The sequence below is a fragment of the Perca flavescens genome, chromosome 24 (assembly GCF_004354835.1).
Source record: "Perca flavescens isolate YP-PL-M2 chromosome 24, PFLA_1.0, whole genome shotgun sequence".
Classification (NCBI taxonomy): domain Eukaryota; kingdom Metazoa; phylum Chordata; class Actinopteri; order Perciformes; family Percidae; genus Perca; species Perca flavescens.
The window spans coordinates 5,505,071-5,793,428 of NC_041354.1; the positions used below are offsets into that span (position 1 = coordinate 5,505,071).

Sequence of the window (288,358 nt, forward strand, 5' to 3'; positions counted from 1 at the left end):
CACACTATAAACAGGCCGACAATGTGCTCCATTTCCCATCCTTTCTTGTTGTTCAGCTAAATATAAGGAGCTGTTCTTCTTGCTGTTGTGAGGTTGCCATCTTGGTTTCTTGTACGCGTGTGTGGAACAGCCATTCGCTGTTGACCACGGCTTAAAAAGGTGGACGGAAAACGTATTGCTTGTGTTTTTGAATATCCGTACAATAACAAACTGGCTTCGTATCGAGACCAGACAAAATATATTCACTTTGGCAAAATATTAACATGCAGAATTAAGGACAAGGTTTCTCTCAAGGTTTCAGTCTCAGAAGTAGCAATCTACTGTTAGCAACATTAACATCGCAGCTAGGGTGGGGCTGTTTGGTACAGCGCCACTGGGAATTCCAGAGTGGTAAATATTTGTGTTTCCACTGTAATGTGAATACAGGGTTATCCTAAACTTTGGCTGTAGGCTGAATCACCACTTTGTTTAAGTGGTTAGTTTATAAGTCACTAAACGGTTTAGGACCAATTTACCTTTCAAATCTGTTACTACGCTACGAGCTGCAGAGATCTTTGAGATCATCAGGGAAAGGTCTGCTTGACATACCCAGAGTCGGAACAAAAAACGGGGAAGCTGCGTTCAGCTTCTATGGTCCGTACATCTGGAACAAACTACCACTAAACTGTAGGTCGGCACCTAATCTTAGCTCTTTTAAATCAAGGCTGAAGACCTTTTTTAACACTGCCTTTTCTTAATTCATATTCATATACTGCTTCATGTTCATATAAAGCAGTTTCGTATTAACTGCTTTTTATCTGTTACCAATTTGTATGAATTTCTGACTGTCTTTATGTCTTGTGTAAAGCACTTTGAATTGCATTGCTGCTGAACTGTGCTATACAAATAAAATTGCCTTGCCTTGCCTTGCCTATGTGGTTATACAAAGGAAATGTACCTAAAAGCTGTGGTTTGGGTTATAGCTTTTGGGTTGATGCTCTAATGAAATTGTTGAGAGTTTCTCCACCAATCATGTCTGTTCCCCAAGCTTACCTGGAAATCTCAGTGTAGGTCCAGTGTGAGCATGTCTGTCTATCTACTGTATCTACCTAGCAACCTACCTACCTACCAACCTACAGTATGTGCTCTACATGAGGCATCCCGCTATAATTGGAATCCTTGAGGGAAAACACCTTGACTGGCTCAGGTAAGCGTAAACTAATGTGTTCGTGTGTGTTTATGTGGGCCAACGTGCACACATACACAAATGAAAAGGAAAGCAGGGTGTGTACGTTTATGCTTGTATGCGTGTGTGGAAGTGTGTGTGTGTGTGTGTGTGTGTGTGTATGTGCACCCACCAGTGTAATGTGATAAGCTCCAGCAAAGCACATACCTGATGCCATTAAATGCAATTTCCCCTGTGTGTCAGCTGAGCCATTTGTCAGCTGCTAACACTGCACGCTTTATTAAAAACCTCATCCGCTTCAATTAACTGCGCCCGCAAAGCAGTTTAACTCCACTCTAATCCTGTAAAGATGTTTAAACAGGCCTTGCGTACAGTAGGTACATCATTTCAAACCCTGTCGGTGAGTTTATTTTTTATTTTTTTTTAGCCCCTTTCCTCATCACTTAAAGTTGGGGTTCAGCTCAGGAGGTAGAGGGTTTAGTGGGAGTGTGTGGATTTTCTTTTAAAAAGGCAGCTGAGAGTCTCCGTTGTCCGGCCTCTGCAATTTCATAAATTGTGGTCACACACACACAACACAACCACACACACACACACACACACACACACACACACACACACTTTTGAACATTCAGGGAGCAGTGGGATGGAGCTGTGAAACCTGTTTGGCGGCACCTGGAAAGCTGCTTCACCTCCTCCTGGATATATTGTTATTATATATTCACATTGTATCATTTGGAGTCTCTTTATAGTAATGTAATTTATGTATTATATCTATGTATTATTACCATTTTCCCCCATTAAAGGGGTTCTTTTGGGGGACGTTTTCCTTATCTGAATCAAGGGTCTGAGGACAGAGGGTGTCGTATGCTGTACAGATTTTAAAGCCCTGAGGCAAATTATGATTTGTGATACTGAGCTATATAAATAAAATTGACTCTACTTGAAAATTAAATGGAATTTCAAGCTTATTATTTTACAACGCTCTTATGAGACGCAGCTCCCGCACCAATGTGTATTCTTGTGAGCCAAGAAAGCAGCAACAATGAACTACACTTCTATGTTGGTACTTAACTTTGGCAATGGATGTAAATCATTAGGTGCAGAATTATACAATATGGACGTTATTAGCTGATTAAGGGAATGAAAGGCAGTGTGCAGGCGAGGATAAGCTGAGGATGAATGAGTAAGAACCACTGACCATTACGTAAGCAGTAATTTATTTAGAAGAAAAATACAACTTACCTGATGAAGGTCTGAGACCGAAACGTTGGATTTTTCTTCTAAATAAATTATTGCTTGCATAATTGTCAGTGTGCGGGATTTTCTCTAAACTTTTTGATCTGCTACTTTTGACCATATCCTACCCGCACCTGCCCGACAAAAGAGGTGTGCAAAAAAGCTTTCCTACGTTAGGGCAACATAATGTCTTTTACAAGCGTTTTTTTAAATTTATAATTAACAACCCTTTCCTAATATTAACTTTATCCCCTCACCACATTTTAAATTTAAACCCTAAACTCTTATTCTACACTCACATCACTGCATAACACTGCTTCCCACAAGGATACCGCACATACTCTTCTGCTTTCTCACACACACACACACACACACACACACACACACACACACACACACACACACACACACACACACACACACACACACACACACACACACACACACACACACACACACACACACACACACACACACACACACACACACACACACACCAGGGGATCCTGGGTGGGGTTTGCAGGAAAGGGAGAGGTGTAAATTGGGTGATCGCTGGGTGCAAAGCCTTGTGAGTGATAGCTTGGTCCTCTTCCTCTTGATGCTTTGTCACTCACTCACACACTGAGAGATTCAGGTGGTGTAAAGTGAAGATGCAGAGGGGGAGAAGCAGTCAGGCTCTCATTTCTGTCCTACACTGTTTGTATCAGGACTGTGAGCTCCAATGTGCCTTTCACGACTACTCCTCCTTTCACCCCTGTGCCTACTATCCTTGTTTTTCCAATGCACTATAACACTTTAGACCTGATTTCAGAGCGGAAAGACAAGGTGCGAGGCACAGTGAGGGTGTAGAAGTCCAGGAGAAAGATGGGACTTGGGATTTTGACGGTGTTGACCACAGGTAAACAGGTTACCCCATAATTTCATATCTATCAACTTGACGTTGATGAAATTTGAAAGAGTAATCAGGGAAACGAAAGCTAAAGTCGAGCAGGTGCGACTTGCCTTTGATCATAACGGAGACCAATTGCAATTAGACCCAAAATGGCTTGACGGAGCTATCAGGGGGCTGCTTGCAGATTATGTATTTTTAATCAGAGTTGTTAGCATCTGTGATGGATGCCCATTTTACTCACACCAGTCTCTGATGGCATACGTCATGTTTGCTAGCTGTGAATTACCTCGGCGTGTATGCTGTCCATTAACTGCATCAGGAGGCGCACATCGCCCACCATGTCGCCCACTATCTTAACTGGTGTATGCTGAGCTTCTGGAGTGGAACTTGTTACTGAGGTTGCTCATCTTCCTCAGTCCAGTTCTATTCCTGCACACATTCAGCACAATCGGTGATATATCCAAGGTCATTCTCCTCCTTTTCCATATCCTGCTTTTCTTTCTTGCGCAATAAGTGACACAGATTCCATATGGATACAGAAAACATCACAGTAAATATGAACTCTTTTTTTTTTCTCAATATACTAAAATGAGTGTCCACAGATCTTTTATTTTTTTTTTTTTTTTTTAAGATTAGTTTTTTTTGGCATTTAGGCCTTCATTATGACAGCTTACACATGAAAGGGAATGAAGAGGGGAATGAAGGAAAGTGCCACAGGTCAGAATCTAACCCGCGACCTCTGCGTCAAGGACTAAGCCTCTATATGTGGGCGCTCGCTCTACCATCCAGGCACCACACAAATAATTTTTACAAATTTAATAATAATGTTTACAGCTAGCGGCTCTGTGAGGCTGTACTGTTGTGAGCTAAATGCTAATGTTGGCATGCCAACACGCTCCCAATGACAAGTCTGACATGCAGATGCTAATCAGGTATAAAGTTTAGTGTGTTAGCATGCTAACATTTGCTAATCAGAGCTAAACACAAAGTACAGCTGAGGCTGATGGAAACGCCATCAGTTTTGCGGGTATTTGATCATAAACAAAAGTAATGCACACATTTAAATTGACCCTGATGATAGCACTAGAAGAAAAGTTAAGGGATTAACAAAGTTGTTAGAATTAATCCTGACGGAAACATGAATGTCTGTATCAAAATTTACGGCAATCTATTCAATAGTAGTTGTTATGTTTCAGTCTGGACCAAAGTGGTGGACCGACTAACCTGCAGACATTGCCAACCCTAGAGTCATCCTGTTTGTGTGGATAGAATACGTTACACCATTTACACACTGTACAGGACTCAACTGCCATTCTCTCAAGCACAATAATTAAATGGCATGACTGCATCACATCTATTTTAGCCTTTTTATGATGGCTCCCAGTCTGTTTTAGGATTGATTTTAAGATGGTATTGATTACCTTTAAGCATTTTGGCTCCTTGCTATTTTTCACCCTGGTGCCTTGTGTCTGTATGTCTGTCTGCATGGACTGGGCTAAAAAGATTACTGTAAAACTAAGATTTGACAAGCGCCTTTGCCGCCAGTGCCCCAAAGCTCTACAATGACCTGCCGGAGGAACTGAAGCTCTCAGAGTCATTAACATCTTTTTAATCTCTTCTTTGAACATAACTTTTAGTGTGAAAACATGATGTCTTACAGAAATCCCTTCTTCTTTTGCAAGCTACAATCCTAGGCTAACTCCCAGTGGTTCCTCTTCTTCTACAAAAGGCACATGCACATGCATAATAGTGGCGATGCATCAAGTGCTGCACAAGGGGTCCTGATGCAGTATTAGGTTAGATGATAACACTGTGGTCTAGAAACCTTTCATATAGCTACACATAGTCATAGTCACACATCTATTGTTGACATTGTTGTAGCTGTTTTAAACATTCAGAGACTCAAAATGGCAGCTGCATTCTCGGTCAACAGTATGTGAGATTCAGTCTTTTGAAAATCATCCCAAGAAAATATTCTCATTAAAGCACAATTTATTACAGTTTACGCAGCATAAGTATTCCATATTTACAAAGACTAAAGGCTGTGTATGTCAGTGTGTGTGTGTGTGTGTGTGTGTGTGTGTGTTTGTGTGTGTGGCCCCCAACTCGACCATGTGCTAACCCCACACAGCTGCAGAGTCCCCTTGAGGGTTTGTCGCACAGGCAACAGAGGAAGGGCGGAGGAGGGGGGAGGGGGGGATGGACTGAACACTCATTTCCATGCCACACTGTTCTGGCAAAGACATTGTACACCGCTGTGGATGTGCGTCTCTTGTGCCATTGCTCAATCTTTTTAGGCCTGTCAGTTAGGGTTTTCATCAGACAATTCTCTGGGCGCAAAGGGTCGGAAAGCTGACTGTGTACTTCGGTGTGGCAAATTTGTTCTGTTTGTATTAATGCATGTATACAGGAGATAGATAAAGATACTCTTCAAAGAGCATTAAGAACAGCACAATCTTTTCTTTATGCCACATCTCAAATAGGAATACAAATTAAGTCCAAGTGTCTTTACTTATGCCTTAGCTGAATGTAAAAGGTCTGTTGTTATGGGATTTGTCAGTCAACAGCTTCATAAAACTACACACCTCTGTTTTCAGCCTACTTCTTTCAGGAATAAAGCAGCTCAGAGTCCAGCCTGAAAACAGTAATGGAGAAACCAAAGGAGTCTCAGGTTCCTCAAATATCCCTGTCAATCAAATGCCGTTTCCTCTGAGTGCGTTTTCTATCTGTCAAGGGTCATAGAGAGTGAGGATGAGACCCATTCCCTCCCTCCTTCCCCCCGCTCCTCCATCCCCATCCCTCCCTCCTCTCCCGCTCCTTAGAGGTATATCTCTACCTTGTGCATCACGTCTGGGCATGACCTGTTGCTAGGTAACCCTGGGTCACAGCTGCACACTATGGCAGACCCTTTTTTTTATTTATCAGTGAGTTATGTGGGAGACGGGGCTGTAATTTATTAGTTTGATATTGGGCAGGCAGCGCAAGTTTGGCATTGTAAAAAGAAGAGACGGCCTATAGCTCATCAAAATGCTTATTCTGATCCCGGGCCTCGGTCCGCTGAAGAGATTCACAACAGAAGGGATCGCAACATTATAAATTCATCCGCTTTTTACTAAGAAAATCAAGCATCTCCAACAACAAAGCCAATGGTAATGCACTTTCCATGCTGGTAATTGAACAGATGTGGTCAGAGCTTAGAGGACCGAAAAAAAGCAATTCATCTCAGTACAGTATGTGACTGATTCATGTCCAAGGATGAAGTGGGTGCAGACAAATAGTGTTATCAAACCTGTTTGTTGTCATGACAGAGTTAAACAATAATAAAATAAAGGATTTTCAAAGAAATAAAATGCAAAATTAACAGCAAAATATGACAAATGTCTGGTCGGTTTATCAATTGGAATATAGTTTACAAAGTTTTTTTTGTTGTTTTTTTTTGTTTTGTTTTTTAGGAAGCATGCTCATTAACTTTCTTGTAGAGAGTTAGATGAGTAGACTGATAGCACTCTCATGTTGCTCTATTAAATAGGAAGATACAGCCAGAAGATAATTAGCTTAGCTTAGCATAAAGCTAGGTTAGCTCAGTTCTAAGATAACAAAATCAGTCTACCAACTAATTAGCATGTTATGGTGACGACAAGACTCCAGGAAGTCACCTGCTTACAGCCAAGAAAAAGTCAGGCACACAACCCATAGTAAAACCACAACTTGTTATTGTTATACTTTTTGTACAGATTAAACAACAAGCATTTACATTGGCATTCGTAAACTTTTGAGGTGCTGGTAGGCACATTTTTTGCCACCTTCAGACTGAGCCAGGGTAGTCGTTTCCCCCTATTTCCATGCTAAGCTAAGCTAACCGGCTGCTAGTGGTATTATTTACCAGACAGATATGAGAGTTATATCAATCTTAAAATATAAAAATGTTGCAAGCTGGCGCTAGGAAAAAAAAAAACCTGTGGACACAGGACCTTAGGCGTACCTGTCATTTTTTAGTACTATTAGCAAATGTTAGCATGCTAACATGCTAAACTGAGATGGCGTACATTGTAAACATTATACCTGCTGAACATATTAACATTATCAATGTAAGGATGTTAGCCCAAAGCACAGATGTAGCCTGCCTAAGGTAGCATGGCTGTAGACTCTTAGTCTTGTTCTTACATTTTTGTAAGACTTTTGTATACATATCAAAATAATATGGAAGTTTCTATAACAGCCTATCAGAAGTTATTTTAGTCATGTTCTTCAAAAATGTTTTTAACATTGGACATTTCAAAATCAAGTGTAGAAGATCTGCATTTGTAGTTTGACATTGTTGGCACATAGGTGAGATGTTATTAGAATGTATCTATGTAACATGGAAGATGTATAGTCCTAGAAGGCCTATGTTGTGTACAGTTTATTGAACTGTGAAAATTACAGGGTTTCTGCTTGATCTAATGATATTCCCATCTGCATCATCATAGGAGTAACATAAATCCAGCTGCATTTAGGTTTTATAAAGTTTTTTTTTAAATAATTAACAGGGCACACTGTAAAATATTTCCAGGATTTCACAAGATATAACCGTAATATTTCACAATAAATTACATTATTACCACTTCACAGGCTTTAACTGTGATATTTGACAATATAATACCGTATTTAGACTTTTACTGTGAAAATAATGCAAGGCGGGACTATTACAAGAAACTACTGTGAAATCCTTTTTCAAGTGGCAACTATATTGATGAAATCATAGAATATGGAGGATGTTAGGCATTTGATAGACTTAATTAGTTGTTTCATCAGAGGAGATTTCCCAGGAATTTCTGGAAATATTTCCACAGTATCTAACTATTTTAAAAGATTTATTGTTGGAAGACTGTACAATAAGACTTTTTGGAAATGCCAACAAAAAAAACTGCTCTTGTTGTTCCTTGGAAGAAATTTGTAGATACTAACCAATTTATTATTATATCAGTTATTCCAAAGTAGTCTCACATTATGCATAGTGTCACTTTATCACAAAACCCTAAAATTAGGTTGGCAAATGTTAGGACAGGCACTGCTACCATCTGAAAGTTTTACAGTTTTTGCAACACTTCAGTGTGATATTAATTTGTGATGCATCTGCTGCTGTGGACTCAGCCACAAATCTTTCTCCTTGCTCTGATGAAAGCGCACCATTGCATCTCACCCAAAACACTTTTGTTAGATTCCTCTCCCTAATGTGCATGTGATGAATATTTGTCAGATGCTTCCTTAAGGCCATTTCTGATCAAAACAAATGCACCTGCACTTTTTTTTTTTTTTTTCCTTCTTGCAACTGCAACTCCCCGAGGACGGGTAAAAATTGACTCCCTGGCTTCCTCCACCAGGCAATTACGTGCCATCTGTTCCCATCTTGGTTGTTCCAGCTCGTTTTGTTTCTGCGATTGTTCATCTAATATCATAGGCCTGAAAGTGTTAGTGAGAAAGGGGGGGGGGGGGGGACACAAAAATGAGGAGTGGCATGAAGAGGAATTAATCAAATCTAACAGCAGAACCAGATCTTCCTCTCTGAAAGGATAGATAGTCCCACTAGAATGAGGACCATTACCATATTCATCACCTAATATTGCCTGCTGTATGCAAAGTGGGAGAGAAGAGTGCAATATAACTTTCTTGACCATCTTTCTAATTCCATCTGTGAAAGCTTGCAGACTGCTTTTTTAATTGTTTGTTTGCAACAAGTCAATTTAGTACCTGCTTTGCGGTGATGCTGCCATTTGTTTGGGAGTGGTAATAATAACCCATTAACTTCCCTGTCATATATCGCACTGATATTTATATATATGTGGTTGTTATGCTGCCATGCTGAATCACATTATTGTTTTGTTACAGTAACTATTGGGCCCATTACTCTCTGCCACACACACACACACACACACACACACACACACACACACACACACACACACACACACACACACACACACACACACACACACACACACACACACACACACACACACACACACACACACGTTGGAAGCAGCGTGTAGATTTAATTGCAGTGATGTTGCAGAGGAGGAGAGCAGCTGGATTGGAGAGTTTTAACAGTGATATCAATAACAGAGCGCCACCTTAGGCCGATATAATTTTCTGTCTCTCCTGACAGAGCGAAAGATAGAAATAATCAGTCACAACACCAGCCCAGCAGCCTGTAGGACCTTATGTGATATCCAGCAACAGTGATGGCTCTGGACCCATCTGTGTCCAGGGGGCAACGCTCAGTGTGTGTGTGTGTGTGTGATGTGTGAGGATAATTGGTGAGAAGATGTTGGATCCTATAAGTAGAGAAAACCTTTAACACTGCTTAAAGGCTCATACAGTAGATTGATCAGTGGCCTTCATACGTTTCATATGAGTCATAAACAACAAGTTGAGGTATATTTCTGTGCCATCTAAAAAGTATGTTCAGTGCTTGCTTTGTAAAACCAACATTTTTACTCAACACTTGGCTCTAAAAGTTAGATATTACACAAACTTAAATACCTTGTCTTGTTGTGTGGGATACGATGTATTCTAAAAATAAATAAATAAGAAAAGCAGTCTGATAACAGAAGATAAATCAAGAAATTTTCTTCTTTTCCAAAGCTTCCACCCTGCACATATATTGCGTGAATTCAGACAAGCAGGTACAGTAAATATGTGCGATTCTCTTGGGACCAAACCTAAACAAAACTGTTCCGACTGTCCCGTGCAGACCTACAACAGACTGCAGATATAATACAGCTGAGAGGACAACATCTACAGAACAGGAAAGTCAGCCATCTGCAAAATGTTAGGCAATGGGAAATTAACTAGTTTAAGTAGCCTACCTTTTATATGACAATACTTACATTTAAGGAATGTCCCCATTAATTTACATTTTTCTAAGAGAACTTAGACTTATCACTCAATACCTCTGCCTTTGTGCAGATAGACAACTACACTATATGCCTGGGCTCCATGAAGCCTTATTGTAGAGGACATTTTTCATTGTTATAGCTAAGTACACTGATTATTTATTTAATGTAATATATAATCTCATGTGATGCACAATTCATTGACTGTTGGTTGCTTTATGAAGCTTTGCATTTGCTGACATCTAGTGGTTAACAGGTGAAATGCAAGAGTGCAATGTAATTAATTAGTTGAATTACTGTATACTACCATATGTGTCAATAAAGTGTCTGCCTTACAGATGTAGCCAATACATTAATGTTTATTCATTGTAAAGTTGATGTGTATGATTATTACTTATGTGGCTTAAGACTGTAAATCCAGTGTTCATTTAACACAAACATTTTCATTAACAGGCAGAATTTTCAGAGGTTAATCCCTTTCCAAAACATAATTTTAGTAGGTAATATGTAGTCTTTGAACGTGTCATTTTATCTAGTGCCACTTTTTTTCCAATTTTTGGATGGAAGTAATTTCTTTGTGCAGCCTTAAAATGAACAACCTTAGCCTGCTTTCAGATCAAGTCCACATCAGAAAAATATCACCAGACTTAATATTTCAAATTAAATCCTCTTACATTATCTATTTAAAGCTATGATGCGTAGTTTCTGTCGCCCCCATGAGGAATTCTAAGTAATGACAACAACAGTGTCGGCACATCCACAGGACGCAAGCCTTCGCAACTCGCGCACCACCCCCACCCCTCCTCCCCGCAGTTGCCAGTAGCGTTTAACCCGTCAAATCAAGGTGGACACGGAGGATAAAAAAAAAAAAAAAAAACATGATGGACTCCTCAGAAGAGGTAATTATCTTGTAATTGTTATGTCCTCTTCGTCTCCAAAGCTGAACGCTGCGGTTGTCCTTTCTCAGCGGCGACGTAAAACGTCATCACTCGAGCTGCTGCGTTCAAATGTCGCCGGACTACACCGGACTACACTGTTGTACTGAGAAATACAGAGAGTTTTCTGGAGCTGATAGGCTTAAATAGCTTTGCATCAACTAACTTGGCAATGGCTTGAATGTAATGGACATGTATTAATATCAAATAGTTGTGCACTATAGCTTTAAGTCTTCTGTTTTCTGAATAATTCTCTCAAGACTGAATCTCAAAATAGTAAGCCTGCTATCACTCCCAAAATCCATTCTCATGTTTGCACTAGACAATAACAAAATATACACTACGTATTATTAACGTATGTTAAAGTTTGTTTACATCTGTATATTCAATTAATTTGTGCAAGTGGTCAGTTAATTAATACTCCAATTGACAAATACTCCTGTGCAGACTTCAATGAAAAGAGGGAGGGAAAAGGGGTGAGATGGGGGAGTGACAGAGAGAAGTGGAGGGAGGCGGAACTGGAGGCTGCAGGACAGAGCAGAGACAGCAGTGGAGAAAGAAGCACACACCTGGAGTCCAGGTAAGACATCTTTATGTTTGTTTGCTTTCTTTTTGTATATGCACTGGGGGAATCTTATATATTATATTCTTACATTAGGCAGCTTAAAATCTGTACTAAAACTTCAGTACACACTCAAATTGACTTTCAGAATAAAAAAAGTATTTTGTCTGGGGTAGTTTGCTGTTTTAACTAACTAAAGTTTAATTTAAATTTCAAAGAGTCCTTCACCTGTGAGCTTTACGCTCTGTTACTTTTGGTGAATGGCTCTGTTGTTTAGTTTAGATACGCTGGAATGCTCCTTGACATCCTGCATAATCCTCTCAATTATGAATGGTATCATTTATTCTATAGTCTCTCTCAGCACCTCAGCAAAGGCCGTCCGGTAACTTAGCAACTAGTGCCTCTCATTCAACATTAAAGGGGGGGTAACATGAGACGCAGTGGCCGCACTCCAGGAGAGTGCCAGGGATTTGTTACTGACGCATAACCTACATTTTCCCTCATTCCAACAAACTGATTGATGGTGAAGTTTGGACGGTGAGATTATACTCAAGATTAAGTTTTCCATGATTTCTTCTTGAGTTCTTAATTTAAAAGTAAAATTACAACCTTCATGAGCAGCATTCAACTCATTTCCCTCACAGATAACATCTTAACCATCATTTTTAAAACATGGGAAACAGATTGTATCCATTGACACTCTTAGGTCGCCCCATGTACGTTTTGATAGTTTTTGAAATTTCTTTTTTTTTTAATTTCTCCGTTTGAATATCTACATTAAAAGAAAGACAGGGTGGCCACGTGACCCGGAAGTAATAGTAAATAAAGCCTATAAAAATAAAATCCAAGCTTTTAGAACGGTCATAATATGCAGCACTAACGTTATACCAGAGTAACGTTAGGAGAAAAAAAATCAATCAATAAATAGGCTTATATAAACCTGGAACGAAAGAAATGTTAGCAACAGTCACTAGCAACCTACACCTGTCCTCTGTCAAATACAGTTGCATTTTCAGCTTTGAACAAAACCGTTCAGGAATTATTACAGCAGAAGTGGGGCGTGCGTAATGTTTCATTCGTCCCTCCTAGTCGGGACGAGTAGAAACAGCATGGCAATTAAGCCATATAAACTTCCCACAACTTCAATATTTTACTACATATCATGAATGGTACTCCCAAAAGTTTTTATTTTAGAAAGATTGTTGCTGGGCTATATCGGTGAGTTTTCCCGTTATCCTAGTACCGTTATCCTAGACTGATGGGCTGTTAAGGGCACTTATTTGGATGTGCAGTGACCTAACCCACGTAAAAACCTAGTGAAACGACATTTTACACAATAGAAACATGATATAAATGGGAAAACTTACTGTTCTAGCTATAAAAATGGCAGAATCATCCACAATGCACAAAATTTCAAAAAACGCGCTTCAGGTGACGGCAATGAGTTGTTAAGAGATATTCACGAAGACGTATAACCTTCATACACTGCTGGTAGAAAGGGGGAACAGTTTGGTCCATTACGGTGGAAACCACATTAAATATTAATTTAATTATATAATATAGTGCTAACAGTAACTCTGCACACACAATAAGTTCTAGGTTAACTATTACCAACTGTAGTGAACCAAACAATGCATGCGCTCATTAAACCTGACTGGTGATGTGCACGTGGATAGGCACGATATTAAATCACTGTAATAAACTACTTTTGCTAACCTATTTATTTCGGTCCAGGTTTATATAAGCCTATTTATTGATTGATTTTTTTCTCCTAACGTTACTCTGGTATAACGTTAGTGCTGCATATTATGACCGTTCTAAAAGCTTGGATTTTATTTTTATAGGCTTTTTTTACTATTACTTCCGGGTCATGTGGCCAGCCTGTCTTTTTTTTAATGTAGATATTCAAACGGAGAAATAAAAAAAAGGAATTTCAAAAAAACAAAATCGGACGGTTATTTGAATTTGGATTAGTCGTTTTTCGTTTTTGGATTCAGAAACCAAAAACGGAGAACGGCTCTTTTTTTACCGTTTCTTTGTTTTTGGTTTGAAACGACAAACAAAAAACAGCTGGTTTCTCATTATTTTGTTTTGTGGTTCAAACGAAAAAACAAACTAACTATCAAAACGTACACGGACCTAGGTCACATGTTTCCAGGGGGACTTTATTGTGATGAACATGCAGCGGTAAACTGACACCTAACCCTTTCATCCTTTTAAAAGCCTTGATTGTTTTGCTTCAGGGGGGTAAAAGGCTCTTTAACTTGGTCTACACCGTTAATATATACACTCTGGTACCCACAATCGACAACTCAGAATATGATCAATTTTGCATGGTCATAAAGAGAAAAAAAAGGAAGAACTGACCCCTCTCCTGGCAGTGTCTCACATACCTTGTGTTGGTGGTGAGAGACAGAGTTCACTTTCAATGCTTTCAGCAGATAAGCGCTGCCGTTTTCCCCAAAAGTAACAATGAGGGTCTGTGCTACATTCGGAAGCAACTACTCGAGACTGTTGAGGTTTCATGATGAGTGACATTAAGATAAGTGACTTACACTCATAAACCCCTCTACATCACAATGACCATTCAATGAATATATAATGTTGGAAATAGATATCAATACTGATGAAATGATAACATTTCAGATGAGGTACAGCATGACCCTGCTAATTCAAGGCATAGGTTTGCTCAATAGACATTTATTGTTATAGTGATAAGTGGTTGCCAACAGTGTTGAATATAGTCTGAATATAATGCTGACCTCAGGGAAACAGGACAGTGGTTACCTGAGAGCCCTTAAGTGTCTTGAGAGAAACCGAATAGTGTGAGGGATAGATAAAGTTGCAACGAAAGGGAATCTGTGTCCCAGCTTTAAAAACAGAAATGGTCACATGTCCCCACAGGGTTTATGTGATACACCTGAGTAAACAGGTCGGTGAAATAGATTTCAGGGAGGACGGAAGAGTTAATTTACCAAACATGACAGGATGTATGGTGTAGATATAGTGCAGTGTCACTTGTTGAATTTGAAATACTTAAGTTTTTCTTGTAGTTTTTTAAAAGCACCTAAGTATATGTTATACTTAATGCTTTGTTGTGGGTTTTGACTGTAACAAATTTGTCCTTTGCATTTTCTCTTTGTCTTGACAGAAACAAAGCGTAGTGAAATAAGGGAAACCCCATTTATTAACAAGGAGGATTTTTCAAATCTATCATTCATAATGTTAACGCAGTCACATTCAGAGAAAAGAGCCCTTCTTGGGTTCTCAGCCCTGCTGACACACAGCACTCCAAAACAGAGAGACGTGACCTCCCCACCTTCCCCACCCTTCACCCCACGGGAGTCCATCTTTAAACCCATATCTCTTACTTCACCACCTCCCTGGGTGACTCAGGCCCTTTCCAACCTGGAACAAGGAGAGCAAGAATTGCAAAGCCTCAGGGAGCGACAGCAGGCCGAAGCCGAGGAGGTGAACCGTGAGTTGGACGATGCTGCAATCGAAGCTCAGAGAGAGGAGCGTCGCCTTCTTGAGAAGGTTGAGCAGGACCACAGAGAAGCCCAGCGACACCTTAGTCAAGTAAAGCGAGAGAATGCAGCAGCGGTGCGAGTTGTGCAGTCACTTGTTGATCAGCAACTTAGAAGAATTAGACAACTGACGGAGCAGATACAAAGATGGGGCAGTACCGCTGGTGGATCCAACAAAAATCAGCTCCAAAGAGGAGTGGCAGAGGTCACTCAACCTTGGGAGATCTCTCTAACAATGAAAAGGGTCAGTTTCTTACCAAGCCCTGGGTCCAAGACCTTTAACTTAGGGGAAGTTGATGTTCGAGAGCAAAGTATGACCTACCCAATTGGTGTCTGTGGTATCCAAGGACAAAGGTGTGCCTTGCACTCAGGGGATACAGCATTTTCAAACATTGCCCCTCTTGAAATTCAAAAGGAACCACAACCAAACAGAGCTGGGCAAATGTTCAGTCCAGAGGAGAGCAATAAGGCAAACAGTGGGAACATGCGTGTTGTCCGTAAACTACGTCTGTCAAGCTCTACAGAGAATGAGGACGATCCCAAATCACCCACCTTAAACACCCCCATAACAAGGCATCGTGGTTTATCGGAGTCATCCCAAGATGAGGAAGTAGAGTCTCTGTGTTCAGACACACAGGGGCAAGACCTTTTTCTTGCTATCCCACCGGTCTCCAGTCAAGGAGAATCTGAAGGTGATGAATCTGATGGCAGACAAAATGGAACAAAGAAGCAATCCACACTAAAGGGTAAAAGGAAGCAAAAGGCCCTTTTCTTGGTCTCATGTGAAGAACCTTCCTGCCCACCTGAAGAAACTGATGCAAAAAACAGTTATGCGGCAATAACTCCAAAGACTAAGCGCAAAAGTTCACTCTCCAGGCACAGTCTTGTAGATCTTTCCACTAGACATCATCCACTTTTTCAACACACTCTACCCAAGAAAAAGACATCAAATGAATCTTCAGTGGAAAGTGGAAGCCCTCCATCCCCAGTGGACAGTGAGGATTCCTGTTACACCTATACTGTGAATACTCCAGTCAATGGATCCCAATCCCTCAAGCAAGAGCCCTACCGCTCAATGTCCACCACTGATCTCTCACGTAAACTTTGCCCTTTGATCAACCAGGGTGAGCGTAGAGGAATCAGGAAGGTTAACCGAATGCGTCTTGCCTCTGAACCTTCAACTTTAAAAAAAGGCCAAGTCCATGGCACAGAATCTGACGTGAACACTGTGAGTTCTGGTGAACGGCAATCAAGATCTCAGACTCCTGTTACTCACGGTTTGAATTTAAATCGTGTGAGCAGATCTCTGTCCTTGTCAGCTATTGAAGGAGACAAATTACACCAAGGCAAGGAATCACCTCAATACAACATAGACAAGAAAGATAGAGTTGTGTCAGCTCTGGGGGAATTGGAGGAAGAGTGTGGTTCAAATGGGCTTGACTCAGCTTGTCTGGTTAAACAGTTTGGAAAACAAGGATCAGGTCGCACTGACTTTAACCTACCAAGCGGCGTCCATGCAACTGTCAAAGGGCAACTATTTGTGGTGGATTGTGGAAACGCCCGTATTCAGGTGACTGATCTCCAGAAGAATGTTGTACAGCAGGTGTCTCCTTCAGGATCAGAAAGGTCTTCCCGCATCTGCAACTACTTTGACGTGGCCGTGAACTCAAAGGGCCTCATTGCCCTGACCTGTGCTGCTGAACGAGCGGTGTTGGTGTTCAGCCGTCATGGACGCCTCCTGCAAACATTTGGAGGCACATTGATTGGTTCCACCAACGAAGAGCTTGATGCTCCCAGAGGGGTGACTGTTACCCGTCAAGATGAGTTCTTGGTCGCTGACATCAAGCGTGGCACCTTAACTTCCCTCAAGCTGGACCCCAAAACTGGAGCCAGATTGGAGCGCACAGTGGTGACTGGGTACCACAGACCCTACCAGGTGGCAGCCTGTCTCACTACTGGGCTAATAGCAGTATCGGAACGAGGTAATGAGACTGGACGTGTCCCATGCATCCGGGTCCTGGAGCCTGGCTGGAACACTATCCGAATCCTAGGGGTGTGCTCTGGCTTGGGGCCTGTTCTGACCTGCCCTTGGGGTCTTTGTATTGACAACGATGGGGATGTCCTGGTGGTAGACTGGGGAAAGCAGCACCACCGTGTTCTTTTCTACCCATCTAAAGGTGTTGGATGGCCTCTTGTGAACGACAGCCTAAATAGCCCAAGGGGCCTCGCGCTGCTCCCTGATGGCCACGTGGTCGTGTCAGACAGCATGAATCATTGCATCAAGATCTACCGCTACAAGTGAACTGCAAAGGATGGTAAAGACAGAAAGAGAAATCTGTAATAACAGGCAATATATATCATACATTTGGAAATTTATAATGCAAGTTTCTTTGAGTATAATTTACAGCATCTAACTTCTACCTGCTTTAATTTGACAAGACCATGTTTGATGAGATTTCAATTGGTGATGGTACTTTTTGCTTTTTCCTCATGATAAATCAGTAGATGTAAGGCAATCGTAGCAGACTAGGAGGAACTCTTTTCGCCTAATATATTCAGCACAAACGATAGAAGTAGTGGATAAAAGTACTAATGCATGCTTTTAAATTACCCTTGAGTGTTTTTTTGTATTATTCTACATTAAAGCATGGTATACCATTATGCTGAGTGCTTAAAGAATTTTTAATTACATTTTGTGACAACCTTTTATTGATCAATAATCAAGAGAAATGAGAGGAGGTTTCGACATAAGCAATGGCCGGGTTAGGGTTAGGGTTGGACCTTTAGTAGCGGCTGCAGCAACTCAAACCTGTCTTCTCCTCTTCATTGTGGCAAACTAGCTATGTTGCATAGTTTAGGAAAAATAACTTATACCAAAACCACATCATAAAAGTTATCCATGATTGCTCTCTTTTTAACCAAAATACACAATATTGATTAATGATGACAATAATTAACAGGGGCAGTTTACAGAGTGAGTGAAGGCAGCAGTGTCATGGCCTTGACACAGTGAAAGTATTGCCTCACTCTGGCCTTTCAACATAAATTAAAACAAGCATTACTGCATTACTGCACTGCATTACAGCATTAGTAGAGGCAGAATATTTTTTTTGTTTTTTGTTTGGATGAATCATTACAATGTATATTTGATTAATAAATGTGGAAAAGTGTTTTCTTTCCCTCTTTTTTTCTGGGCCAGTACAAATATACAATGGACCATTAAAACCCCGATCTACTGGCCTGGGGGGGCCAGTGGGAAAACTTTTTTTATGTTTGACACTGGAGAAAACTCAGCAGATGAAATGCTGTAGTTGGCTTAAGCTTAAGATGGGCTTTGTGATTTGTGTACTGTCAATATATCTGACTAAAAACAATTAAACTTTGATTTAAATCTAATTTGCAGGATTTTGGTTATTCCTGGGGCTATTGCCCAACCACACCAAACCTCAAAAGACTAGTTACTGTAGCTTTTGGGTATTTCTCTGGTTACCACCACTGTTACGTTTCATTCATAAAATAGTGATGCTGTGGCGGCAGGAAAAACAAGGATACAACAAAATATATAGTTTTCATACAGATTTTTGTATACTTTATATAGTTTATTATAATAATTTGTTTAAAATGTGCAATATTTGTTTTTTACCTCAACCTCAAACCAGATAAAGACTTGCGCCCCCCCTGTGATCTGTGCCGCCCCCCAGGTTGGGAACCACTGGTATAGACCATAGCCTGTGCCACGCATAATACTGACTTTTTTTAGAAAATAAAGATATCATGAAATTAGTAAATTGTAATGCTGATCGTAAATGATCATGCCAAAGCCATGTTTTGCAACAACCAAACTCCACCACCCTGCGTATGCAAACATTCACACACACGCACACAGTTACCCAACTTGTCAACCCACACACACATACATTTCAGTATAAAAGTGCAGGTTCAGCTCCTGCACAGCTACAGCTCTCCTCCCCAGGTTCCACATCAGAGGACCTCATCAGGACCGCACACCATGGAGCTTTTCACCAAAACTCTGTTCCTGTGCTTAGCACTAGCCCTCACTAATGGAGCACCTGCGTGAGTATTAATGAACTCTTCATCTATCTTAAAATTAATGAACACACACTATTTGTCATTCAGGGATGCGCTAGTTCCAATCCTGATCTCAATATCCTTCACTGTTGACATCATGTGCATGTTTCAAGAGTTTTGCCAACCCTTAAAAAGAAAGAGCTCTGTGTGTGTCCCTATATATAGAGATTTTATAAAAAATAAAAAGCAAACTAAAAAAATAACCCTATAAATGGTTCCTGCTTGTCAGGTCAACTTTTGAGGCTATATTTTGTGTTTTGTTGTTGCATTTGTTTACATTAACCTGTATGGTGTTCCCGGAATTTTGTCTAGCCTCTGTAACTGATTTGGATCATTCCTACTTTTCTGTATGTTTTCTTGTCAGTTCAACAGTGCAGCAGAAATGCCCAAGTCACTGTTTATTCATTTCATAACTCTATTTGCTTGCATACAAAGTTCACCAGTTGGATCGACTGAACAAATACAAGAGTGCAAAGTCATCATATTACCTTGGTGGTGTCACATCATCATGACAAAAGGATTTTTGGAAATTAAATGTAAAGTTTTGGAAAAATAAGGATCTTTTTTATCATCCACAGGCCTCCAGAAGATGCAGCAGTAAACGGTGGGTTTTTACCACTCTCACTGTTTTATCATATAAGGACTGCTTCACTCACAGCCTACATCATAAATCATGTAATGTAGCCTAGTCTGTTTTTTACACTATATGTGAAAGAAGAACACGAGCAATGTATTAGAAAGATATTAGACATATTTTAAACATATTTGCAGATTCCAAGGTACGTGTTTAGGTTTGTTGGATTAGAAAGTAATTTATGCACTAGGCCTATTTAAAAATTGAAATGTTATTTGTTCAACTAGGAAGCCTTTTGTAAGAAAATAAACTTTTTTTTTAGATCATGATCATTTAAATTAATGTGTGCCTATCAGACAACTTTTCAGACACACTTTTTGAATCACTGTTTTAATAAACATTAAAATCATAACCTTGCTTTCTCACTTGTTTGCATGCACGAACCCAAAAAGAAACGTATGAACCGAACCGGACACGGACCCGTGCAGAACCGAGAAATGTCGGACACGAACCTGACCCGCACCCGGGTGACACAGACCCGATCGGCACCGACTTGACAGCTGATTGCTAGGAACACGTTAGCGTTCATTTGGAAGTAGGCCTAATAAGTTGTCCAAACAAAACTGTGCGTTACCTTAAATAGCCTGCGTCAGTAGCCGTCTACCTGTGCCTGGCCATCCTCATTGCCAAGAAAGTTGGTCAAATCAATCCAGGTTTCCTGTTATTCCTCTCTTGCTGGTTGAAACAGCATGGTTAACCCACTCCTCATTTCAGTTTGAAAGCCCACTTGCTGTCTCATGACAAACGCTTTGCAGTTTTGTTGCATCTAGTATAAATATACTTCGGCTCTTTGCCCCTTTGAAATAAAATAACTCATTGCTAGAGCTGCTAATTGCTAATTTGCTCTCTGACCCTTCACCTAAAGAGCACATCATTCACCTTGTGGCCACAGCCACAAGTGCACTTTGAACACACACACACAAGAACTTGGCAGTGAGGAGACATGACAAGCCAAGTTGAGACTAGTCTGTGAAAGATGCTCATTAAATCATAATGACTCAATCTATATATTTGCTAAGAACAAATGTGTTTCTTAATAACTCATGTAGATTTGATATTTTTTATCCAGATGAACCAGAGCGCCTTAAAACTCACTGTGAGCACCACAGAGACAAAGTCCAGACCACCAGTCCAGAGGGACATCGTATAGTTGGAGCCTATGTACCCCAGTGTGATGCAGAAGGACAATACCTACCTCAACAGGTACAACTATGTCTCTTTCTCATCAAACAGACAGGTTTTTGTGTGTGTGTGTGTGTGTGTGTGTGTGTGTGTGTGTGTGTGTGTGTGTGTGTGTGTGTGTGTGTTATTCTCTTGTTTTTGTTCTTTTTACTATTATTATAATGGATATTGTTGCTTTTAATTGTTATATATTTCAGTGCCATGGTTCCACTGGCCATTGTTGGTGTGTGGATGGAAGGGGTCAGGAGAGAGCAGGAACCAGGGCTCCACCTGGTACACCGTCTGTAGACTGTGACAGACCAGGTGAGACGGTTATCACTGCTTGAGACACTTTGAGTCTCACAAATAGTCATTCAGCCAAGGATTTGTGCATCCAAGCGACATACAATTCAGAAATTATAGAAAAATTTTGACATTTTGGGAAATTCGCTTTTATCCTTTTTGCCAAATATATTCAGCACAAACGATAGAAGTAGTGGATAAAAGTACTAATGCATGCTTTTAAATTACCCTTGAGTGTTTTTTTGTATTATTCTACATTAAAGCATGGTATACCATTATGCTGAGTGCTTAAAGAATTTTTAATTACATTTTGTGACAACCTTTTATTGATCAATAATCAAGAGAAATGAGAGGAGGTTTCGACATAAGCAATGGCCGGGTTAGGGTTAGGGTTGGACCTTTAGTAGCGGCTGCAGCAACTCAAACCTGTCTTCTCCTCTTCATTGTGGCAAACTAGTTATGTTGCATAGTTTAGGAAAAATAACTTATACCAAAACCACATCATAAAAGTTATCCATGATTGCTCTCTTTTTAACCAAAATACACAATATTGATTAATGATGACAATAATTAACAGGGGCAGTTTACAGAGTGAGTGAAGGCAGCAGTGTCATGGCCTTGACACAGTGAAAGTATTTCCTCACTCTGGCCTTTCAACGTAAATTAAAACAAGCATTACTGCATTACTGCACTGCATTACAGCATTAGTAGAGGCAGAATATTTTTTTTGTTTTTTGTTTGGATGAATCATTACAATGTATATTTGATTAATAAATGTGGAAAAGTGTTTTCTTTCCCTCTTTTTTTCTGCAATGGCCCGATGGCCTGGGGCCAGTAAAACAACATGTTGGGCAAGTTGATTGGCCAGTCGCCAGCCCAGTCATATTGTTTGTGCCAATCAAAGTAACAAGTCAGTTCTTTGTAATTTGATACTAGCGTTAGGTTAGAAATGGAGTTCCCTAACGTCAACATACGACCACCGGCACCCGCAACAAAGAGTCCACACGTGCTTTGGACCTTTAGTAGCGGCTGCAGCAACTCAAACCTGTCTTCTCCTCTTCATTGTGGCAAACTAGCTATGTTGCATAGTTTAGGAAAAATAACTTATACCAAAACCACATCATAAAAGTTATCCATGATTGCTCTCTTTTTGCTCTCTGTAACTTGACAGCAAAGAACTTGGCAGTGAGGAGACATGACAAGCCAAGTTGAGACTAGTCTGTGAAAGATGCTCATTAAATCATAATGACTCAATCTATATATTTGCTAAGAACAAATGTGTTTCTTAATAACTCATGTAGATCTGATATTTTTTATCTTGATGAACCAGAGCGCCCTAAAACTCACTGTGAGCACCACAGAGACAAAGTCCAGACCACCAGTCCAGAGGGACATCCTATAGTTGGAGCCTATGTACCCCAGTGTGATGCAGAAGGACAGTACCTACCTCAACAGGTACAACTATGTCTCTTTCTCATCAAACAGACAGGTTTTTGTGTGTGTGTGTGTGTGTGTGTGTGTGTGTGTGTGTGTGTGTGTGTGTGTTTTTCTTGTTTTTGTTCTTCTTACTATTATTATAATGAATATTGTTGCTTTTAATTGTTATATATTTCAGTGCCATGGTTCCACTGGCCATTGTTGGTGTGTGGATGGAAGGGGACAGGAGAGAGCAGGAACCAGGGCTCCACCTGGTACACCGTCTGTAGACTGTGACAGACCAGGTGAGACGGTTATCACTGCTTGAGACACTTTGAGTCTCACAAATAGTCATTCAGCCAAGGATTTGTGCATCCAAGCGACATACAATTCAGAAATTATAGAAAAATTCTGACATTTTGGGAAATTCGCTTTTATCCTTTTTGCTGAGAGGTAGATGAGAAGGTTGTGATCTTCTCCTCTAACTAAGAATTATTCCGTTAATAAAGACTCAGTGATCACACCTGAGCAAGAGCTTTAGAACAAGAAGGCACTTCTATGAACTTTACATACTGTATATAACAATTATTTTGATAGTTAACTGTGAGGCAGTATAAATCGTTCAATTGTTTTGATCCTAATAATAAATCTAACAAGTAATGTCTTTATGGCAGTTAACAATTTAAAATGAAAAAAATCATCACTTGTTTGCCCCTCTCTCTTTCTAACCCTGTGATCCTCTCTCACCCTCTCACTCACACTCTAATGTACACACAGAGGCCGCTCTATGAATTCAGTCAGTCATGATAAGCCTGTCTGATCTTACATAATGTTAAACAGACCCGGTTCTAGGGTTCAGGTAGACCGGTGCAGACCTCCACTGGTTTGTCCATTATTTGTCTGTTAAACAAGCTGTTCTGTCTGATGATTCACATTTCCTGTGTTTTCCCTTATTTCAGTTGCACTATTGTTAACAACAGTTAATATCTCCATGTTTAGATGCTGCTCTTCCAGACCGGTGTGCAGGTATTGAGTTTGATGCCATTACTCCTGATGAGAAAGGAAACATGTTATTCTTCAAAGGTGTGGAATATTTTTTTTATAAAGATCAATGGACTTTATTTTCTAATGGGATTATTTGAGCTCCATTTTCTATATTTTTCCCAAACGGAATAGGCCTATATATTTATGGCAGTGTAATGAAACAGATGTTTTCCCTTCAGGTAGCCACTTGTGGCCGGGTTTCCGTGGTCCAGCTCAGCCCTCCAATGAGTCCTTCAAGGAGCTTGATGACATGCATAACATCGGCCATGTTGATGCTGCCTTCCGCATGCACAACACAGAGAACCCAGACGATCACGATCACATCTATTTCTTCCTGGTATGATCCACAGATTTCATTTTCATTTGTAATGTGTTTCTGTTAAAAATTCAGATTCAGCGCTACCTAAACTTTTTTCTGATGTAATCTCTCCAGGATGACAAAGTGTTCAGCTATTACAACCATACCCTGGAGGACGGGTATCCAAAAGAGATCCAGGAGGACTTCCCAGGGGTCCCCACTCATCTGGATGCTGCTGTGGAGTGTCCCAAAGGAGAATGCATAGCTGACTCAGTTCTATTCTTTAAGGGTATATTGGCATGTTAGTCAGATGTAACTTATCAGAATTTCACTAATGCAGCATGCTTAACAGGTAGTCTAGCAAATATAGGCAGATTTCTTAGAATTTAAGCATATTAATCCACGTTGCAGGTTATGGGGATGCATTAGTATCAAACTATTTGGGATATGATTAGGCTACCGTAAATGAATGAGCACATGGTGTTGCTAATTGGTAACTCAAACTAATAATTTACCCCCACAGGAAATGATGTGCACGTTTATGATATTACCACAAAGACAGTGAAGACCAAGACATGGTCCCACCTGCCTGTCTGCACCTCTGCTACACGCTGGCTGGAGCACTACTACTGTTTCCATGGACACAACTTCACCAGGTTCCACCCGGTATCCGGACAGGTGAGCGGTGACTACCCCAAGGACGCCCGCAGGTACTTCATGACGTGCCCCAACTTTGGTGAGTTCATCCAGAAAAGAACAGTCCCGTTTGGTTCAAATTATTTTGCACAAGGAATTGAAACGGATCTACAGTGTTTTTGGTAAGCGTGTAATCTTCTGTATTTGACGGCAGGTCATGGAGGTCATTATAAAGTCCTGAAATGCAGTGAGGTCAAAATAGATGCCATCACCACTGATGATACAGGAAAAATGTATATCTTTGCAGGTAAAGTAAAAAACAAAATAAGTAGTATTTAAAGGAATAGCTCAACTTTTTAGGAAATACAGTATTTGATTTCTTGCTGCTAAACAAGTCATATTTTTTCTTCTGCAAAGCTAGCTGTTTCCAACTGCTCCCAGTAATCAGCTGCTGGCTATAACACATCCTTAATGCACATATATGAGAGTGTTACTATCTTCTCTTCTGACTTTCGGCACAAACGTGAAAAAGTGTATCTCCCAATATGTCAAAATATTCCTTTTCCTTTGATAATTATTTCACTCTTGCTGTAAAACGTTCACTAAGACTTCAGTTCAATCTGCTCAGGCCCCATCTACATGCGTCTGGACACCAGTCGTGACGGACTTCACGCCTTTCCAATCACCAGGGCGTGGAAGGAGGTGACCGGCGGAGTGGATGCTGTTTTTTCCTACACTAACAAAATCTACTTGATTAAGGTAGACCTCGAAGTAACCAGTAAAAAAAAATCTTGAATAACTGCAAGCCATCTATCTATCTGTGTTGAAGTTAAATACCTCTTCTTCTGCCAAACACATGCAGGGTGATCAGATTTACATCTATAAAACAGCTGCTCACTACACCCTGATTGAAGGCTACCCTAAAACCCTGAAGGAGGAGCTAGGCATTGAAGGACATGTGGACGCTGCTTTTCTCTGTCCCAATGAACATACAGTTCATGTAATCCAAGGTAAGATTACGGAGTGCTTTTTTCTCAATTTTTGGTAAATTTTTGGATTGAACTTGTTTTGAATATTAACAAAACTCGAAATATGCCTAGGCAGAAAAAGTTTGTTGAAAATAAAAATAGGCCTAGTATAATCTTTGTGTTTGCTCACAAGTGATTAACAAACATCTTTACACACACATTTCTTCCAACAGGACAGAAATTGCGCGCCGTTGACCTTACCGCCTCACCCAGGGCCGTGACCCAGGTTCTGCCCATGTCCTTGTCCGACATCGATGCAGCTGTGTGCGGTGAAGAAGGAATTAAAGTGTTTAAGGGCTCACAGTTCTACAACTATGAAAGCCCCAGGTTACTGGCTTTGAGCAGAATCGCCCCTGTGCCTCAAAATATTACCAAAGCAATGATGGGATGTGAGGAATAGGAGTCAGGGATGACAGAATGCTTCCCGGACATCTGCTTATTAGTTCATCAAACTATTCATTCCCCTCCTCCACACACAAAATAAGTGACATCTATCACTATCTTTACAAGCAGACTGGCGGTATGGAATCAAAATCACTTTTTAAATGGAGAGTAAAGAAATACATATGTGAGATGTTTTGAAAAATCCTCCTCCCATGCAGAGTGGAGTTGTGAGTGAGTGAGTTGTTTGATGAATAAAATGTTGAAAACTACACACTGGAGTGTAAGTCAGTCTGTCAATTTCAGTGATTATTATGTCAACAATTTACGATGTCTTTATCATAAAAAGAAAATGTATTATTGGTTTGATATTTTCAGGTTGCAGATGCGAAACTGAGACTGAACAATTCCAACAAAATCCAAAAGAAACATTTTAAGTGATTATAGAGTTTGGCCACTAGAGGACCTACTGTACAAATGAATGTGTTTCACCAGAGTCATGAGGTGATCAGATTCACAGTCAGCTTCAGTAACAGTTAACCGGAATCAGCTTCAGTAAAAGTCTTGACTCTGACATAGACTCAATGTATGAAGAAGCAGGCATTTTTTCCGATTGCCTATTGTGAGTTTTTTACCTTAATATTTCCAGGTTGCAAAACTATCTGTATATCTGTGCCCTAATGGGACACTTCCCCTGATGTCACACATTTTGTAATTGCACATTTGTAAAGAGACAGCCTTATGTCCGGCCACAGTGTTCGGCAGCTGTTCTCCTGTTGTATCTATCAATTTATTTCTAGCAACGAGTTGCGGGTGTAGTAAAATGTGAAGCTCTACATCAATGGGCTCAATTTAGAGAAATTGCTTGTGGCCAAAACCTTTTTTTGTTGCAATAAGGCTTGATCAGGAAACCAACTTAACACAGTCATGCTTCCTTCAGCTAGCAGTAGTGCTGCGCAAACATAACAGGCTTCATAGTGGAGCAGACTGAGAGTGGAACACTTGTCCAGCTGAACCACCCACAGAATCCCAGATACATTTGCTCCCAATCAACAAACCAAACAATTCTTGATGTTCCCACCAAGAAAATAAAGTTAAAAATTTCCATGTTCTTTATTAATATTCTTATTATTGCAGCTTTCAATTTCATTCATTTATTGTTTTGAACCAAACAAGCATTCAGCAATGAGGCTAATATGTTTTTTTATAGGCAATGTTGTACCTCACTTTTTTATATTTATATTCTGTCTAAAAGAAAGAAACAATTCAACTCTAATTTCTCTGTAAGTTCATGTTCATGCCCATGTTCATTTTTGTAATATTCTCTGCAACATCAAAGTCAAGCTTTTCATTTCAACCATTCACAAGTCAAATTGTTTAAGGCCTGTCTAAAGATGGTGTTTTTTTGATTTAGGAGTCCTGTTCTCTGTTATTATTTCAATGTACAGTATTTACACAAACGGTCCATGCTCATGTTGGACCATATGGACATGTACGCAGCAGCCTGTAAGAGTCCAGAGGTCGGGACGGCATTAGCAGGCATTCAAGGCCTTTTCACTCCCTGGGAGAGGTTTTTGTTCAGCCAAAATCCCTGGGACTTTCAGCAAGCATAAAGGAAGTGCTGGCCTCAGCACAGCTTAATGGGCAAGGCCATGAGGACACACACACACACACACACACACACACACACACACACACACACACACGCATAGAAACACCACCACACATGCACACAAAAGCATAGCAGACAGTACAGTGTTTTCATAGCACACACATAGAGCTGCCAGCTATCAAGTAATATTGATAAGTGGAGCTTCACTTTAAAATTCAATGTATTAAACATGCATTATTTTATTGATTGCTTTTCATTTTGCTAACAAATTGACATTAGCCTAAGGTAATCATTAGAAAAAAATAAGGTGTCCAAAATGAAAAGGATTTATCCGCTGCAGAGCATGAATCCGATCAATAAATTAAATTCCTATGGGCATATTAGAATTTGATATTTCTCATGGACAAGTATGGATTTTGTCTGAACAGTGGCACTACATGAAAGGGCACAGGGTCACCAAAAAAATTCATTCTCTGGGGACCATGAAAATCTACAGAAATCCAGTCCTTTTTTTTCAGTATCTTGATTTAAGATTTAAGATTTAAGACTATCTAAAAATAAATGCACTATTGAATTTGTGTATAACCCACGTAATCTCTTGAATTTGTATATAACCCTCTCTTGAATTTGTATATAACCCACGTAATCTCTTGAATTTGTATATAACCCACGCAATCGTGAGCCAGGACATGCAGGGCTGCCTCGGAGGAAAACAGGCGACGTAAAGAGACACAATTTCCACGTAGGGAGGAGGATTTGAATCGATGGATGGGTCAAACAAACACAGAACTTTTACTCAGGAGACCACCGTTTGTATCCCGTGCGAAAGCAAAAATCAACACTTATTTTAACTTTTTGTTGCCTAACTTATGTACTTAACTAAGGCCACGTACATAAGTTTTGTAACAAACCACAATCTTTTCCTAAACCTGCACCTGCACAGGTTCTGCACTGCAGGAGCTGGCGCAGTTGCGCTGATCGCTCGTAGAATTCGTAGAATAACGCACGAAAAAGTGTGCAAAACATTTCGTAAGATATCACACTAACATTGCATTATGAAACGTTGAGCGCAGCTCAGTGATTGAAATTCTTAGTCATTTTTTTATTTTTTTATTTTGGGGTCCTTGATTTCAGACAAAAGAAGAAAAAAAGAGGGAGAGAATCCAAAAAGAAAACACGAACCACGACAGAAAACAGGTATGGTACAAAAAGTTTATTCAGTAACAGTTCTGTAAACATCTGAGGTAAATGAACATTTACATCAACATGTTCTTTAACAAAAGGTTTAGACGCAAGGCACTTCTCTTCAAAGACAGTCGTTTTACAACGGGAGTAATAGCAGGGGTTGTTCTTCATTTCTAACACGCGGGAGTCTGTGTCCCTGCATAGGGGCGCCATGAAAATCCCATCACACAACCTCTGTTTTCCATCGCAGGATTTTTATTCAAGGCACATCCATGGTGTAAAAGTTGGAATAGCCAAAAGTCTCTCAATCAATATTTCAGGACAAAAAAAGAACAATCACTTTAGATTAATTTCTTGTCCATTCCAAGTCTAATGTCATAGTGTTATTTCCATAAATAAACAAAAATATGTTAATATCCCTCCTCCAAGGACACACTTTTTCTCTTCTATTTATAATATCTTCATAACCTCATAACAGTGGTCTATAACTATCTAACTGTGCAAATCTGTATCTACATATCCAAAGTACTATGAACAGCTTGGAACAACAAGGTTATGAAAAACATTTCAGCAATTGAAATGAGTCAAATAACCTTGTTCTCTTTTAGAGAACAAGGTCAACATAATATATTTTTAAGTGGAAGTGTCCTTTCCCAGATTCATGAAAGGCTTGGTAAACGGATCTTGTGGTTGGATTCGTGATTTTTAGGTTTAGGGCTGGGGTTCCCAAGCAGAGCTCTTTAGAAATTCCATCACTATATTGTGATATCTTTGGCATAAATATCTTTGATTTGTTAAATATCTTTGGTTAAATCTTACACATCACAGCTAATAACTTCTTTCCTAAAAATAGATTATGTTCTTCAGCTGCCATAGTGTGCTGAAGTTGTTTATTGGCACCTAAGTTTGATCAGAGAAATGTAAACATTAGACAGTCAGCAAACAGCTTAGATTCAGTCTATGGTTCATCCTTTCTTTAGAACATTTGTTGTACTAAAAATGTACCAACATTTCAATTTAAGTTTTTTTTTTTTTTTTTTTTACTGCATCTTGCCTCTCATTTGTCACCTCATGTTACATTTGGTTTATAAAAGTGAAATGGTTGCATTCATGGCAAGTTAGAAATAATACATTTTCAAATTAAAAGTTCTTCTTTGACACGCTACCGATCTCTTCGCCAAAAGCCCTGTAATCACAAACTTCATGTTCATACTCAAATTAAAGCGTAACTTCATAGCACAAGTGAGATGAGGACCACACGGTGATCAAATGTGACAGACATCTTTCACAGCAGACATTTTGTCAGCGCAGGAAAGCACAGGGGGAACAAATACCATTAACGATGGCTCTGTTTAATTTGAGTACTTCAATTAGCCATGACAGTGAGCCGCACAATGCATGTCCCTGGGACTGGAACACCTGAATAAAATGCAACAATTAAAGTTTAAGTTAAGTAAAAAAAAAAATGATGGCCTCATTGGGCAAAAATTCCATAATAACATTTCAGCATATTGTTATTTGAGTAGTCTGAGAGAAAACTAGACTTCTGAACCTCCTCTTGGCTCTGTTTTCAGGCTTTAGAAATGACGCCATCATTGGATCACAGTTTGGAAAAGGGCAGGTACTTTAAAAAAAAATATCTGGCAGGTGATTGGATGAAACATCTGTCAATCAAACTCTTGCCAAAGCCAGTCCAGAGAAGAGCACGACATCAACTGCAAATGCATTGAGTAACATGCAGGAAAACATTCCACCTTAAATAATTTATTTCAGCGGCACAATGAATGAAATCTTTTTTTTCTCAGTAACGGCCTACAATAGCACTACAGAGACTCTAAAAGAGAGTGTGACAATAAACACTAAGACGTGTTAATATCGGCGAAGCGTTTCAGAGATCGAGAGACAATGTTGCTTATAGTTTAGCCTTCTGCTAACCGCAGCCAAAGGTTTATGGCTGCGGCTAATTCAAGTTTTTGTTTATGTAGCTAGCTAGAGCCTCAAATCACAGTATCATCAAAGGGCTTTACAAAGAAAACAGGACGGTAATTCTCAAAGAATTGCCGCTGTAGCACGACATCGGGATCCTAATCACGATCGGGATGGTTGAAATGAATGACTCGTACTCTGAGGACAGAGAGGGGAGAGCTGCAGGAGGAGGGCTGTATTGTTAAATGCCGTTTTGCAGCCTGGACCTGTTAATTGCTTACTTAATGCAAAAAGCTGTAATATGTAACTTGTCTAAAACATTGAGGAGACACGTAGCTTTGCTAAGCATAAAGCCTGGGAAAAATCCCCCGAACTATTCCTTTAACAATTAAAAAAAAAACATTGAGGATACCAGTTTTGACAATGTACAATAATTAACTTAGTTAATAATGTGTAATAAACATACAATATGCAATCAACAATAGCAATTTAGAAGTTAGTGTCAATGCTAATTCTGAGCTTAATGTACTTAGGCCATGGCTATTATACCCAAATGTTTGAACTAACTAAACATGTTCCAAGTTGCCATGAATGCAGATGAGCAGCATTCCCTGTATATTGATTTATTTGAGTCAAACATTAATCGAGGCACTCTAAGATCTGACTCATGCAGCATGACAGTCTTTTTCTGAGGAGAATGAACCCAGGATAATGTCACGGGTTAGTTACCTGATGCTACAACATTTGACCAGACCTGGACAAGACTACAAAAACAATGAAGACTGTGAGATGTGGTGGAAAGCTTCAGAAAAAGTGAGTAAGTGGACCTTGAGTTAAGATTATTTTATCTACAAACTACAAAAACAACATTTTGTTTATATCGAAATGGAAACATATTAAATCAGACTTTTCTTTACTTTCATTTGGTTATTTTGGTTATGTGTTCAAATGCTACTTCAGGCACATGTGATATAATCTAGCACTTTTCTAGTAGTCTAGTAGTACTATTTCAAGTATAATCAACTAATATTCTGCTCAGAGAGAAACACAAAGATATACAAACCCAAAACGCGGTTTGCCCCAAACCACTCTCCTTTGTTGACTTGCTAATAATGTGCATTTTTATTCCTGAATGAAAACATTAATAATTTGATTTGATAAATTAAAGCTGTTGGGAAGTGAATTTATATCAGCCATTTTCTGTATTTTTTTTTTTTTTTTGGCAGGAATTAATGAGAAGAACAGGAAAAATGAACATTCCTATGTGGGATGTCTGTTTAGAACTGACAAAGAAATAAAAGTTAGCACTTTTTTTTTATCATATTGCTTCCTTTTTGTTCAAAAAATCTAAAAGCTACTGTGTAATCTACAGCTAGTCTAGAAAAATAACCGCCTATACAGAACAGCTAGGGGGAACTCGACAGTTCTGTAACACACTGCAAACACAAGCATCAGAAAGAAGGGGTACTGATTTTTTATGCTCTGTTCAAGCTGCAGAGCTTAAAATTGCTTTAAATGTTGTTAAATCCCTTGATTGTGTACTATTATTACTTTAAATTCCCTAAAGTCTTCTAACATTGGATTTCTTTTTGCATAAAGTGACCTGTGGAGCCAATGTCAGAAAACGCTAAAGCACTTTTGATTTTCTAGGTAAAAGTCGCTATAAATTGCAGCTTGACCAGAAACTAACTTTTTCTTAAATGTAGGTAGTTCTGTAAAACATCCTGTGGTGCCTATCAATACTATTAATCATGATATATTTACATATTTATATACTTTATATAGTTTACCCTGATGTAACTGCAGAGATGTCATTTTGTAAACACTGAAACAAGATTAAGGTACCCAAACACACACACACACACACACACACACACACACACACACACACACACACACACACACACAGAGCCTGTGAAGCCTAAGGACTATGTCTCAGGGTGGGACTGCTTTATCGCTCTCTTCCCGCTCTGTCCTAACGTCTGTGCATCCCTCTCTTCATTGAAACTACAGGCTGGGTGAGCGCCGCGCACACAGACAGACACATAGGACACACTGGACTGTTCAGCTCCATCACGTCACAAGAGAAATAAAAATAAAGAAACAAAAGTGCAAACCTCTCCTCTGATGTCTCCCAGCAAAGAAATGAAAGATAGATGAAAATAAAAGAATATGGTATTGCTGCCTCTACGCTCCCAAACTCATTAGTTAGTCCAATCATAATAATCATCATCATCATCATCATCATCATCATCATCATCATCATCATCATCATCATCATCACTATAACCTTTACGTATTTGTGTCTGTGCTGGCTATATGTGTGTGTAAGTATGTGTATGTAAGTGTTTGTGATTCCCATTTCATGGGCCTTTATACCTCCCCTGTCCAACCTCTCCAAAGAAATGTGAGAGTAGGGCCAGTACAGTAAGTGTCAGCCATGTTGGTACTTAATGTCTCTCTTTGTACCAAGCAACTAATCAGTAAAAAAAAACTAATGTAGATACTGTAATCTACTCTTTGGCAGCCATGTTGGAGATCGTCCACTGATTGTATTGTTTGAAGGAATAGTTACATTTTAGAAAATATGGTAATTCACGATTTTACCGAGAGTTGGATAAGAAGATTGATACCACTCTTGTGTCTGTGCACTAACTATGGAGCTAGAGTCGACTCCGATATGACTCCAGATGTGTTGCTAGGAGATTTCTGCAAAGCCCCTGTGAGCTGATGTCTTACAAGTTGTGAAGCTCATGTCTGGCCAAACTCCCTACCTATCCCTACTTCTAGTTCATAATTCTGAGATTAAAATAAGCAGCCACCTCCAGCTGAATGTGGTAGTGATTTGCACGTCTTCCATGCAAGCATGTCTTTTGCTGGAGGGCATGCTTGTGTGTGGTTTTATGCTGTTGTGCATACTGTATGTGGAAAAAAATGCTCATGTAGATTTTCTGTGTACACAGCATGGATGCATGGTTGTGTAAATGTGTGAGTGTGTGTGTGTGTTTTAGCTACACTGCCAGGTCATCGGGGCGAGCTCGGACGCCGCTGCTCTTGCTGGCCCGACTTGGCTTCCGGATGTCTCTCGCAGCAGCAGCAGGAGGCTGATGCATCTCCGCCCGGGTAACCACGGTGAAGTCGTCATGTGGGACCATACAAGGTGATGTGTTTTCCTCATCCACCGCCGGTGCGAGGGTAGAGAGAGGGGTATGACGAGGAAGTGTAGGAAATGTGGAGTGTTGCTCCCCTTGCGGAAGCGGTGGGATGGTCTCCTCATGAGGAGAGGAAGAGGCGGAGATGGGAGGAGAGGGAAAAGGAGGAGGGTAGGAGGAGGAAGAGGAGGAGGAGTTTTTTCCTTCCAGATTGTGGAGCTCCTGTGCCATGTTGCTCCAGTTCTGCTCCATCGCCATCAACTGCCCGTGGCTCCCAACACGCACTTTCTCACCATAAAAAGCAGTGGGTTGGGCCTCCAAAAGGTCGTCTGCGTGGAACGCTGAGCCGTCCATCTTGTGTGTGGCGAGCACAGAGGTAGGGGAGGCTTCGGTTGGACCGTAGGCTCCTCCCTCTGCTGCTCCACCCGACACGTTCACGCTGGCGTACGCCGGCAAACAGTCGAGCGCTGACGCGGAGGTCTGCTCAGGAATCGTCTCTGCGTCTCCAGGCTCGTCTCCGCCCGGCAGCAGCGACTCACTGTCGCGTACAAACTCGTTGCTGACCCCCTGCTTGACTTTCTTCCAGCCCAGGTGGTAGATCTCCAGCAAGTTGAGGACCAAAGAGACACAGGCAACCACCAGCATGAAGATGATGAAGATTGTCTTTTCAGTGGGCCTGCGACAGAAGGCGAACAAAATCTAATTTAATTCACAAATGTATTCATAGAAAATGTGTCAAGAAATAGTATAACAAAGGAAATATTACATCATTTTACACACATCATTTTTGATAGTCATGTTAAAAAGTAATCCGCAAGGAATGTGCACTTGCATGTATTAATTGCCCACCGTCAGTTATTCATAATTCTTATAATACTAACTAGCTAAATAGTTTACTGCCAAAGTAGCTCTGCACTGGAATGAATGGTGCATATGCAAGATCCTTTTTACAAATTCTTGTTTTAAAACGATACAGCTGGAGACATACATTTTTTAACAAACCAATGGGGCTCATGTTAGCTCAATTAGCTAGATAGCTAGAGCTGATGAAATGTGCAGTTGTAATTTAAGCTGGCAAGATTGACGTTTGTCAGCTTGAAATCAAAAGCCTGATTTTGTCTACTTCTGTGTGAAATCGAGGACCGATTGTTTCAAACGTTCCAAAGGATTTTTGAGAGGTAAATCTGCGACCGTTAACACTGTAAACCGCCAATGTGATGTGCAGAACAGAAAGCTTGATACGTGTAGCAACAGTAACTAAGGGGGACAGGACTTAGCAATTCAATGCTAAGTCAATTCAAGTAAATGTATGGAGTAATATGAAAAAGTTTCGGTGGAGTGGAAAAGTTGGTTTTGAATGGCAAATGAACAAACACACAAACATAAATCCTACTCTCTAACCTGGAGATGAAGCAGTCCACAGTATTGGGGCAGGGCCAGCGGCCACATTTATAGAGCGGCCTCAAGTGGAAGCCGTAGAGGAAGTACTGTCCCAGGATGAAGCCCACCTCAAATAGAGTCTTGAAGATGATGTTGAAGATGTAGGTCCTCAACAACGCCCCGCGGATCCGGATCTTCCCATGCTCATCACGAATTGGTGGCTTCTCCTTCTTCCCACCTCCTCCTCTTCCTCCATCACCGACTCCATTGTGATAGAGAGGGTCGTGGTCCTCCTGGTGCCGTCCGGCCTTCCTGAGCTCCTCCTCCCTTTCCCTCCTCTTCTCCTCCATGCGGACGATGTGCAGCACATGGCCCAAGTAGATGAGAGTGGGCGTGGAGACAAAGATGATCTGCAGCACCCAGAAGCGGATGTGGGAGATGGGGAAGGCCTCGTCATAGCAGACGTTCTCGCAACCGGGCTGCTGCGTGTTACAAGTAAAGTCAGACTGCTCATCACCCCAAACCTCTTCAGCTGCTGCGCCCAGCACCAAGATACGGAAGATGAATAGGACGGTCAGCCAAACCTGGGGAGGAAGGATGGAAGGATTAAAAAACAGAGATAGATGGAGAAGGTCAGATATTTACAGCATATCTGGGCATGCCTGGTATGGTTAAATTTAAGGAATAAGGTATCTCCAACAGTGTCACTGGTCACCCTTACAGTAAACTGACGAAAAGGAAAAAGAAAAAAGTCTCAACTGCTTCGCTTGCCCCTGTTGCCCAATGAGATCTTTGAAACAGACACATGACAGACACAGCATGGTCAAATATTCTAAATGGTGGGTATTTAGGGCTTTTGTGAGAAGAAGGGGGTAAACTTAATGTGATATCATTTTATATTCATGAAAGTAATCAATAGTCAATCAATCACCTTTCCAATTACAGTGGAGTGTTCTTGAGCATTCTCCAGCAGCCGCCCTAGAAAGCTCCAGTCCCCCATGCTTCACTCGATTTTCTAGCCTGGAGAGGAAAACAACAGTCTGTGATGAAGAACACATGACGCCCTAGTGAGGAGTGGCAAAACCAGAGGAGAAGCAGGAGACGGAGAAGAGAGCAGAAGGACTGTATGGAGACCAGAGATGAACAGACATACACAGGTACACAGGGGTATAGGGAATAAAAATTTGTTCCACATTTTTCCTCATGAAAAGACCAAAACCAATGCATTAGTTTGTCTCTCAATACTTTTCAACTTCTCTACTCTGTCTGGGTCGCTCTGCCCCAAGCCCATCGGTCCCTACTGAAGATATAACATTTCAAAAATAGTTCATATAAATATTTTTTACTGTTAAAAAAGGCTCAGGCATTTTGTTTAAACAGCTGGGCACTATAGTTTTTAGCAAATATCTCTCAAACGAGAATAAAAAATGCATTTGTTTGGAATTATTTTCAGCGGTGGACTAATACACATTTGGGGTACTGGTACTTATTACGGCACCAGAATGGGATTGACTCAAAAATAAACTAGAGTGCCAGGTTCATTGTTGGTTGATGATAGGTCCCTATTTACCGAAAAGCAAAAACAGTTAACAACAAATTAGTTCAAGAACCCTTTTTTCACCAGCTTTACCACTATACCGAGAACCCTTTCAGTAATACAACAGACCAGGATCCAACTTAAATGTCTATTCCAGGTTTTGAGGTCAGACAACAAAATAGTGTCATAATAAGAAAAGGGAAGGCAGACTTACTAAAATATTGTTGTATTGTCAGTGAGAAATCCATCGACCAGAGATCAGAAGAAAAACTATATCTGGAAAAGAGAGACAAAATGTAACTTTATACGTCATTTTTCAAATAGAAATCACACAAAATTCTCATTTACAGTCACATTTCACATACATTGATTAAACCTTGTTCTTTTTAAGCCACTAAAATAATATCGAAACCAGAGAGAATCAAAATTTGAGATCTGCATGGAGTCAATTTATCGTACCATGCAACCAAATACCATATCGACTTATGTTTAGTGACTCCTGTCGACTGAAATTAAGACTGCACTAAAATCTGCATGCATTCATGCATCATAAAATATAGGGAGGACAAAATGGTTGTGGGGCTTTTCTGAGGAAGCTGACCTACAGAACATACCTATAAAGACAGAATAAAACTGTATCCATGCACGCACATCTGTATGTCACACTCTACAAATGTATGTGTATTTATGCATGTAACGAAAATTGGTACGTGTATGCCTCTCTTACTTTGTCCACATTTACATTTGGTTGCAAACGTGCATGTATTTGTGTGTACTTGTCTATGTGTGTGTGTGTGTGTGTGTGTGTGTGTGTATCGCAGAGCTGGCTGGCTAGTAGACAATGGCTGGCCATCTGTGGGAAGTGAATGAGTGGATAACAGGTTGTCCCAGTTGAATGCTGGACTCATCACATCCCAGGAATGCTGAGGAGGGCAAATGTTTGCCTGGGATCGACTGATATGTGCAGACACGCAAAAACACACACACACACACACACACACACACACACACACAAAGTTACAGTATCACACACTACTCTACCACCGATGTGAAGCCATTGACAACTTATTTTATTTCTAATATGAAAGTCAAAACCCAAGACTTCTATCTAAATTATCCTCAAGAAGTAAATCATCAGTCTGAAAGAGCACTGAAAATTCATAAAGGAAATGTAATAGTCTTAATGAAGTTCTATTCTGTTACATTGACCATTTAATACAATAAAAGTTTCAAAAAAAGTTCCAAAATCCACCTTCACAAATTTGTACAGCTCTGTTAAATTAAAGTCCACAAACATTCAGTGACTTTTCCAAACCCTACAGCTGAACGAAAAGAGAATAATATTCTCATAGACTAATTACTGTAACTGTCACTGTGACACCAATATACCAGAGGCATGTGTACATGTACATGATGTGTTGACGTGATGAAATACCATCTGTCAAGACAGACAATAGAGAAGCTGCCAGATGGACATTGTCCTGACTGGTGTGTGCTTTTGATGGATCAGAGGTCTTTGTGCTAAAACAGCCCAAACTGTTAACTCTTGGCCTGCCGCTTGCACCCTGAAAACCTTTTTAAGATATGCAGACAGTAGCAATGTTCACACGAAAGACAATTCTGTTTGTTACCCAGTTAATCAAGTAGCCTGATTTTGGTTAGATGCACATCCATAAACATTATAAATCAGATAGATTAACTTGTACACTTACTTATGGGCAGTACTTGGGTTACTGCATCAACAATGTTCTAAAAGAAATTATACTACAGACTGATCCACTGAGTAACAACAGCTCAGGGTCACCCAGTGTGCGAGGATACCCAGAAAATGCACATAGAGTAGTGTGTAAAAGTGCATACAATGCCTAATGGTAAATAAAGGTGCATAAAGTGTGTAAAAGTGTAAAATAATATTTTGGTAACAATGCATAAAGGTGTATAAGGATGCATAAAGTGACACAAGTGTGATGCAATGAGTAAAGAGAATGGATTAGTATAAAGGTATGTAAAGGTGGATAACAATGTGCAAAACCACAACTATAAATAAAAATGCTACATGTATGCAAAAGTACATACCAGTGTGAAAAAGGGCATTTACAGATTTTTAAATGTAGATAAAGATGTATGAGGGCAAACCCTAATGGAAAGAGTCCAACAGGGTGTCCAAGTCTTGAGCCCCAAGAAAGTAGCATCCATTGTAAAAGCATCCCAGAATAAACTATAGAATATAAAAATCGTCGGTTTAAAAAGAAACATTAGTTGTCCATTAGGAACACTACTATTAAGTAGGTTGCATACATATTCAAAATAGAGTATTATACTAAAAAATAATAAAATTACATATATTCTACTATATTCTACATTCCGTTTTATAATACAAAATTGTAAAAAAAAAAATTGAATAACTGCAAAAATGACTAAAACGTTGCTCTTATAGGATGGCTGACAATGGGGAGACAAGCATTTAAGGCTAATTGACATTGTAAAACACATCCTAATTTACCGTCCAGGTCCAGGTTTGATGTGTCTTTAATGATAATAGTAATTGTGATATCCAAAAATCTTAAATCTGCAGCAACAAATTAATTTGAAGGATTCTATGTTCCGTTTAACCAGAAACGTATTCTACATTCAATTCATGAAATAATAGTGTCTTCCTGTCTGCCGTCTTTCCCACAGGGAATTGAACGCAGCATGAGAGGTGCTCCTAATCCAGCAGGTGGAAGGATGCTAATCCCTCCTCTTCCCTCCCACTTCAACCAACACACCATCACTCCAGCATCTACCTGCTTACCGCTCTCCTCGGAAACACGTCTCCCTCCCGGCAGCGCGCTTCTTCCTTCACTTCTTTCCTTCTTCTTTCTTTAACTCCCACGGGTGGGCTCGAGGCGACCAAGAGAGGAGTAGGTGAGATTAGTGGAGGGGGAGAGAGACACAGAGAGAATTACAGAGAGACAGAGGGAGAGAGAGAGAGAGGGAGAGAGAGAGAGAGTAAAAAAAGACGCGAGGCTAGTCTAGTCTATAAAAAAAAAAGGGCGCGTGTGGAACCTGTCTCGCGAAGGCGAAGCGCAGCGGCTGCGTCCCGCGTGGCCAAGGCCATCCGCCACTGTCACACATTGGTGTCCCCGTGCATGGGGCGCACGAGGGGGTTGGTGGGGGGGAAGGTACGTGCTTGTATGCGCGCGAGTGTGTATATGTGGATATATGGCAGGGGGCAGAGGCGACTGCATCACATCACTGACAAGCCAAACTTTAAACTGTTTTAAACTACTGTTACTGTCAACTACTACTACTACTACTACTACTACTACTACTATAAAACAAGAAAAAAAAGGATTTTCGCTGAGAATACATGTTTTTTTATTTAAACATTAGTATTAGCCTTATTACTGCTATAGTTGTAGGCTATAAGTGGCAAATATATTAGTAGCCTAGTTGTTCTATATAGCCTAGTTATTATAGTTACAGACATAATAGCAGTAGTTGGTTAGAAATACCTCATAATTAGCAGAGGCCCAATATCGTACCAGAAATATGCGATATAGGTCAAAATGATGAAAGTGAACATAAACATGGCATTAAACGAAATACAAATGAATGATGAAGGATTTCCATAGCATTAAAGTTAGCATGTCTTGCATGATGTTACTTATGGTTACTTGTTATGTTATCTCCGCCAAACATTTCTGTAACTTTGTATTTGTGTGAGTGTCTGTCCCTCAGAGCAGGGGAGGGAGGACCATGGACCTGTGAAAGGAGGTGCAGTCACTGCTGGCTACCAGCAGAGGTCAACAGAGGTTCATACAGTAAATCACTTGACGAATCAGCTGTAAATAAAAATACATGGTGTTGTTCTGTTCACTCCATTTCTTTCCTTTTCCTTTTGTCAAAACAGTATAACCATTTTTTGTATGCCTTGATGAATCACATGGTTTAATGTATTGTATGTTTCTGACTGTATGAGTCTATTTTCTGTGTGATGCAGGTGTATGTTTGAGATTGTACCTCCAAGTTATTTGCAACAAAGTTATCACAGCGTTAGTAAGTTTAGTTTTCCCAAACAAGAGCATTATTATTATTATTACTGTTTTTATTTATATTATTATTGTCATGTAATTATTAACTCAAACTATTACACTAACACACAATTGAGATGAAACTGTATTTGGTAGATAAAGTAGGAATTGGTGGGTGCATTTATATTATATGAACTGAAATATTGTCAACAAATACAATCTCAGACAATATCATGTAAAAAATAAAGTTTTGAGTTGTAGACACTGATTCCATCCTCTCCACCCCATGAATGTTACTTTTTAACACATTAGGTATCATAGAAAATGTTCACTTTTTGAATTGTATTTACACGTTTTGGGTCATTCACAGGTATGCCACTTGTAATTATTCAGCTTTTAGGTCTTTGGAAAGTGTTTCTTCTGCATGTATTGTCCACATTGTTGCTGCTTCCTCAGGTTGAGACAAGTAACTTCTGGTTTGTCTTATTCTGCATCCTCTCTCTGTTAGATTTTCTGCATGTTTTCCTCTCCTTCTGACCACCGAGACTCCTGAGAAAGAAGAAGTTATACGTGGACTTAAGGACTTTCTGCATTTTGATAGTCCAGATCAAGTATAAAGAACTCCAAATTTTAATTAATCACCTGACTGTCTGACTGATTAAAACCTCTACCTAGTGACAGCCTTGGCAACAAGATATGCAAGTTCAGCCATGTTAAGGACCATGCAGATAGAGGAAGCAGTGGCCATGAAAACAGTGAAGATGGTTTTCTCGGTGGGGCGTGAGATGAAGCAGTCCACCAGGTTTGGACACGGCCACTGGTCACACTGCACCAGCCGTGGCATCTGGAAGCCATCGTATACCACGTATAGAGCATACCTGGAGAGACAAAGACACATGCTGTGTGAAGATAGGCAGCCATATGGCAGACACATCAAATCAGAGTGGCAGATCATACATGAAGCCTCCTTCAAACAGTAGCCTGAACACCAGGCTGCAGGCGTACGTCCACCAGAGGGCGCCAGCTATAGGGAGTCTCCGTCTCTTCAGAGTCTCCAAATCTTCATCTGGGTCTTTGTTGCTACGGAAACCAGCTCTACCAGAACCCTGTAACACAACATGACAAGATAAAACTAGAAAAGACACAACAACAAAATGGATGATATAACAAGACAACAGAAGACAAGAGGTGACATGACAAGAAAACACATGACAAGACAAAAGATAATATGACAAGATGAAGCAGGACATGACACAATATAAGATAAGGTATGACGTGAAAGAACAGCATAAGACATTATATGACATGACACGGAATGACCAGAAAAGACATAAAGTATAAAGACATAAAACAATCCATTACATGACAAGATAACAGCATGACCAGAATAGATATGTAGCATAAAACAAGCCATTACATGACAAGATATGACAGCATGACCAGAAAAGACATGTAGCATAAAACAAGCCATTACATGACAAGATAACAGCATGACCAGAATAGATATGTAGCATAAAACAAGCCATTACATGACAAGATAACAGCATGACCAGAATAGATATGTAGCATAAAACAAGCCATTACATGACAAGATAACAGCATGACCAGAATCGATATGTAGCATAAAACAAGCCATTACATGACAAGATATGACAGCATGACCAGAAAAGACATGTAGCATAAAACAAGCCATGAGATGACCTGATAAAGTAAGACATGACATGATAAGCAAGACAAGCCATAACATGATAAAGCATGACATCACAGGATAAAGCAAGAGAAGACATGATAAACCATGACATGATATACTAAAGCATGACATGACAAAATACACAACATGACCAGAAAAGACTTGAAGTATGAATAGATGCAAAAAAAGCCATGACCTGACAAGAGAAGGCATGATAAGACTTGTTAAAGCAAGACAAGCCATGACAAGATAAAGCATGACATGATAAAATAAAACATGACAAGATAAAGCATGACATGATAAAATAAAACATGACAAGATAAAGCATGACATGATAAAATAAAACATGACAAGCCATGACATCGTAAAGCATGACATGACAAGATAAAGCATGACATGACAAGATAAAGCATGACATGACAAAATAAAGCACAACATGACAAGAGAAAATAAAAAAGACAAGATGACAAGACAAAACAAGACATGACAATGATACAAGACATATGATGAACCGAGACGTTATATCACATGACATGACAAGATCAAACATGACCAGAGAAGAGATTACAGGACATGAAAGAACATGACAAGACAACCCATGACAGGACACGGCAGACAGATTAAACAGTACACACACCTGTAGGAGCCTCTTCTTATCGCTATGGTTCCGATAGGCCACGTACATTGCAACCAGGAGTGCCGGTGTGGAGACAAAGACAAGCTGAAGACACCATAGACGGATGTGGGAGACAGGGAAGAACTGATCATAGCAGACGTTTTCACAGCCCGGCTGAAAACAGAAACAGACATACAGACTGTTGCAACAATGAAAACATAACACGTTAGATGCTTTATGTTGTATTAACACACAGGTAAATTACATCTTGATGACATGATGACATCCCATATACCAGGGGGACAAGACATGAAAATGGATAAATCATATTTACATAATGATATTACTGACTGGATGCCCTACCTGTAGTGTGTTACAAGTGAAGTCAGACTGCTCGTCCCCCCAGACGCTCTCAGCAGCAACAACCAGCACCATGACCCGGAAAATAAAGAGCACAGAGAGCCAGACTTTACCCAGGCTGGTGGAGTGACGGTTTGCCCCGACTATCTGAGCGTACAGAACAGGCCAAGACATCCTGGGGAAACAGTCAGAAACATGTCAATGAGAATACAATAATATGATAGCCTACTAGTTGCCAGTATAAAAGTGGATTTTGGCTGTTTTCTTTGAACTACACATCTGACAGCAACACAGATGGAAATTCAGAAGGAAGGCAGTGGCAAAAGATGAAAGCAGAGACAGGCGATGAAAGAAAAGTGGAGTTTGAAATAAGAAGAGGATGAAAAGGAATGAAAGTGAGAGGAGGAGAGAAGGCTCAGTGCCAAATTCATGTGAACTGATGAACCTCTCTGCCCACTGTGGACTTTTGTGAACTGAGCCCATTCAACTTAAAACACACTGAACACACTGTACAGACCCACACTACTACAGTCCTCACTGAGCATCACCATTCAACCCTTGATTGATTAATCAATTTACTGATTGATTGTACTAATATATATGATATATGCAGTAGTTTTTTCTGAAAGCATACCTCATATTCTCAGAACTCTACAAACAAATCCAAAAACACACACAAAATGTAAAACTCCAAAATGAAATTCAAGTTTGGTTTTACGCTCTGCCCAGCCTGTCTCATTGTTAGACCAAAGTGGCCCAGATCTCTTCACAGATTATGGCTCATCTTGTACTGTACTCGCACTCCTCTTGCCTCACTCCTATGTTGGCCAAAACAGAAGAGCTTTGGCCCTTTTATTGCTAAATCTCGGATTGCTAATTGAACAATCATGCAGCATGTGTTTGCCCATGTGAGGAGTCAGAGCAGATAGTAGGAAATTTAAGTTTCATATTTTGAATGGCAGTGTGTTGCATGTGAGCAAATATATATTTTGTTTAAGAAGATCGTGCCAAATGTAGAGAATTGTGAATAGTGTTTTGAAAAAAAGTGAACAGCAATCTGAGTGGAAAGTAGGAAATGTGCGCTTGTATTTCTGTAGATTTGGTAGATGGGGTTGGTACGTGAGTTACAGATTGTGGTCATTGTGTGGTCAAGAGTGTGTGTAAACAATTGGGAAAAACTGTAAGAGCAATTGTTTCCAGATGTAAATTGCGTCCTTACACACATATACATACATTCATACAGATATATATATACAGTATCTCACAAAAGTGAGTACACCCCTCACATTTTAGTAAATATTTCATTATATCTTTTAATGGGACAACACTGAAGAAATTACACTTTGCTACAATGTAAAATATTAAGTGTACAGCTTGTATAACAGTGTAAATGTGCTGTCCCCTCAAAATAACTCAACACACAGCCATTAATGTCTAAACCGCTGGCAACAAAAGTGAGTACACCCCTATGTTAAATTCCCATAGAGGCAGGCAGATTATTATTGTTAAAGGCCAGTTATTTCATGGATCCAGGATACTATGCATCCTGATAAAGTTCCCTTGGCCTTTGGAATTAAAATAGCCCCCCCACATCATCACATACCCTTCACCATACCTAGAGATTGGCATGGGGTACTTTCCATAAAATCATCTCTTAATGCAAATCAAACCAGCTATTAGGCTAACCAACATAAAACCATGCCAATCTCTAGGTATGGGGAAGGGCATGTGATGATGTGGGGGGGCTATTTTAATTCCAAGGGCCAATGGAACTTTATCAGGATGCATAGTATCCTGGATCCATGAAATAACTGGCCTTTAAAAAATAAAAATCTGCCTGCCTCTATGGGAATTTAACATAGGGGTGTACTCACTTTTGTTGCCAGCGGTTTAGACATTAATGGCTGTGTGTTGAGTTATTTTGAGGGGACAGCACATTTACACTGTTATACAAGCTGTACACTTAATACTTTACATTGTAGCAAAGTGTAATTTCTTCAGTGATGTCCCATTAAAAGATATAATCAAATATTGACTAAAATGTGAGGGGTGTACTCACTTTTGTGAGATACGTATATATAATAAAATTAAAAAGGACTTTTCTCACCTTGTGTCTGCAGTCAGGTTGTTTGCATGAAAATATTCCACATCGTCCTTTCCAGCACAAAAACAAACAAGCCAACAGCTCACTATCACATCACAACTGGCATCACTAAACTGAAAAACAATTGAATGGAATCTGGGTCTAATATACTGAGCAAAACACAAACCCGCAGCTCCTCCTTCCTTTGCAAGAAATAAATGTCAATTTAGCCAGAACAATATGAGGTGACTTCCTATGGGGACTTTCAAAATAAAACCTCACAGTGACAAACCTGTTGCAATGTTTAAGAGCAAGAGGCCACACAGATATCACAGAAGTAGACATGGAGATAATATTTAGTGTAGCGAACAAAACTGTAAAGTGATTTTGATTTGATTTCAATGCACATTCACCGATAAACCACTAACTTATCAGTGACTGGGCATTGAACTTAAATACTGTGTTGGTGGGTGCCCGGATAGCTCAGTTGGAGGTTTACTCCTTGACGCAGCGGGCCGGGTTCGACTCCGACCTGCGGCCCTTTGCTGCATGTCATTCCCCCTCTCTCTCCCCTTTCATTTTTTCAGCTGTCCTGTCGAATAAAGGCTTAAAAATGCCCAAAAAATAAACTTAAAAAAAAAGAAATACTGTGATGGTAACTCTGAGTGATAAAAATAAAAATATGAATTGCTTTTGTGAGAGTTTTAGTGAATTATGAAAACAGTAAAAGGCTATGGACTTTGTGTGTAAAATCAGTGGATGTGCCCCTTTAATTATGCCATGGTAACACTATAAATGGGACAGGATGTTTTCAAATGTTACACAACTTTAAATGTTAACCATCTATTGTTCTTACAGGGCACCCATGTTGCATTGTAGTGTGAGTGTGTGTGTGTGTGTGTGTGTGTGTGTGTGTGTGTGTGTGTGTGTGTGTGTGTGTTCCCCTCTGTGACTGTAACAGGACACAGGTAGAGAGTCAAAGTGACTTTTCAAGGCCCAACCATCACTTGGCAGCAATCAGCCTGCAGGACAGTGCAGCTCTGTGTGCCGCTAATGACTGTGACCGATGAGCTTTGCCCACTGTTTGTTGAAGTGTGGGAGCAAAACCAACTTCCTAAGTGTACACTGTGGATGCTCACAAAACTGAAATGGAAACTTTTCAGGGAAGTGTAACATATTCTGGATATTCTACAATGTTCGGATAGGTTTGTAGACATGGGTGTACAAGGATATGAGTGAAATAATAATAAAAATAATGAAGCAAGAGTATTAGACACTGTATTTAGAGTCTCCTCTGCATCACATCACTGCATGTAACATGACCCTGCAAAATGAGCTGCAATGATATTAAGGGGCAGGAAAACGTCCAGGTTTGAGACAGAGAGGGCGTCTGTGATTCTAATGGAGTCATTATGGGAATAACAGCGACACTTATTCCTGATGCATATCAATGAATGGATATCAGTGTCAGGACCGGACTCAAAGAGCCACTGTTTGATCTTTCAGTCGGACAGGGCTAAAAAAAAAAAAAAAACAGAGGGAGAAAGGCTGGCGGATTGTTTCAAGCGGTCCATGCCATCCATTCTGATGAGAGGTGGTGGTGGTGGGGTGGGAGGGGGGTCAAAAGAAGTGGATGGGAAGGGAGAAAGAGGTAAAATAGAGCTGATTGTTAGAGTAGTTCCTGACCAGCTAGCCAGCAGGAGAACAGAGGGGGCCAGTGTCAGGATACACACACAACCACACACTGTACGAGCACACACTGTACAACACTCACATATATGTTACCCAGAAAGCTACACACGCGTGCACACACACACACACACACACACACACACACACACACACACACTGTAATGAGTGAGGGGGAGAGCAGCATGTGACTGAATGGTCTCAGTTAAGTAGGTGGACTTGGTGGACTGATCCTGGCTCAGCCACTCTACTGTATGAAAGTCTGTGAGACGTCCTGATCATTTATGTAACTTGCAGATTTTTGTTTTCCCTTAATAACATTGAACAGGCTCTCTGCCAGATTCAGATTTCTTTTGGTGCATTAAAAGTAAAATAGTCTCATTGTTGTGATATTTCTGCACTTGCAGAGATGCGATGAAGCTGTACGTGATACTACATCATAATGGCAGGGTAGGCCATTTAAAAAGGAGATGGTACTAAACATGAACAGATTAAAATGCACAGGAAAGTCCTGTCCACCAGAACAGTATATGCAAGCAAAGATAAATCTCTTGCACACAAACTTTAAGTCATTAACACGTGATTGTAAATATTTGGACTTGAGACTTGGTTCTGATTTACGTCAGACTTGACTCCCAATTTGTAATTAAAGCAAAGACTTGATCATATTTTGCCGTGCTCATAATGATGCGTAGATCCTCCGAAACAGTAGGGGGCGATAAAGTCGCTGCTCAGCTAAAAAGACACCGGAAACAACTTCGAATTCATTCGTTGCTTCCTTCAGCTACGATAAAATATCCAAGCAAGGTGGTAGTAGAAGAAGCACGTAACGTTACCTAAGTGCATTACTATATCGGTGGAAAACAAAAATGGCCCTTGAATCGCGTATCACACAGGAAGAAATCAAGAAGGAACCAGAGAAGCCCATTGACCGAGAAAAGGTAGACAGCAGGGTGTTATTTCAAAGCCCGGTCTAACGTTAGCTAGCTTGTTTACCATAGGAGCTCTATCGTAAGCTAACCAGGTTGGGCTAGCTCTAAATGGGAACAGTTTGAGATTGTTGGACTTACTTTCAGAACAAACTCCAAACATTATAACACAAGTACAACATAGGTATGGTCAGACCAGTGTTTCTGCTTTGCGTGTTAAGCTACGTGATGCTCTGGTCCTCACCAGCAACTAAAAGGAGATTGTTACGTTAGCCTCTGCAGCGTGCTAGCTAGTTAATCGTAAATATATATTCGTAATAAAACGGATAACATTTTGTAGTTTAGTAATTATATTGCTAACATTGAGACTGATAAAATCGTTTGACTTAACAGTTGCCGCATGGACTGGAAAATGCCAATGAAACCTATTGGAAAATAAGATTTAAATGTGTTATGCTTAACGTTATGGGTAGCTAGCTAGACAAATAGAACTAGCTAGCTAGCTAGCTAGCAAAATGCAGTTCAGGTCGAACTAACGTCTTCAGGTAAATTCGGCATGTATCCAATCCAAAGTAAATCCAAATCCCATTTTTCCTAATTTTGCTATAATTTACCTCAGCTCAGTTGTCCCGATGGTTCAAACGCTTTGTGTTTGTGTATTGCTCCCAATAATTCCAGTAGTAACGTTACATTGGTGACTGTCGTGAGACCCTTTCCACGAGTGTTTCTAATATTCTTTTCTTCTCCATTAATTTGGGGTGGACAAAGCTAGCTAGTACATTAAGTATACTATGTGTATACTATGTAGATGCATACAGATACATTGATATTAGTACTATCACGATTTTTAAACAATTTAAACACCTAAGGATAATAATAGTAGTGTTAATGTACTGTATATTGTTGTAGTTATGGATGGGCATTCGATTAAATTTTCTTAGTCGATCGTCGGGAAAATTAACTATCGACTATTGATTAATCATTCATATTTTTATATTAAAATTCATTTAACTTTTTATAAGTTAAAAATGCAATGAAAATACAAAAATACAGTGTTTTTCCTTGAGATCTTAATTACAAGAACTACAACTTGTGGCAGTTAAACTGGAGGTTATAGATTATGGATATATGCGCTGCGGTGCTCTGAAGCAGCAGAATCTGCAGCTGTGAGCCGGCGTTCTTAAACCAAGACCCTTGTTTGTTCCAAAATAATAAATAAAAAGAATCATGTTAAATAATAACTTAACCAAAAACATAATACTAGACCTGACAGGTTGTGTCAAAATGTAACCCAAACTATCCAAGGCACGGACAAAGCCTAATAAAAAAATAACCAGTAGGCTAACCCACATACAACTTCTGCACCTGTGTACTAATGTGTGTTGAGAAAGATAAGCATGTTGACATGATCTGGGGTCAGACGCGACCGCTACCTGGTGACCGTCAGTCCAGCCGCCAAAAACACCCGCGTTACCGGGATGCACAGGTACCTCCACGCTAATTTGGCCAGCCCGGGGAACCTTATTCCGTTCTTCGTAGTGAGTTACTACCAGTCTGGTGATGGTACATCGTGACGGAATGTGATATGTTGTTTCCATTATCCATGTCAATGAACTTGCAGATCCCTTAGGTAATTTTCTGTTCGTTGTGCATTGCAGCTCCTCCGTGCTAACGCAGAGTTTATGCTAGGTTGAGACAGAGCAGGATGCACCGCGGCCGCCACTGACATTAACCAGGGTCGGATACACTTTGTTTAGTGGTAGCCTACATCATTTGAGTTGTGGCCGTGTTGTACTTATACACAATTCAGTTTTATTTATAGTATCAGTTCATAACAAGAGTTATCTCAAGACACTTTACAGATAGAGTAGGTCTAGACCACACTCTATAATTTACAAAGACCCAACAATTCCAGATGGCTTCTCAGTGTTTGAAGTGAACTAAGTCAAAATGGTCCCAGGCCACACTTCGCCGTGTCCTCTTCATGATTACTTTTGAAATGGAAACTTGCAGCCAGGTAACGGAGTATGGAGTCAAATATTGCCCCCAGGTGGTAAAATGTTTAGAGCGACCACACTGTGAAATTAATTTCATTGCTTCAAGACTTGCACTACGCAACGCAACCAGCATTAGTTTAATTGATAACAAATTAACGTGATCGACAAAATTCTTAATAATCAATTATTGATCGTTGAGTAATCATGCCCATCCCTAGTTGTAGTTACTCGGTGTGACCAACAAGTGAAAGCAAACTTTCGAAACTCCACTGCTGTCCAGCTTGATGCAAATAGCATTCCATTTATTTCAGGGAAAACTTTCAAAATACACAGATATAATCCCTGTTTTTATATTAATTTCCATGTCTGCGTGTAATGGGTTCATGTTTCACAAAATGTGATCCAATCTTTTTTTTTAATCTATTCCAATTAAAAAATAATAATATTCCGATTTGTTTAGATTAACGTTGCCTCTGTATTGTGTGCAGCCAGCCATTCTGCAGCCTTTACTTTTTTGTTACACCCTAATGTTTGGTGTTTATTTTTGCTGCAGACCTGCCCCCTTCTGCTGCGAGTATTCACCACCAACAGTGGCCGACACCACAGAGCAGATGAATTTGCCCGGGGCAACGTTCCCTCCAGTGAACTGCAGATATACACATGGTGAGATCGCAAACATTTCACTTACATCTTTGTCATTGAATGTGTCAATCAAGCATTTGCCAGTGTTTAAAGATAAGTTTAAAAGGCAGTAAAAGCTCCTTGTTGAGGTACAATTAGATTTTAATTCACAACAAAGAATTGGAGCAGATCTCTGATTCTGTGTGTGTTTTTCAGGATGGATGCTACTCTGAAGGAGCTGACCAGCCTGGTGAAGGAAGTGTATCCAGAGGCCAGAAAAAAGGGGACCCACTTCAGCTTTGCTATTGTCTATCCAGACCCCAGAGGGAAAGTGTACAGGTTTGTATCATACTACAACAGCAGCACCGGTTGAACTCATCTAGCAGGCCACTTGCCTAATGATCTATTGAATTTGTGTGCACTGTATATTAAAAAACGTGCCTGTCCCCCCCTTTTACAGGTTGAAAGATATCGGCAACACTATATCCGGCAGGAAGGGTGCAGATGACTCAATGACGTTGCAGTCTCAGCGCTTCCAGATTGGAGACTATCTGGACATAGCTATCACACCACCCAACAGAGCCCCGCCCCTTAACCCACGCATGAGGCCCTTCTGAACACAAACACCAACACATAAACCAACACACATTAACATACATTTTGTTTTGTTTATTTTTTTGCATTTCATCATCTTGGGTGGTTTTTGCCTCATTTTATAAAATGTGATGTGTAATAAAGTTGCAATTTTTTTCCAAATTTTCTGTCCCTTTGTGTAATATACTGTGAGAGGTTATTAGGAATTAAGTCTTAGATAAATAAAGTCGGTCCATTAAACTGCACTAGTGTTGTGAAAAAAACTATTTTATCAGATTTTAAGGTGGTCCAGATACCGCTAGAACTGGAGTCAGAATTCCTGGTGACACCTCAGTGATGATTGAATTTTTTAGGTTTTATTAAAACACCCAATGCTGAAAATTGGAATTTCACTGGGATCTTGTAAGTTGGGAGTGAGCTAGTTGAAATAAATGTAAGTATCATCACTGCCTTCAATTATGGTTAATTTACAATTATTTTTAACACTGAAATTAGTTAAATGCTACTCAAAACTGCCTGAATGTTATGTCTAAGAAATATACCAAATTAAATGTTTTTGGGTACTTGAAGCCAAAAAACCACCAGTATATCAAAATAGAAGTGGGACAGGCAGGGTTTTAAAATATTGCACTTGTGGCAATGCTACAGACTCATTGATGTATTTACGTGTACTGCTGTTGGTCAGCCTCTTTGTGGTTAGTAAGGAGAACTTTATTTTGATAGTTTAACAGGAAAATGTAGGATGTCCGGCGGCGCATGCGTAATGCCACATACTGACAGCAAGTAGAGCAAACAGCCAAGCTAGCCAACTGTTAGCTGAAGAAAGCAGCTATTTACACACAAAACTTAGGTTGAGATGTTTCGGAGAAAACTGACAGCGCTAGATTATCACAACCCCAGTGAATTTGACTGCACAGGTAAGACACAACTCGTCAATGAGCTCTTCAATATGGTCTGGTGAGTGAACGTTAAACGTAGAGCAGGCTAACGTGCATGCACAAGTCCTGTCGCTGGAGACAACGAAATGCCAAACTGTAAAATAATAGTTCCATGGTGCTTTTTGGCCGACAAACCTGTTTGTTAGGACACGAAATAAAGTATTTTACGAGCTTTTTATGCCATAGACCATACAGTGTATGATTGACGTATTTAACGTTACACAAATACACAAAAAAACGCTTAACGTTTACCGCTTGTGTCCACAGTTTTATTCCAACGTGTTTTAATATCATACTCTATAAGTTCAGAATGAGCAATATATAACAACCTGAGAATGTTATGTGAATATGCTCACTTGAACTTCGGGCTAATGGACCTTTTTTCACAGCAGACATTTCGACTTGTCCATAGTAGGAAAAGCACAGCTGAAATTGATAACCTTAACGATGGCTCAATTCTATTAAGTGTCCCAGTGAGTCAGCATGCCCAATACCAGTGCCTCTCCTAAGTGGAATGCAGCCATCATTAATGGTTTGGAATACACCTGTGCTTTTGCTACTATGACAAGTCAACATGTCTGCCGTGAAAAAGGTATATTGCTGGGCTGTACATTTAAATTAACCACTGTTAAAGCAGTGAAGTGAATTGCCGCCTACCCCTACAAAAAGGCCAATATTGATTCAGTCCGCTTCTGTTACACGACTGCAAACTACTGTATGTAGCCATATGTCCATTGGTTTGCAACTAGTATCTGTCTCCCCTCTCTGCTCAGATGAGACGCAATTTAGGAACTGCATCGTGTGGCTGGAGGACCAGAAGATTCGACATTATAAGATCGAGGACAGAGGAAACCTGAGGAACATCCCGAGCTCAGACTGGCCCAAAGCCTACCAGAAGGTGAGACCACATCTCTGTCCATTGCCAAAATTGGACTTGTGGAAAATGCCACCTTAAAGCTGACATGAATGGTATTATGAAAAGGATTTTAATTGTTGTGAAGCTGTTGGCACTTCCTTCCATGCATGCTGTGTGTTTGAGTGTCCTTTCCTTTGTGCAGTACCTGCAGGATCTCAACTGTCCGTTTGGAGTTGAGGAGAAGCACGAGGCTCTAGACTGGTTACTGGGCCTGTCCGTACGATATGAATATGGAGACAATGGTAAGATGGCAGTACTTGTACGTCTGTTGTGATACTGGCAGCAGTGTTTAAGATAATGACCGTGAAACATTTATAAAAGATAGCCCTTGCTGCAGTGACTGTTGCCTTGGTAGTACTATGCTGTAATACTGATGATGACCACTAGATGGAGACACTGTTAAAGGAATGTTTTCTAATGATCCCAGCCAGTGGTGGAAAAACCGTTCAGATCCTTTTACTTAAAGGTCCAATGTGTAGGAAGGTCTCCCATCTAACGTTGAGATCACACATAGCAATCAACTCTCTCGCACCACGCAGTTCAAAGTACGTATTACAGCTACGGTAGCCTTCACGCTTCAAAAAGCCGGTCTCTTGCTCTTTTCAATATCCTTTTTCTTTTTCTGGGCAAAAAAGAACACTCCTGTTCCTGAAATTTGGATTTTGAATACGTGTGGTCCTCCATCTTTCCTTCTTCAAACTTGCTGGGCGCCGGGAAGCTACGATACCCATTAGCAGCATTAGCAGCACCTGTGAGTTTATCATGTGACAGCGAAAACCTATGTCCTGTATGTCCCTTACCAGCTAACATATTTCAAGATGGGGCATGAATATGGAGCGTCTACCCCAGTTCATGCAAATCCAAATGTAAAATTTCAAGCCAAAAGGAATACTTGGAATTGATGGTGGTGTGAAGTTTGTCAACGGGCAACACAGATTTTGATAATTAACAACTAAACACGTTAGACACTGGACCTTTAAGTAAAAGTACTAATACCACACTGTTAAAAAAAAAAAAAACGGTTACAAGTAAAAGTCCTGCATTGAAAATGTTATTTGAGTAAAATCATGAAAGGATCATCAGGAAAATTACTTAAAGTATTTAAAGGGGTGATAGAATGATTATATAGGGTATTTTACACTGTTCCTTAAGGTCTCCTAATGGGGTATGTAACATTGGTTGGGCTGAAAATTGCCCGAATGCTATTTATTAGGCCCTTAACTACCCTGTGAATATGGCTCTATTCGGAACAAGAGCTTTTCTTCTAAATATGGTATGCTCATGAATATTCAGAATGAGCTACGCGCTGATTGGTTTGAGCAAACTACATAGAAACACATGGGAGACTCGACAAGAGGTCTCACTGCAAAGTTATTGTTTGTCGGGCTATTACGTTATTAAATCCACTTCTGAGACCTTTTTAAGCGAGAAATCAACTATATAAAGCTCAAATATGGGACGTTTTACGAAAATTGATGGCTTATTGCAAATTTGGTAAAAACTATGTGTCGGAGTTCAGCTGCCGGTGCTTCCTGTGTTGCTGCCTCGCTGCCCGGCCTGCTGTGAGGTAGCTGGAGCTCTGTCACGCTTGGCAGCCCACAGCACTCCATACCCGCGCAAAGTCACTCCATTCCCTCCGGCACCGCTGCGAGACAACTCTCTTTTTTGAGCCGTGTATCGCTGTTTGAGCGCCTTCCATTTTCTCCGCAGGACGTCCCACGGCTTGTCGTAAGGGACATTCTAAAACGCTTAACGTGAAAAAGCTTAACGTGGTTTAATATCTAAACAACGATCAATCATCACCAGATGTATCATGGTCATCTTGTCATGAACACTTAAGCCTGTCAAAAAAACTAAATCGAAATCCAACGATTAAAGAAGTTATCTCACGTTAATGTGTCAGATAACGTCCATAATATTTGGACATTGGGTTAGATTTGACCGTTTTAAGTGGTTATGATGAGCAATATAGAAGAGGATTTTTTTGGTGATGATTGATCGTTGTTTAGGTACATTAAACCACGTTAAGCTTTTTCCTCGCCATACGGCCACTGATGAAGAAAACAACGTGAGATAACTTCTATAATCGTTGGATTTCGATTTAGTTTTTTTGACAGGCGTAAGTGTTCATGACAAGATATGACTATGATAAATCTGGTGATGTTTGATCGTTGTTTAGATATATTAAGCCACGTTAAGCGTTTTAGAATGTCCCTGTCGTAACCTTTTGTTGGTCATTTCCTTCGCGAGGTCCTGATAAATGATGGCGTTTCTTCGATTTTTGCTATCTAAAATAGCTGTTATATTTTTCTGGTAAATTAAAGTATCTCGTCTCCTTGTTTGTCCACTTACATCTGTTTTTGATGACACCTGTCATGTGTGCAAACAGAGCGGAAATACTGGGCGGAAATGAACTGAAACTTCTTCTTCTTCGTTTTATTGCGGGTTGCAACCATAAAATGACCTAAAACTTAATTGCAATTCATTATTTATTCGGCAAATAACGTTTCCATCAGCGTTTATCACATAAGCCGTATATATCGATCAAGAGAAAATCCGATGAGACCGAACGTATTTTCTTTGAGTCGATATTCATGAAATTCTATCGGATTTTACGGTTTCCATAAGGCATTTTTCATTCGATATCACTTAATTCGGATAAAAACGGGTCGATGGAAACATAGCTATTGATAGAGCTACATCCAGCCGCAGGCTCTATCAATGAGACTCGCGGACAAGCGGCGTGTATTTCCCCAATCGTTTGTTTAAATAACTCAACACATTATACTTACACACATTAAAAGATTAACTGGAACCTGTAGTAAGAGATTGCTGGTGTAATAACAAGCTCTCTGACCGTGCTCTCACTCACACACACCGGGCATTTAGCTAGCAGGAAGAGGGGAGCTGCAGGCCCTGGAGCTCTGTCAGAGCACCGGCGTTTAGTAGTCCATTAGCCAAAAACCGATGACTTTGCGCAGGTATGGAGTGCTGTGGGCTGCCAGCCATAACTGAGCTCAATCGAGCTCAGAGCAGGTCGGGGTGTGTGAAGGAAGGCAGGCTGGGCGGCGAGCCAAAAACACAGGCAGCACCGGCGCTGAATTCCGACACACAGTCGGACAAAATTTGCAATTAGCCATCCATTTTCATACAGCGGCCCATATTTGAGCTTTACATAGTTGATTTCTCACATAAAAAAGTTTCAGAAGTGAATTTTGTAATGGAATAGCAGAGACTTCCTAGATTCAGAAGACTACATGATCTCAGGTCAGTTGTGTAGCCTATGTAAATGTTGGGGCGTGACTGTTCTCTTAAGGTTCCAGATTTTGTGATGCTTGCGTAAGCAACTAGCTTTGTTGAGATTCGCCCGTTTTCAGCGGCAGTTTCAAAATATGAGATTTTCATAGTAAAGGGGTATCAGTGGGACTTTGAGCTTCTATGTATGTCCTATTTACCCACCGAACTGTCGTTATTCAACTATGACAGGGTAAAATCGGTTTTGCATTCTATCACCCCTTTAAAGTAAAAGTACTCAATGCAGAAAAATCCTCACCATTTTAGAAACTGGAAACAATCAAAACAGTTCTGTCAATCGACTGTGTGTTTAATGGTCTAATCATTTCAGCTGTGCTTGGTTAATTTATAATAAAACATTGTATTTCATAAACTACATGTGTTTTGTGTGCAAAAATCTCCATTTGTAAAGTAACTAGTACAAGTAGTACTAGTAACTACTGCTGTCAGACTAATGTAGTGGAGTAAAAAGTACAATATTTCCCCCTGAGATGTAGCGGAGTAGAAGTAGAAAGTGGCAGGTAAAGTACAAGTACCTCAAATTTGTACTTAGTTACATTCAACCACTGATGCCAGCTAGAGATGGTCCGATACCATTTTTTGCTTCCCGATTCCGATACCTGAACTTGCGTATCGGCCGATACCGAGTACTGATCCGATACCAGTGGGTCATATATTTTATTATGTTTTAACAACTGTATACTACTATCCCTGTATGGATGTGATATGATATAACAGCTGTATACTACTATCCCCGTATGGATGTGATATTATTTCTATCTTTGTTGTCTGTCTGGCTCAGGTTAAACTCTTTGTAAAACATGAACAAACACAAACAATGAATGTCGTACAACTTTCTTTTATTCTCCAGTTTGACAGTTGGTTATAACGGGAAAAAGAACATAAACTACTTTAACGTGGATTTTCTTTAGGGCTTTATTACGTGGTATCGGATCGGTGCATAAACTCCAGTACTTCCCGATACCGATACCAGTGTTTTAGGCAGTATCGGAGCCGATGCCGATACTGGTATCGGTATCGGAACATCTCTAATGCCAGCTCACAGTCACAGTCAAGCTCTTTTACAGAAACTGTCAAACCAATAAAAAAATGAAGTCAAAATCTTTATATTCCTCTTTGATTTCTCACTTGACATGCTATACTGTATATTCTCTGTACGATGTCACCGAGTGTTTATATTGGGTGGGTTTGGCGTCTCCTCAGTGGCGAAGTACAAGGACTGTAAGCCGCTGGCAGCCTCCAGCAACAGTGGGGACAAAGCAGTGGACCCTCTCCTCAACCTTGACAGTAAGTAGTAACACTTCTCTGCCTGTCCTTGCACTTTGCTTTCGCACATTCTTTCCTTTCTGATTCCTCTGTCTCTTTGTTCAAGGTGAAAGATGAAAGCATCATTTGTTTGTGTTTTCCAGGTAGTTCACCAGATTTCAAAGCAGGAGTGACCGCTCTGGCCAACATCCTAAAGATACAGCGACATGATGATTACCTGGTTATGCTCAAGGTGGGAGTGGGCTCATGTCAAGACATTTTCTCTTGGCTTTTACATTTTTTTCTTAAATGTCTTAAGACTGTATATACCTATTTTTTATTATCACTATATACTTAATAGTAAATTGTCATACTAATCAGTTTTTTGGTGTTACTCCTGCCAGGCTATTCGTATTCTGATCCAGGAGAGACTCTCTCCAGAAGCCGTCACTAAAGCCAGCCAGCATACAGAGGTATTGTAAACTGAAGATCCACATATTTAGTATTAAGAACGTGATCTAGAGATTCCTGTAAACCTTTAAAGTTAATGGAGCGGTTTAAATGTGTTGCTGTGTTTCTCAGGGTATTCCAGTAGCTTTAGACAAGCACATCTTGGGCTTCGACACTGGAGGTGAGTGCTGCTTTTTTGATATAAGAAGTACAGGAAGGGCAGATTACAAGAACAGAAAAGTAGAAAGTAAAAAAAAAAATCATTTTGTGACCGCTTAGATTAATATTGGGACCACTTCGGGGTCCTGACCCCAACGTTGGGAACCATTGGTACATCCATACATTGCCATCCGCTCAGACAAGCAATCCTGTGATCACAAATCTCCCTTAGGCCGGTTACACACTGGATGTGTCGCGATATTTCGGCTCCCATGTTAACAGGTTAGAGCTTACACACCTGTGTGAGACGTGTGCCTGCTAGACGCCTATTTTTCACACGAGACGCAAGCGTGTTGGAAGCGTTTCCAGGCAAAATAGAATAGGAAAATATGTTTGTCATTTAGACACGAATGCATATTAATAAATGACATCTTGATGTTTGAAAGTCTTGAGGTTTTGACATCAATGTAGATATAAATGTAATACAAAATTTCAGAGAAAATATTTTCAAATATTGCACCTGTCATACAGAACGAAATATTCTGTAACATTTTGCAGTCAATACTGCCGATGTTGTCTTGCTTTAGTCAAATCAGTAGGCTGTATATAAAGGGTAGGACAGGCTACGATAACAACGTAATGTGTTCTGAGTCCAACATCAGGCTAGATACAGAGTTATAAACAGACAGCCCACTTACCCATTTTTCAGAGTTTGAATCTGTCGGCGCTATGTCCCGAGATCAGCCCTCCCTGTACCTAGCAGCAGGAGCAGCGCCGCGTCACACACGCTTCTGGTGTGTAGGACATAGAAAAATCCACGCAGCAGAAACGCCACACTCGCGCGACGCGTCCAGTGTGTAACTGGCCTTAGAGCTGCCGCCTGAACACAGCGGTGTCCACTAAAACGTAATCATCTATGGGAAAGTAAAATCCATTTCTTCTCAGATGCCACTCTGAATGAAGCGGCCCAGATCCTGCGCCTGCTGCACATAGAGGAGCTGAGGGAGCTCCAGACGAAGATCAACGAGGCCATCGTAGCCGTTCAGGCCATCATAGCCGACCCCAAGACAGACCACCGGCTGGGCAAGGTGGGGAGATGAGAGCGAGGATGAACGGGGACACTAAAGGAAGGCAGGGACTGAACCAAGGGAGTTTTAATTTGATTTTGAGAGGAAAAGCCCGTCTGCGCTGTGGACATAAATGAGTTTGGATTTTGTTTCCGTTGTTGCATGAGATCAGACTGATCAGATTTGAAATGCCAAATTTTCAGATGCTGCTTTCCATTTTTGTACTGCAGCGTGAATTAATTTACACCACGTTAAAATAGTTTTTGATTGAGCGATTAATTAGTATTAGTAGTACTGATTTAGACTAATATGTTAAGTCACTATTTCTTCAGACTGAGGTCTAACCTTCAGATTATCTCTTGGTTGCCACAATCTCTCCCCCAATAGAAACCCACAGAGAAGCTCCCCAGTTATTCCTGGACAGTTAGATTTGTCTTTTTTTTTTTTTTTTTTTTTTTTTGCAAATGGAAGAAAGGGTTATTTTGAAACTGTTTACATTGACACTGTGTGGGAAAATGTATAAATCCAGCTGAACAGAGTTTGGCTCCTGTGCTTCTTGTGTGGCCGATGTTTGGTGGGGATTTTCCTGTTCAGTGTCTTAAAGAAGCATCAACCCAAAACACAATTATCTCAAGTCTGTCAAGTACCAAATCACATTTTATTGTTATAAATATCACATCTTATAAAAAGATAAAGATTTAAAAAGTAGTAGTAAAAATACTTGGCAAAAAAATAAAGAATGTAACGTCCTTCCATCATGTGTGAAATACAGATTAGTAGTGCAGAGAAATATGGCAGGAATGTAGTCGTGGTGTAATCTGATTACAGTAATCTGATCACAAAAAGTATTTCAGTCACCCAACAATGGCAACGGTTTTCCACTTAGCCTAATTCATGGCATTTCAAAAAATAAACAAATACATGTTTCCGAAGTATGTAATACATGTTTTGTTAATTCCATTTCTAATCATGTTGATTATTTAAGCCTTTTGACTTCCATCAGTTAAATTCTTGTAAAACTTTTTTCAGTTGTCATGGTGACATTAAGTTTATTTGCTTTTTTGCCTTGGGTTAGATGAGAAGATTTCTACCACTGTCATATCTGTGGTATCAACATTCTCATCAAACTCATCAAGAAGGCAAATAACACATTTCCCAAACACTAAACTATTCCTTTTGCAGGTTTTTATTTTTGTCCAGAATCCACAGCTAAATAATTTGACTGTATTTAAAAAGCCACTGTGGCCAGCTGCTGACCAAAAGGAAATCTGATTCTCAGTTTCACAACAGAACGTTGGCTCCAACAGTTGGAAAGCTCTTCAAGTGATTCTTCTTTGGCTTTAAAGAAAAAATTTGCACACGCATACTTTTTAAAATCTGATTTCATTGTACTATAGCTTTAAATCAATAGAAAAAACAACTTGCATACAAAAATACAGTAGAAAAAAAACTAAAAATGAGGTATAAAACAAATTTACAAAACATTTATTTTGGGGTTATATCTTTAAGGTGAGATAATGGGGTCAGGGTGAGTGGAGGGGGTTGTAAATTTGCTCTGACGGTCGATCTGACAACAGGAAGCCATCTTGCGCCCTACTGAGTTTCCTTTTCTTCTGAGTGACACTGGAGAGGGAGCTTCTTAACATGGTCCTGCCCTCTGATCAGTAATCGCCCAGAACTTTAGCACCAAAGTACCCTGCAGCTGCCAGTCCGCTGTTAGTGGCTCCCTGAAGCACACAAATCAGAAATGTAAGAGGACAAAATACAAAATTGACACACATTACATTTCTAGTGGAAGTACAAACCTTTTTTTTTCTTTTAGTTGGTCCAAATGTGACAGGATGAGAGCTTAAGTGCTGCAGTCGCTTAATGACAGAACACACAGACCCTCCGTCCTGAACAAAGCCCGACACTGTAAAGAGTGTGTGTGTGTGTCTGTGGTCATGTATTCAACAATAACAGCTTTTAAGCCTCTTACAACCAGCTCCCAAACCCGTAACAAGTGTGTTTTAGAGCTGTCATCATGGTCAGAATTACACCACGCGTCTCGACCTCTTTGAAGCGAGCGGCTGTTATTTAGTCCGGGGCTTTACAGGGTGAGAGGACGTGCAGACGTGACATTTACAGCAACACACAGCCATTATTCCGACCACTGTGAGAGTCAGACGCACAAACTGAATTGAGCGCACAGACCTATCATGAGCAGATTTTACACTCTCTGCAGATGTGTAGAGCTTTGACAACGACATCTGCCAAGGTGCTACTTTAGGGATTATCCTGTGTTTACAGGGCTACTTTGTACTTTCAAGGTGTTTAACACGAGGCTTTGAAAGGACTGCAGACATCAACACATCAAACGCAAAATACAGGTAGAGGGTCGCACACAGCTGTGTAATCATTGTTCTTGTGTCTATTTCGTGGGTGTATGTGAAGTCACCACACACACACAGTGGAGTAGAGGGTCTAAGCCAGCTGTGTGATGACTGTTTTCTGGGTGCAGGGTGATGAAACACAAACTTGCGTTTCTTCCTTACTGGTAATCATTTACTCTTGTGTGCAAACTATTCATATATGCAGTTTTTACAGATGTATAGTTAGCACTCTCATGGTGGTGTGACAGTGTCCTGGTAATATGGTATTTGTCTTGATTCACATGAAACATTTAAAGATCTCCACACATTTTATGACAAATATTCTGCTTAGAACAATAATTTGTGTGATATTTATTCCACACAAAAAAGTTAAAATACCTCAAAATTACATCTACTACCTCTTCCTCACTGAAAAATCCAGAATCTATCGATCTATTGTATGAATCTGGAATAGTTCAAATTCAGTAAATGCAGCCGCAGGGTTCAGACTGATGTGATGACATCACTGTTAAAAAAACAGCAAGGCAGCCACATGAAATCAATATCGAACCATGTTTACTTTCACATAGTCTACATCGACGACGTTTCATTTCTGGGATTTCTCCATTGCTACTGGAAATTCCGCCGGATGTTGGTGTTCTAACCTCCGGTGGATTTCTGAGGACTATGGTTAACTGCTCCTCAGATCTCTGCAGGGTAAATCCAGACAGCTAGCTAGACTATCTGTCCAATCTGAGTTTTCTGTTGCACGACTAAAACTACTTGTGAACGTACACATGTTCCACCAAAACAAGTTTCTTCCCGAGGCGGTTTTGCAGGTGTGTCTGGCGCTTAGCGCCGGCCAAGACGACTGGTTTGAAGAAATGCCCATAAACCAGAGCACGTTTTCTCCTATCCCGAAATGTTGTGTGGACCAGCCAGACCTTCCTCCGCAGCGCAGTGGAGGAAGGTCTGGCAATGCCAGACTAACTTTCACAACACACATACCTGATAGACAGTGGGTGGTTGCAATGGCGATGCCGTACAGGTGAGAGCGCTGGTCAGGCAGGTATTCGTCGGTGATCTGACTGCTGTCTTTGCTCACTGCGATCACTCCATCCCTACGAGGCAGAAGATGGGGAGGGAGAGAGAGACACTTACGATGTGGAAGGCAGCAAGGCTTCATACTGATCAGCCCATTGATTAGTGATGAGTAATGAATATACCAAACAAACAGAACAACAGATAAAGATGGCTACCTCCTCCAGTCAGAGTAATAGAAGTGGTTCCTGTAGTAGACCATGCTGAACGGGTAGTTGAGGCTGGGGTGGACCACTCTTCGGCCTGAACCATCCGGGGATACACACTCTAAACGCTTTGTACCTGACGTACAGAGCAAAAGAAAAACATGAATCATCATTATCTTAAGCATATTGCTTTTCAGATCTGTGTCAGATGTGCTCACCACAGTCTGGAATGACATTCCACAGCACATCAGAACTTTAACGTCAATAAGATCATTTAAATTAACATTTGCTCGCTATTTAATAGAGAGGTATATCTGTGACCATTAAGTCAGCTTTATGGCTTTGCCCTGTTGCTCATTCTCCTGCTCTGTGTGTTTGTTACTGTTCTGTCTAGGAGTTTTTGTTGTGTATGTGGTGTTTATGTTCTGCAGAGCAGGAACCTGCTGAAAATCAGTTTTACTTTTTTGAGTCAGGCCCGATTGTCTTTAATCTTTTCCTGTTTAATAAATAAAAAATGAAAACTAGATAAATGCTAGTGTCTTTTTGGGAGAAAATTAACTGTAAATAAAAACAGAAATGATTTTCAAAAACATTTACAGGAGATGGCAGTACTTTGTAGTTGTGTCTCGTCCCCCTTACATTTCAAAATCCTAGTTTTGGAAGATGTGCAGACATGTCACCCCATCCAATCACGTCAGAAGCCGTTGACCAGTGGTCACACTGACAGTGATAGTAGAAGTAGTGTTTACCTGCGTCGGCCCAGCAGACTTGTCCAGAAGAAGAGTCAAACGTGAGAGCGTTTGGCAAACCGATCCCGTCAGACACCACCACCATGCGGTTCTGACCGTCCACTGACGAACTCTCGATCTTAGGAGCCTCTCGGTTCCAATCTGTCCAATACAGAGTGCTGCAGAGAGGGAAAAATGGGAATTCATGACACTTCTGCAAATTATTCAAGTGTATCTCTGCTGGATTTGCATTATGCCACACAATAAGTAAAACCTATTGCTTGCAGTTGTGTGTTTTCGCATGGACTGTTTTTTTGGTACCGAGCGCTGGGATCTGGCTAATATAGTGACACGCGGGCACAGGGCTCGAGGGACCAGTTGCCTCATGCTAATGAGGTCACGGTCAGGTTACTCTGAGCAACGTGCAACCTTTGACCCCAGCTCTCCCAGTGCATTTTGTTTCATCAGAAAATATGGACCACACTGGCTAACGCAAATACACATTTTTCAAATAAACTAGTTACTTCATATTTCTCATGAATGTTTCTGTGATGAATCAACTCATATTTTATTGTTTGCAACATCTCAAACGCCCCAAAACTTTGCTCAGCAGGATGATCACAGAGTTTTAGGCAGAGTGTGTGTGGGCTGCTTATGACGCCACGCTGCTTTTTGGTCTGTAGATGATGGTGTACATGCGGGCAGTCCACTGGGAACTACAGGTAATACACACCACATGAGCAATCAGCTTACATAAGCACACACCATGTGTTTACGAGTCTGTATGGTAATTAATTCAATGTTCGTGTACGAGACATTCATACACATGCACACGCTTTCATAATGTGTGTGCACATTTCGGTGTGTCTGCTTCGCTGTGTGTATATCTGAGTGTATGCGTGTGTGTCAGGGAAACCAAAAACTCAGAGCACATGCTTAATCATAAGTTTACCCATTTGAAGCAGTGATTACCTTTAGGAGTTGGCATTCTGTCAGAACATACACACACACAACTGTTGATTATGTGATTAGTTGCAATTATGAAAAGCAGATGTTATTCCTGGAGAGCTGACCGATGACTGCCTCATACTTTCATTCTTGTGAACCCCGTCGACTTTCCTGCGATCACCAGTCTCACACTGATGAAGTCATGTTTAGGTCCCCCAGACTCAACAAGACTCCTTTCTGCAAAATTGCTTCAAATACAATCTGTACTTTACTATAATGAAATAGACACAGGCCGTGTTGACTCATAGCCTAAGGACTCAAATGTGTTTGTCATGGTTGTGCTAATGGGCTGAAAACCAGCTGAGCTCTTTCCAGATATAAAATCACTCGTATACAGTTAGAGCTGTATCTCATTCTGCCTCAGTGGAGCACCTCCAGGATGTTACACTTGATCGCTAAGAGAGTGTGTGGGTGCTTGTTTGTTTCTTGATCGGGGGAAGAGATTTGTACATGTTTGCAAATCCAGACCCAACTGTCCCAAGGCTTTAGAAGTGGCAGGTTTTGTAAGCTGAATGGCTAAAGTGATATTTTTTTTAAACTGTAAGCAAGAGAAAACTAAAAAAGACAAGGAAGACAAAAAGAGAAGCCTTACCCGGTGGAAGAGACCACTATGATGGCTCGAGGGTTGACCAAGTCTGTGTCAAACAGCGTCCGCCTCCCACTGCCATCCAGGTTGGCGCTTTCAATCACGTCAGGGTTCGAGTCGACCCAGAACATCAACCTACGTTTGACATCCACCGCCAAACCCTCTGGACTGACCAGATCTACTCGGAGCAGGGGGACCATATAGAAAGTATTGAGATCACATTAAACATGCAACATTTATTATCGAAATGAAGGAGCGCAAGTGTGAGTTCTTACTTGTGTTAATGAGTATCTCAGGCTCAGCACCCGTCGCCATTGAAGCTCTGTTGATTGTTCTTGCAGACAAATCTGTCCAATAGACGTGGTTTTCTTTGCAGTCATAGGCTATACCAACAACGATGGAACCCTGGACACACACATATGAACATAAGCATACACATGATGAGATATGTCAAGATAATTACAGCCACATCAGTGTTGACCTTTTACGACTCGGCCCTTTTGTTCCATTTCCACACGTTCACATTATGAGGAGTTCTGATCTCAGACTAAAAGACGATCTTTGGCACAACGTTGCGTACAACATTAACTAGTTTATAACTAGCTCAACTAGCTTACTTTATGTTGTAGCAGTAGCTAGAGCTGATCTTATGAGTGATGCTGCGTAGATAGTCTGTGGTTTGTCTTCATTTGTAAGTCTCGTTTTTTCCATCTTTAACAGTCCTTAAAGCTGTGGAAGGCAGTTTATTTTTGGCGTCTTTGGCCAAAATGTCCATAATAATCTTTAAGTATATTGTAATTCAAGTAGTCAGAGTAAACTAGACTTCTGCACCTCCTCTTGGCTCTGTTTTTAGGCTTTTAGATAAGTTAGCCGTGATGGAAGACTTTGGTTAATCACAGGTCATTTCAGAGAGCGAGAGAGAGAGAGAGCTATTAAGATATTTGCTAAAATGCAGCTGCAAGGTGGTCACAAGCAGCAGATGTCCATAACGCAACACATTCCCATTTCTGGTCTAGACAGGAAGTTAAAAGGCAAAACAATGGAGTCTGAGCACTCCCTTGTTGTTAAAACACATAGTTGTCCTATCCTATTGTAGAGATAAATTGGCTTTCAAAATGGCTATAAATTAAACTATTTATAAATAACCAAAGAACCACAGGAATTATCTTTGTGCATAAGAACCAACTATCAAAATAGATACCAGAAGTTAAAATTGACAGAATATCTATGGAAGCATCTGTTCATCTCTTACATGTAGAGTGAGTAGTGTTTTGGACCGGGTTGCATCTAGTCTGGTTCCGTTGAGAGGCAACGCTCCTATTTTCTGTCCCTGAGCGTACAGCAGTGTGACGTCAGTGTTTGTCGGAGGGGTCACATCTGGGCGGGGCAATGGGCGCACTGTGGGCGGAGCCACTGAGGGAAGGCCTGTGACAAGATTGAATGGGTTAAAAAAAAGTTTCAGCCATGACTGGTGGCATTAACACTGGAACAAAACAGTACAGGGACATGCAATTTTGACACTCACATGCAGGTTTGACGACATCATGTGATCGGGTACCAGGAACCTCCCGCCCATCTTGGTCCACACACCAGCAGTAAGTAGTCCCTCCATAACACTGGACTGGACTGAGAGACAAATCACTTTCTCAAGATTTGTCATTAACAACTATTTCAACTTCTGAATGTGTGTGTGTGTGTGTACCTGAATTGTCCATCTGGCTCACACTGAGGCACGTATTGTTGCGCATCTGGTTTTCCACCATAGTGCTCAATCAAACTGGTCCTCCATCGCTCACACACACTCTCAGGGCGCTGGATTGGAGCAACAGGGACTGAGGGGGACACAAATCTAACGCTGTTAACGTTTTTTTAAAAGTTAAACATAATGCTAAATGGTTGTAAAATTAAAATTTTTAGATCCCGTTCTGTTGTAATTCATCATTATTCAATGAGTGCTTGTCTAATACTGTGGGGAGGCCCTTTGTTTCAAGAGGCACACATACATACACACATCTTGCTTTTGGCAATATTGTTTGCCTTGTAAAATCTCTTAAATAACTCATTTTATAGGAGAGCTTTAAAACTAAACCTGAAACCACTTTAGGCTTCCACTCATGTTTATACTGGCCTCTCTCTCTCTCTCTCACTCTTATCGCATTTCTAATGTGAGACTACAGCTGTTAGACTAAGAATGAGATTAGGATAATATTTGAAAGGAGGGTGAGAAGAGAATAGCTCTACAGTGAGAGATCAGAGAGGTTAAGAGAGAAGACGACTAACTAAATAATTAAGCTGATGTCTCCATGAGTTTTTCCAGCAGGATTTGTTGTAGTGGCGGTTGGCGTGCTGCAATCCAGTCTTATGAATCATTTGGTTTAACTTCTATTTGCTGTTTAACCACATGACCAACAGAACGTAATGATTCATGTGTCTCTGATGTCCTTCTCAGAAATCGACAGCATGTGGATTCTCCACTAAATCATTGATATTTCAATCCTTAGGCCGACTTACTGTGTTGGCAGTGAAATGTATTACTTATGTGGACACACACATTTGCGGGTGTTTGACGCCTGCATCACATAAAGTTCTAAATTGGGTACACATGTAATTCAAGAATCCAACTAAAATTGTCAAATTATGGGGTTACACCCACACAAATAATGTTTGTCTTAACTCTGGGTTTGGACCAGAGAATATGGATCCCAAACTTAAAATGAGCAGGAAATGCCCCTTGCCTCCCTCATCATGAACCATTACAGAGGAATCCCTGTGCAGTGGCCAACATAAAAGACTGTGGTTGTACTGCACAGCTTCCAGGTGTAGAGCAGTGCAACTGAATACGAGGCAAAGTAGTAATGAAACAAAGCTGAGCAACCGTACGTATCTACAAGCATGTCTGTCTGTGGGTGTAACACTGTTTTGTCACTCAGCTGGTCAGGCAGCCCGTCTTGTTTGGGTTTTGTTGCCTGGCAACAGCCGGCTGCTCATCTTACCACGAAATGACCACTTCAGATGTTTGGATGGTCATAAATGGAATTTATAGCAAGAAATGAATTCATAGAGCGGCCTCTGTGTGTACATTAGAGTGTGAGTGAGAGGGTGAGAGAGGATCACAGGGTTAGAAAGAGAGAGGGGCAAACAAGTGATGATTTTTTTCATTTTAAAAATTGTTAACTGCCATAAAGACATTGCTTGTTAGATTTATTATTAGGATCAAAACAATTGAACGATTTATACTGCCTCACAGTTAACTATCAAAATAATTGTTATATACAGTATGTAAAGTTCATAGAAGTGCCTTCTTGTTCTAAAGCTCTTGCTCAGGTGTGATCACTGAGTCTTTATTAACGGAATAATTCTTAGTTCGAGGAGAAGATCACAACCTTCTCATCTACCTCTCAGCAAAAAGGATAAAAGCGAATTTCCCAAAATGTCAAAATTTTTCTATAATTTCTGAATTGTATGTCGCTTGGATGCACAAATCCTTGGCTGAATGACTATTTGTGAGACTCAAAGTGTCTCAAGCAGTGATAACCGTCTCACCTGGTCTGTCACAGTCTACAGACGGTGTACCAGGTGGAGCCCTGGTTCCTGCTCTCTCCTGTCCCCTTCCATCCACACACCAACAATGGCCAGTGGAACCATGGCACTGAAATATATAACAATTAAAAGCAACAATATTCATTATAATAATAGTAAGAAGAAAAAAAACAAGAGAATAACACACACACACACACACACACAAAAACCTGTCTGTTTGATGAGAAAGAGACATAGTTGTACCTGTTGAGGTAGGTACTGTCCTTCTGCATCACACTGGGGTACATAGGCTCCAACTATAGGATGTCCCTCTGGACTGGTGGTCTGGACTTTGTCTCTGTGGTGCTCACAGTGAGTTTTAGGGCGCTCTGGTTCATCTGGATAAAAAATATCAAATCTACATGAGTTATTAAGAAACACATTTGTTCTTAGCAAATATATAGATTGAGTCATTATGATTTAATGAGCATCTTTCACAGACTAGTCTCAACTTGGCTTGTCATGTCTCCTCACTGCCAAGTTCTTTGCTGTCAAGTTACCTTATCCAGTCCCACCAACTCTTTGCAGATGACAGTGAACTTTTATCATCAGGTGGATGCTGAAGTCTGTGCATCTCAAGCTGTCTCCTCATCACCTTAACTTAGCTGGAAGAAAACTATACTCTTTCTTGGTAATCCTGACCTCTGACTGCGAAAGAACCAAAGAATTCTGCACTCTGTCAATTACTTGTATTTACAACTTTTCGGTTTGTCACAGTTTTTGATTCAATCCACCTTCAATCCACTCTGTTATGCAATAACTTAATTAATCCTGACCTCTCTTTTGTGTCCAACTCCTTCACTCTGACCTCCTGCTTCTTGGTTGAGATGTTAAAACAACCTTGTCGTATCCACTGTAACACTCGTATATTAACACATTTATTTTTTTGGCAGGACCTCAATATGCGTCGTTTAGGAGGACGACCACCAAGACTGCACTCCTTGCTGTCCTTCTCCTGACCCACTGTGCTGATGACAATCAACTATCCAGATGACCTCTGAAAGACTTCCCCGTGCTCTATGATGGTATCATGAGGACTCCTGCACAGACTGTTGTCTTCTGACGTACCCTGAATACGAGGCATTCATTATAGCCATTTTTTCGTTCTGTAGGTCTACACTGTGCAACATTTCACTCTGCTCAGAGGCTTGTTTAAGCTCTCCTCATATCCTGTATAAACAATTATAAATCCCCCCTTGGCCCGGGCTCCTATCCTAAGTGTTTTCCTCAACCCCTACAATTCATTTGGAATGCTGCAGAATATTTGTGTCTAACTTCCAAAAAGTATACGTTATCATCGTGAACCTTCACTCTGGCCTCCTGCTTCTTAGTTAAGATGTTACAACTGGATCATTATGTTTTCCCCCAACGAGTCTTGGCAGTCTTACCTGGTCTATCACAGTCTTTGTGTTGTGTTCCAGGCGGAGTCCTGGTTCCGGCTCTCTCCTGTCCCCTACTGTCCACACACCAACAATGTCCAGTGGAGCCATGACACTGAAGCAATAGTGGAAGATCTTTTAGGCATTATGTCTACAATTCTATTCAAGTTCCTCCACACAATGTCAAAAGATGTTTACCTGCAGTGGTGTGTACTGTCCATTAGCGTCACACTGGGGTACATAGGCTCCAACTATAGGATATCCCTCAGGGCTGGTGGTCTGTACACCGTCTCTGTGGTGCTCACAGTGAGTTTTAGGACGCTCTAGTTCAACTGGATAAGAAAGATTGATACACGAGTCATTAGGAAACGAGGGTGGTACTGGCAAAACAGGCGAGTTATTATGTTTTCTCATAGACTTTCTGTTCCTCCTAAGCTACAATAATTAGGAAATACCAATTCAACACATCTTTTACAGAGTAATATTGTTGAAATAACCATTTTTAAGATTATATGACCTAATGATTTGCTTTTGCTCATGGACTCACTCTTTCCTCAGTTCTTGTCCTCTTATACCTTTTACAAGCCTTTCTTTGAAAGGTTTTTAAGGAGGTTTAGGACATACTGTCTCCTACCTGACTGGTTGCACTTACTGAGGGCTGTGCATGGAGTGTTTGTTTTTTACCACACATCCTCTGCACTGGGGTACCACATGGTTCAGTACTGAGCTCACTACTATTCCTTACCACACGAGACCCTTCGGCTCTTTTGGGACAACCCATAAACAGTCCTACTGGTGCTGCTATTAGCTTGTTCAAGATCTACTCGTAACCTACTTTGACTACTGAAACTCCCTTCGGACTGCGCTCCTAAAATATTCTCTTGAGTCCCTGAAGCTCATTCTGAAACTTGCACAATGTTTGATTTTACCTGCCTATAAACATCCATCCGCTTCATTCCTGCTTCCCATTTAGCTAAGACCCAATGCTTGAATGTATCTATGCAACTATTCTTTGGCAGCTAGAAACAACAGTCTCACCTGGTCTGTCACAGTCTACAGACGGTGTACCAGGTGGAGTCCTGGTTCCTGCTCTCTCCTGTCCCGTACCATCCACACACCAACAATGGCCAGTGGAGCCATGACACTGAAAAACACAATAACCAACCATTATTAGACATAATATGCTGTATGACAGAGCAAAGACATTATGTCTCTATACATTAAGACCAGATTGTACCTGTTGGGATGTGTATTGTCCATTCGAATCACACTGAGGTACGAAGACTCCTCGTATAGGATATCCCTCTGGACTGGTAGTCTGTACACTGTCTCTGTGCTGCTCACAGTAGGTTTTAGGACGCTCTGGTTCATCTGAGGATTTTGGATTCAAATTTCACAAAGAGCCTTAATTCCAGTGAGCCATACTTCAGTGTATTTTATGTTTGAGCATGAAGGAGGACACAAAGAGAACAGACCCTTTTCTTTACCTGGTCTGTTACAGTCTACAGACGGTGTACCAGGTGGAGTCCTGGTTCCTGCTCTCTCCTGTCCCCTACCGTCCACGCACCAACAATGGCCAGTGGAGCCGTGACACTGGAGCAATATCGATTGATATCAAAATAATGGTTATATTTCCTACTTAAAGTTGCATGAAATTCATAAATTAAACTGGATCTGTCACCAGATGCTAACCTGCAATGATGTGTACTGTCCATCTGCATCACACTGGGGTACATAGGCTCCAACTATAGGATATCCCTCAGGGCTGGTGGTCTGAGCTCTTTCTCTGTGGTGCTCGCAGTGAGTTTTAGGACGCTCCGGTTCATCTGGGGAGAGAAAGATAGAAAATAACAGGATCATATGCATATTCTTTTTGAGCGTGTGAAATAGAAGAACTCTGTTATTCCAAAATGGATTGGTGGGCATTCAAATACATTGAGTAATACTAGACAACAATAAGAAGTTATTGTTTTTTGATGCTGTAAAAAGTGAAATATAGTTTTTTTTTTCTTGTAGTTACAAACATTACAAATGAAAACATTTGTAATATTTGTCACTACAAGAAAAAAAAACTATATTTCTAATATAGACCATTTAATCAAATTAACCGCTAACTATTATTAAGTTCATTAATTATGGAGTGCATAGTCAGTCCTCTAAATGTTAACCATGAACAACAAATCGTCAAATTACCACATTTTTACAAATGCAGTACAAATATACAAATACAAATTTTAACGCATGTGGAAATTATCTTTTTTCAAAGAATAATTTTCTATTATAATTACATTATCCGTTACTGCATAGGCTACTACTTAAGGTTAATGCTGAATGTTTGGACTGGGTTGGGTTTGTGTAAAGACCTACAAATGTACTTCAGGCACATTTTAAAAAGGGACGACTGGGACAGTGTTTATTTTCTCACTGACAGCTCATAGTTAAAAAGGGCTGAAGATCATAAAATCCATTTAGCCGGTATATAGCTGTGTCAACTTTCAGTTAATAAAAGAAAAAAATAACAGTTGCAGTTATTTAATCTTTGCCGATTGCAACAATATATATACGGAATTGACTTTTTCTCGTGTTTTTTTAGCTTCATCTTACTGATTGAGTATGCCATCTTATATGTTCAACTTACTACCACACACAGAGCCTTGCAGTGATATCACCTGTTTTTCCAAGGCTTGGCATTCCAAGGCTATGACCCAATGACCTCAATAGTGCACCACTTACAAGGTTAGACATACACTCACATAAAACGTGCTGTCTGTTTGGACTTGTCATTGAGTTGAGGAATTAGTGGGTTCACAGGTCAATGTTTAGCAAGAAAGCCTTGGAGAGCCATGACATAATACACCTGCTGACGCTGGTACTGTTACTGCAGATAACAACACAGCTTTAAGCACTCATGGGAAGCTGAATAGAGGGAGAGGTCTGTCTTAGGGATGTAACAATACATCACGGATTGGTTAAAAAATCGCTATAAATGTACAAAGATTACACACTATTGAGATCAAAATTAATCGCAAAGCAATTTTTAAACAGCCTCGGGGCGTAATCTGCTTTTGATTTCACTTGTTTGACTTCATATGTCACTACATGTTCTTAGTTGATTTATTTGAAGAAACCTTTTCTGTTTGTTTAGTTATTTTGATGTTAGGTTTAAGAAATCTAATTATTGATTTTTTTATTTAATGTTATTTTTATTTAATTTTTGTTATTTAAGAGAACATTTAATTTTAGTTGCACTTTTGATAAGAGGACATACCTTGTTTTGCACAGTTCATATAAATAAAGTAATAGTTTTCAGTCATTTGTCTGCAGCTCATTCTAATATTCCAATCGTGAGAAAATCGTGAAAAAATCATACTGAATCATGAGTTGAGTGCATTGTTACATCTCTAGTCTGTCTATTCATGTACATTTTTCTTTTCTCACCTGCTTTGTCACAGTCTGTTCGTGGTGCACCAGGTGATGTCCTGGTTCCTGCTATTTCTTGTCCCCTACTGTCCACACACCAGCAATTTCCAGTAAAGCTATGGCACTGAAAAACATACATTTTACTTATTACGTACAGTCAGATATACATTTTTTTTAAGAAATGAAATTCCAAAATCAATATTAGTTCATCTGTCTGTCTTAGCCGATCACTCATTAGATGCTAACCTGCAGTGGTGTGTACTGTCCATTAGTGTCACACTGGGGTACATAGGCTCCAACTACAGGATATCCCTCAGGGCTGGTGGTCTGTACTCCGTCTCTATGGTGTTCACAGTAAGTTTTAGGACGCTCTGGTTCACCTGCAGATTAAAGCATAACATTTGTTTACGCAATAAATATTTTAATAGATAACACAAACGGGCCAAAACTACAAGATAGCACTAGTATGTGTGTTTGACAGAGTAGGGGAAGGCGGAAAAAGCACTACAAGATATACGGACATTGAGCTGGGCATTGTGCTTGCTCACGCAAAACAGCAGCCCTATGCCCAAATGCAGTGTGCACAGGATGACAGCCGAAGATTTGGCACACATTTCCAATTAATCTCACCTGGTCTGTCACAGTCTACAGACGGTGTACCAGGTGGAGTCCTGGTTCCTGCTCGCTCCTGTCCCCTTCCATCCACACACCAACAACGGCCAGTGGAACCATGGCACTGAAATAACAATAGCAGTAACCATGATGAATTCATGTATGTTAAGTTTTGAAATTACAGTTAAATGATGTAAAAAGAATGTTCCATTGATTAAACAAATAATCACTGACTTGTAATGATCTGTACTGTCCATTAGCATCACACTGGGGTACATAGGCTCCAACAACAGGATATCCATCTGGACTGGTAGTTTGTACTCTGTCTCTGTGGTGCTCACAGTGAGTTTTAGGACGTTCTGGTTCATCTATAAAGAAAGAAAGAAAAAGAAGGAATTAATGAAAATTATTAAAAAATGTGCTGTGGAACAAACGTGATCAGGTACGGATACAGTCTCCCAGAGAATAGATGTGTGTGATTTCATCATCAAGCTGGTTATCAAATTCTAGCATGTACATTTTTCATACATCTTCTGACCCCATCATATACTCTTTAAATAATAAGCGTCAAGACAATTTGTTTATAAAATAATTAGCATTCAAAAAGTGGAAGCTTTCTAAGGCTAAGCTTGGTTAAGAAGGCAGGTCCCTTTGGAAGTTAAGTTTAATCTCTTCTCCTCCTCCTTGCTGGTAATGAGAAACACCAGGATGGTGTCATCTGTATATGTGAGCATTTTGTGTGATTTAATGACCAGATGTATTACACTGGATCAAAGTTTAGATCCGTAGCTAATGTTACATCCTGGTGTGAAAGTTTATAATTATTTTCTGCCTCATTGGCTTTTAATGGGGCCCTCCACTGATTTTAAATAAGTTTAGTTTACTAGTTATGCTTAATCCATCTGAGCATGTGAAAACAGTTGTATAAAACGTAAGACCCAGTGTTTCTGGAGCTTGACCTGTGCTAGGGACAAAAAGTCTGGATGTCTCTGCTGTGTTGATTTTGACCATTTTTTCTTTCGGTCTCTCACATGTTCTCTAACTGTATAGAAGCAAAACTATGTGACCTAAGTGCCCTCTTTAATGTTAGGCTTTTGCCTCAAATCATAGTATGCCAAAACAATATCCCTGGCTCCATGTAAAACAATCTGACCAAATTGATTTGCAAATAACACACTCAGAAAATTTTGGGATGGACCGAGAAGAATGCATGTTTCTCACCTGGTTTGCCACAATCTGTGGGTGTTGTACCAGGTGGTGTTCTGGTTCCGTCCCTCTCCTGTCCATAACCGTCCACACACCAACAATATCCAGTGGAACCATGGCACTGCAGTTAATAATATCAACAATAGCATCAATAACATAATACTATATTTGATTAGTATGAAGTTAACCTTCTTTCAGTTCGAGGTGATAAAAAGTCCTTTCGAACACTTGTGACAAACCTGCAAAGATGTGTACTGTCCATTAGCGTCACACTGGGGTACATAGGCTCCAACTATAGGATATCCCTCTGGACTGGTGGTCTGGACACTGTCTCTGTGGTGCTCACAGTGAGTTTTAGGACGCACTGGTTCATCTGGGGAGATAAAGATGAACAAAATGAGAAAAAATGATGTACACTAATCTAATTCTTCTATTGAAGAACAAAATTTTAGGGATAGATATAAAACTGTTTAAAACACATATGTTGTCATCAAGCATCACTCTTTAATGCTTTTTGATATAATATATATAAGTGTTTATGTCAGTGGGTGTATATCTCACCTGGTCTGTCACAGTCTTTGGGTGCTGTACCAGGTGGTGTCCTGGTTCCTGTTCTCTCCTGTCCCCTAATGTCCACACACCAACAATGTCCAGTGGAGCCGTGACACTGTGTTGAATTATTAAATGTTTCCAAATCAGTACGTCACTTAACTCAAGTCATCAGGCTGCCATGCACTTTTATCAGTCAGTGCCCACCCACCTGCAATGGTTGGTACCATCCATCAGAGTCGCACTGAGGGATGAAGGCCCCGGGACTCTGTGGACCACCTTGTTCCATTCCACTCTGCAGGCTGTCTCTGTGTTGCGCACACTGGCTCCTTGGGCGAACTGTCTGTCCTGTAGACAATACATTTTATTCTTGTTTGTTTTTCTTTCTTCCTACATCTTTGTAGTTGGTTTATTTGGGATATGCGTTTATTCATACACACATTTCTAAAGTATTTTTCACATCGCATACATATTCATATATTTCTTTATGTTCCTATAAAACAAACTGTACTTTTTCTATAATATATATACACACACAGTGTCTTCATAAAAAAGCTGATCAGTAATTATGGTGAGAGAATATGTTAATGAAAGTGGAAAAAAGTGAACTGAATTGAACTGAAGAAAAAAGAACTCATACTCAATATTGAACCCTAACTGCCAAACTACACAACACATACAAATGATTATGATAGTCACAACCTCAAAGCAGATCTTTCTGTTGTATTAATAATTATAATTATATTAATTGTATGTAGTAGTCCAACTGAAACTTTTGTCACTATCGTGCATCACTATTGTGGCAAATGTACTGACCTTCCGTCTGGGAACAGTAGAAACCATCTCCATAAAACCCAGGCTGGCACTGACACAGGAAGGAACCCAGTCCATTGATACATCTTGCACTGATGTGACATGGAGTGGAGCTGCATTCATCTATATCTAAGAAAAAAGAGGGAGCAGAAGAAGAAAAAAAGTCACACAAATCTAGAAACATCCTCAAATTGGAATTTGGGAATAAATATAAATTCCACTAACTTCACAAATCTATACTGATATTTGGCTGCTGGCTAGAAAGAATTCAGTTCAATGGTATCTAACAGTATTTGGTTTGTGGTTTTGGATAATTTCAAGGCCTTACGTAAAGTATCTGTCTAGCAGGGAGGTAGGGAGGGTTCAAAGCGAGTTCATTAAAAGTTCACACTGACAGGTGAGAGGAGGACACACACGACCTCTCTCCTCCACACACTCCAAGGCAAAACACACATTGTGTCATTGCTCCATTTGTCTTTCATTTTCACCCCCTCTCCTGTCTAATCTAACCCTCTATTTCTCACATTTGTCCTCTCATTCCCACCCTTGTTCTCACATTTGTTACCCATCCTCCCCTCTTGCTGCGTTTCCTAGCTTTTGCAGCTGTGCGTTACTGTTGTGGAAGAAATGTTATGCCTGCACTTCGACAAATATGTGGATCTCTTCCAAATATTCAGCTCATTTTGGAACATGCAGCGCTACATGCTCCAGAACATCTCTTATGTGACCAACAAATGTACCGGACAATGATGAAGATGGGAGAATGACAGGGTTGCCATTGGGATAATGTGTATGTTTACAGAGGGTTCATTTTTATTTGCACATGAAGAGCATCACATTTGCCACAATCAGGGTGCATGCAGGAAGACTCTGATTCAGCAGAAAGCAGTATGTTTAGTGGTTTTTCGGACGTTTTTTATAGTCAAGCCTTTATGTTTAGTGGTTTTATCGGACGTTTTTTATAGTCAAGCCTTTATGTTTAGTGGTTTTATCGGACGTTTTTTATAGTCAAGCCTTTATGTTTAGTGGTTTTATCGGACGTTTTTTATAGTCAAGCCTTTATGTTTAGTGGTTTTAGCGGATGTTTTTTATAGTCAAGCCTTTATGTTTAGTGGTTTTAGCGGACATTTTTTATAGTCAAGCCTTTATGTTTAGTGGTTTTAGCTGATATCTAAATAAAAAAATAATAGAGCCATAGAGTCATTAAGCTCAGCTCAAAGATAAACAACTACAACGAGCATGTCATTTATTTAAGAAACTAATTAACAGGTGTTAAAACATGTTGGGGGGGGGGAGATTTGGTGATCCTTCTTAGTGAACTTTAAAGTACTGAACAGTTGCCTTACTGGGAATTAATTACATCAAAATATCAGTCTAGTATATATCTTTTTTTGGTGAGTTGTTAGCCATGCTAGCTGCAGGGCTCTCGGGCCAGCAATGTCTGTTGGTTGGTCAGTCCACCACTTTGTTCCAGAGTGAAATATGATAACTATTGGATGGATTACCATGAAATTTGGTACAGACTCCAGAAGATAAATCCTACGGATTTTAGTGATCCCCTGAGTTTTCCTCTAGCACCACTATGGGGTTGACATTTTTGTTTTTCAGGAAAATGTCTCGGATTATGATGGATTGCCATGAAATTCATGTTCCCCCTAGGACGAATTGTAATAGCGTTGATGATCCCCATTCACATTAGCCACCATAAGCTACTGGTCATACCAGACCAAAAAAGGCGGTTATAAATGTGCGTATTGTTGTGTTGTTGTGTTTTATTACTTATTAATTCAACTTTTCATTGTGAAGGGGACAATGTTTTTTGGTTTCAAAAGTTACAGAGCCTCGCTTTAAAGTTGAATTTAGTGCCATTTTCAGTTCAAAATGTGAGTATGTCCACTACTTTGGTTTATGACCATCGGCCTAACATCAGCATCAGCTGTACTTTGTTTAGTGCTAATTAGCTTATTTCCAGTAAGAGCTCAGGACTCAAACCCATGTCATGTGGACATACTGTACACTGTGGTCTTCTAGTACATTTCACTCCTTGTCAAGTCAAGTCAAATTATATTCACTCACCAACACAGGTACGCCCGTCGAATCCAAACTCATAGCCACTCTGGCACTGGCAGCGGTGGCTACCAGGCAGGTTCACACAGTGAGAATGAGCACCACATGAACTCAAGCCCTCATCACACTCATCTATGTCTGCAGTGAGAGAAAAGGAGAGAAAGTGAGACAGTTTTTCTATGAACTCATATGCCTGCAAACCAGGAATCCCAATCTAACAACATGCATGCAAGTGTAAAAGCTGTAATTAAGGGTCATTACTGAGGCTTTTAATATGTTACTATAACATGTATCCCCACAGCTGGATTATTGACTGCATTCCGTAATGTATTGATCAATACACAGGAAAAAAAAAAAAAAAAAAATCGCACGCAGATTATGTGACCAGAGAGACACTGAGGCCGAAGCATGGGAACTAAGGCCGAGCCTGGGGCTTTCCTAGTGCTGTCAGCAGGAGAGAACAACCTGCTGCTGGGCCACGCAGCAGCTTAAATCCATGGAAGTCCCTGTTAACTACAGAATTTAGCTGGAGGAGGGAGAGGCAGGATGGGCAGAAGAGAAGAAAAGAGAAGAGAAGAGAATTCCTTCCATCCAGCCTGAACTTGACCCCTCTATAGTGGATGGACAGATGTTGATTAAACACAGACACACTGCCTTGAACTGTCTTTAACTTTTTCTGCATGTGTTTGTGTGACAGGAGAGAGACACTATTACACTAAACAAAATGTAGGGGAGCACCATAAAGCACTTTGAAATGTTGATACACCGTCACGATTCTTTACAGGTACGCCCATATAAAGTGTTGACAGACAGACCGTAACAGTTGCGTCCATCTCCTCTGTAACCAGTAGCACACTGGCACTGGAAGGCCTGGCCCTCCAGTGGGATACACTGGGCTGTGGTGTCACAGTCATGGTTCCCAGCGTAGCAGGGGTTGACCAGCTCCTGCCCTGTTGAGTCAACTACAGAAAGGAGGAGAGAGACATTAGATGACATGTGGGAAAAAAGAGAAAATCCTTTTTACATCATTGTTTGAAACCGCACAGCAGTGATTCCCACATGTTGCTCTGAACACCTACGGTTCACAGTAGCTCAGGTTGGAGTCAATTTTTGTTGTTGTTGGTGTAATCATGCACCTTGGCACTCGTCTATATGTCTTATGGTGTGGTTTTTAATGCTTCATTTACATCATTGCCTTTCATTTTGTAAACATTTTGTCTTGGTGGAAAAGTACTGAGATTCTTTACATTGGTAATACATCCATCCATCCATCCATCCATCCATCTTCGTCCGCTTATCCGGTGTCGGGTTGCGGGGGGAGCAGCTCCAGCAGGGGACCCCAAACTTCCCTTTCCCGAGCAACATTAACCAGCTCCGACTGGGGGATCCCGAGGCGTTCCCAGGCCAGGTTGGAGATATAATCCCTCCACCTAGTCCTGGGTCTTCCCCGAGGCCTCCTCCCAGTATTTTTACAACAATGTAAAAATATGCCAAGTCACGACAAACGGTACCATTATTCAATGTTGTTTGTGCATGACAAGAAAAATCTACTGCACAACTCCACTGACTCTCCAACACACCAAATGTCCTGAATTGAGATGAATTGAGATAGGGATGATTTGACAGTAAAAGTCCAATGATTACAGCTTTGATTCCAGGACAGCCTAACCAAACACACATGTAAAAATCACTCCACAAAGATTCCCATAGGACGGTTTCCTCTTAGAAAGGGACTCCCTTCATGCTCTCAATATTCAACATATGGATAATGTTAGACGCACATACACATGAGAGAGAGAGAGAGACACAGACAGGGGGATGAGTGAGGGGATGTGAGTTCAGGGTTTCCTCATACCAAAGCATTGCTCGGACATACAAGTCACTTCAAACAGCAACCCTCACACCAATTTCTGGAAAATCAGGAAGAAAAACAGCAGAGTAAAGAAATCCATGGGAAAAGAATGTGAAGGACTTAGAAATTTGCTTAGAATTAAGTGATGCACAGTGCTACTTCGTTTCAAAATGCTCCAGAGCGCATACATCAGGATGGGTGGCACAGTGGGAATCAAGCCCCAAATCTTGGCAGTTTTAGTGCGTTTCTCTACCAAATTAATCTGATCCACTGAACCACTGAAATGCTGTTAATTAGTAGTGGTAATGTAAAATCCTTTATCTGATCATTTGTCTGGCTTGGTTGTGGATTTGGTGTCCCATGGTTTTAATGTTCTAGAAATGCCATGAGTATTGAACAAATTGTGTTTTGGATTTCACTGGATTTTAAGGAATTGTCTACTGTCCCATTTGTTGTTAGATATAAAGAAATACAGCACTTCTGATGGATGACTTTGATGTCACTTAGTCTAAATCTCTTTCCAAATACCATACAGTAGTATGGTTTTCTTTGGAGAGCCTTCTTCCTACACCATCTAAATATTATTCTAAATATGGCAGTTGTATTGAGTGTTAAGAGAGCGTCTAATGCCATTGCCATTAGAGGTTTGGATCCCAGTTGATCATTATGTCTACATATGAGCAGTTATTCATACGCATCAGAAAAGAAAACCAGCTAAAAGAAACAAAAAGCTCTCATGACTTATATCTGTTTTTAATGATGGTTAAGTGTTTTAAGATGGACTTTTTATTTACCATCAGGGGTATCATCTATTATAATAAATAACAACACACACACTTACACCTAAACAAAATCAGACATTAGGCACAGCTTGCTTCCATCTTCTTAGGCCAGAGGCCAATTCTGGCTCATTATCAAAGAGATGGAGGGACGGAGGGAGGGAGGGAGAGAGAGAGAGAGACTCTTCAAAGTCCTGAATGTGGCTGGGAAGAAGGGGCGATGAGAGGGCGAGATACACATGGATGGGAGAAAAAATTGAGGAATAATTAGAGAGAGAACGCGAGTGGAAGAGAGGGGTGGAGAACACACACACACACAATCAAAGCAATGACTGCAGTTCGTCACTTGTTGCCTTCTACAAAACCACACACACACACACACACACACACACACACACACACACACACACACACACACACACACACACACGTTTTACAGGGGCGTAGCTATAACAGTATCAAGCTGGCCAAGGTGCAGAGGCTAGTCTTGTAATCCAATGAACCAACCTTCTTGACGCAACACAAAATTCTCACTCCATCATCACTGACTTTTACTCACACATTGAAATGACCTGAAATTTCAGAAAGTGGTGTTTACAGTGATGAAAGCAGCATCTTAGTGGTCCTTCGGCACTTTTGAGGCCTCACACTCGACCACTCTTTCTCTCACAAGTTCCCCAACTGTTTGGAAATGCAATGCTAAATAACTTAAGTACTTATGTGCTGCTGCCTCCATCGCCTTTAGTTAAGACAAAGGAGGTAATCAATAATTTAAGAGAAGAGACCTTTTTTATGTGTATAAGAACCTTGAATGATACTGTATGACAGCTGTTCACTGTGCGCAAAGATGTTGACAACACATACTCAAGACAGGTTAATTTCTCCTCTCTCTATGCGCCCCTCTCTCTTCATCTCTATCACTTCAGTGTCTTAAGTTCTTCTACAATCTGTGATTCTCATGACATCAGTGGGTAGCTATTCTGCCCGGCAACCCTCCCCCTCGATAGAAAATCTGTCATTGGCTGGGATATTATTTCCCAGTAAGACACACACGCACGCACGCACGCACACACACATGCACTTAACTAGTGTTTACAAAACCCCTGATCCCCAAAAGCTCTTCCAGCTGTGCTCTGGGTGTATCAGTACATGTGCAAGATGTGTCATCATAACCTTTTTAATCAAGGTGTTGAAGTTTAAATGACAGAAACTTGGCCTGAATTCAAAAACCGGGTAAGAAAAAAATCCAGTCTCTCTTTCTCTCTCAATCTTTTTCTTTTCATCTCCATGTTTTAGGTCTCTCTGTCTCTATCTGGTTTTTATCAGATAGAGTGGGTAAAGAAAGCATGTTGATAGAAAATAACAGGACCCATATTCAGGCTGTATTTGTAGACACATTTGCATAGTCTATTTTTCTGCTTGTATGAAGTGAGTGAATATATATATATATATATATATATATATATATATATATATATATATATATATATATATATATATATATATATATATATATATTTTTTTTTTTTTTTTTTTTTCTTTCTTAAATGGTTGACCAATTTAGGTTAAAAAAATGTAAGTGGCCAATATTCATAATCTACATTCAAATTGCTAAAATTTGAATCTGAAAATTCAAGTCAAAGTAAAAAAATCTGCTTAAAATGAGTAGTGTGTAGGATTTAGTGGCATTTAGCTGTGAGCCATCGAACTGAACCCCTCCCCTCACCCTCCCTTCCCAAGCGTGAAGTACAGTGGCCTTCAGGTAACATAAAAACATGAAAGGCCCTCTCTAGTGCCAGTGTTTGGTTTGTCCTTTCTGGGCTACTGTAGAAACATGGCGGTGCAACATTTCAGGCTCCGTGGAAGAAGACCTGCTCTCTAGATACGAAGGGTTTATCCTAAGTTAACAAAAACACAACGATTCCTACTTTCAGGTGATTAAACACTAATTAACAACAATTGTGAAAGATTATTTTCCATTTCTGCCATTGGATCTGCCCTTAATCTTACACACTACTCCTTTAAATTGGCTTGGTAAAATTCAGACACTACAATTCAAGATGTAAAATTCTGATCAAGTCAGGATTATTGTCATTGCGATTAAATTTCATAGTTAGGCATTATTCATTTGCTTATAAGAATCAAATCCTTATGTCCATTCATCGCCTCCTTACAAATGCCACCGAACCAAACCAATCTGGTCAAAATACAAAATGTTGTGGTTTTGGTTTCGTGTTCTGGTACCACAAAGTACTTTCAGAAACCAAACCCAACAATGAGGTGGACATTTTTCTCTCCCCACTCCTATATTTAATTAGGTCTCCTCATGCTAAAATCTCATTGAATATTGCTGGCCTCTATTCAGCTTTAACTGCTCGACCAGCTCACTCTACAGGTCGATGTCAGCAGGTCCAGATTTAAGTCACAAATGCCAATCATCATGAACAAACTAAACTAGTCAAATATCTAGAGTCAGCGGTGACGCAATTGCGGTTAATATGATCATTCAAGTGGTGTCGTGTGTCTGCAGCCTTCAGTAGACAATGAACCCAGAAACAGCAGCGGTAATACAGACATTTGAACATTGTTTTCTATGGTTTCAATGTACAATTATCCCTCAGCTTGCAGCATGTGTGTTTACAGCTGATCTCTGTCCAACTCTGCACCGTGGTTTGGCTGAGGTTTCTGTGGCAGCGCTGCAACAATTACTAGGTGGTCTGGTTGCTTGCTTAGTTGTGGCCCTGGAACAGAAAACCTCACGTTCAACGCCTCCACTGTGTTCATCCACTTTAAGATTGACAGTGATGGTCTGGAATGGATTTATGCAGTCACTCAGAAACTCAGTTCTCCATATAATGGGCCAATTTTGGCCTTTTGTTAAAAGGCAAGACATCAGCGGGACCCCAGGTAGTCTGTACCGATATGTTTTATAAACCTGATTCATTTTCAAAAAAGCAGATGAATAAATGCAGTATTTCAGCATTACTCAAATTAGTTTGGAAATATGGTCGAATCGTTCTTTTGAAGCCCACACTCTCATTCAGCTGTGTTCTAGACTGTTTTTCTTCACATTCTTGTTATTTTCGTGCCTGATGTATTATTACTGGTATTGCCTCTTGTGTTTTTTATGACTGCTGGCTAAAAAAACAAAATTGCCACTCTGGAACTAATTAAGGTTTACTTTACTTTCTATCATCACAGTTGTACTCTCCTGAGGATGGAAAGCCTCTAAAACACTTCGATCATTTCAAGACTACAGCTTACGACTAAAACCTTAGATAATGCTTGTATTAATGTTGTCATTATGATTTGTGTAATGCCCTAAACATTAAGAAGAGGACAAAGAGGAGGATACTTGTGTGGAATCGAAGCCAAGTATTTAATTAAACCTAATTCAGCCAAGAGATATCTGCAGGTGATGTATCCATCTAATCCCAGTTTGACTCACCTCCGACTGGGCTGATCTTGTTGGTGATGGCGTATCTCAGGATCCGCTCCTCCTTGACGTACATTACAAACACCCTTTCCATGGTGATCTGAAGCGTCTCCAGGACAGCGGCCCGGTTGTCATGTCGACAGTCGCGGTAGGTGATGTTCTGCTTCAGCTGGAAGGAGAAGGACTCTGAGCCCCGCTCTGCCGAAACGACTGAAAACTCCCTGACAGAGGAGGAGGTGGCAACTGGAGAAAGAGAAAGTAAAAGGTTTTAGGCAAACGGAGGAATCAAATATTACTTCAGTTGTGTCTCTTCTGGTTGTTATGGTTACCAGATGGGTAGTACTGGTAGGTCTCCTTGAAGGGATCCATGGTAACTTCAGCTCCAGGGGGCAGGAAGGGCACGTTGCCTCTAACTACAGTATCCACAGTGAGGTGGTTGTGGTCGTCAAGGCCACGGCCCGTCTGAATGATTGACAGGCGCTGGTTGCCAGGATAGAAGATTACCTCTGCATGACGAGTGAACTCAGCACCTGGTGATAAAATTAGTTCATCAATCAATCGATTATTCTTCTGTTTGCATATTTGTTCATTACACATTACTGCAGACACACCAACAGTGCAGCGGTTGCATATAATACAAATTGGAATGTCTGGTTACATTTGTAGAAGCCTGATATCCTATCTCATCCCTAGAGACAATAAAGCTGGGTGGGAGAGCAAAAACCACACACACACACACACACACACACACACACACACACACACAGTAGAGGAGTTCCCTCTCTCTCTACAGATGTGCTCAGTCAAGATGCACAAGGCAACATACTTAAACACACCCACACCACACATCCACAGTTTACCTGTGATTTTAAATCCTGCTTGGCTATTGGGCAGCTCCAGAGCAAATAACCATCCAAACAGCTCTCCTATTGGTGCAAGTGGCATCAGAGCCCAGCCCACTGGCTCGGGTACCTGACCAATCAGCACAAAGTTTACAAAGGAGAAATCAGAGAAACCAGAAAATGTGGATAAGAAGAAGGGAATTTGTATCAAGTTTTTAAAGAACTAGATTTAAAATGCCAGTACATATAAAATAATGAAATCTTTCCAGACTCCTACCTGGCTGATGGCAGTGTACGCTCTGCCATCTCCCACCACGATGTAGGCGTGCAGATCAATGTTGTTCAGCTCCACTGGAGTTGAACCCACGGTCACTGTTCCACTCACTTTACCGCTAACACGCTGTGGAGCACCTGAAGGAGCACAGGGATTACAGAAAAAACACCTTTAACACTTGACGAAAAGATTATGCTACTACATTTAAAAACAGAAATAAGATTTGCGTATCTCTGTGGGTTAATAGTAGCGCTCTAACCCTCGGGTAGACAGTAGCGTCCGTTTCCATAGAAGCCAGGCCGGCAGTGACAGCAGAAGCCTGTGGCGTAGTCAGAGCAAAATGCATTCTGAGAGCACTGCTGTTGGAATCTAGAAGAGAGTGTAAAGAAAAACAATTTCCATTTAATGCTTTAAAAAAAAAAAAAAAAAAAAAAAAAAAAAAAAAAAAAAAAAATCAAAATCGATGCAGAAGAACCAGAAATAGTCTCATTATTCCACACATTCCTCTTCTTTGTCAAAACCTGGCACCTACATTACCCACAATGCAAGCTCGAGCTGCTAGCCTCAAGCAAAGATGAGGAGCTACAGAGGTCTGGAAAGCTCACTAATTTCGAACTCCACAACCCCAGATTTTATTTCATTTTTTAATACAAACTAACGCAGACTCAAGTGACTTCCCTTAAGGCATTTCTTTTTAAAATCAGATTTTGTACAGCTTCCTCTGGAGTACCAAAAAGTGTTCATACTGTCCCTACAAATAGATAGGATATACATTTCTTGTACTAGCAACAGATATCCAGTATATCATCCTATCTAGTCTTCACATACCTGGCACATGTTTCCTTATTCTCTGTAGTGTACTGAATCACTGAGAGAGAGAGAGAAATGAATCATTATGCATTACATATACAGTACAATAAATATATAATTAATATATTTATATTTATGTCTCCTATCCAAGATTCTCTGGAAGTGGCAATAGAACAAAACAAAGAAAGATGTATATGCAGAGCAGTTCCGTCACTTGCAATGTTCACGTCAAAGATTTGACTTTCATCTCGGTTGTACATTATTTTTAGGGCTTTTACCTTTACTTTCCTCAAATAAAAGTTCTGTTTATTTGGAAATAAGAAATGGAAATATGTCAAAAGTGGCAGTGAAGTTGGTTAGCTTTGCTTGAACACTTACGGTTTCCAGTATCACATGCACACGTACATCATAGAGACATGCAAGTTTAAATGGAGACAGAACGTTAAAAGGTTGTATATTATATATATATATATATATATATATATATATATATATATATATATATATATATATATATATATATATATATATATATATATATATATACACATATATATACACACAGATGGACAGAAAGAATAAGGTGGTGGACAAGACACAGGGAGAAATACACACATGTCAAGGCACAACTTGGAGAAAGACCAGCTGTGGCAGTCCCACACACACACACACACACACACACACACACACACACACACACACACACACACACACACACACACACACACACACACACACACACACACACACACACACACATATATAAAAAGAATGGTATATCTATAGTATATTTGTAGTTCATAGTAGTATTTACATGTGCAGTTTTAAACACTTTGGAAGATCGCTTTTCCCTGAGAACAATCCTCTGACACACAGGAAGTGATGTGCTCTGTTCTTGATTTATTTAGAATAAACAGAAACATAACTGGCAGTCACCATTGCTGGGCAGACAAAAAGTAAGAATTACACCAATTTTTTTTAGACCACTGAAAGTCTAAAAAAAAGAGATGAAAGACTTTAAATGTCTCCAAAATTAAGTCACTGTAAATGCAGATCTAAAATAGTACAGCAACTATTACTAAAACTTGTTGATAATTAATTGATCATTACTAATCATGATTGCAGCAGCTTCACTTGACTCAAAACACCAAATGGAACTTTCATAACTACCAAGTGAGTGCTTTGCTCTCTCCAGTTTCTCTCCTTGTATTTCTCTATTTGTCTTTTTGGTAAATGACTGATTTGGGATCAAAATGCAGCATTCTATCATCCTACAGGGGCAAAACACACACGCACACAGGATGTTAGGATATTTTCTCAGGAACCGCGCACACACACAGGAGACAAATCACTGTGCTTTTACACACAAACACACACACGTGCCAATGCAGTGGAGGGAAACCCACATTCCAATATTACAATGTTTTTGTGTTCTAAATTTCATAAACATGTAGGTGTGTGTAATGGAAAACTGTTTTTTCTCAGATTTTTATATTTTCACATTCTATACACACACCTCTAACTCTACACACACTTCCTTAAAAAATGTTGCCTCATATATTAAGTAATTAAATCTAGTTTTCCAAAATACAAGTAATTGTTTATTGATTGATGGGACAACAAACAACTTCTTTAGAAAAAAGATGTGAGAACTTTTTCAAATACTAAATGAGGTTTGGGCCTTATTCCAAAAATAGTGTAATTCATTTCTGGAAAACATTCAAATATGTTGACAGATACTTCTTAGCATCTTCTAAGAAAATGTGTATTTCATCACTTGTCACACCGAGTAAAATTACTTAATAAGATGCACTTTTTCGACCGTTATGTAACCAGGCAAGTTGACTGAGAACACATTCTTATTTATGGTAAAAGCCTGAGGGAGTAGTTGCAGGGGAGGGAGTGTTGGACACACACACCTGGGAGCTGCACAGCACAACGCTAGTATTGTACTGCCAGCTGCTGAGCAGCTCTGCAGCAAGGGCAAGGTAATGTTACCCTCCTGTTTCTCAATGGGAACAGCCTTTCATAAGTTAAGCAGACAACTACATATACAGTATATATATGAATATATATATACATATTTATACACACACAGACACATATGGTTTGTCTCTTACCACCTGTGTCAAAATCAACATCCTCTTCCTCCACCCTGACCACGTGACCTCCAGGGGAAAGAGGGGGCTCATTTCTGTGAGAGGGGTAGCCATCCACCACCTCCAGAGGAACCTACAGGGGGAATAGGCTATGTTTAACTTCAAATATGGATTGCCTGTTGTCATTGAGAGCCAAGGCAGTACTTTTAAACTCTCTCCAGATGCTATAAACCAGAGAGCTATAATCTGTGCATACTTTACATATTGTATACAGAATGTAGCGTATAATGATTGCAGTGTTGTTGACACCACCATACTGTTTCCAAAAGAGCGTTCCATTATAACCGCAGAATTTACAAAAAGCAACTACAATTTCAGATTGTTATTACAAAACTTTGACAGTACTGGCAGCACTGCCAGTTTAAATTCCTCTTTTTTCATATCCACCAAGTGATGTTTTGTTCAGGGAATTTGAACAGACTGCCACACAGTGCTGCTGTGCATTTTAGTGTTACCTGTGGTTGCTGTTTTGGAGTCCGCTGAGCATCTCCCTCTGATACTCTTTCTGGAGGATTAGGCGGACCATACTGTCTCTCTGCTGGCTCTGAATTGTACCTGGGTTCAGAGGTCAGTGGCACATCTTCTCTGCCGTACGACAGCTGATGACCAGAATCCTCTGAAGGCGAAGAGGGAGCATCAGGACTTGCTGGTTGTAGGGATTCTGAGGGGTTACCGCCAGCAGGGGCTGGCTGGAATTCAGGGTCCCCGCCTGTATGAGGGTAATCATCTTCTTCCTCTTGGTTATCAGAGTCAAAAGTGTTGTCTGGATATTCCTCAAAGTCACCATACTCCGGGGTGGTGCTTTCCTAAAAGCAGAAATCATGGAAGAGTCAGTTTTCTGCACGTGGTATCACAAAATCAACAAAAACAGAAAAATAAAATTACCAGGGAGAGGCCGTGTCCTCCAGTTGGTGGAGTATCAAGGAGGCCACCGATGGATGCAGGAACAATGTTGTCAAAAGAGTAACGGTTCCCAGTGTGGAAAAGCCAAACACCTGGAATTCCTGTATTACCAACCCTAGAGAGCATACAGGTTTATATTGCTATCAATGGAAAATAATGTCAGATTCATTACAATGTTGCCAGGTGTGGCTGTAAGAAGATCTGTATAACGGCGCATTAGGGCCATTGTAGTTTTTTTTCAAGGAACCACATTGCTTCAGAATCACCACAGGTGCTGCTGTTTGTCATGTATTACGCCTGCAGGTGATGACCTAATCAAATCATATCTTGCAATCGGATTTAGCCCAGAATCACCATATTATCATAAGCATCTGGAATTTGAAGAGACATTGCCGTTTTTGATATAATTTTTGTTCAACATGTAAATACCAACACTTGTTGTATATACCAACACTGTTCTCTAGTGCCATTATTACTGCAAAGCATTTCCTTTGTTTATGTATGCACCATTTACCAAGGCAAATTCCACGTAAGTGTAACTTACTGTGGCAATAAAACCCTTTTCTGATTCTGATTCTTTACGCTGCTGACCCCCCTAACCCTCATGCAAATGTCAGTGGTGTGATGAGGTTGATCCAGCCTTGCAAATAGACCAATAGGATTTTGTTTACTTACTGGTAGAGGTTTTTAACACTCTGCTCATCGCTGGTGACACTGTAGTGCGGTCCCTCAGTTCGGGAGAAGATTAGATATGTGATTTCTCCTCTGCTGAAGCCAACTCTAGCAGGAAGCTCTATCTCAACATTATAAGACTCCTAGAAACACATTTTCTTTTTAAGTGAAAACCAAAGGAAAGCATTTCCCTCAAATAATTAGCTGTAAAAGCAACATTAAACTTAATTGGCACATGTCGAAGTACTGCAGTGGTAAAATATCTTCAGACTAACCAAGCTGTGAATTAGGCCCTGCATAGAACCAGTTTACCTTGGGGCGTGTCCCAAAGTAGTTCAGGCCATCTTCAGGGTAGAGGAAGAGAACGTAAGAGTCTGTCTCATCATAACCAATTACTGCCTGGAACGTGTTGACCTAAAGAGAGAGAAGCAAGACACTGTCAGTCTGAACCTGAATAACAACAATAACTTCTACTACTTCATTCTATGTAGGTTTTAGAACTTTCACCTGTTCAGATTTACAGAGCTGTATGTTTTCATGATACTGAATAAGGCAATGTGGTCATTACATGTCCCTAAGTTTGTGCATTGCTAATTTTGTTTTAATTTTTCTCTTGCTCTCAGCCAGGTCTTTTAATGTCTTTGAAGCAACTGACTCAAGAGACTCTCGGGAAATGTAGGGGAATTCAATGTATCACTATCCTGTAATTAGCACTGCTACATAGTCTTGATTTAATCTAGAATTCCTTGTAGTTCTTTCAAGAAAGTTGTGTACATTCCTTGAATCTTAATACGCACCTAAAACACCTATTTTTCCTCAGGTAAAATTTTAGCAGCTTACAGGTAATTAAGATGGCATCTAATAATCATTTTCAGCTCTACTAGTGTCAGAGGGATGAGGTTACCTCCTGTGTGTGTTCAGAGTCAGCCCAGCTCAACCACACTCAAATTATTCTAACACTCACTCCATATTTAAACTTCACACCTCTTCTCTCCTTCCCTCTCCTCCTCCTTATGTCTCCTCCTCTTCCTCTGCTGGGATTCATGTTGAGACTTCTCACCCTGATACACCCCCCCCCCCCCCACCACCAATTATTGACATACTGAGTATCCAAACATCTAACATAAACATTTATAACCAGTTTCCAAACATCTTTTGTTGCACAATTTAGGATGAAAGAAATGAATTCAATAAGCATGAACTTGTTTTTTTTTTTTTTTTTTTTTTAAACAGTGGATTATAGGAACTTCTATTTCTACACGTACTATATGTTGTGGTGTCTAGCCCTACTCTGCTTCCCAAAACCAAAGATTTGGTGGATGAGGGGAAGACTGAGCAATCCCATGTTTTCCTTTGGGACACAATCAGATTACACACACTTACACACTCACACTCACTTACACACACACTTACACACACACACAGCCTCTAAACCCCCAACCCAGATGTTGATCTCCACAGCTGTCTTTGTGTGTCTGGGCATCTTTCACGATGATGTTCCAACATGTAAACCAGACATTGTTACAATGTGAGACATGGGGTGCACACACATACACACTTATACAACCATGCATGCAAGTACAGATGTTCTCCGCCTATATTCATCTCCTTTGAACGTATGTGTGTGTTCCTAATTGTTTACATCAACATCTTTAAACTATTTTGTTGTGTGTGGGCGGGGAAGACTTTGTAGCCTCCAGGCTCTAATTACTGAGGAGGGGGTCTTTCTTTTTTTCTGTCTTCAGGAGGAGAAGAGGCCGGAGCTGCAATAGGGGGATCTGCTTTGTCTTTGTCCTTAATATCCTTTCTAAACGTCTGTATTTTTCTCTCCTGCTATCCCTCCTTTTTCCTGGGAGGAGGCGAGATGAAAGGATGCGGGGGGTTGGCAGAGTTGGGAGAGAGGCCATAGGTCTGGTTTACAGTGGGAGAAATATGGGGAGACAGAAAAGAGGCTGTATTTCCATCCAAACACTTAACTGAAAAGTTAAGTCAACAAAAGGAAATGTGAGTCAGTGTATTTCGTATATCCGTTACATTTCAGTTCCCATGTGATGACAAGTTCCTTTTGTGAATTTATTTTTCTGTCCACACATAACATGCAGTTGATTTCATTTGCCTCTGGGCATTAATAAAGTCATATATCTGCATATCATCCTGCTGCTGCCTCTGTTTAAATAGGATTCTCTCTCTGTCTTTAGTACTTTCATGCTGCTATTATGCGTGTGGTACATTCACTGCTGTTACGCTATTTAAATATGTTCTCTCTGTTGTTGTCAGCTGTCATTTCAGTGCAAATTCCCGCAAATGGCAACAGGCACCTCCACACCACTGCCCGTCTTCACAGATTCATCAGCTCCATTAGCCTCATCAGAATCATCAGCCCCCACCACCACCACCACCACCAGTGTCTGGACTCCTTGGGGGGGGACACGCCTTTCATCCATCCATCCATCCATCCATCCCCACGCATGACAATTTTGATTATGTGTGTTTTTCTCTCTGATTTTCATGATTTCTAGGCTGTTTTTTCCAAAGTGGCTACATTTAAAAATGCCAGTGTTCCATTGTAGTGTGTACAGGATAAAGAAGCTTCTGAAAATTGTATACATAAGAACGCTGCCTTCAAGTTCATACCCATAAAAGGAATGGTTTGACTTTTTGGGAAATATGCATAAAAATAACTCTTGTTTGTTCCCTAATTATGAAGTTGGCTCGAGCTTAATATCTGGCTTACAGACATGAGAGTGGTATCAATCGTCTCATCTAACTCTTGACAAAAATAATAAGCACATTTACCCAAATATCAAATTCTCCATCCCTCTGTGTGGTCATTTGCTGCGTTTGTGTGTGTGTGTGTGTAAAGTAGTCCTGGTTTGCTTTACAGACTCACAGCTGGAAGACAACAAATTGCAGCCAACACACATCAAAGGCTTTCAGACCGCGTGTTGCTCAGTACGTATGCGAGTGTGTGCTCCGACAACCCCCCACACACACACACACACACACACACACACACACACACACACACACCTCAACCTTCCTACAGGCATTTTGTTACACCTTTTGTTTTTTAAAAGAGTGTCTTCGCACTCCTTACAGCGACCAGACACAAGCACAGACGTTAATTGTCTCCAGGACCAACAAATGTTTGTTGTCATGGTCGTCCTTTAAAGTTTAGGTGATAACATCATCAGTCTACAAGGTTTATCTGCTGCACAGTGGGGGTTTAAGAGTCTGGAAATACCCAACAACTTAACTGAATATACAGGAAGTTCATTCAGATAGTTGAGGATACCCTACAGCAGCTGCACACACGTATCAGGTCCCATTCAGTTTAGGCTCACTATATTTTACCTTAGTATAGCCGTGTTTGGTATTTGTTTATTAGTTGGTCTGGTTTACTCTGTCTTGACATTGTTTAGTCTACTCTACTTTACTGAAGATAGCTTAATTAACTTCTCATCTTGCATGCCCTTCAAATATGTGACTCAACACTCTGAATCATATTAAAATTATCTAGAGCTGGATCCCACTTTGGTTAGCCTGGGACATCCCAAGGAAGAGAGAGGGACGGAGATCGAGGAAGGTCTTGATGAATGTCCTACACTTGTTTGTTAGTCACCGTATTTCCAGCTCGTCGGCCGTAGCACAGCTGCAAACAGGCAGAGAGAGAGAGAGAGACAGAGAGCAGCTGTAGGCCAGTTGCCAGCCTCACCAGAGTGCTACAAACGGAACTGCCTACAGCGTGGGAACTGGCACGCACGCACACACAACACACACACACACAAACACAGCCCAGGCTTGTGGCCAGGGAACAGTCCAGTCAGTATTTCACTGTTGCCATATGAATATCCCTGCTCCAATCTTTTGGGTGGCTTTCCTGTTATAACTTCAGCTGTACTCAAATGGATTCCCTGCTCTTCTTAAGCTTGAGGAAATTGTACAACTCCAGGGCTTACGAAAGCTTTTCAAAACCTTTTTGATCAACTTAAGAACACATGGTGGGTAAAACCATAGCTGCTTTTCTTAGATCCTGAAATGTTTGTGAACATGAAAATCTTTCCCGCAACAACAAACCAGAGCGCCATGACTGTACTAGTAATTAGTAAAGCCATCAAAAGCCCGAGTCATTTTAATGGCTAAAATCTTTACAGCTCCGAGTGATGCAAACAGTTTCTTTCTGGTTATGGTATAGACCGGCTCAATGGTCACTGATAGACAGAATCTGTCCCAAGTCTAGACATACGGACGGAATAACGTATTATAAAAGCTGACTTTCAGTAAGAGTCTGCTTTGAACTAGGATGAACATATTAGGGATGCCCCCTGTGTCACTGCAAGGGATCCTCCAGAAACAACAAATATCACTAATAGAAACAATAGATCCTATTGTGCTGCAGAAAATAAGAAAGAGGAGAGGCCATAGGAAGCGAAGAAAGCAAAATGAAAGGCAAGGGCTCAATCCAACAGGAGTCCATATATTCATTAATTCAGTCTCATCTGACATTCACACAGCACACATGTAATATGCTGTTCAACATACAACACTTTCCTTTTTTTTGTAGATATATCTTTGAAGAGAGCTTGAGGGGAGAGCTAAGTGCAAATCAGAAAAAAGGTCTTCTGTGGCCAAATGTAAAATCACATTCCACTTCAAATTGCTGCTCATACACAGGAATGCTCTCAGGATGGGAACTTGAGGACAGATGTGCAGTATTGTGTATATGGTAAGGCATGCTTACTGTCTACTCTGTACCATTTCCTTTCAAATGTTTTCATATCATGGGTTCAAAGGTTTCAAGATTCACTTATTGTCATTCTACAACACAGGGTTGCACAACAAAACGCAAGTTGCCGTCTCTTCATGCTAAACAAGAAACAAAAAACCCCGTAGTGTTGAGGATAAGCTGAGGAGTCTGACAGCCTGAGAAAAGAACCTCCTCTGTAGTCTGGTGGTATGGCAGCGGATACTTCTGTATCGCTTGCCAGACAGCAGCAGGGACCATGGACCCCCATGTTGGCATGCATCACACTACAGCCCATTCAATTCAGGATTTAGCGATGCGTATGTGTAGACTGGTGTTATACATTTTCTAATTGAGAAATTTGGTAAATTACCCACTGTCAAGACTCAGAGTCTACAGACATGCCCAGTGTCACCCAGTGAACACCCAGTTCCCTTGATCTTTTCATTAGAATTCATCAGCGGGAAACAATAAGTGACTGCGAGCATGGCTAAAATGTTTCTACTCAACCAATAGGTAGAAATCAGTTTCTTTTTTGCACTTTTGAGCAGTAATATCTGGTCTGCACTTGCCGACAGCTCAATAGCTTGCGCACGATCATAGAACATTGGGATGATTGATTCGTTATACTGAGGTATCAGCAGTCAGCCTCGGATCAGAATATATTTTATATGAAAAATAAAGATATGTATGTTGGCCGCAATCCATTCGAGCGTTGCCAAAAACTTCTGCCAGGCCAAGCGCACCCAAACAGCACCTGAGAGGACACCATCCATTTCTAGCGGCGTCTGCTGCAACCCTACAACATCGCAGCTCCAGTTACACTACGCATGTGTCATACCAAGTCAAGTCAACTTTATTTTCAATTCTGCAATATGTGCCAGACATACAGAGCAATTTCTCTCCGACCCACAGTGCAATAAGGACACGTACAACAAGTATAATATAAAAGATAAGAAATATATACAAATAAAAATAAAAAAGATAAGTAAATTGTACAAATTAGATAAAGACAAGTAATATATAAAATACAGTAATACATTCTAAATAGTGCAAATGTAAGGCAAAATCAAACCGTACAGAAAACTAAAGCTGAAGATATTTGAAATGTGCAATATAAAGGAAGAGTTCCTGTGGTGGAATTTCCAGAAACAACATGTTGTGGTATGATGAGACAAAGGGAAAGCTTAGCCATTCATAAGTCACAGGTCAGGGGACGAGAATATTCAGCCAGTCTCCATTATCCAAACCTCTTCATGTAAAAATATGTGCAGTATGTTTCTCTACAGATTCAGGGAATCTAGGCCGCTGCATGATAAGGACATTTTTTGTTTCAGGGCTGTCTCCTTTTGGAGGTCGGTGAAAACTAGGCTTTAGTTAAGCCATCCATGTTTACGTCACTCGCAATATCTTTGTTTTTATTGAAGGTTCAGCTAAACGTAACGCCTCCAGCATGAGTTTAAATACACCTTCAGGAAGACAGGAACTTCAGAGAGCTGGGATGGCACAATGCGATAACACATCATGGTTAAACTGTACTGCCTGCCTAAATTCTTTCCTCAATTGAGAGCTCATTATCTTTATTGTGACTATTATTGCCACTCTTCATCACACCCCCAACCGGCACCATCAGACACCGCCTACCAAGAGCCTGGGTCTGTCTGTCCCAGGTTTCTCCCTAAAAGGAAGTTTTTCCTCGCCACTGTCGCATTAAATGCTTGCTCGTGGGAAATTGTTGGGTCTTTGTAAATTATAGAGTGTGGTCTAGATCTACTCTATCTGTAAAGTGTCTTGAGATAACTCCTTATGATGATTTGATACTATAAATAAAATTGAAACTGAAATTAAATGCTTCTGCCTAATTTATCAAGGTCTTCCGAATCCTTTCAGGTACGTGAAATGAGTTTTTTTCTTAACAATACCCCTTAACTCCCATGGGGTCAGAGACCGTGTCACAGCCTTAATTAAAAAAAGCCTTGGTTTTTTCCTGTTGTTTATAGTCTGAATGCTAAGCTAAGGTACTCTGCTTGCTCTAGCTTCATATTTAATGTAAAGACATGAGAGGGGCATCAATCTTCTCACAAACTACTGTGAGTTTGTGAACATGCACAATCCTGTGTTAATATCAATATATTCACATTGACTTTTTTGTGGGTGAAAAAGTAAGTGCAGCATTCTGCAGCTGAGAAGTTAATGTCTGCTGCTTAGAATAATGATGGTCATGGGAGTGGAAGATAAACTGCAACAGCATCCACCAACATGACAGGTGTCCTTGTGTGAAGAAGAATTAGCAATATGCTGCTTGAACTAAAGCCTGGTCAACACTTCTTAAAACATCAACATACAGAAGGCCAGATTCTGTGTGTAAATGGTTCCGGTCATTAGTCAATTGGGCTACAGAGCAGTAGATACAACAGAGTGTGTGTTATAGGTTTCAAGTGAAGCAATTACTTTCCAATCACGATAATAGCCTTTTTAACACTAATTTCATAGAAAACACAACCCCACTTTTTAGGGATGTGAACTTTCTCTTTTGGGCTCTACCAGTCTCTCTATTTTCCAGTTTTTTCTTCGCTCGCTCCTCTCATCTCCATGTCCGACCCCCAAACACCAAACAGTCTGCCCCCTCCCCCCACTCCGTCACCCCTAATACACATCCCCGACAAACACACACACCTCAGGTTATTCAGTTCACACACACATACCACTCTACCCCCAACACACCCCACCCAGCACCTCTGGCTAATCACTTCAAAGAAAGATGCTATCAGTCCGAAGACAGACCCACTGAAGCAAATCCAAGCCGGGACCCAGACTGCTCCGATCTGACAAGCCACACAGACCCTTTACACAGCAAACAATCCCTGGCTTAGCAAATGTAAAACCATTTTGTACTTTCAGAGGTGGATACCAGCCTCTAATCAGCATTTGGTCAACACTGGATAGAGACTTCATTCCAATATTTGGGGCTCAAAGACGATCAATCACTTATTTGTCCATTTGGCAGCAATCACAATGAGCCTGGGGTATTGAGAAGTGTCGTTAAGAGCCTTAATGCTTTGTATTCCCACTGCACTATTTGAATGTTTAGCTTTTGATCAATCAGGAAGAATAAAAGAAACCAGACCATGAGAGTAAAGAAAAAGGACAAACAGATGAGAGGGAGGAAGAGACACAGAGGGATCTCCTGGGGTTTTTCCTTAAATCTACCACTCCCTTCATCGCTCCCTCCCACATGCTACAAACCAGGAAAAACAAAGCCCTGTTTGTTTGATCGATAAGTTAAGTAGGGCTGGCTTTACTTGGAGCCTTTCCCAAAAGCTAACTCAAACAAAGCCTCTGGTGCTCCTATAGGTGAGACGTTCTTTTATAAAAAGGTCAATGATTTCTCAGGAAAGTTCCTAGAAAGAACCATGGAATTTGCTATTAATTATAAAGAAAACAGAGATGCTGTTACACTTCCAATTAAAAAGGGGCATTTCAGCCATTTTAGTTCAGTTTACTCGTCGAGTGCTACTCAGCCTGTGAAGACAGTTGTATAATGTCTTCTGTAACTTTGGAGGGAGCTTTCCAAAGTTTGAAAAAATAACCCTGGTGATGTCATAGTAATATCACCGGGGCTAACTCAGCTTGGTCCTTATATCATGACACATGCACTGCAAATGTGAACTTAGACATTACCCAGAGGAGCTGTGTGGGAGAATGCAGATGTCTGAATCAGTTGGACTCCACATTAAACGGAGCCCATGTGTGAATAGAGCAGGTCATTGTCCTTGTTTTATTATGTGTAAATAAATTGCTATTTTCTGTATAATCAGTGCCAAATGATATGCTTCTTTCCAGGACAAGTCCTACGAAATTCCTAGGAAATTACGGACGTGTAAATTAAAGTGTTAACCTACTCCAGAGGTTTTCAAACTGTGAGGCGTGCCTCCCCAGGGGGCCGCGGGAGAGTTAAAAGAGGTGCGCGGAGAGAGAAATGTGAGGCAACACTGCGCGAGGTGAAAGGGACAGGTGCATGGCAGTGTTCTAAAAACACAGATCTGGTCCGCTCACCAACATGGTCAACAGTAGGAGCTGGAGGCAATTAAGGTACTTTAAACCCTTAGCGCCCGATTGCCACAATTTGTGTCGAAATTCCTGCCATAGCTCAGTCAAATCTGTTCATGCTCAGACAAATTCAGTTGTCTTAATTTTATCTTCGGGGGGGGAGGCACTCCTGCCCTGCTCTACTACTACAGTCACACTGAGGCGAGACACAGATCCTCAGTAGTATTATTCTGCCCGCCTAGGAGGTGGAGAACGCTGAAAAAATAAAAATCTAGTTTTGTGCCAAAATGTATTCAAATATGTAAGAAACTTTGAATACAGGCTGAGGGGAAATTGGGTTGCTGGAGAGGAGTACTTTAATGGTAAACCAAGTTATTAACTGGGAACTGGCAGACAAATAGGGAGGGAAGTAAAGTCCAACAGAGCATGTGAGCATTAATGGTCAAGGCATGTTTGTGTCTACCTGTGTGTGAATTGGAGGAGGGGATAACGAGTCGGGAGGGGGGCACTTTGACGACCCTTAAAGGTGACCTATGACCCCTTGAAAAGGTTAAGAGGCAGATTAGGAGGGAAAGAGGAATTAGAAATAGACCCCCACCCCCGGCTGATTATAAGTAATGCACATCCTCCAGGAATTTGGGATTGAGTCTCTCACAAGAACCAAAAACATACTTGTGGGCTACATGAGTCATAAATCAATAAGCAGACAGACAAGAAGTCCTAGAGCTAGTGCTCTCAGTCCCTTCATCAATCTTACCTTGTTTGAAGGTCCAGCGGTTCGAGTTTGTTCTTCGTATGCCGCAACGTTCTCCCATGTTGCAACCACAACATGTGTGGGTGTGAATTTTGCATCAGGGAACCCTCGATGTACTTCCTGGGTGAGCAGATGGATGAATGAATGATGGAGGGAAATAATAAGAGAAAAGACTAAACAGAAAGATGGTATGTACAATGGATTGAACTAATGGATGAAGAACTGAAAAAAAAAAAAAAAAAGAAGAATCCAGATCTGTAGTTAAGTACAATGAAAAATGTATTCATCTCAAAACCTTTTTTCAACAAAAGTCTGTAGTTAATTTACAATTATTTTCACTTGTTTCAATGGGCAAACAGACCTGGGCCACTCTGTTGAGTACACTGGGCGTTTCGGTCACTCTGTAATAAATCTGTCCACGCCCTCTGCTGGTGTCGATGTCAGCCAGAAACGGAGCCACGACGGGAAAATCTGTGGGGAAGCCGTCATCAACGTACTGCTTTTCCATCGGCAGGTCCTGGCCTGATATGATACCATTGGTGGCCACCTAGAGACAGAGAGAGACGCCATATGATTACTAGCAGTTTAACGATGGCTACCAATGGTGTTCCTGCACACCACTTAGGAGCCCTGAATACTTCAACACCCATCAGAAAAACCCAGAATCTAAGAAATATCTGGAACACCATCATGCACCGACAGAACCTCCTAATGGACCCGTATCCACTCATAACCACTGGAACCTCCGTGGGCACTGCTGGAACCGTCTCATGGAACCACATAATGAACCCCTAGATCCCCCTCATAAACCGCTGGAACCCACTCAAGGACCTCTGGGGCTCCTTCAAGGATCCCTGGGCCCCGATTATGTGTTAGAAACATTTCAACCACATACAACTAATACTGGCTTTCCTCTTGATGCATTTATGGTGTGTAATAGAGCATGAAACATCAGAATGTGTCATGCAAAGCAACACGTAGCAATTTATATATCAGTGGGGGAATGGAGCAAACAACTCATTACAAATACTTCAGTAAAATCGTAGGTACTTGTACTTTGCTTGCATACTGGCATTCTAGAATCATTAGAATCAAAATATACAACTAAAAAGGTAAAAGTTCTAATTATGCAGAATTGCCCATTTCAGAATCAAACATATTATTGTATTATAACTAGGATGCATTCATGTGTACATTACTGTAATGTTGCAGCTGTAAAGGTAGGGCTAATTATTGTAATTACTGGTGGGTAGCGTAACCTATAACCTCATATCATTGATAAGTTGATTACATTTTGTATTAGTAATTTGAATCTGCATAGTTACTATACCTACAGTATTAGCATAAATGAAATTAAAATTAAAGTACCTCAAAAATTTGAAAATTATGAGTAAGAGTAGTGAATATAATTAGGCTACTTCTACTCAAGAACAGTACTTGAGTAAAGTTGCTTTGCATCACTGTCAAATTTCTAGTGATACACTGGCAGGGGCCATTCTGCACAATGAGCTCTTGTACTTTTGGTACTTTTAGAATTTGACTTCAGTAACTTTGAATGCTACAGGACTTTGACTTGTAACAGAGGGATTTTATAGTTAAGTATTGTTACTTTAACTTGAATAGAAGTAATCAAGCAAGTTAGTGAGTTATTACAAGCGCAGTGCATTTTGATTCACCAGCTGACTTTCGTCTGTCGAGTATTAATTTACTTAATTGATTATGACGTCAGAATGTTAAGATTACTTTTCTTCAAAATGAACCATGCACGAAATGTTGTAAATATTCATACAAACGGCATAGGGAACACACTGTGGCCACTTCACAGAATTCGGCCGAACAGAAAAAAAAAAAAAAAAACCTACAGATGTTCCATTCACACGTTAATAAATCGCTCCATTTGGCACTATAAATAAAAAAAAATAAAAAATAAAAACACCGCTCTGCCGCCGAAATGATTTAACAGCTGCAAACATCCCCTGCAAAATGTTAACTTTAGAGAATCATTTCAAGCTTTCACAGGCAGGACAATTCTGTGCGTTAATAAAGACGCCAATAACAAGCATATAAATGAGTGTTAATGAAGTCTTGGCTACTTACATAAAGCTGGGAGAAGAGGGAACCGTAGAAGTATAAGGGTTTGGGCAGGGACAGCACTCTGGAGGTTTCATCGTCGCCCTCTGCCAAAATCAAATCTCCACTCAAAGTGCCATAAGGAAACATATCAGCTCTCTTGATTGCTGTAACCACACACACGCTGCAGCTCCAGCACAGCAGACACACAGCCAATATTACACCTCTCTCCATTGTAGATCTGGGGCTGAGTGAGCAGCTCTGCATTACGAGAGGGAGCAGAAGGAGAGAGCTACAGATGGACTCGGAGAGGCCAGCAGAAAGACGGAGAACTCTCCTCTCCACCGAGCCTCCGATACTCTGCGGGGAGGGAGGAGTTTAGGCCCGCTCCGATTGGTCGGAGGCAGATTGAGTGACAGCTGGCCGGTGCTGGAGGAAACATCTGGCTCGAATTAGAGCAAAGACAAATAGAGCATTTTTAATCCGGATGTAACTCTGTTTCACAACAATGAAAAAGAGACATTGTGTAATTTTTACACACTAACACACCACACACACTTGATAATTTCATTAAAAGACATTTATCAAGATAGAAGGGTGTAAATGGAAACTCTAGGGACTATATATTTTCTCAAAGGACATTATACACAATATATTATAATCCCTAAAGATACATAAATGGTTTAAATTTAAACAGGCTAAAGGCATTATTCACTATTAGCTCCTAGTATTTTTTGTCTTTTATCTTTTCTTTTGAATACACTTCATCAAATTTACATCACATAGTTATTCTTATGTCATTTAATCAATTTTATTTTACTAGGTTATTCACTTATTCATGGCTGGGGATACAACCTTAAAATACCTATCTGCGTGTGCCACCTAGTGTCTGCAATAGCATATGGCAACGGCACAGCATATGCTCCAGCCAATTGGATTTAGCTTAAAAAAAAAAAAAAAAAAAAAAAAAAAAAGTCATTTTCAAGCAAAAACACCATCATGCTTATCAGGATGATAATCTTAGACTGCCCGCATAAATGAAAAATATGATCAGGAAGGACATTAACAACTTCCAAGGATGGTCCTTAGCCCCACAACCTCCTCTCCACCACAAAAACCTGAGAAGGGGATAGATAGATTCAAATATTACATTACATGTCATTTAGCAGACGCTTTTATCAAAAGCCACTTACATGAAGGTACAAACTCCAGACAGCAAGTAGTAAGTGCAAGTACATTAGCTTCAAATAAGCAAAACTACAAACAGAGGGAGCAGAAATGGAGAGGGAGGAGAGGCAGACTTTCCTAGAGGACGAAAACCAGATTAAAGACTTCAGGAATGTGGCACAGACAGCCAGGGGAGAAAGACAGAGGTCCAAGCACGGCTGATGGTCCAGCACAGAAAATAATTGGTACTGTTTACAGAGGACAAGGGATGAAAAAACGATTAATAGTACAGTGAGCAGTGTACAACTCGCAGAACTTAATATACATTGTCACACAATTTTTGGACAATGCCGCAAGACAATTAGTCAAAGCAAGTGGAATGTGTTGGACTGGCTGCATCAGATTCTACACACAATTACACCATACAAAAATGTACTGACAAAGCAAAAACACATTTTGGAATTTGCAAATGTATTTCCCAAGTGAAAAATCTCTCATTTACAAAGGTCTGACTCTCCTTGGGTTAATCTGTGTCCTTCATTCTTCCTGGTAGATCCTCTCAAGTTCAGTCAGATTGGATGGCCGGTGAAACTGCCATCTTTAGGTCTCTACAGATGTTCTCTGGGGCTCAGGTCTGGGCTTTGGCTGGACAATTCAGGGACATGCAGAGAGCTACAGTTGATGAGCAGTACAGTAACTGGACTTTATCAGATGTAACGCTTGGTGTTGAAAAGTTTTGCCTTCAGAGAATCAAGTTCCTGGTGTTCTCAGAGTCATACATAACTCAAGGCACTCTTAAACAGGATTTAGGAGTACTTTTGATATGGCTGTCCCTCTGAAGCTCTGTCACAGTTACCATTGGGTTCTTTCTGTTACCTCCCGGACTGAGGCCCAGAATGGCCAGATTTAGAGTCTTGGTGGTTGTCTAGATCAGCAGTAGAGAAAAAGTCATCATGAGATCACTACTGTTTGCCACAGACAGTGTTAGGAGTGATAAAACTAGAAAAAGGGCAGTTCTACATTTCAATAAAAGTTTCTAAACCAACCAACTATACTTAATTATATATGCCATCTAGTGTTTATGAATAAATCCTGTCCAATAACAGCTGATGGTGGTACCGGTACTTACCCACTGCAGCCTATAGGTGGAGGCAAATGCCAGGCTGAGATAATAAATCATAGATTTCACTTTATTTTTAGTCTGTGAAAACTATAATGTAGGTTTTATTTTGTATATGTGAAAAATGTTTTTATAGTCAGTCTACCATGTTTTAAATGCCAAAACCACAATACCAAAACACTCTGATGTAATCAGATCATTTACATTTGGCCACCCTTTGTGTGTGTGTGTGTGTGTGTGTGTGTGTGTGTGTGTGTGTGTGTGTGTGTGTGTGTGTGTGTGTGTGTGTGTGTGTGTGTGTGTCAGAGTGAGACAAATACATACAGCACAAGTCAGCAAGATTGATGCCAAGCCCTCAACAAAGGCTGTTTACCAGCAGAGCAGACCAGAGGATTTGTGGATTAAGACCTTAATTAGTAATGCAATCGCTTCAGTTAAGGGGTCCCTGGCTTAAAACCGCTGAAGACCCCTGATCTACAATAAAGTCACTGGATAAAATCATGGAAACAACTGCTCCTTTAAACACTTGCTGTCTGCACTGTTTTCAAAGAAAAGGAAAGGAAACAAGAGGGCGAAAAAGTAAAGACAATGACAAGAAATAAAAAGAATAGTAAAGGGAAGCAAGCCAGAGTCAAAAAAATAAAAAGGGAAGGAAAACAGAGAGAAGGAAAGGAAAAGACAAGAAATAAAAAAAATGAAAGGGAAGCAAAAGAGAAAAGGACAGAAAAAGGGAAGGAAAAGACAAGAAATGAAAAAAGAAAAAGTAGAGGAAACAAGAAGAAAGTAAGGCAAGGGAGAGGAAAGGTATTTTGGCATCAGTAAAGGCAGAGGACAAGGTAAAAGAAGCCTCTGCTGCGTGAGGAAACAAATATAGAGCGAAGGTAAAAGGAGACCGGTAGAAATGAATGGAGAGAGACGAGCAACAACAAGACAAAGATAAGTTACTCGGAACTGGGATTCCTGTGTCGGACGAGTGCTGTCAAAACTAAAAATAACCTTCAGTACTTGACGAGTCAGGTTGTAAGATGTAACCCTGTACTGTAAATGATCGTGTGTTTGTATGGCTTGCTCATGCCATACTGTATATTCACTTACTACCACCACTACTTCACCAGCTGAAGCACTTCAGGGGGTTAACAATATTAAAATGTCTAAAGGTCAATCTGGAGAGGGACAGAGAGAGAGACTGGTGCGACCAAAATGAGAGACCCTGAGTGCTTTTCAGGCCCATTAACAAGTTCCTAATTGTTATTGCCATTATGCCAGCACTGGCTTTCACTCAAAGTGCTTTCAGCATACATCACAGCCTATTAAAGGATCCTGTCTCGCATTTATTCCATTTTAAAAATGGGTGAAATAACATTAGAATAACATTTCAAAGCACTAAGGAATTTTTGAAAGCGATTTCGCTAAAACTTGGCAGATGTTGAATTATGATTAATGGCCACGTCGTGGTCACGTACGGACGTCATCTTCCCTGCACAAAATCACCCGTATCCACCTCAAAAGGAAAGAAAATTTAGCACAACCCTGAAAAGCAAAACTGTTATACTGGTTAGAAGACATGTAGACATACTGTTCATGCCAGATATGTCACTGGTTCATGTAATACACAGATAGAAAAACAAACACATTCATCCCGATGGGAAATGAAGGCATCAAATCCATGGGAGTGTGGGAGGAAACCCAGCAGGAAGACATGTAACCTCCACAGATAATGACACACAGGAAACCAAACACACATCGATACCATACTCTGAATGTTACATTCATGGGGGAGGAAAAGGACACAATCATGTCCAGCCAGACAGACACAGAGGGTTGCATGATATTCCCAAAATATCACATTTTTCTTGTTATTATTATTCATATTGGCAGGCCATGAAAGCTGGTTATTTAATCAGTGCTGAAACAACTAGTTGATTAATTGATTAACAGAAAACTCCATTTGGATGGCTGATTCATAAGTTATTAATTTATTTAAATTGCCAAACATTTCCAGTTCTCTGGTGGGCAGATATGTTGCTTTTGAGCGGTTTCATATAATGCTCAATATAATATTTTAGGGTTTTGGACTGTTGGTTGGACAAAACAAACAATTTGACACCATTGAGAAATCTCAATGGCACTTTTTTTTTTTTTTTTTTTTTTAAATGTAGATTAAACCACATTTAAAATAATAGTTTTGTGTCCGTGCACAATTACAAACTGTATGTGTATCCCTTTTTAAATGGACATATGCTATACTTAAATTGGGACTTATTAAAACATGTATTCAATGGCATATATTAATATATCTTTCCCTATATAGACTACAGGCTGCACCAGTGACAGGTCTAGACATAGGCTGCTCTTTATAGCTGAAAGCCGAGGTGAGTGGTATTATCGAGTACTTTTTTGAATGTCAGGCTTGTATCTTTTCAGCGAGCTCCAGCCTGTAAGCAAGGGATGGGTGTACCCGTTTCGTGTGACGTCACCGCATCGTTCCCTGTACCCCAGGCCCATCCATCCCTACCTCACAGTGCCGCGCGCTTCGCCCGAACCACACCTCAGCTTTTAACCAGAGCGGCTTTACAAGTGAAACAGACGATACGTGCGGATCTATTTCTCTTCTGCGTGACTCAAGCTGGACTGTAAAACACGGACATAAAGTCCACACCACGGGGACCAAGTTAGGAAATAGGGGACAACTTCATTATTTGGACGCGCCATTCACCGCTGTTGAAACCACGCGGATGTGACAGACTGCCGGAGCGCTGTTTTCTCATGCGGAGCAAACAGCAAAAAGTAAAACTCCATTTAGAAAATTTGCAAGTGTGAAATGTCCTTTAATTCTGACTTTGACTTCCAACTTTGACAACTAGTTAGGTTGTGGTTCGTCTCACTCAGCCAGCGCGCTCTGTGTGCCGTACACACCTGAGAACAAAGTCTTTCATATGCTGTTCAGAATATCTTCTGATTTTACCGTATTATCCAGCTAACACCGCAACTGACGCAAACATCTGCGTTCATCTTCTACTAAACACAAACATCCGTCCACGGACCCAACACCTGGACACATCTGTCAGAGCTCTCCTCTGCGTTTTGAGGAAGACGCCGATTCAGTGACATCTGGAGCCTTGAACTTCAGCCATTACCGGAGTGGAGACGCCATGCGCTGAACAGAGCAAGTAGGTGAGTCATTTACCTGCTCGTTACAGACCCAGTGAAAGTGAAGGCTCACATGCAGGTGGAACGGATGTGTGCCGTTATTATGTATGCTTATATTTACTAGTTACAGAACACTCACATTCCCCAAGAGGAGGATTTTTTCAAGGAAAGGCAGCATCTGCATAGATGGATAACATTTCTTAATGATTCAGCACAACTGCGAATTTGAGCAGAAAATGTGTGAAAACTCAGAAAGTTTAGTCTGTCAGCTGATATAAGTTAACTGGTGAGACAGAAGAGGAACAGCGATTGAGTTTCATAACTCCAAAACTCATACTGTAGCAGAGTTCAAGCCCTGGAAGGTTCCGAATATGCTGAATGTTGCTTTTTAATGAGGAAGAATCTGTTTGATGAACAGACAGACGAGCTGTAGCGGATCCACTGGCTGTGGCAGATTTTTGGTTAACTTTGGTTTTTAGATTGGCTTTAAATTTGGTTCTATGAAGCATTAAGAATGTCTTAGCGAATCTGAAAAAGATTTTCACGTCATCAGTAAACAAATGTCACTAGTTATTTTTTTTACTAAGTTTCTCTTCTAAAATGTTAATCTGATATGTGCAATTAATAGATTATCAAAATAGTTGCAGATTCATATTCTTTCTTCCTTTCTGTTTAACCAGGATGGCTGCAGACAACTTTTTAAGGACAGATTTCTGAATTTTTTTTTTGGAAGCAGAGACATTTTTTCTAATGAAATCCAGCCGGTCTTGAGCAACGATGAAACTAGATAATAACACATGTTACAACGATATCCACATCAAACCCAGCGAGAGCCCGAGCCCGCTGATCAGTGCCGTCATGTTTGCCGCAGGCATCTTTGGCAACGTGGCTGCCCTGGTGATACTGGAAATCCAGCGACGTAGAGACACTAGGACCGGAGAAACAAGGCGACGGTCGCTGTTTCACGTCCTCATCAAATCGCTGGTGGTCACAGACCTGGCAGGGACCTGCCTGACCAGTCCGCTGGTGCTGCTGTCATATTCACGCAACACTACCTTGGTAGGGCTGTCGCCCAACTCTCAAAGCGTGTGTTCATACTTTGGTGTCAGCATAATCTTCTTCAGCCTGGCCACACTGTTGCTTCTCTTCTCTATGGCACTAGAGAGGTGCTTTGCCATTGGGTACCCCTACCTGTACAGCCGGTATGTCACCAACAAATGTGCCTATATCACCATCCCGGTGGCGTTTGTGTTATGTATGTTATTCTGTCTCCTCCCTTTTGCGGGATTTGGTAAATATGTACAATACTGCCCTGGCACGTGGTGCTTCATTGACATGAACCCTCAGAATTTGGAGGACCAGGTCTACGCCAACCTGTACGCCACTCTGATGCTAGTGCTGGTGCTGGCCATAGTGGTGTGCAACGGGTTTGTGGTGTACCAGCTGTTCAGGATGTACCAACGGCGGAGGAGGAACGGCGGCTCGAGGATGGCGACCAAGAGATCCAACAGTGAGCGCAGGGCGATGTCCATGGCTGAGGAGGTGGAGCATCTCATCCTGCTGGTCTTCATGACCATCATCTTCATCATCTGCACAATGCCTCTGGTGGTAAGATGGCCGCAGATAACTCACACGCATGCCTTCACCCATTCTGTAAAAATACACACTTAAGTTTTTAGGCAAGTTAATATGACCAGGTTGACCACTGACCGCTTCATTCATTTCATTACCTTTGTAAGGGCACAACCACTCGATAAGGACCAACTGAATGCAACAGCAGTTAACTGACTTAGTAGGGGTTAATGAGCTCAATGGGCCAGTTAGTTAATAATAAAAGTCAAAGCAGAAATTGATTATTAAGTTTCATGATGATGTGGCCTGTGGGACTGGGGTTTTACCTAACAGTGATGCACAGGGGTCACCACATTTTTTCCTCTGCTGTTCGGCACCCCCAAACCCCACCGCCAGCAAAACAACATAGCTGGAACATACATATATTACATTCATGTATTGCTTGGGTTTACAAGTTCATAGAAAGCCACATAAATAGGGTTTGTTTAATACAGTCTTGTTTAAAAATCAAACTCTTGCACAGAAAATTGTTGTGTATGTACAGTATGGGGAATCTTGAAATTGGGCTATTTTCTTGCACTCAATAGGGTGGGTGGATAACTTTTTCTTGGAGAGTGATTAAAGCATCATATTAAAAACAAAATCATTTAGATAAAGAATATGCATGTTTTTACGTGGAATCAGAAACATATGCGGACCTAAATTGACAGAAGAGAATCCATATTTGAATTTTTTTCAGTTCATTGAGTTTAAAAGATATTTAAATCACCATTTTACAATTACTACTTACACAAATAGAGAAGGTGCCAGAGAAACTAGACAGGAAAAGCTGGTAATGTTCTGTATTTATTTCAATAAAACAGTATATGCTTATTCAGATGGAGAGTCAGATCCCAAGAATCATTTTAGTAAATTAAGTTAGGAGAGTTGTCTTAGCATCATTAGCAAAGAAGATAATACAAACAGCAGACTTCACATACAGTATGCAGAATTATAAATGTCCTTTGAAGAATCCAGGATTTGATTAGTTAAGTCATCAAAAAGCAAGTTGGACAGAGACCGTAATGAGAAGGGTCTGTCTCAGAAACTTATAATAAAAATTTGGTATGTAGCAACAACAACAAAACCATCATCTGTGACTGATGAGTAATTGGGAGATTGACCTAAAAATCATTTCCTGTGCCTGTTCCTTGCACAAATGGACTGCAATAACAACCCCATTGCAGCAGAATAGCCAAGGCAACGTTGTGTCCAGTACATTCAGTACTTTATACAGATGTATAAAGTGATAGCCAGGACCAGCAACCTGAGCCAATCAAATAATATAATATAAATAGATATATTTATATAAAAACAGGATTCTGATAAGCTAATGACAGTGCTGGCACAAAGCTTTGGAGTTTTAATTTCAGTGAACTTTGACATATTTCTAGTTGATTTGGCCAGTAAAAAACTGTTTTGATAGATTAGCCAGAAATTTGATTTTAGAGACTAAGAAGGCTGGACTAAAGTACACATTCAACCCACCAATGACTCATCCTCCACTGATTAACCATGTTGTCTCAGTAAGACTCCAGGGTAATGTGTGTGTAACCTCCTCAGTTTTGAAAGAGTCACTTTGAAAGCATCACTTTGGATTTCACACATTCAATCAATAACTTTCCCAGCAGGATATGATGCTGGCCAATTTACAGCAGTAATGAAAGTGCCATCTTGTGCGCTGCTGCATCCCAGCTGTGGCTTGAAATGCAGTCATTTCTGAAATGATGACTGCCAAATTAACACGTCATTTAAGGCATCCACAACATCGCAAACACAGACCAAACTACTTAATGAGCAAATTAGAGCTTTGAAAAGCCTGCCTCAATTCAGTCAATGCAGTCAGTTAAATCACATATATTAAAGTATATTTTGACCTTTAAACATGTGTGCAAGTCTAATTACTTTAGCCCTACTAAAAGGTAGGAGTTAAATCCATCAAACGTTTTAAGTAGACATGGTCAGTGTCACAGATTCCTCTATGCGATAGTGGAAATAGATTGTATTAAAATAGGTCCACAAATTAGCACCTAAAAGCTACTACCTGCATTATGATGCCACAAAGCCCTCAAAGTCCTTGAACTCTAAGAGGCAGGGTCAGTTTTACCTAATGATGCGATTAACTTATTTCCTCTACCTCCTACTGTGGTGAAGAAAATCTATTTGCCAGAACAGGGTTTCCGCTGTATACATTCAGCAGGTATGGCCGTCTTTTTTTAAAGATGTATCTGAAGGATTCTGATTGGCAGATTCTACGCTTACGAGAATACATGAATGAGCACATATTTGTGAAAGAACAAAGTTTTTTTTTTGCTTAGAATCATCTCAAAAGATTACACAATGGAGCTTCCATTTAAAAGTGATGGTTTCTTACACTGTGTTACCAGGTGTAGACTACTGTAGGCAGGTAAAGGACACTGGTATCAGCTTACTACAGTGGCTTTCTTCACTGCCTCATCAGAAGGCTGATTCAAATAGCTGACTCGTGTTCGGTGAGGTTAAACAAGGACAGACAGAAGCGAGGAAGAAGAGAAGAAGATGAGATAAACTGAGGATAATTGAAATTTCAATAAGACTTTAAAATGTCATAAATCAATATCAGATGTTGCTTTTTTTCCCCCACCAGGGAATGTCAGGATTATTATCCACAACTGCTGCAACAATGCTTGACACAGATGCAAGCATTTGGTGATGTGTTGTCAAGTCAGATTTACAATCATTATTTCATGACATCAGTTTGCCACGTTGAGTAGAAATTGGGTAATTGGCTTTTGTTTCTTTATTTTTGTTAAATCACTCTCGATTTAAACTTTGTCAGCATTGAAAAGCATCTAATTGAGTGTTACATTTGGCACACACCCCCAATTCCTTTTCTCTGTCTTTCCACCCACAGACTACAAGTCAGTACATCAGTCTTTTTATTCATTAGGTTGTGTGGGCATACATGTACATGTCTGTCTTACTTTCTCTTTATTAGATATCCAGCGACAGTAACCAGACCTTTTACCACTGCAGGAAAAAGTCATCACAACCTTAATGTCAGCCCTATATGATAAATTATTCTCATGGGAATACTATGTCACACATACTGGTGAATCACTTCCTTGTGACACATTCATCTCTCCTCATATTTCCACAGAATGGCCACATTAATTTATTGGCAGACATTTCGATTTGTTGCTCTGCAGGAAGATGTAGAAAACCTTTTACCATATTTCATTCAAAGCGCACACTAAGTGATTATGCCAAGGGCGATGTGGTCTCTTATTTTAAAAAGGAACATCCGCCCTCATGTAGAATTGGGTTTCCCCATTCCTTTCTTTATGATCTAGATGAAGACAAAAATATATTCTCTACTGATGATCTATCCATAATGAATTCTAGTGCCTGAACAGGGCATCATATACTGTAGGACATCGGTGGCCTCTTCAGAGACCCTAACAGAAGAGAGGTCTGTAAATTGCAGTGTTGGCGAAGACAAACTTGCAAACTAGTGCACAGAGAAAAAAAGTGTTCTCACAACTTGCTGCAGACTTGCTGCTAGGCTTAAAATGGCAACAGAAACTCACAGAATTAACCAACATCTGCTAACTAGCTACAGCTGATAAAATCTGCCAGTGACAGTAAGTGACGTAAACTCCATACCTACAGCGGTAGAATGGAAAGCTTGACAGGCGTAGCAACAGTAACCAGTAGATTGCTCTGTATTAATATTTTAAAAGGTGTTTGATATTTGCTTTGTTGTCACACACTTGCCAAGGCTACACATTCAAGCATACAAAGCAATACTACAAGTGCATAATTTATTAAGAGCCTTATATAAACACTCATGGGTGTCCAGCCAACAATGTGACAGACAATAGCCTTTTTAGTACAGAAAAAGAGACATTGAGGGAGAAGTGGATGGAGTAAGATAGACTAAAAAGATCAAATTGGAATACAGTAATAGAATTTGAATGTTGCAGTTGAGAGGGCATTTTTGCCTTTATATGACAAATAACTAAGGTCCAAGACACTACAACTGGTTATGGATTTTTGGCAATGGGGCGAACAGGATGCTCCAGTCAGTTAACTCTCAATAAATTGTTTAAATTAAACCTAACTAGAGCTGGGCGATATGGAGAAAATCAAACGTCACAGTATTTTTGACCAAATAAAACCACATTATTATTGTGGCGATATTGTACAGTTGACAATTGGGGCTTTTACAAAATATTTACACAATGAGATTTTTGATAAATAATCATCAGAACTGTGGATATAATGACTAAGTGGGTAAAGGCAAATCATACAACAGCTAGAACAGTCTGGTAAGTTCAGAAAATGTCATCACTTTACTGTAATTTAACAACAAGACTTGTGTCATATCACGATATTACAATATCCAAAATGTAGGACGATATCTAGTCTCATATCAATATCGATATATTGCCCAGCCCTACTCCTAACTGAAGACTGATTTATGGTTGTGCAGAAGCTTCACGCGGAGCTTTCGCCGTAGCCTACGTAAGTGGCCGGGGGAAATGCAACGCTACCAAGCCACGGCCGAGTGACGTGCGTTGCAGTGACTTTTTAAATAAAAAATTTTTTTAAGAGGTGCACGTCAGGCTACAGTGTAAGGTCTGGCATAGTGTCGGCATCTCCACGTACCTACGTATGTAGCCACGGCGTAGATTTAATGCAGAAGCATAAATTAGCCTTTAGAATCAAAGGCATGTGGGCACAGACAAGCATGCATCTGAAATATTAACATATTAAGATATATTCGATAATATTAACTTAAGATTTGGAATAGTTTCTAACATTGTGGAAAACTTAATGACATACAGCAATAACCAGATATTAAGAGAGATTATAATCTCTGACTCACATATTTTCTGAGCACACTGATTAAAATGTTCTTAAAAATGAAACTCAAACGGATGCAGGGTTTTGTTTTTTGGAGCATCAACCCCTTACAGACACTTCACATGAACACTTTTATTATGCTTCCCGTTGGCGCTGAGAGAGGAGAAGAAAAAGGGGCTTGCAGTGAGAGTTGGATTTTATGGCTGAGCCTGTCTAAACAAAAAGTATCCTGCCTCCACACGCACACACGATCCTTCGCCTACTCTGTTTTTGTCTCACACACATGGCAAGGCCTCCCACTAATCACAGTAATGATCCATGTGGTTTTTCTTTTAAAAAGGACACTGGGAATATAATGGAGCTGTTCTACACTAAAGAAAAAGAAAAACAGCACGCCTCAGTTGTTTGATTTGTAGTTTTAAACTGTATGCATACAGTTTAAAACTACAAATTAAACAACAGGCGTGCCGTTTTGCAGATTTTGTTGTTAGAGTGAGATAACTTTTCCTGAATGAGTTATTTAACAATTACCATTTTCCTGAAGCTTTCTTACCCATCTAACTAACAGCTGCTGATGTTAAGCAAGACTCTTCAGTGCCATTTGCAGCTGTGTAGTTGGCTAGAAAGGTAGCATAGCAACAATTCAGTCATTGGGTTGTAGGACTGCGCAATAGGAAGAAATTAAATTGGCAATGTTGGTGCAACCCTTGCCATCTCAGGAAATTGGGTGCTTTTAAGGGAGTCAACCTGAGTCAGTTAATAAGAAAAATAAAGAGTATGAGGAGAGATGGAGATGAGAAATTGAAGAGAAAAAGGGTTTGTGGAAGGCAGACATGAAACTATAGAAAGTGAAAAGAAAATGCAGCAGAAAGGAATAAGAGAACAGATTACAACCTGTTGCAAGCTCACTTCCCCCTTCACATTTAACTGGATATTGTTCCTCTCTGATCCCCAGAGAGACCAGCAGCTGGGATTTCTAACCTGTGAACTAGTCATAGCTTCCATGGATTGTTATTATTATTATTATTATTATTAATAATGCGCTGGTTCCCAACCTTGTGGACATCAGCCCAAAGAGTTTACTGCTTTTCATTTCAGCCAATTGCTGCAGTAGCTGATTTCACTGCCATATTTTAACCAGACACAAAATAATTAGTTAGTTTTTAGTATAGTTAAAACCGGTTTGACTTTCTGACATATATTGTACCATATAGAATAATTTTAAAAAATAAACAGTGGTTAAACTGTAGTAATTACAAAACTGGGCTAAAAAAACGAATTCCAGTTCCTGCACTGCACTCTGGATAAAAGGGAATATCAAGTTAAAGCTAGCAGATAAGATAGACTTAGTTGCAAGCCTCTCTGCTGCAGTATCAGTACTGGAAATCAAACAGACTGCAGATTAAGTTATTATTGAGAGTAACGTTTTCTCATGCAAAAGTCATACAGGTGCAGAAAAAAGGCAGCATTGCAAATGCAAAGCAGTAATATGACTATTTGTTGCGAATCAAATAATTTCAATGTATTAACCATGAATTATGGTTACATATAGTAGACTTTTTTTAATAATACTGTTCTAGTGTCAGAGAGTAAAATTAGTTTTTAGAGCTCCCGTGAGCTCTAGTTCACCTGGCAGTAAATTATTAGACGTCCTAACTTGGAAGCTAAAATTTGTTTTACATGTCAAAAGTAAAAAGTGCTCCAGATTTCATGAGATTTCATTAGTGCATGAATATATTGTGCACATAGTAGTAGTAGTAGTAGTAGTAGTAGTAGTAGTAAGACAGCAATAATGGATACAATCCCAATTTCACAACAAAGCTTTCATTATCTGTGTATCATAGAGTGTAAACAAACTCAGCTACATATCAGCATGGGAATTTCAATTTCCTCAACTTTCAACATCTGCCAACCAGCCTCTCCTAAAAACAAAATACACACATGTTCTCATTCCTCAATTCATAGGCTGCCTGTGAAAGGAATTCAAATACCCTCTCTTAATTATTACTCTGTTCTCTGCAGAGCATGTAAGCCGAGTTTGAGCGAGCAGGGAGTGCGAGCGGCAGGATTTTAGATGGAGCACAGAGCGGATTTTTAAATGTTGGAGCGTCATCCTATCTCCTGCTCTATCGCCCGCCCTCCTCTCCATGCCGCCAGTGCTTGGAGCGATATTGAGCGGAGCATCCACACGGCTTTGAACGAGGGAGCAGAGGGAAAGAGTAGCTCTGTGGGCGAGGAGCGGAGATTCTCACTGCTCTGCTGACATGCTCTGGTGTTTTACAAACATCCTGTGTGTTCTGGGATGAGTGATTAATGCCAGGATCAGACTACACCATTTTTTTGTCTTTCACAACAGTCACTGTGTCAGACTAGACAGACATAGTTCCATAAATACTGGCTGTGTCTTGGAACTATTTTTTAAAAGACCGCCATTATGGTCCATTTGGAAATCGGAGAGCCCCACATGTAGCGTTCGTCTAATCAGGTGCAGCCATCGCGGTTGTCGGAGGGTGTTTTCTTTGCTTTTTAGTGGTCAGTAAAGACAAAACTGATAACTGCTGCAATGCTGGGAAGCGGGGCGATCCCTGCCTTAAAAAATAAAGCCTGCCAGCAGAAATGGCGTCTCTCAGTCTTTTCGCCATGTGTACATATGTGCGCCAGAGAGCACTCTCAATGTCAAGGAACACATCGTAGAACGGGTCACACTGGGCGGAAAAAAACTAAATATTCTGACATGCTAGACTTTCTGGTCGCGAAGCATCCCAGACGTTAGAACGCTGATCTTTAACTATGTCACACTAGAAGAGGTAAAGACATATGTTCTTCGGTCCCAACCCTCATAATCAGGCATGACTCTGAACAGTTTGTAGCGACGTGTCTGTCGGGTCAAAATCGGGCTGAATGTGTGTAGTCTGATCCTGGCATGAGAGGAAAAATCAGGGAGTATGCTTTTTGTTGTACATGCAAACGGGACTTTATTATCTTTTTATTATGCATTTATTATGCAACAGTTAGTTTGAGCAAACACATTAAGACTAAAACCCAAAGTACACACTGACACTCACTAAAAACCTCTGTAACTGGTCTTTCTGGTTTGGAGATGCTGGTAACTGGCATGTACGAGTTCCCTTAGTGACAAAAAACATCTTTGCCATACCAGCCAGTCTTTGAGCACTATTTCTTTAGCATAAACGTACAGGGCCGCAAGGAAATATTATAATTCAACAAAAAAGCTGAATCAGGATTATATAGGATCCCCCTAACTTACCGCTAAGCGGTAATTACCTTGAATGTGGTAAATCACCAGCATTTTGGCAGCACTTACAACTCAACATACCATCACTGTATATACATAATATGTAAATAGGAATCAAAAACCTTAAAGCATGAAAATATGCTTTGGCTGGCATTTACTCATGAGTAAGACGCATTACACAATCGGTGTAAACAGCTGAATTAATTAAAAGAGGATTGTATATGTTTAGTCATACTTGGTGGGATAAATTAGAGAGGGATCATGGCTGGGAGGCACGTGAACCCAAACACTGACTAATAGTGGACCTAGTCTCTATCTTTATCTTCCCGTGTGTATAGTCATTTAGAGTCGACAACAGATCATTATCTTTCTGAACTGGCAGTAAGAGAAACCGAAAAGATCACTGGTTTCTGATATGCTCCACTTTCTCTTTCATGTATTTGAACAACAGCGTGTGCTCAACATTGGGGTTACATTTTTTGTCAAAACAAAACCATCAGTCTCATAAAAAGTTTAACAATCTAAACATGCATTAGGAGTATCAGTTTGGCATTTAAACGGATAAGCGGTTTCAATTTCTATTGTTCATCTCCCACATCACCATAAACTCGCCCCGTCTTCATCAGTTACTGTAGAGAGGGTTTAGAATGGGATTTAAACCAGGATGTTAACTAGGATGTGGCTGTCTGTGTGCCTGTCACGGATGGTGTTAGCAGTGGAGTTATACAATGGCAGCTAACTTAACAAACATTTTCCATTCTCTTAATCTTCCCTCTCTCTATCCATCTCGCAGATCCGGGTGTACATCAACTCCATAAGGGATTCCAACTCCATAAGTGATTCCAACTCCATAAGGGATCCCGAGGAGTCTCGTAATCTGGACCTGATTGCCTTGCGCTTTATCTCCATTAACTCCATCATCGACCCTTGGGTCTTCATCCTCCTCTCCCCCAGCGTTCTGCACTTTTGCTGGGCTTCGGTTTGCCGGGACAGCCTGGAAACCTCCAGGGGTTCCATTTTTAAATTATCTATTGCCAAAAGGAATTCTCCGGCTAACCATGAACTGCCTCGCCCACCCTTGGAGCATTTTCACTCTGTGGAAACTCTATGACCATAACAGTAGCTTATTATTTCATATTTAATTCACTGAATTGGATAGTGTGCTCTCCTTAGTGATCACGTGAAGCGGAGAGGTTTCGTGGGCTACGACATCCCTCTCATGTGGGTAGGGTTTATCGATTTACAGTATATGAATGTATTTCCATTAGATCATGGCCCTGTCTGTCTAACTGACAAACATTTTAACCAGTTCTTTCAGCTGGTGGTTACTGGGTGTTTCCATTCACTCCTAGCATTTCAGCTAAGTGTATGCATGTGGAATGCACCTTCTCTACAGCATCAGGGCTTGACATTAACACTTTGCAAGGGGAAGTAAAGTCTGTGTTCGGGCAAGTGGAATGCCTCATGCAGCTGTCCGATTGAGCAAGTGAAAAATAAATGTAATCTTGTTAGTGAAAGCTGCACCTTAGCGAGCTAACCCAGTAGCGCAAAAAGGCCAAAAATTCAAACCTTTTATTGAACAACGGTCACAAATTTATACAGTTGTATCACAAATAGTTTTGTTTTTTTTGTTTAAAAGGGGAAAATGGGTGTAAGAATATTTCCTTTGCAGTCACTGGTGGAAAAATGTACTACAGCAACGTCACAAGTTTATACTTAGCTATATACTTATTAGCCATAAAGTGGTTAAAAATACAGCCTCTCATTTGCCACATACTATTAGTGCATGTCTAGTATTGTAACTGTCAGTGTTCTTATATCATTCTGGATAGATAAAGGCTTTCTTAATACCCATGGTGAAAGAAAGACTTCATTCTGTGAGGACCTGGAATAGACAAACTGCAAGTGCTTTTGTCTACATTGTATTAAGACAAAGATGTTTGGTTGAGAAGCTTGTGCATGGAGATGTGACAGAATGCAACATAGTAAAGATATTCAGCTATCAAGAAAGGAGGTAACCAATGACTTAAGGCCTTGCTGTCCATGCTTTCTGATTCAAATGCTGCTTTTCCAAACTGTTGTTACTGGGCCACCAACAGTAACATGTGATTGTATTATAGCTGTCAAAAAAAAGAAAGAAATCATGCCTAGAGTCCAGGAAACTTGCCTAGATATAGACATGTTCATACAAGTGAAAATGAGGACTCAAATATAGGCTTCATCTTTAGAACATTATCTTATCACCTCTGAGCTTCTTTACCTCCGACTCTAACCCGTGGTCTGCTTTGGTAACATTTCCCCTCACACTCCTACCAAATTCCTGCTGGAAAGGTCAAAGGGCAAGAAGCCTGGAGAGACAAGATAAGTCAAAACTTCACTCGCAGTGGGTGGGAGGAAGAAACCAAAAAGGTTATGTTCATGATATATATTTCATTCATATGTACATGTACAGTATGTAGCATATACTATTATATAACATTTTATGAAAATATTCATATGAGACTACAGTTACCTTTTGACTTGAAAACTTCTGCTTCTTATATAATTAACAGCAGAGAGTAGCCTAAATATTCTTGCATAATCTGGCTGTAATTGTAACCCTTATGAAAAATGAACGATAGCACACTTTACTTTTATCCATCGACTTTACAACCAAGGTGCCATTTGAACTGCATAGGTTTTATTAGGGAACAATGTTATTTTTGTTCAATGTGTGTCTTTCCAGACGACCACCATTCATATGGGACGTCCACTTAAGTTGCTGCTAATAGCCCAGATGAAAAACGTCACGGTTTCAATCTCTAATCACATCCATGTTTAAATGCCAACTAAAGCAAAGCCAAAAAACGCTGGTTTTATTACATGGTTCATTACGTTATGACTAACTGACTTGTTGAAATCAGAGGACCAGGGAGTTTCCTGGAAAAAGCAGGTCATTTTCTCCACTAAGTTTGTACACTGGTAAAAGTTACACATGATGGATTCATACTGGTTTAAATGACACAACACCATGGGGAATTAAAAGTAGTACAGAACCTCTTCCTTTTAAATGATTCAAATTCAAACAGGGCTCAAGTGTCTGACAAGAAAATAAGCTACTACACAATTTTACGGGATTTCCGGTCATAAATCGCTCAAAATAGAAAAACAAGTTTCAAGAAAGAGTTCGTTCCTCATTTGTGTGAAATGTGAAAAAAAAAAAACAAACTACAAGTTCTCAACTATCTGTCATTTTAGAGGATGCCAGAAAATGTGTAAGCATCAGGTAAACGTTGGGGCTGTAAGCCTTTTTTGGAAAGTGTGTGTGTGTGTGTGTGTGTGTAGTGACGATATATTGTTTGGCTTTTGTGTTGTGAGAACAGCGGTTTATTGCCTCCGTTGGTCTGTTGTTGTTTCTTAGCTCAGCATCAAAATGTTCAGTATTTATGACAGTGGCTTACAGCTTCCTGTGGGTGTGGTGTGCGAGTTTTGCTTCTGTGTGAGATTATGTGTGTGCCAGTGATTTTTTTTGGTTGTGTTTATGTGTGTGTATATGAATGTTTGCAAATATTCAAGTTCCCATAAACATACTTGTGTGTCCACAGGCCTACAATAGGGGCAATCTTGTATAATGTGTCTATGCTAAGGTGTGTGTGTGTGTGTGTGTGTGTGTGTGTGTGTGTGTGTGTGTCAGACAGCACTGAAATGTAATGTCAAACCATAGCTATCTGGATGTATTGTACTCTGTAATGATAAAGTACTGTAGGTGTAACGGAATGCACTGAGTGTGTATGTTTTATGGCTTGTGTAAATAAACATCTCATTCACAACATACCGTATTCTGTCCGACCTGATGCCCGCCCACCCACACCCACGGCTTGTGGATGGGTTCCAGATGTGGAGAATGCAGGCACATCTTTCAATTAGATGTGTGTGTTTCAGTTTCTGCATGTCTGCCTTGAGAAATTTACCCTCCACGTCACTTTGTTTGTGGGTTGTTTTCCATCATTTGAACAAACTGCTGTGCTTTAACCTAAGTAGGCCAATGTATTGAGGGCGGGTACTGACCACATCAGCCTATGTGGTCCTTTTGACGCAAATTATAGTCCGTATCAGCTCAATGGAAATCAAGAACTGTCGAGCTCATTTGTTTTGCCTGCAGCCACAGCTTTAGGATCAAAAGGTGTTCCTTTTTTTGGTGTTTTTTCCTTCATTCCTGACACTTTATTACCATAAGCCAATTCAAATTATTGATGGCAATTAGAAACATCTATTAACAGTTACTGTCAAATTAAAAAACATTATAAAGGATTTTTTTTTTTTTTAGACTGCACTCTTTAATTTCTTATGTTTAGCATCAGGGGAGGGATGTAAATGAATATGAATTATTATTATTATATGAACAGACAATGCACTTTGAACAGATTCAAACAGCATGAGATGAATTTGCCACAGACATCACACTGCTTTTTTATAGTCATAACTCAGCTAAATCAACACACACCCCCACACACTCTTTGAGCTGTCAGATTCAGAGCAACACACACACACTTTGAACTGACAGATTCAGAGCATTTCTTCAGCTAATCAACAGTAGTGCAGGTGATTGTTGTCTGTACAGTGAGAAAAGGAATTGCTAGTAGCCAAAGCAGCATGACTTTCCACAAAACAAAAAGGCTACCGACTAAAACCATAAAGCTGTAGATAGTTTATAGTTCAATATTCAGACATTGAGCGAGTTTCATGTTCATGAGGATGATCACATTAGAGATATTTGGTGTTTTGCTTTTCACATCCAATCCATTGTTTCCTGTGGGAAAAGAGGTGACCACACCAAACACCAGAAATGTATTTAGTTATCAGAATCAATCATTGAGTGGAGATCCGTCACTCATGCACTTCACCATTTTGTCTTGACTTCTGCAGATTTACCTGTCAAATGATTGTAATCTCATGGAGTGTTTTATCTCTATTCCTTTCTCCTCTCCTCTTGCTACATGTCCTCTACTCTCATTGCACAATTACGGAGTGAATGTGAGATAATCCCATTTATCAAGAGTTATGGATTCAGGATAATGCATTAGCACCATTGCTAAACTGTAGAAATTATAAATCTGTAAATAAAGTAGTTTTGTAAAAATCTAAATCGCTCTCTCCTTTAAAATTGTTATAAGCATGTAAATGTATTTGGGAATAAACTCTGGAAAAGCATCTGGCTTCTAGTTTGACTCAAGTTATTTAATGGAGAGTTCCTGTGTCTTTGCATACTTTTTAGATGAGTCACAGGTCTGTCCTCTGCTCCAAGCATCAGATCAACACAATTAAGATACACAAAGTAGCCACATGGATGACAGTAGCTGTTGTAGATGAGTGCATAGGGATCTACTTCATGTACAAGCTGTCGGCTAACCAAACTAGCTGCACACCAAATGAATGCAAATGTTGCCCTATGTCTGCTCAATGTGTTTAATAAACAACTTTATATGGCGATGATATAACAATGTTGTGGTCACAGTTAGTTGCACTGCCCCCACCTGGCCAAAAAAAAGATCAAGTACAATTTTGAGATTTTCACACTGTAGTGCTGATACACTTATATACAGGATTTGGGTACTTTTTCTCCACAAATGTTGAACATTGAATCCAATTCACATGCACAAAGTAATCATTATACATATGTTGTATAATGGTATATTATATTTGTTCTATAAGTTAAAGAACAGCCACTCATAGAAAAAGTTAGACAATAAGAGAGCATAAACAATTCCAAAAGTCTAAAATCTTAGGTATAAAAAACAAATGTTACCTAAAATGTATTCAGTGATACATGAGATACGACTAGGCTCACACTAAACAGCTGTGCTGTCTGGTCAGAGTCCAGATAATAATGTCCTCCATCAATAATCATCACCATCAATGATCAGCATCAACATACCTACTACGCTCACACCACCTACAATCAAACTGTGGCCATTATGGGATAACAGGATCAAAGTGTTGAGTCAGACTCAAACGTGCACCGTCGAAAGCGCACGTCATTTGATTACAGTTTGACAAGAACGTTATTTCCCATTATCATTAGGCTACCCATAGTTCACTATATATCCTGCTTACTTTCTGTCAATTAATGTCCCACCAATAAACAATTATGTCCAACTGACCAGACATCAGGAACACGTCAGCCATAACCGGGTTTATGCTACATAATTGATTAGGTGATTCATTAACCCTGTCCATTTAATTGGATAATGTTGTGTCCTGATTAGGTCAGAGGAAGGAAGGAGCTAATGTGTGGTTGTGTTTGTATGTGAGAGCGTGCACATTTCTTTGCTGATTTCAGATAGTGGCACCATAATATTGGAGGCAGATGGACAAAAGAGTCAAAGGGATGTTTAGGTGTAGTATTAGTTTTCAGTGTTGGGGGGGGGGGGGGGGCCTCAATGTTTGGTTTTGATCTCCCCTAGGGGGTCCCTTTAGAGTTACTGCAGGGGGGTGTCTCCATATTATTGTTTGATCATTTTTAGAAGATTATTATTTTTTTTTTTTTTACAGTTCAAATGTCATTTTTGAACAACATGATGGATAATCAACAAGTCAACCATTACAAAAAGTATCCATATCCATCTTCTGATCTGCCATCTCTTCAAGGAGAAGTTTGTGTCTTGGGTTAAAGGAAACTTCTTAGTCATATCAGAAGACTTTTACAGTCTGCCCAAAGCTGTTGAGCTTAACCTTTTTAGTTTTTGTAGATTTTAATCTGTTTCCTTATTAGTCACACTGATGTCGGTTAACAACTTTTGATATTCCAGTTATATAAAACTGCCCACGCACACACAAGCTGTATACTGGTTGTATGGTGGGAGATAGGCGTATTAATCATCTGATGTATGCAGATGATTTAATTGTTATGTCTCCTTATAGTGCTGGCCTACAACAATTGCTTAGTGTCTGTTCAAACTATGGACTACAGTATGACATCAAATTCAATGCAAAAAAAGAGTGTTGTAATGATTGTCAGAACTAAGGAGGACGGGAAGCAATGCTTTCCGTCTTTTTATTTGACAGGGCAAGAGCTAAATGTAGTTACTAAAACAAAATATTTGGGCCACATTATTAGGGATGATTTTTGTGATGATGATGACATACAGCGCCAGTGTTGTAAATTATATGGACAGGCAAATATGTTGGCACGTAAATTTCATATGTGTACTGAAGAAGTTAAAACGTCTCTTTTTAGAGCATACTGTACACCACTTTATACAGCTCACCTATGGTGCAGCTATAGTAAAGCAAAGATAAATAAGATAAAGGTAGCATACAATGATGCATTTAGAATTTTGTTGAAGTATCCAAGATGGACCAGTGCTAGTCATTTGTTTGTGACGAGTAATGTTCCCACCTTCCATGCTGTGCTGAGGAATTTTATGTACAAATTTAGGTGCCGATTAACAGAGTCAAAGAATACAATTTTAACTGCCTTAACTAACCCTGCACTTAGTGATACCAGATTTACTTCCAAACTCTGGAAACACTGGCATACGAATTTGCATATGTTCTAAGGATTGTGTATAACTATCTTTGTGTCTGTGTATGTATGTATGTATGTATGTATGTATGTATGTATGTATGTATGTATGTATGTATGTATGTATGTATGTATGTTTTGTATGTTCCCTCTGTGTACTATGTGATGGACAGTGTGTCTGTATGTTTTTTGTGTTTGGGTGTACCCTTCTGTCTGTGGTATGTTGTGTGTACTTTTATATTTGGACCTTGAGTCTGTAAATAAAGTTATTATTATAATGACATTTTCCTATTTCATATGCAAACGTCATCCTCTCTAGTTCTGAGAAAGAATGTGTAATGGCGCTTTTCCATTACATGGTACCTACTTGCCTTGACTCTACTCTACTTTTTTGGTTTTCCATTACGAAAAAAAGTACCTGGTACCTGCTAACAGGTACTTTTTTTAGTACCTGCTCAGTCGAGGTTCCAAGCGAGCTGAGGCGACCCGAGAAGGTGACATGAAACCCAGCAGGCTGCTGATTGGTCGGAAAGAAGCGTCACTGATCACTGCATTGCTAGCGAGAGACGGCATTTTTAAATAGTTTAGCCAGCGGTGTTTTTTTGCTGCCGGAGGCTCCACGCAGAGCTTTCTCCGTAGCATACAAGTGGCCTGATGGTTATACTGGTGCGCTGGTGTGTGCATGTGTGATGTGTGTGTGTCGAGTCGCCGTGTGTGTGTGTGGGGAGCTAGTGAGCGAGGGTGAAGTGAGAGAGTGACAGCGATTATCTCCGCAACGAGTAGCGACTCTAGAGTCATATATATGTGAGAGAAACAAAGCGAGTGGCGACTCTAGAGTCATATATATGTGAGAGAAACAAAGCGAGTAGCGACTCTAGAGTCATATATATGTGAGAGAAACAAAGCGAGTAGCCACTCTAGAGTCATATATATGTGACCACGGTGGGAAATCTGGAGCAGTAAACGTTAACTATCTCTTTGATATCATGTTGTTTACGGAGACGGAGAACCAGGAAATGCGTCGGGAATATGTCAATGGGAAAGCAAGCTACTAAGCCACACCCACGGCAGTCGCTATGACGACCAGCCACGCTGAGGCGATACTAAAATCTGCAATGGAAAACGGACGCACAGCGAGTCGAGGCGAGTAGAGTCGAGGCGAGTCGAGCAGGTACCATGTAATGGAAAAACGCCATTAGACAGATGAAATGCCACAGGTTCCTGTTACAGTCTGCCAGGCCTGAGCTTCTGTCAAAAACAGTATTCTCTGATAGTTCTCAATGTTGTACAAAAAAGAATTACTGAAGTGAACACATCTTAACTTTTTATCCTAATTCTACTACAGTTTTAAACAACTTAATTACTAAAACAATATTAAAGAGAGTTGCCCGTATCTTCTCTCTGCAGCCATCAGCTGATGCATGATCTAGAGGGAAAAGCAACTTTTGAGCAAGAAGTCACCAGGTCATCATGCAGAAATTAAAGCTTTGAGGTCCGAACAAAATGCACATTAGCATCTTGTGGTTGGCTTTAGCTGTGTTTAATTGTTTTACATAGTTTCATCTGTGCTACTATCAAGCTCTAATCTTCTTTAGTATTTTATATTAATGTTTGGGAACGAGTTAGAACTGATGCAAGACTGGAGCGGATGTCATATGTCTGCTTTGTGTGTGTTAATGGTAGACAATGCTATCGCAACTGCAGTTGTGTCAGTCACAATCTAGATAAGCCAACATAACCAATCAGAAAGTCGGGTCTGCAACAAAAAGGGTTAAAAAGTCTTTGTTGCTGTGCTTTTCCAGCCCGACTTTAGATTTCCACTTGAAAATCAGCTTCTTCACCATGATTATATTGAAGGAACATTCTTCTCGTAATAGCCTTTTAAAACTTCTTCATTTGTCCTCATGGCCTTTTCTCACAGAAATTACATCCAGTCACATTGTAAGGATATTTGCAACCACAAAATTGAGAGCTGACTTAAATCCTGCACTCTCTCATAGGCTTCCTAGTTGAGTGTCCCTAGATAGCAGATAAATACCGTAAAAGGATTCTTTGAGCAAACGACATGAAAAAGCTGCTGGTTACTAAGAGTATTATAAAGGCCTATACAACAGTTGATGCCATCTCCTTTGTCCTCCATCAACAGAAGCCTTACACAGGCTCTTAGTATCATGACAATGCTAAGCTTAGTCACAATGCTTCAGCCATTCTGCTATAGTAATTTAGCAGCTTTACAGAAACACATTTGCTAAATTAAAAAAAAGGGACAACACACGATAAGTATAGAACTTTTTTTCAATAACACTATATTTATCTGTTCTAATATAAGCTGCAATTATTAGCATGTCCAGCTAACTAGCTTACTGGGGGAGTGACCTGGCATTACTTCCAAAGTCATGGAGCACATGATTAACGACAGTACTTTATTTTGTGAGGTCACAGTTACACTGGGAAAAAGCCCCCTTCAGGACTGACCCACATTCACAGTGTGGGAGCAAAGATTTCAGAGTTTAGGCTACATTATCAGCTCTCCTGCACTTTGCTTTGGGGCAGTTTAAACTCCATCAACGGGTCAGCTGGCGACTGTAACCATAATAAGCTGATATTAGAATTATCTAGCTAGTTACTGCTGATAAAATAGGCAATCGCTATAAATGAGGAGCCTGCTTTAGTCTACTTCGGTGTGAAATCAAAGACTCATTGTTTCAAATATTAGCCTACTAAGTTATTGTAAACTGCATATGTGCCGTGCTAGAATGGAAAGCTTGACATGTGTAGCAACAGTAACTCAGGGGATGGGGCTTAGCAGACGGCCAATCATTGTATTGTTCCTCCAGCTGTGAAGATAACCGGCTTGAGTGCAGGATGCTACTAAAATTATCGCCAAAATATTTTGTGGAAAGGATGTTCAACATCTGTTTTGTGTCTCTGTCTCTTAGCTTCTGAATGGCTATCGAGGGATTTAGGGAGGATAAAAAAAAAAAAAAAAAAAAGAGCAAAGCTGACCAAATTAATCTAGCCCATGTTTTTCTCCTTACTTACTCAGCATCCTTATTTTCAAACTTGCTAACATATTTATGGGGTCGGAGCATACATGCACATTTAGAATAGTAAATACAGCAGATGCACATGCATGTAAAACACACATGTAAATACACTAGTTCATTTGACAGAGTTGGCAGTTAGCGTGTCACAATCCCACAAAAACTCATTTTAGGGGTATTGGTATCGTGATTTTTTAAACAATACCCAGCCATACATATTAGGTATGCACAATTTATCGTTTTTCATCGCAATATAAACGGGCGCAATAAACACATTGCGAAACATGGATACAAATATCGTGCCTCATCTCATGGCTCATCTCATGGCTCATCTCATGGCTCATCTCATGGCTCATCTCATGGCTCATCTCATGGCTCATCTCATGGCTCATCTCATGGCTCATCTGGTACCTCTGGGAGAAACCCCGGCAAAGAGAGTGAATGGGAGCGAGCTGGAGAGTGGAGACAGTGAGAAAGGATGGATGAGCCAGAGAGGGATTTCCCCTTTGGTAGTATAATGTGGAGAAAACATGGATGATTACCTAACTCTTAAATGTCCACTATCACATCTCTCTCTCCCTCTCCCTCCTCCCCCCCACCCTCTCTCTCCCCCTCCCTCCCTCCCTCCCTCCCTCATTGGCTACAAAACCTGTTTGCCTACTTTGTCTGTTGAACTTTACCTGCAAAGTTTGTGTAACAATGTGCCTGGTTGAGCATGCACCCCATGTACTAAGGCACAGTCCTTGACGCAGCAGCCGCAGGTTCAATTCTGACCTGCGGCCCTTTGCTGCAAGTCATTCCCCCTCTCTCTCGCCCCTCACTGATATCAGACGCCGGTGATTCGGTTTAAGAAACATGGCTGAGTGTACCATATGTTTATCTTCACAACACTGATTAGTTTGACATGTTCCTGGTCGTTATTTATGCCAATAATATGAAACCACAGATATGACATGTTAACTAAATGACTAATCCTTGCCAAGTAGTTGATAATAAGAGCTTGAGCGACAGCAGTGTGGTTTGCAGCTGTAGTTGCAATCTTTTCTTTGAGGAATTAAATCAGAGGAGACGGCACTGTGTACCCCTACAGGATACATCTGTTCAAAGAGGAAAGTACAAAAACAGAGTTTCGGGGAATGAACAACACAGTTGAAGTCCAGAGAAACTGGCAATAGCAAGTGGCCAAAGTTGACTTGGTAAAAGGTGTGTGTGTTTGTGTATGAGAGTTGATGGGGTGAGAAGTCATTGGTCTCGACATGTCTTGTCTAGGGGAGAAGTTGTGTCTGTACAAAACGGCAGCAATAAGCAGTTTGCACGAAAGCTGGAAAAATAAGAACTGAAAAACTTGACTTTTGCCATTTGAATGCCTAAACGTCTGAATTTTGGAGATACAGGACCTTCTTGGTATTTAAATTATTATCATCGTTTCAGAGTTGTGCGTCTTCTTCCTCCATCTCAGGTCTGAACACATCCAGTTTCACTCTAACATTGTTTAAATTTCCTCCCCTTCCCTCCTCTGACTATTTAAAAGCTGCACTTATTCAGCTACAGTATTTTCTTAAGCCTATACTCAGTGTAACAACTGCACATCTCCTGAGGTCATGCATCAAAGTATCTGCTGAGTCACTGCTTTGTGGTGAAACAGCCCGTCTCCCTACCTGCTCTTTGTGAATAGCAATGGGCTAACTCTGAGCTCTAAGAAACTCTCCCTTTTCTCTTCCTGTTTTATTTCTCTTTCTGTTCATCTATAAACCAACTACTCCTGTGAGATTTTCTGCTAGGTCAAAGGGGAAACAACATCAGCAAACAGTCCAACATTATCAGATGTCTCTCACTGGGTGCACATTTTTGTGCACATTGGTGTGTGTTTGTGTAAGTGTGTTCGTTCTGTATGTGAGCCAACAGTGAGTCTTGTCAGGACCTGCTTAAATAACTGTCTCACAGACACACCCCCCTCCCTTGGGGACAAGTCCCGAAGGGAAATCACAAACTGAGAAGTTTGGAAAATAGTTTTCCCTCTTTAACCAAACCGTTTCAGCCAAACTAAACCGGTTAGTTTAGTGCTGGGATCATTATATCGTATCACTTTCTGAAATAAATACCAGGATCTATAGTCTACTGAAGGAAAGTATTTGTCTTCTTCAGAGACTGATGGCAGACGGATGCTGCGGAGGTCTTCCTACTGATGTTTTTGTGGCCACGCTAGGGCTGAATCGATCTTATTAATTGCAAGTTGTGTCTCCTTTCCAAACCACCGAAATTATAAAGATAAGTGAAGCCACAGAGCTATGACAAGATTTTTGTTTTAGCTTTAGCTCTCATATCCAGGATGTAGGATGTGTTCAAATTATCTCCATGGATTCAGTTAAAAAAAAAAAAAAAAAAAAAAAACTGACCGTTATTCAGCTGGTTGATAAAATTAAAACTGCTTTGGACTAATGACATTATGCCATGCATATGTGGGCTGTTTATTTCAAGGGAGATTATGTCATCATGACTGATTTGAAAAGAACCACAGAGAGCTGGGAGTTTTTCCATAGATAATCGCCTGATAGTAGAAAATTACAACCGGCCTGACATGTGACTGGCTCAGTCTTCCCACGCTCCGTTCAGCCTGGCCGGAAACACGACCACGTCATTCAACTTTACAGCTAACTCAGAACAGCAATGTGATTTCTAACTGCACGCTCAAATGTTCTCTGATTGGATGAGACCGCAGACTTTTAGCCATCAGCTGCTGTCTCTTATTTTCTGTGTGTGTGTGTGTGTGTGTGTGTGTGTGTGTGTGTTTTTATTTCCTGGCATCATGTGTCAGCGAGTTGCGTAATCGGCGTCTGGTTTTAATTTCACACACACATATTCACTTTGCCTCCATCTGCCAGCTAGCTTAGATGTTTTGTACTGCATTTCCCAGAAATCACCAGTCAATCTGATGCAGCACCAGCACTGTGACGTCTTCTGCTTAGATTTTCTCTTGACAAAAAGAAAAATTAAGCCCATTTCTGCAGAGCAAAGAAAATTACATGAAATAAAGAAAACGCTTGTGATAAGCCCAAATCCTATAACTTCCTATCTTATAATTTATTATTCATAACTTCACTTACCAAGAGTATTTCTATTTCTACCATGCATCTTTTTATTATGTTTTTCTAGCTAAAATGAGCTTCCAGTGTTTCTTTTCTTTGGCTTCGTGACAATATAGGCTAATGACAGCCTATATTGCAGCAGCAGGCTAATGTAGCTACGTTACGTCAGTTCCATTAGTGTGTGTTCTGTAGAGAAGAGAGAGGCTCAGGGATGGGATGGTTTGGGCTCTTGTATCATGCTAGGTTATACCTGGTTTACTGTCACTATGTTACATGAGTTTTCAACCAACAATCATAGTGACGTTAGTGAAAGTCGCCTTATTTTGTTATGAGATGATAAACTAATGTCCCAATTTCTTCACCGCGTCTGAGCAAAGTAGCAAAGAGCTTCTACTGAATAAAGCCGCTCCACAAGCCTTGTAAGAACATGCTGCTGCTCCCCGGGCAGCGGCTCAGACGTTTATCGTTAGATTAAAAAAGCCGAGAGAGCTTGTGGAACATAGCAAACTCACCGCTCAAACACTTCTCAGCTGATGGGGGCAAATATATTGGCAATCACCGGTTGTTGGGCTGACAGTGGGCGGGTGGGAGATTTGAACCCCTAGTGACTATTTGCTTTATTTTATTGTTGTACAGAAGCCTATATTCTCAGTTAACAAAGGTTTTGAGGAGTTCAGTTTGCTGATATTCTTTAAATAAAATAGGCTACATTTGTTGAAAATTCAACATTTCAAGGAGAGTCATGTCCAACAGCCTCTATCAGGTAGCTCATATTTCTGCGTACAAAAATATGAAGAATACGTTCAGGAGAAAAATCGATTTACCTTCTAACAAGCACTTTAGGTTGGCCACTATCCCCCTGTAGAGCCGTGCACTAACTTGACTGTACTGATTCGTCAATCAGGATGGATGGAATATGCAGTCTGTCATATTTTCTGGTGAGTAAAAGAGGGGCAGGAAAGGAAACGTTATCAGAGTTAAAAACTTTTACGTCTTATTCTTTAGTACAAGTCAGCCTCTCTGCTAATAAATCAGCTTGAACTAAAACTGCATGCACGTCAGAATAATATTTTTAACCCTCTAAACTATTCATAAATATTTACATATCTGCATTTATCTCAGTTTATCCACTCCCTTCCCTGCATTTCCTCTGCTCTCCCCCTCATACATAATCTACCTCTACCTTCCTCTGATCACTCTCCATATTTAACTTTCTTTCCCACTGACCTTTGGCCATTCATAAATATTGATAGACCTCTAATATCTCTCCTTATCAGCCATGGTTGTCCTCCCTCGTTACCCTCGGTGTGTCCTAGTGAATTATGGCATAAATCTGTGCTTCTGGAAACATGGCCTAAAACCACAAACAGGTCACTGGTGTTCTTCTAGCTATTCACACACACACACACACACACACACACACACACACACACACACACACACACACACGCTTTTCTGCATTTATTTGATAGGACAGCTAGGTGAGAGAGAGGAAGACATGCAGGAAATCGCCACCGGTCGGACTCAAACCCCGGACCTCTGCGTCGAGGCACAAACCTCTCAGTATATGTGCGCCCGCTCACACACACACCATTTTACCATCCTCCCGAGTGCTCGGTTTGTTTCAGGGACGTATTGTAAGTAGTTTTGTTTACATGATGCTGGGCACGCCTGCCTCCGTCACACAAATAACCAGCACATCTATTGACGCAACAATGTGTTTTCTGTGTAGTGTCCGAAATCTCGTTTGGTCGTTCCCTATATAGTTCACTATTTAATAAACACTATATAGGGAATAGTGAGTGAGTGAATGTCTGAGGGAACGGTTTCAAAAACACAGCTCATGGTTTACAGTTTGGATACAAGTGAACCACATAGAAAGTAGAGCTGATCCCTGCAGAGGAAGTGACTTTACACATGCAGAGTTGTGCTTTTTGTGCAAGGTATGAAAACCCACACATGAATTTGGCAGCTGCAGAACAATAAGAATTCAAGAATGAGGTTGTGGTACAGTAGCAGCAGTTGTAGTATTAAATACAATAGTCTTAGCAAGGTAAGTATAACTAGCACAATAGAACTAGTAGCCAGTAGTTATGCAGTAAGTCGTAGTACAAGCTAAAGTAGTAATAATTGGTTAGGGGTGGTGATGGCGCAGTGGATATGACACGTGCCTTTGGTGTGGGAGATCCGGGTTCGATTCCCACTGTGATACATCAGCCAATGTGTCCCTGAGCAAGACACTTAACCCCTAGTTGCTCCAGAGGCGTGCGACCTCTGACATATAGAGCAATTGTAAGTTGCTTTGGATAAAAGCGTCAGCTAAATGACATCTAATGTAATTGTTATTTTGTTATTCTATGACTTGTTTTTCCCTCTCACCGCTGCTCTGTCCAGACAACTATATGTAGTAAGTGAAGTACACATGGAGAATGGTGACCAGCAAAAAGGTACAAGCTGTGTCACAGTTCCATACTACCCACTAAAGCTAAGCAAGTTACTATGTAGTGATTCTCAAAACGAAATGCATACAGTAAAATAACTGGAAAAGCATCTCACAGCTGGAATTTTTTTTAAGTAAATTGTGAGAGCTTCAGAAAGCTCTCAGAAAGAAAGAGTTTTTTTGAAAGTATTAAATATTTGAAACACCATTTGCTTTTTATCCGTTAAGTTAAATTGGAAGTGGTGTTCTAAAGGCGAAGTTTTAAGTCCCCAACTAGTAGAAAATGAGAATTTGCACCCAGTCAAACCTTTACCGTTTTACACAATGATTTGCCGGCTACAAGATGTTTTTTCAGTTTTATGATAAGATGAAAAAAAACTTACAGGATGTGACAGTTAATTACAGGCTTCAAATTGTATTTGACTTAATATTGCACAGTTTTCTAGCTGGAGAAAATCTCTTCTGCCATAGTTTGACTACCTTTCTCAATGGTTTCTGTACTTTGTGATCCTTGTAAGATCAGGAAAAAAAATTAAAGCAACTAAAGTTCAGAAACTCCAGGAAAAGTCTCTCTACTTGCTTTCACCAGAGAGAAAGAGGAAAAACATCAGCCGAGAAAAAACAGACAATTTAATAGAACTCACACAGAGTCAGATACAAATTTTGCGTATACCGAGTTTGTTCTTTCTGATCTCATCCATTTACACACCAAAGGGTGGCATTCCCATTATTCACAATACAAATGTCTGTATATGTGTTTGTAGTAGAGGTTATGCACACCATATAAACCATCTCTACATCAAACTAGGCTAAAAAAAATTTGAAAATATTTACACATTGCCAGCCACTGCCACATTCAAGTGATTTATCTGCTCCAGTTTACTACGACCACACCATCAACTCTCAGACAGACACACAGACACACACTTCCCCATTCATAAATAAATTACATGTTTAATGCATGTACAGTAGGGGACCTATGCAGTCACCACATGGGAGCTATTCAAACCCCTACTGAATCCAGATTTTCTGCTGTATGTGCATGCACATTAGAAAGACCCGGTCTGTTTTATTCACAATTTCTGGATGAAACTAACCTGCAAGTTTAATTTTCTTGTATAAGTCAGACTCTAAAGATGATACAGTGGATTGGTCTGTAACATCCCATAGCTCTGAGTCTGCACACACTGTCAGCTGTGTCTTATTGAAGCCTTGCATCCCATTCTACCAGCAGGTGATGTCTACATTACTCATCCTAAGTAATGAAGACACTGCTTGCTGGTAGAACTAGGATGCTATGGGAGTGCTATGGGATGTCAGACTTCGTAGATATTTGCATGGATCAACACTTATTGTATTGATCTAGTGCCCCATGGCACTCCGCCTGTGTCCCAGTGGGTCTCATATATGAGAGATATAGCCCATTGTGTGCTTTGTATGTGCAGCTCGCAGCTTAACCTCTCACCCTAACTAATGAACAGATTCAGTGACACATTAGTCAATAGTCTGTTCAGTAATCAGTCAACTGTAAGGACACAGGGCTTCAATTGGATTTCATCCTTTAATCAGAAAGGTGTTTAACAGCACACAGCTGACCATATGCTGCACCCCTGGCCCCACAGTAAATCGTCCAGGTACAACAGGAATGTAGACACAAAAGAGAAGTGGGAGCTCTGACGTCATTAAACACACCAGTTACCCCACACACAGTTCTGGCAGGAGAGAGCTGTTGAGGCTTATCAAAAAGGACACACGTTGTCTCTGTCTCATCAAAAACAAAAAGGCGCTGTAGGACATTCCTGAGGAACATAGGCACGCACACACGCGCGCACACACACACACACACACACACACACACACACACACACACACACACACACACACACACACACACACACACACTTTGGACAGAGAGAACCTCTCTCTATATAGATGCAGCAAAATCCTCTTAATGTCAGCAGATGTTATTAAATGCTGACTTCAGAAGTGTGTGTGCGCATTACAGTAAAGCTGCATTGTTATTACAGAAGATGATATTTAGAAACGAGCCCTCATTAATAAATCAATAATAGCAACCACTTAGAAAATTCCCAGGTTGGGTGTCACGTTACTGTCTGGGTTTGAGGAAAACATCTAAGACAGGAGGTGAAGGGAGGGAAGTTAACAGCTGAAAAGCAGCATCAAGGCTGAAACTACAACTTCTAAGATCCACAGTGGAGATCAGCCATGAAAGAAAGGCTTTGTCTTTTTTCCTGTGCGTTGGCCGTGACATAAGCATGAACTTATGCAGCCGTTACATAATAACCAACAGAAACATCCACACTGGAAAATCAACAAAGATCTATTGTTTTATGTTCTATAAAAACAGTTATTTACATTTTTCCACAGACATACATCCTCCAATAAGCATCAGGTAACCGAATCCTTCAGTGCTGCTTTAGATTGTGGCCGATACCGTTCAGCTTTTATTTACATTTGTGAACATAACTGCCAAAGAAGCTAATATGAATTTCCAGATATGACTAGATACTTTTCATCCTTGCTCCTTCGACAGACAGACAGATATTCATGTTTACAGCGTGCATGGAATTTATAACTTAATTATCTTTATAGTTTCTAGATTTCAGAGTCCAATTTCTTCAGTGTCTTTTTTTTCTATGTCATATACATACGAGAGAATAATATAGGCATATAATATGTAAAGAAGGAAACTCCTCCTCTTAAAAATAAAAAAAAAAATAGTCTAAAAATATACATTTAAGAACTACTGCTCTTAACTGAAACCATTCAATGAGCCACTTGTCATTTGACAACACTTTGCATTAAAAGCGAGCAGTGGAAGTTAATATGACTTAGGCAATTTATATTTAAGCCCATGAGAGAGAGGGAGAAAGAGTGAAAGAGATATTAATGCATCATATTCTAGCGTAGTAGAAAATGTATCTCCATGGTAAATTTCCTGAGTAACATTAGCTTCTGCTTACTTTTAAAAAAGGCAAAGAGTACAATGGTTAATTTGTGCAAATGATTAGTAGCCTAATCCTTGAATGGTATGACTATGACTGTCAGTAAATGTAGATTTTTAGGCTAGATACGCATTCAGTCGGTCCTCGATCGTCTGCCAGGCTTTCTCTCGCCACTTCATTACAGCGCCCGTATTTCTTTTTTTACAAATGTGTCTCACGTTATCATACTTCCACAAGAAGCTGCTGCTCACTCTGTATAAAGTATGAACAATGCATATTCTCCATTGTAGAATCAGTAAATCTGTGATCGACCTTGCGGTCTGTTAAGGAAAACTGTGAACGTGCATCTATCCAAATTACTTCAGCCTGGCTCAACTTACCTCCTCAAGCCTGGCTTGGTGAAACGCACCAAGCCAGGCTGCACAGATTAGACTAGGTCAGGTCTCGCTTTATCGGTTATCCTGGATTTATAAATTCTACTTCTGTGAAACGGCCCCCTGGTCTTTGAAAGCATTTAACTCCTTTGTGAACCATATTACAAGCAGTTTGAATGACTTTCAGCAGAAAAGAGACCTCTGGCAGAGTGATCGGGACACCCTGTGCTTTCTACTGCTTTGGGATGCCTCTGTTCAGTCTGCAGTGGGTTTCTGGGACTCTGGAGGACCAGCAAGAATGCTGACCTCTGCTTTCCCTCTTTCTAGGTCTCTCCCTCCCTGCTTACAATTAGTTTCCAGTAATAAAAAATAAAAAACATGTGCCTTTTAATGCATGCTCAATTTGGAGAGCTCCAAGTAGGAGAGATCTTAATCCAGCATACTTTATCTAAACTTATTGCAGCTCTGGGAGTAACATCAGTCATGCAAAATTACCAGATCACAACATTTTCATCTCTTTGTTTGGGATACTCCGTTGATCTCCAATTTCACTTCTGTCCTATCTTTCACCACACAAGGGTCAGAGGGACTTCAACTTTCAGACTCATCCCAGGAGACCAAAACCAGAATAGAGGCAGGTTGGACTCTGTCACCTCCCTGTGACTCTGAAGCAGCAGCAGCAAAGTCTGGCAGCCACATAAAATCAGATGTCTCAGTTCCTAAAGATCCATGTTCAGAAAAGTAAAAAAGGTTTACTTCTCCATTTCAGTGTTTTACAGCAGCTAAACTAAGATTACCCTTACTCATTTCTTCAAACTGGATGTATAGACTATAAAAAACCTTAATGAAGAAGTAATTTAGAGAAGAATAACAAAAAGGAGACGAGATGAAAGAAGGAACCCAAAAGACCTCCAATAAAAGTCATCATCCATCATTTAAGGTTTCGTCTGAAAGCTTCTCATACTGTATAGTCAGCAAAGAGTCTCTAAAGGAGCTAAGTAAATAAAAGCCTGTCCCTGTTTATATAATACTCAACAGCAAATACATTTAGAGAAAACCTTATCTGCCGAGTCACAAATAATGATACAGAATGTATTATCAAATCATCACTGAAAATGGTTTCCCAGAAACGTCCACTCTTGCAACATAATAATCACTCGCCAACTAAAGCACGATTAATGTTTTGCTGTGGTCATGTTGGGGCACTTAAAAAGTAAGGGAAGGACTTTTTAATTTTTATTTTTTTTTAAGTAAATAAGTGATAAATATTGTCTGATTTATGAAGTTTTAAAAGTATTTTGGATGATATATTTGATTCATAAATTTATGAATCAAATATATCATCCATTATCTATACTCTCAACATGCATCAGCTACATCTGTCTTATAAATTTTAATATATATGTGTATATATATATATATATATATATATATATATATATATATACACACACACACACTCCATCAGCTGGTTTCTCCCACTCAAATAAAACTGCTCCCACATTCCTCCAACGTTATACTTTTGAGCCCTTATTAGTACTTTTAGGCTTGTCTGGCTGATTTAGCGCCTTGACTAGATTGATGAGAGGCTAAAGATAATACTGAACACAGATCCTGATTTGTCCTTAAGTCCAAAGAAGGAAAACAAAACCTCACACTGTTTGGCTGAAAAATCTTTAAATTAATAGGAGGGTAGCTAACAGCCCTTTATCTTCCTCTCACACACACACACACACACACACACACTCTCTTTATGGGGACCATCATTGACTTAATGCATTCCCTAGCCCCTTACCCTAACCATCACAACTGAATGCCTAACCTTAACCCTTACCCAATTCTAACCCTAAAACCAAGTCTTAACCCTCAAACAGCCCTTTAACCTTGTGGGGTCCAGCATTTTGGGCCCCACAAGGCTGTGCAGACCCCACAAGTATACTGTATTCCCCGGTTTTTGGACCCCACGAATATACTCACACACACACACACACACACACACACACACACACACACACACACACACACACACACACACACACACACACACACACACACACACAACTGCCAGGCTCTGGAGGTGGGTGAGAATCTCTTTGTATTGTGGCAAACTCTTTTCACCCTTTCATGCAAGGCTGTGCTTGTATTCTGCACATACATCAGAGATCTGTCTCAAACTAAAACATTTAGAAGTGGGATGTGTTTAATTTATATGGTCTCTAGCTGCTACTGACAATAATCTATTACAAATTGATCTGCAGACCATTTTCCAATTTATTGTTTGGTCTGTTAAATGTCATTAAAATAGTGTCAAATGCCCATCACATTTTCTCAGAGTTGTTGTGGAGGTAAAACTGTAAAAAGACAGTGTGTCTCTTACTAAACTGGCAACCGTGCCGTATGACCAGCCAAAATCATATCCTGGATAGGTGGGAGAGGAGATTTGCCCAGAGTTCTGTTACCATCTGCCATATTCTCTGTCTCACTACACACTCAGACATCTATTCCGCTATGGCCGGCTATTGGGTTTCTCTTCCCAGAATTGTATAACAAACCCAATAAAAAGCCTTTTAGGTGTCTCCACACACACACACACACACACACACACACACACACACACACACACACACACACACACACACACACACACACACACACACACACACACACACACACACACACACACACACACACACACACACACACACACACACACACACACACACACACACTTCTGTCTCAGTGCCTGAGACTGTCTTTCTGATAAGACTTAACAAATGCTGCAGTTGCCCTCAGGGCCAAGTTATACAAAATTGAAAAAGGTCAAAAGTATGTGACATGTAATTGTCGCTTTATGGTGAATTCAAGTCTACATTTTACTTAACATTTCTAAATATCTACACAATGTGGGGGTGGCTTGTGGCTCGGAAGTAGAGTGGTCGCCCCCCAGGCTCAATCCCATGTTCCTCCGGCCACAGGTCAAAGGGATGCTGAGTAAGACACTGAACCCCAAGTTGCTCCCCGGATGCTGTATGAATAGCTGTCCACTGCTCCTAATAATATGATGGGTTAAGAATGAAGAAATAAAATGTCACTACACTGTATTGTGTGTGTGTGACTATTAAGAATCAAGTTTGTGTTTTGAGAAGCAAAAATTAAGCAAAGCAGACAGTAAAATCTCTATACTGTTAGTTTCTGTAAAAATATGAAAATGTGCACTAATAGGACATTTTGTGCGCACAGGTTCTTCATAACACAATCAGATACAAAAATATTTGGACCCATATTTGTAACTATAGTCATTGGCATACCACACAATGGATCTACTATGCTGTAGTCAGTTGTCCGCTGTAATAACTTTGTGTTAATAATTTTCATCCTAAAAATTGCAGCTCTGCACATCTACAGAGGTGCTAATCTAACTAATAAGGAATACACTGAAACGGCTTATTCCTTATTAGTTAGATGTCTGCTCAGCTGGATGTTGGGAGGAGTTGGACTAGAAGTCAGGTCATCATCATAGGGGATTCTGAGTGGGACATTTGTGCACTATACAGGGCTCTCAAAAATGCCCCACAATGGAACAAATAAATAATGTCAATAGCCTTTCCAGTAATTTCTGCTAACAATCCCATAATTCAGTTCTCAGCATTTTATAGATGTGAGCAAGATGTTCTATTATACAGTTGTCAGCGAGGAAGCAAAATGATGGGAATTTTATGAGTGTCCGAAATCTATTGTTTAAGGATTGGTAAATTAAATAACAGGGAAGTTACTGTTTAGGGAGTAGTAAATTAGTGAACAAGGAAGTGATTTCAGACGGAGTGTTTACTGAGGATGTGGTGACATGTTTTTTTATTGGAAGAGATTTTTCAAAACCAAACATTTTATTTACTGCGAAAGACTCAGTTTACAACTATGCAAGGCTTTAAATAAGAGTCACTGTACACAGTCTGACTATATTCTCCAGAAGTCATGACCAAGTTGGGGGTGGTAACTGACTCAATATTCCAAAGACAATCAAACTAAATCTGGTTCCCACTCAGAAGAAAGGGCAGGCTAGTATACAGCAAAAAGAAAAAGGAAAAATAAAAAAAAGGTAGAGAGCGTATTATTTTCAGATAACCACACAGCAATGACATAGCATTGTCTCCCATATCAGCTCTTTAAATCCTCGTAGTGAATGGCTTTCACTACGAGAGTTTTATATCCTCACAGCTGTCCATAAGATGATACTGTCCCCAAAATGTTGGTTACGTTTGTTTAGCTACCATGGTAAAATCCAATCCACTTGCCAACAACTAAATATGCTCACTGTTGCTCGAGTTGTAAATGTTGTCTTCTATGTTGTCATGCAGAAATGCAGCCTGGCTTTTAGCAGAAGACAGATTGAAAGGACATCCGTACGAGTTTTAGTGTTGATGGTCATGGTTGAGAATTTGATCACAATCTTCGAGTGCATATTACCACACACAGCCACATCAAGTTTACACCACAGACTGCATTAAATGGTTCACACACTATACGCAATGCCACGCCTGTGAGAAACTTCCAAACAAATACACCTCCCCACATCACATGCATCTGTGTGCTATTATGAAATCAATAATCTGTAATTGCACACACTGACCTTGTAACCAGGCCAGATTCATTTGGCATGTGCCTGCATGTGTGCCGACTTCAAACTTTTGTGTAGCTGCTGCACAGAAAGTCAAAACCAGCTTGAAACAATAGTCAAAAATAGTTTATGTGAAACTGGCCTTTTGCCTAACTACAATAGTCGGCTTGCACTCAGTAGAATGTATGGTAATGTACTGTAAGCATCAGCCAAGGTGAACCAAAAATTTGTTTTTGTTATCTTCATTCACTCCTGAAGAACAAACAAATGAGGACATGAAACTGTTTGCAAAGATTAACAGTTAAATAGTCTATATCGACAACGTTTCATTTCCAGGATTGTTCAGGTGCTGTCGGAAATTCTACCGGATGTCCCTCATTTAGACCGGATGTCTTTCATCTTCCTCGGTCTTTGTGTTGGGATTTTAAACTCTGGTAGATTTCTGAGGACTATGGTTAACTGCTACGCAGATCTCCGCAGGGTAAATCCAGACAGCTAGCTAGACTATGTGTCCAATCTGAGTTTTCTGTTGCACGACTAAAACTACTTTTGTACGTACACATGTTCCACCAAAACAAGTTCCTTCCCGAGGCTATTTCACCGTTGCTCCGTCCGGCGCTTAGCACCACCCAAGACGATTGCGATTGGTTTAAATGAAATGCCAAAAACCCAGAACACGTTGTTCTCCCATCCCGGAATGATGTGTGGACGAGCCAGACAATGCGGCAATGCCAGACTAACAGTGAACACACCGCTTGAGGAATCAGGCCCTTAGAAATTGAATACACATGGTCTGCTTACGCTAATGTTATAACTCATGTATAACACCGGGCTGGGTGGTTGGTCTACAATCTGGTTACATACTTGATCCACACAGGATCATTTCCGTACTGATGGATTATGCTGACTCAGGTTTTTCCGGGATGCAGCAAATGCAATTATTTCGTACGTTAGTCTGTTTGTGTGTGACCATCGAACCAAAAGGCATACACAGGATCACAAACATACCGTAGATAAACACGTCCCTCAGCATGTTTAGACTGTGATTCAGATAAACTATTTACACAAAAATGGTAAACAGGTAAACGTAACAGATTTAAGTTTATAATGGCCAGAATTAATCTCTGAGAAGATGAAAACACCTGCATCTGTAGCTCAAACCCACCGGTGTAAGACTTGCCTTTATGTAATTCTTATTTGCCTATTACACACACACACACACACACACACACACACACACACACACACACACACCTTGGAATTAACCACGACTAGGCCTCCAAGGAAAATAGACAAATTGCCATTGCATAAATGATAAAAGACCTTTCTGTTCTGAACACTGAGCTCATCAACAAAGGATTCATTTCTTCAACTAAAAAATATTCAGTACTCTTAAACCCACTACTTGTTTCTGGGTAGCTCTTCTTAGCTTGTCCTACCATTTGCAGCCATAAGCAGATCCTGATACATGCCTGTTTAGGTTTAAGTTGCCATCATTAATCAAACTGTCTGCAGCTCCATAGATTATTGCCAGTTATTTCGCTAACTGGACAGCCACACTAATATCTCATGTGTTATGATTCTCTTCTCAGCTCTGATGGCAGGAGTCAGTTTACCAGAAATCGCTGCCAACTACCTGACAGTTTAAAGTCTGTAACAGCATATAGATCTGACTTTCTCTGCCACACATTACACAGCTGACACACGAGTTGAGATCAGATAAGCTCTTTAAGCCCAGAACTCTGACAAAATATTATTTTAGTTGAAAATGTTTCTTCCAGACAGGATAAGTGAGGCAGCACCTCAGGATTTAATTGTGTTCTAATCACGGGTGCCATTGGAAAAAACCCAAACAGAATCTGCATGGTGAAAGCCATCTGTTGCTTTGCCTTGGCTTTTAATAGCGTTATTCTGCCCGGCTCACTAAACACTGACTTCATGAAGGACAACTCCGCTCCAAGACAGGAATAATTTGCTATTTAAGGATGCTTTGTGCAATTTATTTCTGATCAAATGGTTTTAATAAAAAAAAAAATATATATATATATATATATATACAGTGGGGGAAATAAGTATTTGACCCCTTGCTGATTTTGCAGGTTTGCCCACTTACAAAGAATGCAAAAATCTACAATTTTAATCATATGTACATTCTAACAGTGAAAGACAGAATCCCAAAGAAAATTCCAGAAAATCACATCATATGAATTTATTAAAATTGATAACCATCTGATGAGGAAAAACAAGTATTTGACCCCCTGGACAAACAGCATGTTAATATTTTGTAGAAAAGCCATTATTGGCCAGCACAGATGTCAAACGGTTTTTATAGTTGGTGACAAGGTTTGTGCACATTTCGGCAGGGATGTTGGCCCCTCCTCCCTGCAGACAGCCTCCAAATCATTCAGGTTCGAGGTTGTCGCCTGGCAACTCGAATTTTAAGCTCCTCCAAAGATTTTCAATCGGATTCAGGTCTGGAGACTGGCTAGGCCACTCCAGAACCTTGATGTGCTTCTTCTTCAGCCACTCTTTTGTTGCTTTGGCGGTGTGCTTAGGGTCGTTGTCGTGCTGAAACACCCATCCTCGACCCATCTTCAGCTCTCTCACTGAGGGAAGGAGATGTCGGTCCAGAATTCCACGATACATGGCCCCGTCCATCCTCCCCTCAATACGATGGAGTTGTCCCGTCCCCTTGGCTGAAAAGCACCCCCAAAGCACGATGTTGCCACCACCATGCTTGACGGTGGGGATGGTGTTCTTTGGGTTGTACTCTGTGTTCTTTGCCCTCCAAACACGACGAGTTGAGGCCAAAAAGTTCTATTTTGGTCTCATCTGACCACATCACCTTCTTCCAGGCCTCTTCTGAGTCGTCCAGGTGGTGAATGGCGAACTTCATGCGGGCCTGTACATGTTTCTTCTTGAGCAGGGGGACCTTGCGTGCGCTGCAGGATTTCAATCCATGGCGTAGTGTGTTACCAACCGTTTCTTTTGTAACTGTGGTCCCAGCTGCCTTCAGTTGATTCATCAGTTCCCCCTTGTGGTTTTGGGATGATTCCTCACCGTTCGCATGATCAGGGACACCCCACGAGGCAAGATCTTGTGTGGAGGCCCAGACCGAGGGAGATTGGCGGTGGTGTGGTGCTTCTTCCATTTCCTGATAACTGCACCGACAGTTGATCTTTTCTCTCCAAGTTGCTTTCCGATTCTCTTGTAGCCCATCCCAGCCTTGTGCAGATCAACAATCTTGTCCCTGATGTCCGTAGAAAGCTCTTTGGTCTTGCCCATGGTAGTGATGTTGGATGCTGGTTGTTTGGGTGTTCACAGGTGTGTCTTTTATACAGGTAACGAGGTGAGGCAGGTATATTTGATGTAGATAATTGGTTCGGATTGGGGCTGTGTCTTAAAGAAAGACTAACTGGCTTGTAGGAGCCAGAATACTTGCTGTTTGTCCAGGGGGTCAAATACTTGTTTTTCCTCATCAGATGGTTATCAATTTTAATAAATTCATATGATGTGATTTTCTGGAATTTTCTTTGGGATTCTGTCTTTCACTGTTAGAATGTACATATGATTAAAATTGTAGATTTTTGCATTCTTTGTAAGTGGGCAAACCTGCAAAATCAGCAAGGGGTCAAATACTTATTTCCCCCACTGTGTGTATATATATATATATATATATATATATATATATATATATATATATATATATATATATATATATATATATATATATATATATATATAATTTCACACCAAAATGGAATTTTAAAAAGGACTATGTTGAACAGTAATCATTTCATATCTGTTCTATATCACAACTGCAATTAAATTCAGTATGGATGGCAGTGGCCAACATAAATCCCAGGGGCCGGATGGGGCCCTGAAATTTTTTTAGAGGGGCCATTTAAATTAACTTTGAAACTACCTGCTCAATTAAGAAAATAAGATTTGAAATGTCATTGAATTGGGGTGTAATACAATAAATAGATTTAAGTTGACATCAAAAAGAAACAATGCACATATAGATACATGACTTGCACATGTATTGTATTTGCATCAAAAAAGTATCAATGCATGTATAAAACACATGACATACACATAAAAATGAGCCTGAAAGCAGACAGTATTCAACACAAGTTATTAACTCACCACTACTCAATACACAGTACAGCTTAAAGACAAAATGTAGCAAAGTATGAACTGGTTCAAGCAACTCACAGACCAAACAGAAGCTCAATTCAGTACAGAATGTAACCGCCATAATATTAACATGTAGATAAACACAGCAATGAGTTCAGGAAAGAGATCAGCTAGGTTAGCAAGGCTAGCAAAGACAGACAACACAGAGACGTATCTGACTCACGTTATTTGGCGTCCAAGTCAGTTCTCCTTTCTTTCATTTAAATTAAGTATCCATGTTGACAGTACTCCTCGCCTCCATGGCTGCTAACTAACTTGTTTTACAAAACCGCAGTTAGCGGATATCTTTCGCAAACTAGTACCGAACTCTAACTTTCACACTTGTTTCATTGGAATTCTACTAAATTAACACGTTTGTTCTGAGGCCACACACCGTGACGGGGCTCACGCTTGACTTCAGTTTCGCAGTCACAGTGCCATGATAGTAACCGCGCATCTCGTTGAATCCTTTGGTTTGTAATTAACTTCACCTGGCCTCTTCTCCCTACACTACTGTTCAATGTGCAAAGGCTGCAATGTCGTCTTTTAACCACACAGACTAACATGCACCAACCGTTGCAATAAAGAGGGACGCTGTTTCGCACGTTTGATAAAGTATTTAGATATCAGAATTTAATACATTTTGTTTTACATAAATACATCAATTTGAGGGATACTGTGTTCAAGTGAGAACACTTCAGAAGACGTCCCGATGCCGTTGTCTAGCTAAACGTGTATACCTTAAAACTCAAAATATGAGATTGTTGAATTGAATGTCATTATAGCTTGTGTTTAATGTTCTCTGTATTGTGCCCAGCATGTCAACTATAATAATCTAATTCAAATGTACTGTCTGTATATTTCTTTATTGTATGTATGATAAACCAAGCCCCCATAGCATCAAAACACCATCTAAACTGCCAGTCCATGGATCATAGGCTCACTCCATCGGTTTGCAGAGACAAAGCCAGTAATTGGACAAAAGATAAAGACTGAAGCTGAAGATTCACATGGGTTCAAATGAAAATCTGCCCTAAACCACAAGAGCCCTTAGGATCCTACCAGTACATTGTTTAGGAAGGATGTTCCCTTTTAACTGAGAGACTAGTTGATTCAAACAACTCCCAGAAACCACATCTGAAACCACCATAATAATTAAAACAAACTAATTCCAAGTAACCTATTCCACCTCTTTCGTCATTTGGGGACAGGAGGTGGAATGAAATGACATAAATATCCTTCACCTAAAGTCACTGCAATCTCCATACAGTTTGATTTCATAAGAGGGGAGGCAGATGTGGTAACAGTTAAATGCCAACAATGGAAACATGCCTTTGTTGGTTAAAAAAACAGCGTAATTTGTTTGTAACTTTCAAATAAACTATTTAAGAAACCACAACCAGCCTGGTGCTGAACCACCTCCCTCAAGTTCCAAACTTGCTGGTTTGCTTTACCAGCTGAGCTAAACTGAAAAAAAAGGAAGACATTCACAGATAGTATCTTTAAAAAGGAGTTCAAATGAGCTAATCATGTCATCAGTTCACCAGGAATCTATCACAAAACCACAGCAGGAAGAAACAGAACTTAAACTTAACTTTCCCGTAAACACACCCCGAGGAAACGCCTATGGAAAGGTGTTAACTCATATTACAACTGCCTTTAACTCCAAAGTTCACAGTGTCTTTTATTAATCTGTTGCATTTTGGGTCTTTTTGATACATCTTTTCCAATCTGGCAATAAAATCCAAAGGGAAATAATGAATCTCCTATGATAAATACAGCCTAATAATATTAGTCAAAAGAATAAAACTGAAGAATAAATAAACAAAAATGTTTAACCAACGGCTTAGTATCATTTTCCTCCCATCCTGTTGTGTTAGAGTTCAGAGTGAGGGTTGTTGTTAGGAGTGGGAGAGCTGGAGGAGGAGTCTGTCGCTTCTTCTAACACATCTTCTTCCATGTTCACCTCTTTCTCGTCCACCTCCTCTTCCTCTTCAGGAGTTTGCTGCTGGGCGGAGTTGGGTTCCTGCATGTCCATGATTTTCAGGAAGTCGTAGAATTTGACAGCAGGAGGCCAGCTATCCTCACCCAACAACCCTACAGAGACACACCAAGACAAAGAGCTATAATAACAATGTGCAATTTGAAACAGGATTTAAGATGATACTGGCCTTTAATCTAATGCAACAAAAAAAGCACTTTGGGCCTTTATAGTTTTGGGTTTATGATGTTTAACTGCAATAAAACATGTTTCACCTGAAGTTAAATTTATAATCGTGAAAAAATAACTATGAAGTCAACATTTACAAAGTAATCAAGATAATAGTTTTCTATGACTATTAAGATATTGAATAATGCCAGAAAATAAGAGAACATGACAGATTTATTCTAGGAGTCAGACTTTGAAAAACTCATATTAGGCAATTGACAAGTCCAAAACGCTTTTTTGAAAACCATTAGGTACACACAATGTGTACCTAATGGCTCAAAAGAAGAGTTTTGGAAACTGCCTTTGAAGGTAACATAGTCCCAGGATGTGGAAACTTAAAGCCAGTCTGCGGTTTCTCCGCGGCGAATGTATGGAAATGTGCTGCATGACAATATTTCGATATAGATAGAGGGAGATGAGTCTTATCTTGGCCCTCACCTGCACAAACTACAGAGTTCAAAAGGTCAACGGTTAATTGCTCCGGACAGTTGAGGTTTAAAGCCTGATCACCTTCATTTAAAAGGGCCTTTAACATGTAGCTGCTCAACTCAAAGCCTCCTGCACATACCTTTCACATGCCTCAGTAGAGGCCACAAGTTGGAGCCTGTCACTGTTTTGAAAACAGGTTAGTCTGCCTTTAACCTCTATCGAGCATGTGGCTTTCTAAGTGTGCCTCAATAGAGGAGATATACTGTAAGAAAGAGGGTAGACATGGAGCTTTACATTTCCGTAGGAGGGTAACTGTCACATCTTTTTTATCATTTCTTTTTCCATGTGAAGTCATTCCCATCTTCCTGTGGAAACTTTTAACAGACACACTGCTCCATATTGTTATGGAATTCTATTTTACAGTATCTCATTGGACACACAACCTGCCTCACTTTCTTTTCCGTCAGCTAAAAGTGAATGAAATCACATTTATAAGTCATCACAATTATTTGATGGCATTCCCTTATTGTATTCTTCTGAAAAATACTAGGTATTAATGGGCTCTAATCAGCCTCTTCTAATGAGCTGACTGAGGTCATCGTGGAGGAAACTGGAAACTGGAAAGTCATCACTGCAGGTAGTCACCTAATCTATCCAAGTAAAGTAGGCAATCACTGTGGATAAGAGCTTCATTGCTGCAGTTTAAAAAGTAATTATTGCGACTCCTGCTGCTTGAGAGATGACAACCTCTTCATTGCAAAGAGACCTACTGTAAATCCAAACTACCAAGTGGCCTGCCATGTCTGCTTTTGAGGTTGCTCGCTGTGTAAATTATGGGGATAAATTCTAATTTGTTCACAATGCAGACAGAATACAGACAGCCAGAGTGCATAAAATACCAGGTGTAAATGTGAGACTGTAATTGGGTTATTCATTGCAGATGAAAACACATCCAGATGTAGACTGCATTTCAACAACAGGCGCTAAAAGGGCCTTCTGCTAAAGAAAACAAACTGAATTCTAGTCATTTTGCGTACCCCACCGTGGGCCAAGTAGCAAGTGAATACTTATTAATGTGAATCCAGTAACTTTTTGAAAGGATTTATGAAGAAAAGCAACATTGGGCTTTTTTTCTTTTGCACTTACTTAAATGAAAAAATCTGGCAAAAACATCCCATGATTTCCACTGTGTATTGGCATACAGATCTGGAGCCAGATGCGGGTTCAAATATTTCTAAACATGTTCTATTATTATACAACAAATAGGGTTTAAACACCCTGTGCTGTTCTATCATATTATATACTTGCCTATATACTGCAGCTTTGTATTTCCTTAACTTAACTCTTTGCTGTCCAGCACTTCCTTCAACTTACCTGCTGCTGACTCAGTCCCATCCTCGATTCTCTGCAGCCACTGCAGGACAGAGGGGGCCCCTATGGGCATGTTGGGGGGGTACTGGTAGATTTCACCCCTAGAGGGCAAATGGGTGAGGACCAGAGCAGGGAGGGGGGGCATAGAGCCCAGGTATGATCCCAGGACAGACATACCGGCTGGAGTACGGCCACTGGAACACAGACCAACAAAATACGTATATTATTCTAAAATAATAAATATATAAAATATATCCATAAAGAATATAAGAAACAAATCACGATAAGAGTGTTGTTTTTGTCTGTGTACGTGATGAATGGCTGGAGCCATGTAGTAGGGTCTTTTTGATGAATGACTGAAGGACTGATGTACGTACAGATGGATCCAGCAGGCCAGGTATGGCTCCATCCTCCGCCCTCCCAACTCTACCACTCCTCTCATCTCCTCCACCAGCACCTGGTTCTGCCTTCGCCCAAATTCATCTTCTTCCTCTCCCACAAAGAGGAGCAGGAGGGCTTTGCCCAGGGAGAGGAAGGACGGCAGGTTTTCCACTGTCAGCTCAGGCTAGAGATGAAACGGAGATAAAAAAGTTAGGAGGCATTCAAATGTACACATTTTTCCAGTGATTTCCTCTGCAAGATAGATGTAGACGTAGAAGTAAGCACTTCAGAAGCCGACGGTTCAACAACACCCAAAATAAAAATCAAGATTTAGAGATTTGGCAATAGCTTATACAAAATCAGCACAAAGACCAGTTCCTGCTAAATATCTGAGATTTACACATTAGTGATTTTTGCCGTTTATTGCAGATGCCACGCTAAACTGCTGGATATCAAACCCGCTTGTGAGTGTCAGCACAAAGTATGTTAGAGGCAGCAATTATTTTACTGATTAAATCCATCTTCATACAGTCCCCTAAGCGACTTATCTTCTTTAGAAATTCTGCTTTGAACTGGTTAGACTTGCTAGACCTTGACCAGACCTTCCAGTCTTGATAAAACTGAGATCAAAAGCGCCACCTAAAAGCATATTTGTTTTATTGTTTAGACCTTTCATCCAAAGTGCCCTATTGTTCAAGGAAAAGATTTTCCCCAGTAGGATTTAGACCTCCAACCACAGCTATTACACTTTCCCTTCACAGCACCAGAAACTAATCTGCTGCCAAATTCATCAGTGCAAAACAGAATAATAAACACATGAAGGGCGAGCTAAGCTTGTCTCGCTGAGCAACATCTGCATTGAAGATAGCAGTTTCCACACGACTGCATCATGAGCGAATGTAAACTCAGATGTGACGCATTACTCTGCCCTTGAATGTATTGAACACACCACGTTCAAACCCTGCGGATCCACATATGGAGTTTGTTATCTGTGACATACCGTGAACGATTCAATCTTGGCTTTCACAGAAGTCCAAGAAGTCGTCATTTATTTACGGCTATTTCATTTCATGAGATGTAAATGAAGATAGGCTCACAATCTGGGCTGGCGAGACATTGGGATTTCATTTTGGTTTAGTTTGAACTGTTAACCAGACAATTGTAAAGTATCTGTTTAGTATTTCCCAATGCAATACACAGAAAGATTGCAAACAATCGAGCACGTTTTGATTCACCAGTGGATGCAGCAGAGCAGTGTTAATGTGCGAGAGCAGCTCTTCAGCAGAGTTGGACACAGGCAGCGCGGAAGGATGAGCGTGTGTCCTCCAAGATGGAAACACCAACACGGCAGGAAGGTCCACAGAGTGCTCTGCTGCCCTGCACAGCAAACGCACAACTTAAATAAATATGTAAACAGTTGCAGGTCAAACATTTAGCCCATTTTTAAGACTATTTATTAACGCAAGGGTATTTTACCCTTTACAAAATGTAATCACGCGTTGATGGAAGTGTCATTTCAAAACCTGACTGAATTTGAATTATCTTTGACCAGCTGCTAAGGCTTCCGGAGAATTCCCCTTTAAAAACAGACCTCTCCTCTTCATCCTTTGGTTACAATGTGTTTTGTCAAATCCAAACAAAAGCACTTCAAGTAAATTACAACTTCAAAATGCCAGGGACAACCTTGGAACTAGAAATGAAAGACTGAAATTAGAGCGGTTACAATTTCTCTGCGAGCCCATCTGTCAGCAGTCCAGTCAGCACCTCTCCTCTCAATGACTTCGCTGCTTCAGTAAACAGTGGTGCACCTGCAAGACAGAGCAACATCACCATAATACATCATTACATGACAAGGCTCATGGATAAGGTTGGTTATATTCCATATTTTTCTTATTGTCAACATGAAAAGAACAAAACTAACAATTAATGCATTCTGTTAACAAGTATGCAGTGTGTCAAAGCCTGATATATCTTCGAGCTCCGTGCCATGCAGTTGCACAAAGTGACATGATCCTTCATTACCAGAAATACTAAATACCTTTTTAACTGCATCACACATTCAGCTTCCTGCTACCAGAAATACTCCCTAAGACCCAGATCAGACTGACTGTAAGACCATCGACACAGTGGGTTGCCAATGCAGAAGGAAACAAAAAAGTCGAATCTTGCTTCTTTTGCCCAAACTACAACAAGCCGACCTCCAGCAAGGCACCACGGTCGGCAATCAGATACGTGCAAGCACATATTCTTGGTAGACGACTTCATAACATGAACCCCTGAATTTTCACTGTTTACCTCGCAATCCTAAATAGTTGCCACGGTGGTTAGTTTTATAAACTGTTATGCAGTGTTTTGGGGTCTGAGAAGCCTGTGATCTCACATATCTGTTATTCAAACTGGACTTCCTCGACGCTGTTCCATGTCTCACTGGTACCTGAGGCAATGTCCCCACAAACACAACCACAGGGATGTTTTCTGGCCTGAACTCCCGTTGACACTCCAAATGAAAAATATACAACACCACCAGCCTTATACTTAACTTTGTTTAACCCTAACCCTGAGGCACAGTTGCTGTATCTTTTAAAAAGTGAATAAAGTCCTGATTTTTATTTCAGCTATTGAGGCATCCCATATTAGAAAATGTCAAAAGGTCGTCATTAGCCAAAAATGCGCACTGATTCATGCGTCACAACAACGCATACAATTATAGCATCCTACCTCTGTGTGTTTCAAACAGTCCCAGTACTCTGTCAGGCGTATAACCTGCTAGCTTAGGGTGAGGCACTTCCTGAAGGAATGACGTCACTTCCTCTTGGGTAGACAGTAGCACAGGAGAAGCTGGGTGGCTCCTGGTTAAAGACACACACGCGCGCACGCACACAGACATAACTAAATAATATAACAATGTCCTGGTCCAGGTTAAAGGCTATATATGTATATATTATATACTACAACATTTCTCTTTTCTTTCTCTTCAGTCAAGAGACTTGATGACATACAAGCATGGAAGTCTCTGGGGGATTATAGGACAAAACATCTCCTGAATTATAGAAAACATAAGCAACAATTTCAAGATTCCTACAATCTGAAAATATGTTTGTAAAAGCTCCCCAACATTGATTTATATCCTCCTGCTGTTTCATGTGGCCAAGCGTATATCCGAGTGTGCTTCCTGTTATTTTTTTTGTATCATTCTGATACAATCATGTCATTTTTTTCTTTTTTGTAAAACACTGCCACTTGATGGAGCTGACATGATGTCCAAGACAAACTACAGGAAGTGAGATGAATTAACAAAGAAATGTATCTTTTTAGATAAAACAGATGTTGACAATGTTGTCTTCTGGGGACATAATTTGAAGTTGGAAAAAAGGTAATAACTTGCAATATACTGCAGAATATCGCAATATGTTTAAAATTGCAATAATTTCATATCGTGGTGCCTCGGGTATTTCCCACTCCTAGTCTAGGGCCAAGCAGAAATAACCCTATTGACATCACTATGACATGATTGCTATTTTCTCTCCCTGCAGAGTCACAGATGCCAGTATTTAACAGTTTCCACAGGCTGAGTAGTACTCCCCATGATAAGCGAAATGAACTGGATGTGTAAAATTCTCATTTAAAATTGTCAAGAAACAAAATTTGCATAATTTCTTTAAAGGGACGCTATGTAGTTTTGACCATTTCTTCGCTGTTTTTTGCCCGCAGGTTTCTCTATAGAGCTCCCCCTACAGCTTCGGAATAGATATTTGGCAACACTGTGTAAAAACTCACTCGGTCAGTCTGCCGTGTCCTCTTCCTCTGATCCTCCAACAATGCTTTCCTAGCTTTCTTCTTCTTTTTTGCCGGCTCAGCCATGACGATAGTGTGAAAAACTCCATTGCTACCTTGTTAGGCGGTTCCTGGATGGGTGTATGTGTGCAGTGCCGTGAAGCAATTCGTTACATCGGGAGACCTGATATCACGCCATACTTCCTGACGCTGAGGCCGGCGGCTCGCCCATTGACATATATACAATGGACCAATAGACCCCGTTGCTCTGGACGGAGACCAGTGAAGGCTATTAGAAGCACTTTTCCGGTGATCTCTTGCTTTACTGCGCAGCCTCCAACTGACAGAGACAACGTAAATGTGACGTGAGCAACGTGTCTGAAAGTTGTAAGTCTTCTGGTAGCTGTGCCAAGAGAAATCTCAATCATTTCCAATCTTACAGAGACGGAGAGTGTAGGTGTATGTAAGGAGATAACATAAGCACAGGCTAATTATTGCTAACTAACATGCTAGTTAACATTAGTAATTAAACCTAAACAGCTAATGTAAGTCAAAACTGCCTGCGAGCTTCTCCTGTACTGTACGGTAATTCCTCTACTATGCGACAGTAAGTCACTTGGTTATGACACAATCGTTAGCTTATTTTTACAAAAACGTCTGCTACGGAGCCATAACGTGAGATACAAGGTAATGAAGCCTTTTATACATTGTCGGGTTTTCTTTATAAATAAACAATGGACAAATAGAGTCTTTAAACGCTTCAGATGTAAAGTTATTCGCAGTCAAGTGACGTAAAAAAAAAAGTCGGTCAGTGTAATGCTAACAAGAGGTGATCGCTTTGTAGCAACAAAATGGCGCCATCGGAGGTTCGCGTTCTGAAGCGAAGCTTACCCCCTTGGGCTCGCCAGCCGAAAGTTGCTAGGGTGGTTTTTCCGCTCACAGGCGCTAGGGGGGAGCGAGACGACCACCATTCAACTCAAAAAGTCATATAACCATTCCAATGACTCCGAAACGGTTCAGTTGAGGTAAATTAAGCTAAAAAAAACTGCATAGTTCCCCTTTAATAAGGATTACCTTTTGTTTCGTTTATTTTGATGTTCCATAATTTGGATTGGATTGGAAGAGCACTTAGCTGAATGTAAGACTATAATATATCATGATGTTAATGCATCTCCTGATTTCAAAATAATTTCAAAGACAAATTCATGTCTGTGGATTCTTAGAAAACTCACAGCATGATGAAGCGATGCAGCGCCTCAGTACCCAGCATGCCTCTGTAGTGCTGCGCCGACTCCTGGGGGCGGAGCAGCAAGACGCTGGGGAAGGCCGTGATTGGCCGGAACGGGATCGGGCGGGAGCTGCCCGGCTGAGCAGCACACAGGTCGGTCCACTCTCCACAGTCGACCGCACTCATCTGGACCCCGGAATCTGGAGAGATTCATTCATCAGGGAAACATCAAGATCAAGTCATTTTAAAACTCGTCAGATCTGATCATGTCTCAAAGTAATCTCCTCCAACTCCACAACTTGCATCATCATCATGTTACTCAGTTTGCTTCACTATCAAAATAATCCAGTGACAGTTGTCTGTGACAGTTTGCCAAAATATAAACATATATAGGCTGAAAAACAGAGCTCAAGCTGTAGCATAACTAACTACATGACTCCATGGAAACATTACAGTTTCTGTTTACATCCCCCAAAGATCCCAAATTATGGGAACTGTAGTTCCAAAACTTAAGAGTGTGATTATGCCCCAACTTGAAATAATACAAAGAAAAATATAAAGAGTTACAAAATCCATTAGTATTAAAGTTTCTGTGTTGACATTACTGAGGCTCATCATTCCTGGACTACTGACACTCTCCTTTATTCATTCATATAAAGATGTTTGCCCTGTTGTTGAAAATCTGTCGCCATATAGACAGAAAAGTCAGCAATTTAAGATTGCGCGGGGGGGAGCAGTTGTCTCAGTTTTGTCTGAGGGGGCCCACAGTGTCAGACTTTAAACACCCCTGCCATTAGGACTCCGTTCATGCTGCCGTGCCCTCCTGCTTACCTGTAAGACCCTCTGCAACGTCAAGGAAGGAGCTGAGAAACGCCATTGAAGCAGCATCCCCTGGAGGTGAAAGCAGAAACTGCAATTTCTTCCATCCACATGTATTTCTACTTTAAAATTCACATTCACTTGCTTCCCCTCCTTGACAGGACAGTAAGGAGAGTGTGGCTTACATTTAAGGTAGAAGAGCGCCACTGTCAGGCTGCTTTGAGCTACTGCGGTGTGGAAGTTGTCAGAGGTTAGTTGGGTAATTGAGTCCATGTCCAGCAAGTCGCCTCGGTTTTCGTAGACAGACGCCGCAATTTCATCGTCCAAATGGCCTGGAGGCAGACACAGAAACACTCATTTCTCCCTCCTTCACCACTGTTTAACGTATCTCTATTATTCAGTCTTCTACCCTCAGGTCAGAGACACAGGCCACTGTCATTCAGGACTAAGAGAGCCATGTTGAGCTTCGGGGCTACATCCGTCCAACCCATCAATAGCTGATTAATGTATTAACTTAATCATTTATTTATGTATACATTTTTTAACATTCTTTTAATGCTTTTTATGTCATTTATCTTCATTCTTCATGTATTGTTCTTTGCAAGTTTGTACCTTCTGACTGCTGGTATGTGATGTGTGTGGTATATTGTATTGTGTTTCTGAGTATGTGAACTGTACAAACAACTGTGAACTGTGTGACTGTGTGAAAAGTGAACTGTGTTGTGTTGTTGGGTATATGGGTTAAACACACACTGATGCTCTGCACAAATGAAGTTCCTAACGGGTAAATAAAGTTCAATGAATTTAACCAATTCTCTCCATTTTACCATCAGACACTTACCAAAATGGGAATGTTCCTCCTCGTCCTCCTCTTCGTCCTCTTCCTCTCTCTCTTGATTTGTAAAGAGCTCCAACACCTCATCAAGGTCGTTCAAGGTCAAATATTTCACCTCTGAACTCTCAAAGCAAACACACACACACACAAAAAGGTAAAACACACATGGGGGAAAATAATGAGTAATCTTATTTTGTATGTACTGTATGTATGACAATTATACCTTCTCAGGCAGCCTGTAAGCAGCATTGTATTCATCGGGGGTTTTCACTGCAGGACTCTGCCTGACACACACACACACACACACACACACACACACACACACAATTAATAATTGAAAGCTATAACAAGATTAAATACAGCAAAATAAATACCTAACACCCCACCAATGATGATGTATTCAGATTTTATATATATATATATATATATATATATATATATATATATATATATATATATATATATATATATATATATATATATATATATATATATATATGTACCTGAGCTTCTTACCTGTGTACAAGCAGCAGCAGGGCAAGGCCACGGAGCCTCCAGGCCAGAGTGGTGGCCGTGTCCAGGTCCAGGTGAGCGGTTGTGGGACGAGAGAACAGGAAGACCTGGGGGGTCTGCTGGTAGGGGAACTGGGGGGGCTGGACCGAGGAGGGGTCGTTGTAAACCTCAGACTGGGAGTGGAGAGACACATACAATAATTTAAAGTACAATGATTTAAAGTGTGCAACGTCTAAGTATAGGCAGAGCTGAAATGATTTTTTCGATTAATCAAGTAACAGAAAGAAAAAAAAGGTTATAAGCAAATTGCCAAACATTGACTGGCTCCGGTTTTGACATATGTTTTCCTTTTTCATAATATACCGAGATAGAGAACTTTTGTTGTTTTTCAGGCACAGATGTGACACATTCTGCCCCAAACACATTAGTGCTGTATTTAGGGTTGCAGTTAACAATTATTAAATAAAATACTCACAACATCATTTCCTAAAGCTTAACATAATGTCATTTAACTGCTTATTTTGTCCACCCAAAATATATTCAGCTCACTACCAATCAGACAAAAGCAGCTAATTAAAAGCTGGAACTAGGGAATATTTGGCTTTATCCGGTGGCCTGGTTATCTAGGGGTTAATGTTACGACCATGAACCACTGCATGCCCAACCAGGGACCTACAGTATGTTGCATGTTGTTCCCCATCTCTCTCTCTCTCTCCCTCATTTCCTGACTGACTAATCCAGTGATTCCCAACCATGGGGTCGGGACCCCTTAAAGGGGCCACAGGACTAATCATGTCACAAAAAGATCAACAGGACAGAAAAGCTAGAAAAACATGGTTCTGCCATACAATTTTGCTCTTTTTTGTGAATGGACATTAACAAAAACATTTTTTTAACTGGTCATAACAAGTAGACCTATGCAACCACGGTGTCAAAAGTAGACAATGCTTTGTTTTAAGGGATCACAATGTGAAAAATAGACTAATTGTTTTGGCTCTAGACATAACTTTAAATATAAAAAGTACACAGTATTGCACCGCGGCTCTATATGTCCATCCTACTTACCACCAGTGGAGCCTCCATGAGCTGCAGAAAGGAGTGGAGGCTCAGGGTGGACAGGGGTTTCCTCATAAGGGTCAAAGGACACGTCATCGGGATCACAAACCCACTGTGAACTCTACAGTGGAGGAACCACACTCGAGACGAGTGAGACAACTCATTAACACTGAAAAACAGGAGACACACAGTAAATACTTTTTCTAGTAAAAATCACTTCTCAGCTTTCTGGGGTTTGATGACACATTTAGATTTTTTTTTGGACTGCCTCAACATCACCACATGAAAAGAATAAAACAGATGTTTTGAGACAACAAATGTACTAAGGCAGGACAAATTTTCCCTAGAATTTTCCTGTGGAGTTGGCAATGCAGTGTGTGACGTGGCACGTGTCTGACAAAAACCCAAATCACTTCATCTTGATGGCTCTACAGAAGGGATCAAACCATTCTTGCAAAAGATATTTCTGCATTTGATGTTTTTTGATGATGGTCTTCAGAGAAAAGAAAGGAAAAAGACAAAAGAACCTACCCTAAGTGCTTCAAAACTGGGCCTCCAGTTATAAGGATGAACTGGTATTTGGATCCGTACACATACGCTGTCTCCATCATCGATCTGTGCTCTAAAGTAACACAATCAGCAGAAACAATACAATGAATTTGATTAGTCATTAAAGTAAATCAATCAGACTATCTTTGTCTCCATTAGAAGACGCCACCTTACAAATTACGATCCATGAGTCAATTAATCAGCAGCCAGATCATCTCTATCACTGACATTTTGCCTCCGTGTATCCATCCACTCCTTCTTTTTCATACCTTGTGTTCCCAGACTGCGGACGTAACCCAGCACGATATCCTTCTTCCCTCTGGCTGCCTTCTCCATGGCCAGCAGGTCAGTGTCTGTGTGAACATACTTTACCTCGTCACGCAGAATGGCACTTGAAGAGAAAGACCGAGAGACAAATCTCCATTTTCATTTAACTGCCAATTACATCTTAAAGGGCAAATCTGGTGATATTCTGCATTGTGATTATGAGACCAGAACCAAAAAAGCTGGTCACGGTAGGGCTTTTTTTTAGCAAACACTACTCAAACAGGAGTGCATTTGTAAGCAACTATTTTCTCCTAAATCAATACTAAATTTCAGTCATCAAGCAAAAACCATGTGAAGATTTCCGTTTGTCTTTGTTTTACATCATTGTATATTAAATATATATTGGGTTTTGCACAGTTGGTCAGACAAAACAAGGTACTTGAAGATATCACCTTGGGCTTTGAGAACTTTTTATGAGTATTGTTTTTTGCATTTTGTAGATTAAATCTGTTAATCGATTATGGTCACGGTATAGGTCATTAGTTGCAGCCCTAGTAACTTCCTTATTGAACATTGTGCTGAAAGTTGAAGGGTTCTGAAATGTAGCACATAACCACGAAATCTGTAAACACTGACCTGTTGGAGTCTGCATGAGATGACATATAAAACACTACAATGGGTAATATTAAATACAAAAGACACTATGACAAATCACATGAAGAATTGCAGTAAACAATATAAATCAATCAATTGCTAGTGTATATAGTTTCAAGCTTCAGAAGTAATGTTATACTGTTAAACCATATTAACACACAACAAGGACTGAAAGTTAAAGCCGCCTCACACAACTGGGTTGCATTATAACTGAGGAGTGCTGCTTACTTACAAGAGGACTTCAGAGACTATGGAGTTGACGTCAAACACAGTGTCCAAATCAAAACCCAAGAACTCTTTACCACCCCTGGCAGAAAGACATGGGCAGAGTTAGAGAAAGATTAAAGAAAATGCCAATACAATGCATCTAATACATGTATGTCACCTGAGTCAACAAATACACTCAACAGCTCCCACTACTGCTGTACTCCACACATCCCACCTGAACAGAAACACTGTGTGCAGCACCCATTCTTCTGTGCAGTATGCATGAACCAGTTCTTTATTGCAGTTTACCTAAACAGAAAGGACAAAAAGATACTGAACTGTCCACATCTTGAAGTTAATAGAAACGTTGAGCTTTAATGTTAACTTCTATGACAGATGGAGCACACATAGCACCGAGGACTACAGTTACCTTGCCAACCAGTACTCCATAATCCTGCAGAGCATCAGCAGACTTCTCCAACTCCACCAAGAAGAGAGAGATGGTTCGAGAGACTGAGACAGAGAAATACTGTTAACCTTGATTAATGGGTTAAAAGGCCTTAAATACCACATAGATTTAGCTGGGAACTTTTGCGCTGCATATTGACAAGTCCCTGGACCTTTGCTGTATTTAAAAACTACTTAAAATGGCAATACAAATGTGGAAAAGATTGTGTGAGGCCTACCTTTATGCTCAAAATAGATAAACATCATCTTCCCCGAATGCAATTTCTCATAGAAGTTTGCAGCTGTGTATTCCATCAGGTCTGATGTGTTCGCTTTCTCTGTGCATCCTCCTGACTTCATCCACAGCAGGAAAACAGCAATACACATCCACATCATGGAGATCAGGCTCTTTTGTGCTTTCTGTGGGGTGGGAGGGAGAATGCAGAAGTGGTATTACTAGCTTCGATTAATAAACAGAAAATAACTATACTGTCTGTGTATAACTGTCAAAGACATGTAGACAGTGATGATGGAAATGATCCCAAACAAACCAAGGAAGGGTAACAATATGAACACTCACTATTAATTCACATGACCTACATTATGTAATAGTGTTGAAATGAGCAAGCTGTAAGAGAAAAATGCTAGCTCGTTACCTGAGAAAGTCGAGGAGGGGTTAAAGTTCAACTTTTGTCTTTCCAAGTGGCACACACGTTTCAAACCGCAGTTAAAACCGGGGTGAAAGGAGATAAAGACATTATGACGCTAATTATAAGCAGCAGCTTATCCTACGAGTGTAAATCCCGAAGAAAGTCAAAAAATTGCGCTTTCTGCTTTAGTTAGGAATGTTAATGCTAACGTTGGCTGGTTCATTAGCTAGGCTTGTTAGCTGCCTACTGTTGGATGGTTGTCCATGTCTTTATTTGGCTAGCTAGCTAACGTAAACCGCTACGAATTTAAAAGCTACATGTCGGCATATGTCAGTGGAAGATGCAAGTTAACGTTAAACCACTGAAAAAGCAAGGTTATTTTTCACCAAGCTTCACAATACAATTTGAAAAATGTGTCTTGAGAGAATGACGCTCTTTTCGCAAAACATTGTCAAGCTGGTGGAGTTAAAACAGTACTTCCTGTTATTGTTTTAAAATAAAATACTTGTTGCGACGTTTTGAGTAATGCATACCACTTTCATAATAAACACGGAAAATATACTGTAAGAATGTGTAGCTGATGATAATACAGCTGTTTTACAGTTGTTTTAATTGTAATCCCAAAGGTGGCTGTTCCGTGCACGCTAGGCAAAGCGGGACTACGTGCACGCCAACTATTTAAGATTTTATTTTGAAGGCAACACCACTTTTCTGCAACTGTGGTTATCGCTCATTAACTTGACGTAAATGTCTGCAAATTGTTTTGACGCGTTTTTTCTCTGCGAGATACGCCTATTTGCTTCCTTATGTCCAATACGATCAAGGAACAGTTTTGACTTATAAAAATGTCCAATTACCAGCACACAGAGGGGCGGGCACTGCCACATCTGACATCATCATAAACTAATGGAGTGAGAAAGCTATGGAGGTTGGGCGGTAGGATGAGCCAATGACACAGCGATTAGGAAAGTGGGTGTGAGGACTTGGGTGATTTAGCTAGGAAACTGGTTAGAATCTGTGGCTCCGGAGTCAGCTGTTTCCCAAAAAAATGAGCCTGGTGTTAAGCCAAGATGGTGGCCTTCGAAGCGCTAGTTTCAGTTTTAAATGAGAGCTACGGGGGCGGGTCTAAACCTGCATCACAGCTGATCTGGAGCCCCCTTAAATTGTTTTTGCAGAGAACAGCTTTGCAGAGATTCACAGGGGGACTTCTTGTTTTCTTTCTCTCTTTCTGGTTATTTTTAACCTAGCGTTTTTTTAAACTACAACCCGTTTTTCCTTCAGTCCAGTATCGGATTTAAACACCAGTGCAGCTTCAATGATGCCACTTCTTTTCAGAATAAACCGCTTTAATCGCAATTTTTCACCCGAATACCCTTATATTTCTGTCATCCACTGTCAATTTAGCCCAGGTCTGACCAAGTTTTAGTGTTTTCGCCTTCACAGCATCCCATGTGTTAGTGCGAGCCGTCAGTGGAGATGTTTTCGGCAGGAGAGGAGGTTAATTCCCATTTGTTTACCTCACTGACTGAGTCCTCTGGAGCTGCAATCTCCCCAACACTGGAGCTCAGTCTAACTACCGTCTACATCGTCCTCTACTCCTTCCTGTTTGTTTTCGTTTACCTACAGCTCTGGCTCATTTTGCACTACGGACACAAGCGCTTCAGCTACCAAAGTGTGTTTTTGTTTCTGTGTTTGGTGTGGGCAGCGCTGAGGACGACCCTCTTCTCTTTCTACTTTAAAAATGTAATGCAGGCCAACCAGCTGCAGCCTCTGGCCTACTGGCTGCTCTACTGCTGCCCCGTCTGCCTGCAGTTCTTCACACTCTGCCTACTCAACCTCTACTTCACCCAGGTAGGACTACATTTTGTGTGTGTGTGTGTGTGTGTGTGTGTGTGTGTGTGTGTGTGTGTGTGTGTGTGTGTGTGTGTGTGTGTATGACCTGATTTAAATAAAACAGCTGACTTTGCATTTTTGTGTTCATTGTATTTATGTGATTACACATTTAACACACGCAAATGGTACTGTTGTCCTATTCTATTGTATTCTATTGACTCCTTTGTTGGATTCCTATTATTCCAAGCCAAGGTCTTCATTTCCTTGTCACCCACCACCCCGTGTAGTGTACTCTAGAAAAAAGTGAACTGATTTAACAATTTATCACAATTCGTCACACTGAATTTGCGGTAAACACATGCCAGTGGTCATTTTAGCAAAGAACTAACAAAAAACTACAACTCCCCTGAGGCATTGACGGTGCTCGTTGGATATGTTTGACATTTTTCATTATTTTCTGATATTTTATGGCCCTATATGATTAACTGGTTGACAATGTTAAATCATCATTAGTTGCAGCCCTGGATTAAATCGAATGAGTATTGGGATTTTTAATTTTAGATTAGGTATGAGGCCTCTGTGTCAAAGCAGTGTGGTTATTTGGAAATAACACATAACCTTGAATAAGGATGGACATTGTGTCAACATTGAGTCTCGTCATCACTGTGAGGTTTCCAGGCAACCGGCAGGGACTCCAGGAAGTTGCACTCGGCTATGAAATAGTCCAGCACATTGCCCCCTGTGCGAAAGAAATGAGATGCATACAACATGAGTTAGTGAGCTTTAGATGTGCTACTAAGTGTATTTGGTTACCTTAAGACAAAGCAAGGCTAGCTGTTCCCCAATTTCCAGTCTTAATGCTAAGCTAAGCCAGCCGTTTCACGGCTCTAGCTTCATACTCAATGGACAGACGAGAGAGGTATCAATCTTCTCATCCAACTCTCGGTAAGAAGTAACTTTAAACTCAAGTTGTAGCTTAGAGTGTTTCTGTAATAGCCAACATTTCTTCTTTCATAAATGGGTAAATGTGGTCACCATCGGCCTACATGTTCCATAGTACAGAAGATTGACTGACAGCCTTTTTAGGTTGCTGTTGGTTTGAAAGCTCTGCGAATCAGTTCATGTCCTGGGGTTAGAGATCTCCCAGTAAAAGCATGTGTCTCGCCAAGTCCCAGCATCCTTTGATGCGTTTCATTCAATAAGTGGACGAGAGACTCGAGCAAATGACCCTGTCAGCAGCAACATGTTCTCACATACTGTGTGTGCGCGTGGTGTGTATGAAAGAAAGAGAGGGACACAGCTGGTCAGTTAACACCTGCCCACTCCAAATGTCAAAGACCTGTTTGTCCCAGAAAACACCTACACTGGCACTTTAAACATCCCCACACTTTGGGACTTTCAGTTGTTAATACCACCACAGTTAAATCACTTCTTCAAAGGAAATTGTATCTCAGTCACATAAAAGGGTGTCAGAAAAAAGCTTGTTAAACTGGCTGAGTGGACATAATGAAGCCAAGGGTGTCCTATGACTGCTGAATAAACACTGTCACCCATCAGCTGATCTGCGACCAGTTAAAGCATGCAAACTACACTCCCTTTGAATAAAAATGAACGTCTTCCTTTTCTTTGGTTGTTGTGCTACTTTGCATTAAAGCAGCAAAACTGACTTACACCACAGGGATGGTGGAAACCGCTGCCTTGTTCCTTTCCACCATTACTAACCAAATGTGGTTCTTCCATGTCTGGAATGGTTGAAATCTCTATCTATGTTAGGAAGACCATATGACTGGCCAGCGCAACGAACAAACTTTTCTTACTTGTGGTTTCGTGTCTAGCCGAGTCAGACCTCAGTAATAGATCACATTCATATTTTTTTTTCCCGGAGTAGAAACTTTGACCATCCTGCTGCATCCCTTGCTCAATCAGCATGTGTAGTGAAATGAATTGCTTTTACAGTCTCAGTTATATTAACAGGCAGCTACAGTATTTTCAGGGAAAGGGCTCTGATGACAAAAGCAAAGATAAACCTGCTGTACGCCGCTTGCTCAGCAACAAACAGCAGACAGACACAGTTAGCGGCTAGCTGGTGAACAAAGTGGAGCTTTTAGCAGCTAAAGAGACCAATATTTCCATCAGGAGTTGGGAAAAGTAGTGGTTCCCAACCTTGAGGTCAGGACCCCTCAAAGGGTTCACAAGATAAACATTAGGTGCCCCAAGATGCTAAATGAAATAGAAGAAACTCAAAAGCATATTTCTTCTAGAAGAAGTTACATTTCATCATCTCATAGACGTATTAGATCTGTGTTGAACCTTTGGTTTAAAGGGGACACAAGCCAATAAGGCCGGGAACCACTGTCTTCAAATGTAATTAATCAATGAGACTGCTCTGCATTTAAATTAGTGAAATGAAAAGTGGCCTCACTGACTGATCAAAGTCTACATTAAGGCTGCATTTAAGGATATGTCTCATTGATTGAATGGGACTCATTTAAATTGCTTGTTTATTCAACCAGCAGACCAAGCCACAAAGATATTCTATTTACTACCATATATGACAAAGTAATGCACCAAGCTTCCTACTTGTGAAGCTGCAACCAGAGAACATTTGCACTTGTCCTTCACAAATGTCTGAAATTATTTTTCGGTTAACAAAATAGTTGATAGTTGAGTAGCACAGGCACAGAAAATCTGTCTTGTCAGCAAAATGTAATAATTACTTCAACCAATGTCACAACACAGTTCCTGCATTAGTGCTGATCAGCGCTGTTTAATGTTGAACTCACTGAAAGGGATAACTGGCATGAGCAGAACACTGATATAGCATCATGCCACTGTGACACCGCCTGCTGTCTGACACACACACACACACACACGCACACTTGTGTGGAAATACTTGTGTGTAGTGTTTTCTGATGAGTCAGGCATGACTCCTGACCTGTGATTTACTTCCCCCCCACCCTTAGTGCATTTTAGCTCCTTCTCACTACAGAAAATAATAATGGTAATGTTCAGTTTCAAGCTTTCTCAGTCTCTACTGAAAGAAAAAGGTGATTTAGCTACATTTTCCTTAGATTTTGAGGCACACTATGGTGCACATAAAGTATGTAATCCGGTCATGTTCTGTTGGCTGGTTGCTTCATTTCTAGGTTACAAATTACCTCCTTCTGGCCTACATTCACACACAAAAGGCTGAGTGTTTATGTGCGTGTGTGTTTAAACTCAATGTTGACCATGTTAAATAATAATACCAGACCTCTGTGGCTATGGCAGCTATCATATAATATCAAAAATGAATCATTATCCTCATTAATCTGAGTCTGACAGATAGGATAAACCTGATGTTTTTACTGCTAGCATGTTAGCAGCTGATACATAATAGGTAGTTTTTGTTTGGATTGTCTTCACTATTTATTTGATAATTTTCATATATACCATACTATCATTATCATAGCTAGTAACAGGCCAAATTACACTTTATTTTAAGAGCCAACAGTATATGTTCTCATATACTAATTAGTGCCTCCTCCATGAAGGCAAATTAAACTCACTGTGTAGAGGCTGCTAGGAGCTCTGACTTGATACAAGTGTATTAGGCCATTCTGGGCTATGTTGCAAATCATCGAGCAGGACTGCTTTATGACAATATTAAATTTACATCAGTTAGATGAAGTAGGTCAGGTATTTAATTGTGGATTAGCCAAAACCAGACGTTTTTATGTGGCTATTTTTCTACAAACAATTCTTTAAATTGAATTTTCCAAGAATGTACTACATCATGATTACTGTAGTTTTTTATACTAGCATATTCTTATGATTATTCTCAAACAAATAATTCTGGGTGTATACATACACACTATTATAGTGTGGAGTCTTGCTCAGCCCTCTTGTTTTTCTTGTCCTGTTTGAATATATGCTTCATAAGCATGTGTGTGCCTGTGTACTTCAATGACACACAGGAATTTCCTCAGGCTCTGTTAAGTTCACACTTTTCTCCTAAAAAAAACATCGTCCTTTGCTCTCTCTTTCCTTCTATCGTATCTTAAATGTGAAATGTTTAAAACCATACTGGGATTATGAACATGACTATGTAAATATGTATCCCATGTACATCACTGTATGTGTGTGATGATATTTTTATACTTTTCTGTGTTTAGGTGATGTTTAAGGCAAAAGCCAAGTATTCACCAGAGCTCACCAAATACAAGTAAGTCTGCCCTTTATCATTATTGCTTCTTATGTAGCTTGCCGTTTCCAATTTGTCGTGACATTTTTATCAGAAATTATTCTAAAAGGAACTGTCCATATCTACATCTAATAACATGCAAAACTCTTTTTATACTTTCTGGTTAAAGACTCAGATTCAGAACATGGTTTTATGATTTTAACAGCTACCCTCCTTCCTTTCCACAACCACTTTTTTTTTTTTTTTTTTTTTTCTTTCACACACACACAGTTGGTTTGCAGCTTCAACACCATGCATTTTAATTAGTTGTTTATGAATAAAGTCACATTGTCTGCCATCCTCTGTATTTTCTTCTCTCTTTCTCTCTCCAGGGTTCCTCTGCGTTTGTTCTTCCTGTGTGTCAGTATATTCTTTCTGGTGGTGAATTTAACTTGTGCATTGTTAGTGCAAGGAGCTCTGCAGCGCTCTGAATCACCGAGGTAAACAAATATTATAATAATGTCACATTTAGCCCCCGCAGAACAGTTTTACTTGAGTGTCTTAAGTTAATAACCTTTATGTGTCCAGTGATGGGGGTATCAGACATGTGGTCCTGGCCCGGGTCTTAATCAACGACAGTCTGTTTGTCCTGTGTGCGGTCTCTCTGGCCGTCTGCATCTTTAAGATCGCCAAGATGTCCTCTGCCAATGTTTACCTGGAGTCCAAGGTAGGAATAAAGACATGCATGCGGCAATTCATTTACTCAGGTAAAGTTCTTATACTGCTACTGCTTTGTGTTGAGCCAAAATTAACACCAATATTACTTTGTTGGAGAAAAGGTTAAGAAGCCCTTCACACAAATAACATTAGCATAAGAAAAATAGCGTATATCAAATATAAAACTCCTGCTGTTTCCCTGCTGCAAACAAGACACACTCATTCTGGAAATTAGTAACATTAGCATGAACTTCCTGTGGCTTAATATCAAAATATACCAGACACTAGCTGTATCTCACATGTTATTGTATGTTATTTATTTATGTAGGCATTTCTTACTCACGAATTTCTGTGCAAAACTGTCCACCATCTTATTAAAATCCAGACCTCTGACCAGATCACCAGAGGCTTATAACTAATACTAATACTCTGAGCAGAAAGGGAGATTTACATCTTGGGATATTACATGCTTTTCATGTGTTACTTTTGCAATTTGTTCAGTTTATGGCACATTTTTATTTTAAATAACCAGCACCACTGGCAGTAATGGTGAATCATGATTTTTATCATAATGTAGCCCGGAAATCTAGACGCACCCTAGCGGCAGCAAATGTAATTTGCAGCCAGGGCCAACATCTTGATGTGGGTCTGGCTTGTCAGGCTAGTAGACATGTTTATGTCTACTAATAGACATTTATGTCCCTCAAAACTCAATTTCTGGCCTGTAGTTTGTCATTTTGGTCACGGAGAGGCCTCAGTCATTTGGTGGATCACATCTGTGGCCCGTATCTGACATTCAATTACAGGCCAATAGCCGAATGATGCATGACTTGTAATAAAGCACAGTAACTCTTCCACCAGGGAACATCAGTGTGCCAAGCTACAGCAGTAGGAGCCATGGTGATCCTGCTCTACACATCCAGAGCCTGTTATAACCTGGTGGTGGTGGCCCTGTCCCCACAGGACAGACCCAGTCCCTTCAGCTACGGCTGGTACAGCGTTTCTGATCAGGTACTGCACCAAGTGTGTTCTGTTTTAGATGGAAAACATGCTTTTATTTAGCCAGACAGCCAGTGACGAGAATCTGGACAATCCATTTTGGAAGATTTGGGAAAGCAGTGCGTAGTAGGGTAAAGGGCTTTGTTTGGCTATAAATAACCATGTGTGTGTCTGTGTGTCCTGACCTATATCATGGCTGAGGCCTTGGGACAGACAGTCCATTTTAAAGGGGGTGTGTGTGTATGTGACATGAAACACCAACAAACACCTACTGTGTGTATGTGTGTGCATGATCTGACATATTAAATTATTTCTTTAATCTGTCAGTCTAACATCTCAACATTATATATATATATATATATATATATATATATATATATATATATATATATATATATATATATATATATATATATATATTTCTTCTTTTTTAAGAATTTTTGGGGCTTTTCTGCCTTTTAATTGATAGGACAGCTAGGTGAGAAAGGGGAGAGAGAGGGGGGGAAGACACACAGGAAATTGCCACAGGTTGGACTCGAACCCTGGACCTCTGCCTTGAGGCACAAACCTCTCAGTATATGTGCGCCTGCTCCACCACTGAGCCAACCCGGCCACATCTCAACATTATTCTGTCCCTTCCCTGAGCATGTGTCTATAATGTGTGGACCATGCGTTGACCCGTTTTTATGTTACACATAGTAACTTAGTTTACATCACAGTAAGAAATACACACTTTTCTTTTTAAATTTAGCATCACTAAATAGTTGTTTGCTGTTTCTCCCTGCTTCCAGGCCAAGCTAAGCTAATCGCACCTAATTCTAACTACTAATTAGTACGCAGACATGAGAATGGTACACATTTTCTCATCTAACTCTCAGGAAGAATGCCAATAACCTTATTTCCCAAAATGTGGAACTATCTTTTAAGGCTGCCATACTCACGAGACAAGAGCGTTGATAGTGTAAGATATAATATGTGCAGTCATACGATGAAAAAGCACACGTGCTGACCTGTTTTTTCAGTTGTTTAGTGTGTTCAAGATTCTGGTAATGAATATAACGCATCATACACTGTGTTTGTGTGTGTGTTACAGGCTGATGTGCAGGAGATCAGCGGGGAAGCTTACGTTGTGTTTGGGATCATTCTGTTCTTCTGGGAGCTGCTTCCTACAAGTTTAGTGGTGGTTTTCTTCAGAGTCAAGAGACCCAACCAAAACCTGGTAAAATAACGTGTTAAAAGTATAAATGCCAGCAATAATCCATCAGACTAAACTGTAAAGTATTATGAAGCTTTAACATCTCTATAACTCTCAGACTCCAGGAGGAATGATCAACAGCCACAGTTTCAGCTCCAGAGCATATTTCTTTGACAACCCTCAACGGTATGATAGTGATGACGACCTGTCAAGAAGCATCAATAGTAGGACTGATCGGACCAGGTGGGCACATAGCCAAGCACAAATACAGTCTTTTAAGCTTGGTTTTGGAAGATCAATACCTTGACTACTAAAATTACTTTTGATTGAGGTGTCTTTTCCTTATCCTCCTCTCCCTTCTCTCTTTTCTTTAACACCTCCTTTCAATCCTTCTCTCAGTCTCCTCTCCACCACTCCCCAGCTGGGTACATCCAGTTGGTATGGCTCCATCCAACGTAACGGGACTCTAGCTGCGGGAGTTGCGTCCGCCCAGCAACCGCCGTCTTCCACGGCCCCCCTCCTCTTTGCCTACGGAAACATCCAGAGTCACAATCCCCACCATCACAACTACTACTCCACCCCGCAGAACAACTACCACCATCATCATCACAGTAACTACTTTTCAACACCACAGAATTATTACTGTGGGTCACAAACATATTTCTGCACACCACAGAATTAAGCAGCGTCCATCCATAAGATTGAAAAAGACTAATAACCGATGTGATAATGTCTTGCGTTTGTGTCATCATTTTGCTTCCCCAGATACATCAAAGCAGGTACTTTTGAGTGATATTCCGAGCCATTGTTTTGGACCAGTTTGGGCCTAAAAATTGGTTCACCTATTTATTCTGGAGAAATATGGTCGCATCAGTAACTGGGAAGTTGCTGTGGCATGACTAACTGCTTTTTTAGAACATCACTCTCTGTAAATGGCATGTATGGACCAGAATGAAGGCAAGCGCAGGCCGTGGACCAGAGTTTAGCACTAATATGGCTAATACATCTAAAACTGCAAATACCAAACATTTCTCTTGTTAAATGTTTTGGTCCGTTACAATTTCTAAAACTGGAATCATCAGGGACCAGACAATCGTCTCTCTCATTATCCTTTGCTTGTAAATTTCATCCAATTGTGCTTATATGGAACACACCATTCTGCTCAGACCGGAGCCATGTAGCCGGTTAGCTAACATGGCTAACGCCGAAGCCAGTCTGTCAGTTAACAGTTCTGGACACAAAGACGTTATATTCACTCAGAATTTGTTGTTGCATTGTTATTTAGGTTGTCATAAATTGACATTTTTGTCATAAATGGGTTGTGTGATTGTTTTTAATGGGCACACAAAAGGGTAATCTTGGCGGGAAAAGAACAGTGAAGGATGCTGGCATGCTAGCTTAATGCTCGATCCTCAAAAAGCCTTTTCCGTCAATGAAAACCAAATGCCTCTATAAAAGACATTTCATGGTTTCTCCTGTCTGGTTATGACAGGAATTAGCAGTTGCTAATTTGCCATTGACTGTTGTAGCAGTGAGTGCTAGCTTATAGCCAACGCTAACCGTTTACTCAAACTCATAATCAGTTTAACCAAGACAATTCTCAGCAAAACTGTATTTTAAAAAGCTAATCAAACTTCCATCCATTACAGACTTGTAATATTATTTAGTTCGTGGCTAATTCTTTTTTGAAACGGTGATTGGTAATTTTGGTGCCACAGCAATAGAAAGTTTTACAAACACAGTTAGCAAGCTTAAGACTTTAGTCTGCCTACTCAGTACTGGATTTGTGTTTAATAGTTTGACATATAGAATAAGCTTATTACAGTTTTCATAAGTGACTCATCAAAATACTGGTCAGTTTATTTTAGTGTTCACAAGAATCATCCACAAACTGCTTACAGACGCAAAATATATGTGAAGCTTATATGTAGCTGTAATATGCATGTTATTCTCAATCTCAATAGCACAAGCTTGGTCAATATGTAAGTGTGTGAAAAATGTAACATCTAACAAATGCATTTATGACAATTAGTGGTGGAGGAACAGTTTTAACAATGACTTTAATAACCAGCTCAGGCTTCAACAAAATCTGCTCAGATACAGGAACGTGCCACTGCTGTTGGATTATATTAAACGGCAGCCAAATCCAGGTTTCCTTTCCCATAATTATACAATCAAAACTATGTGAAAACCTAAAACAGGGAGTGCCATACACTGTAAAGTTGCTGAATGTTGGGGATTAAAAACATTGATTTTTCTGGGCAGTAGCATTATTAGTATCATTTGGAGACTAAAGTATTAAAATGTTACCTACATTCAGTAGAAATCAGCCCAAGGATTGCACATTAAAAATGTCTCTAAAACATAAGTTTGACCAAAAACCTTTCATGTAATCAGATCCTCTGAGTTGTGAGGCAACAATTTGCACTTCGTTCACCTTCAGAAAAAAAGGCTTTGGGCCTGAATGTAGGATTTCATCTCCTACTTGTTTTATGTATTTTTCTTCAATCATTGTGTTTGAGAAAGGAAATATCATGTGCCATCACATTTTGTCATAATACTTTAATTCTTAAAAAAATTTTGCACAAGAAATGGTTGGATGATGTGTTTTTAATTGTTTGTGTGTCTAGTTAATCGATTTCTAATCCATGTGTGTTTTGAGACTGTTGTGCGATTTTAGTTTCATTATTTGACTCAGTTCTCAGACCAAAATCGGTGTGTATCAGTGTCAGGACTGAATGGAAAAAAAAAAAAAAATGCTACCCAAATAAAAAGCTAGTTGCATTACTTGTATCAACAAGTTTCACAGAACACTGAAGTAAAATGATGGAAATGAGGTTGTTGGGTCCAGTTAACATTGCACATCTGCAGTGCATGCTTCTAACATCAGAGTGCAAGAACTCAGTGTCATATTTTCTTTCCAATGTGATATAATTTATGTAGAACATGTTGCTTTATCTGCTATAAAATGGCAGTGATAATTACTTTATGAATTGTCTCATGTTATGGGTTGTTTTATCCGCGGCCATACTGAATGTAACCTATTGTGCGATAGATCACTAACGATGTATGCAAGAAAACACTACCATGTTGAAATAAAGGCCTACTGCACTGTTTTTAAGACAAGTGAACCAGAATTTGTCTAATTGATCACCCTAATCTCTCTAGTTAAACTTCATAAATATGAATCTATAAAAGTGTTCTATGAAACATTACACAAAAAAGGTAGTTTACTGCCCTTTCTACCTCTGCAGTCAGATCAGTATGTCACCACCACATTAGGATAATCAAACCACCGCTAAATGTGCACTATGCACATAAATGAACTCCTGCAGCTGATCATGTGTCTGAGTTTACCAGTTAACAACTTTATGAGGAACATCCGAAATTAAGTCAAGACAGCAGCTGGCCAGCTCACTACAAAACACAGCCAAGTTGTGTAGCTGTTTCCTGAGACAAACACATGTTAGGCAAAAGGAATCCATAGGCACAGATATTCCCTGCTCTATGTTGTATCTACAAACATTCGCATTGATCATTTATTTGTTAAAAAAAAAAAAAACATTTACAATCAATACATTCTCAAAGTCTGAATAATTTCACAAAACATGAAAACAAATTGAAATCCTGATAAAATAACCTTAATTGTATTGTATATTGTAATTGTGACAAGTGTTTTGAATTTTTTTAGCAAAGATGTGTTCTCCATATTTGAGGTAACAACAAAGAATGATGATTTTAAAGATGTGCAAATAATGTCCAGAACCCTGACTTGAAGAAAAGCAAGATCCCGGTCAGGGTCAGGCCTGCATTGAGATTTTTAATATTTGTATACATTAGATATTAACAACCCAACCAAAGACCCAAGGCAAACAAAGAAACGTCCATCACCCGCTGTATAAAACCCTGGGTGTCTTTTTCTAAAACTGCTTGAGCTTAAAGTTTTAGGTACGGCCTGTGGTTTTCATAATATCTCTTAAGTTAAAGCATCCCATATCTGTTCTGCATTTTGAATGATTGGTTCAAAAGACAAAACAGTGTTTTCAGAGTTCATGGGTTTATATTTTGCTCTGTTCTGCTGTAAGCTCTATCTGTAAGAAGCTGGTTTATATAATTGCAAACTGATTAGATTCTCATTGTCACCCAAAAGAGAGTCATCTATTTTGCTTTGATTTGCTATTTTGCTAAAGGACACTTGGGGGTGGATGCTTAATGTCTCTCACAAGGCTTAGGCCAGCTCTCTCAGAGACATTTTCAAAATTCAACACCACCCTGGTGCTCCTTTGATAAATCAAAACACTTTTTTTTGAAGAAGTTAATTTCAAAAACTTGAAATCCTACAAAAAATGTGATATATCCGAACAAAATTAAAACACCCCATATTAATAATGGTTAAGGCATCTCGGTAATTAGGCCTAAGAGTCAACGTGCACACATACTGTACATGGACGAGACCACAGATGAGCTAACACGTGGTGAATACACCTGCACATAAACAGACACACATCTTTTTTTATTTTTAAGAACTTGTGGAAACCTCTGGACTGGGATTCAATATTAAAACATTTTTAGCTAATGAAGTTTGAATTAATCTTATGCCTTTTCTTATCAGTTAAAGACCTATTTTTGCGGTTTTAAAAACCAAAAAAAAAAAACAAGGAAGAAAAGCATAATGCAAAACACTAAAAAATGTTTTTTTAAATAAGATTTTGCAATGACATTACCAAGACCATACCATTTCCCATCACGTTTCCAGACCATTATTACATTATTTAAAATAAAAACTATGTCACTACTTTTGCATTGACTTTCTAAACTTTTCTGCAGCCATTCAAGTTCCAAAACACACAAAAAGACACGGACCGGGGGTGCCCTGGTAGCCTACCGGGTAGGGTGCGAACCATTAAGGCTCAGTCCTAACTGCAGCGGCCTGGGTTTGAGTCCAGCCTTTGGCCCTTTGCTGCATGTCTTCCCCTCTCTCTCTCCCCCCTCTTCTCTCTGTCTAAATAAAATCATAAAATGCCTTTATAGCTTTAAAAAAAAAAAAAAAAAAAAAAAAAACTAGGTCGAGCAGTCTTTTCCCCAAGCACAAATGTGACATATTTGTTAAGATCACGAAATAATTTGGCTGATCCGACCAGACCACGCTGGGAACACACACAGCAGTTACTTTAGCTGACAAAAAGTTTTCCCTGCTACATTTTCTTGATGTAGAAATCAATCCTGGTCCCTCCAACAATGTCTCACTCATGTTAGTTTAGAGTGATGAAGAAACAGTTTTTAAAAGCTGTGCTTCTCTAAAATCTTAAAAATAAAAAATTCTTTCTGACCCAACAGACAAGGTCATTTTGGACAACAACTCACCATTTTAATAAAAAAAAAAAAAAAAAAAAAAAAAACCCTAATCGTTGTGGGTTCCGACCCAAATGGGTTGATGAAACCATCAAGAAGGTACCTCTGGAGTTTTAGAGTTTAAAGTTCATCGTCATCGCTGCTGTCCCAAGATGCCGGGCTTGTCGATCTCCTAGGGAGGAGTTTGTGCTTCCGTCAGGATTCCTCTACGACTTCCTGGTTGGCCACATGTTGGTATCCCCGTTTGCTAATTGGCTCCTTCTGCCAACAAAGAACGCCAAGGAGGACGACGATGAGGAAGAAGAGCAGACTGCCCGACACTGCCAGACTGATGATCACTTCTGAAGACGAAGAAGGAATAGAGGAAACAGTGTTTCCCACAGAATTAGATTCTATTTGCAGTGGTAGCTGACCCGAGGGTGGGTCCATGCGCGGAAAGACGTGCAAAATTCTTATATTAAAAATTGTACTGCAAATATTTTTTTGGTATAACAGCTGAAATAGAAAATCTGCCCTCAGTCCCATCCTGAAGGCTACAAGGGTGCACTGGCAGTTACAGCACGCAATGTAATCTTTCAAACAAAAAAAATACCTTTTTTTAAAAACATAATTTTATCCGTGAATACTCCATTAAACTCCATGCGGGACGTATGGATCCATCTCCCCAGGAACAAACGCAGTGTCGGGTGGGTAAACTCTCGTGATGCGTAATTGATTCCATGGATGATGTGCAGGCTATTAAGTGAACAAGGTGTACCCGGTCCACCAAACACTGGGCTGTCTTGACTGTCTTAATTCTGCACATATTTCTGTTACTGTAGTCCTATTTACTATTTCATTATGTCATCCACGCGTGACGCAGCGGATCTGTGCGCACTGTCACCTGCTGTGGGGACGCCGGCCTCACTAACCTCTCCTCCTCTGACTCGGCTCTCCCTCACGCTGGACTCCGTTTCACTGAGCCTACTAACACTTAAATAAATGGCATTACATCAGGGAGTTCAAACTGCTTATTGTGCGAGACACTGAGATGCATGTTGTTTGGTAACTGGTGTGGCGCTGCCGCTATTCTCTTGATTTCCAGTTAGAATTTTTTGGGAATTTCTGCCATGGTTCGGAGTCACCATTTGCCACTTTGGGCATTTTCTTTTATTGCTTATCCAAGATGACAAAACTACAAACAGAAAAAAAAATGTCTGGCCTCCACCCCCGTGATCAGCTCCTCAACCTCAGTCGGCGAAGTTTGTTTTAAGTCTGCCGAGGTACCCGTTGTGACGGGACAAAGAATGACGTCGGGGACGCATTTATAGTCATTTCCATATTAATTTAGGGGAGGAGGCAAGGCGGGGTCGGTAGCTCGTTCACGTGCGCTCAATTTCACGTGGATTGTCATGTATAAAGAAAAGGTGCACAGGACCTGGCGTACCACCGGTTTTATACATGTGAATATTTCTGTGCGTAGGTACTGGTATGAAAGCGTTTACACGTGGCCAGTTATTTTCATAAACCTCTCCATTTTTAAAAATAACACCGTGCACAGCTGTCAGTTTTCAGAAAAATGTTCGTTTACACGTAACCGTGTATATATGCCGCCAAGAGCATGCCAAACCTGTAGGTGGCAGTGTAACGAGAAGCTCAAGCCCACGTTAGCCAATCAGAATCCCAAAAATAGCAACAACAGCAACGAATCAGCTTATTCAGGGAGTCAGGTCAACGCCGCTAAACCACTCAAAACTTTCAGGTAGGGGGGGGGAAGAGAGAGAGAGAGAGAGAGAGAGAGAGAGAGAGAGAGAGAGAGAGAGAGAGAGAATATGGCAGTATGTAGCGGAAACACTGAAAATGAATCAATGGTTGCACAATCAGTCATCTATTTTAATTTTAAAAGTCTTGAGTTTTTATTGTGTGTTCACCTTTATCTCTCCCTTCGGAATGCACTTGACACTCTTTCTCCCTGTCTTCTGAAATAGAGAGCTTTGTAATTCTCACAAAGTCCTCTAGGGGGCAGTCAAGGGAGCAGCCTGGTAACTGCAGAGGGTACGGCTCCACTGTGCTGTCATTCCGGTAGAACATCGACACTGAAACAGAGCTGGTAGACACACAGAGAGACACAGTTTGACAGTCTATGATGGTCTGATGTCATGTCCACTGTCAGCAGTTTGGATCCACAAATAGTTCTAATGGACATTAGGAATAAAACGACTGATCAGTATTCAGAAATATTTGGAGTCTTACAACATTATAGAGCAAAAATGTTGGTACATAGGTCCTCGTATTTTTATATCAGCTGAGTCTGGTTGTGTTAAATTTCAAAGTAAAAGTCTCAATCCACTTTGCATATTTTTTACTTTCTTTCTGGTATCAGCTCCTCAGTATCACATGGTGTCTGTGTGTGTGTGTGTGTGTGTGTGTGTGTGTGTTTTACCCATTGTCCCTGTACAGCTCAAATATTTGACAGGAGGCATATGGCGGCTGTATTCCATTGAACACATCCAAACTGGCCAGAAGAGCGGCTACAGTGGTGTCATGCTGTGGACAAACATACGCACATTAAAGGAATATGAAAAATGTGAAGCTACACAGCGAGGAGACGGTTAGCTTAGCTTAAAGAAGAATAGTGGAAACCGCTAACCTGGCTCCATTAAAGTAAAAAAATAAAAAAAATAAAAATAAATCCACCCACCACTAATTCAAAAAGCAACTCTTACCGCTGACAGCATCATCATTTTCAGTCTCTGTTTCGGGTCTGGGACGGACATCTTGGAAAGATTCTTTACTATTTCACCCAGCAGGATACCTAAAAGACAGACAGCAGTTCATGATCATAGATCCTACTTAGAGTATTGTATCCAAAGCCTGATAGATCTTATTCAGCTGTGCTATAGAGCTCCAATGTTGTCCAAAAACTATTAAAAACACCTCAATGAGCCACAGTGTTGCACTTGGTATCATGTTCCTTAATTATCATGAACTGTAGTACACACACCCACACCCTTTGAGTAACATTTTAATTTCACTAAACTACACACATACCTCCCTGCAGCCGGCTCTTCTCTTGTTGTTTGTAGACTCCAAACATAATCTGGGAAAATGTAATATCAAACAAACAGTCTCATTAGATTACCCCACTTTTAAAACTACAAAATAGCATCATGAGACACCAGAAGTCCTAAATGAAACCATAGATATTGCCACTACTCCTACCTGAAAACTAAAGTCTTTGAGCACTCGGAGCTTCTCCATGACATCAGGAGTCACCCAGTCAGGAGCGGACATGTTGTGACGGGACTGAATTCACACAGAAAACACAATGGAAATTATGAAAAAGACATGTGACTAGAAGAGGCTCTGAAAGCTTTAATTAGGCTGGCTTTTTGTTTCCTGTTAGCACTTAGTCAGCAGTCCTCTCTGCCTGCACTCCCCTGTTACACCGTGCTCATCTAACGGCTGTACTCAGTGACCCAGCTGTCCCTGAGTTTAGAATTAGCTTCTACTTCAAATCTCACACTATTGTGTGTGTATTTGACTCGTAATAATGTGAACATTATTCCTGAAAATTTGAAAAATGTAACTTGTAATTATAGATACTGATGTTGGTACATGTAATGACAGTAATACAGGACATTGAATGGTGGCATGCTGAAATGCAAGCAGTGACCTTTGGGTACTAGATAAGACAACAAAAACACAGATGTGAAACCGGTACTAGTTGCACAGTTCCTCTAACAACGTGTTTTCCAAAAGGTCCATATGTTCCTTAAAAACTGACGAGGTCGGTTGAGTCACAAGACTAAATTAACCAACACGTGTGAGATTCGGTCACTTACAGTCTCGCCCGCCAGAAGTTTACATATATATATACATATATACACATACATATATATATATATATACACATATATATATATATACACATATATATATATATATATATATATATTTTCACATTTCCTGCATGCCTTCCCCCTCTCTCACCTAGCTGTCCTATCAAATAAAGGCAAAAAAGCCTCTGTGTGTGTGTGTGTGTGTGTGTGTGTTCGTACCTCACAGAAGAGTGTGTCGTACACGCTCCAGACTGATTCAACATTAGTCTTATTCAGTCCGGTTTTATTCCTCACCAGCTCTACAATGTCCTGAGGAGAGGAACGCAGTAAGCTCCACATCCCTACATTTGTATCATCTCTGAAAATCTCCTAAAAAATTTCCTAATATGGTTTAGAACACATTTGAGATATTCAGACTAGAACATATTAGAATCAGGCTTAAAGAAAATCCAATCTATGTAAGCAAAGAATTTATTCTCCTTTTGAGGTCACGTCACCCCCCCCCCCGGCCTTCGTGTACCTGATATGTATTGGTGACATTAATAAATTCCGCCGTGTGTTCAGTTTCGTTCATCAGCTGTTTGTAGCGAGGACAGTCACCCAAAGGAAAAGAGAGTAGCTAAAAAAAAAAAAAAAAAAAAAAAGTTCAGAAAAAGTGTGTTGAATATATCATCATCATCATCATCATCATCATCATCACTACAAGGAGCATTGATACACCTATCTCCATTATATAAATACCATCTCTTCACTTTGTGGCACCGTGTGTACAGGTATTGGCTGCCACTGCAAGTTTTCTTCAAAGACCTGCTGACCAGTGGGCGGGTAGAGACCTGGATGAACACAAGAGACTGTTAATGTGAGGAGGAAATGAACTAGAAAGAGAAGTATTGCTGGTAGAAGGAGGAGAGGCAGGAGGACGAGGAGTTAGTTGACGTTCAGACCTGCAAGGTTTGCCTCGGCGCTCATCAGGGTCCGATCGTAGTCTGTGCTGCGAACGGAGATCTGAGGAGGACAAAGGAGTTGCCAGTGAGGGATCAAAAAGGATTTACAAGCGGTCATCAAAGCCTTAAAACAGACCGCATTACGTAGGGCCGCGACGATATGCTTTTGACCCCATTCGATTCTTTCACGATACATGGGTGCCAATTCAATTTGTATTGCTATTTTCATTCATTGGGATTCGATAGTATTGAATATTGCGATTTTCTTTTCCTTCTTCAACAACAACAAAAGTTGAATGAGACACTTCTAGAGACAATACATCATGAGACACTTCTAAAAACTAATTGTTTTCTAAGAAGAACGTCAGTCATCACGTGTCAGTAGGACATTTATTTTATTTGTAAAGAAGTACATAACATGGATTTTCTGCTTTCCATCTGATTTTCTGGAAACTGATATGATGTAATTGCGTCGGCGGTTCAGAATTACAAAAAATATTTAGGTGAATCATTGGTTAAAAAAAAAAAAAAAAAAAAAAATCATGATTCTAGGGGAAAAAAGTTGTCACCAAAAAATAAAAATTACGCTCATACAATCTGATTTTTTCCCTCCCACCCCAAGCATTAAGTATGATAAGTCCAAATGTATTGGAGAGTTTGAAGAGAAGAGCTAAAAGTGGACTTTGGTAATGTACAAGTTCAAGTCTTATGATGAACAGAAATACACAGAAAAACACATCCATCATGCTCCAGGATGATCTGTAAGCGGAGCGGTTACCTCGTGTCTCTCATAGGATTCGTTAAGGAATCCTTTGTACCGATTCCTCAGAAACTGGCCCAGACCAAAGTGCTGCCGCATCCCCGTCTGGAAACACACATGGAGAGGAACGGACGTTATACTCCTGATGACATCACTGAATATAGTTAACCTTTCAAACCTTTTACACTTATGACACAAAACTGAAAATCTGTGTGGGTTTAAAGTGGGGCAATAACATGTATCAGGTTTAAAAGGAATAAACTAGATAATGATTTCCTTAAGAAATTATGTGTGACATTAATTGGTCTGGTTTTTGGATTACTTTATAATTCTATGAAAACTCATTGACCTAAATGTATTGGTTGAGTTATGGATGCCATGGGAGTGAATTGAGCTTTAAAAACATGCCTTTAATGCATTACAGCCTGTAACTCATAAACTGTACAGGTAATTATATGGCTGTGTTATAATACAAATGGAACTGATGGGATTTCGCAGACTTTAATGCAGCATATTACCAATAATAATTCAAATGTGTGCATGCCACCATAATAAGCTTGTGTACAGTTAATTACTGTGCAACACTGAGCATTTTTTAATTAAGGTTGTACTGTATACAATGGCTGAGATATAAAGACAATTGATGGCAACAGTACACAATAAATCATGTTTTTCAAGAATAGCTAGTTTACTGCATGAAACGATATAACTATATGAATTGGAAATGTAGCATGAATGGTTTTGCAGCTATAGAAGTATGCAAGACACCATGGGTGCTAATGCACTGCAATCACACCAAGTAGAAAATACCCATCATGCCTGTGATAGCTGTCCAAACCCTTGTGGCCAGTCGCTCTCTTGGTGTGGGTCAGTAGGGTAGGCTTTGACTGGAGACCGGTCACCATGCCGAAACAACTGGGGTGGGGGAGAAGAGATGAAATGTGAATGTATTTACCCAATGGTTAGTTTTTTTTTTGTAGCAGGCTGGAAGCCACTTGATCAAGCAGATATATTGACTGTCAGCAAATAAAATGTTCACCGTTTTCCTACCTAAGAGGCCCAATTGTCCACTGCTTGAGAGTAGATATCTGTATTTGATATTGCTTTTTAAATGACGCTTATTATTCCACCTTATTTCAAACATACAACATTTGTAAACACCACGCAGCTCCTCTGAAAAAGAATCAAGCCAAAAAGCTTTGTCCCAATTTTATGTGTCACTGGCGGTCATTAAGTCCAGTCAGCTGATAGTAACAACATTTCAAAGTGTTTGTCAGAGACTGCTGACACACAGGTCAAACGTGTCAACTGAAGAATCCAAACATAAAGGGCCTTAAAATGAGCATGTCCATGAGTCAACAACATTAAATAAGTGAGTACAGGGACATATGTCTATGAACTGGGCCCTTTACTTGAAACTGCTCATTTGAGAATATATACGATCGATCGACTGACTATCCATCCTCAAAAGGAGCAGTTTCAAGTAAAGAGCCCAGTGTGAACCCTAATCTTGATGTAGGTTGAAAGCAATATCTGTATCCAGGCAATTAGGTCTTATTACTGGATGCCACCACATCAGCTGTCTACTCAAGTAGAGCAGTTTGACTCTTCGAGCCACATCAGAGGTAGGTGTGGGTTTTCTGGTTCTGGTGTGGAGAGCATGCATGACTGATCCGTCCAAAGTAGCTGAAAGAGTGTGTAAACTCTATTTGAAGGGTGGATTATCCCTTTAGAACACCCTTATCTGCTCCATGATTCATTAACGGCTATCTTACAGGCAACTAGCCAACCGTTTCGAAGAATGAGCACAATGATAGGAGCATGTAACATTAAGTTCCAGGTGCAACAACAGTCAACAAAACAACAGTCATGTGAGAAAATCTAAGCCGACCTTTTGACCTGATCTTCCTCATTCATGTGGCTTGATGTCACAACTTTAACACATGAAAACACGAGTGTTCAATGCTATTATAATTCTCACATCTAGGACAGATTCCATGCCTTACTCATCCTCACGCCAGAGGAGATTTCGATTAAGAGATTATGATAAAGATGTGACCAAGGTCTGGAATGTTGACTTAAAGAACTGGCATCAGTCATTAATTAGAAAAGAGTTTGGAAAAAATATGGCTCTCTCATCCCAAAATTATAACCATCAAATCATTCATTTTAAATGGATCCGTAGCTATGATTTGATTCATGTAAAAGTAAACCTGCATGAAACATTGTTTTATCATTGATTTAAGTTTTGATTACTGATGCTCTGCTCACTTGGCTCCTCTGTAAACAGAAGAGTACTGTTTCATGAAATGGTAAATGCTTAAGACTTGAACACAGGTCAGATGGATGTCATGTGCTCTTCCTACATAATGTATAATGTATATTCTATATTGTGTTGTCAGATGATGTTCACGATTAGATTATATTCTACTTCCCTCAGACATTATATAGGAAACACTGATCTAAAACACTGAAGAAATTAGCAGGTTAGGCTCATAGATAAAATGCAATAAAAGTAGGAGAAAGAAACAATTCACTGGCTCATAGATAAATGCAATAAAAAGGACATGCAAATATATACCATGCGTGTGCTTTTAGTGCGGGTTTTTACTACAGTATGTGGATAATGGTCAATGAGAGAATTAGACAACCTTTAAAACATCAATAAAACTACAACTAATTAATTTAAAATATTACTTATATTGGTTAATATATACAAAAAGAAAGAACCATGCATACGAAGTTACATTACTGTGAAAGTTCAATAATTATGTTCTTAGAGAAAACAAAGCCTCAGGAAAGCAGTGCCACAAGTGCAAAGTGAATTTACACTGTATACTTGAAACTCACGTCATATAAATAGACAGCACTGAGATGAAGCATAACTGCTTCATCTTGCAGATATGCATGTGGAGCTGATTGTTGCTCTGTGGTGAATAACTTCTGTATCCTTGACTGCGTTTCTTCCCCTTGGTCTTCCTGGTGAGATGTTAACAGGTCCAGGGCTGTTTGCATTTGCAAACTTCTTTAAACAAGTGCTTCCTTAATATGAGTCTCTGTATTAGGAATAAGATAAACATCTAGGCCTAAGCGGAAACAACTGAGGTCTCTACGTCACTCAAATCAATATCAATCAGACCAGTACTTCCTCAGAGCTTAAATATGACCCAAAAATAAATATAATATAATATAATATAATATATATTTATAAAACAAACATTAACTTTTCCAAAGTGTGGTGTGGCTTGGTTGTTAGTACAGTTGATCAGTCACCTGCCAGGATCAGTTTCTGATCGGTTCAAGCTGACAGGTTAGACAGCTAAGGCTTGTAATGCCGATTTAACAGAAGTGACCTTAGCATGAGAGTTCAGAAGACCTCAATCATTTATTTGAAGTGTCAGCGGTTTTTTGGGAGGGCTGTCTTTGCTTGTTTCGTGGAGTCTCACGACTCAGAATTCAAAACACGCCTTACCTTTAGTTTTCCAATTCAAATCTATTCATTTATTGTTAAATCTCAATGTTGCATCAACAAAATGTCCACTTCTGTAAAAGGTTAGTCCGTTGGGTTCTAAAACAATGCATTAACGTTAACGTTACTAGCAAGCAAACACAAAATGAGCTTCTTTAAGAAAAAGTGTTGCTGCTAGCTAGGTGGAGTATTAATATGCCGAATTTACTAAAAGACCCACATTAGTGCTGATAGACTCGATTCGTGTACAAAGGAATACACAGGTTTGCAGAGAAGAAGAAAACAGAAAGTATCCTAAATTTGGAATATAGTTCCGAAAGAGTCTATCCACCGAAGCGAAACACAGCGAACTGCTGCAAAGTTCAAGACAGCCTTCGTAGCGTTAACGTTAGCCTATATTATATTAATATTACTCACCACAGTCACATATACTAGTTTCCTTTCTGCTGCAGCTTCTCCGCAGACAGAACCGACAGTTAAAAGAAAGAGCACCGCAGCAGACACCATGGTTTCGTCTTTAACACCGGAGGACTATGTTTGCTAACCGATGGCTATTTGTAGGTTTCAGATCTCCTGCCTGAGTGCATGAGAGGCGTCGAGTCAACCCCTTGGTTCCGGTCATAGGATCCGGTTAGCTTAGCTGCAACTAGATCGGAAGTTAAAGCATTCAATGTATGCAAGTCGGAGGGCACGTAAAGTGTTCAAAATGGTGATGTAGGCTATCTATTTCATCCTTTTTTAACGTGCATTATTGCAATATCTACCCACATTAGTGATTTATTCCTAAATAATGGCACATTTTGTTTAGCACGCATTTTATTTTGAAATATTTTGTAAATAAGGGACAACGGAAGTGACTGTTCATCCAATCCATGTGCGTACTTATAAAAAGTCCTCTAAAAAATTAAACGATATATATATATATATCGTTTAATTTTTTTTTTATATATATATATATATATATAATTTTTTAATTGTGCAGTCTGTTGTCAATACCTTAAACCATTTCACATGGCAAAACACAATGTGCAGATCTCCCTTAGACTTTTCAGCAAAACACACATTCTCATTCTCAAAACGCATTCTGCACTCTGTCATCCTTACTGGTAAACACAAGTGGCAACAATCAAATACAAATAGAGAACACGTCATTGATTGAACACAACCACTTCAAATTGATTCACTTGTTTCAAATGATGTGACACAACCAATATAAGCCAGTTCAGAGAGTAAACAGGTTGTTGGAGGTGGGAAGGAGAAAGTCTGAGAATGGATAGAAGAAACAATGTGAGAGGACGAGTGCGTATTGTTAAGAAATCTAAAAGACGTGATGGTTTGATTTGAGGAGGAAGGAGAGACTTGGTTCGAATTGAAAGTTAAGCAAAGGTTTAATGAACAACATGATGAAAACAACATGACAAAAACAATCAAACATAAAACATGAAACACTGCCAGCAGTGGACTACAGACATGCTTCCCCTTGTGGGGGTCACAGATCTGCAGTCCTGAAATCACCTCTGTTTCTGAATTATATTCCTGTCTCTCAGGATAAGGACACACCTCTGAATTTCAGGTTTACTCCAGGTCACAGACAAAGGTTGTTTATCATGGTAGTGCCGATTCTATTCAAGTTTACAGAGATATGCATTTCCTTTGTTCTAATCAAGTCTGGCCCAGCAGGGAGTTGCTCCCCAAAAGGCAGAAGCAAAAGTTACCTTTCCTGTGGGGACAAAGAAGTCTTCTCCAGTATGCTAAATGACAGATATGACCTAATTAATTCTTTAGAAGCTAGGTTTGGAGTGAGGCAGTCGAATGCTGATTAGGCTTAATCAGTATTGAAACAATCATTTTCGGCTCAGTTTCAGTGTCACTCAGTCATGCAACAGTTTACATAAAATAAGTTACATTTTTGACCTAAAAGTATATTGCTCTAAAACATCACCACTGTTTTAACTTTTTTAACTTTAACAATGTATGCGAGGTGTCAGGGCTGGCTGTGGCACACAAGATGCTTCTTCCCCCGTTGCCTGGCCTGGCCCAGCCCAAGGACAAGAAGAAGCACATGCATTGATCACATGTTTACTCCTTTGATTTTTGTCCCTTTTAGTATTGTATACTGTAGTACGGTGCATTGTAGGCTGTATACTCTACAATGAACACATTGTATGGCCCTGCGACTGCTCAAACATTTTGACTGGTTCCATTTGTTAACAAAGAACAAGAATTACAGTATCATCGAGACAAAGGACAAGTTTGTGAGATTGTGTACAGTACCGTAAAAATAGGGGTACAAAAATTGCAGAGAGCAAAGCAGAGTAGTAATTTCTGATCAATTTTGAGCTACTATGACAGAATATGTTTTCCTTCATCTAAAGACACTGACGGAAAAATGTGAAATTTGTTTTGAGATTAAAAATGTACTTCTCCCTGAGAACTAAATGTTTTGAAAGCTGTGTTTTCTATTTTTTGGTGTATTACTGACTGCTTAATAGTGTATATAATTTATGTATGATCACTTTGTTTATGATTTGAGAGCAGTATTTGATTTTGAACACAGGTAAAACTGTTTTGAGTCCGAGGTTTTGTGTTTAATGTTTTCAGACAATAGAGCAAGGTTTCAGAAATTGTGTTTTAGCAAGAAAAACTGTAATATTCATAAATCCAAATTTCTAAAATCCAAACCATGCTTTAAGGTACTTTTATTTGACTGTAACTCCTTGTCTGAGTCTGTGAAATGCAGTAAAGGAGAAACATGTATGTCTGCAGTTAATTTAGCCTTCATGAAGATATAAAAGCCATGAATAGGTTTGCCAATGCTTGCAGAAATGTCATGAGATGAGAAGTTGCTGTCATTTACTAATTTACTAATTACTTGTTTGTGATATAGTGTTGTTTGTTAAAAAATACATTACATAATTAAAATGTTGACTCAAAATGTCATAATTTTGACTTACTAGAGGTATTGACTTACTAAGTCTTCACTCTGAAATAAGTCAAAAAATATTAGACTAATAAGAATGTTATCGTTTTGACTATCGAGCTTGCAGTTTTTGTCCTCTGCCTCTTGAGGTCAGTGTTGCGTTGTCTGCAAAAAAGTATCCTCTTTTTACATGGCAGACATATAGTAGCCTACCGGTATTTGCAATGAGACTGCTATGCAGCCTTTAGTATCTGTTACTGACAATAATTAGCCTACGTAGCCTTATTACAGGTACAAGATGGTGTAGCTTTAATAGGTCCAAACATTTGCAAGTTTATAGAAATGTATTCAGCAACTACTGTATTTCATTTTATGAAAAGAAAATATCAACAGATTAATTTAAAATTTAAAAATCAATACCTCAGCTCTAATGCTAATTGCAATAGTGTTTTGTACATATTCCACTAAAGCTGCAATCCAAATGTGTCTTTGGACATGTGGGCCTTTAAGTCTGTGTGTTCATCATGCAGGTATTTTTGAACCTTAAGTCAATATCTGGCTTAAAACGGCAAGGCTTAGGGTCATAATCACAGTTGGTTTAAGTAAGGTAAAAGTTAAAGCTGCATGTGTAGAAGCTTTCATGTTTGAAAAGGCTTTCTGTGCTCCCGACCCTTAGAGCAACTTCCTTAGAAAACCTTTGGCCCTGAGCTGACCCTTCACCCATGACCCTGATCTCTATGTGTTTACACCAACACGCAGTGAAAAGCAGCTTTGTTGTGTAAGGATCTGGCAATAAGTAGCATAAGCCTGGATCCCAGTGGGAATCAGTGGGAATCTGATCTTTGTATACCTTTTTTCATCATCAGTATTCAACTACACTGTGATTACATTGTGAACATTTATTTTCCTGTGCTTTCATAGTAGGTTTTTTTCCCCAAAACACAAATAAACCCTGAATAAACCCTTTGGGAACATGGCTTCAACAAGTGCTTTGGTGCATTTTCTTCTCCCATCAAAGCTATAATGTTAGAGAAGAACCAAGACCAGCTGTTTTTTTCTATCATATCATTAGATCATAAACAATTACAGAGCCAAATACATTCATGTGACAAGCTTTGTACTAGTCCTCATCTTATCAAGTATTTAGTTTCACTTTGACTGTCTCACTGCTTAAACTCTTTCATTAAAACACGAGCTAACACTCACTCAGCTGCCAAATACTGAACTTTGTATTCCTAGTGCTATGGCAACTACTACTGCAGCTACAACTAGTGCTACTACTTTTACCCCCATTATTACCACTATATATACTACTACCATACTGATATTGCCAATATAGTTATTATTATTATTTGTAATGCTTCTACTTATCATACTATTACTCCCACTACCAATTATATTACTACCACTTGTATTATTATTATTATTACTTGTAATAATAAAGTTCTGAAAAGAATCCCCAAAACCCCGCTGAGGTAGAAGAACTTCTAATTTGCACATTTTTCTTTAGTGGTAAAAGGAACAGGCAGCTTATTTTACAAGTAAAACTTAGTGACTTGTGTTTAAACAAATTTGGAAAAAAAAGAAAAATGGCAATAGGCAAGTAATTACAGCCTACCTTCACACGTAACAGAAAGAATTGTGTGTAGGGCAAATAAAACAACAGAATCCTAATAATGCCACATGGTTTTTGAGCAGGTTGTGGCACACCTGTACATAAGCACAAATAAAAGATCTTTGCTCAGGCTTGCAGAGGGACAGAAAACACCCAGATTAATGTTAAAGTAAACCCTGTGGGAATGTATCAGTACACCACATCCCATGAATATAGAGTAGCAAAACAACAAAATTCAGCATTCAGCAATATTCCCTCAGTGTTGATGCCAAGTTATTCTACGTCTTTGCCGGTTAAGTGTCAACAATAATCTCTTTGTTGCTTTGTTTTTGCCCAGGCTGTTTATCTCTGCTATGTGTTACTAAATCCTGATGGAGGTGTTTATGTGTTTGCTCATATCTCAGATTATAGGTGACGGCTAATGCTGAAAACACATGCTACGGCCCAGTTTAACCCTTCAAAAACAGAAAAATAGGCAACAGCCAAATGTCACCAGGATCTCTCTCTCTCTCTCTCACACACACACACACACACACACACACACACACCACCGGCGTCAACAATAACAATAATGAGAACAATAGTGATTAAAGAAGGCAGGGATTACCCTTAATCTGTAGTGTTTGTTTTAGGTGTCATTACATATGCTCATTAAGAAGACAGGATATCCTCCCATCCATAGAGTCTAATTCACACTGACACCTCAATCTACTCGTTGGGAGATCATAAAAGGCAATCCAAGTGTGTGTTTTGTTGCAGGGAGGGAGGGGGGGGTGGGGGGTGGGGATCTGCCCCACACGGACATGACTAATGATCATGAAGATCACAGGGAGAATTACTAACATAATTACCGAGATGATCGGATGAACAGATGTCTGCGAGCTTCCTCCTGTCATCTGACAGGCCCTTCACAAGAATGCAGTCACCCCAAGCGGCTCATATTCAGCACCTTGTCTCTGCTTGTGATCCACACTGAGGAAAAATGTTTTAGTTTTGTTGAAATCGTGTGTGGGAAGAGTTGTGAGCAGAGATGCAGTGTGAGCATGAGCAGCCAGATGATGGCAGCGTTTCTGTAGTTTGTTATTACACTGAAGCCACTGATGCATGCACCTTTAGTCATTCCTTCTCTGTGAGATGGCTGTTTTTCATTCAACAAGAGCATTTTGTAAATATGCAACAAAGTGCTGCCCTTTGCTGCTCTTCTACCTCAGCAGGGTTTGGGGATTCTTTTCACAACTTTATTATTACAAGTAATAATAATAATAATAATAATAATAATAATAATAATACAAGTGGTAGTAATATAATTGGTAGTGGGAGTAGTATGATAAGTAGAAGCATTACAAATAATAATAACTATATTGGCAATATCAGTATGGTAGTAGTATATATAGTGGTAGTAATGGGGGTAAAAGTATAGCACTAGTTGTAGCTGCAGTAGTAGTTGCCATAGCACTAGGAATACAAAGTTCAGTATTTGGCAGCTGAGTGAGTGTTAGCTCGTGTTGTAATGAAAGAGTTTAAGCAGTGAGACAGTCAAAGTAAAACTAAACTTGATAAGATGAGGACTAGTACAAAGCTTGTCACATAAATGTATTTGGCTCTGTAATTGTTTATGATCTAATGATATGGTAGTACAAAAACAACTGGTCTTGGTTCTTCTCTAACATTATAGCTTTAATCGTCCAATGGATCTTACATTGGATCATATAACTACATTCTCATTATTTTCATTATGCAAGCTGGAAAGAGAAAAAGAAAGTGTTGTTACAGACATTAGCAAAGAAGAAAATGCACCAAAGCACTTGTTGAAGCCATGTTCCCAAAGGGTTTATTCAGTCTGTGTTTGGGGGGGAACATTATGAAAGCACAGGAAAATAAATGTTCACAATGTAATCACAGTGTAGTTGAATACTGATGATGAAAAAAGGTATACAAAGATCAGACTCCCACTGATTCCCACTGGGATCCAGGCTTATGCTACTTGTTGCCAGATCCTCACACAACAAAGCTGCTTTTCACTGCGTGTTGGTGTAAACACATAGAGATCAGAGTCATGGGAGAAGGGTCAGCTCAGGGCCAAAGGTTTTCGAAGGAAGTTGCTCTAAGGGTCAGGCGCACAGAAGGGTTGATTACGACCCTAAGCCTTGCAGTTTTAAGCCCGATATAGACGAAAGGTCTAAAAATACCTGCAGCCAGATGATGGCAGCGTTTCTGCAGTTTGTTATTACACTGAAGCCACCGATGCATGCACCTTTAGTCATTCCTTCTCTGTGAGATGGCTGTTTTTCATTCCACAAGAGCATTTTGTAAATATGCAGCAAAGTGCAGCACAAGCATAACATAATATCAAATCACGGAGAGGAAAAAAAAACAAGGTCCCCTCCCTTCAGCGGTTTTTTTTTACACAGCAAAAGCTACACGGTCAACACAAAATGAGCCTAATTATTACCAAATGTAGACACTGCTGGAGCGTTAGATGGGAGAAGAAATGGTGAGGTGTTCAAATAGGAAACAGAGGTTCCAGTTGGAGAGGAATACCCACAGGTTTAAATATAGCCCACAACAGTTCTTATATAACACGTGGGACGTCAGGGTTGTTTACACTGTTATTGCCTGATAAATGAATGGTTACAATCCAGCATTATGTTACACATTTCAAATCCTCGTTTATCCAAATTAGCCTGTCAATCACACTATACAATAATAATATGTTAATGGGGATATCACTCTGCTGCAGCAAAACATATATAAAACGAGTGTTAGTTGTGTGATTTGCTTGCACTTTCATTTTACAGTATAAAGTAAGTAGTGGCGTTGTTCAAAGGGATTCTGAATAATTTCTGTTTCTGCACGAGATAGCTGTTGGAAAAGCCGGGGCGGGGTTTGCCTGGCTTGAATTGTTCCATCAGCCAATAGGCAGCGTCAGAGCCGGGTGATGGACAGGCACGGCCCCTGCAGGACGCACCGCCCCCCTATGACTCTGTGTTTTATTCTGTTTTTAGAGCAGCAGCGTCACATGTTGTTTTTCTCCAGGATCAGATCAGTCCCTTGGTCTGGTCCCACTGCACAGTTGCTTCTACCGTGGTGGACAGCGGACGCAGCTATCGCCGTCTGCGATGGATTAGATACAAAAAAAACGGATATCTTAAGTTATTTAGCTGCGAGTTAAAAAAGAAAAGAAAAAGGAGTTTGATTATCTGGAACTCACAAGTGGTGAGAAATGGCAAGTCCTCCGGCGACGGGTGGACACCTGTTATCTAATGGGACGAACGGTGTGAAGAAGTACGGATACCTGAGGAAGCAGAAACACGGACACAGGCGCTTTTTTGTGCTCCGGGAGCCGACCGAGCGCAGCCCAGCCCAGCTCGAGTATTACGAAAGCGAGAAGAAATGGAGAAACAAGTCCGCCGCGAAACGGGTCATAACTTTGGACTCATGTCTGTGCGTAAACAAACGGGCCGACGCCAAACACAAGCACCTCATCGCCCTCTACACCAAGGACGAGTACTTCGCCGTGGCTGCAGACAACGAGCAGGAGCAGGAGAGCTGGTACATGGTGTTGACAGATCTGATAGCCGAGGGGAAAATGTACGACAGCCCGGCTTCCACCTCCTCTTTAGTGGGCTTTGAGGAAGCCAGCTACGGACTCATGACTCCTGCAACAGCTGCCTATAAAGAGGTATGGCAGGTCAACTTGAAATCCAAAGGCTTGGGTCAGATCAAGAACCTCACTGGAGTGTACAGGCTGTGTTTGTCCAGCCGGACCATCAGCTTTGTCAAACTGAACTCCGAAACAGCTGCTGTCAGTTTACAGCTCATGAACATCAGGAGATGTGGCCACTCAGACAGCTTCTTCTTCATAGAGGTGGGTCGCTCAGCGGTCACTGGGCCTGGGGAGTTCTGGATGCAGGCGGAGGACTCCGTGGTGGCGCAGAACATCCATGAGACCATTCTCGAGGCCATGAAGGCCATGAAGGAGCTGTCTGAGTTCAGGCCGCGGAGCAAAAGCCAGTCCGCCAGCACTAACCCCATCTCTGTGCCCACACGACGCAACCTCAACAACCTGCCCCCCAGTCAGACGGGCCTGGTGAGGAGATCCAGAACAGATAGCATGGCAGCCACGTCCCCAGGGAGAAAGTTCACATCCTGTCGGATAAGAACGGCCAGCGAGGGGGACGGAAGCTTGACCCGGCCCGTGTCCATGTCCATATCTGTGAATGGGAGTCCCACCAGTCCAAACTCTGGGAATCACCTCATCAGGTCTCATACGCTCAGCAGTGGGCGCACCTGCAGGATGCTAGAGTCCTCCTCCAACCTGCATCATAGCCGCTCCATGCCGGTGTCCAACTCCCCACCGGGCACCTCCAGCCCCATCAGCATGTCTCCCAGAATGGGGGCTAATATCTCCACCCCCGACAAAGCTAGGCGTCCTTTCAGCTGCAGCGCCTCCATCTCTGGCTCTCTCAGCGACACAGGCTTCATGCTGTGTGACGATTACAGCTCCAGCCCAGGGGAACTTCGATTCCTCCCCTTGACACGCAGTGACACCCCTGACTCGCTGTCCAGCACGCCTCCATCCCGTGACATCAGTGACCCTTGTGGCTACATGACAATGGAGGGGGGGAATGGCAGCAGGTCTGGGGCTGGCGGTGATGCTCTGGCATACGACAAGGATTACAGGAAGCGGACGCACTCCCTCACCACACCACGTCAACAGAGGGTGGTGACGCCGCTATCCTCGGCTTCCCTGGATGACTACACACTCATGAGGATGGCCCACGGACAGAACTCTCACTCTGCCTCTCCCAAAGTGTGTTACCCTGAGGATTATGGAGACATTGAAATTGGTTCATCCAGGAGCTCCAGTAGTAACCTTGCCGATGACGGCTACATGCCAATGACGCCGGGTGTAGCAGCCCAGTCTGGCAAGGTAGACAACTACGTGCCCATGAGCCCCATGTGTGTCTCAGCACCAAAGCAAATTGTGAACCCTAGGGTGCACCCTCAGGCGCCTGCCAACGGCGGCTACAAGACCAACTCCCCCTGCAGCAGCTCTCTGGAGGACAACGGCTACATGAGAATGTGGTGTGGCTCCAAATCCTCAATGGAGAGCCCAGACAGGCATGGTGAATACATGAACATGTCACCTGGAAACCCACCTCCACTCCAGACCCCCCCTGAATACTACTTGGGCCTGTCGGCTGGTGAACCTGCATCAGTGAGGTCAGCTTACCAGGCTGGCTCTCTCACGCTCCCTGCTAAACTTCAGGCCTCCAAGAATGAGGAAAGCAGCCAGTATGTGTTGATGAGCCCTCAGAGTTTGAGGCAGAGGGCAGGGGAGTCAGACTATTATTCAATGGTGCAGCCCAGTGCAGCTCAGACTTCACCACTGAGCCCCTCTGTACCCTCCCCAGTCAGACACGGGAGGGCAGAGAGCCTGCCATACAGAGGAAGGCTTGGTAGGCCTAACAGGCTATACCTGGACACCCTGAGGACCCTGCCCAGCATGAACGAACACCCCCTGCCCGGAGAACCCCGGAGCCCTGGGGAATACATTAAAATTGACTTCAGCTGCGCCAGGTTCTCCCCACCCTCCATTGTATCCACAGAGAGCCAGTCTTCACTGGGCTCCAGCGGTGGGGGCCTGGGGAGGTCCTCTCTGACCAACTACATGAACCTGGAGCTGGGCTCACACTCACCCAAGGAGGCTGACACTCCCGCTGAGCCCTTGGACACACTCCCAGAGTTATCCGTGTGCTTAGTCGAAGATGGAGTGTACCATCTGGATAGCGAGAAAGGGTCTCAGGGCGATGAGGTGAAAAACGATTACACTGAGATGACATTTGGCATGACCAGCTCGCCTCCACAACTTGTTCCTCAGAAGACTGCAAGGTATGTGTATCTGTTGGGAGGGAGCCATTTTAAGTGTGTTATCATTAGTAAAAATAGTGACTTTTCCTCCTATCCCTTGCTTCTGAAACAGTGTGACTTTCCCCATTGTGGGATTAATAAAGGATTTTGAATCTTGAATCTTTTGATTCAGTAATTATTATATTATTAACAGTGTGTACTGTGTGTTGAAACAGGCATTTAAATTACTCTGAATGAAAACATTTTTCCTCAATGAATAAATGTACAAAGTGTCTGATAATCAGCATTATCATGTATAATGTGGAGAAAAAAAACATAAACCAGTATCCATGGTTGATTTCCTTTTTAATAAAGGTATAGTGATCAAAGGGAGATGGTGGTAACAAGAAAAAGATAAGGATGGGATGTGAATTATGCAAAAGTGTCTGTGACTCGACATGACGTAAATATCCTGAATATTTTAGCAATTTGATTGTATTTTAAACCTTGATGGTCTGCTTTCTTTTACATGTATGAAAATAAAAGCTATTTTGAGACTTAACGTGTCATATTTTATACTTTTGTTCTCCAGCAGCCAGAGCATCCGTGAGAGGAGGCTCTCTCTGGAGGACCAGGGAGTCCCAGAAGGCATTGGGGTCTTCCTGCTCGGGGCCACCTCTTCCTCCGCAGTGGACCCCAACTGCTCCGCCAAGGTGATCCGGGCCAATCCGCAGGGACGTCGGCGCCACAGCTCCGAGACCTTCTCTTCTACCGCCACCGTGACACCGGTCTTCCCTTCCTTCGCCCGCGGTGACATGGTGAAGAGACACAGCTCGGTGGAGAACATCTCATCCCGGAGCAGTGAGGGCTCCGACGAGGAGTACGGCAGCCCTGTGAACAGGCAGAGCTCGTCCGGCTACCCAAATGGGCTGAACTACATTGCCTTGAACCTGCTGGGCAACAGGGACGTGGAGAAATGCGAGGACCTGGCTGGCTTCAAATCCACCAGCAGCTGCAAAGGGGGTATCAATGGATTACACAGCTCACCATATGTCTGTTTGGGATTCAAGGAGGCTGCAACCACTGCCAAAGGTGAGTTGTCAGAGTTGTTGCTGCTTAATAATTTATCTAAACTTTCAACTTAAAGCCCTGCAGGTGTTATTGTTTTAATAAAGGGAGAAAGTATTTTAGGGTTGTGAAAAGGTAGCTTTTTATTTGAAACAAATGGCCAACGCAGTTTGTCTTTACTGTTAGAGAAGAGAGCTGCACAGGCAAATTGAAGAGAAGAAAACCAAGGATGAAACTAGTATTTCCTCCAGATTCAAATTTAAACTGGCTCTGTGGATTTTACATGAAGTACTATGTTGGTGGTTCTGATGCAGCTGGTGCTCCTCCTACTCCAGAGTACTTTCATATCCTGTAACATGAGTAGCGTTTTCCGACAACTTTTACAAATATTAAACAGTGCCAATGTTTGTGAGAGCAGTGGCTTTTGATTTTAGTTATCAGTCACACTTTTACTTTTTTGACTCACTTTATATTAGGTATTCTCAATATTCCCCACGACATGTGAACGCAGCACAAGGCTGCTCTAAAACTTGACCAGGCTGAGAGCTCTGAAGTAAACAAACAGCAGCATGACAGAGCAGGACGCTGCCTCGCTGCTGCCGTCGTGGGCTGCAGATACTAAAAATACACAAGTAGATGTAAGGATTCCACCAACGCTTATTATGAATGAAAGTTGTTTGTGCAAAAAAAACAAACAAAAATGAGAGCCCACAGATTCATTATAATTCATTAGACACAAGTATTGTTCAGGCCTCCTAATGTGACACTGAGCCCCGGGCATTTCCGGCTGTTGTTTTTCAGTTGGGTAGGCTTTAGGATGTGTTGCACATCAATGTGACCTCTATAGACCTCTTATTCCCACCATCCCATAATCAATACAGTGTCCCAGAACATCCCAATGAACGAAATAAAGCTGTGGCGTGGGATAGCAGACACTGTAAACAAAGGGGAACAGCAGAATGTTGACATTAAAGCTGAGTTTGCCCCCCCTGTCCCACGGGGGGTCTGCTAACGCTGACATGTGAGGCCCAGCACAAGTGCATAAGTGTTTGTGTCCTTGTAGGCAGCAAGGGAAAACAACAAAGTAGGCAAGTTGCTATGCATCCATGAGGTAACTGGATGTAACGGTCCACATTCCTGGCTGAGCGGGTTTGAAAAGTTGCTGTGAGAGGGGCCTGTTTTTGTCCCAGCACCAGGCCATTTGAACAGAAGCTGGCTTTTATTTCACCACGTGGCTCTTGTGTAAGAGAGAAGTTGTACTTTGTTTCATTTTGAACACAACACAGAAAAAAATTCTATACACGTTTTATTAGTCAGTGATGTTCTGGTAAATAAAGAGGAATGTACAAACCAAAGTAGCCCACACAGTATGGAAAATCAATCACCTTCATTTATGCATTCTTTAAATGTACAACCGTGTGACAACCTTGACAGTAACATGTACTGTACATGACACACGTAAAATGGCTGTTTTTTCAGTTAAACAGGCGATAAACTATTCATGATAGTCTGCTGCATCCTAAATTTCATTTAATTTACAGCAAAATGACTCACAACATGTGCTCGCATGATTGTTTTTATCGAAGCTGTGTCCGTTGGCACGTTCTCTACTCATGTTTTGATGGAGTACGTATATTTTTATTGTGCTAAGACAGCTTGAATGTAATTTAAGTAGAGCGGGGGAGGGAAAAGAGTCGAGCACATACATGTGGACTGTAGCACGTACACATGCAGAGCAGCCAGGGACGTTTTTTTTTTTTCTTCTCCCAGGGATCTTGTTTTCCAGTGGCGTAGCCTGCATCCGCATACACTTGGAGGACATGTCCAGAGAGAGGCCTGTTTTGTTTTCCAGTGCCTGGCTGTTTGTGGGAGAGCGAATGAATGCGTGCATAATGGGGCAGGATGGCACGTGCACTCCACTGCCCTTCTGCCTCATTAGGCTGTTCACTTAGCAGAAGTAAGAAGCAGAGAGGGGGAGATGGAGCACAGCCTTGTATGCTCAGTAGAAAGAGGAAGGGGGGGAGGGGGGCTCAGACTTTTTAAAGCAATAAATAAACTCATTGCTGAGGCCCCCTTCAACCAAGGTGCATTTTGGGAGCGCAGGATGGCAGACCCGATGGCTTGTTTACTGAACACTCAGTCCCACTGCTGTATGGCGAAGTGGGGTGAAGGAGGTCAAAGTGCGCTACTGGGATTTTTGGTGTTTATCAGGACGTCACGCTGGGCCCCCCTGGACCATGTGCCATTCCGACCCAAAAGTCTGCAGGTTTTCATTCCAGCCAAACACCTCCACTGATTTGTTAACCCTCTTAGACAAATGTAGTTAGGCTGGAATGAGACCTACTGGTGGAAGTGCCACCGCTCTGGACGAAGAGGTTTGTCAGGATAAAGAATCAGCCCCAACAGGAGCTTAGAACTCAGCCCCCCCAGCCACATATAACAGCCCCCTTGGTGAGAAATGTGACTGCACTTTTTTGAGTCATCAAAGCCCTGAAGTCATAAGCTTTTGACAGCTGGATACGTTCTTCTGTTGCTCCACCTAGAGTCATCTTAGATGTCCTTATGCCTGGCATAACAGACAGGTTTGTTTACCTCTTGTTTTGTCTGCGGGCCAGCCCATGTGACTCAGAGGTGGTGTTTACCTCTGCCCTTCCATCTCTTCTCACAGCCCTGGCTAGCCACAGCTCAGCCAGGTGGATGTTCTGTACCAGACCCGGATTAGCCAAGTCAGCCGTCTCTGTTCCCGTCTGACTAATACCTTTTATCTAACGGACCTGCTGCCACTGTGGGGATTCAAGAAGCTTGATTTGCTTAGTGAGATGATTCTCACTACAGTTAGGTGTATCTAACAGTATTGATTTGATGTATTGGTGCGTGTGCGTGTGCGTGCGTGTGCGTGCGTGTGCGCGTGTGTGTGGTTGAGGGGGAAAGAGGGAGGAATGGGGGGTAAACACTTGCCACTCTGCCCTGTCTTCACACACATGTGAACAGTCTTAATTTTACTGATTTTCCTTCCAATAACCCCACTAGCACGTTAACATACCATTATGTCTCTTTCTCATGCACACACGCACACACACACACACACACACACACACACACACACACACACACACACACACACACACACACACACACACATCCCTACCTACTCACTCTCTCTCCTTTTAATAACAGCCCACCATCTGCCGCACCCATGGGCTGCAGAGAGCATGACCATCAGCATTGTGTGTGTGTAATTCAGCAGCCAGATTAGAAGCATTTGTGTCCATCTACTGAAATCCCGCTTCCTCCTAACGTCATTGAGTCAGTAGTATTGCGAGTGATGTCTTCGCAGGGATGATGTGGTGGTGGGTAAATCCAAATGCACCCAGAGCACGTATATCCATGTTAATTACATTTCCTGTGATGTGTGCGTGAGCTGTGATATCCGAGGGTGCAACGAGCGAAAGGGGTCTAGCTGCACAGCCACGCATCCCTAACTCGCTCTGAGCATGCTTGGTAGATGCGGCTGTCATTACAAGGTGATTTTGATGACATAAACTTGGGCTACATTTTTTTTTTGTATTTTCTGACATTTTATAGACCAAATCATTTTTTTTTTCACTTTGCTCTCTGCTGCACACACACACACACACACACACACACTTAGACTTAGACTTAGACTTAGACATTTGCATAAGGTCCGCATTGATACTACTTTTTCCACTGCTGGAATTCTGTCCAACATCATTACTTTGTGGCGCCCATGTGGCTCTATTTGATTTTCTACATGTCACATTTTGTTCTGGCATTGTTCTTTAAGGTGACACCTGATTATAGCCATCAGCCTGATTGTTCAATCCATTGTTGCTGCATCCCTGCACATTGGATCAGACACACACATACACACAAGCTGTTGAATAGTTTATTTACATCTGCATCAGGCCTGTATTGAAGCTGAGATGTGGCAGACATTACAAAGCAGTGCAAATAACCAAGGCAGGAAACCCTAGAAATGCCATGTTACTTGATATACTGTATAGAGAATAAACATGCACACGTAACACCGCAGGCTCTTGTGTCAGAGTGTCCAGTGTGTGTGTGTGTGTGTGTGTGTGTGTGTGTGTGTGTGTGTGTGTGTGTGTGTGTGTTTGTGTGTGTTTGTGTGTGTGCGCTTGTTTTACTATATTCGTGGGGTCCAAAAACTGGGGAATACAGTATACTTGTGGGGTCTGCGCAGCCTTGTGGGGCCCAAAATGCTGGACCCCACAAGGTTAAAGGGCTGTTTGAGGGTTAAGACTTGGTTTTAGAATTAGGGTTAGAATTAGGTTATGATTAGGCTAAGGGTTAAGGTTAGGCATTCAGTTGTGATGGTTAAGGTAAGGGGCTGGGGAATCCATTATGTCAATGACAGTCTCCACAAATAGAGTGTGTGTGTGTGTGTGTGTGTGTGTGTGTGTGTGTGTGTGTGTGTGTGTGTGTGTGTGTGTGTGTGTGTGTGTGTGTGTGTGTGTGTGTGTGTGTGTGTGTGTGTGTGTGTGTGTGTGTGTGTGTGTGTGTGTGTGTGTGTGTGGCACGGGGAGGAGGGGCGCTAAAGTAGGCCGGGATGTTCCAGACAGAAGCGCTAGCTGCTAGATAACTGCGTGGCCAGCGTTCCCCACATTTAGCCAGCCACGGCTCCAGATGAGATTACAGCCTCTGCAGGCGAGATTAGATGGCCTGGGCTAGATCAGTGAGAGCCTGCAGCCACTCCACGGACAGCAGCTGGCTAATACGTAATGCAAGGTGTGGGCATATGTTCGCTTGAGCCTGTCCAGATTTTGGTTCATCATAATAAAGCACAAATCAAGCTAAAATAAATAGAAATATATGTTGGCTATAAAATCTGGGTAGCACTGAAGACAAATGTTCCTTCACATCAGCCAATATCTACTCAATGTTTATGAGTGAACTCTGTATGTTTAAATAGTGAATTATATAAAATACAGGGACTTATTTTAGGATTTAGTGACTTAACATCCATAGTGTCCTCAACTAACCTCCACCCTTCTCTGTTTATGATTTTATCGTATAAAAATAGAATTAAGATAGTGTTTTTTCAAGACTGTTTCTTCACATGTGGACTGGATGAAAGCTCCAAAAATGGCAACTTTTCAAGAACTAAGAACAGTCTGACGGCTGTGCATTTTTTAGGTTATCTGACAGCTTATTTAAGGGTTTCATCAGCTTTACACTGAGAGAGGTTTCCCAGCCCAAAGACAACCATGTAATCTTTGTGTGGTTTCATGACACATGGCTGCAGCGAGGATATTGTCCTCCTGAAAGCCAGTGCCCTCGTGTCTCTAGGGCTTGCCTTCTTCGTCCCCACTCCCCGTTCCCACACACACATTTAGTTGTGCAGCCCTCCCTTCACAGCTGGACTCCATCTCTTCCTGGAAGCTTCCAGTTTTCCCAGTGTCCCTCCCTCCCTTTGACCACCACTCTGCCTTAAGTACATCCTTCCTTCTTTCAGCTTGCAGTGCCCCCAACCCCTCCTCCACACACAGGCTGTTACCAGTGGCCACACCATCCTTAATCTATAATTACCAATGCAATATAAATGCAACCTCAGTTTTTCTCTCTGTGTAATATCAGAGATGCATCAGCTACTGTATTGCTCGCTGCCACTACTGCTAGCTGGTTCTCCTCTGCTCAGCGTGTGTCCATAGCAACACGGGAGTGCAAGAGGAGAACCCCACCCCCCATTTTTCTACATCCCAGATTATGTAATAACGACCATTCTCCACTTCCAGCTTCCCCCTGCTGTCCTTTTTAAGCGCTTCCTGGGCTAAACAGCTGGTGTGTTAAGAAATGACACATACCATCTAACCACCACGCGATAGGATTGGGAGGGGTTGGGGTGGAGGGGTGACCAGTCCAGGTGGAGCAGAGTGAGCTAAACACATCATGGCTGAAATGAACCAAAATGCATAATGCATAAATACCGTCCTTCAACACAAATAATACACATAAAACAATCACATTAACACATCCCAAATCCCTTCTATTTAACTTGTGTGTGCAGCACTCACTGTTCCTGTTATTCAAGCTGCTTTTCCCAGTGGCACCTTGTTATTGTGGCACAGAAAACAGCCTAATCTGAGTCTGAATGAGTTCACACTGTACAGTATAAGACTGCATTGTTGGTACTGGTGTTGTTTGTGGGAAAATAATCTGACTACAAATTGGGGTTTTGTTTTGATTCTAGCAACTTTTATGCAATATTCAATTGGAAGTTTGGAATTTACATTTTTTACCTGCAGTCCCACAAAACAAGCTGGTTATTTGCTATAGTTTGAATAGTGATTTATACTTAAAGAACTATGTGTATGTGTATATATGTGTATTTTTTTTATTGGCTTTGGCAATATTTAATGAGGAAGGAAATGCATATGGTAATGCAAATTATTTGATTGACCTAAAAGATTCACACAGTGACTTCTGGTGAGAAGTGCTGAATGTAATTAGAACTTGATTGATTGTATACAAAAAGAGTTTACAGTGTAGCTTTAAGTCTCCATATATTTCATCACTGTTGGCCTTTAGCTGGTCCATAGGTATTTATTCACTCCCACTCCCCTAATGGTAATGCACCACATTTGTATTTTACATGTTACAAATTTGAGTAAAATTTGCTTGCAAATGGCTACAAATGTTCATCCTATAGTAGTTAATAGTATGTGATTGTTAGAGAACATAGCCAAAGAGTGTTGATATGATAAGATATTTCTACTACTAACTCCTTTTTCTCTCTTGTCATCTCTTACAGACTGAAGGACTCTTCAATCCTCTGACTTGGCGTCTTCACTGACCTCGAAAACCAATCTACTTTGCCCTTTCACTGGGCTCTGTGGCCCTAAACGACTATCTGGACCCTTAGCAACACTCACACACACACTTTGGAAACAAGCAGGCCACCATCTATGCATGTCATGAATTCACTGAAGGCAGGCTGGGTGGGTGGATGTGTTGTTGTGTATTGGTGTGTCTCATGTTCCCTGCGCTTTCACAGGCTATTTGTCCTGTGACCTACATTTTGGCGCAAGCACAGAAGCAAAGATAGTCAGTCAGATAATAACAAAACTCTAATGGTACCCAGATACTATTTATTAATTTGAGGGTAGTTTTATGACTGCCCGAATTAGTGTGAGGGTGTTTCTGAGACAAAGTACAACCATGACGGTGAACAATGAAATTTACTATAGAAATGGCCCAGGGAGCGATGATACCAGTGTACACGGAGTATATAACTATATTTAGATTAGATATGTTATTTATTTTTGAAAGATGAATGTCTGATAAGACCTACCCAATGCCTTAATGTCTATACCGTGCTAATGTTTTCTATGAAATAAGAGATAAATATTCTATTACGGTATGTCTGTTTGGACCTACATCTCTATATTGTTATTCTGTTGTGGAGAGTAAAAAGACTAGCTTACCAGGAAAAATATTATTTCAAAAATGTACATTACAGTGGAGCTGCTTACGATCTGATTTATCGTATTGATATTAAAGTATTTTCTTAATAATTTCTTATTTATTCTAACCTAGTTTATTTTTTGTCCAATTAAAGCTCTGGACTTAAAGAAATATATTTCTAAATGTCTTTAAAAGTTATGCATGTCTTTATAACTCAACTCAAACCCCACAACACCAGGCATCAGAATGCACTGTACCTCCCACAGTTAGTCACTTGAGCCTAAAAACCTCACACACTCCTACCTTCAAACCTACGGCCTGCTGTTGAGCTTGATGCAGGCCGCCCTGCTGTGAAATCATTTAACTGTACAACTGTATAGTTGAGGGGATGATGGAGGGGTGGAGTCAATGAAAAATGTCAAGGTTAGGACACAGTCGAGACAGTTTATGGTCAACTAGTGAGGGCTGAAGTGATGGGGGGGAAAGGGGCCGCCATTGTCAGCAGGGCTGGACAATCATCGAGGGGTGGGGGGCTCTGCAACACAGAAAAAGTCAAAGAAAAACGGCCACCAGCCACATCTGGCACCATCATGGAGGTTCACTGGAGAACCAGCTGTCTGGAAAATGTATCTGTATGGCAGACAGCACAAAAAAGTTTGAGCTTGCTGAAGAGAATTATGTAATGTTACAGAAGACAATTATGTAATGTAACAAGATAAAGCAAGACTATGTAACTATATCACTAAGTGACAACCATGTAACAATAACAGGATAATGCTAAAACATAGTGTAATAGTTGTAGAAAAGTCATCAAGTCACTGAACTGGCTTAGTAAAGTACTGTACAGAAGACCATATCTAATGTTTGCTGACATTTGCCACCGTCTGCTACTGTCTGACATTAGCTACCATTAGCTACTTGCTGACATTAGCTACCGTCTGCTACTGGCTGACATTAGCTAACATTAACCACCATTAGCTACTGGTCATACCAGAAGGTAGCGACAAAACTCTTGTTCAAAATTAGCTTATTATCTTTTGCTTAACAGCAGCCACTGTGGCCAAATGCTAACATGTAGTTTAACACAAGTATACAAATCGACTAGGTAAATGTCAGTAACACAGCAGTATCTATCTAAAGTTTGATAATGTTAGCTAACATTAGCTACTGGTCATACCAAGGCTGTAGCAAGGGCGTTTTGTAATGGGTTATTTCTTTCAAAAGTTACATATTCTTGTTTTAATCTGAAGAAACTGAAGCTGGTCTTTGCTGCGTCGTTCACTGTGCCAACTCCAACTGGCTCACAACCCCTTTAGTGTACAGTAGATTGTAAAACTTTCAACCATGTCTGAATGTATCGCTGAGCTGGTGGAAACACCACAGAAACATAATGTGGAAATGGTTTTGACAGAGTTAAATAATATTGGAGCTGTACCACGCCAAGTTGTGGTTTCTATTTATCTACAGAGTCTTGAATGTGTATATTGTGTACATAGAAATAATTTAACTAAAAACAATCTATTGAAAATACATATAGATTTTACCTACATTGCAATGATATTCCTGTGTAAAGACTTTGGCTACCGATTTTTAAAAAGGGGATGGGGTTTTTGCTTTGGGTTACTGTCTGCTTTTCTCCCTCGCAGTCCCTGTGACTATATGAAAAAAAAATACTCTATTTAATTATTGAGATCTTTTTGCCTTGTTGACACACACCTAATTGCATATGCAATAGTGATATGAATACAATCTAGTTTACAACCATGGAACCAAATGTGACATTGCATTGATTGATTTATTTTCTTTTGTGGCAAGCAGAAGCTGTTTTGCTCCTTGTACATTTCTTTCTGCCAAGTGTTTTGTTTTTGTCGCTGGGAACTTGGTTCTTGACATGTCTCAAACAGATTGATCTTGGATTGACTCGGTCTGAATGTGTCATTGTCTTCCATTGTACATAGTTCAATATACTGTTTATTGTGATGCTCACAAGAGATGATTATAATGATTTATAAATTCTGGTAGTCAAGTATTGATTTTGTCTGTATTGATTATGGCTAGCAACCTACAGAAATAAATGATTTATTTAAAGAGGTACAACTTTGTCTTCATTTTTTATTTCCTAAATGACAAATAGTATGGCTGTGGTTTTATATGAAGACCAAAGATATTATTATTATTATTATTTTTATACATTTATACAAATATAATTATTTATAGAAATGACTTTTTCTAGCAGTTCAGTCAAGATAAATATAAAAAATTTTTTTTTAAGTATGTATAATTTGGACAGGACTGTTATACAGCATTATCTATCTAAAGTTTGCTAACATTAGCTATCGTAAGCTATTGGGCATACCAGACCAAGTAAGGCTGTAGCAGCAAAACCACTGAGTGTGTAAAATTGAGACAAGTTTTATTTATTGCTTATGAATTCAACTTTTAATTTGTAAGAATAATGTGTTATTTTCTTTTGAATGTTACATAGTGTCACTATAATTAGGTTTTCTCCTGATGACAGATTTAAAGTAATTTGATATTGCTTAACTACGATGTTACAAACAAATTTGTCAGTGCAAAGGTATAGGCAAATTGATGGGAAATTAGTTCATTGTCCTCAAACCACTGATTATGAACGTCACAAGACTCCTAATTGAGTCCTGTGTTTTTTCTTCTCCCATACCCACTGGAATATCACGCATTTGGCACAAGGTCTAATAGCTTCCTGACTGTGTGCCGAGAGAAGGATATCCTATTGTCCCTTCGTCCTGTGGAGAGTGAGGAGCTGAACTCTCCGGGCGACACTCTTTCCGTAAGTGTTTTTATTATAGACGGAAGCTGAGGCAGGAAGCTCATACTGAGCCAATGACTTCCAGCCAAGCCATGCGTCTCCAGAAAGGACTGCATAGTCAGAGTCTGGAGGTAGCAGTTTCAAAGCATTAAGTAAACAACACATTTCACCTGTTTTTATCTCCCACTCACTCTCATGCAGCTGTCAAACAGGAACCTTGTGGTTTCTTTTTTTTTTACCATGCAGTTATCTTATTACACATGTTCATTGTAAGATATAGGAACATTTTCCATTGACAAGGTTACATTTCTTATCTTTGGTTACTTATTTATGGTTAAAACGAGACATAATAACTAACTAACAAAAATAACTTTTTTTCCATTTGGTATCTAGTCATGCAAACAATTTGGGTTTTATTTTCCAAGGTTTTGAGACTTTCGCTGTCAGTGGTGAATGGAATTGTGTTTGTAGTATGTAACCCTCATCCTACCAACATATTTAACATACAAGGACTAAAACTAAACTAAACTAAAAAACTGATTATTAATATTTCAGGGAAGTTACAGTTAATTTGCATGTTGTGTAAAACAAAAATACAGAGCACATGAGGAAATCTATGTCTGCTGCATCTGTGTCTGTCCCACACACACAGGTTCCAGAGTTGTGACCATAGTGACCATAGACTGTATATAAAGATGGACGACGCATCGCTACTTCCTCTCATTGTACAAAAGTGAATCCAAAATATCCCGGATTCAGCCGCTGCCAACTTGTAATTTTGGAGCCAGAGTCTGTGCGGTAGTGATCGTTTTATATATTTCAGGTGAACTGACTCATTAAAACAGGTTTGACTCTGTATGATAAAAAGCATGACTCTGAGACTAGGCCGGTGAAATAAAAAGTTCAAGTTTACTCAAGGTCGAAAACAGGCAAAAGTCAGAACCAGGCGGGCAGAAGAGACGAGACAAACTTATGTGATAGGGGATGGATTGAGGGCAGGAGTCCAAAAGGCAGGCAGGGGGTCATAACAGGCAAAGCTGAGGCAGGCAGAAAAAAATGACTGAAACACTAAGCCGAAGCACGATAGAAGATCTGGCAGAGGAGTTAATACATGGCAGGGGAAGAAAGAATTGTCTGACAACACCATTCAGGCTACTACTGTCATTCTACATATATCAATTTAATTAGTCACCCTGAGTCTCACCCAGTGTGTCCCCTTGAAACACAGAAACCCTCTGATAATGAAAAATAACCCAGCAGCTGCTTTAGTATTCTTTATGGGCAACCAACACTCCAGTACAGCCCCATATGAACAAACACACACACGCTCACACACACACACACACACACACACACACACACACACACAAGCAGCCACTGAGGGCACACTTCGAGCTGGTGTGTATTAATTAGCAGTATGACACTGTCAGTGGGGCTTTGCTCTGCTGCCAGACAGAAACCAGCCTTACATAAGAACCCACCACCAAGCCACCAGGAGGGACACAGTGTTCCTCACCCCTCTCTGCGCTGATTGTTTGTCTTAAAAACGTTTTTTTTTTTCTTCCGTTTTTCTGTAACAAAATCTGTATGGGCACATTTCTGCTCCGAAGGCAAACCACAGGCGGAAGACACGAAACCAGAAGTCTTTGTTGCATGTTGCTTTTATTTTTGCTGGTTGTTTTCCTCAACATAAAGGACAGCTTGCTAAATAAAATGTGTCGGGGTTAAAGGTTCCTAATATACAGTTTACAGGATGCTCATTTGAAGTGTGTGTGTGTGTGTGTGTGTGTGTGTGTGTGTGTGTGTGTGTGTGTGTGTGTGTGTGTGTGTGTGTGTGTGTCTATCAGATCTATTCCTGGATACACTCAATTATTCCCAAATTTAGAATCACATTCACAACCACATGCTTGTACACTCATGCAGAGAAGCAAGAAAGAATTCATCATGGCTGCGATACTTGTGCCATGCAATCTACATCATCATCATATGATTTGGAGGCTTGATTGACTCGAGCTCTTGACCTTTTTTATGCCCAGAAGTCTTTGAAGATCACAACATTTTCAATTTCCTGTGAAATTAAGTGGCATGCGTTCCTTTTCAAAAGGGAACATACAAAGAGTTACAAACATGTCAACTAAATAGCAGAAAGTGGATTTGTTCATTTGTTTACACACAGGCAGATGTAATTATACTGCAAGCACTTGACATCCATCATTTTTTATACCTATTTTATTTGATAAGCCATTTTAATTATTTCCGCTATAAAGCAAATCAGTTTTTCTAGGAAATGTTATTCCCTGAGTCATGTGAATAACAATCACTGACTTGATGCACCCACTGTTCAGTAGGTTAGAACAGTGTGTGTGGTATGCATTGTAGATTAGGGTCTTAAAGAGGGAATAGCTGCTCCTTTGGCAACCTCGTCCACCATGTGCTCCACTGGGCCTCCCTGCCAGCTTGCTGCCGTGCTGTGCTGCGGCTCTTGAGGGGATTGAGAGTTGCTGGCCCCATTATTTCTCCCTCTATCAGCCTAAGGAGGGTTTCAGCCAGCCTCATTGAACTTCGCCGTGCAGCAGCAGGGCGGAGCTGTGACCCACTTACAGTAGCCAGCTCTAGATCTCCACAGAAGAGAGACAGAGGCACACAGCACTGGTGATCCCACATGAAAACATAACATACTGACATATATTTTAGAAATACCATACTAAATCAAATCCTAATGACAATACATTGCTTTTCTCATGCAAACAAATAAGTTTTAACTTACATCAAGGGATGACTTCACTGGTTGAGAAAGTGCTGCCATGTTTGTTTCTTTTAAAACATAAAACATGCCATACGTAACTGTAGGTTTGCAAATGTTATCGTATTGTGCCTGTAGATGATGAAGTTAGCTCATCACCTTGGGAACCAATGAGCTGAGTGCACATTCAATTACACAGTCTATATGTCATCACTGCTGACTGTACAAAAAAGATGTGTTCATCCAATAGAAACAGTGGATGCTATATTATGTATGCGTGAGCATGTGAGACCTTGGAATTTTGTAAAGATACAATAAATGTGAGCTGTGTGTTGCTTACGTGTTCTTACAAATTAACCACTTGAATGCCAACCATATTATGTACACAACTTCCCAAGTCGTCAGACTGATAGCCAATGGGGTCCAAGATTGTTATCATTCTCCCAATTTGCTAATTAGCACCAAACACAAAGTACAGCTGAGGCTGGTGGGAATGTCATTAGTTTTGCAAGTATTTATTCATAAAACAAAGCATGAATTTAAGTTCCAAATTTCACAAAAGCATCCTGCTACAGAGCTCCAGCCTTGGACCCCCTACAGTGCTGTGACTCATCTCCAACCCATGATAGAAAATCCCTGCTAAGGGTCTCTCGATGACGTAGTGAAGTAGCGTGTGATCATAGGAGGTGTAGTCTTTATTGCCAATGCAAATCTTTTTGACCGACATTGCCATCTCTAGAGCAATGCTGCTAGCATGGCTAAAATGAGTTGGTCCCGCTGCAGCCTTTTCAATGACATGGATTAGAAAGGTCCCAGTTTGAAAAATACAGTAAAAACATAAATAAGAACCTTGTACCGAGCCTTAAAGGGTTCTTAGGGTTATTGATGACTTTGCATCATTCAGGTCTGCTTTTCTGATTTGTTTCTAACTTGTCAAAAAGCAGGAAGAGAACTGTAGGAAGTGAGAGGTCCAGCGGTCAGCGGCTATCTTGATCAGTTAACAGGCTGCACTCTCTTTACCTCTTGCTCCTGGAGCGACAGCAGCACTCTAAGTTACATGAACGCCATCAGGCCAATCAGCCTTGATGCATTCTCTCTGAACCTTTTTGGCTTTTATCAGCCATCACTTCTACATGCTTGCCCAGACAGAAAGCTGCCCCGAGGCAAAAATCTGGATGCTTGGCTTAGTATCTGAAGACTGGGCATATTTCATTATGACCTGTCATTTTTGAATTCTATCTGCAATGCCAGTGAAGATTTCTGGGTTGAGTTGTCTGCTTTAGAGCCTTACGGACCATGTGTGGGAACACTGCTATTGTCTTTGGCTTGTGTCTGCTCAGTTTGACTCAAGCCAAGGTGGTTTAAGTTGGTACAGAGTGCATTTAATGATCACTGATGCTTTATTAGCATTATTTGGTACTCATTTTTCAGGATTCTTACTAACTCTTACTTACTTTTTGTATTATGCAAGAAAAGATTTCAATGAATTGGTTAGGAGAATAAAGTACATGCATGTGCGTTTGCATGACTGTGTCAATGGAAAGTCCCTGCAGCTCGGTCCATGGCATTCAGACTCCACGTGTTTGGACAGCATGTGGAGCCCAGGTCCCGCCCACTGCTCACAAACACTCCTGCTGCTGTTTACCACGCTGGCAGTGGAGTGGAATAGACTCCAGCCTGCCGTTCCACATGCCATCTTATCAGCCGATACTGTCTCGCAGCACGTAAACATGTTTTGCAAAAGACATTCTCTGGGAAAACACTGTTATAAAAGAGCCAAACCTAAGTCGACTCATGTTTGTTTCTCGGATGAGCTGGTATGGTATCAAGTGGGCTGTAAGCAGGCAGCATTATATCTCAGTTTAATGTTTTGGAGTCAGATATAACAGATCAGTGTCTGCAGAATGGTTTTCTCCCATGCTTCCCTGCTTCTGTTAATAGCAATACATAGCCTGTACATGATTTTGTCACACTGAAAAATTATTTCAGGCTTTAATTTTAGTTTCTCATCTCATTGGTTGTGTTAAAACTCAGGCAGGGGCGTATTTAATCATTTTGGGGCTTAAGGCAAACACAGAAATGGAAATTTATCTAAAAAAAAAGACCTACTTGTAACTTCTGCTCTTCACCAGTCTTCACACAGCATACATCTTTGCATCTGTAAAGTCTTGCTAGATTGCGCCAGGTTGTTTGTGATGTCGTTATCAGACTTCTTCTGCTGTCTCAAGTGGGCTGAACGATGTTTTCACTTATTGAACCCATCCCCACTTGCTCTTTTCTTGGTTTTCAAACAGGCGGCAACAAAAGCACATAACATTGTCCCTTTTTTCACTATACATGAGCCAGTATATGCACATATTTATGTTTGCATGTAATATAATCATTTATGGGAAAATTCTGTCCTTTACCTAAACTGGTCCTCTGCACTATTGAGCAGCGCTCTTTGCAACACCACTGGAAGTTAGCAACAAAGGAATTGATTAAATAGGTCCAGGAAGCTTAAAGCTAGCATGGTTATACTGATGTAGCCTTGCCAGCTAGGCTGACATGCTAACTTGTAATTTATTGATCCAGAGATCAGATTCAGATTTGTATTTCTTGATGGCAAAAACAATTAAAGCTATGTAGCCTAATAGAAAGCGTTGGACATTTTGGGATAAACTCCTGATAATAGACTGGTAAGACACACCCCAAATACTGTATAAATATCTGTCTCAATATGCTCTCCTTCTTTTTGTCTGCATAACGTACCTACATGCCCTTATTCATATATTTTACACTTATTCAGGTTTAAAATGTGCGTCAACCAGAAGTATCAACTCATTTGAAATGTCATCATATTTTATGTTTGTGTGTGTAAGAACTTTAGATGAAGAAAAAAAGGCCACAAGAAGCATTGATTCGCTACATGAGTCACTGCAGGCCTCAGGCTGAACATGTGAACACACATTGGGCTCGTAGACCAATGGAAAGCTTGCTACGCCCGTAATTTGCATGTTCAGAGTTTGAATGACCTTTAAATGTTGAGAGGATGAGATGTTTCAAGCTATTTACTTTACACTCTCAGGAATCCTTTTGGCTTGCAGCTACATTCTTCTGAAAAATAATTATAATATTATATATTACGATTCTGAGAATCATCTACATTTCTCAATTGATGTCTTTAAACAGACATATATTTCTTCTGAGGATGTTTTTCAGCATTTCGTATCAGTCTTAGATTAATCCAGAACACGGTTAGTAGTGCAGTATGTTGCTAAATTAAACACTGCTGGACTTATATCTTGTTTTTCTGCTCATTTGTAGGTTTGAAGTGTAATTTAGCAGTAATTAGCTCTAGCTGCCATAGATTATATATGTTTTTTGCTATTTCTATTTCTTTTTGTCTACAGCCATGCTAGTTGATCTGTGAGGCTGTTCTTGAGCTAAATGCTCACATTGGCATGCTAACTATGTCCTCGATGATAATGCTAGCATGTAATGTTTACCATGTTCACCACCATTATTTTAGTGTGTTAGCATGCTAGCATTGGCACTAAACACAAAGTACAACTAAGGCTGATGGACATGTCATTAGTTCACACACATATTTAGTCATAAACCAAAGTAGGCCTACAGAACAGAATTACATTTTTACCTGATCATGGCACTAATTCAACGTTATTATAATTTATCCTCTGGGGACCAGGACTGTGTGTGAATGAGGAATCCATCCAACAGTTGTCGTGACATAAAAGACAACCTGCTTTTGGCGTGGAAAAAGTAAGGGGCTCACCAAAATCAGAAGGATTCATCCTCCATGAATATCAAAAATGTCTTGTAATGTATGGACCTTTTTCACAGCAGCCATTTTGACTTGTCCATAGTAGGAAAAGCACCGCTGAAATTGATAACCTTAACGATGGCTCAATTCCATTAAGTGTCCCAGTAAGATATTTCAGTGAGTCAGCATGCCCAATACCAGGGCCTCTCCTAAGTGGAATGCAGCCATCATTAATGGTTTTTAATACCCTTGTGCTTTTCCTACTATGACATGTCAACATGTCTGCCGTGAAAAAGGTCTATTACAAAATGTCCTAAAAATCCATGGAACAGTTGTTGAGATATTTCAGTCTAGACCCAGGATCTTCAACAGGGGGTCCTGATTTACAAATTCATGCCAACAATTATTAGAGTTTTTTTTATAGCTTAGGATTCTATGCAAAAAAAGGTATTTATAAAGGCTTTTAGGCTGCCCTACACGTTATTGTAGGCCCAGTTTAATATGCAACTTCATTTTATACAATATATGTAGTAGGGGGTCCCTACTCTTTTAGTTAAGGGGTCTTTGGCTTAAAAAACGTTGAATAACCCTGGTCTAGACCATTAAACCAAGTGACTTTGCCATCACTAGAGTCATATCGCTGGCATGGCTAAAAGGCTCGAGGACCAACACCCGATTTTACATCATTTAATCCATTTATTATCATGAAAAGACTTCTTGCTTTTTTCCTGTAATTATACAAATCTCTTTAAATTCATGGAAAAGCGGCATAAAAATGCAAAAAAAAAAAAAGAAATCCATCACGCCGTGCGTCCTCTTATCCACGTGTCAGGAAACACCGCCTCTGCATGACATCTGAGTTTTAAGCACGGCATTTTCTGTCACAATCAAAAACCAAAACACGCAAGGCGAGATTAGCAGTGATGATGACTTTGATGCACATAAAGCCTGTCAGCTTATCCATGTTTCCATCTGTGTGTGTCTGACCTTTACTGCCTGAGAAAAAACAACATTCAAGACACAGAGCTGTAAAGAAATCCTTAAAAAGAGCTTTTTCTCAGATAATTACTAAAGACACACTACTATGTGTGATCACAGTTTGTTCTCTGTACTTTGGGTCATTTTGGGTGTGGGTGTGTATGATGTTCTCACTCCTAACCTACAACAGCGAGGTAATTCGTGACACCTGTTTTCAGGCACTGTTATCAGGAATCACTTAGGAATGTGAACAAACCCCATCAAACATGCATGTCATTGTGAACACACCCTTAATATGCTCTAGTAATCTAGAATATGCTTGACATCTATCTGGAACAAATAACTGGCATATACAGTACAACATTTCTTTACTTTACTGCCGTGTACATTTTTTATACTGTAGTGTTTTCCACTGTGTACATGCTATACACACCCAGTATTTCTGAACAGTGGGTGACGTGACATGCCTTTTTCTTGCGTGTCACATGCTCCAGTTTTCTCCTGCTCTGTGGGGTTGTTAGGTCCTCTGTGGTGGAGGAGACTATGTTTCAGAACGGAGTCAGTGAGACACTGATTCTAATGAGGCATTAGCTTAAGCCTATAATGCGGAGCATGGCAGTTTAACATTGAGGGCGGCCCACAGCACACAACCAATCTGACTCACTGGATGTGGGATGAATAATACTGCTGGTGACCTAAAAACTACAAAACACACAGACGCACACATGGGTTTTTACAGAATCATGCATATATTTAATTCCATCTGCATTATGTTTTATTGTTAAGCTGTAGTAGTATCCCTAGCACTACTTTTACTCTGGATTTTTTGCAGCCTGCAGCTTCAATCCAAATATTTTACAATGTCAACAGTCAATTGAATGAAATACCCAAAATGAAAATGATAAGACAGTAGCCTTTATGTGTCTACCTTGAAGGTTAGGAAACAAACTGTGTTGGTTAGCTTTAAGAAAAGGTCATGGGTTAAAATAAGTATGTTTATTACGTAACTTCCGATGCATACATAAGTTACAATAAGTCAATGTTATAATTTTGGTTTCACACGGGACACAAACAGCGGACTCCTTGGTTAAAGTGACGTGTCTGTTTGACCCAACCATCCACCCCGACCTCCTCGGTACACAGACTTTGAACGTGGACTTTGAGCAGAAAAGTATTTATGATACATAACAAACAAACCATAATCCAAGACAAAATACGCTTCCTTCGAAATGTAATTAATAATTCATTTTCATTGTATGGGAAGGTCATTTTTGGGAGACAGGGCTTACATAACTAAAAATGAACGGCCACTGGAAAACACCAATATAGGGTGGCGCCGCTTATAGATTTTTAATTTCTTTTAACAAAATATGTCAAAACAAACACCATTGAAGTCCATATTCATTTCTTTCCAACATTAATTTGAATTTAATTTTGAATTTAAAAACTGACATGGAGGCACACAAACTGATAAACACACTGACTTTATCTTGAAACACCTGTGTATGTGTCTGTGTATGTCAATCACAGTGACATACAAGTCTTTTCCATCAAATTTAGGAACAATTTATTCCTTTAAAATCTTTATTTCCATGGGAATTGTATACTTTCACACACAGTGCTACTTCAGTGCTGGTTTTAAAAAATAAGGACAAATGAAATGTATTGCCTTTGCCTGAGAGACTTAGAACATGCTATAGAGCATATACAGTGTCTTCTGTCCAGTTTTGGCTTAAGGCCAAAACCTTATACATTCCTCTGATCTTATCTCTTTAAATGTATTGTATTGTATGTATAAATGTAAGCTCCTGCATCTGTAATGGAGAGCTGTGAAACCAGCACCATGGCTCCCTCTGAGCCTATTCCAGCCTTTAGGTTTGCGTCAGTACGCATGTTAGCCTTAACACTCTTGAGTAATGCTTATTATGTGGATGTCTGCATTAGGACCATCGGTGTATTTAACATGAATGTAATCAGCTTGTTGTTTTGTAATGTAACGTATCCGTCTGCGTCTGTTAAAGCCTGTACCCTCAGGGTACAGTAAAGTTGATCTGATCTTATCTTTCCATTAGCGTAAATGTGTTTCCTATGAATGCATGAAGAGAAAAAGGATTTCTTGCTCACTCCTGTTAGACTGTGGGCTTTATGGGCATCTTTCAAATTCCTTTTTAAACTCAGACTTTTATGAACTTTGCTCTAAAGTTGAAATGCATTGACAAATGAGGAAAACTATCTAAATCCATTTACTTTTAGCATGTAACCTTTTACTAGCCACAAGTTCTGCCGCATGGCGCTAGTAGAACCTTTGCGGACTCCTAGTACTATGAAAACATACACAAATCCACAATGTTTTACCTTTGGACACAGCAAGGCTAGCTGTTTCCTCTGCTGCCAGTCTTTATGCAAAGCTAAGCTAACTGTCTCCTGGATTAGCTTCACATTTAATGCAAAGACATGAGAGTGGTGTTGGTCTTCTTATCAAGCTCTGCAAGAAAGCAAAGAAGTGTGTTTCCCATAATGTTTAAACTGGTTATTTAAAAGGCAGTCTGACCAGTGATGAAAGAAGCATATGGAAAAGTATTTAAGACTTTTCCCAATCTCAAAGATCTCTGCTCCGTTCTCGTTGGTGGCACCTCTGGTGATAAGTGATAATTGCAGGTGTGTTTTTTGATCTCCTTTCATTTGTTTTTAAAGGTCCCATGACATGGTGCTCTTTTGATGCTTTTATATAGACCTTAGTGGTCCCATAATACTGTATCTGAAGTCTCTTTCCCGAAATTCATCCTTGGTGCAGAATTACAGCCACTAGATCCAGTCCCACAATGAGCTTTCCTTAGGATGTGCCATTTCTGTGTCTGTAGCTGTTGAGGAGTGGGGGGAGGGGGGCAAATTCTGCTCCTTATGAGGTCATAAGGAGCAAGATTCCAGATTGGCCCATCTGAGCTTTCATTTTCTCAAAGGCAGAGCAGGATACCCAGGGCAAGGTTTACACCTATCACCATTTCTAGCCACTGGGGGACCATAGGCAGGCTGGGGGAACTTATATTAATGTTTAAAAAAAAACTGTGAAAGTTTTATGCCATGGGACCTTTAAAGTTTTGTCGTCTGTAATCATCACTCTTTTCTTTATTTATTTGGCTATAGTTACCATTAACTAGAAACGCTATCAGAGACCACCCCTTCCCTCGCTGGCTGACCAACCACTGCTGGGTTATAGAAAATGGTCACTAACTTTGCGCTGCTTGTGATTTTTCCCAGGAACGTTGCCTCAGACACCCTGTTCATAATACTGCAAATACAAGAGCTTTCATCAGTGGACCACAGGCTCAAACACCCTTGTGTTACTTCATTTGGCAATTGTGATTTAACAGACATTTAAATAAATGACAATCTTCGAGATTATTACTTTACGTAAACAGCTAAAGATTTGCTGATTTATAATACAAAGAAAGCAACTTCATTTGCAAGTCACAGATTCTGCACAACACGTGATCAGATATACAGTATGTATATATAGAACTGAAGATATTCAACTACAATAAAACCGTATAGGGATTTTTGGTTAGCAGCCTATTTCAGTCTTCAGCTCCAAACTCAAAACATTCTTCCAGCATTCTTTGTCACTGTACACTGACACATTGGCAAGTAACTGACTGCGCAAATGGATGCTTACATTTCTTTTTGATTACTGAGCTTTCTAAGCCATACAGATCTTAATGACAGCTTGAGTTTTGTATGCATGTGGGTCACTGTGGCTCAGATCTGCTCCAGCGTCTGGCTCCGTAGTCAAGCCGGTGCCTCGCTGTTTTTGACCTTAGTCCCGGTGCTTGTTTACCTGCTGAGTGGAATGTGGAGTTATGTAAGGCTTAATCTATCAGAAAGTACATGTCCCTTTGTTACCTGGTCACAGGGCAACACACGCATGCACGCACGCACACACACACACACACACACACACACACACACACACACACGGATGTCCGCACTGACTCATACACAGACAAACAGCTTAATGATATGGCCTTCCTGGTACATCCAACTGTGTTCAAGCAAAAAAACAACCCTATGTACACACACACACACACACGCATACACACACACTACAGCACACATACACACACACTGCACACACAAGTGTTAGGGTCCTACATCCGCCTGTACTCACTGGGTCCTGTCGTGTGACCTTTTATGACCAATAACTGGGCTTTTACGGTCACATAACAGAAATAAAGGCTCACTCAGCTTATGCATGCTGAACACACACACACACACACACACACACACACACACACACACACACACACACACACACAGTGGAACGCACACACCTTAGTCATTGTTAACCAGTGCGAGTTTGTTACCATTATAGAATCAAATTCATCTACAGCAATCTCCCCTCATGTTTGCTGAAAAAGCACAGCTGACGCGTTTCCGTTACATGTTTGTGTGTTATTGACGTGCAGACCAGGTCAATATTTCTTTCCAAAGCTTTCTATTCATGGAACCCATCCTGTTCGAATGATGTGCTGCCCCCATGCATCTCCTCTGCCATATCATTCTGGTGTGGGTCCTACTGGTCATAAACACCCTCAGAAAGTCTGTTATAAACATCATCTGGTATCAATGGGCTGTGGCTTGTAAGGTTTCCACATAACCATATCAGTGTACTGAAAGCAAAAATAGACGTGTGCACACAGAAAGCACACGTGTGACAGATATGTATATAACCTCTGTTAAACACAATAAAAGACGTAGTAGTGTTGTAACAAGTTTGCTCTGCATTCCAGTTGAACATACTGCACAGTACATTTCATAACCTTACATTTGAGTAAGATAATTACCTGAACTTCATTCTTGTGTAAGTGTCACATGGCGCTACACTCAAAGACAGAGAGAGATTGTCTCATCTTATATGAGACAAAAGCTATTCTTATTGGAAAGACGCAAATTCGAGGTTTTGTTATGTGACAGCAACACTATAGAAGTTCTCTTTTATTTTATTTTATTTTATTTTTTATTTATCCTTTATTTTACCAGGTGATGTCCCATTGAGATAATCAAATCTCTTTTACAAGGGAGCCCTGGAGCAACAGTACACAAGTTACACAGAATCACAAAAACAGACACAGCAAACAAAAAAACATTTACAGTACATGTAAAACAATTTAAAATAACATAAAAGGGCTTATTGAAAACATTCTTCAAATTAACAGTCTTAATTTACTCAAGCAAGGACTTGAGTCACCTTCTACCTGTCAATAGGTATGTTTGATTTTTTTCACGATGTGTACACACAGTAGTATTATTCCACGGTGCAACTGCTTCCCAGATGCCCCATATGAACTTTTCACCAGCAGCTGTCTGCAGGTGTTTGAATGGAGGCCCAATCATATTAGTGGGAACAGGAGCACAACATCACCCTCCAAACCGAGGTCACACAGGGGGTAAGTTTGCGTGCTCAGCAGCCAAGTAAATCATCTGTCAAACATGCCAGCCACAAGGCTAAAGCTTACAGAACAGGACAGGGTTGGAGACACGCATTCAGAGGGGCTTAATGGAGAGCGGTGGCACGCAAAGATGCTGTACCTAAAATCTTTCCCCCAAATCCAGCCCTGTGCAAGAGACTCACATATACTCTGCGCTGTCTGCAAACATGCAAAGCGAAGAACAAAGATTCAAATAGCGCTGAAGTCAACACCAGGTGCAGAACACTTAATAGCTAGATGACCAGCTGTGAAACCGGGGGACAACTCCTTTGGGGAGCTGTGATAGGCTGCACCGAGGTGTCCAACCAAAAAACTAAATGACATGAGAGTATCTTCGTATTAATAGCAAGTGTGTTGTAAACAAAGTGTGACCTTTCATCCCCTGCCTCATGCTTACACAACTAAATAAGACACGCCTGCATGTGTTGGGTGAGTGGAGCGGTAAGATGGCTGTTTTGCAGTCAACTTACAAAGTTTTTTTCCAACAAAAAACATAGACTTGATACTTGTTTTTGTCCTACTGAGGAGAAAGCAGAGCTGGGAGGTGGACAGGGTTTCAAATGACTTATTGTTATGGAACCAGCTAACTGGAGCCTGGTCCAATGAGCAACCTACTTTCTGATACACATTAAAGTCAACCATTTTTATGTTTGTATTATGTTATGTATTATGTTGTTTCCAATGACTTTTGTAAACTTTGCCTGATGAAACACATGACCCTTTAAGAACTGTATTCACATTTGTAATTGCAGAAGTGACCATTTGCTAAGCTCCGCCTGCCTTAGTTACTGTTGATACGTCATTCAAACTTTTTTTTTCATGCATTTAACATATGCATGGGGCATTTTTAACATAACTCTACAAACTAATGTATTTTATTATTTAAACCTACATTGTGTCATTTTTGAGTTGATTCTTAGCAAAAAACCCTTTGTTCTTTCACAAATATGTGCTCATTCATGTGTAATTACTTCCATCAACTAATCAAAATATTCTTGTAAGCATGGAATATAACATTCAGAATCATTCAGAATACATATGAGCGACTCGCTCAAAGGACGGCAGCCATGTAGCGCCTCCATCTTTGAAATACATCAGCCAAAGAGGGACATACCTCCGCGTTTCGCCCTCTTACACATATTGGCACCGTGACGAATGTAAGGGGGAGATTACTCGCCAGGGAAGCGAAAAAGAGAATTAAAATGACAATGCGACAGGCAAAGCAACAAGACCAAAGTTAATATTGGAGTGGCTAGAACAGCTGCGTGTAAACGATGGAGAGAGCTAATTTCGGGTTCGGCCACTGTAGGAGGAAGGGCTAGAAAGTAATATTTAGTTGGTTGTCATATACAATTTCACCGCTAGATCGGAGAAATTCTTACACAATGTAGCTTTAATATGCTCAATGTTCGGTTACTAGCCGAACACGATTACTTACAAGTAGCTTACATTAGAGCAAATACTGTAAACACACTGTTCAATCCAACTCTTACACTTCAAAACCTCAACAGACCTGCTATGCCTAGTTACAGTTGCTAAGGCATGATTGGACAATTGCTGCTCAGGGGAGGGGCTCAGCAAACGATCAATTGATGAGTTATTAAATTCATAAATGAGGAGGAGAAACAACAAACCTGGCAACCCACACGTTAATTAATGGCTACTAAGATATCTACAATGGTGCTCATAAGTTTATGAACCCATGCTAAAGCTGACTAAAAAGAGGAATAAAAAAAAAACAACCTTAAAGGTTGGTTTTTTCATAGTATGTTTTAATTAAGGCATTAAGATCAATTTCCAAAAGATGATTTTTTTATTCCTCTTTTTACTCAACTTTAGCATGGGTTCATAAACTTATGAGCACCACTGATACAACATTAGTAAATTATGTATTAACCAGCCTTTGATTAAAAAAAAGTGACACATTAGAAAGCAGTACCGTTATTTCAATATCACTTCAATGCTGATATAAACATTTTTTTAATCATTTGTAACTTTACACACAGAATCACAGACCTGGGCGTGCACAGTCCTGCACTTCCAAAAAAAACAACAACAACAACAACAGACAGTGCTGCTGACAGGCCACACAGACAGTCCAGTCACAGACAGTCTGTGAGTAACTGTTTGTTTACAAATGAGCAGATTGTAGTTGCTCCAGTCACTCTTTAGATTATGGAGCGAGTGCCAAGTGTCTTAGATTGGCACCACGCACTGAAGGCCAAAGTCCCAGCCTGAGGAAAAGAAAAACATTCCAGAAACAAACAACATAAAAGGGTCCATGATTTATTAATGGCCCCTGACGGCTTGTTAAATGCTTTGTTAAAGAAATCAATCCCACCCTGTCGTTAACATTTCAAAGGAGCATCAGCATGAGCTGAATTGATGCCTGAGATTTGAGATTGATTTATTTAAAATAGGGAGCGTGCATATTAATGAATATTTATGTTAATACACAAGATTATAGCCGGTGGCTAATTTACATTGTTAGTCCCTTTGGCAGGTTGATGTTAAAATAAGTTCCGACACAATAAATCAATAAGACAAATAACAGTAAAAGAGTACAATAGACAATCAAACAAACAATACATTGTGGTAAAATAGCAGTAAGATTGCACTCTGAAAGAGTAAAGGCAATAAATAGATTTATCAGGGTAAACAAGTTGGCAGGTATGTTGTGTTCTCTTTGGTTGCTGCTCGTACTGTGTGTGGTTATTGTCGGATGTGACGTGACAACAGTAAGAGAAGGTGACTAGTCACATTGACTGAAGTTATTGCTCAGAAGGCTCTATCAGTCATCAAGTTCAATGAAAACACTTGGATAATGACACTGTACCGGATAACAATTACAGTTACAGTTACAAAGTTCAAAAGATCGATTAATATGGCATGGCAATATAAATGCCAACAGTGTATTATTCAGAGAGCCTTTTTATGAGAACACAGGGGACACTTTACCTGAACTACTGTTAGGCATTGTAATTGCATTTAAAATGCACTCAAAGTCTGTGTGAACTATTCTAAAGAAATGCAACCATGGTACAAATGTGAATTTGAGTTGCTGTAAATAATGTGGATGCATGTATTATATTTTCAATGATTTTACTGATATTTTCAACCACCAAAGTGCATGGTTTTTGTCTACAGTATACAATAGGTCAACCCAGATTATGTAAATAACCCTGTAATCCTTATGGTCAAAAATTGTGGTTGTCTTTAAAAGGTAAGAATGTAGGGAGATATACCCTAAATAACTGAATGCGATTTCAATGTATTCATATTTATCACATCTTCTATTAAGCAAAGAAGAAGCGGGATGAAGTGCATTTATCATCCACAACATCCTTCCTGCTTTAACCAGTCACAAAATATGATGAAAGTCCATTTGCATATCTATACAGTATATATGGTAGCACTCCATGTTTTTTTTTAGGAGACAGGTAAAGTCTGGTTCGACTGACCTAGTATTGACTCATTTGTATATCGGCTGTCAATGAAATTCATTAACAATTAGCCAAACAATTACTTTCTTGATTAATTGAGTAATCGTTTGGTCTATAAAATGTCACAGAATAGTTAAAGAAAAAATGGCCATCACATGTTTCCTATAGCCCAAGGTGATGGACATCTCATTTTTGTCCAACCAATGGTCAGAAACCCAAAGATATTCCTTTTACCATCATAGATGACTAAATATTCACGTAAAAAAAATTTGAATTTTTAGCAATCTTCCACAATTCAGAAGTGCCAGGACCTTGGCATTTTGTCAAATACAATTACCCCATCTAACACAAAAGCTAATCAAGATTGTCAAGTTAATACGAACTATGAGGCTTTACTGAAATATAACGTTGTGTATCATCCACATACAAATAATAACAAATACAGCCAAGACTGTGACTAATGAGGCCCGAGAGAAGCATATATAAGGAAACTATAAGAGCTCTAAGAACAGAGCACTGAGGCACACCACATCCAAGAGCACAAGAAGAAATACAGTTCCCACTGGGGACTACAAATGTCCTTTTTTTACTTATACAGCCAGCAGCGAACCAACTAAATGCAGATCCTAATGTGTCAGCCCAGGGTTTAAAGGAATACATTATAATGCTGTGATCAGTAGTGTCAAAAGCAGCACTTAAATTTAACACCAGCAAAATGGGCAACTTGCAATCTAGAAAGGCTTGGGTGTCAGAGGATAGAAGTGTGGGTGAGAGTGTATGTCATTAAGCCAACGTGCAAATCCACTATGCTGCTAATGGACCCAACAACAGTGGTCATGGTTTTCCATGGTTTAATTAGCCCCAATGACATCTGGGCCTTTGCAGATGGGAACTTATTTAACTAGGTGTAGTGATGTGTGAACATGTGAAGTACTTTTCTTTGAATGGACATAATAACTAACACAAGGAGAAGAGGAAGAATCCAATTTACAGACTCACTATTTTTATGTAGCATTGGCTGGAAAACTTCCATCTAGTCAGCAAAGAACAACACTAACATCAACCTATACTGTACCTACAGTGAACTTTTGCTTGTTTTCCTTAGATGCTCATAATGTAACCCTGCCCTTCTTTAAGAGTCCATCTGCTTCACTTTACTGCTGCAAGAACTGTTCTCTCATGCTTTATCCCAAACCAATGCCGAGGTCGCTGAAAGGCTGCTATGTCTCGACCCCTCTGTTAATATGCCATATGATGTAAGCAAGCAAGACAGCTGCACAGGTCATCCTGCTGTCCAGTCAGTCTGAAGAAAACAGAGAACGGTCAGGGATTTTATCCGAAATTCAATTTCATAACAGAGAGGGAGAGCTGTTATGACACAGCGTGTCATGACAGGGAGTGGGGGGGGGAGACAAACAGACAGACAGATAGCTATTAAACAGGTAAAAAAAGAGAGCAGATCACAGTGTGGAATGACAGTGATGTGTGAAGCTGATCTAATTTTAGTCGAAGGTCACTGGGTACTGTCTGGCTCGTCGCCCTGCCAGCTGAAAAAAAAAAAAGCCCAGCACAACATTTTGTGCTCTGCAATTTAGGTGAACAGAATCTCCATGTCCTCATCTCTTCTGACATTTGTGTAAGATTGTGTGGTGAGGAGTTCAATCGTGCCTTGAGGTGACGCTACATCAAAAGCGGCTTTGGCAAGTGCGCAGAGGTTGTTTTTTTTCACTCTGTTTATGAAACAACTGCTGGGAACACACATTAGAAACTGTACAAATGGGTACATACTGTACTAAAATTGAAACACAATTTCATACGCACACTGTATTTTTGTTTGTGGGTAATCTATGTCAGCTTTAGCCTTCAGGCCACCATCTGCAGCTGGTGTGTTATACTGCCATTCTTCATTTTACAGTATTCTACTTTTAGAATACTGACAAGTGTTGCACCTTATACTAATAGTGCAGTGATAAGTAGCAGCGAGTTTGCAAAGTATCGTATACTAGGCACCATATGTGGTTTAGTATAATGGAGGATTACATATCTCTTTGTTACAAGATCCAGATTCAGCATATTTTAAACTTTAAGTTCCAATTTTGTAACAGTGTTTCAGTTGAACTTTCTGAAACCAATCATCATTACTATAACATCATCTCATGACTAGTAAATTGACTTTTTCAGTTCTTGACTATTTTTACTTACATATTTATACCTCTTTATGTGTTGTCTAACAAGAAAAGTCAAATGGCTTCTATCTGCACATCCTTTATGAAAGGTTATACAACCATTGTAAATAATCAATGGGAAGCCTTTTGGCAAATATATTTTTACAATGTGTCAGCAACCAACAGGGGACAGGAAGTGTTTACGACTGTGTCTGCAGCCACACATCACCAACAAGTCCCTCTGAATGAGGAGGCTGATACACCTCTTTGTCATCAGCCATGTCGAGAAGGGATTTTAGTTTTATTACTCTGCCTAATTCTCTCTCTTTCCTTCTGTGCCTCCATGCCAAAATCTCACTCAGTCCTACACCAGCACACTAACAACTTCCTCCTCCTCCTCCTCCTCCTCCTCCCTCTCCCTCTCAGTCCCAGTGCCAGCTGATGTATGCCACGGAAGCAGTGACATCAGTTGTTTACTGTCTTGTAATTCGCTGCTAGCTGCAGTGCAGCAGCACATCCAGCAGGGCTTATGTAACTCCACGGCCTGCTGCATGACAGGCAGTAACAGCAGTGTGTGTGTGTGTGTGTGTGTGTGTGTGTGTGTGTGTGTGTGTGTGTGTACCTCATGTACATAGACATACAGTATAAGCAGCCTGTCAGCTAGCTTTCCTCTCCACTGCACTGCATTTTGTGTGACGTGAAAATACAGCGTGTTCACTGCTGGTGCTCCTCCCTCACTACACACATCCCAGGATCCTCCACTGCAGCAACAGCAGCAGCAGCAGCAGACAGGTAAACAACCCAGACTGGCCTGTGACTCAGGGCTCAGAGCCATGCAGCTCCTCCTGTACAGACGCAGCTCGCCCCCTGTTGGCAGCAGGAAACAATGAACAACACCAAATTTGTGCTGCTGATTACATAAGCGAGGACCCAGGGTCTATTTTATTTATAAAGTGTTACCTTCTCATTTGTTTTCCATATATATAAACTAGAATACATTAAAATCCATAGTGTAAACTACATACTGAATACTACCTGTGATGAAGTCATCATGATGACCATCATTCTATTATTTATTTATGAATTTATATGTAAACCTCATGTAGGTCCTCCCCCTACTTTCCTATAAGCTAGTATAAATAAGATTGAGAAACATCTCCTTGCTAGTAATAGCGATGTCTGTGTGTGTGTGTGTGTGTGTGTGTGTGTGTGTGTGTGTGTGTGCGTGTTTCTTAAGGCCTTTTGTTTTAAAAAAAAACATCCAATGTACAAGCTGTTAATTTCCTATCTTTAGTGTGTTGTATGTATCCATTTTAGCATTAAAATAAATTACCAGTGACACTCTTTATCGATCCCTGTAGGGAAATCTCCCCCCTCCCACACACACACACACACACACACACACACACACACACACACACACACACACACACACAAACACTAGTCATATAAATGTTCCTCCCTTTAAAAAAATAAGTATCAGTATTTGTGGAATCAACGTTGGTACTTTCGATTGGGAACATGACATTACTGGCATGATTTTGCGTTACTTTACAAGTGGCAACGTGTACCTGGCATTACACGAGCTGCCACCTAATGGCCTAACTGTCAAAACAAGTTTATAATGGAAACAAAGCTTGAGTTTAAAAGTTGTGCAGCTGTTGTCCAAACATGAGCAAGCAACAAATATGTTTGGGTAGCCATACATGAACGAGTCAATGACATGTCAGCACAGGGAACAACTATTATGTTCACACCAAATATGTAGATCATACTAAGTCATAAAATACAGTAACAAGCTTGTTTTGTCCACACTAAACGACTGGTTAGTGCCCAGTACAGGTTTTGTTGGACAGGGACCAAAAACCAGGACTATTTACTTGTATTATACATTCATGCTTTTAACTCCCTAAGCAGAGATAATATTTTTAATTTTTTGTCTGTTACAATAAGATGATCCAAGGCCCATATGGCTCAACATCATAATCACCTTCGCTGATTATTGTCAGGGCAATGTTACTGCATTAATGACATTTCTACTACCTGCTACCAGAGGACTATGATTCAAATATGACCGAAATAATCATTGGAGTGAAGAAAAAAAAACGCCTTCTTGGGGTCAACAAATATGCATTCCTATTTTTTTTATTACCAGCTTGCTACTGGCTCACTGGCTCCAGACCCATGATGGTAAACAACCTCAGTGGTTGCACCTCCTCAGCACTGCAGCATCTCACTGTGCCCTCTGCTGGTGAATGCAAGAGCAACAATAGTATGTCTAGAAGAGGGAATGTACAAGTTCTTTCAAGATTGTGTTTTAATCTGACAGTAGATCACAAAAAGTTCACTCATTGCTACATTGATATAGCATTTAACAAAACATTACAAATACAGCACAATGGGTTCAACAAAAGTTCAACTAAATAATAATAATACGATAAATAATAAGACAATTCAGATTAAATATACAAAAAGTGATGCCTTTAAAGTGTGAAATGTGAGCACGAGACTACATTTTAGTTGATGAATTTAAAATTTCAAAACACAAATCAACACTGTATGGCAATAATAGTTCCGCTCTTGTTTCCAGGGGAACGTTTTCCTTGCAGGTCCCTACTTTGAGTACGAGGAGGAAGTGTTCAACATGTAGCTCAGTGAGCAGTCCATAGACAGTATATAAGGAGCAGTCCGACCTGAGTCCGACGTTTACTACCTCTTCTTTGGTGAATCATAGGAGCAGGTAACATTCCAATCGGGTATATTTAGTTATTTTCCTAATATGTATCGTTACTGTTCATCAAATTAAGCTGGAGAACACTTGCTATTTAGGCAGTCTGTTTTTTTAAATGAAAGCGCGACGAACATTAAACGCTTAATTCATTACGTTTTGGGGGGTATTAAGCTGCCATTAAACACAAAATTACTCTTCAAAATGTCTTTATCTGCCGGCCAATGCACGTAACGTATTTCGACAGTCTACGATCTGGACAGACACGCCTGTAGCCTACAACACAGACGTCATATGACAACAGAGACTTTTATTTTGAAAATGAACTAACCGAAGTTGGCAGTAGCTTTCAGTTTAACAACCGCAAATGGTCATGTAAATACCCAGTACGAGATGCTTTACTTATATACATGTTAACGTAGTATTGAATGTAATACTTTCCACCATGTTCAGTTAAACGTTGGGCTTTAGTTTAGTTCCTATTCTTGTTTGTTGTCTGCTGCTTGTCAAAATAAAAGAGCTCTGGTTGGTTCGAGACATGTCGGAACATGTGAAAAGTGAAAAAAAAGTAGTAAGAGAAATAGTAAAAATGATTAAAACATTTTAATTGAATTGGTTAATGTGCACTTTAAAACACTTATAATTTACCATGGTTGGTAGATTTGCCTCTAAATCATTGATTTCAGTTTTGTATTGTACATTCTTGTTCAGGATGCAGCTATGGGCTAAGTAGGCTAACTATTGAGATCATATGTCATATATAATGCACATTCAGGCTCTCTCTACTCATTTACCCTGCCTGATTCTCAATTTTATGTAAAGTATTATAATGCACCAAACTGATTTAGGATGGGCCACTTGTTTGACAAACACAGGACTGTGGTTTTCTTACATATTTCAGTGTTTCCCATAAATACTTTTTATCCTTCACATTTAGACCATGATAGGACACTAAATGTCATTTGAAACACAACTAATACTACTACTAATAATAGTCAGTATAATTTAAAGATGCAACTAACCATTATCAGTTAAGATGCTGATTATTTTCTTGATTAGGCGATTAATCATTTGGTCTCTATAATGTCAGAACATAGTGAAAAAGGCCCATCAAAGATGAATCTCTTGTCAAAGTTGTTGCTGATTGTTTTTCAGTCGATTGAATAATTCATTCAGTTATTGGAAATAATTATCTATCTTTTTTTCTGTCTTTGACATGTATGTATTTCAGATTCCACCATGGAGGGAACTTCCAAAAGCGATGCTGCAGGTCAGCCCTCTGTTGCTGCTCAGGTTCCTTTCCTTCATCTCTGTACCACGTTAGAGAAAATCCAGAAGTCTAAACTCCGTCCAGATAAATCCAAGATCCTCAAGGATTTCATTGAGTCATGGAGGAAGTTCCATTCTGCCCTCCACAAAGACAACCCTAAAACAACAGACTCTTTCTACCCAGCTATGCGCCTCTTAGTCCCCTCCTTCGAACGAGAGCGTATGGCGTATGGCATCAAAGAAAGCATGTTAGCTAAACTCTATATTGACGTATTAGGCCTCCCAAAGAATGGCCCTGAGGCCAATAAACTGTTGAACTACCGTGCTCCCACTACATCCCAGGGAGAAGCTGGAGACTTTGCCGGCATGGCGTACTTTGTGCTGAAGAAACGGTGCACCGGCAAAGGAAACCTCAGCATCAAAGAAGTCAATGACTTTCTGGACTCGGTGGCTATCAACAATGCTGGCAAGCAGAAGGATCTTGTGAAAAAGAGTCTGCTGCACCTCATCACCCAGAGCTCGGCTCTCGAGCAAAAGTGGCTCATCAGAATGATTCTGAAGGACATGAAGCTCGGGATCAGCAAAGAAACTGTTCTCCAAGTCTTCCACCCAGACGCTCCTGAGCTCTATAATGTCAACACAGACTTAAACAAGGTCTGCCAGCAGCTCCACAACCCCTCCGTGTCTTTAAGCGAAGTTTCAATCGGACTCTTCTCTGCTTTTAAGCCTATGTTGGCGGCTATGGCGAACATCCGCAGTGTGGAGAAACAGATGGGAGGCAGCCCTTTTTACATTCAGACCAAGCTGGATGGAGAGCGTATACAACTGCACAAAGACGGGGATGTGTACAAGTACTTCACCCGAAATGCTTTTGAATACACCCAGCAGTTTGGAGGATCCCCACTGGAGGGCTCACTGACACCTTACATCCACAACAATTTTAAAAGCCACATTGTGAACTGCATCCTCGATGGTGAGATGATGGCGTACAGCCCGACCACAGACACCTTCATGCAGAAAGGGAGCAAATTCGACATCAAGAGACTCATGGACGACTCTGAGTTACAGACGTGCTTCTGCGTGTTTGACGTGTTGTTAGTCAACGACCAGAAGCTTGGCAAGGAAACGCTGAAGAAGCGCTACGAGACCCTTCAGACAGTTTTCAGTCCAGTCAAGGGAAGGATACACCTGGTGCCAAAGACGGATGCCAGAACCATGCAGGAGGTGGTGAATGCGCTGAATGATGCCATCGACAGCAGAGAAGAGGGAATCATGGTGAAGGATCCTCTGTCCATCTACAAACCCGACAAGCGGGGGGAGGGATGGCTGAAAATAAAGCCCGAATATGTGGACGGATTGATGGATGAGCTCGACCTGCTGATTGTTGGTGGCTACTGGGGTAAAGGGAGACGGGGTGGTATGATGTCCCACTTCTTATGCGCCGTTGCCGAAGCTCCAAAGCCTGGCGAGAAACCCTCGGTTTTCCACACACTCTGCCGCATCGGCTCTGGCTACACCATGAAGGAGTTGTATGACCTCGGTTTAAAGCTTGCCAAGCACTGGAAAGTCTATCGGAAGAATGACCCACCAGCATCCATCTTGTGTGGAACAGAGAAACCCGAAGTTTACATCGAACCCTGCAACTCGGTCATCCTCCAGGTCAGGGCGGCTGAAATAGTCGGAAGCGACATGTATAAAACCAACTGCACCCTGCGCTTCCCCAGGATCGAGAAGATCCGCGAGGACAAGGACTGGCACCAGTGCATGACCGTGGCAGAGCTGGATCAGTTCCGCGGCAAGGCGTCCGGGAAACTGGCCTCGCGTCACCTTCGCATCGATGGTGACGAGCCGGAAAAAAAGAAGAAGCGCACTCAGCCAGCCAAACCCAAGAAGGTGATCGGGATCATTGACCACTTTAAGCCCCAGGACCTAACTGGGGTTGCCAAGGAGACGGATATGTTCGAGGATGTGGAGTTTTGTATCCTGAACGGCACAGAGGATCACCCCAAGGCTGAGCTGGAAAAGGGCGTGGCCAGGTAACATGAAAAGCCTTTTGTGTTTAGTTAAAGTCAATGTCATTTGGCTCAGTAATGTTACACCGATATATCTGTCTAAAGTAAGCTAACGTTAGCCACCATACGCTACCGATCAGACCAAGTAATGCTGTAGCAGCAAAACCCCTGAAAGGCTCTATTTTTGGCGCTCCTCAAAGAGGTTTTAGCCAGCCCCAAAGCAAAATCACCAGCACCAAAATGCTAAGAATTGAGACAAAAAATAGCAATTCACACACAGCCTCTCTGAGTGTTTAAGAGCAATTTAGTAAACAACCATTAAACAAGCATAACGTAAACTTGAATATGAGCGCTAATCTCTGTTTTATCTCCAGAGCCGGGCTGTACCAGACTCTCCCAGTGATTGATTCAAATACTATAATTTTTTTAACCAGTTTTGTTAATTGGGGTTTATTTACTCAAGCATAATATGCATTTTGTTTATCAATTTGTCAGAAATAACTACACCGGGTAAACCCAGCCCGATCAGCCGGCGATTTGATTTCCCCCTGCAGCTCAGGCTGGAAACACAGCACTCCATGGCAGCAACGCGTTAATGCCGCTGTTGCTGCTACGTCACCCGGACCGTTGGTCTGATTGGTTGAAGGACTATCCAATTGCGTACAGAGTCATTTGAACTATGCCCGTTGATCACGCCTCTCGTGCAGTAGAAAATACAGAGCAGACTCCCCAGACTAATGTTCAATCTTAAAAGATTGATCTTGGTCTGGTGATAGCCAGACTAAGAAATAACGCCAAAATGCATAGCTTTCTGTCAAATAAGGTAACACAGACAGACACAGTCACGATTCAATATATTGCAATATATTTCGGTACTGTGCGTAAGCCGATATATTGGGATTTGTTTTAAGTATAATTTTTGAAAAACTAATATTTAAGAAAAGACATGATGTTCATAAAAGTCAAATAAGTTTACTTTAGGTAAACAATTCAGAAAATCAAACTGCCAGTTTGGGATTGTGGTTCACAGGTTCTTAGTGAGCTAATGTTTATATGCTAAAGTAAGCCAAAGGTCAGCCATAGCTACATTGTTGGCTTCTAGCAAAAAAGCCAGGCACTGCTAGGGACTGTTAGGCAAGGATACTTGTAAAATAAAAAATCAAATAATTGAAGTTTTTTTTTAATTCATTTTTTATAAAAAAAAGTCATTGATATTGCCTTTTTGAAAATCGATACAGTATTGCAAAATAAAATATTGCGATACTCAAGTGTATTGATTTTTTTTCTTACACCCCTAATTCTGAGCCAGGAAAAACCCTGCCTGAGTGTATTGAATTAAACAGTGGTGCATTTTATTTCTCCTGACTTAAACTTTTTACTTATAAGAGGACAATTGTGTGATTTCTTCTTTCAAAAGTCACATAGACATTAAAGTATCCTTAATAAACCGATAACTGATTACTGGTGTCGTCTCCCCATTAGTTGTGGAGGTGTCGTGGTTCAGAACGCAGGGCGGGACACCTACTGCGTGATCGCCGGCGTGGAGAACATGCGCGTGAAGAACCTGGTTTTGTCCGACCAGCATGACGTGGTGTGGGCCACCTGGCTGCTCGAGTGCCTCGGCCAGAAGGAAGTGGTCCCGTGGCAACCGCGCCACATGATCCACATGTCGCCCTCGACCAGGGAGCACTTTGCCAAGGAGTACGACAGCTACGGGGACAGCTACTTTGTGGACACGGACGAGCAGCAGCTGCGGGAGGTGTTTGGCCGGATCAGCGACGCGCAGGCGTCCGCGGCGGCGAACGTCAGCCAGGTAGAGCGGCGTTGTGGCTGGGAGGACCTTCCCACCAGCATGTTCAGACCCTTCGAGGTTTACATGGACAGCTGCACCGACATAGGAGACCCTAAAACCGCCATACCTGCCACCTGCTTGGACATCAGGGCGCTGGAGTTTCGCTACCATGGAGGGAGTGTGGTGCGGAAGTTAGAGGAAGGAGTCACTCATGTCATTATCACAGAGGAAACAAGACTTGCGGATTTAAGGGCTCTGAGGCGCTGCTTTAGGAGGAAGTTTAAGATTGTAAGAGAATCATGGGTGACTGATTCAATCACAGCAGGGCATCTGATGAACGACACTGACTACTTAGTTTAAAGACTCTTCTGGTGACATACACAGGATTTAAGTTGGCACTGGAGAGAAATCCTTGTGTAGTTGAAGGGCTGCACGATATGAGGAAAATAGGCGATAACCATATTACTTGCGATAAATAACAGATATTAAAAGGTACTCCGTTCTGCCTTTCTGCTGCTTTTAGTATACTGCTAAAATACAACAAACTTGCTTGTTGATTTAAAAAGAAGTGAAAAGAAATGAGTTCCCGCATTCTTTTAATTGAAACAAATTAAACAAACTGAACACAAAAGGCACCATTAAAAAAAGAATGATAGTTACATTTTAAAGTGCAGTTTGCTACTAATACTCTCTTTGAACTTACAAAAAAAAATCCCTGAATGTCTTTCGCAATGTGTCACAGTTTATATTACAATAACCATAAAAAAAAAGATTTATTGTGCAGCCCAAATAGCATTTTAATTAAATTCCAATATGATTAGCAATAAACTATTGAGTAAAAGTCGATAAATAAAAAATCCCAACAGTCCAAATCACTGCTAAGGGCGAGATAAGCAATATGATTAAAACTATACTGTGCTAAACAGGGATTGGAGTCTTCTCGGGGGTTTCATGCAAACTTGAAGTTTTATTTTTGGGGGTTTTAATGAGTGATTTAAGGCGGCTTGTTATTAGTTTGAAATGAATGGGCCAATGGTAAAGTCCAGAAGGCTCTGGTTGGTTTCTAAATTATTTTATTTTGAAAAGAGAATTTAGAGTTGTACTATATACGTATTTTAAATACAGAAGCTGAGTAGGGAATCTTCCACCATAATAGTCTAAGTAGGCCTCTTCTTATTTTTTAACTTAGGATTGCACTTACATAACATTGGGAGACTTGAATGGTGAAAATCAAAGCAGCGGAGGCCAGGATATCCCCATTATGAGACAAGCACCAAAATCATTGAATCCCACGTTTTCCATAAAGACCTCCCTTGCCTCCTAAATGCCTACTTTCAAACCCCACACCTCCACTTTGCTATTCCTCTTTTTGTGATCTGTGCCTTATAGGGCTGGGTACCGAATGCAATACTTTTTAGGCACCGACCGAATTGCCTCTAAAGTACTGAGTATCAAAAACTGCCTTGTCATTCAATACCCAATTTCAATACCTAAGGAGTAAATCTCTTCAGCGTCAGTGAGCCAATAAGCACGCAGCATGTTTCTACCAAGACCTAATAATGTTTGTGATTGGCTGTCTTAACGTTAACACGTCGTAGAGACGTGGAGGAAAAACTCTACGTTACACTTTCAGGAGCTGAAAAATAAATAAAGATTTGTGCTGTAATGTTGTAATTTCTTTTTGTTTTATAAAATTGGTATCGAAAAAAGTATCGTTTAGGAACCGGTATCAAAGTCACGGTATTGGTATCAGTGCTGTTATCGAAAACATTTTAACAATACCCAGCCCTAGTGTCTTAATGCTTTTATGTCTGTTTAATAAACATGTTAAGCACAACTCTAATAAATATATCTTGAACTGGTTTAAAATAATGTACTGTTGTGACTGGAGTCTTGTTTAAAAAGAATTGGTAGTTAACTTCAAAGGAGCGTCTGTGTGAAGCGATGGCCTTTGCCTCAGCCCTTCAGCACGCACTGAGCCTGCAGAGAGACACCGAGGGACACCACACGGGTACGTTAAAACTGGTTCACCTCAAGGCCCTGCAACAAAGATGGGGCCATGTTTTCCTGTCTTCAAAAATGTCACCAATGTCCCTTGGGACTCATTCATATGTTATAACCTTCATAACCATCGCCTCTAGGGTGCAGGTAGCTGCCTGTGGTGTCCTGGGCATTGTTGTGGGTAAATGCCGCATGAATACATTTTCAAAGTAAAAGCGATGAGGTACCTGTTCTCAATCATATATTGTGAATAATAGCTCTCATTGGCATGTAGTGTTCCCCATAGGGTTTGTTACTTTGTTAAACAGATTAATTAAAAGTCCACCTTTGAGAAAACAAAGCATAAAATAGTTGAGAGCAAAATGATCTTCATTACTGGTTAAAAAAGAAAAGAAGATATTGTGCCTCAGTAAGCACCCTGTAACCCATCGCCCACTCTGGACTATTTCCAGGTGATGTTGAGTGAGTGTTTGACTGACAGGCCTTAATTAGAGGTACTCAACTAGTGCTTATTCCCGTGTTGCTTTGATTGTATGATGCGTTGTGTCGCTGCAGCACAACTGTTGGTCTTGAAAACTCTTATCTGCTGGTCCGTCAGGATCTGGAGATGAAAATAGCAAACAGCCGCTGAAAGCTAGAATTGCAGAAATACCATGCCCTAATGGGATAAATGCCCTAATTAGGCTGGCTTTAGCTATCGGAGCGATGGTACCAGCGAGCACGCTGGACACAAGCAGAAACAAATGGTTTGGAAGCGGCCCCGAGACAACCAGCGGCTGTGTGCACTCAGCTGAGATAAACGAGCCCCTGCAGAGGCCAAACAGAGGCTCATGGCTGCAGGGGAGGTTTGTCTGCAGCAATTAGCACAGCCCACCCTTAATGAAGAAATTCACTCAAAACGACAGAGAATCAGGCTCCGTCTTGTGCCTCATGAATAAATGGTCATAAATATGTGTATGTATTTGACCAATATTAAGCTCTGGTAAACTAGTCATTGTTGAAATGTCTTTTAGATGTTCAAACCACTCTGATCGGTGATGTCTAGTACATTTTCAAAAAGCTCCCATTTGCTTCAAGGCAAACCACTTTTAGGAGTAAGAGAGATTGTCTTTCCAAAACTCTTTTTCATCTTTCAGACAGAGCTAACTGTTTCCCCCTGCTTCCAGTCTGTCTTTATGATATGCTAAGCTAACCGTCTCCTGGCTCTACTCTATACAGACATGACAGTGGCATCAATCTTCTCATCTAACTCTGGGCAGGAAAACAAAAGAAAAGTGAATTTCCAGGCCTGAAGAGGTAAAATCATCTGGTAAGTCACTAAGATTTGCACACACACAAAAATTAGTTCCTATCCTGTCATGACCTTTCAGATTCATCTTGTGGCCCCTTGTGGGGGTCCTGACCCCCAGGTTGGGAACCAAGATAACTAGGAAAACAAAAAGCAGGTAAACTGTTCACTGTGGCGGATTACCTATCTCACGTAGCTACATGTAAGACCTGGATTTTTATGTTTCCAAAAATAAATGAGAGCAAGTTGTCATCAGGAAAAACCCATTCTGATACCTAAAAGACAACAGCAGCCTGTTCTTTTGAAATGTGATGGCTGTATTATAAAGCACACTGGATTTGAAATGGGCTAAAACATGCAGAAGCATCGGTAGTGTCCTTTAAAAAGGAAACGGGCTCCTTTCTTTTGATGGGAGCATCTTGCCTGGGCTGAAACCAGGTGAGTACCAACCTGACTGGTACAGTGTCAAGACAACTCCAGTAGTGGCTAACATAAGGCTGCTAGTGGACTGTTTCAAAATGAAACATTTCTAAAACTCTCTCCAGTTAGCCCTGCTGTTCCATGTCTTCTGTACAGCTGCATGCTTTTACTTTTAGTCGCTGTGTTGTCTTTATTTTTGTACTATCGACCTAAATAGTTGAGATCATATTTATTATGGAGCCTGGCATCATAAGCTTTCATTTTGAAGTATAAAAAAACATTTCTATTGACATTTTAGCGGGCTCTTTCTGACTTGACGCACCCTAGTACCGAGGGATGCGGTGACTGCGATGCGCGCGCATAACGTCAGAGATTGAGAAGTCTGTCAAGGAAGCAAGATTAGATAGCACAGTACCGGATGTTGGGCGAATTGACCTTCAAAATAAAATACAACGTATCTGAAACAGCAAGCAGTATTTGTACAAATTCTGAAATGTGAAATGTGATTTTGTTGCGGTTCAAAACGCAGAAAACATTATTATCATTATTATTATTGAGCCAAACAGTATACATTTGTAAATGCACCACTATTGGCCAGCCTATTTTGTCTAAAAAATCTTTAAAATGAAAATAAAACAACTAAAATGCAATCGATGAGGAAGCTGGACCCTGGTATAGCCTAGATCAAAGATCTTCAACAGGGAGGGCCACCAAATTATTGTTAGTTTTTTTTTAAAGTTTCCAAGAAAATTCAAATGTGTTAACATAAATCCAACATATTAGTAGCAAATATAAATCAGTCTATTTGTGAAGAAAAAAAAACATTGATGATAAGCATGCTGGCCTAATGGGTAAGGTAGTCTCTAAGGCCGTCCACAGATACAGTTCATCCTAAGGGTTCACTGTGCCACATGTATGTTTAACATTAAAACGTGATTTATAAAATCATGCCAGCAGTTATTTTAATAGCGTAGTATTCTATCAAAAGAAAAGGCATGTATAAAGGCTTTAGGTCGCCCTACATGTTATTGTGGGCCCAGTACGCACATTTTACAATTTTTTTTTTACAATTTTTGCGATGTAGTAGGGGCTCCCTTCTCCATCTCTCTTTCAGTTAATGACCCCCAAGGGGTCTCAAGTTCGCAGGGGTCTTAAGAGGGTTAAAGGGATAAGAAAGGAAAAAAAAAATCTGTTGCATAAAATTGCGCTTATATTTCTTATATAACTTGAACTTCTCCCACTGTGAAATACTGTATAGTGTCACCTCCTCTAGCCTTCAACTGAACAAAATCCCAGTAGCACCCTATAAATCTTTGGTTGAACTGCTCATAAACTGTGATGAGGGTTCACCGTGGGCTTTACAAGATTTGAAGATTTGGAGTCATCGGTCTAGATAACAGGAAAAGGAAACGACAATTTTCAGATCACACAGAGGTAGCTGTAGCACAAAAACCACGTCAGCGTGTAACCTTTATTTTGAATATTACAACCGGAAGTACGGCTGGGTATTGCTGCTGACTTAACGCAGCTTCCTGCAAACACACACCGTCTCTTGGCGAACATGGCGGCAACTTGACAACGGCAGCGAGAAGAAGACGGTGAGGGCTTGAAAAAGAAAAGAGGTCTGTCAGCTTACAGGCTGTAGGGCCCATCCGCCGACACAAAGGCACACGGCTTCGCCATGTTGGAAGAGGATAGCGCCCTTGTCCCTGCACGACCGAGGCCAGGGAAAACGTAAACGCGTCGGTGAGGGTTTCTAAAAACGGAGTCGAGGCTACGCAGAGAGGAGCGGAGCGGCGCGGCGCGGAGCTCAGGGCGGGCGGGAGGACAGCGGCTTCACCGGTCAGCCATGGAGGATGCGGCCCGTGGTCGCCAGCGTCTAATTTCCCATCCGGCCCACGCTCATTTTAATGGGAATTACCGCTGATCGCAAAGGCAAAGCCAGGACAAGCCACCACCTGACATCTGAGGGGAAGAAAACGCGAAGCGGGACCCCCACGTCAATGACTGTTGCGGCAGAGGAGCCCCCACGGTGGAGTCGGCCGGTTCCCAAAATATGACCAGGGGTGCTGGGACGTGTTGGCAGCAAGAAGATGACGACGGCTTCCAAATCTGGCTAGAGCCCCCCCGCGACAACCAAAAGCCATTCACCGACTCCGAGAGGGCGCAGAGATGGCGACTGTCCTTGGCATCCCTCTTGTTCTTAACCATCCTCCTCTCTGATCACCTGTGGTTCTGCGCCGAGGCCAAACTGGCCCGGACCCGGGTCAAGTTCGCATCCTCCCACCTTCTCTCACCCCAGACCCACTCAGCACACAGCAGCCTCAGAGGAAACCCAGATGCTATTTTTATAGGAAACTCTACCAAACATTTGTGGCGGCTTGAAACTTGCCACCAGGATAGTTTATCTAAAAACTGCTTTACTTTCGCAGATGCCGACAATTTGTGCGGGGGCCTTTCCGACAAAGAGGGGACGCGGGCTGTAAATATGAGCGATTTGTACCTTTCCTTTTGTAACTCCTACTCTCTGCTGGATTTGTTTTACGGGTCGACAAGTCCGGACAATTTAAACTGCAGCCTCGACGTGCTCGGCGATGGCGACACAACCAGATGCAGCCTGTGCGTCCAGGCGTACCAGCGCTATGACCAGCACGCCCAGGAGAAGTACGAGGACTTTGAGCTCCTGACTCAGAAATATGAGCCGGGGGCATATTCAGTGAGGACGTGCATGGAGCAGTGCAAGGTAGGCTGCAAACGGGAAGGGGGCGGATGGAGAGGGGGGGAGGGGGGGTTGTTGATGTGGTGGCCATCTGTTGATTTGGGCCCGGATAGATGCCAGTTTTGGTCCTCTTCCTCCTGTCGCCATAGATACGGGTGACAGATTCAAGGAGACTCCCGGCTCCGGGCCTCATGTTCATTCATCTCCTCATTGTGTTTAGGCCCCATGCTAATGTGCAGATGGAGGCCCTGCTAGTGTTGTTCCTTCAGCATCCAGAGCCCCCCCCACTCCCCCCTTTTAGTCCAAGCTCTGTTCTTTGACATTGAAGACCGCCTGGCGCTCCTTTAGCTCATAATCCTCCTGATCAGCCATCGATAACATAGATAGGCTTGTTTGAACTGCACTGTTGCTTGAGCTTTTATAGCCTAGCGTTTATATCAATTTAATGAGCAGGAAGGAGGTTGTTGGCATTATGCAAACAACTCTGGGAGCCTGTGTGCCCTATGTGTGTTGTCGCAGTCCGCCAGGTGTTCATCATGACCGCCCACTCCATATCGAGAGCGTTTTATTAAAGTCAAGAGGTGGTTTCCCTGCCTAATGTGGCGGAAGGCTTTCTTCGCTCATTACCAGGCCCACACGTAGGCCTCGTGTCGGCTAGGCCCGTGCTCGCTGTTTGATTGCCATGTACTGTTTACCAGCTCATTACAGACGACGGTGGGACAGAGTAGTTGTAATGGGTGTCCGGGAAACGCGGAGGGACCGGCGGCCAGGGCCGCTGCTGCGTGCAGCTGCTGTGGCCGCGCTCGGCCATAAACGCTGCAATCAGCACCGCGGAGAGCTCCACAGCAGCGCAGAGCTGTCCGTGGTGCTGAATGGCGCTCACCGGTTCCATTCACAGAAGCCCCGGCCAATCCCAGATGGCCTCCATTCACCCAACCAGTGGCACAGACACACGCATAGGCGTCGAGACGCGAATCTAATAAGGCCATCTGCCTGCTTATACAAACCCAATGCATGCAGATAGAGCCACATGCATGTGAGCTGGGCCTAGTTGGCAATGCTCGCTTAAATTTAGAGGAGGAAGAAAACGAAAAGACTAACTGAATCCCTTTTATGTGTGTTGTATTCATCAAACAATGATTAACTTTCTTTTATATTCTCTTCACTGTTGGATGTCTTAATCCTGGCAAAGACTGCACAGTCCTTTTAGGCAAGATAATTCCAGCTTTCATATGGTTTCAGACCTCACATTCTTACTCATTTAAACACACTCACACTCTTTGTGTACACAAGGGAGCTGGAGGCTGCTGGACTTTCATTTATCTTGTGCTTAAACATGAAATGAGTTGTCTATGGATGATTTTGATATCACAGTTTAAAGCCATGCTGTTATAGCTATCTATATGTTTAAAATCATTTTGTTCCGGATAGAGCTGAAACAGTTAGTCGATCGACAGCAAAACTTGTCAACTATTTTGATGATTGGTTATCATTTTCTTCTCTGCTTTTCTCTGTCATATATCATTGTAAACTGAAAATCAAAACAAGACATTAGAAGGCATTACCTTGGGCTCTGGGAACTTTTTTGACATTTCATAGACTAAACAATTAATGGAGAAAATATTAGTCAGATTTATCGATAATAGATAATGAAAATAATCTTTATTTGCAGCCCTCGTTCTGATATATTTCATGAATCATAATTGCTGGAAGCTTTATGTCCCATCTCCAATGGCCTAAAATACTCTCTGCAAGGCAAGGCCTTTACTAATGTTGAGTTGGTAAAACCTGACCTAAGCTACTTCATTGCCTTGCTTCAAGGTTAGTCAATTGCCAGCTTTAGAATATGCAATCATGCTACACAGGAAAAGAAATAGCCAAGCCATGCCTGCCTTTCCAGCAAGTACCAGCCATTGAGGAATGCTCCCACTGAGACCTCCATCTTTCTTTTCCTCTGCTGAGCTTCCTCTGCCAATCTTAAGTCATCGTTTCACGCTCTCTGAGCTCACCTCTTGGCACTTGGAGAGAAAACATTCATCATTTACCCAAGCTGCTAATTTCTTTAACAATGACCCTTTTATAACACCTCCTTGATTATAGGTTTGTTCAAGTCCTGTATATGTGGTCGACAGCGTTACGGAAAGAGTGGCGTGACTCAAGCGCTAATGTCGAGCTCTTGTTCAGTTAATGGCCACTTGCCTTGGAGAAGCCTAGCAGTGCATGCTGTGTACCGGCTCAGACAGATGTATATGTAATCTGTGTAAATACGGCAAGATTATAGCGTACACTGGCAAGTGTTTAAACATTAACCAAATAAATCCCTGCCTGCCTCATTGTCTCATTTAAACATTCATGGGAACAGTGGAGGCAGGTAGAGCCAGTGTTGGGTTATATATTTATGTTTCAAGTGAAGATATTTGACATGGAGAGTAGCGTTTGTTGTGCCAGAGTGATTCCTTTGGTCCGCAGGTGGTGCTTTGATTTCTTTAGCCTGGGGTGAAACATCACACAGTGGACACGGCCGGTGTGCTGCTCCTCACAATGGTATTCTCCATCGTCTGACTCTGTGAAAACCCACCATTCATCTTGACAGCGGGGCTGTGCTCAAAACATTTAAACCTGGGCTGACGCACTAATGCTGACTTGTAAGCTGCATTTTTCTGTGAACCAAAACGTCAGACCTGCTTGTTTCACAGGAAACAATGAGGCTAACAAACCTGGCATCTCAAAAAGCATGTTGGCAGTTCAACAACTGTTAGCCAACAAAGGCCTAAGGTCCCCACACTGCAATCAAATTATTTGATGTAGGGGTACCTTCCTGTTTTGCCAAAAATCTGCAGTAATGTAGCATAACTGTTATTATTAACATTAAGCATATTTGAGCACAGTTGTCTTCTTCCCACTTCAGAGTGCTCAAGTTGCTGAGGAGGGACAACCAAGAAACCCTGAAAGTCTGCATTAAAGCCTAAAAGCATGGTGTTTTGTTTGTATTAGGGTTTATTTTCATTATCGATAAATCTGGAGATTATTTAATCTATAATCTGTTATTATTATCTATCGTTTGGTCAAAATTGTCAGAAAATAATTGAAAGATACCACCACAATTTCCCAGAGCCCAGTGTGACATGTTCAAATGTCTCGTTTTGTCTGACCAACAGTCCAAAATGCAAAAATATTTAATGTACTATCATAAAAGATGAAGAAAACCAGCAAATATTCACATTTAAGAAGCTGGAACCAGTGAAAATTTTCCCAGTTTGACCATCATAGGACACTAAAATGCACAATTGAAAACAAAGCTAGAGCAATGATATTAATTAAGCCTGCAGGAAATAGTAGTTAAAATAGTCATAGTGATTATAGTTCCTTTTATAAAATATGAAAAACACCAAAAAATATTGCTGTGTTCTTCTGACTGGTTTGTAGTGAGCATGGCTAAATTGGAAAGGTGATAACACATACTTCATGCACCAATCGAGATTGAACAACATTAACCCTGTTTGTTGCCTTTAGTCATGAATATTTAATATTATTAAGAACAATTTAGGTATTGTAGCCAAGTTTCCAGGGCTTTTAAGAAGGTGGAACCAGTGGATTGATTTTAGGTGTTATTGTTTGTTCCCCCCACCTCCCTAGGGCCCCATTAGAGGGTTAATCTGGCCCTGGTGGGGATGTAACACAGAACATGTAGATTGTCTCAAGTTCCCATTGGAAAAGATGAGTTTGTGTCTTTTTTTCACAAAACCACACTGACAATCATTTCACAGAGTAATGAATGGAGTTCACCTGTGTTCCTCCCTGGTAATTTCACTCATTTGTGAACGTGAAAGACAGAAGTCTCAGCACCTGGCCAAGTAATCATGGAGTCTCTGGAACTGAACAACTCTATCTGCTCTGACTAATACTTATATTATTACTTCTCCCTATTTGAGGCTCCTAGTGCTACTACTACCAACCCTGCTTCTTCTTTCTCTGCAGTTACTGCCACTGCTGTGGTGTAAAATGATTCCAAAACACAATCACGGATGAGTCTGTGCACAAATCTGTCTTCTTCCCCACCCTCCAGGTCCAATTGAATGTCTAATCTTAGCCGGTGTTGTGTGCAAGTGGAAAGGAGGACAGCGTCCTCCCTCTTTAGATCCTTGTCAACCGCACACATCTGCATTGATCTGAGCTCTTTTGGAGCCGGAGGGACGGGTGGCAGCAATACCAAGAGGTTGATCCCTATTGATTTGCACCAAGCCCTCCACGCTCACTTGTCCTTCATTTGATAGTGGGCAGCTCCTCCGACCAAAATAGGGCAGTGAAGACATCATGTTACTATCTGAACCTCTTTGATTGTGTCAAAGACCTGTGTGTGTGTGTGTGTGTGTGTGTGTGTGTGTGTGTGTGTGTGTGTGTGTGTGTTTGTGTGCGTGTGTACATGTTTGTGTGTGTTTTAGATGTACATTTTAGGTAGACCAGTGTTCAAGTTGCACCCTCTTCATCTATTATCTACAATATGGACAGTTATGCAATTCAGCGGTAAATGATGTGTAGCAACAACGATATTAGTTCTCAGATGGGGGGGGCCCTGAAGCTAAATCTAAACACAGATGGAGCCTTGTGAAGTAATGCATTTTCCTCTCAGTCTCAGGGTTTGGAAATGGCTTTTGCTCCATATTTAGATGAACAAATGTGTCCTTTCAACTGAATCCCACCGAAATGACACTGAAAAGTGTGGGCTGCAACGGCATCGATTAATCTGTCATTTTTAGCTTGCAGCATGGTATAGTCTGAAATATCTCAACAACCATTAAATGATTTGCTATGAAATTTGGTATAGACCTGCATGTCCCCTGCAGGATTAATTGTAAGAACAATGGTGATCACCTGACCTTTCCTCTAGTGCCCTCTGGCTAGTGTCATCTGGTCAAAATCTTAAAGATACCTGTAAAACTAATGGCATTCCCATCAGCCTCAGCTGTACTGTACTTTGTTTACTGCTAATTAGCAAATGTTAGCATGCTAAACTAAGATGATTAACATCGTAAACATATCTGCTAAGCATCAGATGCTTGTGTTAGCATTGTCACTGCGAGCATGTTAGCATGCTGACGTTAGCATTTAGCTCAAAGCACCTTTGTACCTCAATACAGCCTCACAGAGTTGCTAGCAAGGCTGTAGACTCAGTCTTGTTACAATTTAATTGTTAATTGTTTTCTGAAAGAAATCACAGATTGGAAATCATAAATCCATTGATACTGGTGGAAAAACTGGTAAAAAAATGTTGTACTAAAATGAATATAAAGTTTTCATCATTCAGCTCATATGTCATTGACCAGCTCTAAACTAAATATGTAATCAATCAAACGGTAATATACTGTATCTAGCCTCCCTTTCATGTGAAGGGCCAATATTTCCGTGCAGATCCATCACTCATGTTTCAGTGCAGTTGTATTCTTTGTACTCCAGTGTTTTGTGTGTAAACAAACCAGCGGTGGTTATGATGGTTCTCAGGGTGGAAGTGGCTCACATACGGGTGCTACTGTAGCTTTGATTTGCTCCCTCGCTTATCTCATAGTACATCCTACTTGACAACAAAACATAGATACACAGACTCTCATCAGTTATCTGACAGTATTAATGTGGTTTATCTGCCTTTGTTAGCCTTTTATTCATTATTCATATTAGCCGACACTGTGTAAGTGTGTGTGTGTGTGTGTGTGTGTGTGTGTGTGTGTGTGTGTGTGTGTGTGTGTGTGTGTGTGTGTGTGTGTGTGTGTGTGTGTGTGTGTGTGTGTGTGTGTGTGTGTGTGTGTCTGCTCCAGTCTCACAGAGCCTCGTGTGCATTAATGAACGACAGATTGTTGCATTGCATTGTTCACCCGTCCTGGTTGCAAACGGAAGCGCTCACACGTGTGATTTCCGCCATTGTGTCTTCCTGCGGCGGTTGTGAATGCTGACCTTGGAGAGGGTTTTGTCCCTTCAGGATGCCTGGCTCACTCCACGACAGCCCTTTTATGAATGGGCAGATCCCTGAGCGGCATGCTAATGAGGTAGGGAGCAGAGAGGGGAGGCTAGCTGCTGCATTGCACGGCAGGGCTTCCATATTGTTTTAACTGTGAACCACTGTACAGCGAGCAGATCAGATCACATGAGATAACAGCAGGGCTGGAGGAGGGAGGGAAACCGCACCAGAGAAGGGGGGTTGAAGTGGGTTACCCGATTAATAGGCCTCATTTAACCTCTGCCATTTCCATTATAGGTGACATGTGAAGTAATTTCTATGGCATACAGTAATGGTGTCAATCAAAGCTGACTGCTGTAATTATAGCTAGATTGTCTCTGTGTATAGCAATGATTCCATTTATTAAACTAATGACATTCAGCCTCAGCTGTACTTTGTGTTTACTGCTAATTAGCAAATGTTAGCATGCATGGTAAACGTAATACCTGCTAAACATCTTCAAGTTAGCATTGTCATTGTGAGCATGTTAGCATGCTGATGTGCCTCAGTACAGCCTCACAGAGCTGCTAGCATCGCTGTAGACTCTTGCTATAACAAAAGAGAAAAATATATATATATATATATATATATATATATATATATATATATATATATATATATAAATGACAGTACATTCATAAGGGGCTCTCCAGAGATTTAGTATTGCACTTCCATAAAATTAGCCAAAATTGAAGCAGCAGAGGCTGAACTTACATTTCCCAAAATGCAACTCAGTGGTCTCTTTTGTTAAACTGCCCTGCCTGGTCTGTCTCAACTCCGTAACGCAGTCTTTCTGTTGCAGATTTGAAGTCTCAAGCCCAATTCGACATAACCCCAATGACATCATCAGGGTTATGTCGACATTGACTTGATGACGTTATCAGGGTTATCGCGAATTGAGTTTGAGACTTCATGTTTTTCACAGACTTAAAAAAGCGCCCTTCAATGCCACAAAGGACATAACGGTTACATGTTAAATATTGTGGAGTATCCCTTTTCCTCCTTTTTGCATTTATTGTGTGACATCTTGCCCCAAAGACAACAAACAAACAAACACACGCACACACACACACACACACACACACACACACACACACACACACACACACACACACACACACACACACACACACACACACACACGCAAATGTGTTAAAGTGAATTTCCTTTTAAATATATATATCCTCCCTGGAGATGAATTGCAATTAGTTGCAAAGCTGTTCTCCTGGAACAACCAACATGTAATTATAGTAAAAAAACATTCATTTGTTTGGCTTCATAATTGTGAGAAAATGAAGATGTTGTAAGCAGGATGTTATTTTTCCTGTGTGTGAAACACCTAAGGGTCAGACTAATTCATTCATTTATGGGCATGGCATGAATTAGTCTAACAGTCCTATTGTCTGCATAGGTATTGAGGAGGAATGGATTATATTTACAGGGACAGATACAGTATACGCCTGAATGCATATCCCAGACACAAGTTGAGCATTTAACTAGAGTAGAAAATGCAGGAGCAGGGTTTTGTGTCCTTATTCAGGGGGCAGCATTGTCCATACCTGGTGGTTTCAGATAGGAAAACTGATGACTAAGTAACTCAGACATCCTGTGGGCTGCTTTCAGATGATCACGTTTGAATTCCCACCGCTTGGCACTAATGGGATTATCTGACTTGTCCTTATTCCCCAGCAAGCTACCTCTTTCTTCATGTGCTCTTTTTAAAAGCTTTTTTCAGGCCAGGTCTGCATGTATACAGTGGACTAGGTAAAAGGTTACATTTGAATCTCTTGTTAAGCTCTGTGTGCGCCATTAGGATGATTGAGGACGGTGTTTATCCTGCTAAATTAATTGTCAGTCACTGGACATTTATTTATGAGAGAGCACTATTGTACTGTTCTTTCCATCCGTTGCTCAATGTGTGATGTACGCTTCTGTCTTACGCAGTAATTTAATGTATTGTTGGCCGTGCAGTCTAATTGCTAACGTAAGATTTCAGTATATTGAAATATTATTGGATATAGGAGAGAAAAGTCAATAAAATATAGTCTCAGAATTAACTTCTACTTACATCAGAATGTGGCTAAATTAATCCACGTGTCTTCTGCAAATAGACAGTGCATGAGGCTTGTGACTGAAGGAATGCAACGGTGAAAGGGCCTTTAGCCAATATTTTGGCCATTGTCACCAGCTAGTTGTCCTTCCCCCCTTTGTTTCTATTCATCGCCTTGGCAGAGACTTTGAATGGGTTTGGAAGGTGTTTTTGGTGGTAGATTTTATTTACCTGAACAAACAGGTAGGCCTATCTAAACATGGCTGCCCATTAGTTGTAATTAACCTGCTCCTTGCCTCCCATTTCCATGGTCATTAGACATGAACATTACTGTCCTTCCCTGGCTCTGGCTATTTAAAAAATATTGGACCTAATAATGAGATTTTTATATTTTTAGGATGTGTAGTTGTGAAGGTTTGTGATGCAAATTGCTCCTCTGTAATGGATGCTTCAGTCTGTAACAGGTTTTTCTGGTCCCCAAATAATTAAGTGTTCTGTACATAGCAGAGTAGTGCTTAAAAAGTAGTTGTCTTGTAAAATACTAGTGTAAGTTCACTTTTATTATTTCTTCTTGAGCAATGTATGCCAGTCCAAGCAGAGTCATATTGTCAACACATCTCATGTATTAGTCGGTCTCTGAAAACTTTCTTACTCTGTTGCACTCAGCCCCAGGCCCACTGGTTCCTACTGAACCCATCAATCTCAGTCATTACCATGAAACAGCTGACCGCTGTAGTTTTTTAGCAAACGTTACTCAAACAGGAATAAGTAGTGCATTTGTTGAGGGACTATTTTCAGCGGCGGATTAATCCACATTTGGTGCTCTAGTGAGTATTTGGGGCAGCAGGACGGTGTGTGTGAGATTGAGTCAAAATAAACTACAGTGTGTGTGTGTGTGTGTTCATGGTACCCAGTGCAACAGTGTGGCTCAATGAGAGTGTGTTTTTAATCGTTTCTGGACAACAATGGAGCACTATGGCATAAGGAACAAGATATATCAGCCTTTGGACACAATGCTTGTTAGTAGATACATAATTGTTAGTTTGAGCCTTTTAAAATATAGGATATCATCAGCAAAAAGAAAAAAACAAACATGTTGGACCTATTTCAGTGATAGACGTTTTGCAAAGATGGATTTATTCAGACTCAGTGAGATTTTCTTTTATGTTGATGCATTCCTTTTGACAGTATAGTTTTTAACTTAAGGTAAGGCTGTGTAGAGCAGAAGGCAAGTCTGCAGAGAAAGTACATTACAAACAAAAATGTTTTCAGACTCAAAGAAATTGAGTTAGACAATGATTTTATAAAATAACACATACAGGGAACATACTGTTTCCGTTTCCTGTGGGAGTAAACAAAGGCTTTGTTGCATCCTTCATGTGAGACCAACCCAAAACCTTGCATGTGGTAATATTGTTCCATATCACATTGTATAACTTCTTTATTTGCAAAATAATCCATGGTTAATTGTTCTTTTTGTAAGAAGAATACCTCACTGTGAATCTTTATGTTGTCTTCAACAACTAAGAGCAGTGGTTTGAAGAGAAGATAACCATATTCTAGTTAAGAGAAGATGTAACTGTGATATCCTGTCCTGTGAGTAGTGTTGCTCCTGGTAGTTATCAGATAATTCCTCTCTACTTGTGGTATTTTGCCCACAGATACAAGTCTACTTGCAAAAGCATTCAAACATTCATTTGTTTTGCTTTTATTTTAGGAAGTGAGTGATGATACCCAGTATTAAATACTGCTCATTGCATATAAGTCATAACATATATCACCTTTATTTATTCAGGGAAGGCCAGTTGAGAGGAAGGTCTCTTTTCCAATGACGCCCTGATTACAATACATATAAAATGACTGTACACGGTAATTATAAACATAATATACAGTTGCAATGTACAATACATACATAAAAACAAATACAGAATGATGAACAACTCAAAGTGCACATTTACATTCAGAATACATGGACTCATGAAGAAGGACTCATTTAAAGTGATTTAAATGGAATCAGGCTGTTCAATTTCAGCAGAAGCTGCAGATCGAGCATACTCCTCAAATGCAATGTTACCTAATTTTGTCCTAACAATAACAATATTAGGACCAAGGAGTCATTAGTACGAGTGCCATAGTGACACAATTTAGAATACAGCAAGCTTGTTAAATATATAGATCATTTTTTACGCAAGCTGTTACATATCGTATGTAACAATATCATAGTTGTCATGCACAGATATTATAGAAAGGGAATTTTTTTTTAAAGGTTGGCAAAGGAGATAAAAAAAACAAACAGCTGTCACTGAATGTGTTCCAGGATTTTGCAGAATGGTCCAATATCAATGTTCTTGCCTGGCGAGAGGGTTCTATGGTGTGCAGTGGTCCGTCTGAGAGAGCTGCTCCATTTAGCGTGAATAGAGTGGAGACAGAGGATGTCAAACTATTATCGGAGCCACCTGGTACATCCACAGTCCTGATGTTGCTCCTGCGTGACCTCTCCTCCAAATCCGCACATCTGATCTGCCAAGTGGCCACCTGAGTTGAGAGCCGCTCTGCAGCGCTTTGACACCCCCTCTCTTCACACAGCGTTCAGCTCTGTTATAACAGAAGATGTTAAATGGGGACGCTCCCTTCTCAGTTCTAATAGATGCTCTTGAATGCTCAGAAACAGCCCTAGTATGTCCCAGAGATATCAGAAAAGTTCTTTTGCAGTCACAAGGCCGTGTTGTTGACTGCAGAGATGACAGGAGGAGGGCCTGTATCATCTCAGGAGCTTGTGGGCGGAAATACTGTAGAGGCCTCTTGGCTGTTTGGCTTTCCCTTTGTCCTTGTATATTAATGATATGTTCCTGGATAGCCTTTATTAACATCTCTGAGTATAATATGCCAGAGCTCGACATAGCATGCATTTTTTATTCCAAGCTTACTTAAAGCTCTTTGGCGTTTAAACTTCTCCTGTTCCACCACCACCAGTTTTAATTTGTCCAATCCACCTTATTCCTAGCCCCATGCATGAATTGCAGGCATGCTTACCACTTATTCCTTTCACTAAAACTGGTGTTTGAGAGAGTGAGCTGTATTCTCTTTCCTGTTTTTCTGAATTAATGATGATGACACCCTCGCTCGTTCTTAGGCAGTGGCAGATAAATGTTCCCACTGACAGTGTTACATAAGGATCGCGGTCTTGTCCCCAGTTATCTGCCCTCCATTACTCTGACAGTGATCTTTAACATTTTCACTCCCTTCCAGGCCAATACATCTTTCTGCTGATTTCTCTCCCCCCTCGAAAGGTCGACCATTCCTCCTCATTCCCTCACTGTCTGATAATGATCGTCATTTACAGTACAGTACTTACCGTGAAAAGCCATGAGTGACGTCATTCCCCTCATATGTTTTTTTCTCAGGACACCAAATCGTACAGTGAATGATAATGATTAAATTCATTCTATTGATGCCAACAACAGTAATTTCATATTTGGGAATCACAAGAGTTATTAAACATTCATAAAGATTATATTGACTTATTAACGTGTTCCCAGATGTATGACCATGTCTCGAGCAAAAAATTGTGCATCTCCGTGTTGCATTTCGATGTTTTGCTGCTTTATACTTCTACTTTTGTTACTTTGTTATGATGCATTATTATAGATTGAAGGCCCTGCATACCCACACAGGTGTTTTGAGTTATGTGGCTGATTAGACCTGCTCAGGTTGGAGCTGTGTAAAGCTACATACGCTAGGATTTACATGAGGTCATCATGTACTAACAGGACATTTGAGGACAATTTTTTTTATTTTCTATCTTGTTGCAGAAGGTGCTCATGAATGATTCTTTTTTGTTAATATTATTATCTATAACATGACGTGTGGACTACTTTCAATTCTGGTTTATGTCAGTGCAAGTCAGCTTACGCACAACTAGTGTTGAGTTGAGGATGAATTTGTCTCGCATTGCCAGTTCTCCACAGCGCTGCGGAATAAGGTCCGGCTACACCACAGATACATTCTGGGATAGGAGGAAATAACGCTCTGTGTTGTTTGCATTTCTTTAATCCAATCACGATCATGAGAGAGACAGCGGCTCTGCGAAATAGTCTTGAGAAGGAACTTGTTTTTGTGGAACATTTGCACCCCGCAAAATAAAACGCCACACACAATATTAAATGAAGTTAACTGTTTACACAATACCGTAACGTGAGCTATTTAACCCTCTTAGGTCTAAGGGCATTTTCACATATCTTCTCATATTTACCTTTTTCGGGTATTTGCTAGGGGTGTGCAAAAAGATAGATTCGTATTTGAATCGCGATTCAAGCTCTACCGATTCAAAATCGATTCATAGAATTCCAAAATTCAATTCATATTTAAAAAAATTAATTGAATTGTATGTCTACTGCAGTCACATGATAGATAGATAGATACTTTGTATGTCTACTGCAATCACATGATAGATAGATAGATAGATAGATACTTTATTGATCCCCAAGGGGAAATTCAAGGTCCCAGTAGCTTACAGACATCACACACAACATACACATACATCATAACAGGATGTTTAAATATCAAATAACAAAGAAATCCACATGAATAATATGGACAATAAAAGATATTAAATAAACTAAATAAAAAATCCACATGAATGTACTAAGGGATGTATAAGATATATATAAAAATGCGTGACATCGCTTAGAGCACCTTTAACTTATGATGTGTTGTACGAATTGTTTCGGTGCTTGAAATTAGTTTACCAAAGTCTTAGGCTATATATGATTCAACTTGTAAATAAATGTCTGAAATGAAATTTTGGTAATATCGCTTTTTGAGTAGGAGTTGTGTCAAACATTGTTTGGACTCGCCGGTGTGTCTTTTGGCCTCAGAGGGTTAAAATAGCTGATACATGGTTACACGTGCTTACCAGTGTATTGCTGTGTGTACTATTAGTCCATAGCAATTGTGAGCCACGTGCCGGACGTCAGGCTTTATCCTGGAAATGTACGTCCGTTGATCCAGACTAAGGATGAATGGGTGCTGCTGATGATAGTATTTCTCAGTACAGCTGAGCTCAGTCCAGTTTGTTTTGGTTCTTGCGTTTCAAAGCCCCTACCCAGCATTTATCTGGCTGTGTTCATCGTGGAGCGACATCTTGGGGAGAGGAGGAGGGGTAAGTCAATATGTCCTGGGCTTGTAGGTCGAGCCTCCTGCAGTCAACAGGCTCTGCATCAATAGAGAAAGCAGAGCCACCCTGACCTATTCAGCAGCCTCCCAGAGCTCTGATCCAGCTGAAAATGAATTCTTCCAACCTTTGTGACAGAGATCTGCAGAGCTGGAACTGTGCCAACAGGGATCCTGCGGCCAGAGCACCGCTTAATCTACTCAACATGAAACCAAACCTGGGAAACAAACTCGTATCTAATTGTTTCCCCACAGCAGATAGGATTTTTACATCATTGGAAAGCCAATTCTTAGATCTACCTGTTTTGTAATCTAACCGATTCATTGCTGCGCCTGCATGCTAAACCAGTCTGAAAACGAATCCTGCCATACACATTCATGACACAACATTCATTCATCTTTTCCCAGAACTTATCTACAAAACGTGGTTCCGGGAAATGAGTTCCATCTTTGTCTTCATGTCCTGATGGGTGGATCCATGCTCTGACGTCCCATAATGCCGTGTGCTTTAAAGGGCATTTCCAGTGAAAGGGTTCAGGGTTTCTGGAATCTTCTGCAGGTCTGTCAATACGATTGATGGGGCACTAACCAAACGTCACAAGGTGTGTTGATCTGGTGCTGTCTTGGTTTTTTAAGATTTTAAGGGCAAACAACATCTTTATCACTAACGCTCTATGACAAAAATCAAGAGGACATAGCATATTTTTAAAGTATCTGAAATCTGTTTTAACTGTTCTAAAATAAATCATAAAAATAATCGTATTCATAGTACAGTATTAAAGCACTTACGAATTGCAGTACACATTAAATCTTCAACACTCATATTGTATGGGGATATCCCTGCCATGGTTTTGCTGAAGAGCAGCCACTATAGCCACGAGCAGCAATTAAAGAAGCCCAAACCCTGTGACAGCAGCACAAGCTCTGGAGGCCTGTCAGTACGATTAATGGATCACTAATCAAGCCTTTTGTTTACCATTTTCACCTTTAAAACATTTCTTTCAGATGTGTTTGCTTCTAAGAAATTTACATGGCTCTCATTTTGTGTTTTTTTTTTTTTGTATTTGTGTTTGCATTTGGAACGTTTATTCATAGCCATAAAAAAAAACATTAAGGAGTTGAGATACCTGAGATTTGAAAGAAAAACATGTTAGGGTTGCACACTGGGCTTAAGTATTCTGGACCATGGGGAGCATGCCTTTTAAAAGATCAATTATTTGGGCAATTTGGGTATTTTCCGGTTAGTTAGAACCACAGATACTGTTCACTTTGATGAAAACTCAAGTTTATTTTCATTGCCTAAACTCACAAGGTCGTCCCAAAGGACTTTCCAATCAGGGAATTGTGCTGGGTTACATGTTAACATCATTTCCTGTGAATCCCTCGTGTGTATGAAGCCACATAATAAGTGGCAGACTCCTAAAATAGATTATGTGAATTGCCACGTATTGAAGTTGATGATTTCCAGACTGTTATTGGGCCTGCATCTCGCTAAGAAATCCTCAAATGCCACCTAATCTATAGGGCTATTTTGGGATGCTTTTTCACTGTGTGGAGAGTCAGTCAGCCTGCCTGTGTCAGAGGTGTCCTTCATTATATTCAATTCAATTCAGCTCTATTTCAGACACACAGACACACAAATATGTAAAACACAACAACACAGACAAGACAAACAAGTTATATAAATATAAAAATAAAAATACGTTCATAAAATCAAAGTGATTAAAACACATACAGACATTTGTTTCAATGTTTCCAAAAGCAAGAAGCGTACTTTGTGTCTCTCTGTGTGGTGTCAGGTACATAAAGCCATTATAATTACATTTCTTTAATAAGTTATTGTGTGTTATTAGCAACAACTATAACTCTAACTCCGACTGAGTCCCCCTTCCAGTTTTAAACACTTAGACCATCGCTTGCCAGAATGTTATTCAGAAAGGAGAGAGCACTCATTGGTAGCAGATGACACGGTGAACGTACAAACAAGGGTTGCACTGAGATTGCAAACCAAATCATTTGATGAAAACGCTCTGCCTCGGAGTGTCATTTTCCAGAAGCACACATACGGCGCCTGGATACTATACGTTACAACACCGGGGAATGGGATGTAATAAATACGGACATCAATGCAGGATGACAGGGATCCCTGTCCTGCTGGATTATCCGAGGGTTGCGTCAGTGACCCGAGGCGGCCATTGAGATTTGAGTTGTGAGTGCATCCAAATCCTGTCAACAACATTTTGTCAGTGTTTCTTTTAATGTTGTGTGTGTATGTGTGTGTGTGTGTGTGTGTGTAATACATGAAAGTGCTCCTTATCTTGAAATAGACCAGGCTACCCCATCTTGATTTCCTTGTTCAGTGTCCTAATTTGAGGGTCTTCAGTATCAGGAATTTATATTTTGCGCACCCAGGACATTAGAAATAACTCTCGTCAAACAAAGAAAATAGCCCAGGTAGTGTAAGAGCTGCTTCTTGTCCTCCCGCAGCCGTGATTTGTGTGTGTAGCAATGATTGGTGTCATTCAGCTTCTAGCTGGGATCTCACTCTGCAGCTGACTCATGTGCTTTTTATAGCTGTCTCTGTCATTCCACTTTATAGCTGGTGTGTATGTGTGACAGCGTCCTGCTTAAGAAAGAAGGCATTGACACTTAAAGGTGTGTTAAGTTGAAGTTTTCACATACCTGGGAGCTTAAACAAACATGAGTACAGTTAACTTACTGACGGATTTGGGAAGTACAGTTCAGGATAGACTGAATTTGTGGTTTTACGGTATGACTTTTTGTTTTGGTGTTACACCACTGTACCTATACCTTAGACATCATTATGTACCATAATTAACACACATAATTTACTTAAAAGCATTTGGAACTTCTTACACAGACATTTAAAAACCAGAGGAGCACCAACTCAGATGTATAATGCTATATTTTCGAAGACTTGCACGCCCAAAAAGAGATTGTATATACTCAATATTGATTTGAGTATGACATTTTGGGAAATCAACTTTTCACTTGGTTGACAAGAATTAGATGAGAGTATTGATACCACTATCTGCATGTATATGCACTAAATATGAATATTCTGAATAAATGTTTACATTCTATGTATAACTTTGTCATCCCAATTGTCCATCCTGTAATTTTATTATGTTGTTTACAAACCTATATGAACATACAAATCCATCCATACGTTATGTGTAATATATATCACCTCATGTCCTTCATCCTTAGTCGTACCTTAATGCTACAAAAGAAAAACAAAACAAAAACAGCTGGGCCAGCCTAGCTTTTACCCCGGCTCTCCTCCCTCTCCTCGCTCTCCTGGCGCTTGGTCCAGCTGGTCTGGCTGGGTGGTCGGAAGATGCCATGCCTGTATAGAGGTGCATACTCTGGACAAGTGTTGGCCAGTTGTTTAATTTGTCCCAATACAAATGTCTTCCCAGTAATCAGCATCAATGGAAGGACACTTTCAAATCATTCATCCCATTTTTGCTTTGCTATAAATTGTAATGACAGCAGATTGAAGTTATTTTGTAACAGATGAAAAAGTTTAAAAATGGATACAAAAAGGTCTGGTTGTCAGTCAGTGTTTCTTCTAGATTTTATGTTGCAGCTGCTGTAATTTTAGTTTGACATTTTCATCACAGTGTTGGTAATTTCTCTACTGAATGAATATTGAGCAAAGCACTTACATTTCTCTGCTGCTCAGTGGCTCCTCTTGTCCGCAGACAAGCTCTCCCCCGGTCCTCTCTGTGTCACATGACAGGAATGGGAATGGGAATGGTGAGGGGAAGCCCTGCGCCAACGACGAAGCAGAGAATGGAGGAAGAGCTGCTTTGCATGTCAGATTTACAGGAGCTGTCAGCCTGAGACGGCCGCTGCTGTGAGCTGCTGGATGCTGGTGGAACGACCAATAACCAATGGTATCCATCTAAGCTGAGCTGTGGATCCCCCTGAAGCCAAGCATAGAGAAGTTCCTTGTAGTATTAAACAAGGGTCATCGCATTACATCATTAATGTGACATTTCTCTCTCCGCGGATGCTAATTTATATTGCAGTATACACCAAAATAGCCCAGTAATTCTCCTCATCCTTTTACATGTATTACAGCTCGCTACCTGCTGGTTGCAACATCAGTACACACACTCCCTGTTGAGACATGGTTGCTGGTTGCGCCACCATTTGATTCGAGAATGGTTTTCACTCTCAGACTGATTGATGCTACATGACAGCGCACAGGCTGACCCCCCCCCCCTCACAATTACCTTGTGCGCCAGGCAGGAACACAAACTAGAAGCATTTAAATTGAACTCAAATTAAAGTTTATCTTTGCAGCGCGGTTCTAAACCGTTTCAAATTGTGGGGCCAGGCTGGGGCCACATGAGATTTTAGACATACCACCACTACCCCCATAGCCACATATAACACAAGAATACTTGTTCAGTGTTAACGTATATTTCATTTATCACTGCCCATGAATAATTTCAATTTAAATGTGAGGTGAAAACTGTAATATTAGCTACAGTTCAGGGGGGCACTAGCCCCCCTAATAATAAGCCCTTAGATCTGCCATTGCATGTTTGATAAAAAAGCATATATATCCCTGGTGTTTGTTTTGACTTGTTTTTTTGGTTAAATTTGTATTTACCAAAAAAAGAGGAAAAATAAATTGAAATTGTACTTATTTTTTGCGGTGCAGCCATATTAGTGTTCTCTGGGGGGGGACTGGTTGTGACTGATGATGCTGGTTCTGGTAATTTGATTAGTGCTATATGTTGTTGCTGGTTGCTTAGTCCCTGAATCTGTGATCCAAACACACCTTGTGTTACCCGGTGACTCTGTACAATAGGCTACAGGTCTTCTTACTCATTGCTATGAGTTTTGACAATCTGGTCATTTGTCATCACTTCAGTTGAAACCATGAAAGAGAGACAGCTAACACTGGCTCTAACGTTATAGAGTGTGTGGGAGCTGTCGATGACTTAGCAGGTGTTTCGATAACATGAATAAAAAGTACTGTCAAGTGGCAATCAGACCTAACGTTACCGAGCTAGGCTAATTAGCTTTCACTTTCAAGATGTAGTAAGCAGCTTCCACTCTAGCTAGGTCAACTAGCTTCCCTTTACTGCTTGAAACTTAGACGCTGTTTCCCCAAATATGTCCCAAAATGTTTTTATCCTTTTTTTTCCCAACAGCTGCAATATCACTGTAGTTTATATTTCATTACACAAAAAGTGAGGGCAATTAAAATTTCAGTTCAACCTTAATTGTAAGACCACCTGATGCATCTGCTCTAGTTTAGGTTGGAGGACAGCCTGAGGTTTCTTGATGTGTTTTTGGCAAAACGATATCAAGGGTTGATGTTAAAGGGTTGAAGTTAATTAACAAAATAGAAAAGAAAAAGTAATTTATACTGCAAACCAAGAGTTATTTATCCGAAGTTCTGAATGGTATGTCCTTGCTGGGAAGAGGACTGCATGCATATGGAAAATCTGAAGCAGTCCATGACTTGTTCTACAGTCTGCATCTTATATAATAGTAATAATCACCGTGGTGATATTCAGATGCCAGCGCTGCTGACACTTATCTGCCAAAGCGTCAGCGTTTGAATCTTAATTTTTCGATTGATATTTTTAGGCTTCAAAAGATTTGCATGTAAGCATTAGCAGAAAATGTCTTATTGGTGTTTTTCTTTACATCTTTGCATTAATGTAAATATCCAAAACATCAGGATCGCCTTGATTTCATCTTTGGAATCTAAGATTTGAAATGTTGGCCAATGTAACACCTAGAGGGGGGCGGGGGGGGATGTACAAAGGGCCAGACTGGGGCTGAAACCAGCTGCAGGCATAAAGCCCCGGTGGAAATGGTCGCCAGCTTGGTGTCTTTCCTGTCTGTGTCTCTGGGCTTCAGTACATTGTTTGAAGCAGACTAAGCTGCATGGCGACAGAGGCTTTTTGAGTGCCAGGTTCCCATTCACACTGATCACACATTAGGCTGATCAAATCAGACTCCAGGCCTGCTTCCTGACTAACTCAATTTGCTCTCATACGCTTCCCTTTTCACGCTGAGCACATGCACGCACACATTTACGCACACACACACAGACCTGGTTGCACGCTTAAACATGTGCACACAAACAAGAAAACCAACAGAGAGTGGGGCAGTACCCATTGAGCTCTAATGAAAAGCAGAAAAAGCCGTTACCTTGGCAACTGCCAGCATACATCTTCAGGAGGACCCAGATTTCCTGTCTGACTGCGTATCATATTGTTTTGGTTCTCTTTTGATAGCCGCAGCATCCCTAGACAGATTATCTCACGGCTGGCAAGAATCTATGCTAAATCATCGCGGATTTAACAGCACTCGTTTATGCAGACAGGAAGTCGCCACACTGAAAATCCCCAGTCATTGATTTAACACCTCTGACCACCACAGAATACCCCAAACTCTTAAAACACAAATGTAATCGATGATCTGGGTGATTTTATCTTGGCCTTGAGCCAGTTTCTCCTCTAATCATTCAGCTGTAGAGCCCCACTACTGCGAGATCACTGCTGCCAAAAGCAGAGGACCATGGGAATTAAACTGTCGGTGTGATTTATCCAAATTACCCTCTAACATACAAGTTTAGTTGCTACCGTTTGAATGAACATGTTTCTTAAGACAGACTATCCACAGAGAAACATTGTTTACCCTGCATCACGAGCATAACCCGGGTTCAAATGGAGACAGATCTCCGACCAAGGCACTAAAACCACGTTGACCTTTTTTGTTGTTGAAGGATGAGTGTATTTCCTGAAATACAGTAACCTTGTGTGGGTTGCACATGCTGCGGCACTGCTTTGCTGTGCACATGACTATCCACTGGTTGATTACAAAGAATGGCATGTTCACTCCTTCATGTGGGTGAAAACATGAAATCGTCTCACCTTAGCCTGCCAACACAGAGGATGTGCCCATATTTCCTGGAAAACAGTTTAGAGGATTTAACCACTACAGTACAGTTTATTCCACACTCATACTGTATGAACAGGAAGTCATATGTGACTGTCTGGAATATATTTGATTTTGCAAAGCATTCGGGTCCACACTGTTCTCATCATTATCATTCTCATCACCATCACCATAATCAGTTTATTATAATTATTATAATTGCCTGTGCAGTGTTTGTTATCTTTGTATGTCGGTCTAAACAGGACACAAATCAGACCCCCATGTGATTTCTCAGCATTTGAAAATGCAGTGGAGGTTGGAGGAAGGGCACATTTACCGTTGAAGTCTTGTGGAGGTCCTGGATATAATTTAACCAAACATCCATGGCACTGTGAAACCACAATAACAGTTAACTACCCCACCTCCAGCTATAGATGTTCCTCTGTGGTTAAATAACACAGGGGATAATTAACTGTGTGCAGTGTATATCTCTACTGTGACATCTCTCTTCTTTGGTTTTGGGTTTGTGATGTTTCTGTAGGTGGCTATCAATGCACAAGCTAAATGTTAGCAACAAACAGGAAAAGTTGGCTTGATTCTGTGACAAAAAAGGTTTTTAACTGCAAGACAAAAGATGTATTTCCATAAGTTGTCATACTATTACTTTAAAGGCCTTAAAAACCTATTTTCTCAATTATCTTCAAACTACGAACAATGAGGTCTGACATTTTTTTGACAATTTTGACATTTTTTGTGTTTTTGTCCTTTCTTTAATACTGGTTTGAAGTGGGCGGGGCTCGGCCACGACAAAAAAGGTGATGTCAAGTATTACAGTGCACCAGTCATACAGCCGTTGGCATTTGAGATCAAATCTGATGACAGTTGGTGGATTTGATTGATTTGTTTGATTACTTCCGATCAAATCCGATCCAACCGGATGAAGCAGGTTTGCCGAGTTTATGTGTTAAACTCGTGATGAAACTTTACTTTGATTGTTGCATATTTAGTTGAGAATATTTAATTTGTAAAGAAATAGGCACTTAGGATATGAACCCAAGTTTTCAAATGCTTTTAAACAACACATGTTTCTTGCAGAATATGTCTTTTGTATGAGTAAAACTCTCTCAATGCTGAACCTTTTAATATTCTCCCTCTTGATAATTACCTGATTGCCACTAATGGCTTGTTTTGTCTGTGATTCATGACTTGGAAATGGCTGTTGTACCCCTATGTGTCAGGTAGGCAAATTACTCTCTTAACATCCTTCATCACTTAATAGTGGCACATTTCCTCTATTATTTAATGGACAGACCTCGCCCCTCTTACTAATTTTCTGCAAGACAATAGGTGACATACTGCGTTGGCATCCGGTTACAGGAGAAAAAGTCGACTGACAGGATGATGTAAGCAGTCCAAGTTGCTGATGTTGACAATTCAGTAACCTTGTGTGGGTTGCACGTGCTGCGGCACTGCTTTGCTGTGCACATGACTATCCACTGGTTGATTACACAGAATGACATGTTCACTCCTTCATGTGGGTGAAAACATGAAATTGTCTCACCTTAGCTTGCCAACACAGAGTATGTGCCATCTAACAGACAGCCCATTAGCCATTACACATATATCTGCCTATATGTCGACCAATAGGTAGCCACAAACTTCAGTACAAAAATGCAAAGGTGTGTTTTTCTGTAGCTTGCACTGCAATAGAAATCGTAATAGTTTAATGAAGGATCAATTAATACTGTAACACTTAGTTGCTAAACAAATGTATTAGCAGCCTCATCTGTGCAATGCTGTTGCTAATCAGCCAATGTTAGCATGCTAACATGCTATACCAAGATGGTGAACATGTTAAACATCAAACCTGCTAAACAACAGCAGGATAGCTTTGTTGTTATGAGCGTGTTATCACCACTGGGCCAAAGTACAGCCTCACAGAGCTTCTAGCATGGCTGTAGACTCAGATATTATACATGTAGGTCTAATATTCATAACACAGGCTAGCCTGCTTCACACACTACTTCATTTAATGTTTTTGCAGTTCAGTAGTTCAGACTTTTCCATGCTCTAACAGCTGCGTTTTTTAACAGTTTGGTCTCATTTTTCATACATTGAAGTATATTATTGTTGTATTTGTGTTTATTGCTATTTTATATGTTAATTTAAGGTCCAGTTAAGTTTATTGCTTAAAAGCCTAACCCTAACCCCTGATGTAACCGTTTTTGACTATTTTTCAACTGAAAATGGCCCAGTGTTCCAGACCTTTTCACAGCATAAACATAAACATAAACATTCTAAATGGCCCCAAGTTAATTTCCTGTTGCAGTGTATGTAAATTACATCAACTGACAGGAAGTTAACAAGGGGCCAGGCTGTTTCTTTTGTTTTAATTATTATAAGCAATGGAGGGGAACCTTATCATAAACAAATTGTTTATGTCATGTGTACTGTATATGATTAAAAATAATAGTCTAGGCACCCAGTAAACTAAAAGGGGTCATGTGTTCCGCTGTATTCTACTGGAACATAGTAAAAAGATCCAAAGTTCCAAGGTTGTTGCTTTTTTATCTTGTAGCCCTTTTTATAAAATGTATTTAGGTTCATATTGCCCATTTATAACCTAACCGTTTTTTGAAGGAGGGGGGGTTCATAACAAATTTGATTACAGTCTTTGTAGCATGGATTGTCTGTGCTTTTTGCTGTAACTTTGTCATCCCAGTCAATACCAAAAGCACACGACGAAATAGCTAAAAATGAGAATGAATCCAGACTGTGATTTGCCCTTGGTTTATTTTGTTTTGCTAAGCTTTCCAAGCCTGGGGCTTTGCCTATTACATGTCACCATCTGTCTCCTTATGCACATACGTCTGTGCATTTTGTATTACATTCTGCCTCCCAGTGAACTACAGCAAATATAATTTTGTATTTATTTTAATTTTGGGGCATTTCTGCCTTTATTAGATAGGAAAGCTGAGATATGAAAGGGAAGAGAGAGGGGGGAAGACATGCAGGAAAACCGTCCCGGACCCGAAACCCCGACCACTTGAATTTGAATGGCATTTTTCACTGTCTTCTGCCATTTTGTATACCAAATATTAATTCATGAATTAAGAAAATAGCCAGCACATTAATTGTTAGTTAGTTGCAGCCCAAGTCTGATGTTAAAGTGCCTTTTGCCTTTATAATTGTAAAAGTTATTGTAAAACATTCTACATCTACTACCTGCTGCAGCAGCCTCTCATAATCCATAGCCCATAAATGAGCAAATCAATACACTGTATTTGGCATGGTTTACTTTCTGTTAGCTACTACTCTGCAGTAAGATTGATTTAATATTCCAGAGGCTCTGCTAACAGACTTGCCTTGGCTAATATCTCCTGAGCTTTCATTAATGCATGAAGTGCCTTGGTATCCATTTTGGAAAAGTGTTTTTGATGCTCAGTGGTTTTTACAGCTTTACAACTTTACAGCTCAATGTGTTGGGATGTACACATCTACTGTAAACAGAGGGAAGCTGTTGCGTTTTCTTGAGTTTTGAGAAAAGAGAGGCTTTTAGATTAACAAAAATATTTAATAAGAAAATGACATGACAGAACAAGATTTTACTCTGCAGCGGGCTGAATCAATGTTTCTCCCTCTTGGAGCCACACGTCAACCCCACGTCCTCTTTACTATATTTTCCTGGAGACGTGGGCTGTCCCCTTTCACCACCTGGATTAAAACCATTCCCATTGGTCCTTCGATGGCACGGTGGCATGTTTTCATTGGTTTTCTTCGTCGCCCAAATAAGGAGGGCATACCTCTAACATAATGCGTGTTTGATGTTACTCTCGGACATAGATGAAAGGTTCTATCGTATGGATGTCCATTCCTTTGAAGCTTACAGAAACAAATATCCCCGGTCTAATCTAGTCGGCATCACAGCGGGGGATGGCTCCAAAACAGTTACACAAAAAAGCCTCTCCCTGCCACTCAAACAAAAGAAGTGTCACCCCTTATAACTTTCAAAGAGAATACAGACATGATTTCATTAACTCAGGAAGCTGAATTTCTACTGTCATACCTAAAACCCAGCTGCAGCGTATATCGTGAATAGATTAAGGCTTAAAAATGCATTGATATCATAGATCAGCATTGTTTTAAACTCAACAAAGCCCAAGACCCAACAGAGCCAAACAACGTTCACCAGTCCTCAAGTGGATCATGAACCAGCATCTATTAATGTCCTCTCCTCTTCTTCTTCCTCCTCAGACGGCATATAAGCCCTGGCTGTGCGCTCAGTATTTCCCCACCACCCAGCTGTCCTGTCAGAGGAAGGTACCGTGCCACCAGTACTGCCTGGAAGTCCAGCAGAGCTGTCCGTTCATCCTGCCCGATAACGACGACCTGATCCACGGCGGCAGCCCCAGCTTCATCTGCACAGGTTAATACAGACTCACTGTCCAGTGTTACTTCCTGTTTACAGCAGCAGCAGAGAAGTGCAGATATGTTTGCACGTGTGGGTGTTAGCGTGGCCTTGCGTTCTCTACTGCCTCGGAGAAAACCTAAGCCTCATGTAATTTATGTCAGTGAATAGCGTTTTATAAAAGCATGCAAAGTAGTAATTCATGCACACTGTGTGTCTCCATATTTAGTGGATGGTATTCCTCCAGGAAAACAGGTGGAAGTGGTTTCTAAAGGCTTTCTGATGACATCTAGTGGTGTGTTTGAGCACAGCCAAGCTCAGACAAGGACATTTTAACAACGCGTTGATGAATTGAATTTGGCCCGTCTCTCAATATTTACTGCAGTTTTAACAGTAGTAATCACCAAGGACTCTGCCTCAGAGGACCAGACGCTGTCAGCGTGCCAAGAAAACAAGTTATCTGGAATCTAATCACCATAACAGCAGCATCAACACAGCCACACTGGTGATCAGACCTCTTCCCAGGTTGATACTGGCTGGACCTGAGCTGGAAATGATGTTGGCTCAACAACATTTTATGAAACTAAGGGACTGTAGACCATTGATTAGTGGGGGAAGGGTATTTATAAAAGGGGTGTTCTAACAGAAGAGACCCTCTCCAGGAGAGTGTTTTTTATTTTTACTCACCCTCGCAAGATTAATAATAATAAAAAATTGATCAAATATAATACACAGTGGGTAATTTTATCATACTCAGAGTCTTTTCCCCAGTCAACTAGCTGATAGGTAGGGGTGGGAATCACCAGAGGCCCCACGGCAATATATTATTATGATACTTATGTCACCGTACAATATTATTGCGATTTTTAACATATTGCAATATTCTGCAATATAGTGCAATTTATTACCTTTTTTCCAACTTCAAATTATATCCCCAAAGGAAAACTTTTTCATCTTTTTCTTCATCTCACTTTCATTTTATTTTTTGCAAAATATATAATAAAATATTGATACTTGACATCCATGAAAATATCGCGATACTATGCTGTATCGGTTTTTTCCCCACCCCTACTGATATGACCAATATGTCAGCTATGAGAAACACAGAATATGAATGATAATGAGTTACAGCTATTACAGATTAAATGTTAATGTCGTTTCCTCCTTCACTTTAGCAAAAAGTTTAAAAACCCTGAAGTACATCATATAAAGTATATTGTAATTCCAGTTTATCCTTTTATTTATCTGCAAGCCTTTTCTTTATCTTGTATTTATTTCTTAATTATAAAATAGTATAGCTGGAATATTCATTATTTTATGTTTGCCATGAATTGGCACTTGTAATTGTATTGGGCGGAGATGGTGAACATTATTATTCCACTAATAGATTAAGGTTTATGTTAGATTACACAATGTCAACTTTAGTTAGTGATGGCGAAACGAGTTGTACCAACTCAATTCTATATTTTAAGATAAGAGGGTTGCAGGTTTTCTTTTGAATGCAAGGGAGGGACACACAGGAAATATTGGGCAGAGTTTTTTTTTTATTTATTTTTTTTAAGTAAAATTTAAAATTCCACCTCATAATAAGAATGATACAAGTGTACGTTTCTCCCTCACAGGTGCAAGAAAACTAACAAGGGAGGCAGGGAGATGTTTAGCCAAAGACCTATTTAGTCATAGCCATTTTGGCAACCTTTAATGTCCTTAAATCAAGAGTTTGGGTCTTTTTCTAAATCCCTGATGGTTTTTTTTTTAGTCTGGAAATAAGCTTTTTTTCATATTAGGTCAGCCAGTCCTAAATCTGCTCTCATCATCCTTCCACTCCCTGTGCTTTAGTTGGGTGAGAACTAAGCGAAGTTTGCCCTCAGCAGAGTTGATTTCAGATTCAAGATGTTAATTGTCACACCGGTTATGTGTGAAAAGCTTATGCTTGGAGGCTCCATTAAAGAAAATGTAAGGTACATATTAAAATATAATATAAGTAAATGACAAATCTAAGACGCAATGAAGGAAAAACAGTACATAAAAAAGTACATAAAACAGGATAAAATAGAATATAATAACAAAATATAAGAATAAATAAAAATATATACATTCAAGGCCTATTTACAAAACAGTGACTATTGCAAACAGAATGACCATGGCACAGGACAGATGCTGTTGGGCCTTTTTTGACAGCAATGACAGTTGCAGTATGGTTGGCCCATGTCAGGTCCTTGTAGATATTTACCCCTAGGTATTTGAATGTGTCAGCTATTTCCACCGCTGTGCCCTTTCCTGGAACCACTGTTCCACAGCGTTCACCTCCTCCCTATAGGCAGTCTAGTCGCCGCGGGAGATCGGCCCCACCGCTGCAAACTTCACCAAACTTCACGCTGGTGTTTTGAAGGCTGCGTCGGCGTGCAGTCGGAGATGTAGAGGGAACACAGGAGGGGGCTGAGGACACAGCCCTGTGGTGCCGTGTCCTGGAGGATGTCCAGAAGGAAGTTGATGAGAAAACCATCGCTGCGCTGCAATAAAACGATTCAATGCAAATTAGATTGTTGGCTTAACAGATGCTGTTTTTAACTGAACTGGAGCAGTTTTTCAGGCTTCATCAGATGCCCTACTTCTATTCAATCCTAACATTTCTCCTGAAGACGGGCTGTATAAGATTATACCTGTACTCAGCTTGGTTATTTACCATGCTGAGAATGGCCTTTTACTGCACCTAAATTAATGGACCTAAGTCCTATATTCTATATACATATCATGAGACGATATAAATTTGTCAACTTCACTTTTTTTTCCTAGTGTCAGCTGTCAGAGAACCAAATCACTCTGGTTATTTAAAAGTCAGCATTTTTCTCCTGTGTCATTTCTTTCTCAGGGATCTTGGCAGATCATCTATCAGACAGTGAGGCGGAGTGCTGCGATGTCCGATGGGACTCCAAAATGGACAACCCTTCAGGCGGGACACTAAAAAGGACTGCTTCTTCCTGCCAGCCCGAGGGGGCCTCGGTCACCTCTGCTGCCACCCCGAGACTGTGCAGCGGGCGACTGAAGATCTGCCTGCTGGCCCTCGTCCTCCTACACACTGTCATCATCATTTCAGCCTCCCATAATTCTACGTTGGTTGGCGTGGCTGCCATTTTCTCGCCAGAGGAGAGTGCTTCTAATGAGGAGTGAACTTTGGGGTTGAATTTGGTGCTTGAAAAGTGTGATGTCGCTCGAGAGGATTATGGCTTTTACAATGTCATGGCTGCCAGGGACACATCTGGCGAGACATGCTGGAGATGCCTCTACAATCTGCCCGCTGATGAACCATCAACCACAGGAAGTGGGAGGGTTTTAACTGGAGCTGAGGGTGCTGGGATTGGACATCGGCCGAACGGAGATGTTTGAGAACCGACCCCGTAAAGAACTGACCTCTTGCCACTTGAAACCTGCTCATTGTTTCTAATCCATCCAAATGTTTTCTAGCATATTGCCCCTCCTCTCTCTCCCTCCCTCCCTCCCTCCCTGGTGTTTTTTCGGCGTGTATGGATGGCACGTCAGAGGAAAAACGGACATTGATGAAGTGTGCGCTCTCCCTCATCGTTACCTTTAGATTTTTGCTGCATTTCTTTCAGGTGCCAGAATGTTTTGACATATCAACTGTGTTCCACTTCCTACTCTCCATCACCTTAGAGGCATCTTCTTACTACCTTGTATGTGATGTTGCTCGAGGGTCTGTCAGGACCAGCTCATCCATCATTCATGTCGGTCTTGTTTCCCTGAAAACAAAATGTATGTGATTCTTCTATATTCTACTGTTCAGCTTGTATTTTGTCCCACCAGACCTTTTCTCAACCCCTTACGACGGTACACATTTTAGGACCTTAAGTGCTCTAAGGCTGGCTCGCTTTCTCTTCTAACTTGTTGGGCCATTGAGCAAGTTAGGAGTGATAAAGTGGCAAAGGTGGTGACGGTTCAGCTGACGAGTTCATGCTGAGCTTAGTCTCCACCATGCAGTGCTCCTGGACAGGAAGTGGTGTTCTCTGGTTTCTAAAGTGTTCGGTTTACCTCATACGGTAGTGTCGGTGTTGCAGACAGGCGGCCCATTGACTCGTCTCAACGCCGCAGAGAGTATTTAGAGTAGTCGTACACGAGACTGCAGGGACAACCCAGGGACACTAGAGAACAGTTGCATGATGCCAAAACACCAGAGGCCTCATTTATCAACCGCATGTACGCTCGTTTCTACACACAGAGTCCAACCCATTCTTTTGCTTTTCTGTATTTATTTGGAAACACCAAACCTTTGGAGTTGGTTTCAGGTTTGGATTAGTTATGAGGGGTTGCACGCAGAGAGGGGTTTAAATCAAATCCTACAGATGTGATTGGATCACTCACAAGTTGACGTAGCTTAGAATACGGCGCGATGCAGAGCTTTGGAGCTACGGGACCGTCGGCCTCCATCATCACCTCCCTCACCAACTTTGTTGAGACAAAGTCAGTAACAAATTAAATATACCCGGCACACAAAGATGGCGGAGCGGGGAAAAGAGCCAGGCTCACGCGTGGCTCACTCCACTAGAAAAATCTCCTATGAATGCACAGTAGGGAACAGATTTTAGAGTTTATTTTCTATATATATATATATATATATATATATATATATATATATATATATATATATATATATATATATATAAAGTAGTTACGTAATATCGGCAGGGAAAAACATTCGGCAATCGTCTCTTCAGTTGTCAATAGTCAGTCGTCACAAGCTTAGGCACAATATTCTGTCAACACATTACGTTTGGATGGTAAGAAGATGTTGATGAATTGTGCAAACCACATTACTTGCAGTCATGCATTCGCTTGTAACGACGAGTTCCCAGACAACAAATTAATAGTGAAAACAGTGGATGTAGTATGACATAATGTAAGGTGAAATAAGACCAGCAACAATGCAGGAACACAGACTTATTTACACAAATCTGATTTCTTTCTTTTTCTTTTTTTAAACAGTTCCTTAACACACGTTTCGAACTTGTTCTACGCTCGGTTTGATAAATGAGGCCCCAGATCTTTGAGTGCCTCTCTGCTGCGAACGCCCAGTGAGGCAGAAACTGGCAATGGAGCAATATCGAAAACAAAAAAACAGTGGCTGTTAGTGTCCTACTTTGTGGCATCTTCACTGCTGTCGCCTCAGCTTTTCTGTATCGTAGAGTAGGTGCAAGTTGACCAGCCAGCCAATCAATCAATCAGTCAGTCCGTCGACTCTTAAATACCCTTAGACGAGCTGATCAACCGCTATCTCTCACAGACTAGCAAAGGGCTGTGTCAGTGTCAGCGTGCGAGGAGTGTGAGGAGTTTTCAAGGGCTGATCCATCCGATTTATTTATTTATTTTTGCATAGCTGCTGCCGGTAAAGTGCACATTGACACAAGGACAGGTCACACAGGGATTAAGAGTACTTTAAACTCCTCATTTTTAGCTAGGGATGCACTGAGAGATTGGACAGAAAAAAAAGAGATTTATCCAAGATTAAAATCTGATACCGCGAGCAACTAGTGATACACCAAAAATGAACGCTAAGGACGCTAAATCTCTTTAATGAAGCAGTTTTTTTTTGTCCTCCATCCTGGTAGCCTCTAATGATCCCCATTAACAGCTTGACTTTACCTCGCCTCACATCACTCAACAACCATCGGTTTGCTCTTCACACACACACACACACACACACACACACACACACACACACACACACATCAGAGTGGGATGTCCTGTGGAAGTCAAGTCTACACTTGTCCCTAGATTTTTATAGACTTTAGCCCCCCCATCACCCAGTTCACTCTCTGATCCCCTGTTGCTTGATATTCTCCTGTGACGTATTGTTTCGTTGGTTTGTTTTTTCTTGACAAACTGTAATGACGAGAACTACATTCCCTTGAAGACAGCAGCGGATGTAACAGGCCCACACTTTGTGCTTCGTCCCTTCGATCTCGAGCTGTTCACGATCTGAGTCCTGTGGATCTATGCAGATGAACCCCATGCCAAACTAACACCCACCTACCCTCCCTGTCCCCCCCCCTTGCCCTTTGTGTTGTAAATATGTCCTGAGGATGTGGGATCCCAAAATGGCCATTCCCCCACCCCCCACCTCCCAGACCTCCCCTGCCAACCCCGACTGTTGGAATCTCACTGTGTTTTCTGTTCGCCTCCTTGGTTTTTGTATGTTTTTTGAGATTTTTGCCGCATTTTTCTGTTGTCTAAAGCAGTGGTGTGAGTTGATGAGTAGGAATAAGTTGGATGTTAAAAAGATGAGATAAAGAGGTCTTGAGAAAAATATACAAAAAAAATGAGGCTTGAAATGAGAAAAAGGGTTCAAATATAGAGAAAAAATTATGATAAAGTTGTCATATTGTCATACTAGAGATGCTTTAGTTTGCTAATTTACTTTCTTTTTTTTCTACAAAAGACTTGGATGAAATTATTTATAAAATGCGTCCCACGAGTCATGATCTTTTTTGGACGTAAAACAAATACATTTATTAACATTTTGTTCAAAAGAAAATAAATATAAATTATGTTAAACATTACTGGTGTTTGTGCTTTTTTGACAATAAGTGTCTTTGACGTCGATAGTAACGGAACCCCAAAGTGTTCAATATTAAATAAATAGAAAAGACGTTATGAAATAAATAATAAATTGCATCAAATAAATTAATGATCTAACAACTTGTAAAATATTTGAAGAGGTTTTTAAAACTCAACTCATTATTTCATCATTCATTTTTATATTTTTGTTGGATATGATTTTTATTTAATTATGTTATTCAAAATACCCCTGTTCAAAAGTCTGCTTTTATTTATTATGGCATTTGTCCCAATGAGACTTATCTCATAATGTCACCTTACATAATTTGATTTCATAATGTCACTTTTCATGAAAGTGGTGTTGTCACCGCCCTCTCACCTTTTAGCCAATCACATGCTCCCTGCCTCTCATAAGCTAGCAAGCTCAACATGCATCTGCTACCAAAATTAGCCAGTTAGCTAGAGCAACAACAATCAAAGTCATTCTGATTCAACCAACTTACTGCTGCAGTAGATAAACACAGAGGCAGGGGACATATAACTGGCTGAAAGGACAACACTACTGTCAAAGTGACGTTATGAAATAAAAATGGGCCATGGCATGAAATAAAAGTGTTAATGGGAAATTGCTATTATGAAATGCAAACAGACTTTTAAAAAAAGGGCATTTTGAAATCTAAGAAACCTCTTAGAATGGAAATAGGAATGATGAAATTATACACATTTCATCGTCATGAGTTAAGTTTAAAAAACTTCTTAAATTATTTCACAAATTATTGTGTCATTAACATATTTTAATTGTGATTATTTATTCTATAATAAAGTATGTATTTACTTATTATTGGACACGTTGAGGCTCTACAGATAATAAAGCATCTGCAGGCATAAACCAGTTCCTCATGTTCACCAGCAGAGGGTAGTATGGGATCGTGTCCCAGAGTTCAGAACACAATTCATGTCCTCATGGAGAAGATTTTAGGAACAGTTGCTGCATGCCCTGCTGTCACCCCTCAACATCAACATCAGTCAGGTGATTTTATTTCCTCCACACAGGAGATTTTACTCATCCTTAGTGTTACATCACGTGTAAAACATAATTTAGTCTTATAGGGTATGATTTCTCACTTGTAGGCATCTTCAATCTGATGAAGTTATAATGATTCTCCAAATGTATGTTCAATTTAAACACAAAACATTAATAATCTTTCAGGTTTAGATGTGGCTTGTGAGTAAATATTAAATTTGATCTTCTGCCCAACTCTCTCAAAATGCAGGGGTGGTAGTAGTTTTCGGGAAAATATAGTTTTCATTTTTAAGCTGCATTTTACAACAAAAACAATCTCTGTTCACACAAGAGTTTTAGCTCCAGTTGCGGATCTAATCCCTGTCTCTATTAAAACCATAGATATAGGCCTGCCGCTTAGGCTATCTAACGTTATAGACATTTCCAATATGCAATTGTTTAAATATTGTTTGACTTATTAATAGTCTTTACACCCTGACATCAATACATAACTAGAAAATGCCGAAGACATTTTGACAGTGTGCGGCCTACTACTTGGTGCACATCCGAATAACACTGGCCGATTGCTGCAGCACATCGGCACACTGAACCATGGATGTATTGCACTGAACTAATCGGCGCTGAAAAAGAAGCTAAAAAAGTCCGTCATCTGTAGCTGCTGTAATCCTGCAAAAACGCCCACCAATCACTGCCTCGCGGTCCGCTTGGAAAGAACCAATGACATTCCTCCTTGTCCTGCTGCGTGTTCTCTATTCCCAGGAGGAACTTTTACCTTCAGTGAGGAGTGGGAGGACTTTCTGCTGTTTGAGTTTCAGAGCCTGTATCAGCTCAAAGTGATGGACTTTGAGGAACTCAGTGGGACAGCGAGGCTGAGGGGACTGGTTATACTATGGATTGAAGTTTAACAGCAGATTGTGGAGGACTTCGCGGGGCACAAGACTCACAGCATGACAATCAAACACGTGAGTACAACTGTGTGTGTGTGTGTGTGTGTGTGTGTGTGTGTGTGTGTGTGTGTGTGTGTGTGTGTGTGTGTGTGTGTGTGTGTGTGTGTGTGTGTGTGTGTGTGTGTGTGTGTGTGTGTTTTCGCTCTCCCTGTGGAATGTTACCTGCTTTGAGTAATGTGAAAGTTTTATCTAATTCAAGTAATTTTAAAAATCACATACTATTTGGCAGTGGACACACTGGACAGCGTAGGATATAAGGTTTCTGTCAATATTTTTGCCATGCTTGTATAATGAAAACATGTGAAGCTGATTAACTAAATACATGTTGAATAATTTTAATCCCACTTGGAAATGTGCCAGGATTGTACCAGTGTGAACGCTCTTGGTTTCATGTCTGGTGTTTCCGCAGTATACCATACTTACTGCTACAAAATGTCATAGCATAGTATGTTGAAAAAGTGATATAAAAGTCATAGTATAAGATGTCAAAAAAGGGATAAAAAGCCATAGTATATATAGTATGTTGAAAAAAAGCATGTTGGGAAAAAAACTGATAGAATAGTATGTTGAAACATGTTTTTAAAAGTCCTACTATAGCATAGTCAAAAAATGCATCCCTATATTTAATGTATGTGCCGTGTCTCTGCAGGACCGATGAACTGATCCAGAAAACCACACGGGACAAGTTCAGAGAATGCACCGTCCTCACCATCGCTCATCGTCTCAACACCATCATAGACAGCAACAGAATACTTTTTACATTTTTTAAAGCATGGAGTTTACACTCAAGATGTTTGCAACTGCTGCATAATATTACTTTCCTATAGACACCGTTTTGAGAAGCATGTGCAGAAAACACACAAGTATTACGATTAGGATAGACCTTAGTTTATCCCTAGTGGAGAAATTCCATTGTTGCAGTAGAACAACAGAAATGAATACAGGCAGAAAAGCAATAGCTTCTCCAGATTGATACCTCTCATGACCCTACATTAAATATGGAGCTAGAGCCACGAGTCACTTAGTTTAGCATAAAGACTGGAAGCACACAAACTGATTTTTTAATAATTGCTGAAAGGTTTTGTGTCTCTAGGTTCTAGATGCAGGGAAAATTCATGCCTATGATGAGCCTTATACCCTGCTTCAAGATCCAGATGGCATCTTTTATAAAATGGTTCAGCAGACCGTCAAGCAGGAGGCAGCAGCTCTACTAGAGGCAGCTAAACAGGCGAGTTTTACCCTTTTACTTTCTTTTAGACGCATTTTAAAATGTGAAAAAGTTTTATCGTAAGTGAATCTAACTTTGCAAAACATGTTTCTTCAGGTTTACAACAACAGAAGCCATCCTAGCATAGCAAACGGAGTAACAGCAGACGGTAACTTGGTTATCTTTGAGACAGCTCTGTGAGCTCCGGGAGGCTCTGACTCTCTAAACTTGAAAAAGTGCCTGGGCTCGTACTGCACCCCTCCAGCCTGTGGTGACAGCACCCAGGGGCTGATAGAAGGACCCCATCCACTCCAGCTGCTGAGGAGACAGGATCTGAAGAGGTTCAGGTGGGCTCAGTAGGGTCGTGAATGGCTGAGCCAAATACACGCACATTATGCTGCTGTTTTCTTCAAGCCAAAAGAGCTTGGAGATCACTGCTGTAAAACTGTTGAAATAAATCACTATTTATTTTCAATGCTTCATATTTATCTTCTGTTATTTGCTGCTCAGTATACTGATGCCTTGGAGAAATTGCTTTTAAATGGCTGCATAATCCTTACAACATTGTTTGTGCCTTATTTTATGTTCATACACACTAAAGTGGAAGTGTTTTGTCATTTCTTATAGCATTTGTTTTAGTTAGGCTACTTACAATTTTACCAGTGCATTAGAAGAACCTTAGTCGTTTCACCAATTTATTGAAAAGAAAAGTTTCTTTGTTCTGCAGAGCTTAAATAAGAAAGTTATTCACACCAGTTGAATTCTGAAAGAATCCTCAGACAGTCAAAAATGATATCCTGAAAACATTTCTTCTCATCAGTTCCTGTAATCCTTTCAGCAGATTTATCAATGACAGTTCCATGTTTGTTAGCTCCCATCGAAGTGCAGGACGGACAGCCTCTCGTTTCCAGCTCTGGTCGACAAGCACGATGGATAATCTCCTCTGGTCAGAATAGGAAAACATACTATACTTGTAATCCAGAAAAAAGTGATAAAAAAGTCATAGTATAGTATGTCGAAAAAAGGGATAAAAAGCGATGGTATAGTATGTTGAAAAAAGTGATAAAAAAAGTAATAGTATAGTATGTCGAAAAAAGGGATAGTATGTCGAAAAAAGCGATGGTATAGTATGTTGAAAAAAGTGATAGTATAGTATGTCGAAAAAAGTCATAGTATATAGTATTTCGAAAAAAGTGATAAAAAGCCATAGTATAATATGTCGAAAAAAGTCATAGTATAGTATCTCGATAAAAGTGATAAAAAGCCATAGTATAGTATGTCGAAATTTTTTTTTAAAATTCATAGTATAGTATGTCGAAAGAAGTGATAAAAAAGCCATAGTATAGTATGTCGAAAAAAGGGATAGTATGTCTAAAAAAGTGATTTAAAAAAAAAGCCATAGTATAGTATGTCGATAAAAGTGATAAAAAAGTCATAGTATAGTATGTTGAAAAAAGGTCATAGTATAGTACGTCGGTAAAAGTGATAAAAAGCCATAGTATAGTATGTCGATAAAAGTGATAAAAAAACATAGTATAGTATGTCAAAAGAAGTGATGGTCTGTCCAGTTATTCCTCCTTGGCTTTTGCTAGAGGTTGCAGTTGACTTCGGCTTGTTGGAGGAAAAGGAGTTTCATGAAGTGGATCATTACAGGGTACATAGATACATTTCAAGAAAATATAAAGAAAGAATCATTATATATACTGATGCATCAAAGAAGACTGATACGAAAATGTGAATTGCTTATGTTATCCCTCAATTAAACAGTGAATCTGCTAAAAGAATTAATGATGATTTAGCTGTATACTCAGCAGAACTGTTAGCAATATGGATGGCCTTGCTATGGGTAGAGAGCAATAGACCTAAGCAAGATGTGATTGCATCAGACTCCAGCTCAGCTTTGACAAGCCTTACATTTCTTCACTCGGAGTCTAGACAGGACATAGTGTACGACATACTGCAACTAGCTAACAGTCTGATTAAGTCCGGTATTAGAACTACATTTATATGGGTACCAGCTCATATAGGTGGAGGAGGTAATGAATTGGCAGATAAATGTGCGAAGAACGCAGTAGAGCTGCCTGATATAGAGGTGGATATTAAATACAGTAAAGCTGAAGTCAAAAGTATAATTAAAGCTAAAACAAATGCAAAATGGGAGACACCTGTCTGGGAGACACCTGTATAGTATTCAAGGAACAGTGGGGAAAAACAGGAATACATACAGATGTAAGCAAGAAGAAGATATGGTGTCCAGAATGAGGCTAGGACATACAGGATTAAATGGAATATTATTTATAATGAAAAAGCATGTTGATGGAATGTGTGAATATTGCAATAGTCAAGAGACCATAGAGCATGTAATCATATATTGTCCTAAATACCGTCAAGCCAGACAAAGATTAATTTGTTTTCTTCTTTGAAGATAACTGGGTTATTTATAAGGATTTAAGAAAGTGTAGGTTGACCTCTTGATCCACACTCCAGTCCAGATGGTGGCGGTAATGCTCCAAAAAGCTGGTTGCCAACCGCCATTCAAAAACACAAGAAGAAGAAGAAGAAGAAGAAGAAGAAGAAGAGCTGTTCTTGGAGAGAAGAGCTGCGTTTTCTCCTGTTGTAAGAGTCGAAGGTAAGCAGAACGTATCATCTCGTAAGTGACTTGTTGTTGTTGCTCATAACTGTGAACTTGCTGTGATGTTAACCACGGAACTTCATCGGTCTCGGCTGTTGCATTGCGATAACAAATACATTTGAACGTAATCATCAGGCTATCTGCCCTTGTTAATTAGGGAGGGATGGTTAGGCAACCAAATGTAATGAACGTTTTTTGCTAACAGTTGCATTAAACACGGAAGGGACACAGCGTCGGGCCCCAGGAAACAAAAAAAAAGTGAGAGCTGTTGTTGAGAGAGTTGAGGAGCAAGGGAAGCTGGAGGAGTTTGGGGAGGAGAGAGAGCATGTGGTGAAAGAGGGGCTCTGACACAGAGAGGGAAATTCAGAGGCTGAGGAGGAGGAAGAAAAGGGTGAAGAAAAGGAAGAAAACCTACATGGACAGAGAGGACAGCAAGTGGATCCATGTGGATCAAGTACTGCCCCATCAGGTTTGGGATGAAGAAGGTTCTTACTATTTGCAAAGCAGTGCAATTACAATGTAATGGTAGGCCTACTGTGTGTCCTTAAAATGGGGCCTTCTGCTGTAACTTCTTCTTTGTATGAATATGGCTTTGTTTTCTTTTTTTTAAGTAAATGCTTGCCCTACATTTTGAAATGCATGCAGATATACAGTACATGCATAAGTAAATACATGTTGTAGTTGTGCCCTATGTTTACTGTATATCTTTCTACAGATATCAGCAAGTCCAAGAATGATGTACCAGTACAGCCCAACTTGAATATATTCCCAACCATTTTGATGGGGGGCAGAAGACGGAGCTTCAGGCCAAACTGGTAATATCTTCATCCATGGCTTGAGTATTCTGTCATGATGGACTCTACATATTGCTGTGCATGTAGACATGTTAGCACACCAAATGCCCCGGACACTGTTTTTGTTTCAACACCTGGTTTTAGAAACTGAAAAAAGGCAACTATGAGAGATGCGGGGCTTTCAGTGCATGCAAAGTTGGAAGGACACAAGTGTGCAATGATAGCATGGAGGGATGATCAAAGAGCTGTTAGAACTGATGCAACACTAGCACATCTCCTTGACAAAGAACACACGGAACAAGTACAAGAAAATCGGGCATACATTAAAACCGTTGGGGAAGTGCTGTTACTTACAGCTACACAAAACCTAGCACAAAGAGGACATGATGAATCTGAAGAGTCCTCTAACAAAGGAAACTTTAGACATGTTCTTAACCCAGTTGCTAACCACGACCCACTTGTTAAGAAAAAGATTAACTTCCATTCACAATGCAAAGTACACAAGCAAGATCATCCAGAATGAGGTTTTGGGTTGTTTGGCAGAAATGGTTCGGTCTGAAATTATAGAAGAAGTGAAGAACAGTGAGGATTTTAGCATCATGGCAGATGAAACAAAGGTTATTTCAAAAAGGGAACAGATTTCTTTCACACTCAGGTACTATTACAGTGGGCCCATTAAGGAGAGTTTTCTACATTTTGACTCTGCAGAGAGGTTAGATGCAGGAGGGCTTACTGGAAAAATAGTGAATTTACTGGAACGTTGTGGCTCCACCCCCCTACAGCAAGGGCCAACCAGCGCGGAGGTAAAGCCTTTATTTTATTACTAGTAGAGCTGCAGTGATCAATCGATTAGTGTCAACTATCTAATTAATCGCCAACTATTTTGATTATCGATTAATCGGTTTAAGCATAGGCGTAATTTACAGGGGGGGTTACAACCCCTTTCCTTTACGTAATTAAAGACATTTTCACCATAAATTGAGGCAGAAAAGGCACACATTTTCACCACAAGCCCGGGTATGAAGTTTTTAATATTCCAAAAATTTCAATTAGGCTCAAAAGTGGAGGACCCAAGACATGACGAGACGTTTGAGGACGTCATTTTTCACTATTTTTATGACATTTTATAGACCCAACAACTAATCGAGAAAATAATCAACAGATTAATGGAAAATAATAATCGTTAGTTTCAGCCCTAATTGCTAGATTAGAAAAGATTTAGAAAACTTGAATGTCCCTGAGAGGCCATTTGTTGTCCAGTACAGGCATATATGACCCATAATCCACAACACAAACATTGAACCAGACATCTCCAGCACTGTTTATCTAATACATAACCTACACACATCAATAAATAGAAGACGGTAAAAAAGGAGTATGTTGCACTTCCCTAAAAGGCCTAATGTCATAAATAAATGAAACCATGTGAAGTACTGTGCAGTAGTAGAAAATGTTTGTGCTCTCTTATAAAGGTTGTCAGATATGCCTAATTGACCATTCCTTTATTATTTTCTGCAGTTTCCAAAGAGCCTGTCCACCCTCAGTGTCCTTCGGGACAGCAGCTGGAGGGACGGCTGCTACTAATGGATGGACTGGTGGACACCCCGCTGGCTCGGGTAACTCGCCACACCTCAACATAAAGCTTTTTCTTTGGGGACGTTTTGACCAAAAAGTAACTGTAACCTTAAATCTGCTTAAGTGCTGCATACAAGAGTTCTCCAAAAGGGCCACAAGTGAACTGATCTCTCATGTCATCCATTGAATTCTATGCAGAATTTCATCGGGGAAGACCGAATGTCCTTTTTTTTTTTTTTTTTTTTTTTTTTTTTCTGGATTTGAGTGGATGCAGATCAGGTCTAATTTTACCGACAGCTTGACGCTCCTGAGTTTGGTCCGTGCCAAGGGGGAGTTGTTCCCTGTTGCTCTTGTGCAATAAACCACTGGCTGTAGGGTACCAGTAGTACTGACCTGCTAAAGAGGCTTGCCACTTTTTATATAAATAAAGAGCCTCACTATACCGTATGTATTTATATATTTATTTTAAATACCTTTTTTTTTTTTTAACTAATCAGGTGTTGTCAGCGCCAAAGATGCTGCTAAAATGAATCCATCCCTGTTGGTTTGGGCACATTTGGTCTCATTTTTACAAGGTCGACTGTATGTATCTGTGTACAAAGCTTACTATTAAATGGCTATTTATATAAATATATATTGATGCAATATTATTGAATCAATTATTGATCTGTTCTTGTTGCACTTTGTGTAAATCTCTGAACTTACTGATGTTCTCATCTTCTGTTAATACTAATGGTTGCACTTCCTTTTTATTTGTGGGAAGATTTCAGTTCTACACGGCATAATGTAGCACTGTTTCTTTGTAATAGTTGGATTGTGTTTTTAAATGTCCGTCACTATGGCACATTTCACAAAATCCTGAGCCTTTTGTTCCTGTGATGAGCTGAATGAGAGAAACATTTTAATAAAACCCACTGAATCAAATATGACTTTTTTTCCTCAGTACTTTATGTTGAATTTAAACTAAATAGTAAACCAGTTTAAATATGCACTGCCTTTGCTTTAATAGCAATATAACCCTTTAAAAGCTATATAACCCTTTTCTGGAGTTAGCATGCTCCAATCAGTATGCACCGAGCTGTGATAATAATTCATAATTAATATTAACAGTCTATGGTGGTAATAGTAGCACAGACATGTTGCCACCTAGTGGTAGAATTAGGGAACTCTAGACTCAGCCCCAAAAGGTACATTAATTGATAAATAAAATAATATACAAAGAAAAAGGCTTGAATAAATAATGAAATATTCAAATACATATATAAAAATGAATACAAAAATACATGACTGCTGGTAATCTGGATGTAAATTTCTTGCATTTATATACATGCAAATAAAGAATAAAATAAATGCTATATAGACATAAGTGTATGTAGAAATGTAGAAGTACAGCATTAAAACTAAAAATGTCAAATACCAAAAGATAAATTCAGATTTTTTTTAAAGCATTCATACATTCATCTTCCAATGAATAACACACTTGTATGCATGTATTCATTTTCAAATCCATTTATTACTTTTGTGTTTTGAGCCATCATTTCAGTATTGAGGAAGTCACTTTTTGTCTTCCATATTTAAGAACTGTTTAACTTCTTTTATACACATCCAGCAAGTTGTAGTCACATACCAGGATTGTAGGGGGTGACCACCAGCAGAATCTAATGTAATAATGATAGACAAGAAAGAAATAAGTCTGCAAATAATCACTCACAACTGCAGCTGCAGAAATGCATAAATAAGAGTAATAGAGTAGTGGGTCAAGCCTGAAAAGTATTTGTGCTCCTAACTTGTACAGGTTGAGAGAACAACTAAAAGCATGCTGTGATTTTGCTCAGTGAGATGAACAGGAACTTGAGATGGGACCTGGAGTGGGTCCCTAAATGTTGAGGTCCAGCACCCGAAGCTGGGGTTGCTCCATGTGTTTACCTTATATGTGATTTGAAAGAAACTCGTATTTGGATTGTTTATCAAAAATATATTATCAAACTATAGCGTACTAGCCTATTACTAGAGTCGTGATTTTGTATTAGGCCTATATGAGTTTTGTATTGTTGTTCTTTGGCCTTTCCCTTCTCTTGGTATGCCTCTGTAAATGATGAAGATCGATGATGATGATGATGATGATGATAAATGAGAGGTATCTGATGATGACCCTCCCCCCCCCCCCCCCCGACTTCAGACTGACCCGAAGACGACTCTGCGACCTCTGAACATGTAGCAACTTGAGCAGATGAATTTATGGATTATCAATCAGCTTCATAAAGACGAATGGAGGACGTTATGAGGTCAGTCGAGGCTGGACGGTATGTCACACAGCAGTCCTCCCCCCTTATGCAATAATCATCCGGGGCACTATCTCCTCACCATAGGCCGGATACACAAACACACACGGTTCCTGCGACCCGTTGTTGCTAACTCACAGCTAGCTTATGCTAACGTCTGTACTGTTGCTACTTTGGCTGTTTGGGGGCGAATAAACAAACGACCCCGCGGTCACATTCACCGGAATGATGCTAGGAGAAAACTACGCATCGCTGTGAGAAGGAATATGGCGTTTGATATCGGTTTTATTAGTGTTTCTGCAAATAGACGGTTGCAGGTGGACTGGTGTTTACATGGTCCGTGGGAGCTGGAAGTCCGCAGGTTGGTCTTTGCCCATTGTATTCATGAACATTTCCACATTCCAGTGCTAATGCAAACTATAAATATACATTTTACATAACCGTTGATTATTGTTGTATGCTTTTTACTTTGACAGTCAGCTGTGTGGCGGCTGCAGATCTGCAGCCTCAATGGATGTCATCTGGGAAGAAGAGGAGGAGGAGGAGCCTTGTAGAGACCAGCTGAAGGAACATCTTCTCTGAGCTGAAGCTCTGAGGTAGGACATGCTTTCTCTCCGGATTAACAGCTGCTGGCTGTAATGTTGACGGATTGAGTTGATTTGAAAGGGTCAAGTCACACAGAGTCCAGAATCTCAACAACATTGTCCACAGTAAGGATTCTAACATATATATATATATATATATATATATATATATATATATATATATATATATATATATATATCTGGAGGAACTGAGACACTGTTTGTGGAAATGTCCTCAAACTAAATGTTAATGAGAAAAGACTTGATGGCTCACATGCTTGTGTTGTTAGGTCAGTGGTTAAGTGTTTGCAGGAGCTTGTGGTAGAGATATTTCCAGTGGCAGAACTGTTACCTTGTGTACGTTAGAGCCAGGCTGTGTTGTGTTGTTTCTGCTGAAGAACTATAATCCGACTATGTAGTGATAGAGCAGAGTGTAAACTGCTGTCCTCCCTGTGTTCCATCTTCTAAAACCTGCTGGTCAGGTGGCTGCCTCGGTGTTGAGAAGGTTGGAGTTTGAAGCCCTCGGCAGGTCTGCTGGGTTTGAAGGAGTAAACACACAAAGCAGTGTGTGAAATGTTTGAGAGAACGTGTGACGTGTGAGTGTGGTAGGCTTGGTGGTGTAGTGCTGTTGTTAGTTCTCATCAGTCTCTGACAACGTTTAGCCGGCTCCATCTTCTCCACTCAGATGGGTTTAGAGTTTGACGTTTTGTAGACAAAACACTGGAAAAAATGCAGCCGAGTGTGAAAGTAGATTGAAGTTCTTTCTGGTACTACTACTCTTCATCGCTTAATATTGTTCTCCTCCCGCCCTCAGCTTCACGCATCCCTGAACACACATGTTGCATTTTTTTACGCCTGTATGGCATAGAAATAAATTAAAAATACTTTGCATCATGTATATAAAATCCTTTATTTAAATTGTGTAAGTTCCACAGAATGGTTTGTGAAGGTTGACAGATCTTTTAAACCCACACCACTTTGCTGGTAATTTGTCAGCCAACCACAAAACAGTTTGGAATTGACCGGTGCAGATGACATCATTTGTGTGGTTTGGTCGTCGAAACATTAAATACTGGATCATTAAATCAAACGCACCCTTCCAATCGCTGTGTGTGTTTAGTGAGTAAAGAAGTGCGGTCGCCCACCATTATTACGCCAGAGTTCCAGAAGTAGCGTAGCTTGTTGGACCTGCAGTCCGTGGTGTTGGAATAAACTGAAGATCAGGAAACATGACAACTTATTTTGTCTGTCATTTTATTTGGGGATTTTTGCCATAAACGACCCACAGCACTGAATATCAGGCAGTCAGCTGTAGGAGAAGTTGACGTTAGCCAGCAGTAACTAAACAGCTTTGGACAGGCGGTTCCTCCAGCATGGATTAAAACCCACAGGTCAACCACTGACCCTGGAACAATTACGAGGCAATTCATAAGAAAACTACCTGTTGTTTATCTCAGCAGATGTCTTTTCTTGTTGGAAGTGTGATGGTGACTGGTTGTTGTGTGTGTGGGTTTTGGCAGGCTGCTGTTCCCACTTCCCGCGCATGCGGGACTGAATCGTTTTAGCGGCACAGGGGTATCGGAGCCTTTTCCCCCTGGTTCATTTATTTATTTAATTAGTTTATTTGTCAGGGACAATGTACAAAATACATTAAACTTACAAAAAGATGTTTTGTACCAGAGTTAGCTAATGCTAGTTTCCATCTGCAGTCCCCATGATAGGACCAGCTAACGGTTGCAGCCCTAATATTAATACGTATCACAGCTTTCATTATTTCCGGTCTTTGTTGACCTTAGGGTGCAGCTCAGACATTAAATGATGTTAACAAGACAGGACCCGTCCTCTGCTTGGGAGCTCCAGTTCTCAGCACTAGTAGCTCTACCTTGTGTCTCGGTGTCTTTTATTCCTCCTTAAGGAAAAGAAATGGACCCAGATGTATTGAAGCAGAACAATCCAATAAACTCTGGCTTTCTCTTGTTTTCTCCCCAGATGAGTGCAGAGTTTCCGGACCACAACGGAGAAGTTCCTTCACTCCATTCATGCCGCCTTCTCTCCGTACTCACTGTATACTCATAGTATTGTATGTCATGAAATAATTTTATAAAAAAGTAAGTAATAGTACGTATTATGTCAAAAAAAAGCTCAGAAAAGTCATAAGTAATGTCAACGAGTGTTATTACATAGTTATTACATTGTTATAACACTGTTATAACATGTATTATGACCAAAATCTATCAAAAAGTAAAAGAAAAATGTCAAAAAGTGTTATTACACAGTTATACACAGGCTATGCCATAAAAGTGGACGTAAATTATTTTTTCGTCCATAAAAAAAGAATTCTAAATTATTTTTTTTTTTAAATCTAAAAGTTTTTTTCTTAAAATTATAATGCTCTCTACCTTTCTCCTACTCTGGTCTCTTCCTGTCTGTGAGTTGTCCTACTCTGGTCTATTCCTTTCCACTAATACCTGCCTGTCCTTGTCTTAACACTCTCCTACTATCTTCTTGCCTGCACTTCCTTTCCTAACCTCTCTTTCCTATCTGGGGGGGCCTATCTAAGTGTTTGCACATACGTTGGCAACGAGCCGGTCTTGAACACTCGACCCTGGGCGCCTTAGAGTTGAGCACAAACCAACTTTGCTACCTACGCAAGTACGCATGGGACAGTTCTCTGGGTGTATTTGTCTTTGTCATTCTGGGTGTAAAGCTCAAAATAAACTGACTCTTCTTGTATTGGAACCCATGACCTTTGTGTTTTCCAACCAGCGTTCCATCACACTGAGCTATTAGATCAGATCAGCAAGTATATGGTTACTTGTGTATTTGTCTTTGTCATTCTGGGTGTAAAACTCAAAATAAATTGCCTAATTCTGTATTGGAACCCATGACCTTTGTGTCTTTCAACCAGCAACTCATCACACTGAGCTATCAGATTTGTCACAAGTGATGTGTGTTTAGTTGTGTATTTGACTTCTTCATTTTGAGTGTTGGACCTTAAAATTTAGTTTGTCATCAAAGAAATGAACCCACAACCTTCAGAACAGATCATGTGGGTATTATCATGGTGAGCTATCTGTGATGCTGGGGGCAGATTGGTTGGAGGTTGTATTTAACGTTCACATCACTGAGGCGAAAAATTAAAACACTCCTCTGACTGAACCAGGATTTGACCCCTCAACCTCACATTGTCACATCACCGTCTTATCCTGGTGAGCTATTCCTCAGCCTGGGAATTTTTTTCGTTCTATTATTTGTTCTTCACACACATCGTTTAGCCAGACGGGAGTCGGGGTGAGGGGAGGGGGAGTTATGATCTGATCTGATGCTAGATCACATCCACCAGACATGTTTTTGTGGTTAAGTGGGGAGGGGGGGGCTAGATGCTAGATCACATCCACTAGACGTATTTTTGTGGTTAGGTTCATGCATGGGGGCTAGATGCTAGATCACATCCACCAGACGTGTTTTTGTGGTTAGGTTCTGTCATGGTTGGGCTAGATGCTAGATCACATCCACTAGACGTGTTTTTGTGGTTAGGTTCAGGCATGGGGTAGATGCTAGATCACATCCACTAGACGTGTTGACGTCGTTAGGTTCGGGCCAAATCAGAGGCAATATAAGGCAGACCACCAGGCACGTCCTCTGACATGGACACGTCTAGTGGATGTGATCTAGCATTTACCGGGAGGCATCAGCCTGTCATGCTGAGCCACACAGCATTCAGCTGTTTATTAACAAGCTCTGACCACATGGTCAGAATTGGCACTTGCATGGTCCTTTTAATGTTCATTATAGAGAGAGAAGTGGCTCAGCAAGACAGGCTGATGCCTCCCGGTAAATGCTAGATCACATCCACTAGATGTGACGTCGTTAGGTTCGGGCCAAATCAGAGGCAATATAAGGCAGACCACCAGGCCCGTCCTTCGACATGGACACGTCCAGTGCATCTGATCTAGCATCTACCCCCAGACTGGGATTATGAGAAGCAGCTGTGATTGCCTGGACCCCCCACAGCTCATGATTGGCCACAGGATCTAATGATGTGGTTGTTAAAGGTGGACGGGAAACAGGTGTGTGGGTAGACAAACAGGAGGACAAAGAAAGACAAGTCGGGGCTGTGACCTGTTGCAAGAGAGTTGTGTTTTTTTTAGTCTTTTTTAGTAATGTTTTGTGGTATTGCTGTGCAGAAGGGACCAGTGGGATAGAAGTTTTTTAACAGTGGAAACGCCTTGTTTGGCTGGTAACAAAGGATCCCAGACCACTGCGTGACAAGGTAATCAGAGGCAATATAAGGCAGGCCACCAGGCTCGTCCTTTGACATGGACACGTCTAGTAGATGTGATCTAGCATCAGATCAGATCAGATCAGAACTCCCCCTCCCCTCACCCTGATTCCCCTGTCTTGCTAAAAGATGTGTGTGAAGAACAAATAACAGAATGAAAAAAAAATTCCCAGCTTGAGGAATAGCTCACCAGGATAAGACTGTGATGTGACAGGATGAGGTTGAGGGATCGAATCCTGGTTCAGTCAGAAGATTGTTTTAATTTTTCACCTCAGTGATGTGAATGTTAAATACAACCTCCAACCAGAAAGCTCCCAGTGTCATAGATAGCTCAGCATGATAATACCTGCTTGATCTGCTCAGGAGGTTGTGTGTTCAACTCCTTTATGGCAAACTAAATTTTAAGGTCCAAAACCCAAAATGAACAAGTAAAATATGCAACTAAACACATGCCACTTGTTGACAGATCTGATAGCTCAGTGTGATGAGATGTTGGTTGGAAAACACAAAGGTTATGGGTTCCAATACAGGAAAGGACAATTTATTTTGAGCTTTACACCAAGAATGACAAAGACAAATACACAACTAACCATGAGCTTGTCCATCAGATCTGATAGCTCAGTGTGATGGAATGCTGGTTGGGAGACACAAAGGTTATGGGTTCCAACGCAAGAACAGTCAATTTATTTTGAGCTTTACACCCAGAATGACAAAGACAAATACACCCGGAGAACTGTCACATGCGTACATGCGTTGGTGGCGCAGTTGGTTTGTCTTCGCCACTAAAGGCGCCGGTGGCGGGTTCAAGACAGCTCGGTATCAGCGTGTGTGCACTTAGATAGGCCCCCCAGATAGGAAAGAGAGGCTAGGAAAGGAAGTGCAGGCAAGAAGAGAGTAGGAGAGTATTAAGACAAGGACAGGCAGATACCAGAGTAGGAGTATTAGGACAGGCAGGGATCAGAGTAAGGCAGAGACCAGAGTAGGAGAGTATTAAGACAAGGACAGGCAGGGATCAGAGTAAGGCAGAGACCAGAGGAGGAGAGGAAGAGACCAGAGTAGGACACCTCAGAGAAAGGGTGAGACCAGAGTAGGACACCTCAGAGAAGGGGTGAGACCACAGTAGGACACCTCAGAGACAGGAAGAGACCACAGTAGGACACCTCAGAGACAGGAAGAGACCAGAGTAGGACAACTCAGAGACAGGAAGAGACCACAGTAGGACACCTCAGAGACAGGAAGAGACCAGAGTAGGACAACTCAGAGAAGGGGTGAGACCAGAGTAGGACACCTCAGAGACAGGAAGAGACCAGAGTAGGACATCTCAGAAAAAGGGAGTGAGTAGGAGAAAGGAAGAGAAGATTCTAATTTAAGAAAAAAAAATCCACATTTTTTTTTTTTATGGACAAAAAAATTATTTACATCCACTTTTATGGCATGTACTGTGTACAGCTGTGTAATAGCACTTTTTAACAGATTTTTTGTCATAATACATGTTATTACATTGTTATAACAGTGTTATAACAATGTAATAACTATGTAATAACACTTTTTGACACTTTTTTTAACTTTGTGACAGCTTTTTGTCATAATACATGTTATAACAGTGTTATAACATTGTAATAACACTTTTTGACATGTATGACTTTTCTGAGCTTTTTTTTGACATAATACGTACTATTACTTACTTTTTTATTAAATTATTTCATGACATACAATACTATGAGTATACAGATAGTACGGAGAGAAGGCGGCATGAATGGAGTGAAGGAACTTCTCCGTTGTGGTCCGGAAACTCTGCACTCATCTGGGGAGAAAACAAGAGAAAGCCAGAGTTTATTGGATTGTTCTGCTTCAATACATCTGGGTCCATTTCTTTTCCTTAAGGAGGAATAAAAGACACCGAGACACAAGGTAGAGCTACTAGTGCTGAGAACTGGAGCTCCCAAGCAGAGGACGGGCCCTGTCTTGTTAACATCATTTAATGTCTGAGCTGCACCCTAAGGTCAACAAAGACCGGAAATAATGAAAGCTGTGATACGTATTAATATTAGGGCTGCAACCGTTAGCTGGTCCTATCATGGGGACTGCAGATGGAAACTAGCATTAGCTAACTCTGGTACAAAACATCTTTTTGTAAGTTTAATGTATTTTGTACATTGTCCCTGACAAATAAACTAATTAAATAAATAAATGAACCAGGGGGGAAAAGGCTCCGATACCCCGTACCGCTAAACGATTCAGTCCCGGTACGCAGGAAGTGGGAACAGCAGCCGCCTGCCAAAACCCACACACAACAACCAGTCACCATCACACTTCCAACAAGAAAAGACATCTGCTGAGATAAACAACAGGTAGTTTTCTTATGAATTGCCTCGTAATTGTTCCAGGGTCAGTGGTTGACCTGTGGGTTTTTAATCCATGCTGGAGGAACCGCCTGTCCAAAGCTGTTTAGTTACTGCTGGCTAACGTCAACTTCTCCTACAGCTGACTGCCTGATATTCAGTGCTGTGGGTCGTTTATGGCAAAAATCTCCCAAATAAAATGACAGACAAAATAAGTTGTCATGTTTCCTGATCTTCAGTTTATTCCAACACCACGGACTGCAGGTCCAACAAGCTACGCTACTTCTGGAACTCTGGCGTAATAATGGTGGGCGACCGCACTTCTTTACTCACTAAACACACACAGCGATTGGAAGGGTGCGTTTGATTTAATGATCCAGTATTTAATGTTTCGATGACCAAAGCACACAAATGATGTCATCTGCACCGGTCAATTCCAAACTGTTTTGTGGTTGGCTGACAAATTACCAGCAAAGTGGTTTGGGTTTAAAAGATCTGTCAAACCATTCTGTGGAACTTA

General features: G+C 40.5%; 15 protein-coding genes and 3 long non-coding RNA genes across 32 annotated transcripts in view; 11 read left to right on the plus strand and 7 right to left on the minus strand.

Annotated features, from left to right (window-relative positions):
- LOC114550808 (helix-loop-helix protein 2-like) overlaps nt 1-20,696 on the minus strand; it is a 35,688-nt gene extending 14,992 nt beyond the window's left edge. The window contains exon 1 of the mRNA XM_028571691.1: nt 20,490-20,696. The gene's annotated coding sequence lies outside the window, so the exon portion shown is untranslated. The remainder of the gene's footprint in view (nt 1-20,489) is intronic.
- hpxb (hemopexin b) lies at nt 19,186-26,454 on the plus strand. The gene is made up of 14 exons (XM_028571642.1): nt 19,186-19,266; nt 19,860-19,885; nt 20,985-21,118; nt 21,295-21,400; nt 22,710-22,834; nt 22,995-23,100; nt 23,795-23,878; nt 24,019-24,176; nt 24,273-24,426; nt 24,661-24,873; nt 24,988-25,080; nt 25,402-25,532; nt 25,636-25,783; nt 25,975-26,454. Exons 1-14 carry the CDS (start codon nt 19,202-19,204, stop codon nt 26,199-26,201), a joined length of 1,770 nt encoding a protein of 589 aa, XP_028427443.1. The 5' UTR covers nt 19,186-19,201; the 3' UTR covers nt 26,202-26,454.
- Nucleotides 26,455-33,916: 7,462 nt separating this feature from the next.
- On the minus strand, nt 33,917-39,927 carry LOC114551269 (gap junction alpha-3 protein). The gene is made up of 5 exons (XM_028572439.1): nt 39,769-39,927; nt 37,189-37,250; nt 36,369-36,457; nt 35,459-36,021; nt 33,917-34,733 (listed from the first exon to the last, which is right to left on the minus strand). The coding sequence occupies exons 3-5, from the start codon at nt 36,435-36,437 to the stop codon at nt 33,917-33,919; spliced, it is 1,449 nt and encodes a 482-aa protein (XP_028428240.1). The 5' UTR covers nt 36,438-36,457; nt 37,189-37,250; nt 39,769-39,927.
- Nucleotides 39,928-41,043: 1,116 nt separating this feature from the next.
- Nucleotides 41,044-49,096, minus strand: LOC114550799 (gap junction beta-6 protein). Of its 4 annotated transcripts, none has more exons than XM_028571677.1 (7): nt 48,972-49,096; nt 45,764-45,810; nt 43,660-43,831; nt 43,318-43,470; nt 41,948-42,096; nt 41,662-41,868; nt 41,044-41,539 (listed from the first exon to the last, which is right to left on the minus strand). In XM_028571677.1, exons 3-7 carry the CDS (start codon nt 43,828-43,830, stop codon nt 41,443-41,445), a joined length of 777 nt encoding a protein of 258 aa, XP_028427478.1. In that variant the 5' UTR covers nt 43,831; nt 45,764-45,810; nt 48,972-49,096; the 3' UTR covers nt 41,044-41,442. The 4 variants fall into 4 exon arrangements, with proteins under 4 accessions (XP_028427478.1, XP_028427477.1, XP_028427480.1 ...); XM_028571676.1 differs by lacking the exon at nt 48,972-49,096 and adding an exon at nt 45,927-45,964; XM_028571679.1 differs by lacking the exon at nt 45,764-45,810.
- sap18 (Sin3A-associated protein) lies at nt 48,173-51,731 on the plus strand. Its single transcript, XM_028571689.1, has 4 exons — nt 48,173-48,369; nt 50,908-51,017; nt 51,192-51,314; nt 51,436-51,731. The coding sequence occupies exons 1-4, from the start codon at nt 48,298-48,300 to the stop codon at nt 51,590-51,592; spliced, it is 462 nt and encodes a 153-aa protein (XP_028427490.1). The 5' UTR covers nt 48,173-48,297; the 3' UTR covers nt 51,593-51,731.
- A 563-nt stretch (nt 51,732-52,294) lies between these two features.
- rtraf (RNA transcription, translation and transport factor) lies at nt 52,295-60,585 on the plus strand. 2 transcript variants are annotated; one of them, XM_028571683.1, is made up of 8 exons: nt 52,295-52,486; nt 53,281-53,405; nt 53,566-53,665; nt 57,942-58,025; nt 58,148-58,236; nt 58,388-58,456; nt 58,566-58,614; nt 59,538-60,585. In XM_028571683.1, exons 1-8 carry the CDS (start codon nt 52,426-52,428, stop codon nt 59,690-59,692), a joined length of 732 nt encoding a protein of 243 aa, XP_028427484.1. In that variant the 5' UTR covers nt 52,295-52,425; the 3' UTR covers nt 59,693-60,585. The 2 variants fall into 2 exon arrangements, with proteins under 2 accessions (XP_028427484.1, XP_028427485.1); XM_028571684.1 differs by lacking the exon at nt 52,295-52,486 and adding an exon at nt 53,065-53,099.
- Nucleotides 60,586-60,723: 138 nt separating this feature from the next.
- On the minus strand, nt 60,724-146,172 carry nid2a (nidogen 2a (osteonidogen)). 7 transcript variants are annotated; one of them, XM_028571606.1, is made up of 43 exons: nt 146,094-146,172; nt 102,577-102,991; nt 100,841-101,026; nt 100,483-100,599; nt 91,244-91,345; nt 90,935-91,074; nt 90,242-90,374; nt 89,812-90,162; nt 89,321-89,429; nt 87,216-87,255; nt 86,647-86,756; nt 86,391-86,524; nt 86,132-86,243; nt 85,601-85,801; nt 85,284-85,514; nt 80,020-80,166; nt 79,214-79,342; nt 77,141-77,266; nt 76,536-76,672; nt 76,337-76,442; nt 76,015-76,148; nt 75,791-75,896; nt 74,804-74,937; nt 74,588-74,693; nt 74,204-74,337; nt 73,976-74,081; nt 72,230-72,363; nt 72,013-72,130; nt 71,775-71,908; nt 71,576-71,681; nt 70,736-70,869; nt 70,547-70,652; nt 69,363-69,496; nt 69,123-69,228; nt 67,282-67,411; nt 67,105-67,205; nt 66,832-67,004; nt 65,855-65,984; nt 65,586-65,757; nt 64,007-64,164; nt 63,270-63,393; nt 63,019-63,131; nt 60,724-61,386 (listed from the first exon to the last, which is right to left on the minus strand). In XM_028571606.1, the coding sequence occupies exons 2-43, from the start codon at nt 102,814-102,816 to the stop codon at nt 61,376-61,378; spliced, it is 5,655 nt and encodes a 1,884-aa protein (XP_028427407.1). In that variant the 5' UTR covers nt 102,817-102,991; nt 146,094-146,172; the 3' UTR covers nt 60,724-61,375. The 7 variants fall into 7 exon arrangements, with proteins under 7 accessions (XP_028427407.1, XP_028427408.1, XP_028427406.1 ...); XM_028571607.1 differs by having other exon boundaries at nt 72,025-72,130; nt 89,318-89,429; XM_028571605.1 differs by having other exon boundaries at nt 89,318-89,429.
- Nucleotides 107,337-120,893, plus strand: ptger2a (prostaglandin E receptor 2a (subtype EP2)). Of its 2 annotated transcripts, none has more exons than XM_028571666.1 (3): nt 107,337-108,010; nt 108,667-109,594; nt 118,495-120,893. In XM_028571666.1, the coding sequence occupies exons 2-3, from the start codon at nt 108,764-108,766 to the stop codon at nt 118,810-118,812; spliced, it is 1,149 nt and encodes a 382-aa protein (XP_028427467.1). In that variant the 5' UTR covers nt 107,337-108,010; nt 108,667-108,763; the 3' UTR covers nt 118,813-120,893. The 2 variants fall into 2 exon arrangements, with proteins under 2 accessions (XP_028427467.1, XP_028427468.1); XM_028571667.1 differs by having other exon boundaries at nt 107,337-108,006.
- On the minus strand, nt 145,757-161,774 carry txndc16 (thioredoxin domain containing 16). Of its 3 annotated transcripts, XM_028571631.1 has the most exons (20): nt 161,305-161,774; nt 160,888-161,068; nt 160,632-160,714; nt 160,437-160,510; nt 160,227-160,301; nt 159,343-159,464; nt 159,056-159,146; nt 158,534-158,693; nt 157,472-157,641; nt 157,179-157,239; nt 156,962-157,079; nt 156,306-156,452; nt 156,133-156,192; nt 155,306-155,501; nt 153,018-153,148; nt 152,023-152,107; nt 151,535-151,676; nt 150,296-150,483; nt 149,922-150,112; nt 145,757-148,006 (listed from the first exon to the last, which is right to left on the minus strand). In XM_028571631.1, exons 2-20 carry the CDS (start codon nt 161,042-161,044, stop codon nt 147,786-147,788), a joined length of 2,472 nt encoding a protein of 823 aa, XP_028427432.1. In that variant the 5' UTR covers nt 161,045-161,068; nt 161,305-161,774; the 3' UTR covers nt 145,757-147,785. The 3 variants fall into 3 exon arrangements, with proteins under 3 accessions (XP_028427432.1, XP_028427434.1, XP_028427433.1); XM_028571633.1 differs by lacking the exons at nt 160,437-160,510; nt 160,632-160,714; nt 160,888-161,068; nt 161,305-161,774 and having other exon boundaries at nt 159,343-159,426; XM_028571632.1 differs by lacking the exons at nt 160,437-160,510; nt 160,632-160,714; nt 160,888-161,068; nt 161,305-161,774 and having other exon boundaries at nt 160,223-160,277.
- Nucleotides 161,775-162,469: 695 nt separating this feature from the next.
- Nucleotides 162,470-171,497, plus strand: gpr137c (G protein-coupled receptor 137c). The gene is made up of 8 exons (XM_028571658.1): nt 162,470-163,149; nt 167,286-167,335; nt 167,686-167,793; nt 167,882-168,020; nt 168,872-169,021; nt 170,103-170,228; nt 170,323-170,447; nt 170,604-171,497. Exons 1-8 carry the CDS (start codon nt 162,775-162,777, stop codon nt 170,884-170,886), a joined length of 1,356 nt encoding a protein of 451 aa, XP_028427459.1. The 5' UTR covers nt 162,470-162,774; the 3' UTR covers nt 170,887-171,497.
- A 551-nt stretch (nt 171,498-172,048) lies between these two features.
- Nucleotides 172,049-185,195, minus strand: acp2 (acid phosphatase 2, lysosomal). The gene is made up of 13 exons (XM_028571661.1): nt 184,968-185,195; nt 181,901-181,996; nt 181,100-181,186; nt 180,322-180,382; nt 180,119-180,210; nt 179,898-179,996; nt 179,597-179,686; nt 178,758-178,841; nt 178,587-178,635; nt 178,262-178,350; nt 177,979-178,082; nt 177,467-177,642; nt 172,049-175,897 (listed from the first exon to the last, which is right to left on the minus strand). Exons 1-13 carry the CDS (start codon nt 185,055-185,057, stop codon nt 175,752-175,754), a joined length of 1,263 nt encoding a protein of 420 aa, XP_028427462.1. The 5' UTR covers nt 185,058-185,195; the 3' UTR covers nt 172,049-175,751.
- A 6,924-nt stretch (nt 185,196-192,119) lies between these two features.
- LOC114550774 (insulin receptor substrate 2) lies at nt 192,120-205,543 on the plus strand. 2 transcript variants are annotated; one of them, XM_028571627.1, is made up of 3 exons: nt 192,120-194,980; nt 195,531-196,030; nt 202,797-205,543. In XM_028571627.1, the coding sequence occupies exons 1-3, from the start codon at nt 192,309-192,311 to the stop codon at nt 202,799-202,801; spliced, it is 3,177 nt and encodes a 1,058-aa protein (XP_028427428.1). In that variant the 5' UTR covers nt 192,120-192,308; the 3' UTR covers nt 202,802-205,543. The 2 variants fall into 2 exon arrangements, with proteins under 2 accessions (XP_028427428.1, XP_028427429.1); XM_028571628.1 differs by having other exon boundaries at nt 195,534-196,030.
- A 21,890-nt stretch (nt 205,544-227,433) lies between these two features.
- On the plus strand, nt 227,434-233,263 carry lig4 (ligase IV, DNA, ATP-dependent). Its single transcript, XM_028571630.1, has 3 exons — nt 227,434-227,555; nt 228,775-230,848; nt 232,307-233,263. Exons 2-3 carry the CDS (start codon nt 228,783-228,785, stop codon nt 232,974-232,976), a joined length of 2,736 nt encoding a protein of 911 aa, XP_028427431.1. The 5' UTR covers nt 227,434-227,555; nt 228,775-228,782; the 3' UTR covers nt 232,977-233,263.
- Nucleotides 233,264-234,560: 1,297 nt separating this feature from the next.
- LOC114551270 (transmembrane protein FAM155A) lies at nt 234,561-267,050 on the plus strand. The gene is made up of 5 exons (XM_028572440.1): nt 234,561-234,627; nt 235,216-235,462; nt 238,345-239,068; nt 263,446-263,617; nt 266,472-267,050. Exons 1-5 carry the CDS (start codon nt 234,561-234,563, stop codon nt 266,768-266,770), a joined length of 1,509 nt encoding a protein of 502 aa, XP_028428241.1. The 3' UTR covers nt 266,771-267,050.
- Nucleotides 267,051-271,908: 4,858 nt separating this feature from the next.
- Nucleotides 271,909-273,831, plus strand: LOC114550809 (multidrug resistance-associated protein 4-like). Its single transcript, XM_028571692.1, has 3 exons — nt 271,909-272,155; nt 273,234-273,368; nt 273,465-273,831. Exons 1-3 carry the CDS (start codon nt 272,141-272,143, stop codon nt 273,546-273,548), a joined length of 234 nt encoding a protein of 77 aa, XP_028427493.1. The 5' UTR covers nt 271,909-272,140; the 3' UTR covers nt 273,549-273,831.
- Nucleotides 273,832-275,873: 2,042 nt separating this feature from the next.
- On the plus strand, nt 275,874-279,277 carry LOC114550813 (uncharacterized). Its single transcript, XR_003691752.1, has 3 exons — nt 275,874-275,976; nt 276,695-276,794; nt 278,292-279,277. It is a non-coding gene; the product is annotated as an uncharacterized LOC114550813 (long non-coding RNA).
- Nucleotides 279,278-280,692: 1,415 nt separating this feature from the next.
- Nucleotides 280,693-284,087, plus strand: LOC114550811 (uncharacterized). Its single transcript, XR_003691750.1, has 3 exons — nt 280,693-280,991; nt 281,107-281,226; nt 283,204-284,087. It is a non-coding gene; the product is annotated as an uncharacterized LOC114550811 (long non-coding RNA).
- Nucleotides 284,088-286,021: 1,934 nt separating this feature from the next.
- LOC114550812 (uncharacterized) overlaps nt 286,022-288,358 on the minus strand; it is a 3,769-nt gene continuing 1,432 nt past the window's right edge. Inside the window, exon 3 of the long non-coding RNA XR_003691751.1 lies at nt 286,022-287,300. This is a non-coding gene — a long non-coding RNA (uncharacterized LOC114550812). The remainder of the gene's footprint in view (nt 287,301-288,358) is intronic.

Coding starts and splice junctions, on each gene's coding strand:
- nid2a (XM_028571605.1), bottom strand. CDS start 102,816: ATGCAGAGCTGCTCACTCAGCCCCAGATCTACAATGGAGAGAGGTGTA. Junction 91,346..100,482: donor CCGCTGGACCTTCAAACAAG/GTAAGATTGATG, acceptor CTCTCTCTTTAG/GTCAACACGTTCCAGGCAGT. Junction 76,673..77,140: donor CTACTGTTCCCAGACGGAAG/GTCAGTACATTT, acceptor TATTGTCTACAG/GACAGACAGTTCGCCCAAGG.
- txndc16 (XM_028571631.1), bottom strand. CDS start 161,044: ATGATGTGGATGTGTATTGCTGTTTTCCTGCTGTGGATGAAGTCAGGA. Junction 157,080..157,178: donor CTTACAGGCTGCCTGAGAAG/GTATAATTGTCA, acceptor GTTTGCTTTGAG/AGTTCAGAGGTGAAATATTT. Junction 151,677..152,022: donor GATGGGCTCGCAGAGAAATT/GTAACCGCTCTA, acceptor TTTGCTGTGCAG/GGCAGCAGAGCACTCTGTGG.
- ptger2a (XM_028571666.1), top strand. CDS start 108,764: ATGAAACTAGATAATAACACATGTTACAACGATATCCACATCAAACCC. Junction 109,595..118,494: donor TCTGCACAATGCCTCTGGTG/GTAAGATGGCCG, acceptor TCCATCTCGCAG/ATCCGGGTGTACATCAACTC.
- LOC114550774 (XM_028571627.1), top strand. CDS start 192,309: ATGGCAAGTCCTCCGGCGACGGGTGGACACCTGTTATCTAATGGGACG. Junction 194,981..195,530: donor GTTCCTCAGAAGACTGCAAG/GTATGTGTATCT, acceptor TTTGTTCTCCAG/CAGCCAGAGCATCCGTGAGA.
- LOC114551270 (XM_028572440.1), top strand. CDS start 234,561: ATGGCCTTTGCCTCAGCCCTTCAGCACGCACTGAGCCTGCAGAGAGAC. Junction 239,069..263,445: donor CGTGCATGGAGCAGTGCAAG/GTAGGCTGCAAA, acceptor CTTCCTCCTCAG/ACGGCATATAAGCCCTGGCT. Junction 263,618..266,471: donor CCCCAGCTTCATCTGCACAG/GTTAATACAGAC, acceptor TTTCTTTCTCAG/GGATCTTGGCAGATCATCTA.
- gpr137c (XM_028571658.1), top strand. CDS start 162,775: ATGTTTTCGGCAGGAGAGGAGGTTAATTCCCATTTGTTTACCTCACTG. Junction 167,336..167,685: donor CCAGAGCTCACCAAATACAA/GTAAGTCTGCCC, acceptor TTCTCTCTCCAG/GGTTCCTCTGCGTTTGTTCT. Junction 170,229..170,322: donor AGAGACCCAACCAAAACCTG/GTAAAATAACGT, acceptor TATAACTCTCAG/ACTCCAGGAGGAATGATCAA.
- LOC114550799 (XM_028571679.1), bottom strand. CDS start 43,830: ATGTCTTGGCCTGTTCTGTACGCTCAGATAGTCGGGGCAAACCGTCAC. Junction 42,097..43,317: donor ATAAGAAGAGGCTCCTACAG/GTGTGTGTACTG, acceptor GTTGTGTTACAG/GGTTCTGGTAGAGCTGGTTT. Junction 41,869..41,947: donor CTGTTTGAAGGAGGCTTCAT/GTATGATCTGCC, acceptor TTGTCTCTCCAG/GTATGCTCTATACGTGGTAT.
- rtraf (XM_028571683.1), top strand. CDS start 52,426: ATGTTTCGGAGAAAACTGACAGCGCTAGATTATCACAACCCCAGTGAA. Junction 58,026..58,147: donor CCCTCTCCTCAACCTTGACA/GTAAGTAGTAAC, acceptor TGTGTTTTCCAG/GTAGTTCACCAGATTTCAAA. Junction 58,457..58,565: donor AAGCCAGCCAGCATACAGAG/GTATTGTAAACT, acceptor TGTGTTTCTCAG/GGTATTCCAGTAGCTTTAGA.
- LOC114551269 (XM_028572439.1), bottom strand. CDS start 36,437: ATGGGGGACTGGAGCTTTCTAGGGCGGCTGCTGGAGAATGCTCAAGAA. Junction 36,022..36,368: donor ACTCCACTGTAATTGGAAAG/GTGATTGATTGA, acceptor CTTCCTCCCCAG/GTTTGGCTGACCGTCCTATT. Junction 34,734..35,458: donor GTGGACTGCTTCATCTCCAG/GTTAGAGAGTAG, acceptor CTTCTGTCGCAG/GCCCACTGAAAAGACAATCT.
- acp2 (XM_028571661.1), bottom strand. CDS start 185,057: ATGGTGTCTGCTGCGGTGCTCTTTCTTTTAACTGTCGGTTCTGTCTGC. Junction 179,687..179,897: donor ATGTCACCAATACATATCAG/GTACACGAAGGC, acceptor TCCTCTCCTCAG/GACATTGTAGAGCTGGTGAG. Junction 175,898..177,466: donor TTCCGAAGGGAGAGATAAAG/GTGAACACACAA, acceptor CTTCGTCTTCAG/AAGTGATCATCAGTCTGGCA.
- LOC114550809 (XM_028571692.1), top strand. Junction 273,369..273,464: donor TACTAGAGGCAGCTAAACAG/GCGAGTTTTACC, acceptor ATGTTTCTTCAG/GTTTACAACAACAGAAGCCA.
- sap18 (XM_028571689.1), top strand. CDS start 48,298: ATGGCCCTTGAATCGCGTATCACACAGGAAGAAATCAAGAAGGAACCA. Junction 51,018..51,191: donor GAACTGCAGATATACACATG/GTGAGATCGCAA, acceptor TGTGTTTTTCAG/GATGGATGCTACTCTGAAGG. Junction 51,315..51,435: donor CCCAGAGGGAAAGTGTACAG/GTTTGTATCATA, acceptor CCCCTTTTACAG/GTTGAAAGATATCGGCAACA.
- lig4 (XM_028571630.1), top strand. CDS start 228,783: ATGGAGGGAACTTCCAAAAGCGATGCTGCAGGTCAGCCCTCTGTTGCT. Junction 230,849..232,306: donor CTGGAAAAGGGCGTGGCCAG/GTAACATGAAAA, acceptor TCTCCCCATTAG/TTGTGGAGGTGTCGTGGTTC.
- hpxb (XM_028571642.1), top strand. CDS start 19,202: ATGGAGCTTTTCACCAAAACTCTGTTCCTGTGCTTAGCACTAGCCCTC. Junction 21,401..22,709: donor TGTAGACTGTGACAGACCAG/GTGAGACGGTTA, acceptor TTGATGAACCAG/AGCGCCCTAAAACTCACTGT. Junction 23,101..23,794: donor TGTAGACTGTGACAGACCAG/GTGAGACGGTTA, acceptor CTCCATGTTTAG/ATGCTGCTCTTCCAGACCGG.